General features: G+C 40.4%; 6 protein-coding genes, 1 long non-coding RNA gene and 1 other non-coding gene across 24 annotated transcripts in view; 4 read left to right on the forward strand and 4 right to left on the reverse strand.

The window, feature by feature from the left end:
* Positions 1–28,950, reverse strand: part of MECOM (MDS1 and EVI1 complex locus) — a 582,930-nt gene extending 553,980 nt beyond the window's left edge. For 3 of the 5 annotated variants that reach the window (XM_021071139.1, XM_021071138.1, XM_021071140.1), the window contains exon 1: positions 28,281–28,948. In XM_021071139.1, coding sequence (XP_020926798.1) covers positions 28,281–28,317 — 37 coding nt within the window. In that variant the 5' untranslated portion in view covers positions 28,318–28,948. Of the gene's footprint in view, positions 1–28,280 lie in introns of all 5 variants that reach the window. The other 2 variants (XM_021071141.1, XM_021071142.1) reach the window with 2 other exon arrangements.
* On the forward strand, positions 28,278–30,733 carry LOC110256516. The gene is made up of 4 exons (XR_002338106.1): positions 28,278–28,342; positions 28,973–29,133; positions 29,453–29,516; positions 30,534–30,733. It is a non-coding gene; the product is annotated as an uncharacterized LOC110256516 (long non-coding RNA).
* Positions 122,559–127,180, reverse strand: ACTRT3 (actin related protein T3). Its single transcript, XM_003358668.4, has 2 exons — positions 124,629–127,180; positions 122,559–123,719 (listed from the first exon to the last, which is right to left on the reverse strand). Exons 1-2 carry the CDS (start codon positions 124,826–124,828, stop codon positions 122,801–122,803), a joined length of 1,119 nt encoding a protein of 372 aa, XP_003358716.1. The 5' UTR covers positions 124,829–127,180; the 3' UTR covers positions 122,559–122,800.
* TRNAV-AAC lies at positions 126,234–126,306 on the forward strand. The gene has a single exon. It is a non-coding gene; the product is annotated as a tRNA-Val (tRNA).
* Positions 128,008–145,513, forward strand: MYNN (myoneurin). 2 transcript variants are annotated; one of them, XM_003358669.4, is made up of 8 exons: positions 128,009–128,671; positions 129,454–129,750; positions 133,735–134,525; positions 135,688–135,847; positions 138,094–138,272; positions 139,238–139,321; positions 140,870–140,956; positions 142,298–145,513. In XM_003358669.4, the coding sequence occupies exons 2-8, from the start codon at positions 129,485–129,487 to the stop codon at positions 142,558–142,560; spliced, it is 1,830 nt and encodes a 609-aa protein (XP_003358717.1). In that variant the 5' UTR covers positions 128,009–128,671; positions 129,454–129,484; the 3' UTR covers positions 142,561–145,513. The 2 variants fall into 2 exon arrangements, with proteins under 2 accessions (XP_005670047.1, XP_003358717.1); XM_005669990.3 differs by lacking the exon at positions 139,238–139,321 and having other exon boundaries at positions 128,008–128,671.
* LRRC34 (leucine rich repeat containing 34) lies at positions 144,373–179,930 on the reverse strand. Of its 5 annotated transcripts, none has more exons than XM_021069764.1 (11): positions 179,791–179,930; positions 169,289–169,403; positions 168,716–168,834; positions 168,553–168,617; positions 166,807–166,890; positions 163,345–163,473; positions 160,695–160,790; positions 156,480–156,634; positions 155,929–156,084; positions 155,105–155,231; positions 144,373–152,882 (listed from the first exon to the last, which is right to left on the reverse strand). In XM_021069764.1, the coding sequence occupies exons 1-11, from the start codon at positions 179,885–179,887 to the stop codon at positions 152,679–152,681; spliced, it is 1,347 nt and encodes a 448-aa protein (XP_020925423.1). In that variant the 5' UTR covers positions 179,888–179,930; the 3' UTR covers positions 144,373–152,678. The 5 variants fall into 5 exon arrangements, with proteins under 5 accessions (XP_020925423.1, XP_020925422.1, XP_020925424.1 ...); XM_021069763.1 differs by having other exon boundaries at positions 169,289–169,409; XM_021069765.1 differs by lacking the exon at positions 166,807–166,890 and having other exon boundaries at positions 169,289–169,409.
* LRRIQ4 (leucine rich repeats and IQ motif containing 4) lies at positions 192,869–213,606 on the forward strand. The gene is made up of 5 exons (XM_021069768.1): positions 192,869–193,891; positions 203,800–203,973; positions 205,837–205,975; positions 207,004–207,200; positions 212,439–213,606. Exons 1-5 carry the CDS (start codon positions 192,869–192,871, stop codon positions 212,589–212,591), a joined length of 1,686 nt encoding a protein of 561 aa, XP_020925427.1. The 3' UTR covers positions 212,592–213,606.
* Positions 213,856–243,106, reverse strand: LRRC31 (leucine rich repeat containing 31). 8 transcript variants are annotated; one of them, XM_021069773.1, is made up of 10 exons: positions 242,951–243,104; positions 236,203–236,408; positions 234,769–234,894; positions 232,876–233,043; positions 230,188–230,355; positions 229,810–229,977; positions 228,862–229,026; positions 225,579–225,746; positions 219,770–219,937; positions 213,857–215,164 (listed from the first exon to the last, which is right to left on the reverse strand). In XM_021069773.1, the coding sequence occupies exons 3-10, from the start codon at positions 234,890–234,892 to the stop codon at positions 214,833–214,835; spliced, it is 1,461 nt and encodes a 486-aa protein (XP_020925432.1). In that variant the 5' UTR covers positions 234,893–234,894; positions 236,203–236,408; positions 242,951–243,104; the 3' UTR covers positions 213,857–214,832. The 8 variants fall into 8 exon arrangements, with proteins under 8 accessions (XP_020925429.1, XP_020925434.1, XP_020925432.1 ...); XM_021069770.1 differs by lacking the exon at positions 236,203–236,408 and having other exon boundaries at positions 213,856–215,164; positions 242,978–243,104; XM_021069772.1 differs by lacking the exon at positions 236,203–236,408 and having other exon boundaries at positions 234,769–234,907; positions 242,951–243,106.

Here is a 288,358-nt window from a genome sequence, read left to right on the forward strand (position 1 = left end):
CATGTGGAGTACAGTAATAAAAAGCAATGGCAGGATAGAGGAAATTCTGATCACAGAAGGTCTCTTAATCTGACACCTAAAGGATAAGAAAAGAACTATCCTGATGGGTACTTAAAACACTTACATAATAGATTACTATAAGGAACTGTATTTCCTTCCTTGGTGGCCCATGATCTCAGAGCACTCAAAGGTCTTCTACTGGTACACGTGAAAAAATGCTCAACATCAATAATTATTAGAGAAATGCCAATCAAAACTACAATGAGGTACCACCTCACACTGGTCAGAATGGCCATCATTAATGAGTCTACAAATAACAATTGCTGGAGAGGGTGTGGAGAAATGGGAACCCTCCTACACTGTTGGTGGGAATGTAAATTGGTACAACCACTATGAAGGTTCCTCAGAAAACTAAATATAAAACTACCATATGATCCAGTAATTCCACTCCTGGGCATATATACAGACAAAATATTCATTCAAAAAGATACATGCATCCATATATTCATTTCAGCACCATTCACAACAGCCAAGATACAGAAGCAACCTAAATGTCCATCAACAGATGAATGGATTAAGAAGAGGTGGTATATATACACAATGGAATACTACTCAATCATAAAAATGAACAAAATAATGTCATTTGCATCACCATGGATGTAACTAAAGATTATTATACTAAGTGAAGTAAGTCAGAGAGAGAGAGACAAATACCATATGATATCACTTATATGTGGAATCTAAATTATGGCACAAATGAACCTATCTACAAAACAGAAACAGAATCACACACATAAAGAACAGACATCACCAAGGGGGAGGGAGAGGGAGTGAGGTAGACTGAGAGTTTGGGGTTTGAAGATTAAAACTACTATATTTAGAATAAACGATGAGGTCTTATGCACAGCACAGGGAGCTATAAGCAGTCTCTTCTCCATGACAGAAGACAATATAAGACAGGGAATATGTATATATGTATGTGTGCCTGGGTCAGTTTGCTGTACGGAACAAATTGGTACAACATTGTAAATCAACTACACCTTAATAATTAAAAAAAATTCTTCTACTGGCATTTGGACTCATTGCTGCAATGTCATAAACCCTCCTCCTACCTAACTATGCATCATTCTTCTACTTTGTCTTATTCCTTAAGACTCCACCAGTGTGGACTTAATAGTTTAGTTCTCACTCTGCACAAAGCCTCTGTGACCCTCTTGCACACATCCTCCTCTCTTCCTCTCCAGCAGGCCTCCTGCACATAATGGACAGTGTCCATCCCCTACAATCAGTCACTACAACCACAAGGAAGAGCAGCCTACCTTGAACCTCACCTAAGCCCTGCCCTCACCTGCTCCACAAGAGAGAGGAACCTGGTATCTTACAAGAATTCGTTTATTTACTAGTTTAAAATATTATCTGAAGTTATTTTTAAGTAATAGATGGACTCTTGTTCACATAAGTTAGTTCAGTAGGCAATGGAGGGCTGAAACATCTGCTTTAGCACAAATCAATGCCTCAATGACATCAAGACCAGGTTCCCTGGTGTGGTTGACATGGTTAGTTGCCTCCCCAACACTCACTGCACTCCTCTCCCTTTGTACCACATGGGATTAGCATCTGTGGCAGAGCCAGCTGGCTGACCATCAAAGGCTTATGCTCCCTTCCACGGTGTGGAGTGCATGCAGGGAAGCAGATGCCTGGCCAAGGACCACATTTCACATCTCTTTTGACCTAAGAGGGGCCATGTGAGGAATTCCCACCAATGGAATGTGAGCAGAAGTGATGTATGTCACTTCTGGGCTGAAGTAGTTAAGAAGAGGCAACTTTGGGAGCTCTGCATTGAAAATGGAAGAACTCTAAGATACTAAGATCTCTGAATAACCTCTTGGAGGTGAACCAATCATTAGGATTAGGAACATTCGCATTAGTCCATAGCATGACTGGGAAATAAAAGTTCATTGTATGAAGCCAGGGAGAATTTGGAATTCATTTGCTCTAGCAGCTAGCTTTCCTATATTAATATAACATCTGTCCAAGCTCCAGGGATGGGTTCTGATTTGGTTCAGGGATGGGCATGTATCCCAGGTCTGAGTCAATCAGTGCATAGTGTTCCTCCAGCCACAGAAGTTTCTTCAGAGGCTGACATATTGCCTAAATCAGTCCAATTAAAAGAAAGGTTATGATTTCTTTCAAAGTTTTATTGAAAAGAAGCCTTCTCTCTCCTCCTGAATATGAATAAGAAAGCATGCTGTAAAGCATTTTGCAACAGTCTGTGGATAAAGCCAACATACGGAGGAAAGAAGAACAAATTGAAAAAAATGAAACCAGATAGCTAATCAAACTATGCCAGAAGTATAATCCACACATAGATTTTAAAGTTTCTAATAAATTTCTTTCCTTTTTAAAGCCATTTTCTTTATTAATAACTAGTATCTTTCAGGCATGGCTGATCATATACAAAACTCCCATAGTCAATATAAGGAAAAGAAATAAATGAAAATCAATTACATTTTATAATATAGGAGTTCACCAAATACATAAAAGATATGTACATATGGGATATGTAATAGGTACATCAATAAAACATTAATCAAAATTCACAAATTTTTATACTGTATCAGTCAAAATAGGCTAGGTTACTCTGTTGTAACAACTCCCAAAACCTCAGTGGTTTATAAGAGAAATTTATTTCTTGCTAAAGATATGTGTCTTATTCTGAGTCAACTATGCTTCAGCTCCATCTTTCCTCCAGGGCCTAACCTGCTAGTATAGCCTCTAGCTAGAACATTCCTGCCCTAGTGACAGAGAGAAAAGACAAAACATAGCATCATGCTGAATCTTAAAAACTTCTATCTGTTCACATGCATTGGTCAGAACAAGGCTGGGATCACAGGGCAAGGAAGTATAACTCTCATCCCAGAAAGAAGCAGTGAATATTTACTTTGAACAACATTCAAATATTTTATTCAAATTTGTAATTCAAAAATGTAGTCAAATATTCTATGCGAACAATAAAAGTCTTCCAAGGCACCCAAAGTTGACAAACATACATTACCTGCTAAAGGAGTGAAGACCCTAGAGAACAATTAGAACCCAACCTTGCCACTCAGTGGCCCACAGATCAGAATCTGACAATACATTCATCCAAGATTGAAAGAAATCAGCCATCAGTAAATAATTGATGAAACTTCTTCTCCAAATCATTATCTTTTACTATTTGAAAATTTTGATGATTACCACCGAGGCGCTGCTCAGTAGAGGGCAGAACCAATAGATAGGTAGATAGATAGATAGATAGATAGACAGACAGACAGATAGAAATGGAGATACATAGATATATATTGACATATATGGATAGATATAGATATATATCAATACCTTAATAGAATTCGAGGAAAAAACTGTCTGCAGGAGTATGTCCATCTCTCTGCACTATTCTAAGATTTGATTTTACTTTTGAGGACCTCTCATCCATAAAGGTGGGTGGTGATAGTAGCAGCTTTACAGAGGGCATAGGGCTGAAGAAGGGGATTTTACTGAGGATTTCAACGTGCCAGGCATAGTACAAATACAATTTCATGAGACAGCACAACATCCCTATAAGGTAGGTGGTCTCAACCCTGTCTTACAGAAGAGAAGTCTATGTCCAAGTTTGAAGAGCCCCAAACCTACACTTCCCTTAAGTCAAGGTTTGCTAAAGCAGAGATGAGATCTAACCTCATCCAGCCTGACATCATTCTCTCTGGCCCAACGCAGGCCCTCAGGAAGTGATGGGCCACCCCCTGGGGGAGAAAGCTCAACATTCTCCTACAGATGCCATCGACCTTTTGACCAACCACCTGAAGCCTTAGTAGTGACATTCTAGGCCCCACGGGCAGAAAGAAGCTGCACAGGGTGAACTGAAGTCTTCCCACATAGGAGCCTTGTCCTCTGCGATGCTCAAGGCCACCCTGAGATGGGGGTTGAGGAAGGTGGGAGAGAGGAGGAAAATGGGAGGAAATCTGTTCAGTGATCAAGGAAACCTCATTTGGTGAAAACCCCAAACCAGAGAAAGATTAAGGAGTCAGGAGGCCTGTTGCTGAGGTCTGAGAGGGTGTGCTATAGTCACAGAAGTGACAAGAAGCAGGAAAGCACTTACAGTTATCTCAGGGCACGGTCGGCTAAAAGAAAATTAATCAGTGTACTGACTGCTCTCTATTTGCATGGGGGCACAGATCTGGGTGAGTCAGCACTTCTGTGTGACTTTAACCCCATGAAGCCAACTCCTTACTGATAAGGCTGTACCTTCTGTGCTCCTGTGCAGTGGGAAGACTTGGTCCTGTTTGCCAAAGGTTCCACTGCATGTCTGTGGCCAGCCTTTCATTTCCCTTGCAAATTATTTTATGTGCTATACCTGCAACCTGCAATTATGGGGCATTAGTACAAACATACATTACCTGTTAAAGGAGGAGCTGGAGGACCGTGTTGGCTAATTCAATATCAATGTGCAGGCCATTTTTTAACTAACAAAGTGCTTTCCAATATATTATCTTGTTTGACCCTCCTTCCAATTCTGCAAAAGAAGTATGCTCAGTCCCACTTTATAGGTGAGAAAACTAAGGTTGGGGCTGTTAACAATTTGTCCAAAGTCTCACAGCAGTGCCAGGGACAGAATTTGAATTTAGACCTTCTGACAATATGACATGGCCCCTGACGAAAGAAATTCAGAAATAAGAGAGGACAATTGTGGGGATGCACTAGAATGGAGAAGAAGGTCTCTATGACAGCTGTAAACTATTTCAAGGAGAAATGAAGATAAATTGGAATTAAGCTCTCTTTTAATTATACATTTACCAGGGATCTGTCATTGGGAAAGAACTAATACATAGAGTATCAATTTTCAGTAAATATAAATGGCAAATAAGGCATTTAATGAATTGCAAATGACAGTGTTTCTAAGAGTAGTTATCAATCACGACTAAGGGCCTTCCCATTTATTAATCATATATTTCATTTCAGCAAAGAATCTAACAGAATGGCTTAAAGAGAGTCCAGGGATGGTGCAGATGTGACTGGAAAGGTAGGCATGAAAAATAAGACTTCTGCTTTATCCATTTCAAATGTGAGGGGAAGACGAGAGAGAAAGAATATGTTCACAAATGGGATTTAAAAATCGTCAGGTGACTGATGAAATGTTAAGAAAACTGAACATTCATCAACTGGAAGATATGTTCTTGGGCCAACTAAGAACAAAGCAAGTGAAAAGGAGAGACTCTTGGCCAGAAGTAAGAAGCAGTTCAGAGAAGACAAAGCGAAAAGGACAGAGGGCTGGGGGAGTCGCCATGGTTATGGAGAGGGCTCTCCACACTCCACCCTTGCCAGATCCCCCAGAGAGGGAGCCCATCAGTTCACACGGTCTCAGGTATTTTCCCCAGCCAGTTTTATTCAAAACCAAGGTCAAAAGAAAAATGACTCTCACACTCCCTTCCCCTACCTCATCCTGCCAACCTATCCAAAAAATCATTACGTGGCTTTGGTCAATTCACTGATTTTAATATCGTTATATAATGTCATAATAGTTTGTTCTGGATGTGCTGGTAAGCCCACCATACAAAGGATTTAGGGCAGTGGGAAATTACCAGGGGGCCATAAACCTACTAGCATCTCTCAAAGCTAGTACAGAAGGCATGATGCAGGAAGGAAATATGTGCAACTGCAAAACTGGAAAAGAGAGGCAGAGCTGTCAGGGAGGGTAAGAAATATCTACAAATGGTTGCTGTAATTTTTGACCAATCAAATTTTGACTTTCTTCTAATTTTTAAATAGCCCCATTATTTTACCCACTTACATACCATGGTGAAAATGTGGGCGACTGACTCTGAAGCAAACCAAATTGCCATTTTTCCTCAGGAAATCGACGGCTTCAACTTCTCATTCGAATAACATTGTATATTTATGAAGCCAGAGTCTAATTAAATTACATCAGTCATCAATCTGCTTTTGCTAAACTTCCTTTTCACAGAATTGCTAATAGCGATGTGTGAATCCCCAAATATGGATGTTTAAATATGGAACTCTTAGCACTGTGTTTTCTAAACAAATCCTCTCAGAAGCACATCCGGTTTGCTCTGCCTTGCACCTCCTCTCTCTCCCGAACACCTCTGTTTTCCTTCTACATCCTTGCTTCTGCCATCCAGTCTCCCACCTCATAGACTCCCAGAATCTCAACGGCAGAAAAGTGTGAATGAGCAAAAACCAATTTTGTTATTACTACCATTTCCTTCTGCTTACTCTCAAAACAGAAGCTGCGTAAGGGAGAAATAGGTCACACATAAAATTATTAAAAGAATCCCTCATACAAAATCATTCCCCAAATGGAAGCTTCCTCAACATTAACCGAGGGCACCATGAGCACTCTGGCCTGGCCTGTGCCCCTATCTCCAGGGGATCTCCTATTTTATCCCCATGGCATTTAAGGAGATCTATCGCAGAAGCAGTGTTTACCACAGTGAGAGTGAAACGAGTGATGTCTGCGTGGTGAAAGGGGAGGCCCTCTACTCAAGATGCTCCGTTCTGCTAAAATAAGTCACAAAACTTCCTCCGAAAGCCATGGGTATGCGCCGTCTGGAAGCTAAGAAATCACTTCCCCCTTCCACCCCTCTCATCTGGGTGGCCTGGAAAAAGCTACCCTGTCTTCCTTTTTTCAAGCCTCAGCTGCAGAATAGAATCATTCTGTTTTCTCTTATTGGCCATATATTTTGCTGTAAAGCCCCTCCTGCACTGCAGCTTATAATGCTCTTAAAATACACAGATTATCTCAAATATGTGTGATTCTATAGCCCTGCTCCTGAGGCTAGAAAATTATACTCTCGGTTCCTGGCATTTTATACTCTATATTCATCTTACACCAGTATTATAGTCAAAATAAACATTCAAAAAGCTCTTATGAAAACATGGCTTGATTCCCTTTTTTGAAACAACTGAACCACCTTATCCCTTAACACCTGGTTAGAAGAAAACTCTAAAAATTAGAAAATGCAAAGGATTCTTTTGAAAGAAAAAAGTGAAGGAGCAATTAGATTAATCATCATTGAAATAAGAAGCAGAATCCAAAAGAAATTCCTCAGAGGATTTGGGCAACATGGTTAATAATTTTGAAACATATAACCTAAACTAAAACTGAAAGAGTTCCCCTCAAGTGTCCAAAGATCCACATGAGAACACATTTTATAAATACACACTCATGCCTTGTTTCTGGCCCAATCTTCTCTTTCAGTAAAGCCATTCTCCTTCACCACAAGTGCACACAAATGTCTGTTTTTCTTAATGTGGTCTGTTTTGCTGTCCATCTCACTGAGCTCAACGAAACCTCCAGAATCACTGGGCACATTGAGCCAATGTGCACTCAGGTGCAACTGAACATACCTGGACCATCCAACAACATCCAGAACGTTTATTTAATGCATCTTCCTGTATATGGAAGTGAGTGACTGATAGCATTGATTAAAACCAGCCAGGCATAAGGGTCACTGGCATTCAACATCCAAACTTCCTAAAATGCAGCACAATCCCAGCCTGAAAGCCTCGTCTGCTTTTTTAACATTTCAGGGTAGAGACACGTATTTTTGACAATTCATTTTCTGTTTTCCCTCCATGCCTTCTCTGGAATTTCCAGCACTCCCTTTGCATGGGAAGTTGGTGGAAGCATTCATGCCTGGAATCCTAGAAAACTCAAAGACAAAAGAAATTTGTGCTCTCTCACAAAGCAGCATGCTGGGTCCTTTTTCGTTTGGATTGTTTTCACTGTGGTTTTTTAATCTGAGAAACATTATTGTCTCCTTAGAAATGGCTACCAGGGAGGAGTTCCCCTCAGAGCTCAGTGGTTAAGAATCCGACTAGGAACCATGAGGTTCCGGGTTCAATCCCTGGCCTTGCTCACTGGGTTAAGGATCCGGCGTTGCCATGAGCTGTGGTGTAGGTTGCAGATGCAGATCCCGAGTTGCTGTGGCTGTGGTGTAGGCTGGTGGCTGCAGATCTGATTAGACCCCTAGCCTGGGAACCTCCATATGCCACGGGTGTGGCCCTAGAAAGGACAAAAAAGAAGAAAAAAAAAAAAGAAAAGAAATGGCTACCAGATCAAAATGGTCAAAAAGACATCAGAGCTCCTGGACTCTCGAAAGGTCATGCATTCTCTGTGGTGAGGTCTCCCCAACAATGGCCTTTCACAACTAGAAGGCTCTCAGATATTACTACTACAAAGGCAGCAGAGGCAGAAAGAAAATGCATGTAACTAAGTGCTAAGAGCATATTTCCAATTCCAATTCTGTGCCTGTAAAAACTGAAAGAAAGTCACACATTAAAACGTATATAGGAGTTCCCTTTGTGGCTCAGTGGGTTAAGAACCTAACATAGTCTCCACAAGGATGAGGGTTCCATCCCTGGTCCGGCTCAGTGGGTTAAGGATCCAGCATTGCCGCAAGCTGTGGTGTAGGTCGCAGATGCAGCTCAGATCTGGCGTTTCTGCGCCTGTGGTGTAGGCCGGCAACTACATCTCTGATTCAACCCCTGGCCCAGGAACTTCCACAGGCCACACGTGACGCCATAAAAAAAGAAAAAACAAAAACAAAAAAATGTATACAGATCTGACTCATCCCCCCAAGGCAGCTTTTGGAGACACCTTACTATCTTTTGCTATCTCCCTAATTCTTTAATCAAAATAACTTCCTTCTTCCCAGTTTCTTATATCTAGGAATCACTGTTCACTGCCCCTGCCTGAGCCCAACCCCCAGAGATCCTGATTTAATTGGTTTGAGGTTGATCCCAAACACTCTTATTTTTAAGCTTTCTGAGTGATTCTATGCGGTCGTGTGTGTGGGTGTGTGTGGGTGTGTGTGTGTGTGTGTAAGAGAGAGAGGGAGTTTTTCAGGCTGCACCCTTGGCATTTGAAAGTTCCCAGGCTAGGGGTCCAATCAGAGCTGTACTCGCCGGCCTACACCACAGCTCACAGCAACACCGAATCTTTTAACATGCTGGGCAAGGCCAAGGATCGAACCCACATCCTCATGGATACTATTTAGGTTCATTACTGCTGAACCACAACAGGAACTTCTGTGCAGCCATATTTAAATCACCATATCTTCTCTTAACTTGCTCATTGCCCTCTCCCCACAAATAGAAAACAGACCCCAAAAAAGGACTAGATCTGAGACCTTATTAGCCCTCCCCTGTTTAGATCCCACAGATTATTCAATGATGCAACTAGCCAAATACTTCCTTGCAAAGTCTAAGTGATTTAGATATTAAAACAAAGTTGAAGGTGGGTGAACAGGACTTGGTTTCAGATGTTGTACACAGAGAAAAAACTCAAAGTTGTGGCTTGCTTTCCTTGCCTTAAAAATATGCTGGTGACCTTGGACAAATTTACGGTCTCAGTGCATTGTGCAGAAAATGGGAATCTGAATCCAGCACCACTCACTGGTAAGTTGTAAAGTGTAATTAGCTTGTGATTTCAGGCAATGAAGTAATGAAGTCTCTCCTAAGTCATCCATTCAACAAAGATTTGTAGAGCTCCTTAAATAAAACTAAAAACATAAAGCAGTGGAAAACCACACTACAGATAACTCTGGGAAGAAAGTAGAAGACAAGCAGACAACCAGCCCCTGTCATAGAGAAGATTACTCATATAAACTGCAGCAAAATTCCTCTTTACTAAGAGTTGTGTGAAATCATTTCTTTAAATTAAGGTGTCCTCTGTCCAAAATCTTATTGCCCTTTATGAGCTCTGGAATGCTCAAGCAATGTAATGTTCCACTTTTATTTCTGGATAAAAAAAATGAGGCAGTGAGGTGTTCAGATTAAGTTCTTACACTTTGGTATAAAGCAAATCCAGGCTGGATCCTAGCCCTGCACTTGGAACTGAGAGGCCTCAGGTAAATGACTAACATGTCCCCAGTACCTTCATCTCAAAACCAAGACCACAGAGTTCCCATCGTGGCTTAGTGGTTAACAAACCCAACTAGTATCCATGAGGATGTGGGTTCAATCCCTGGCCTCTCTCAGTGGATCCAGCATTACCCTGAGCTGTGGTGTAGGAAGCAGACACAGCTCAGATCTGGCATTGCTGTGGCTATAGCATAGACCAGCAGCTGCAGCTCCCATTTGACCCCTAACCTGGGAACCTTCATATGCTGAGAGTGCAGCCCTAAAACAAACAAACAAACAAACAAACAAAAAAAAAAAACCTCAAGATGACAACATCCCCCTCCTCACAGAGCATGAACACTCACAGTACATCAATACCCAATAAGCTTCACCAGTACCATCACTTACTGTTGTTGTAAATTATCTCCATTTTATAAATGAAGAAATTAAGGCACAGAGAAGCTAAGCAGTTTGTCCATGCCCACATAGCTTTGCAGTAATAGAGCAAAGATGTCAGCCTAAATAATGTGGCTCCAGAGTCTACATTCTTAATCCCTCCCTGGCATCGTTAATATCCTATAATTTTTAGAATTTTAAATAGCACATTAAATTTGCACAGCTCGTTACAGCTTATACAAGCTTACACATATGTCATCTTATTTTAACATTATTAGTTTGGAGGAAACCAAAGCAGAGGTAGTTATTGCCCCTATCTTATACTTGAGGATGTTAAGCTCAGAGAGTTAGTACACTGCCCAAGGACACCAGGTTGATGAATAGCAAAGCTGGGACTCAGACTATGTCCTGACTCCCTGGCCAGCATCATCCACCAGAAAACATGTCCGTAATACCCAAAATATTCTGAACTTTTGAGAGGATCACACTTAGGGAAAAAAAATAAGAACCAATCTTTGAAGTAGATAGGGCTTAAAATGCTGCAGAGATCACTTGTCTCTTAGGAAAGTTATTACTAATTGTCAAGTGTACATAATGAGATGTTACGATGTCGACTATGCAAATCAGGCAAGACTGATAGAAGGAGAAGGAAATAAATGGTCATATTCCATACTCCCTGGAAGCAATCTACAAGTTCTAGCCAATACCACATATTTGCTTGGAAGGTTTCCTAAGGTGCAGCTCATTGTATTAGGTATCAGAGTATTTTCTTTTCTTGAGAGTAAAACCTTGGTGACTGAGAGATTACCATTGTTCAAGGGCAGAAAGAGAGAACCGATACACAGATCATGAGGCCCTTTGAAAGCCCTGGGTGTATAACACTTTTTACCTTGACATTTCCCATCCTCTTCAGACCCATCCACCCAGCATTTTTAGGTCAAAGAAACAAAGATCCAGTGCTTTTTCAGGAGTCAAACACCATCTATGCTGGCGTTTTAATACTGCAACATTATCAACAAGATACATATATCACTAGCATCTTATGCATTCAGGCAAATGAGGAATTTGGTCAGGACTTCAAACTGTGCCCAGCAGTAATGATGCTGGGTGCACTGACTTCTCCACCACGTCTAGCAGCCAGAACATTAGCCTAAACACAAACACACAGCACAGCAAGATGTTATGTTTTGCAAAGAGAATTGGAAGAGAAGGCAGTGTTTTTTATGCGTACTTCTGTTTCACAAACAGCAAAATCACATGTGCACCTGAGAGACAAGCCAGTTCTCTGAGCTCCAGTCAGTCCTTGGGTAGCACTATCTTTTACTGGATAAAAACTGAGCCTGAAAGCAAGAAGCACCTTTTGAAACCATGCAGACTTTAGTTTGGGCATCAGATCTTCACCCTCAGAGCGACCAGTGGCAAAGAGTTGGAGGAAACTCTTGAAGAGCTTCCAAAAAGTAATTCTTCTTGAACTCTGATTGGAAAGAATGCTCTAACTGCATGAGGGATAAAATACACTAAAACTGGTGAGCGAGGGGAGAGTATTTTGCCCAGATGCAGCCCCAAGCCTATGAGGCATACACACCTCAAGCACACTCTACATCTTACTCAATTACTGCAATCAGCTTTTCCCTAACCACAGACAAATGTGACAGGTGAACAAATATCCTCCATCCTAGGCATTTGAAGTCTCAGAAGATAAATTTTAAAATATGTCCTAGGAGTTCCCATCATGGCGCAGCAGAAACAAATCCGACTAGGAACCATGAACTTGAGGGTTCGATTCCTGGCCTCGCTCGGTGTTAAGGATCTCGCACTGCTGTGACCTGTGGTGTAGGCTGCAGACACGACTTGGATCCTGAGTTGCTTTGGCTGTGGTGTAAGCTGCCGGCTACAGCTCCAAGTGGACCCCTAGCCTGGGAACCTCCATATGCTTCGGGCATGGCCCTAAAAAGACAAAAGGAAAAAAAAAGTCCTAAAATACATTATACACATGCAAACTTTTAACCCTCAGATTTGAAATATTTTTATTCTGAGCTCAGACGGACGTTGGTTAAAGAATTTTTTGCCAGAATAGATATGAAGCAAAGTATGTCACTGGTCATGTACCATGGTCCAGATCACTAGGACTCAACAGGAATCAGGCTGTAACCCTTGTGCTTGCATTTACCCCACTGTACTGAAACCATCTATCCCCAGGTTCTGTCTTTCCCAATAGACTATAAGTTCCTCAAGGGCAAGAAACCAATGTTAATTCTCTTTGTATTCTCAGTGCCCAACACAGTGCTTGGCTCAGGCTGTTAAACAGGTATTCGATCAATGTTTAAGTGGACTGGATTGTGTGTCCAGAAACCTAATTTGCACTCTGATGCTGCCACCAACCTCATGTTTGCAGATCAAACCCAAACTCCCACTCCTTCCATCTATAAAGGAAGATACACACACAAAAAAAATCTTTGTGCTGGACCCGAGGCTGTGGAGCCAGCTAAAAGTATACGTGGTATCTGTAAGTGCATTCAACAAATGAAATCAGTTACAGTAATTTTACACCTTGTCTGCCTCTGCCTCAGAAAACCAGGCAGGTTGAATACGCCAGCTTAGGTGTCAATGTGCCACACTTCAGACACTTTATAAATGGTCTCCTCACATCACCTTCTGCCCAAATGTTACTGCCTCAAAGAGGTCTTCTCCCACCACCCTCTTAAAATAAGTCCTCTGATTAGGATTACCTAAGGGGACACTGAGGAGGGGCGGGGAAGGAGGAATAAATTGGGAGGACAGGATTAAATATACACACTACTATGTACAAAATAGTGCAGGGAAGTTTACTTGATGTCCTGTAATAACCTATTGGGGGGGGTGGATATATGTATGTGTATAACTGATCCGCTTTACTGCAAACATGACACTAATACAACATTATAAATCAACTATACCCCAATAAGATTTTTTTAATTTTTGGAGTTCCCATTGTGGCTCAGTGGAAACAAATCTGACTAGCATCCATGAGGACACAGGTTCGATCCCTGGCCTCACTCAGTGGGTTAAGGATCCGGAGTTGTCATGAGCTGTGGCATAGGTCGCAGAGGCAGCTCAGATCCTGAGTTGCTATGGCTGCAATGTGGGCCAGCTGCTAAAGCCGATTTGACCCCTAGCCTGGGAACCTCCATTTGCCATGGGAGTGGACATAAAAAGAACAAAATTTTTTTTTAATTTTTTAAAAAACAAAAACAAAACAAAATAAGTCCCCTGGGTGCTCTCTGTAAGTTACCCTATCTTTCTGATACCACAAGTCCATTTCTGGAAGTATGTGAACATACACATTTATTTCCCCTAGAATGGGAGCTCCATGTGGACAGCGGCTCTGTGTGTGTGTGTGTGTGTGTGTGTGTGTGTGTGTGTGTGTGTGTGTGTGTGTGTGCTGCCATCTTCCCTTAACCTAGAGTTACAGGTACTTGAAAAATAGTTGTTGAATGAATGGATAGGTGATAGTCATCAACAGCAAGTATTTATAAGGGCTTGGTTTTATTTTCAAGTATCTTGAATGAAAACCATATCAGCATTAACACATAAGTAATTTAGTGAGGCAAGCAATGACCTCCACATCTGACAGGTATTAAGAGAAATGAAGCATAGTATTATTTCCAAATGGAAGACCCCCAATGATTGGAATGGCACTGCAGGTTATTGGGTGTATGGCTTCACCACGTTAACAACATATGAGGAGAAAAGACAGGTATGGGATTCAGTATTCCAGGCTAATGAAACCACAATGTAGTCATAGATAACCAGCAATAGGGACATAGTGATCTTTGTCTCAGTTAATAAAGCATTGTTGGGGGTATGTGTATGTCTGTCAAATGTTGATGTTCAACATTTTCAGAAAAGTGAGGGTTTCCCTGCTGTGTAGCACGGGGAACTATATCTAGTCACTTATGATATAGCATGAGAATGTGAGAAAAAAGAAACTACACATGTATGTGTAACTGGGATACCATGCTATACAGTATAAAATTGACAGAACACTGTAAATCAATCAGCTATAATGAAAAAAAAATCATTATATATAAAAAAAATTTTTTTAAGTGAATGTTTCTAGGATTTTGTTCATCGGGCTTTATATACACTAGGCACTCAATAACTATTTATTGACTCAATTTGATTGATCTCATTTAAAATATGCTTTGAAAATGTTAACAAGAGTAATGCCCCATGGAACAACTTTTTATGCATCCATGAAAAAAATCTGAATTTACTCTAAGGAATTAAAATTGCAAACTAAATTAATTCTTAAAAAGATTTATATGACTAAATTTTGATTTCTCGAATGGCACCTTTTCAAATCCAATCTAAAATGTCTAGTGTGTTTTAATCTAATATAATCCAATAAGCTTTAATACGCAAAGTTGTTCCCACTAGAACCAAAACCCAGCTATTCCCTTTTTGTAAACTTCTGTGTAAAGCAATAGGCTAAACTAATTTTTTCTGAATTTTTTTACATTTAATCAACAATATCATTGCCAAAGAAAACCACTTTTCAGAAGTCTCTCTATCCTGGTTTATAACTTATAATCAAAAACTGGAATTTTGCATTTGATGGGCTTTAGTGCGTAACATTATACTGTCATATTTTTGATGCTACAGTTAAAAATAAGAGATAGTTTCCATTATAAAAGTTTTCCCAGAGCCTGGTTACCCAGTGAAAAACATTTTCCTATAAAAATGTGCTTTCCAATCATAGGTTAGAAATTATTGTGGGTAATTTTTAAAAACATCAAAAAATTTTTTGATTGGCTTCAGATAACCTTCTGTGTTTATGTAGTCACATCAGTTGGCTTAAGCTGTATATATGAGATAGGGCAGTGTGATTTAAAAAAAAAGTCCATGCAAACAAAGAAATCACAATTTAAAAACAAAAATTTGAGATTTAAAACCCTGACACTTACTTGTCCTTATCCAGTGAGAGGTATATGAATTTATTTCAGCTACAGCCTGTTCTGAGCAGCAGGAAAAAATGGAATGGGGTATAAATATCGTGTCCAGAACAATCCAAGAAGCTTGAAATATCACTGATGTATCACAGAGGATCTTACAAAGATGTACCTTAGCTCCAAGCTCTTGGACCTCCAGGGGGTAAAGATGCTTGGAAATCTGATCTGTCCTAATGGGCTGAGGAAACCCTCCATGACCTTCCCAAAGCCCCACTGTGTCTGAGGCTCAGAGGCCCACACACTTCACCCTGAACCGTGAGCTTCCTTTAATTGTACACTTCACTTTCATTTTCCCTTAGAGTCCTGGTTTGGGAACCTTCTCTGTCCTGTTCTGAAAACTGGAAACTACCCAAATGTGGAGACTGGTTCAGTAAAATATGTCACATTCGAACAGTGGAAGATCTGCTGCATTTAAAAGAATGGGTAAGATTGATACATACTGACAGAGGAAGGGTCCAAGGTAAATTATTAAGCTGTAAAAAAGAAAAAGCAAGTTGCTGTAAAAGGTTATACATTTATAAAGATGTATGTGCTAATAGATGCGTGGGGCAGGGGGGAACTGCAGAATTTTACACTAAACGATGGATGATGGATAGTAGTCATCTGCAGGCAGTGTGACAAAAGAGGGTGGACTACAAAGAACTTTTGTTTTCTATGTGGTTATTCTTGCCATGTTTAAATTAATAGAACAAGAATAAAATGTAATCAGAAAAAAACAATTTCTAAGATAATGAAAGTATTGCTAAAGACTTTATGACATAATATAACAACCATACTAGGGTAAAAAAGTCTGGTTCACATGCATGAACGCTTATCTATAGCTAGAATTTAGAAGTCTATGAACAGCTGAAATTATATGAAAATTTTTATGTAACACAACATTGTAAATCAATTATACTTTAATAAGATTTTTTTAACTTTTATGCATATTTTCATTTTCTGGAGATGTCATTCATTTTATCAGGTTTCTGAGACCCAAACAAGGTCACAAATCATGACCTGACCAGAAACCAAGATAGGTGCTCCATTCCTCCATTTTTATTATCATTTTATCATGAAACATTTTATTACTCCTTAATTTCATAGTTCCTCCCAAAGGTAAAGTCTATTATCAGTCCCAAAGTATAAAATCATGATTCTTAATTTCTGCTCTCATTTAAAAGGGTCCCAATGCTTTAAAAGCAGTTCTAAGAGCAAGATAAAAAGATCACACCAGGAGTTCCTGCTGTGACACAGTGGGTTAAGAATCTGACTGCAGAGGCTCTGGCTGCTGCAGAGGTGTAGGTTTGATCCCCAGCCTGATGCAGTGAGTTAAAGCATCCCATGTTGCCGCAGCTGCTGCTCAGATTCAGTTCCTGGCCCAGGAACTTCCATACGCCTTGGGTTCAGCCATAAAAGGAAAAAAAAAAAATAAAGTCTTACCAGACTGGTCTTAGAGGAAAGAACTTTTAACAGGAACTGAAACCCTGCAATCTTTCAGGCTTGAGGACAGTTGTCCAAAGCATAAATAGCCCTGTTTTCTCCATAGAGATGACAGATTTGTGAAATGGTAGGTGGTAGAGTTGAGTGTGGGGATTCAGGGGGAGGAAGACATGTAGCTGCATTTGAATTAAGGAGGCCTCATTGGATGGGTGGGATTAATTTGATCAGTTAAATAAGATTTAATGTAACATCACTTTGTCGCTTTAAATTAAAAGACCCTTTCATTATAAATGTACATTAAAATAGCGAAATTCTTGTTGCTATGCTAAATATTAGTACTGCCTAAATTAGAGTTCGAATTTATGTAACAACTTGGCTTCTGATGACCTACATGAAGCTGACTACCCCTAAATTCCTAAGTTATATGAACCCACAAACTATTTCACTATCTCTACCTCAGTTCCACTGATAATTTCCAGAATCAGGTCCAGTACACAGTTTCCATAAACCTTAAGATCAAGTGTAGATCAATAATAATTTATAACTTAAGTGAGGAGCCATGGGTTATACCTGCACTGGCAAAATGAGGAGCATTATTGGTGAAAATTAGAAATAATACTCTACTTTCCAAATGTGCTTTCCAGGTGGTTTATCACTGTCAAAATAGGCCAATTGTGGATTTAGTATGCAATTAAAGTGTCAGATATCCCAGAGTTCTAGGGCTGACATTACCTGACTATGCAGGTTTTACAGGCAAAGAAATTGAAGGGGTTCACATAATCCACCAAAGCCCATTGCTAACCACCATCACCTAATCGTACTGATATCTACCATATGCAAAGCATAGAACCAGGCACTGTACAGAAGAGAAATGGACCCCCCCCCACCCAGAAGTTTTACAGTTTAGATAGAAAAATAAGATACATTTAGTGAAGACAAGGAATTTATAACAAAATGTCCAAACGATGCTAAGTAAAAATACTTCCAGAGTTCCCATTGTGTCTCAGCAGAAACAAATTCAACCAGTAATCATGAGGTTGCAAGTTCAATCCCTGGCCTTGCTCAGCGGGTTAAGGATCCGGCATTGCTGTGAGCTGTGGTGTAGGTCACAGACTCGGCTCAGATGCTACATTGTTGTGGCTGTGGTGTAGACCGGCAGCTACAGCTCCCATTCGACCCCTAGCCTGGAAACCTCCATATGCCTCAGGTGCGGCCCTAGAAAAACAAATAATAATAGCAATAATTCTATACTATTGTAATGAAAACACTTAGAGAAATCATGTCTCCAGGAGTGATGGGGATGAACCTCCTGAAGAAGGAAGGGTTTAAATTAAATCTTAAAGGAGGACTTAGATGCAGATGGTCAAAGTACAGTATGGGTAGGTTTATAGACTATGGCAACATTGTGGCCAAAGATTGAAAGATGGAAACACAAGCTAGGCTGACATGAGAGCGAGAGAATCAGAATGATTAAACAAGTCAGGATGAAGGGACTAACTTGGATAGGGAAACAATAAGCCTGAAAATGTTATAAAATTGAGCTCTAACTATAGGTAAGGTGTTTTCAATGCATTAGTTCCTCAAATACTTACATGAAGTAAGTATCTTTAGTCTATAATTAAGGAAACTGTGGCACAGAAAGATCAAGTGACTTGCCTTCATTTTACCCAGCTAGCAAATGGTGGAGTCCGGATTTGAACCCAGGTCAACCTAACTCAGAACCTCAGCTCAGAATCCCCATCTGACTCAAGAGTGAGAGGTCCTCAAAGGCCAGACTAAAAAAAAAAAATCTGGGTTTCAGTGTCAGGTGTAAAAACTGGGAGCTAGATATCTCAAAACCCACTGATCTTGTTTATAAGTGTAGTCCTTTACTATTCTATAAGCATTGCTTTATCTGATGATTTTTCCAACGTTAACTGAAAGCAACAAGAATTTATTGACCAGTCCTTTGACTATAGTACTGATTTAGACATTAAGAGTTCTTAGTCCAAACTTTACTGGGAGAATCTGTTGTGACGGTATTCCATCACCAAAGTATGCCCTTTTAGTCCCCAAAATTTAATTTTACCTGTTACTTACCCAGCACTTCTGCTATAAATATAAATCGTGGCAATAAACAGAATAATGTATGTTTATTTTCAGATGTTCCCTGAACATATATATAACTTTCCTGCCAGGAGAACCAATCTGGTCAAATAATATGGCCATCCCTTAAAAACTAATTTCTCCATCTTAGGTTTATGTCTTAAAAATCAGCTGGGTTCTTCATTTACGGATGTACAGGACAGGACATCTGGACCTTCCTAGGGGGCAAGGGTGAAGTCTTCCTCTGTTACACCCACAGTAGCCAAAAGACTTCTTCTCCCACTGTGGAAAACCTCAGAAAACTGTCTCCTAATGATTTACTGCCCAACCTCTAGTCCACAAATCAAAGAGTTGGGCTGAGTGAGAAATAAGGAAGAATGGCGGCCAGTGGCTATGAAGTGGGGAGTGAATGTTTCGGTTTATTTTCTTAAGCCAATTAATGATGAAGCAGCATGCAGGGAAAGAAAGACACAACATGGCCGTGAAAGACTTTTTTTCCAGATAAATGGCCAGATATCAGATTCTGTGATAAGTACTTCCACCTATCAAAACACACACGTACACACATTAACTTTGGGGTGGAGGAGGAAGATACAGATCTTAAAAATACAAGGTAATATTCAGGAAGCCTTGTGGAGAGCAGAAAATGTTGGAAATTTTAAGGACCTTTGGAAATTATCAGAATCCAGACATGGCAAAACCAGGGTCCATGAACTATACATGACAGACAGATGTGTTTGGTTGGGCCTGCAAAATGTTGATTATTGTTTAAATAGAGTCAACATTTTAAAGTAGAGAAAATTCAAAGAACAATCTGAATATGTGGATTCTTTTAAAAACTGGAAGACTTAGGGAGTTCCCTGGTGGCCTAAAAGTGAAAAGATCCAAAGTTGTCACTGCAGTGGCTCAGGTTATTGCTAGGACTCAGGGTCGATCCCTGGCCCAAGAACTTCCACATGCCACAGGTGTGGCCAATAAATAAATAAATTAAAAAAAAAAAAAAAGGAAAAGCCAGCAGCATTGGACCCTGTTTCCCAAATGGCAGCAGTGAGCTGGAACTAACAGCTTCTACCTTTATAGAAGGCCTGAACTCCCAGCTTGCTACAGTCCCCACTACTGCCTCTTATTCTGGAGTACAAAAGCTGGGTGTCAAATTTTAATAAAAATAAGAGACCTTAGTGCTCATACTCCCCTTGTCTCACTCATTTGTTGTACCTGCCAATTCCTGTAGGCATTTGAGTTTACAAGCTCTGCTCTATTCCAATCCCCTCATGTACAGAAAAGCAACTCGGCTAGAGTAAAATGACTTACAAAACTCCTTCCCATAAAAGTAAAATTTCCAGGAGTTCCTGCTGTGGCACAACAGGATCAGCATCTCGGAAGCACTGAGACACAGGTTCAGTCCCCAGCCCAGCACAGTGCATTAAGGATCCAGCATTGCCACAGCTGCGTAGGTCGCAAGTGTGGCTCAGATCTGATCCCTGGCCCAGGAACTCCATATCACGCTGGCCAAAAAAAGGCAAAAGTAAAACTTCAGGACGTAAGGTATCATGACAACTGGAGGGTATGCACAACTAAATTTAGGCTGTATGCATACCATGCCAACACCTCTGGAGAAAAGCTGAAATCACAGTCATTTTATTCATGCAGTGTCCTTACTCTCCCTCAAAATAGGGCAAAAGAAGATTCTCAAGTTTTCAGAATAAATGTTCTGCCTAGTTTGGCTTGGTGTAGACAGTTTTGAGGTGCCCAAATTTTAAATATAACTTCCATTTATCCTGAGAGCATAATTTATGAGGAGACATACAAAATGCTTACTATATACATGCAAATACTTCTAAAAATGAGACTGGATAAAAACAAACGGGGAGGAGGGGAGGACATCCAAAAACCTCCTCTTCAGAAAATGTAACTGATCTATCAGAAGGGAAGAGACAGATTTTTTGAGCGATCCCTTGTGACTGAGGTCCTCTGTATACATTTACTCCATTTAACCCTTACAGCAGCCTAAGAAGAGTGGTCTGATTACTATTACTTTACAAGGAAAGATATAGGAGCTAACTGGCATTCCATAGCTTGAAGGTGACCTGGCTATTCAGGCAGGGACCACACCCAGATTGAAACTCTGATGAACATGTTTGTAATGTTCTTGAGCAGGAAATGTGGCTGGTTCCTGCTCATCAATATTTGTGTTGTTAAGCCTGTCTGTCACCAAAGCCCACCAAGTGCTACACAGCTATAAAGACTTTCATAATTTGAACCACCTTAACATCCACAATTGATTCCTTGAAGCAGGTTCTTGAACAAAGTTAAGAAAGCTGTGGACCCTCCTGTTACATAGGCAGTGATCCCTAGGCAGGTGTTACTACAGGAATTAATAAAAATCTCTTCTTCTCTAAATAAAAATTTCCCTTAGAATTGTTTTGAAAGTTAGTAGTCAAGGATTTGGCTGAATATACAAGCCAAAAACAGCATGTTTGCTAATGAATAAGAATAATAACTAAAATCAAAATAAGAAGTAATTCAAGAATGAAAAGTCAGGAATTTGATTAAAAATTCACTTTTTTTCTATAATGAAACAGTCCTTTAACCACAAAACAGCTTTTATAATAATGCAGAAGAGTATGGTTCCAAGTAAAACACTCCCCCCATTTTAATCATGCCTATTATTTTTGAAAATGAAAATGGCTGAGGTCATTGTAATCTATTTTAGGGTTTGCACAGTTTGGTGGTATTTTTTTTCTTGGCTTTGAGCTCTCCGTGTTACCAGCTAAATGTTAAAGGTTTTGCTATGTGCCCTTTCAAATCCCATTTTTTTTTTAATAATGTTGTCCTTTATACACATAAATTAGAGTGAATTCCACTTTCTTTCCTAACAACTCCAGATGGGGTCCACACTTTCAAGAGGACTAGAACTTGCCTTGTTTTTTAATTAAGTGTGTACCTCTTAGAGCAAATATGTTTGCATCTTCATTAAAATGCTGTGGACATTCAAATGCTGAGAGATTAGTAAAAACGTAGGATTCATGTGGTCCATTTCAAAATCATACTGAAATGTAAAGATAACATCTGTGTATCTAACCTTCCCAACTTAAAAGACAGACATGGTTAAAGAAAAAATGTCCAGAAACAAGACTCCATCTGGGCAGATTTCCATACCTACCAATACTTATGGACTAGGGGAGCCTACAGATATCCATTCAGGACACATCAGTGAAGCTCTGGGTCCTGTAGGACCCAGCAGGAAAAATTATCAAATATCTAAAGACAGGACAGTTACACAGTCAGGCCTCCCTTTAGATGTGATTAATAGTGCACTGACTTTCTGAACTTAGCTTGGCTTTTTAGTACAATTCACTGCCACATCACACAGAACAGCCCAAAATGCCTCTAAATAGCACCTATCCAACCACACAGAATACAATGTCTTTGCGAAACACACATACTGTGAAGGTCTGCCTATTAAAATGCCTTTAGCTGTTTGTTTGTTTATTTTTTTAAAAAAATCAATTTGCAAAGCCAATGTAATAAGATGCTGTAGCTTTTGTGATAGAGGTGAAATAATTTTAAACACAGACACACAATGAGTTTATTTATTTAGAAACTTGTTAAATAGAGTCTGGGAATTCAAATATTCAATGTTGACATTGTACAGAACTGGCCAGGAGCCAGAACCCAGTCTCCAGAGGGACCCATTGGACAAGGAATTCAGGCCCTTCTCTCCTCCCACTTGAGCTAAATAGGTAGAGGCCATTAGTTATACCCACAGCAATATCTGAACCACACTCAAATAAGCTGCCCTCGCCAGGGCACTTCAAAGGAGGGTAAGTGTGTTTAGCTTTTTAGTGCTGAACTAGAGCAATATGTCACACTTTTGAAAGAGTTTTGTAAACAGTTTCTTCCTTATGTAGAAACCTCTCTGAAGTTTCTTGTATGGCATGTAAGCAAAGGTAATTAACAAGGATTACACTTTTTTTTCATTTACTAGGGGAAAAAAAAAAGTAATACCCCTCTGTGTGCAAAAGAGGGATCTGGAAGAAGAAACACTGCTTCTCTCCTCCTTTCTTCCCTCTCTTGTTTTGTTCCATTTGTTTGCCTCTTTTTTATCCTCTTCCTCACACTTGTTCTATTACCCAGCCAATTTCCTTGAGAATTCCCTGGTAAACTCAGAGGACAGAAGAGTGGGAAGGGGAAAATCTAATTTTAGAAAGAGGACTGTGGCAAACAGAGTGGGGAGGGAACTAATGATTCACATTGGGCTGCCCAGCCCAAAAGAAAAGCAGATATCACTCATCATTGTAGAAAGTCTAGAGTCTCAGCTTCCAGCCCAGGAAGGGTTAACCACCCCTCTAAAAAAATGTGCCTGGTATCCTCTCCTCTTGCCCTACCGCCTCTCTCCCCTGTCCCACCGGGGCTAGGAAGGGGCCTGCCCTGCTAGGAAGAGTGAATGAGAGAGTGAGTGCCCCCGCCCCGCGCGCGCCCGACTTGAGTGTTCCTAAACCCCTCTGAGTTGGGTGTGTGTGTGTGAGGGCGAATGTGTGCATGTGTTGTACACAGTTAGTGCAATCCCAGCTCTGAGAGAAGCAGCGCCAAGCGCCAGCAAGAAGCACCTCTGAGGTTGAAAAGGGGAGACACTTTCTGGCCTAAGCTTGGGAGCCAGAAGCTGAGCAGCTGGAGGAGGGAGGTGTGGGGTTGGGGGCCGCCCTGGGTGAGCTGCTGCCTGCCTGCCTTCTGTCTTGGGCTCCACCCCACAAGCCTCACCACGGCTGCATTTGAAATGAGGGGTGGGAGGGTGTCCCCAGTGCTTAGGAAAAGGGCTCTGCCAGGCGCCGTGTACCTTGGGAAAAGGGTAAGAGCCATTGGCCAGAAGATGACAAGTTTCGCAGCTTCAAGGCCAGGTTCCAAACAGGAGGAGGTTTGGGGAGAGAGGAGATTGAGCCAGGCCTGCCGAGGGCAACAAGTCGGTGCTCTCTTGCCCTCCTTTTCTCTCCTTGCCCAGGAGGACAGAGCCAGGAGTCCCCAGCCATGGCCTTCCTGCCACAGGCCACTGCCTGCAGCCTCAAATAACCTGGCCCCAACTTGAAAAAAATGAAATAAACTCCCAAACGACAAGATGTTTAAAGAAAAACTACTTCCAGAATTACTACCTTTAACTTTTTTTAAAAGGAGAAAGCAAAAACGTCGTGGAGTGAGTGACACGTTAATTTCTATTCGATAAGCGTCCTACGTGTTGAATGTCTGTCTGCGGAGGAGGCCTCTCCCGGGTAGTAAGGAGAGGCCTCGGCCCAGAAAGCCTGAAAGCTGGGCTACCCCGCAAAAGACACACTCAAGCATGCTTATACACACACTGGCACATGCACCGGCACCCAGATATGCGACTCCTCAGCCCCTACAAATAAAAACCTGAAAAAGTAGCCTTTTTCCCCCAGCCTTCCTACCTCTGTAGCTAATGAACTGTCTCCTTCCACAGTGTAGGGGGGGGGATGAAAAGCATTATTAACCTTCCCCTAAACACAGTTTTGTGGTTTTTTTTCTCAGCGAAACACATCGAAATACAGCAGGAAGACTGCGCTCCAAGTGCCAAATGCAATAAAGAAGCCCTAAGCCAGGGTAATGGTCAAGTAATGGCAAATAAACCGCCTTCCTAAAAAGGGCCTCTGCCTCTGCCCGGCAAGAGTTTTTTGGGCTTTTTTTGTTTTTTTGTTTTGTTTTGTTTGTTTTTTTCTCCTCCTCAAAAGCAATCTGAAATAAACAAATAAAATACGTGCTTTAAACAAAGCTCTGTGTTTAAATCTGGGGTGTTGTGTTTGTTTGATTTTTATTAAGGATGAAAGAAAACGCAAGTAGATGGGCACACGGGCAGCGGAGGCTGAAGCCTGGGCTTGCGGTTTCCTTGCTATCTTAGGTATTGGGCCGCGAAGGTGAGGAGTTTAGGAATGGTCGTCATCTACCTTACCTACTTCAGGGCCTCTTTTTAAACAGAGATCAAGTGTACAAGTAACAAGTGCCTCCCTTGAAGGGGTCTTGCTAATCGTATCGCCTTCTGGGTCTTTACGAGACTTCTGCGGGGCCCGGTAGCTAAGGGGGGTTATTCGTTGCAACTCCTTCATTGCTGTGATTGAAACCCTGTCTTCATTGCCGTGATTGAAACCCTGCCGGGTGTCACTTTAGGGAAGTGGGGGGGGGGGTGTTCCTTCGGTGTTTCGGTGGGCAGACCCAGCTTCACTTTTCCCCATCACCAGGAAAAAAAAAAACAGTTGCAATTGGCATTTCTGGCACGGCCCAGGTGCTATCCTAGCCGCCCAAGAAAACGGCTGGGACGCCTCACGGCGCTGCCAGAGCCTGCTTGGCTTTTAGTTTTCTTTTCTTAAAGGTGAGAATAAAAGCCAACGGCTTTAGACAGTACAAATGTCAATCTTCTTGGTTTTCCCTTCTTTATTTTTTTAAATGAAATGACTTATTCCTCCCAAATGATGTGCAACGAATTTATCGGGTTTAACTATTATATAAAATAACAAGCCCTATAAGTTGAGGAGTAGGCTGTGAATTCATTCTGAGTTTAGCTTCAGCGGGTACTTTCAGGGGCTATAGTCCCTGGTTTGGGTCCATGGAATCCTGTACCATAGCCAAGATCGTGACAGGACTTGGCCACCAAAGAAATTTACAAGATACACAAAGAATAACAATCAATGGTAAAAACAACTGTTTCTAAGTTATTTGATTCCATTGCAATGTTTACTTTTGCAACGGGAAAGGTAGGCTTGTTTTTTAAATTATGCTGGTCACACTGCCTCTTCCTGACCCAGAAAAAGAAAGAAACCGGTGCAGACACAGCCTCGAAGTTTTCGTCGGATTGCGCAGCAGGGGTCAAGGACTATCTCCGCCCTGCTCTAGGAAACACGCACTACGCGGAGGGGGCGGGGGGAGGAAATAGCGCTTTAAAAATACAAAAATCCTGAGTTTTAATATGATTTCCTTTATTACCCAGATTGTAACTGAAGAAGTGCACAAAGCAGCGGTCCTAAGAAAGGCTACCGCGGTGGCAACAACTGAACCAGCGCGAGCGGGAACCTGAGGCTTAGCAAGAAAAGTTTGTAAGAGTTTGTATCTAGTTATCACAAAGCCGCAGTGGCATCCTTAGAGACAAAATAAATGGGTCTCCCACTGGATGAATGACAAGAACTATCATCAGATCGGAAACCAGGCTCGGTTTCTGGACATTGAGTGTTTTGTGCGTGCGGGAATATTTTAATATACGACAGCGTACAATTTAGCAATTAAAATAGTTGGGGAAAGTTGCTCAAGAAAATTCCAAGGGTTTTGTGTTCTGCTTTCACTTCAGCGGATACCAGGCAATGAGGCGCGCAAAGCGTTCGGCTTTCATTTCACAACTTAGGCAGAGTTTGAAATTGTCTCTCCGACCCCCGCCCCACCCCCCAAACACACACACACACACACACACGCACGCGCGCGCGCGCCTAATCGTCAGTTGGAATTGAAGCCCCCAGACTTCCAAGCGTATGTACATGTATTCTTCCTCAAATGAAAATAAAGACATCGGCCTCATTTAAAAGCAAACAGGAAAAACAGGAGTACCACTGGCGCACTTTGGCACTGTCTCAGCTAAGCGAAATGAACAATATCCAAAAGAGAAATAAATGGACTGATGACCCAAGAGCACTATATACAGGTTGATCCTTGAGGCCAGAGTGAAAGGAAAAGTACTTGGGAGTGAGGGAGTGCTTGGGTGAGGACTGGGCGAAGCACTGGAAAGACGCCTTACGATGACAGCATCTCACAGGGCTAGACCTCGGAGTCTCACCGCCAAAGAAACCAAGCCCGCCAAGGTGCCGCTGTCCTCCCGCGCGGCTGCGGCGGAGACACCAGAGGCTGGAAGGAGTGAGGCATACTTGGTTTTAATATGTAGGAGTGCGGAAGACTGGGGAGTTCACTGGGAAGAAGCATCCCACCCACCCCATCTCTCCTTTCTCTGGTCCAAAAGCAAAACAATTAGAGAGTTCTGTTTTCTGCGAGGAGAACAAACGGCAGCCGGTCCCTTTCTGAGGCTGCTCCAGGCCCGCATGCTGACACCTTGCGGAGGAGAGCTTCCGACTGCTCAGGATTGCCCCGGGTCTCGGCACCTCTGAGTACCCTTAGATTCGAGGTAGATGCATTTGGACAAACCCAGTCCCGTCGCCTACAGTCCAGGCTGAGACTCTTGCCTTCCCCGTCAGTACCGGCCCCGCGGACATCGCAGTGCGAAGTTACCCAACATTGAAGCGAGCAAAGTGGGGGATGGGAGTCCCGCCACCCCCGCCCCGAACTCAATCGCCCTCGTCCCGCGTGACCTAGGCCGCTCCACGCCGGCAGGCAGGGGGCGCCGGGGAGGGTTAGTGACTCGAGACCCTGGCTGCAACCAGAAGCAGGTCAGCAGGCTTCGCCGTACCCTCTCGGCTGCCCAGGGAGCCCGCAGCCCGCCCCCTGCGGGTCACTCGGCGCCCAGCCAGCCTGAAACTATAGGGCCGAAGCGCGCCGTTTCGGCCCCCTTCTCCTCGGCCGCCGTCGCCTCTGGCTACGCGCCCTCTACTCCCCGTTCAGCAGGCGCTCCCAGGGCCTCTTCTCTCCCCACCTGCCCGCGGCTTTGCAGAGCCGGTAGCTCTGCTCTGCCCGCGCCCCCCCCCAAAACACACACACACACACACACACACACACACACACACACACACAGCGACTACAGCCTCCACCCTCGTCTCCCCCACTCCCCACCCCAGCCCTCCCGCCGCGCCGCGCACGCCAGAGAGCACGGCCGAGCGCACAGCGCCCACTACCGCAACCGCCGCTCGGCGCAGCCCGCCAGCCCGCGCAACTTCCAGCGGCCGCCTCGCAACTTTTCCCAACTCCACCACTGCTGCCCGCCGCCGCCGCCGCCGCCGCCACTGTGGCTCCCTCCGAGCCTGCCACCCACCCCAGACCCCGAACACAAACCGAGGCGCGAAAAGGCTCCAGTCCCCAGCCCGCGCCGCCCCCCCCCCACCCCGCTGCTCCCCCTCCCACACCCGGGACTAGCTGGTTGGCCAGAGGCAACTCTCCTCCGCCTGGGGGGAAGAGGAGGGGAGGGGGAGACTCTTGCATCTCCTCTCCCCCACCCCCACCCCACCCCTTCCCGCTCGCTCTTGCGCTCTCTCCTCCCTCCCACAAGGTCTTTGCTGCCCCCACCCCCACCCCCACCCCGGGGTTGCCACAGCTGGTCAGTGCTGCGGGCTTGAGGGCTGCCCCGGCTCCTCTGGCGCCCAAACAAGGAGCCAGAGCGCGGGCGGCCGGGCGTGGAGGCTGGGACCGGCAGGTTGCAGGGTCTGCGCTGCGCCTGCCCTCCACCCGGGGCCCCGACACGAGAGGAAGCCCCGCGCTCCCTCCCGGAGCGCTGGAGACAGATATGCAAGATGGCAGAGAGGGGGAAAGCCAATAGAAAAGGGATATTGCACCTACTTGTGGCCAGTTTCCTTGCCCTGCCTTTGGATCTCATGCTGTGCCCAGTCCTGCAGCCGCTGGTGTGTGGTTGGGGTTTTTTTTTCTTGGATCTTTTCCTTCTTTTGCTCTCTCGCTCCCTCCCTCTCGTCTCTCTCTCTCTCTCTCTCTCTCTCTCTCTCTCTCACACACACACACACGCACACACACACACACACACACTTACACACTCACTCTCTGTCTTCCCCTCTTTCACTCTCTCTCCCTCCCTCTCTCCCTTTCTCTCAATCCACACTCGCTATCTCTCCAGCATTGTCAGTTTGGACACCTTCGCACATGCGCGCTAGACGCCCCTCCAACATCTCAGCGCCGCCAAAAAAAGTTTGGAGCGATTTATCACTTTGATTTGGAGATCTTGTCAGATGGCAATCGCTGAGGAGGCGGAGAAAGGGAGCCACGGGGAGGGCGACGGGGGGCGGGGAGCGAGCTCAGGGAGTCAGAAGGGAGCAGACATCTAGCCCCCCCCTCCCCCAAAAAGGAACGCGAAGACTCGGGCAGAGGATTGATTTCGTATTGGAATCACCCATAAGCCTGTACCATTACTATTATTTTTTCCCACCATAAATTGAAGGAAATTTTCTATTCTGTCCTTGGGGGAAAGCAAGAAGTGGGGGGAGGGGAGAGGGCTTTTAAAAATCTTTCCCACACTAAAGAACTAGAAGGACCGGACTCCTCGGGCGAACGATCCAGGAGAAAGTGAGAATCATCCTGAACATCGGGAATCTGCTGCCGCTGCTACTGCTGCTGAAGCTATTTCGGCTTCTGCTTTCAGAGTTGAAAGCTGAATAAATAACTGTTTCTTTCTTGATTTTAGGTATAATGCCAATTCTTTCTGCCATCCTTGGGACATATCAGTTGGTCTTTTCCTACCAAGTAGTGATAATGACCTTTGGCTCCCAGGTCCGAGACGGCTTGGGCGTTTGACAACCAAGACCTCCTGTCTTCTCTGAGGTCGGCTGTCACCTTCCGGCCTCCCATACCGCTGCGGAGTAGCCTCCTGCAGCAGTTCAGCCTGCCTGCCATTTCACTCACTCGCTTAAACCCACGACCTCCCGGGTTATAGGAAGGAGGTGTGGGAGGGATTTCCCCCTACCTCTTAAAAAATACATTGTTGAAATTTGCTTTAATTACAGGATTTACCAATGAAGTGGGCATGCAGAAATGGGGACCTCTTAAAAGGAACTAGCTGTGTTCAAGGTATGAATCAATCCCAACTACTATGGATTTTCTCTTGGTACAACCTCCTTGCATTAAACAGTTTTGTTCAATACCCTCTGTGAGCTATTTATGTCCCCATTAATATCTGTTGCAAATCCTGCCAAACACCATAAAAGAAAATTACAATCTTTTTGTCTCTGTGCTGCAACAGTACATCCTTGATGTTCAAGTTAAAGGAGAGAAAAGAATAGCAGGTCCTGGGCATGAATTTGGCAAAGGCAGAGAAGAATAAGGAAGATAACTGAGAATCCCCAGTTGTAACCTGTTGTCATTTATTGTCAAAACTAGGACTGGGGATGTGAGTGAGCAAATAGCAAGGTTCAATTCCAAAGAGTAGTGGCTCACAAATATCTTTATTACAGGAAATTAAAGTTCAAAAGATTCACCTTGGCAAGGATGCCCACCACTTCTCTTTCTCTGTGTAATTCCAGGGGCATTTGGCTCTAAGATACAGGTCCCTGGAGAACCAAACTACAGGTCCCAAGGGAGACAGATGTGTAATGCTGAATTGTGAGGAAGGGAAGTGGGGTGGCAGAGGAAAGCAAAGGAAGGAATTACACAGAGCAGGAGTAAAAACAACTTTAAAAGAGAGGGTTCTGGTGCCGGTACACATGGGCACCAGAGAACTCTATCATCACCTCTGGACTAAAGAGGGAAAAAGGGGGAGGGGGACCCAATCCTTCTACAATTTCTGTTGCCCTGTGTGTACAAGTGGTGTGTGCTTATACATTTGATGGGTGCAACAGCACAGGCACTTCAACAATTTGAATTTATGTGCCCAGGGTCTGTGATTGTGAGTTCACTAACTCCTCTTGGTTTAAATGAAGGCATACCTCTGACCAGTAAATGTTCTCAGAGGAAAAAGAGAAATGGCGGTTGAGAGCTCTCACCAAGGGAATGAAATCTATAGGGAGAAACACACTAGACTGGCTGGCCAGAAGTTCATAGGAGCTGCTTTAGATCAGTTTAAGGGAATCTCTGGGCACTTTCTCCAAGGACACATGGGCAGCGCCAAGGATCAAGCCCTTCCCAGCTATGGGAACCTAAAGGTTCTTGACCCCCCAGGAGAGGAGGTGGAGTCCACTGAGGACCGAAGAACATCCAGGACAAGAGGAGGCTCTGCCTGGGACTTTTCACTTCATCTTACTCCGGGGAGTTTAAAAAATAAATAAAATGTGTTACCGACTTTCCTAAGACTTTTCTACTTGATTCCTTTCATCTCATCCCCAGGGGTTCTATATCCGGGTCCCACTGCAGAGAGGAGGTTAAGAGGAGTGCAGAGTAATTTTCTAGGAGATGAAGGAACCACGGAATCAAACCTAAGATTCAATACAAGACCCACGCGTGAAGCTGCAGTGGTCGTTTCTACTGAGAAAATATAAACCACGTGGCGGCCCAGGGGGTGGGGCAGGGGCTGCGAGGGGAGATGGTGGTGGTGGGGATATGGAAGACTAAGGAAAATCAAAGCTGATGCCCCAACTTTAAAGATCTCGGTATTTAAGTTTCCTAGAAGGGCAGGGGGTGGGGAGGAAGAAGCGCGGCTGAAGCCCCCTCCCCTTCAGAGTTTTAAAATCCCTGGAGTCCCGGGCGCTTCAACGAACGGGTCTTTTGCTTGGTCTCTCCAAGGCTTTTGGGACACGAGCGAATCCAACCTATTTTAGCTGAAATAACAAACACAAACTCCTCTGTGCCCTCCGGCTAAGGCACTGTGAAAAGACAAGGCATCAATCTATTTGTTGTTTAATAAAAGAATTCACAAAATTATTACTTTCTTTTCAAACCCGAAAGCTGGGTTCCTTTTTCTTTCTTCTTTCTTTCCTTTCTTTCTTTCATCATTTCCTTTCCGCCCTAAGTGAGTGTTAATAAAGGAGCTAACTTGCTAGTTCAAGTGTGTTTAACCTGATGGAGCAAACGCCCAACCGCAGCGGACCGCTCTCGCCGCGTGCAGCGCCGCGGCCCCAGAGCACGGACCCCGGCGGGTTCCCTACTCCCAAGTGCCTGGACCCCGTCAGTTCCACCTGTCCCAAGTCTCAGCGGTGAGACCCAAGCAGGTGGCTCTGTTCAGCAGCCCCTGGGGTTCCCGACATCCTCTGAAGTCCCGTCTAAGCTGTCGCTGGCCCAAGAGAAAAGAGGCCTCCAACAAGTTGGCGGAGTTGCCTTCGCTGCCCGCCCCCGTACCACCCGCTTTTCCCTCTCCTCCTGAAATTCGTTTCCTTAAGAGACCTTAGCATGAGTCCAACGTTCTCTCGCGTTTCCTCCCACGGAAGCGGGCATCCTGGAAGCAGTACTTCTTTGGAAATTCGATGAGTTTACGGGCTGTTTGGATTTGCTTGTTTTATTACTGTCACTTTTTTCTTTTCGGATTTTTTTTTCTTTCTTTGTTTTAAGTAGAAGCAGGGATCTCGAGGTGTTGGAAGAAAGATGGGTCATTGAAGAGGAGGACAGGACAAGCATACCCCTTCTCCAACTTTGTTTCTTTAATTAATGCTAGAAATGGCAAAGAACCGATTTTCAGGACATTGCATTCAACAGGAAATTTTCTTTTCCTCGCATTATAATTGAACCAGCCCCACAGTATCTTTGGAAGAAAGTTTGAATTCTTTAAGGAGGTATTTCTTGGCCTATTGTCTTTGTGCAGTGAACTTTACATCTTGCCATTCAATCGCAACCTATATTCTCCTGGCTACCAGCAAGATTAATTTAATCATTGTAATGCAATTATTAATACTGTTTACCCAATGCTGGGTTTCAGGTTGGCTGTTAAGAAATTAAACTCTCACTGGGTGACCAGAGCTAGGCAGGGGTTTCTTCATGTTGAAATGAAACAGTCCTCTTTATTTAGTCTCAGAGCTCTAGCTTTCGGCCACCAGCTCAATTAGCCAAAATGGAAACAATTTTCATTCATTGCAATAACTCACTGTTCTAGAGATCGCTTTCAAAATATACACTTTATTATTATACGCTGACCTCGGTGGCGTGGAGTGGCAATAAAAGAAAGAGGCAGGGAGATCTATCTAGCCCCCTTGGGCTATAATTATTAGAAATTAATTGGGTTCAGGACCCTGGGTAGTCTAGCTAAATTAATAGCTTGTCTAGTGGTTTAAATCCGAATTTTTAGTCCACAGGAGAGAAAGAGAGAGAGCCACAGACATGAAATGCAGACCCAAGGGACGCCTGAGTTTACTTGCAAGACACTCATCTATTAAATAGTGTCCAGAATACATTTGAGTTGGGGAGAGAGGGCCCGGAGTAGGAGGGGGAGGGAACCAGAAGAAAGAAAGGAGTGAGATGGGGAGGGCGGCTGCGAGTGAGCTAAAAGGTCTCGAGTTGATTTTATTCGATTTTTCTTGTGTGCATTGTTTTCGGGAGGGGTTGCATTTAGGGGTTAAAATAAAAAATAAAGATCCCGTGTTCTCGGAGCTGTCGTGCCAGAGTAAAAGTGAAAAGGGAGCCTTAGGCAAAAGGAAATTACTGCGAGCCCGCGTGACCTTTCAGGGAGGTAATCAATCAAGTGATCAACAGGGATATTTATCATCGCTATATAGGACTACTTCGCCCTGCACGGGCGGAGGTGGGGAGGCAGAGGAGGGTGGAGACTGCGCGCGCGCGCGCACACATGCACGCACACATACATACATACATACACGCATATACACACGCACTCTCACAAAAGTTTGGACAAACCCGATAAGCCTCGAGACAGAGCATGTAGGTTTTAATAAATGTTAAGACTGTCCCGTTAGTCTGACATTCTAAGAGAAACGCACACTCATAAACTCACGCAGAGGGAAACGCGCATATCCACTATGCAGTGGATGAAAGAAGGTGTTAACCTGACACTGTCCGCTGCGCTTTGCCCTGAAAATGAAGCTCTAGGTGAAATGCGCTCTGCAAGCGCGGGAGAGGAGAGAGCGCGTGGCTGTGCCCGCCGCAAAACTAGCTCGGGTTCCGAGATCTTCGCGGGAAGGAGGCGCCCCCGGCAGCAGAAAGCGTGGAGTGGCGGAATGCCCCCTCTCCGCTGCGCGCAGTCACCAGGTCAAAGCACCCAGGCAGCCTCCTCTTCCTGCGAAATCCTGGTGTTGCCCTAGCGGCTCGGCTGGAAAGAGGCGCGCTCCGGACCAGCCTGCTCGTGCGAGCACGCGCCGAGGAGCTTCGGCGGCCGAGCGTTTTCTGCTGTTACCATCTTTACCTTGTAAAACTCGCCGTTTTGTAAATTGCATTTTCGGTCCCGGATTTCTTAGCAAATCGTTAGATTTTACAATCTTGCTCCCACCCTCTGGTCGTTCACCCCCCTCCCCAACTTCAGAAGTAGACGTAAGAGAAAAGAGGGAGCGTGGTGGCTGACTTTCAATAATAATGATAATGGTATTAAATAGTCGACTTAAAATCTAGGCCCCCGAGGCCCTCGCCCAGCTCGGGGATTATAATCAGCAGTTCTTGCTAGAGAAGGTCGGGCTGATTACTAGCCCTCGAGGCTGGAAACTATTTCCCGACGGGTTTATGAAACGCAGGTTGGGGTGATGCGCGCCGCCTCCCAGGTAGCGAGCCGCCACTCCCGCGGTGTGGGAATGTGGGGCTGCGCCAGGGCCGCGCGGGTTGGCACCAGATGCGGAACTCGCACTCCCCCGCCCGTCCCTCCCGCCTCCCTCTCGGGACTTGGAACGGCCTGGTCCCGCACAGCCTTAGTCTGCGGCGCCCCCGCCTGGCTTCCCCAGCCGCCACAGCTCTGGGTGCGCCCGCTGCATAGGGCTCCAGCTGTGCACAGTAGCCGCCGGGGCGTGGGGGTGGGAAACAGCTGGAGCGCCCCGGGGAAGCGTGAGTCGGGGTGGAAAGAAACCCAGCAAGGAGGATTATGAGGCGATCAACTCCTGGAGTTGCTACTGGTTTAGGATAGGGAGGAGCAGCTTCACGGGACACAAATCTCTGCCCGTGGGCACAGGAGCTCCGGAGAGAAACTGTATTGCTGGTGTGCGATGCCCAGAGAAGTTTAGACCTCCTTGGGTCCGTTCTACTGAACAAAGACTAACCCAGAAAAAAAAAAGTGTCTCTCAAAGTTAAATGTGCATGGGACACCCTCCCACCCCCCCAGGGATCTCGTTTAAAAGCAGATTCTGATTCAGGAGTCGAGAATGAGACCCAGGTAGTGTGCATTTCTAACACGCTCCAAAGTGAAGCGCGTGCTCCTCTGTGGCCCGCGGACTTGCAACATCAGGCATTACCTGGACTTTATTAAAAACACAGAATCTCAGGTCCCAACCCAGACTAAATCAAAACCAGCATTTTAACAGGTGCTTCGCTTGAACGCTGAATTTGAAGAAGCACCGCTCTAGAATGTGCCTGGCGGGATTTTCTTTCTCCTGTCTTGGATCATGACACCTCCATGATAATTTCATTTTATTTATTTTTTTGTTGCTGTTGTTGGTTTGTTTTTTGCTTTTTAGCGCCACACCCATGGCATAAGGAGGTTCCCAGGCTAGGCGTACAATTGGAGCTATAGCTGCCGGCCTATGCCACAACATCAGATCCAAGCTGCATCTGGGACCTACACCACAGCTCACAGCAATGCCAGATCCTTAACCCACTGAGCCAGGCCGGGGATCTAACCGAAACCTCATGGTTCCTAGTCAGATTCATTTCTGCTATGCCTCAGCGGGGAACTCTGATAGTCTCATTTTAAATCTTGCTTTCTGCCTTGGTCAGGGAGGGAGGGTGGAGTGAATGAACCTATCCCCTTAAAAGCTACCACTCCTCTGGCCCCAGACTGCCACCAGTAAGGACTTCCTGGATCCTGCTCTGATTGGCAACCCCCACACCCCACCCCCGACTTCCCTCTCATCCTCCAGAATTTTGCTGTCAAGTCTTATGACATACATTTCTCCCTCCTTACCATAGATTACTTTTTTACATGTCTTCCTTCTACTCTGGCTGTAGACTTCTTGAAGGAGAAGCTTAGAGAAGCTTATTCTCTAAGCTTTGTTTTCTCACTGCAGCATGAAGTCAATCCTTTCCCCCATGGGATTTGTGTATCAAAATATTTTGTGAACTGTAAAGCTGAAGAAACTGTTACCTCTTTTTCTCACCTCTCAACCCCCTTCCCATAGGTTAACACAATACTTTACATCACTAGGTACTTAGTATGTTGTTCTCTCTCTCTGGAAAGTTCTTGAACTCATCACACTCCTGATTCCCTGAACCAAGAACACAGCCAAATTCAAAGGTCTTTGTACAAATCCCTGAGTCCTAGTTTTCTCTTCTATAAAATTCTCTGGAGAAGGAGTTCTTAATCTGGGATAGAATGAATTCAGGAGATTGTGTGACAACTGCACATTCTAATTTTAGGACTTAGAGAGTTGGTCCTGAAGCCTGGAAATAGCATTCTAAGTGGTCAATAGATGAGGGTTGAGACCTTTAAGAATTAAAAGCTAGATTTTGAAAAATAAAATTAAGTGAGGTTTTTTTCAAAATCTGCAAAAAAAGACAAACAACACCAAAGATCCTGGAACTCGTTTGGAAGCCATGATTGCCAATGTTAGGAAAATATGGCCCAGATTTCAGGTCCATTATAAATTAGATAAACTCTGGGAGAGTGAGTTAGTGTTGAAAGACCTTAGGAGACAAACCTTGGAGGTTCGTATCCCGGTGCTACATTTTACCAGCTGTGTAACCTTGGGCAAGTTACTGGATATCTCTGAGTTCCCATTTTCTCCTGTGCATGATAGGAATAATTATGTATATCTTGCAGAATTATTGCAAATATTAAGGATAATGTATACAAAGTGCTGTATTTAGCACTTGCTACATAGTAGAAATTTAACAAATGGAGCTATTCAGAGCTCCAAGCTCTCTAACATTTTGTAATTCAGCATAATGATAAGACTTACAGTGTGTGAGTGTGTGTGTGTGTGTGTGTGTGTGTGTGTGTGTGTGTTGGTCAGGAGGAGTTTTGCACACTACCCTTCCCATTCCCATGTGTAATGAGATATTTTTTCTTTGCTCGACAGACTCTCCCCTCAAAGAGCTGAAACCTGAGGCTTTTGATGTATATACAACTGGCTGGTGAAACTAGATTTTAACATTGCAGTTTGAAGGATCACCAATGTGTATTGCTGAATCTTAAATACATATTTTTAAGGGATTCTTGTGTACTTGTGCCTACTTTCAATATGAACTAGGGTTATACTCAGCTCATCCCACATGAACAGAGTCCTGACCATCTCTCAGACAGCCTGAAACAGCAGGACCAAGGCCACATAATGAGGATCCCATAGACTCACTGAAACACTGCTCCTCTTCTGGCCCTCTGATTCCAAGTCTTTCTGAACAAAACAAAGTCATCATTTAAAGACAACTAATGTATCTATGTTGCCATAATCTTTCCCTGAGATGGAAGCCACACAGATAATTCAAGGAGAGAGTGGATTTTAATGGGATTAGTAAGTGTTGTCTCTTTTTAAAAATTTTGTTTATTTAGTGTTTCAGTTTGTTTTGGTTTTTGGTTTTTTTGGTTTTTCTCTCTCTCTTTTTAGGGCTGCACCTGCAGTATATGGAAGTTCCCAGGCTAGGGGCCTATACCACAGCCACAGCCTTAGCAATGCTGGATCCAAGCCGCATCTGGGACCTACGCCACAGCTTGTGGCAACACTGGATCCTTAACCCATTCAGGCTTACCCGGGATTGAATCCACATCCTCTCTCACACTGTGCTGGGTTCTTCACCCTCTGAGCCACAATGGGAATTCCTATTTAGTGTTTTTAAGTTTTGGTTTTCATGAATCTCGTTGTTACCCTAACTTTCAATACATGAAACTATTGATTTAGTCTAGATCCCTGCCAGGAAATAAAAGATCTGTGAAATTTACACATGCAGTACCTTAAAAGTCTTTACTCAAACAAATGATTATAGTTGACATGAGAAAATATGGACATCATCAAAGCACATTAATTTACTTAATGTACTTTTAAACTTATAGATATAGCAGATTTTCCATATCTTTTTAAAGCACAAACTATAGGACCAACGCTGAGACAGCTTATAAAGGAGACTGCCTTGTAACAAGATCCTCAGCACTCAGTAACTTAATTCCCTTGACTTGGGTCCAAGGCAGTCCTGGCTACCCTCAAACTCCGCTATAGAGTGAACTCCCATAGCCATGACAGAGTGTGATACAGGTGTGCCCTGTTTTATGAAAAGCCACATCACAATGTGATTATTTGCTCCATGCTATTTTATTAAATAATGAGTTCCCATGGGACATTTAAAAAATGATTTGACTTACAAAAATTTGATTTATACTCACTTTTCCCAGAAACATACCTATGGAAGTAAAGGTCTATTTTTTTTTTAAATGATGATGCATGTCCCTTAGCAAATGTTTTATAAGCAGTCCATTTTCAAAGGTTAAGACACGGAAGCATACCACAGTTCTGAGACTGGGAAAGCAACAATTTTGGTATAGAAAATCAACCATATACAGAAGAAAACATAACAACTGATCTGTTGAATCATCTGCTCGGAGGGTTCATGTAGATATACTAGAAGTCTAATATCCTGGACTTGGATTTCAAATGTTTCAGAAAATACAATACTCTTGTACTTAGTAGAAAATTTTCCAGATCAACTGAATAAACACTCTTGAAAAAGTTTTAAAACATGAGAAACTGAAGAATAATTCTTAAATTGTTCCAGGCTCATTCTCATTTAGAAGTAATAGTCTCTGGGTAAAAATATTACCATCCATCTCATATCCAGATTTTCACCTTTCTAGCTGGCATTGAACCAGTTCTGAAACAGGATACACTGAGCACATCAGGACATTTGGGGTCATTAAGGGCTCTGGGAGACAGCTTCACTTCTAACTGCTACAGAAGCACCAATGCAGAGAAGCCGAAAGAATACTCTTGATGCATCTCGTTCTGCTGAGTTAATGCTATACTGAGATTTTCACATTATTTGTGTCCAAAACCTCTACAGAATCAATAATAATTCAGGTTTCTCTATCAGACTAAATGGGCAACTTAGTGTCTCTTGTGTCATTAGTCACATCCTATATGACTACATATAATGTAGTCATGGACTATGGGCTCCTTAGCTCTAGGAACATCCTTTCCTCATCCACCCTACACACTCTGCCTCACTAATCTTCCTAAAGCACAGTTCTGAAAATACCATTCTTCTGCTCAGAATCTTCAAGATCCATTAGTTATTTTCAAGATAAAACTCCAAATTTTTCCCTTTCTTTCAAAGGCATTGTAGATAGGGGAAAATTCAAGAGAAACAGGAAAGGAGGTATGCACCAGTAATGTTAAGAATCTGTTTTACCTCTTTTTTTTTCATTTTTAAAAGTTTTATTGGAGTATAGTTGATTTACAATGTTGCGAATTTCTGCTGTACAACAAAGTGATAATCAGTTATACATGTACAAATATCCATTCTTTCTCAGATTCCTTTCCCATAGAGGTTATCACAGAATATTCTGGCTGAATTATGGGAGTCAGGAAGAGACTTTACAGGTTTGGAAAGATATGTTGGGCACATGCCATGGAGGGCTGTTAATGAAAGACAAAAATTGCGGGCTTTGTCTGGAAAATAATTGAATGATCTTGAAGATTCTGATTAAGGGAGTAGTATTATCAAAATAGTGCCTTAGGAAGATTAAGCAGGCAGAGGCAGTGGTGTGGAAGGGATTACCTTTCCACTTCACATGATCAGTCTACCTATCTTTTGAGATCCAGGACAAACATCACCTCCTCCAGTAAACTGTTGATATGGTTCTCCAAACTGGAAGCAATCTCTTCCTATCACCTACTTCCTATGGGATCTTTTTCTTTACATGTTGATTTTGTACCTCTATGATCTCCTTTAATAGATCATAAATTCCTCGAGGAGTATTTGTATCCAACTCTTCTCATCCTCCAGGGTTAACATCTTGCTAAAAACTAGCAGTCCTTTCTTTTTTTCTTTTTATGACCACACCTGCAGCATATGGAAGTTCCCATGCTAAGGGTCAAATTGGAGCTACAGCTGATGCCTATACCACAGCCACAGCACAAGGGATCTGAGCCTCATCTGTGACCTACGCCACAGCTCAGGGCAACACCAGATCCTTAACCCACTGAGCAGAGCCAAGGAGCGAATGTATATCCTCAGGAGCACTATGTTGGGTTCTTAACCTGCTGAGCCACAACAGCAAGTCCAGCCCTTTCTAAATGTGAGGATTCTTGTCTCTCAACAATTTTAGAAAATGCTCAGCAATTACTATTTTTAATACTTCCTCTCTTTCAGCATCTCAATTTGTTCTTTTTGTCTTTTTTTTTTTTTGAGATTTCTTGGGCCGCTCCCGCGGCATATGGAGGTTCCCAGGCTAGGGGTCGAATCGGAGCTGTAGCCACCGGCCTACACCAGAGCCACAGCAACGCAGGATCCGAGCCGCGTCTGCAACCTACACCACAGCTCACGGCAACGCCGGATCGTTAACCCACTGAGCAAGGCCAGGGACCGAACCTGCAACCTCATGGTTCCTAGTCAGATTCGTTAACCACTGCGCCACGACGGGAACTCCTCAATTTGTTCTTTTTGCTCTCTGATTAGATATTGTGCTATCTTCTAAGTTTCCTTGCCTCTCTTTCATAAATTCTCTTTATGTGTTTAATTCTGAATAATTTCCTCAGATCTATATTCAAGTTCTTTAATTCTCTCTTTCACTCTGTCTAGTCAGCAATTTAACCTGCTATTAACTTTTTCCATCTCAATTATTTTTTAAATCTCTCAAAAAAATGTGCCCATTATATTTTCATACTGCCATTACCTCCTTATTTTTTAACTCAAATTTTTAAACATTTTAAGTATATTTCTTTTATCTGACAGTTCTGTTATCTGAAGTTGCTACAGCTCTAATCCTGCTGTTTGTTATATCTACTGACTATTGCTCAGATAAATTGTTTTCTTATATTTTAAATTTTAGATTGTTAGTTCACCTTCAGCAACACTTCATCTAGAGGAATCACTTGAAGTCTTATCTTTCCAGTGTTTTTACATTTGCTCTTTCAGATACCTCAGGGATATCATCAATTTTTTAATTTATTTACCAACATGCAGTTTCCTGCACCATGAAGGAAGTGTAATTGGAACCACCGACATGAGTGGTAATGGCCCCATTGGAAAGAATTATCAGGGGAGACTTTTTCTTTTTAACCCAGAGGCTATATGAAATAGAAGCTACCTTGTTATATATTTTTCTGGTGAGCTGATGACTTTCTAGCCCAGCCTTCACTGATGGTATAATTCTCTGAGACCCAGCTTAATGGAAGTGTATCAGTTCTACCTCCCCCGCTCATGTTGGACAGAACTTTATGTCCTGATTCCATGAAGGTTTTGAAACTTAAGCCCTGAATTCTTAAAGTTTTTAGTTCCCCTCCCCCAGATACAGACTGCCAGGATTTTTATTCACTCTCATGTTCAGTCCCAAGGACTTCTCTTTCTTTCTTTCTTTCTTTCAAGAACATTTATTAGTTATTAAGCCAAATGCTTCAATGATTTAGGAAGGAAGAGACTGCAGACCATTTAGTCCATAAAAATACTGGGATGTCTAGACTTGAAAATACTTGCGGTGGTTTGCTCTTAGTGGATTTCAGTTTCAATATTTTTTCTTGAATTCTTCTCTTCAAAACAAATTTCTAGGTCCTGAAGCAAATGCAGAACCAAACATCATTTGTAAGTAGAATCACATATTTGTTTGCCTTTTCACATGTTTTTCATCAGTCTAAAATCTCTCATACCACGTCCTTTATCTGGACATCAAAATCATGTTCATCCTGGAGTGCTTGTCGTGGCTCAGCAGTAACAAATCTGACTAGCATCTATGAGGACGCAAGTTTAATCCCTGGCCTTGCTCAGTGAGTTAAGGACCCTGTGTTGTCCTGAGCTATGGTGTAGATTGCAGACACGGTTCTGATCTTGTGTTTCTGTGGCTGTGGTGTAGGCCACCAGCTATAGCTCTGATTCGACCCCTAGCCTGGGACCCTCCATGTACCATGGGTGCGGCCCTAAAGAAGACAAAAAAAAAAAAATCATGTTCATCTTCCAAATTTCATCTCAGATTCAGCCTTCTCTCTAATGCTTTTCATAATGATAATAATAATACAGTACATTAACAACCAGTTCGTAAGTGATGAGTCTGTGTTAACATTACACTGACTCTTTGCATATGTCACCTTATCTTTCTAAATAACCCTAAGACATTTTTAACCTCATTGTACAGGTGAAAAAAAATGATGTTCCTAAATGTCAAGTGACTTGTTCAAGGTGACATGACCTAACTAGTGTTAGGTTTAACCATATGAAATTGCTGGTACTCGATGTTTTTTACTCACACACACACACACAAAAACATTTTTACATAGTTCAATCTAAGAAAGGAAGAAGATGGATTCTAATTCAAGTCTAATTTCTAATTTCATTTGCTTCCTCTTGGACAGCACAGCTTCTCTACTGTATTAATTATTCCTTCCTCGAGGGTATTGCAGCACTCATACCATCTGCCTTGATTCACTTTTCTTGCTTGACCTTCGGTGACAATAACAAACATTCATCTGTCTTCTCCAGTTGATTGTAAACTCCTTGAGGGTTGTGCCTTAGCTTTCTATCCCCAGAGCTTAGCACAGTTCTTCATATATTACAAGTGTTTTTTGTTTGTTTGTTTGTTTGTTTAAATAAACTGAACTGATTATCCAAGGATTGGTCTCTATTTATGAATAGTTAATGTGGTTCTAAGGTTTTCGCTTTCTCTCATTTTCTCTTAGTGGAAGTTTTAAAATATGGTCCCATATTTTTTGACACTCTTCCCATCAAGAAGTGGTGTCTGTGTCTCCTTTCCATGAATCTAGACAGGATGTGAATCCTTCAACCAATAGAGGAGAGCAGGAGAGATGCTATATGAGTTCCAAGGCTGGGTCATGAAAGCCCATGTAGCATCTGCCTAGGTATCTTGGAACATTTGCTCTGAATGCTCCCAATTGAGTGCTCTGCCTCAGAACACAGTAAGCACACTGTGAGAAGCCCAACCCACATAGGTTCTCTGGCCAACAGGCCCAGCTGTGACAAGCCTTTGAGTTATCTCAGTTAAGGTACCAGACAGGTGAGTGAAGAAGTCCTCAGATGACTTCCGCCCCCAGCTGTTTGGTTCCCCTCTCCCCCAGGCATTTGGGTCTTAGCAGGTGGCGTCCCAGATACTGTGAAGCAGAGACAAGCCATCTTTCTGTCCTACCTGATTTCGTGATCCACACTCTGTAAATATAATAAAATGATTAGTGCTCCACACCACTACATTTGGGGTGGGTTTTTGTGCAGCAGTAAATAACTAGAGCGCTGCCTTGATCTGGCCTGTCAGCTAGGAACAACTGTAGCCTAGTGAGTTCTGAACCCTCCAGTGACTGGGTTGCTGTAAGGAAGTTCCTTTCCCCTAATAATGAGGGTCTAGTGGTGGGTAGCTTCTCCTATGTCCAGAATCAAAACAGCTTCTGTATATGAATAATTGATTCACTTTGCTGTACACCTGAAACCAATACACTGTAAGTAAACTGTATGCCAATAAATTATTTTAAAGTGTGCCTTAAGTGGATTTTGGCTTCTAGACATGCTTTTGGCATTTGACTTTCACCCTGTGTTTTGAGTCTGCCTTACTGACCTTCTCTCCTGGCTCATTCCTGAACTCAACCTGGTTAGCTGAGAGTAGTGACCTGCCAACTCATTATTGCCACACCCCTTCCTTGGGGCTGGACCTTGCCTCTGCCATGCCTCATATTGACTCTTACAGGCCAACCTTACGTACAACAGCCAAGCCACTCAGAAGAAGCTAAGTCCTGCTGCCCTGGTGTCCCCTCTATCCTCCTGTTCAGGACTACTCAAGGACCAATTCCAGTCCAAGTTACTAGCCAAGCTTTGCCTTCAAGGACTTGGTAATTTGGATTCTGGCCTCTCTTTAAAAGGGGATAGCTCTTTCCTCAACCCCAGCCATTTTACCCAATGTGTCCCTTCTCCTTACCAGGAGTTCTTAGGGAACAGCATGGCTAGACCTACCCTGTTAACTGCAAGTTGTATCACTCAGATCTTCACCTGCAGAGGCTTCACCTACGGAGGTAAGGAGGTAGAATGAGCAATGTGAGGCAGTGATCACTAGGGGGGCAATTGGATCTCCAGACCAGTACAAAAGCAGAGGCATCCAGAACTCCTGACTGGGGGTGTGTAACCACTGGCTGGGTTGTGCTGGAGTTTCTGGAATCCAGTCCCAAGCATCATATTAAGAAGCAAGCCGGGAAAGCCACATGCTTTGCTAGGTTAGTCCTGTGCTGTTGGAGGGCACTTCTAGTTGTTATGTAAAACATCCAAGCAAGCGTCTCTGGTCCTTCCAGAGACCTGTAAACTGCCTACTATCTTTTCTTTTTTTAATCAAAATGTAGTTGACTTATATTAGTTTCAGGTATACAACATACTTGTTCAATGTTTTTATAGAGTATACTCCACTTGGAGTTATTATAAAATATTGACTATATTCCCTGTGCTGTAACTTATTTTTTACCTAGTAATTTGCATCTCTTAACCCTTTTCCCATCTTGCCCTGACCCCCTCCCCTTTCTCCTCTGGTAACCACTAGTTTGTTCTCTGTATCTGTTAGTCTGTTTCTGTTTTATTATATTTGTTCACCTGTTTTATTTTTCAGATTCCACATATAAGTGAAAACATATTTCTCTGTCTGATTTATTTCACTTAGCATAATACCCTCCAGGTCCACCCATGTAGTTTGCAAATGGCAAAATTTCATTCTTATTTATGGCTGAGTAATATATATATGTTTGTTATCTATTCTTCTATTGATAGACACTTAGGTTGTGATTAATATTCAGAAATCTATTGCATTCCTACACATTAATAATGAACTATCAGAAAGAAAACTCAAGGAGTTCCCGTCGTAGCTCAGTGGTTAATGAATCCGACTAGGAACCATGAGGTTGCAGGTTCGATCCCTGGCCTTGCTCAGTGGGTTAAGGATCCGGCGTTGCCTGTGAGCTGTGGTGTAGGTTGCAGACACGGCTCGGATCTCGTGTGGCTGTGGCTCTGGCATAGGCTTGGCAGCTACAGCTCCGATTAGCCCCCTAGCCTGGGAACATCCATATGCCGCAGAAGCAGCCCTAGAAATGGCAAAAATACAAAGAAAACTCAAGAAAACAATCCTACTTACAGTTGAATCAAAAAGAATAAAATGCGTAGGAATAAATTTAACCAAAGAGGTGAAAGCCCTGTATTCTGAAAGCTTTAAGATGTTGATGAAGCAAATTGAACATAACACAAAGAAATGGACAGATATCCTATGTCCACGGACTGGAAGAATTAGAATTGTTAAACTTTTCATACTACCCAAACCAATCTAAAGATTTAGTACGAGTTTCTAATAAAACTTTTTTGCTCAAACTAGCCAGAGTGGATTATTTTGTCTGGAATTAAGAACATTGAATTTACCATTTTCCACATTCTTACAATCTTTGAATCACTCAGAAATCCTAGAATCATGGATTGTTTATTTAATTTTTGTTTGTAGATCCTGACAGTATTGAAGACCTACCATGAGCCCTACTATAGTAGTAGAAAATTAGCAAGTACCGTGCAGTAATGTTAAAAAAACAATGACCAACCAATCAGATATGACATATTCACAGTTACTTTCAATAAAAGCTTTAATTTTAATATTAATAATGTTAAATAATAAAAATATCATTGATAATGACAGGCTTTAACTGCTAAAAAGCAAATTTATGATTTACTTTAAAATTTCCATCTTTATCTCCCTTTTGACATTTCTATCAATGGGGGGAAATTCTTGATTTGTTTTTTTTTTTTTTTTCTTTTTTGGCTGCACCTGTGGCATGTAGAATTTCCCTGGCAAGGGATTGAATCCGAGCTGCAGCTGCAACCTATACCATAGCTGTGGCAACACCAGGTCCTTAACCCACTGTGCCACAGCAGGAACTCTTTTGCTTGGGGGAAATGTTTTATAAGGGATATATTCTACGATAATGCACATATGTATTTTTTGATTTTTTTTTTTTGCAAATACATGGTAAAATATTTTTAATGATTAGTATGCATTATAAAAAATTTGGAAACTTTGTTGTTCAGTGTATGCATTCTTTTTTTTTTTTTTAGGGTTACACCTGCAGCATACGGAAGTTCCCAGGTTACAGGTTGAACCAGAGGTGCAGCTACTAGCCTGTGCCACAGCCACAGCAACACAGGATCCCAGCCACATCTGCAACCTACACCACAACTCAGGGCAATGCCAGATCCTTAACCCACTATCAAGGCCAGGGATCAAACCCACATCATCATGGATACTAGTCGGGTTTGTAACCTGCTGAGCCACGATAGGAACTCCCCCTATTTTTCGCTTTTAGTGTAATATAATTTTTTCTTTTTTTAATTGAAGTATAGTTGATTTACAATGTTGCGCTACTTTCAAATGTAGAGTGAAGTGATTCAGGTATATACATATGTGTGTGTGTATATATGTATATATGTACGTATGTAAATACGTATACATATTCTTTTCAGATTCTTTTCCATTATTGGTGATTACAAGATATTGAATATAGTTCCCTGCGCTATTATATACTAGGTCCCTGTTCATTATCTTTTTTATGTATAGTAGTGTGTACCTTTTAATCCTAAATCCCACCCCCTTAATGTATTCATTCTTTTTTTTTTTCTTGTCTTTTTAGAGCCGTACTTGTGGCATATGGAGGGAGAGTCCCAGAATAGGGTGTATATATGTATATATATGTGTATATATATGTACATATATCCCAGCCACATCTGCTAACTACACCACAGCTCACAGCAGTGCCGGATCTTTAACCCACTGAGTGAGCTCAGGGATTGAAGCTGTGTCCTCATGGATAATAGTCAGATTCATTTCCACTGAGCAACAACTGGAATTCCACAATGTATTCATTCTTAAAGAGACTTTAAAAAAAAACACCTAATCCAGGAGTTCCTGTCGTGGCTCAGTGGTTAACGAATCCGACTAGGAACCATGAGTTTGCGGGTTTGATCCCTGGCCTTGTTCAGTGGGTTAAGGATCTGGCATTGCCCGAGCTGTGGTGTAGGTTGCAGACATGACTCGGATCCCGCATTGCTGTGGCTCTGGTGTAGGCTGGTGGCTACAGCACTGATTCAACCCCTAGCCTGGGAACCTCCATATGCTGGGGGAGCGACACTAGAAATGGCAAAAAGACAAAAAAAAAAAAAACCTAATCTAGTATCTTGTGAAATGTTTTGATAGCAGAAATCTTCATTGAATAAAACCCCAATACTTAAGACAAACATTATACTTGGTAGGGTCCTCCATCTGCTCCTTTTCAGAAGGGTCCAGAAAAGCACTATTTGCAAACCATTCATATGCTAGACTTCTCTCTCTTTTTACAGATTAGGAAACTGAGGCCCAGAAAGGAAACATTTTGGTGAGTGAACTGGAACTCAAGCTACATTTCCTACTTTTTGACCAGAAGTCTTTCCACCATCTGACATAATTTCATTGAGATGCTAGATTTGAGGGAATTTCATGACACTTTCTAATTTGTGTTTCTTTTATGGTTCTGAGATGTTGAAGATATTTGCCAATCTGAGTCCTGGGAGTAACTGAGAAGCTGGAGGGAAAAGTTGGAGCGACCCACCCACCACACCACCCTACTTGCATTTCCTCGCAAGGCTTATTATACTAAAAATACTTTCAATAAGTTCACTGCACATTTTGTTTCTGCTTTTTCTTGACTGTTTGCTTTAGTCAAAAGAGTCTGGATTGGAAGCTCAGCCAAACACTCAAAGGATCCAATTGTAGTCACGCTGTCATCAGATAAAAACACAGCATCACCCGAACCTCTGGATTTCTTGTTCACACGTGTGGATTCTAACCAGCAAAGAAATAAGCTGTAATAACTATAAGCAAATATCTCTGAACTTCACTGAGATTGATAACAACGGCAATAAAAATAGTCTTTTCCATGACAAACAGTACCAGTCAAGTCAACAGTTAAAAAGGGATAGTTTTAAGAGTAACCAATGCATTAGCTCTTGTCAATGAGATTCCTTTTGGCAGTAATATATTCTGGGGATTAATTTAAACCAAATGTTTGTAACAATGGAAATGTAGTCATGTTAACAGTTAGCATTATCATCCCAGTGAATATTTACTGTAGTTACATTCAAATTTTCCCTTTAATTTACCTCTCTGGACACCGTTTGGTCATTATCATCTCTTTTTGATAAATTCTATTTTCAGTTAAAACCAACAGAAAGCATCCTTTAACATATTAAAAGCCTAGCAGTTTATTTTCTTTTAAAATGTTTATGCCTTTTTTTTTTTTTTCTTTGAGCTGCTCCTCACCTTGCTGCCTGCACATTGATGGGGTAAGAAGTGAAAGCCCTGCTTGAGAAAGTTCTATGGGTTCTTTGGCTACACTTAACTTGGTTCCGCTAAATTTCAGGCTGAGCCATAGCTGAACACTACATGGCATCTTTCCTGATTTCCCTTCGACTTCATAGCTGTTTTCTGCCACTTGATTACATCATGGGCCACACGGGTAAGAGGCCCAGTATTAATTCTATAGCCCAGGTGCAAATTTATTTCTCTGGTTCCTGTGCTTAGAGGGAGCCAATGAAGAAAGTCCCATCCATATATGACCTCACATTAATCTAGCCTTCTGCTGGCTCCTAGCATGACCCTGGCCAACTCCTGGGTGCAGAAGTCAACAAAACTAGGAACTAAGGTTGTATATCACAAAAGCACTTCGTTATTTATAGGACTGTTGCTGAAATTGTTCTGTCATAATATTTTTGTTAATTAGTATTTTAAAGATTCTCTTTATCTCATTAGGCCATAAGTGACATCTTGTCATGTTTTTAATCTGTAAAATGGGTAGCATGGGGGGTAATGGGGAATTTGCACTTTGGGTGGCTTTGCTGTTGTTTTCTTTCATCTTTTTTTTTTTTTTTTTTTTTTTTTTTTTTTTGGCCACTCCTGGCATGCGGACGTATCCAGACCAGAGATTGAACCCACCCCACAGCATCAACCAGAGCCACAGCAGGGACTATGCCATATCCTTAAACTGCTGTGCCACAAGGGAACTCCTCTTTCATGCAAAGGTGATATTTATCCCCCACATTGAAAGAGGGGAGAGAGGTCCATGAACTGCCTCAGAGCACCTGTGACTCAGATGCTCTGAGAGGTTCTCACAGAGTTGTGTCAGGCTGGTGGGCGTGGCCTTCACCCTACCACACCACAGCAGCTTAGAGGGCCCAGGGATGAATGCTTGCAACAATGTAAATGTACCCCCATAAGATTTGGGATTATCATCTCAGTAAATATTTACCATAGTTAAATTCAGATTTACCCTCTTGGACACTGTTTGATCAGGAAAGAAGGAAACACTTGTTCATGCCCAGATCACTACCAGGCCACCATACAACCACCAATTCCTTGGCAGCCCCATTCCATTGCTAACCATTTAGTCCTCAAGCGTGAACTAACAATCTTCCTGTAACATTGTGGTTCACTTTTTTTTGGGGGGGGGTTGTTTGTTTTTTAAAGGCCACACCCATAGCATATGGAAGTTCCCGGGCCAAGGACTGAATCCTTTAACCCCCGGCTGGGGATCGAACACACCATGCCTCATCAATGACCTGAGCTGCTGCAGTCAGGTTCTTAACCTACTGCACCACAGCAGGAACTCCAACATGGTAGTTCTTAACCAGAGTTGCACCTAAATTACCTACAAAGTTCTTTTAAGACATCGATGCAATCTACAGCCATACCATTCTGAATATGCCTGATCTCGCCTGATCTCAGAAGACATTGATGCTGAAAGTCCAACCCCAAACAACTAAATGAGAACTTTTAGAAATGGGGCATGAACAATCTTATGTGTTAATAACTCCCCAGATAATGTCCATTTACTCAAAGTACCTTCTTCATGGTAAGTATTTGACCTCAGAGTGCTCTTTGATCCACTGGCCTAATTGCTTTTTGACTATTCATCTTTTTGTCATGTCCTGGTATCCAGATTCCCATAGTCAGTAATTTTTTCTCATTTTATTTTTTATTTATTTTGTTTTGGCTGCACACACAGCACACAGAAGCTCCCCAGCCAGGGGTCAAACCCGAGCCACAGCAGTGACCCAACCCACAGTGGTGACAATGCCAGATCTTAGAAGCCAGGGAACTCCCATAGTCAATCATTTTAATCATGTGCCAACACTCAATCTCTCCTGTTACACTCCTCTGGTGAAGTCCCCTAACACCATTAAACTCACTGCCCGCACATTGAAAGCAACTCCACATCTGGAGCAGACCTCCAGAAGATTCCTAGGGGAAAACGTAACCAACCGTGTTGGTTGTTTTAACTTTAAATTCACGATCACAAATCTGAACTAAGCACATAGCACAGCTAAAAAACTATTATGTTTCCAGATTTTCAGTTTGCCCCACTATACCTTCTATACTCTCCCCACATCACGTGTATTCCCCTCCCCTCCCCTTCATTCTTGGTTGATAACATTGCCTCATAATTCATTGGGAAAATAAAGATATCAGAGACTATTCTTCATTTTCTGAATCTACCAAACTATACACATCTGTATTTGCACGCACTCTTTGCCTTCCCTCTACCGGCCATGGATGAAGCATTCCTGCTTCTTTAAAGTTCAACGTTCCATTTTTGCTCTTGATCTCATCTCCTCTTGCCTTTTGAGGGACCTCATTCTTCCATTTGTAGAAATGCATTGCCAACTTCTTCCAACCCACAGTTGACGAATATGCTTCAGTATCTTTTATCTTAAAATAACCCCACATTCATCTTGGCTATCACACCATATCTCTGTCTCTCTTCACTTTAAAACTTCTTTCCAAGAGTGGGCTTTAGTGTCTCTCCCCACCTCCTCAATACTCTAGCAAAAATATTATTTTCAAATTCAGCTTCACTTTCCAAATATTTGTGAGATATCTATAAGGAACATCAAGCTTAACATGTCCATTTTTTTTTTCTAACTCCACAAAGTAATCTGATCCTTCTCTGGTCTTCCTATTTCACTCGATGGCAACATCATTCACTCAGTTCAAGCCTTGATTCTTCTATTTCTCTCATACCCTATGTACAGTTCATCAGTGTTTTATTGGCAGTTCTTCCAAAATACATTGTGAATCCATTCACCTCTCTCCATTTCCTATCCCTCCAGTCCATTCACCATCATTCCTTCTTGAGACTCGGCCAACAGCCTCCTGACAGTCCCCTATCTCCACTCTCACCTCACAACATCCATTTTCTTTTTTCTTTTTTCATTTTTTGTCTTTTCTAGGGCCACACCCATGGCATATGGAGGTTCCCAGGCTAGGGGTCTACTTGGAGCTGCAGCCTCTGATTTACACCAGAGCCACAGCAATGCCAGATCTGAGCCACGTCTGCCACATACACCACAGCTCAAGGCAACGCCGGATCCTTAACCCAACTGAGCGAGGCCTGGGATTGAACCTGCAACTTCAATGGTTCCTAGTCAGATTCATTTCTGCTGTGATATGAGAGGAACTCCACAACATCCATTTTCTACACAACAACATATTTATCTTTTTAAAATGTAGATGAGAGAGGATTAAGATGGAGGAATAGAAGGACTGGAGCTCAACTTCTCTCCTAAAAACAAAAAATTCACAACTAAAGGCTGAGCAATCTCCACCCAAATGGACCAGAAACCTTGAAAAAGATGCCCTACTCCAGAAGAAAAAGAGGAGGCCACATAAAGAGGGCAGAGGAATCTCACTATTTTATTCGATCTCCACAGTACTTCTCATGAAATAGAACAAGGCAGGACATAAAACTATCAGTCAATGGGATTAAGATGGTGGAATAGAAGGACTGGAGCTCAATTTCTCTCCTAAAAACAACAAAATTCACAACTAAAGACTGAGCACACTTCACCAAAATGGACCAGAAACCGTAAAAAACATACCCTACACCAGAAGAAAAAGAGGAGGCCACATCAAGAGGTAGGAGGGGCGATTTCACAATATAAACAACCCCATACCTCCTGGGTGGGAAGCTCCACAGACTGGAAACTAATTGGTTCACAGAGACTCACCTCCAGGAGTGAGAGTTCTGAGCCACACATCAAACTCTCACGTGCGGGGATCTGGCACAGGGAGAAAGAGTGCCCAGAGCATCTGGCATTGAAGGCCACTGCGGCTTGTGCCCAAGAGCTCCACGGGACTGGGGGAAATGGAGATCCCATTTTTAAAAGGCACACACAGACTTTCACGTGCACTGAGTCCCAGGGCAAAGCAAAGTCTCCAAGGGAATCTGGGTCAAACCTGACCACAGTTCTTGGAGGACCTCCTGGGAAAACGGGGGTGAACGTGGCTTGTTGTGAGGGAAGGACATTGAAAGCAAAGCTCTCGGGAATATTCAGCAGCAGTGCCTTTCTCTGGAAGTGGCCATTTTGGGAAAATCTGGCCCCACCCGTCAGCCAGCCACTGAGAAGCCCCAGGGCAAACAACAACCCAGGTGGGATCACAGCCACACCCCTCAGTAAACAGGCTACCTAAAGACCCCTCAGGCACACAGCTGCCTCTAATCCCATCCAGAGACTAAGCCCCACCCACCAGAGGGATTAGAATGGCTCCTCCTACCAGGGGGCAGGCATCAGCCCCTCCCATCAGGAAGCCTACACCAAGCCCCTACTGACTTCAGCCACAGGGGGGCAGACATCAGAAGTAAGAGAGGCTACAACTCTATTACCTGTAAGAAGGTCACCACACCAAAAACCTATCAAAATGAAAAGACAGAGAACTCTAACTCAGATGAGGGAGGAAGAAAAAACCCCAGAAAATGAGGTAAGCATGGAGGAGATTCTCAGCCTCCAGGAAAAAGACTTTAGACTGTTCATGCTGAAGAAGATGCAAGACATTGGAAATAAACTGGAGGCAAAGATGGATAACTTACTGGCAACACTGACCAAAGAGATACAAGATATAAAACTTAAACAAGAAGAGATGCAAAATATGATAACTGAAATAAAACATTCACTAGAAGCAGCTAACAGCTGAATACAGGAGGCAGAAGAACGAATAAGCCAGGTGGAGGACAGATCAGTGGAAATTACGGAGACAGAACAGAAAAGAGAAAAAAGATTGAAAACAAATGAAGAGAGTCTCAGAGAACTCTAGGACAATGTGAAACGCACCAACATCCGTATTATAGGGGTGCCAGAAGGAGAAGAGAGAGAGAAGGAGACAGAAAAAATATTCCAAGAGATAAAAGCCGAAAATTTCCCTAACATGGGGAAGGAATCACTCACTCAAATCCAGGAAGCATAATGAGTACCATACAAAATAAACCCAAGGAGGAACAGCCCGAGACACATACTAATCAAACTGACCAAAATTAAAGACAAAGAGAAAATCTTGAAAGCAGCTAGGGAAAAGAAACAAATAACATACAAGGGAACCCCGATAAGGCTATCAGCAGATTTTTAACAGAAACTCTGCAGGCCAGAAGGGAGTGGCATGATATACTCAACGTGATGAAAGGAAAAAGCCTCCACCCAAGATTACTCTACCCAGCAAGGCTCTCATTCAGATTTGAAGGAGAAATCAAAACCTTCACAGAGAAGCAAAAGCTGAGAGAATTCAGCAACACTAAACCAGCCTCACAACAAATACTAAAGGAACTTCTATAGGCAGAAAAGAACAAGAGAAGAAGGAAAGGAAAAAGAGCAGCAAAAACAAATCCAAAGTAATTAATAAAATGGCAATAAGAACATACATATCAATAATTACCTTAAATGTGAATGGACTAAACGCCCCAACCAAAAGACACAGACTGGCTGAACGGATACAAAAATAAGAACCATATATATGCTGTCTTCAAGAGACCCACTTCACTTCTAGGGACACATAAATATTGAAAGTGAGAGGATGGAAGAAAATAGTCCATGCAAACGGGGATCAAAAGAAAGCTGGAGTAGCAATACTCATATCAGATAAAAGAGACTTTAAAATGAAGAATATTTTAAGGGACAAAGAAGGACATTACATAATGATCAAAGGATCAATCCAAGAAGAAGATACAACAATTTTAAATATCTACGCACCCAAAACAGGTTCACCTTAATATATAAGGCAACTGCTAGCAACCTTAAAAGGAGAAATAGACAATAACACAATCATGGTGGGGGACTTTAACGCCCAACTTACAGCAATGGACAGATCAACCAGACAGAAAATCAATAAGGAAACACAGGCCCTGAATGAAGCATTAGACCAGATGGACTTAATAGATATTTACAGGACATTTCATCCAAAAGCAACAGAATACACATTCTTCTCAAGTGCACATGGAACATTCTCCAAGATTGACCATATCCTGGGCTACAAATCCACCCTCAGTAACTTTAAGAAAATTGAAATCATATCAAGCATCTTTTCTGACCACAATGCAATACAACTGGAAATCAACAACAAGAAAAAAACTGCCAAAAACACAAACACGTGGAGACTCAACAACATGCTACTAAATGACCAATGGATCACTGAAGAAATCAAAGAGGAAATTAAAAAATACCTAGAAGCAAATGACAACAAAAATATGACACTCCAAAACCTAAGGGATGCAGCCAAAGCTGTTCTAAGAGGAAAGTTTATAGCAATACAAGCCCACCTCAGGAAACAAGAAAAAGCCGAAATAAACAAGCTAACTTTACATCTAAAGCAGCTTGAGGGAGAAGAACAGACAAGACCTAAAGTTAGTAGAAGGAAAGAAATCATAAAGATCAGAGCAGAAATCAATGAAATAGAAACAAAGAAAACCATGGAAAAGATCAAGGAAACAAAAACCTGGTTCTTTGAAAAGATCAACAAAATTGATAAACCCTTAGCCAGACTTAGCAAGAAAAAGAGAGAGGACTCAAGTCAATAAAATTAGAAATGAAAAAGGAGAAGTAACAACGGATATCGCAGAAATACAAAGGATCATAAGAGACTACTATATGCAACTATATATGCCAATAAAATGGAAAACCTAGAAGAAATGGACAAATTCTTAGAAAAGCACAATCTTCCAAGACTAAACCAAAATGAAATAGAAAAGATGAATGGACCCATCACAAGAACTGAAATTGAAATTGTGATTAAAAAACTTCCAACAGACAAAAGTCCAGGACCAGATGGCTTCACAGGCGAATTCTATCAAACATTTAGAGAAGAGCTAACGCCTCTCCTTCTGAGACTATTTCAAAAAACTGCAGAGGAAGGGATATTCCCAAACTCATTCTATGAGGCCACCATCACCCTGGTACCAAAACCACACAAAGACACCACAACAAAAGAAAACCACAGGCCAATTTCACTGATGAACATCGATGCAAAAATACTCAAAAAAAAAAAAAAACAATACTAGCAACCCGCATCCAACAATACATTAAAAGGATTGTACATCATGATCAAGTGGGATTTATCCCAGGGATGCAAGGGTTCTTCAATATCCACAAATCCATCAGTGTGATACACCACATTAACAAACTGAAGAATAGAAACGATATGATCCCCTCAATAGACTCAGAAAAAGCCTTTGACAAAATCCAACACCCATTTCTGATAAAAACCCTTCAGAACGTGGGCATAAACAGGAACCTACCTCAACATGATAAAGGCCATATATGACAAACCCACAGCAAACATCATTCTCAATGGTGAAAAGCTGAAAAAATTCCCACTGAGATCAGGAACAAGACAAGGATGTCTGCTCTCGCCACTACTCTTCAACATAGTTTTGGAAGTCCTAGCCACAACAATCAGAGAAGTAAAAGAAATAAAAGGAATCCAAATTGGAAAGGAAGAAGTAAAACTATCCCTATTTGCAGAGGACATGATACTATATACCTAGAGAATCCTAAAGACTCTACCAGAAAACTGTTAGAGCTTATCCACGAATGTGGCAAAATCGCAGGATACCAAATTAATACACAGAAATCAATGGCATTTCTATACACGAACAATGAAAGATAAGAAAGAGAAATTAGGCAAGCAATCCCGTTTACCATTGCATCCAAAAGAATAAAACACCTAGGAGTAAACCTACCTAAAGAGACAAAAGACCTGTATTCTAAAAACTATAAGACACTGATGAAAGAAATCAGAGATGACACAAATAGATGGAAAGACATACTACACTCTTGGATTGGAAGAGTCAATATAATCAAAATGACTATACTACCCAAGGCAAGCTACAGATTCAGTGCAGTCCCTATCAAATTACCAAGGACATTTTTCACAGAACAAGAACAAAATATTTTAAAGTTTGTTTGGAAGCACAAAAGACCCAGAATAGTCAAAGATATCCTGAAAAAGAAAAATGGAGCTGGAGGAATCAGGCTCCCTGATTTCACACTATACTACAAAGCAACAATCATCAAAACCATATGGTACTGGCACAAAGACAGAACTATAGATCAGTGGAACAGGATAGAAAGCCCAGAATTCAACCCACACACCTATAGCCAACTCATCTATGACCAAGGAGGCAAGACTATACAGTGGAGAAAGGACAGCCTGTTCAATAAATGGTGCTGGGAAAACTGGACAGCCACATGTAAAAGAATGAAATCAGAGCATTCCCTAACACCATACACAAAAATAAACTCAAAATGGATTAAAGACCTAGATACAAGACCAGATAGTATAAAACTCTTAGAGGAAAACATAGGCCAAACACTCTCTGACATACACGACAGCAACATCTTCTCAGATCCACCTACCAGAGTATTGACAATAAAAAGAAAAATAAACAAATGGGACCTACTCAAACTTCAAAGTTTCTGCACAGCAAAGGAAACCCTAAACAAATTGAAAAGACAACCCACAGAATGGGAGAAAATCTTTGCAAGTGAATCGACTGACAAGGGATTAATCTCCAAAATTTATACACACCTTCTGCAGCTCCATACCAACAAAACAAACAACCCCGTCCACAAATGGGCAGAAGATCTAAACAGACAATTCCCCAAAGAAGACGTACAGATGGCCGAGAAACCATGAAAAGATGTTCCACATCACTCATTATTAGAGAAATGCAAATCAAAACCACGATGAGGTACCACCTTACACCAGCCAGAATGGCCATCATCCAAAAGTCTACAAACAACAAGTGCTGGAGAGGGTGTGGAGAAAAAGCAACCCTAAAACACTGTTGGTGGGGTTGTAAATTGGTGCAACCACTGTGGAAAGCAGTATGGAGATGCCTCAGAAAACTAAACATAGAACTACCATTTGATCCAGCAATCCCACTCCTGGGCATCTATCCAGAGAAAACCATACTCGCAAAGACACATGGACTCCAATGTTCATTGCAGCACTATTTACAATAGCCAAGACATGGAAACAACCTAAATGTCCACCGACAGAGGAGTGGATCAAGAAGAGGTGGTACATATACACGATGGAATATTACTCATCCATTAAAAAGAACGAAATACCGGCATTTTTAGCAACATGGATGGACCTAGAAATTATCATGCTAAGTGAAGTCAGCCATACAATGAGACACCAACATCCAATGCTTTCACTGACATGTGGAATCTGAAAAAAGGACAGACGGAACCTCTTTGCAGAACAGATGCTGACTCACAGACTTTGAAAAACTCATGGTTTCCAAAAGTGACAGTTTTGGGGGTGGGGGATGCACTGGGGTTGTGGGATGGAAATTCTATAAAATTGGATTGTGATGATCATTGTACAACTATAAATGTAATAAAGTTATTGAGTAATTTAAAGAAATAATGTAAAGGGAAAAATATTCAATAAAACATTAAAAAAAACCAAAAAACAAAGAAAACCCAAAATTATTTTAACAATGAGAAGAAAATTAATTTTAGTAGTTTTGAGATTCAAATATAAATCACCAATGAGTTGACCTGATAGGAGAGTAGCAACAAATGGAGAAAAAATACTTTATGAATATATTATAACATCCATATGATTCTTAGACTTGATGGAAGGATGTACTATACTGGAATATTTTATCTTGATCCTGCATAACAAAGGTATTGAAAAGTGATCTATGACAAATTACCAAACAATTCAGAGACTAATCTCTGTGAAGCACATTTGTGATATAGAACAAAGCAGCACAGCAAAAGATTTGAGAATAGAACCGACATTGAAACTGACTTGAAGGAAAGATGGAACTTATAGTCTGGGAGTTCCTGTCATGGCACAGCAGTAATCACTCCGACTAGGAACCATGAAGTTGTAGGTTTGATCCCTGGCCTTGCTGAGTGGGTAAAGGATCTGGCATTGCCATGAGTTGTGGTATAGGTCACAGACACGGCTCGGATCTGGTATTGCTGTGGCTCTGGCGTAGGCCAGCATTTACAGCTTCGGTTAGACCCCTAGCCTGGGAACCTCCATGTGCCACAGGTGCGGCCCTAAAAAGACAAAAAGAAAAAAAAAAAAAAAAAAACTTACAATCTGAATCCAATCATGTTATTTGAGTGTTAAAATTTTAAAATGTCAACATTCTACAGAGGGTTTTAATAGGACCTATAGTTGCATATAGTATATATTCAAAATGTCCAGAATACAATTCCAAATTACTCAGCATACAAAGGAGCAGAAAAATATGACCAATTCTCAAGTGAAAATGTGATCAACAGATGCCAACACTGAGATGACCCAGGTGTTGGAATTATTAGACTTTGAAAAAGTGATTATAACATTCTCCATGAAGTGAAATTGAACACATTTGAAATGGATGAAAGACTGAAAATTTGAGGCAAAATAAACCCAGACACCTATGGTCAAGTAATCTTTGATAAAGGTGGCAAGAATATAAAATGGGAAAAAGACAGACTTTTCAGCAATTGGTGCTGGGAAAACTGGACCGCTGCATGTAAATCAATGAAACTGGAACACATCCTCACAACAAACACAAAAATAAACTCAAAATAGCTTAAAGACTTAAAAATAAGACAAGACACTGTTAAATTCCTAGAAGAGAACAGAGGCAAACATTCTCTGACATCAACCTTACAAAGGTTTTCTCACATCAGTCTCTCAAGGCAACAGAAATAAAAGCAAAAATAAACCAGTGAGCCTTAATCAAACTGACAAGCTTTTGCACAACAAAGGAAACCATAAAAACAATCAAAAAGACAATGGGAGAAAATAGTTTCAAACGATGCAACTGACAAGGCCTTAATCTCTAAAATATACAAACAACTTATACAATTCATCAGCAAAAAAACCAACAACCCAATGGAAAAATGGGCAAAAGACATTTCTCCAAAGAAGATATACAGATGGCCAACAACCACATTGAAAAAATGCTCAGTATCACTGATTATTAGAGAAATGCTAATTAAAACTACTATGAGGTACCACCTCATACAAGCCAGAATGGCCATCATTAATAAGTCTACAAATAACAAATGCTGGAGGAGGTGTGGTGAAAAGGGAACCCTCCTGCACTGTTGGTGGGAATGTAAATTGATACAACCACTATGGAAAGCAGTTCAGAGGTACCTCAGAAAATTAAGTATAGAAGTACCATATGACCCAGCATTCCTACTCTTGGGCATATATCCAGACAAAACTTTCCTTGAAAAAGACACATGCACCCGTATATTCTTGCAGCACTATTCAGAATAGCCCAGACATAGAAACAACCTAAATGTTCATTGACAGATGATTGGATTAAGAAGATGTGGTATATATATACATATAATGGAATACTACTCAGCTATATAAAAGAACAAAATAATGCCATTTTAGCAACATAATTGGAAATAGAGACTCTTAATCCTAAGTGAAGGAAGTCAGAAAGAGAAAGACAAATACCATGTTATCACTCATATCTGGAATCTAACATATGGCACAAATGAACCTTTCCACAGAAAAGAAAATCATGGACATGGAGAACATACTTGTGGTTGCCAAGGAGGAGGGGGAGGGAGTGGGATGGACTGGGAATTTGGGGTTAATAGATGCAAACTATTGCCCTTGAAATGGATAAGCAATGAGATCGGGAAGTATAGCACTGAGAACTATATCTAGTCACTTGTGATTGAACATGATGGAGGATAATGTGAGAAAAAGAATGTATACATGTATGTGTGACTGGGTCAACTTGCTGTGAAGTAGAAAATTGACGGAACATTGTAAACCACCTATAATGGAAAAAATAAAAATAATTTAAAATAAAAAAGTTTAAAAAAAGAAAATTTGAGGCAAGAAATAGAAACAATCAACAAAAGAACCAAATAGATTTCAGAGCTGAAAAATACAATGACTGAAATTTTTTTAAAATTCCCTGAATGGGCTCAATGGCAGAATTGAGATGATGGAGAAAGGAGTCAGTGAGTTTGAAGACATATCAATAGAAATCACCTGATGTAAAAAACAGAGAGAAAGGATTTTAAAAAATTAAGCCTACCCTCATTTCCTATTGGACAATATTTTAAGACATAATGTGTGGAAAGCAATCCCAGAAAAAGGAAACTGGTGCAGAAAAAATATCTGAGAAATAATGACTGTAAATATGCCAATTTGGTGAAACACTAGGATAAGAAATTCAAAGAAAACCACACCAGACACATTATAATCATACTGCTGAAAACCAAAAGTAAAGAAAAAAAAAATCCTGAAAACAGCCAGAAAAAAGCAACACATTATACAGAGCCTAGAAGACAGTGGAATAACATATTTAAAGTGCTTAAGGAAGAATTGTTAATGGAAAATTCTAAATCTACTGAGAATATCCTTCAGGAATGATGAAGAAATAAAGATATTCTCAGAGGAAGAAAACTAAGAAAATTCATTACCAGCAGACCTGCTCTAAAAGAAATGATAAAGGAAGTTCCTCAAGCTAAAGAGAAGTGATACAAGAGAGAAAATTGAAACATTAAGAATGAAGTAAGAACAAATACATGTTTGGGTAAATGTAATAGAATATTTTCCTCATAAATTCTTTAAAATATATGTGACTATACAGGCAGCGAAAAAATATTAGTGGTGGTTTCAATGTATGTAGATATAACTGGCAACTACAACACGAAAAGGGGGAAGGCTAAAGAGACTTAGTTAATTGTTAAGTTTTCTACATTTTACTTAAAATGCTGATATTAACTCAACAGATGATTAAAGTTTAGGCAGGCATATTGTATTCCCTAGACTCTACACCAAAAACAGTGAATATTACTGTGTGCAGAATTGAAACCCAGAGTACTTTAAGTACTTTTATAAATAATTGAATTTGAAATGGAAAAAATAAGAGTAGTTCAAGATTTTGAAGTTTTATAGCATTTTTTTTTTTGAGAAAGGGGGAGCTTCATCAACTCAAGGATAAGAAGCACACAAGTTCTTACTTTGAAATCAGTGATTTACTGTTATATTCTAACAACCATAGTTTCAGTGTTCTTCAAGTTCGGCTCCATAAAAGTACCTGGCAGCTTGCATTGCATACTTGACCAGATAATTTTTTTTTTGGTCTTTTTAGGGTCACACCCGTGGCATATGGAAGTTCCCAGGCTAGGGGTCAAATCGGAGCTGTAGCCACTAGATCTGAGCCTTGTCTGCACCCTACACCTCAGCTCATGGCAATGCTGGGTCCTTAACCCACTGAGTAAAGCCAGGGATTGAACCTGCATCTTCATGGATACTAGTGGGCTCTTTCCACTGAGCCATGAGGGGAACTCCCTGACCAGATAATTAAGTAGTGTTACTTCCCATTATCACAGCCTCTAGAAAACCTGCAATTAAGCATTTTATGATTTTTTTTCTTTCTGACCTTGGTTTCTGGTGACTTTCACTACTCAGTTCTCTTGAGGATGAAAAATGATTGATTGGGAAGACACTTGAAAAAGATGATGCTGGATTAATACCTTAAAATATGTAACAGAATAAACTTTAAGTAGATTAAAGACTTAAATGTAAAAAGCTATACTAGCACAAGGAAAAACATAATGGGTTCCTTTATGAACATTTCATGGAGAAAGCCTTTCTAGAATTAAAAATTCAGAGGCCATAAAAGAAAATATTTGACAACTTCAATTGCATATACTAAAAAAGTCTTTGTAGCAAAAGCAACATAAGTCAAAAGACAGTGAAAATATTGCCTTTTACAACACAGAAAAAGGGCTAAATTCTCTAAGAACTTCTAGAAATTGAGAGAAGTTCAATGACTCAATACAAAAATAGGTGAAGAAAAACAATAGACAGTTCACAGAAAAAGAAATATAAATATCCTTTCAACTTATGTTAAATTGCTTAACCTCACTCACAACAGGAAAATCACAAATTAAATCTGTAGTACTGGGATATCTTGAAGGAAGGGGAACAAAGTAATATCATCTCTATATAGGGAAATTTGGCAATACCTAGCAAAATTTCTTTGACCAAAAAAAAAAAAACTACATAAAAGTATTCATTTTAGCACTATTTGTAATAGCAAAAGAAATACTGGAAACAATCTAAATGGCCATCAGTTAGAGAATGGTTGAACAAAATATGACATATACACAAAAGGAAATACTAAGCTGCTGAAAAGGAATGGGGACTATCTCTATATACTGTTACAAAATGGGCTGCAGATATTTGGGCTCCAAAATAGTTTTTTGCACTATTAAGTGAAAAAAAACAAGATGGAGAAAAGCATATATATTACATGCCATTGTTTATCTAAGGAGGAGATGTGTGTGTGTGTCTGTGTGTGCGCGTGTGCATTTTTGCTTTGCATATATATATTTATGCATGTTTTTAATATGTATAAAACCTAACAACAATGGAAGCTGTGGTAGGAAGAATCCTAGGATGGCTCCCAATATTCTCTCCTCCTAGTATAGTGCCTGGTATTCATCTCTTGAGTGTCGGTGTGGTTGGTCAATATGATGCTCTCTTGCTGTCCTGGAAGAAAAAAACAGCCGTGTTGTGAACTGCATGTGAAGAAATCCATGTTGTTAGAGCCTGAGGGAGGTGTCTAGGAGCTGAGAGTGATCCCAGGGCAACAGCCTGCAAGAAGACAGAGACCCCAGTCCTATAATCATAAGGAATTGAATGAGCTTGGAAAATGGCCCTGAGCTCTGGCCCTGAGCTCTAGATGACTCTATAGTCCTGGCCGACAGCTTGATTTCAGGTTTGTGAGGCCCTGAACAGAAAACTGTTCCATCCCACTCAGGCTTCCAGCCCACAGAAACTAGGAGATAGTACATATCTTTTGTTTTGTGGTAATTTGTTAGGCAACAATAGAAAACATGTACAGAAGCAGAAACCAAAAACTTCAGAAAACTTGATAATAAAGGTAGAGGGATGGGAAATTAAAATTTTATATTTTATTATTTATCTTTAGTTTTGAATTTTAAATCATGTAGCTATATTTATCCATGATAAAATTAAATAAAAATAAAAACAACCCAACAACTGAAGCATTGAAGCATTGCTGAGTACAGTTCAGGGCTGTTGGTGTACACAGTTCTGCTCCCTCCTAAATCCTCTGATTGCTGCAGAATCTTTTACACAGCATGATATAGCTCACATTCTGCTCACCTTTGTGTGTCACAAAACAATCCCTCAGGAAGAACAGCCAGAGAGAGTATGGAGGTGAGATCTTAGCATCCTTGAAGAACACGCAGAAGAGGACATTGAAGGATGGAGATTATGCCATTGAGAAAATTTCTCCCTTCATCCTTTGACCTGACCCTCCCCTGCCCACTCTAGAACAGGTCAATCTCAAGGAGCCATGTTTTTTGTTTTGTTTTTGTTTTTTTTTTTTGTCTTTTTTGCCATTTCTTGGACCATTCCCACGGCACATGGAGGTTCCCAGGCTAGGGGTCGAATTGGAGCTGTAGCCACTGGCCTACACCAGAGTCACAGCAATGTGGGATGTGAGCTGAGCCTGCGACCTACACCACAGCTCACGGCAATGCCAGATCCTTAACCCACTGAGCAAGGCCAGGGATGAGACCCGCAACCTCATCATTCTTAGTCGGATTCATTAACCACTGAGCCACGACGGGAACTCCAAGGAGCCATGTTCTTATGTTTTCAGAAATACCTTCTGTCGATTCTCATCAAAGACTATACTTTAGAAGTAGTTTGGTAATTTTTATTCAGCCAATACCAGTTACGGACATGGGCAACAGAGGAGAAGTCAATGGAGAAAGTGGAATAGATAAAAATGGTCTCAAAGTAAACTGAGTAGTAACAGAAACACTACATAAACAAGAACGGTACCTCTGTCAGTAATAAAGTCAGAACAGGTAAAGATATAAACAAATCTGAAGGTTGAGAGTATTCTATAGGTCAAGACCCTTGTTTGCAAGTACAGAAAGGTGATTAAATCTGGCTTAAATAAAAAGAGAATGTATTGGCTCATGTAATTGAAACATCCTGTGGTATGATGATTTCAAAACACGTGGATCTAGGCACTCTAAGTTGCCAACAGGACCAGATGTCTTTCTGCTGGCTTTTTCTTAGTCAGGCTCTTCCCTTGTGGGGCAAGATGGGGGCTGACAGCACTAGGCTTTTTTCTCGACAGATTAGTAATCTCCAAAGCAAAAGAAAGTAATTTTCTCCAAAATAGCTCTGACAAGGGTTTCATTGCTCTGTCTTGTTTCACATATCCATCCCTGATTTGTTTACTGTGCCCTGGGAAGCCAGGTCCGACTCATACACTCAGCTTTGGAAGATATGGGAGCCAGTCTACTGGAGCAGCATGGGCAAGGGATGGGAGAGGGGCTGTTTCTCCAAAGATGATTTTAGTACACTGGATCTCGGCAGGTAAAAGCCATGGATACCCACTGTGCAGGGGAGGTTTGGGGACTACAAACTTGGTCAACATGAAAAGAAGAGGGTTAACAATTCATCTCCAGGGTGCAAGGAGAAATTAGGAGGGAAGGACATTAGGAAGTAAAGGGATAGGAAAACATTTGGCATTAATGCAGTGGGAGTCTACAGAGATTAGTAAAATAATCACTGAGCAGCCCCAAGGGCCCAATTAAAGTTAGATAGTGTGGATTTGTTATTAAGTCATTAAACCTGGTTTTCAGTAGACTCATAGCAGGAGGGAAGAAAGGACATTTAACTGTAGATTTCCCAGGGCTGGGGATTGGCCTGTGGGTGGGGAAAAATCACGTGATAGCAGAGTCATTGTTAAGATGGTGTCCAGGCTGAGGTGGGTGAAAGGGAAACTGGATGGTGGCTAGTGGACTAAAAATGGGGGACTGAAGGTCATAGGGCAGATAAAAAGCAGTTTTTGCAGGAGTGGTGGAGCGTAGATGATGAGGGACAGGTTTTCTGGAGGTTCACTTTATGTGAGTATAATCGAGACAGATGTGTAGACAGGATTACAGCTAGCTATCAGGGTACTGTTGCAGGTTGGGTTCTCTGGGGAGTAGGTGCTGAAATGAAGTGAGGAGGGCAAAAAGTTATTGAAGAATTAACACTAGTGAATGGAGAAGGGGAAGAGAAGGATTTGTTAGGCAGAGCCATCAGACCATGACACAGGCCTGACAAACCCTTTGTCTTCCTGACCAGGAGCTTCAGGGCAAGGAATGGCCATCAGAGCAGTCCTCTGTCCAGTGCGAATGGCTAGGCCCTTGAAACATCATTTTGGTTAGTCATTGGCTTTGGTCCACATGGAAAGGAGCATGAACTCTCCTAGAAAGCTGAGGCAGACTCTGAAGGAACTGACAGCTGCAGGCTGTCAGCTAACTGCATTCCTCACAACTGGACATCTGGTCCCTTTTTGAAGGGGAACCTGAGCATTCCCATCACAGGTATCTTTATGCAAATTAGAAAAAGGCACCTCCTCTGGGAGTTTACAACCCTGTGGGCACATAGCTTTGTAAACATAAGGAGAATCTGGCTGTATTTGGAGGCAGGGGAGCTATGTAGACACCAGGGTATGTGGCTTGGTGAGCAGAGAAGCCCCCATTGAATCCTTCATCTCGGTGCTTTGGACAATATGCAAACTGCGAAGCTATATGCAGTGACCCTTACAGGCAAATTGTGAAATAAATGATTGCAGCAACCACCGCCCCCTTTCCTTCTTAGCAGAACCCAGAAGCTGTCCAGCTCATCCCCATGCAGGGGAAAGCAAGCTGCTCCTAGGTCTTGAAAGATCTCAAGCAATCATGGTAATCCCATCTTCTTTGCTAGTGATTGGCTCAGGAATCTGGGTTTAAGCCAATTACTCTGTGTGTTTCCCTGTTACTGGTCTAGGGGTGAGAATATGATCTAAACTGGTCCAATAAGACATAGCTGGAGGAGTTCCCACTCTGGTGTAGTGGATTAATGATTTGGCTGTCTCTGCGATGTTACTGGTTTGATCCCTTGTATGGCAGTGGGTTAAGCACTGGTGTTGCCACAACTGTGGCAGAGGTCACAGATACATTTTGGATTTGATTCCTGGCCCAGAAAATTCCAAATACCTCGGGTGTGGCCAAAAAGGAAAGAAAAAAATATATAACTGGAGGAGGGTTCCCACCCTCCCTGGCACTGGGACAACAAGAGAGTAGGTGGTGCCAGTTGCTCCTGGCAGCCACCTTAAACTCTTTAGGGCAGTCAGCCTTTGAATTATGTTTGCAGAGTTGGTAGATGGAAAGGACCTTGATCCTTGGATCCTTGACGGCATTGTTGAACTACTCAATCAAGCAGCCTTGACGTCTAGTCCACCCTTAATGATTGTTACTATATAAGATAAATATCCTAATCAGTAAAGCCAGCCTGAGGTGGAAGCTTAGATACTTGCAGCCAAAATATCTTAAGGGACACTAGGGTATTAGAGGAACTGTCAGAGCAATTAAGCTGGGAGGAGCCCAAGGGATGGCAAAGGAAAGGGTGAAGGGGTCACTTCTGGTTAGCATCATGGAGGAGGATGGCAAACTTTTCTTGAAGCTGTAGACAGTGGAGATTTCGGCCAGGGATAGTGTAAAGAGAGGACAAGAAGTTTTAAAAGAGGGGAGGTGCTAGGGACTGAGAAACAATATACAGTGTTATTAAAGTCATGGGCTCTGGGTTCAGAACGCTTAAGTTTAACCTCTGGCTCTACATTTTTTTTTTTTTTTTTTTTGTAAAGAGTAATGACTTTATTTTTTTTTTATTTTATTATTTTCCCACTGTACAGCAAGGGGGTCAGGTCATCCTTAGATGTATACATTGCAGTTACAGTTTTTTCCCCCACCCTTTCTTCTGTTGCGACATGAGTATCTAGACATAGTTCTCAATGCTATTGGCTCTACATTTGATAGTTGTATCACCTTTGACAACTTAATCTCTCTGGTCTACAATTTCTTCATCGGCAAAAGGGTGATTATAAGGACTGAATAGGATAGTATTTGTCAGTTATTTAGTACATAGTAAAGCTCAATAATTATTACTTTAAAAGATCGTATCAAATGAATGGAGATTGTTTCTCAGCTAAAATCACACTGTTGACCCCAAACTCTAAACCATCTATTTTGTATCCAGGAAAAAGGCTAAGAGTTTGGGATAGAAGAGCTGGAAATGCTGTTCCTGTGGAGGTGAAAACAGGGTAAGAGTGAATTTATGGGGCTCAATTTTGTCTCTCCTGTCTATGGATTGTTGAGAAATACCAGCTCAGAGCTTCTGGAGATGCAGGAGGAACAGACTCCCGCCTTTGAATATGGGAGAGGGTAAAAGGGAGGTGCCTGGGTGTGAGAGCATGGAATAGTTCAGGAAGTGGGCAGGAGGGTCATGCAAATGGGAGGCAGAGGCTGGGGTGATAAATGGGGAGCCTGAGTGTTAGAAGACTTTATAGACTGACCACATCCAGAATTCCAAAGGGCTCAGTATGACAGCTGGGGGTCTGGCTCAGACACAGGTGGAGAACACCCATCCTAAGGTTAGTGCCCAGGAGCAGCCTTACAGAAGGGGATCACATCGCTCATTTAAAGGGAGTGTATTTTTTTTTCCTTACTTTGTTCAGACTGTGCTAATTTACATGGTAGAAGCCTTCAGTGTCTGAAGTAGGCATCCACCTGGGAGTCTGAGGGACCATGAGGCCAGTAACCAGGGAAGGAAATCTCCCTCTACTTTCTCCTCTCGGGACTCATGGTTAATGCACTGCCAGGTCACTAGCAGTTTGTAATCATGTTTGTGTCCACTGTGGTGAGTTCCCCAGGGAGATATGGGAATTCCAGAGACAGTGGTGCTGCCAAGCTCTGTGTGTCCAGAGGTCACTCCACTGCTCTTCTTGGGGTCAGAGAAGTAGGGAGAAGAGCTGGGTGAACATGGAGCGCTGGCGTGAGAGCATTTGCCAAGATCTAAATGTTCCCCATCGCTGCGAGCAGATGAGATCTTGGAACCTGGAATCACACAGTCTTAGCTCCAGCAGGGTTTCTGGCAACAGCCCCAGTGTCTTCAGCTACAGACACCACCTCTGTGAGTGCCAAGAAAAGCAAACACAGGCCCCAGATCTCCTGTTGCACCAGTTGGAAAGAAGCCTGCAGTGGAGGAGTTGAGCTGTGAGGACCGTCTTCTCACAGCTCTTGATTTTCCACCATTCTTCCCCCATCTGAATCAAACAAACAAACAACATACTTGTAATAAAATTTGCAGGTGTGGCTGCTTTATATTCTGAGATTCTCTTTTGATCAAATTCCCTATAGGACACGGGGATAAAGTGGTGAATAAAGCTGGATAATGCAGTATGTCCCAGACTTTGAGACTCGATAGGAGGGGAAGGATCCTGGAAAAGCAGAGATTTTTTAATTTCACCCCTGGGAGCTGGTTCTTTTTAGTGGCCCAGGATGGTGTCATTCAAATACCTTCCAACCAGCCCTTGGAAAATATATTCCCAGTTTCTCTTCTTAGGGATAGGGGTAGGGGTGTAGGTGGCAATAGTTCTGTAAAGCTTAAAGAGCAAGGACATAAAGTGGTATCTTAAAGTCCTGGCTGTCCAAGATTGGCAAATAAGGTCAGAAATCCATTTGGGAAAAAAGACTTTCTCGGCTTTGGGAGAAGAAAAGTAGAATTAATAATATCCTGGAGTTCCTGTTGTGGCTCAGCAGGTTGAGAACCCAGATATGGTGTCTGTGAGGATGCGGATTTGATCCACCTAGCCTTGCTCAGTGAGTTACATTTCTGGCATTGCCACAAGCTGTGGCATAGGTAGCAGACGCAGCTCGGATCCCACATTACTGTAGCTATGGCTGTGGCATAGGCCAGCAGCCACAGCTCTGATTTGACCCCTAGCCCAGGAACTTCCATATGCTGCAGGTGCAGCCATAAAAAGAAGAAAAAAAGCAATATCCAGAGTGACAATAGCTACCAAAGAGGGGAAAATAGCCATAGTTTACCAAAGAAAATTGGGAACTACTTTTGGCACACAGGTGAGTGGGGAATCTGAGATCTGGGAAGTCTGAATTTCTAGAAAATGACCTGGGGGCAGTTGATGACTCAAGTCTTCAGATACGCTGAAGGTTTTAGTTTTCTGATTCAACAAAGCTTAATCCTATTTCCAGTCAGTTGCCAGGTTTCTAAATTGAGGTCTATCAACATACGAGTGTTGGTCATATTTAACATGTGAGGTAATTCCTCTGGATTATTTTTGAGAGTGGATCCTCCTCTGCTAGTGCCTCCATGAGCCCTAGATACCCTCCTGCCCACAATATCTCCCCTCTTCTCATTTGATCTCTAGATCCCATCATACCATCATGGAATACTTCCACTTCATAATTAGGCAGATTTTTAAGCATATAAAAACATAAAGAGAATGTTCTAAAGACCACCATACCCATTTCTCAAGCTTCAGCAATTATCAACATTTTGTGAATCTTCATTTTTCTTGCTTATTTCAAAGCAAATCTCAGACATTATATGCTTTTAACGCCTCAACATAATTTATACATTATTACTTCTGTTCAAAAACCATGTTTCTCTGTTTATTTGAAAAATTTATTGTGAAATACATACACAAAGAGGGTTTAAAATGTATAGGAATGCTTAAAATAAACAAAACATAAAACCAGCATTCATATACCTCCTCCCATCTTAAGAAAAATAGCATTGACCCTTTTTCAAAAAAACAAAGATGGAATGTGACTTGCAGTTCCTATCATGATGGTAACTAGCATGAATTCTTGGCTCCTTCCCCTTAAGTCACCTGGCAGTAAATAGAGAAATGAGGACCTCGTTGCTGCTACCATCACCTTCAGAAACCACTAGACTATCAATTCTTCCATATGCACCCTGAATAGTCAGACTGCCATTGCTTCTACACATCATCCCCTCCATGTGTAAAAATCCTGAGTGAGCCTGGGTCACATGACAGCGCCCGGACTGGGGAAGGAAATCTGCTCCCTTGCTGATAATTCTGATGGGAGGAGGGGGCCTTACTGCCGTTCATTTTATATTTTCTCCTAATAAGAAGGAAATTTAGGTACTGAGCACAAAAATGGTAAAAGTCCTCCTTATTGAGTATATATCTCTATTGCAGGCTAGTCTTCTGGGCTCCAGCTGGTATATCCAGTAGCCTACTTCTCATCTTCTCTTGGGTGTTCCTCAGGTGTCTCAAACTGAGCATATTCATCTCTGAGCCGTCTGTCTTTCTTCAAATCTTCTTTCTTCACATCTATTTCTTTACTTGGTGAATGGCATTGCCATCTTCCAGTAGCCCAAATTAGAAACCTGGAGGCCGGAGTTCCCGTCGTGTCTCAGTGGTTAACAAATCCGACTAGGAACCATGAGGTTGCAGGTTCAATCCTTGGCCTTGCTCAATAGGTTAAGGATCTGACATTGCTGTGAACTATGGTGTAGGTTGCAGACGTGGCTCGGATCCCACATTGCTGTGGCTCTGGCGTAGACTGGCGGCTACAGCTCCGATTGGACCCCTAGCCTGGGAACCTCCATATGCCACAGGAGTGGCCCTAGAAATGGCAAAAAGACCAAAAAAAAAAAAAAAAAAAGACAGAAAGAAAGAAAGAAACCTGGAGGCCATCCTGGAATTCCCTGATAGATTTCATATTCGGTTTTAACATCCTTTGGGTGTATCTTCAATCCATGTCTTTTGTCTCTATGTTCCTTGCCTTATTCGGACCCTCAGTAGCCTTGTCTTAGTCTGGTTCTTCCCAGAAGCATATACCGAACCAAATAAAGATTTGTGTACAAGTTATTTATTTGAGAGATGAACTATACAGGACAGGGGAATGGGGATGTGAGACAAGGAAGAGAAAGCAGCCAAAAGGTCTGTCATCAAGCTGGCTGCCCCTGAGGGCAACTGGATCTGAATCCCCCTGGGGCATAACAAACACACTAGAGTTAGATGCAAGTCGTTCTTGATCTTGGGTGAGGGTGTGGCTGGAGCATGAATTCTCTGATCCTTGTGAAGCCTACCGCAGGCAACAACATTGATCTACATCAACAAGAGAAATCTTGCAGGTGCAGAAATGCAAGTGCTTGCATTTAGAGGACTGATGGTGAACAGCCAAGTCCTAAGGGTGAGGCATTAACTATCTTCTTTTCATACATTGTACCTCTCCCACTAACACAATTATCTGTTTTTCAGCCAGGTGATACTTTTAAAATTGTAATTTCATCATGGCATAGCCCCTTGAAAATCCATTAAGGATTTTCATAGCTTTCTATATAAGATCTAAATAACTTAGCAAAGCGTGCATGCCTTTTCCTTCATCATTTGTCTCTTGCTTACTTCTTCAGCCAGATCTCTTACTACTTCTTCTCTCTGTCCTCCCATAGATACTATATTCCATTCTTATTGAACCCACTTGCACTTTGTAGAATGTGCCCCATTCTTTCATAGTTCTTTATTTCTGCAAATGCTGGCTCCCTCCTTGGAATGTTTCCCCCAATTCTTTCCTCTGCCTGGTTCCTTCCAGTCTATGGAGTAACTGAGCAGGTGGGGCTCTGGATAGACCACCAGACTCTTAGTCAGACCAAAGAGAGAGAGGAGCGGAGGTATCTATATACATACATATCCATATGTGTGTTCCTTGTAGACTTTATCCTGAAAATGTGTCCTCCTGCTAGCAAAATAAAAGTAGAAATTGAAGATGACATTCAGAATTAGACTATCAAAATTCAGTGCCATCAGATATTTGAATCACACAAATAACTCTCTTAGTTCAAATTCCCCACTGGTCACTAAGCAACCTTCTAGTTATAATAAAATTTAAATATTAACTGCCTACAGGGAAAGTAGAGGCCATGCCAGAATGAGCATTCTTTTGTATGTCGTGATCATATTTCTTATTTAAATGAATAAATTGCATTGTGATTTACATATAAGTCCCCTGTGTGTTTGGTTGTCATAAAGTATCCTTGAGTCTGATAGCTCTGGTGCACTGTCATAAAGTATCAGACTCAAGTATCCTTGAGTCTGATAGCTCTGGTGCACTGTGGAGATCAAGTTTTTGAAGCTGCAATGCCAAAGTACATACCTTTGAGTACTGTGATGTTACCAAGGTAAAGCCCACCTGTTAGGTAACCAGCTAGCTTGTTTCCTTATGGTAACACCCTCTAGTACCCTTCTTTTTAAGGTACAATGTTTCAGGCCCACCTAATTGTTGTTGATTTATTGATGTCTGAAGCTATGTTCTAAACATATCACCCTCTGTATCCAAAGATATTGCCTGTAACTATAAGAAGGTCACTTCTGGTGCCTCACTAGTCTGTGAGTGGTTACATGTGGAACTAAGCCATGAACATCCTCTTGTTCATTTTTCCCATTGACTTATATATTTTTGAGGATGCTGATTGGACAGGTTGTATTCTTGAAAGCATTTATCTTTGGGCAATATGCAAACTGGGTGATTCTCACAGACCAACTCTATGGCTTGATCCAATGAGGCAGTCTAGATGAAATGATTGACTCCTTAAAGGTAGAGAGATTCTATTTTTTTTTTTTTTATGGCTTCACCTGTGTCATATGGAAGGTCCTGGGCTAGGGGTGGAATCAGAGCTGCAGCTGCTGGCCTATACCGCAGCAACACCAGATCCTTAATTGAGTGAAGCCACATCCTCACGGATACTATGTCAGGTTCTTAACCTGTTGAGCCACAACAAGAACTCCTCTTTTTGGTAGAGGGGCTGCAGCCACAGCATATGGAATTTCCTCGGCCAAGGATCAAACGCAAGCCACAGCAGTGACAATGAGTGAGTCCTTAACCACTAAGCCACCAGGGAAATTTTTTTTCAGGAAAAGATCCTGTTGTAGAGAATGTTGCAGGGGAAGATTAACCTTCTATGATTAAATGGTTTCATAGGGATATTAAACGAATAAATATCAAAACTCAGAAAGATTTCTTAATCACTGCTCCAAAAAATAATTAGATGGATAATTGTTTTAGGTAAGCAATATGTAGTTTGTTCTATTCACTTACTTTGTGCAAGCTGAAGAATGCCTAAATAAAATGTCATCCATCCACAGTTCAAGTTTGCAGTTAACATTATTAGCTCTAAACATCTATCCTGAGAAGTTTGTGCTCTTAAACATATTAAATAAGTCCACAGCAAACTCAGCTTAGGAGGAGATTCTAGACAGATTATCCCCTCTCCTGATTAGATGTAGAACAGAAAGTATATTGATGTGAACACTTGATTTGCAACAATGAATTTGATGTCCTATATCTTGGTTTACCAAATAAGCAGTTGATCTAGAATTTGATCTATGGAGTGTAGCCACCTTTCCAAGAGATAACATTGAGCAAACAGAACCCTCCCACTCATGGTCCTCTTTGTTCTTTCCTTTTCCTAAGGCTGGATGCAGATAATGACAATGGCCTAAAGAATGACAAAGCATGGAAAAAGCTTGGGTCCCTGATTACCATGTGGAGGAGAGCCAAGGTACTGGCCTAAATTCCCTACCAGGACTGTTTTAGAAGTAAGACTAAATATTCTATTGTTGGAATCATTACATGCTTTTTGTCATGCCAATCAGTCCACCCCTAACTGGTCTATTGTGGGAAATACAGTGTGTGAAGTGAGTGAAATCAGGGGGACATGTGAGGCCACTAGGACCCTGAGATTACATTGAAAAACAAGGAGAGGAGAACTTCAAAATGTTTACAAAAGCGAAAGTTTTTGACTAAAGAGAATTAAGTTTTTGGTAAATGCAAACTATACAAGCATCATTCCTGGTTACACTGGTAATTAGGGCCCATCTTATACTATTACAATGAGAACAATCACATAAAAATGAAGTAAGTAGACACTGGAGGTCCTGCATGCCCTTGTGCTACCTATCTATACCTGGAGAAAAAGTCTGGAGCAGAGTAGGGTGGCTGAAGTTGTGCTAAGACAAAAGATGGAGTGAAACAGGAAAGAAATTAAGAATGTACAAAAGGGTTAATTGAGTCTGCATGCTTGTGATATTCTTAGAATACTGAGGATTTGTTTAGCAACAGACTTTGGCTGAGGTCGGTGAGAGTAATAAGCCATACTGTGCCATATCCACCTGTTCCCATGAGGAACATTGCTGTTGGGGATGAACCTTGGGCTATAAAATGGTGGCTCTCCTAATGAGCTATATAAATTGGCCTGGGATTGTGGCATCTGTGACAGTTACTACTTAGATAGCCATTTCTACTTGCAGGAGGACTCAGCCCACTGAGGGAAGTGGAATGGGGAGGCAACAATGTGTTATACTACAAAAAATTTTAGCCATATTCTTATTTATTTATTTATTTTGGGGGAAATACTGGCTTTTAAAGAATTTAAGTATAGTTGATATACAATGTTGTGTTAGTTTCAGGTGTATAGTAAAGAAATTCATTTTTTTAGATTCCACATATAAGTGATATCATATATTTGTCTTTGACTTATTTCACTTGGTATGATAATCTCGAAGTCCATCCATGTTGCTGCAAAACTAACACAACATTGTATATCAACTATACTTAAATATAGTTAAATATATATATGTAGAGAGAGAGACACACACACACACACATATATTCTTTTTCAGATTCTTTCCATTGTAGGTTATTATAAGATATTGAATATAATTTCTTGTACTATACAGTAGATCCTTGTTGCTTATCTATTTTATATATAATAGTCTGTATCAGTTAATCTCAAACTCCTAATTTATTCCTCCCTGCCCTTTCCCCTTTAGTAACTATAAGTTTGTATTCTGTAGCTTTGAGTCTATTTTTGTTTTGTAAATAAATTCATTTGTATCATTTTTTTAGATTCCACATATAAGTGATATCATATATTTGTCTTTGACTTATTTCACTTGGTATGATAATCTCGAAGTCCATGCATGTTGCTGCAAATGGCATTATTTCATTCTTTTTTATTTAGCCACTCTCTTATTTAAGAAATAAGAATTTACATTTTCATGCTTTCATGCTTTCATGCTTTTGTTCAGTGAACAACCCTGAACCTTAATTTATCTCTCTGCATGGGACATGAGTGTTTCTGAATGTAAATTCCCAGAAGTGAAATGTATTTTGCTTTTTTAAGATCATGTAACTTTTTGCTATTATTTTTCTTAACCTTTCCATATTTTAATTGTTTAAAAAATCTCAATGAAATTATAAAGCAGGATCCTTTGGCAAGAGGTAACAGAAAACCCAGCTCCCAATTATTAAGAAGAAAAAAAAAAAAGGAAATGTTGTCTTACATAACAGGCTCCCAGTGTAGGGGCTTCAGGATTGATTTTTTTTTTTTTCAGTGGCCCAGCAATTTCCCAGACTGAGGCTCTCTCCCTCTTTCCACTATGCTGGTCTCAGTATGTTGGCTGTCTAAGAGTTGGATTACGGCCTGGTAGCAAAGCAGTTATAGCAGATAATAAATGGTTTCTCCCCTGTGTCTCTTTTTAAGAGTGAAGAAACTCATTCCAGTTGCTTCCCAGCAGACTTACCCCCAAATCACACAAGTACGTTCCTGGATCAGTCATTGTGAGGGAATGAGACCTTCATCATCTACGACCAATCAGGATTTGCCTTCTGGGGCTGAGGCAGGACCAACCTCCCCTGATACAGAAGGTCTAGGAAGGAAAATACATACTTGTAAGCAACCAAGCTTTTGTAAGACAAGAGAAAAAGAGGAATGGTTGTTGACTAGACATCTCACAATATCTATTACTGATCATGTTTGCTACATCTACTTTCAGAGTAATCTGTTGTTTACATACATAAAAATTGGATTTCTTATCCATTTTGAGCAGTATTTCTACCAATATGTATTATTGAACTGCTGACAACCACATATACCTCCAGAATATATTCAAAATAAAGCTATTTCCACTTAAAGGGATTAATACAACTAATGTAGATTTTAAAGATATTAAAAAAAAAATTCCTGTTCTTTTGAAATCAGGTCACTAAATCTCTGTTATAATGGTTGCAGCTGAAAGAAAGTCCAAATTTGTGTACAAGAAATGTTGTTTAAAGTTTCTAAATCTTTATGTTGATTTAAAATGGAAATAGTTCTTCTTGTATACTAACTTGCATTGGCAAACTCATATTTTAAAATACTAATTTGGCTTTGAAGATTTATTCATACATGTTTGGAGCAGACAAGTGCTACACATAATTAAATGACTTATAGACAGCTTCTTGTAGGTTCAAAAATTTAAATGCTAATTTTCACATTCCAGTCTCTACTCATCTCACTCAGACCGTGGTTAGTTTAACCCTTTGTTTTGGTGTTTTAAAGACATTCGTTATCTCAGAGAAAGGCAAAAGGAGACACTGTACAATTGAAGTTGTAATAGAGACAAGTGAGGTAGAATGTGGTTGGGAAAACTAAAACCACAGTGCTTCGTACATTCAAGTAAATACATTTTAAAATGCCCATGCAGACAAAAATGCACCTGACAATTTAAAAAATTAGTACATCTAGTTTAGTGATCTGTTCTAAATGTTAGACCTGTATTTCCTGCTCCTTGATGTTTCCTTTTCTCTGGCTTGCAAGGAAATGTACTTGTTTATCATGATCATCATTATTGCTTTAACCTTCTCTTTCTCCCTCCCATCTCCAACCTGGTCTTCCCAGCATAGCTTCCTTAGCACCAACATCATACCTAGGTACCCAAACCTGAATTACAGTGTCATTTCAGAGTCTTTCCTGCCCTTCACCAAAATCAGCCAGTTGTTCTCTTATGTCTTGTGTCTCACACCTTCCAAATATCATGAAAGTAACTAGCTCTCTGTAAGAGACATTTGCTACTTCATCCTGCTTTCTTTGTTCCCAGTTTTCCTTTGGAGAAGCTTCTTTCCCCCTCTTTAGTTCAAGTGATCTGGGTAGGGCTCCAGAGGTGGACATGGAACCCAGCCTTGCCCAATCGGCATGTCCTATTTTTCAGTTTACAGTGATAGATCAGAGTGAGGAACATATATCCCAAGTTCTTTCAATAAGATGCATATTCACAACTTTAATGCAACTTCTGGGGCTGCTGGTAGGATGGAACATAAGCCTGGAGCTGCTTATTGGCTGTTGAAAAAAAGAGAGAAATTGAGTCTTGGTGATGTCACTTGAGCTACTGGAGCCAGCTAAACTCGAAATCTTGATTTTGCACTTTCTGGTTCAAGTGGCAACCCTTCTTTCTGTGGCAGCTGAAAATGTTCTGATAAACAATCACTTTTATGCCCTCTTAACCCTCTTAGTCCCTTTCTTGAGACAGTCTGTGCTTTTATCTACTCTGATGATTCCATTTTTCTTTGAAACTCAGTGCAGGTGTTACTTCCTCAGAGAAGCCCTCCAGGATATCTTTCCTAATGAGAGGGTAGCCAGTCCTGTGTTCTGCAAAAATATATTATGTACAAATCACCCTACAGTGTAATTGTCAATAAACTTGTTAGTCTACAGCAGACATTACCTATCGCTAATCAACCCCCATTCTTTCTTTTTTCGTACAATAGAATCCCTGTTTTGTTTGGAGTGGGAAACACCTAGGTTAAATATTTGCCTTTCCAGACTCTTTTGCAGGTAGAGGTGGCTTTGCTGCACAATTCTGGCCAGGAGACATAAATGAATGACCATCTGAGATTTCTGCGAAAGGCTTTGTTTTCCTGATTCTGGCAGTGTTCTTTCCCTCCTTTTCATTCTTCTTCTTCCTTCTTCCTGGCAAGAGGCATGAGGCTGGAGGTAAAGCTGTCACTTGGTAACCTTGAGTGACAAGCCCTATGTTGATGATGGTGGGCATCTTTGGAGATAGAGCCTGCATGACTCCGAATTACCCACCTCTGTATCTAACTTTGGGAAGAATATAGCCCTCTTCTGCTAATCCACTGTAAATTGATTTTTTATTTGGATGTAGCTAAGTGCCATCCTGAAAGGGTTACATCCTAATTGATATTCCCACTCAGGACCATGATCTTCTCAAAGATAGAGCTTAGGCCTTTACTGAACCCTGAACATTCCTAATGCTTATATATAGTAAAGGTTCACTCTAATATTAAAAATGGGATTCAAGCTTAAGGTATGTTTCAATCCTGAGAGTTTATGTTTTCATTCTGTAAACCGCCTATGGTGTCTACTCTCACTCCAGCATTTACCCTCCTCCAGAACCATTCCACTGCATGTTATTTTCTTTTATTTTTCTTTTTCCTTTTTTTCTTTTTAGGGCCACACCCGTGGCATACGGAAGTTCCCAATCTAGGGGTTGAATTGGAGCTCAGCTGCCGGCCACAGCTATAGCCACAGCCACACCAGATGCAAGCCGAGTTTGCAACCTAAACCACAGCGCACGGCAACAACCGGGTCCTTTAACCCACTGAGAGAGGCCAGGGATTGAATCTGTATCCTCAGTGGGTTCTTAACCCACTGAGCCACATTAGGAATTCCTGGATGTTATTTTAAAGGGAACCCCTAAGCCAGGATGCAGAGGTTGGTCTCCATTTCTCTATAATATAGGTTAGTGCTGAAATTAACTTCCTTGCTTAATAAACTTCTAACATTTTTCCCCACATTTTTCTTGTTTCCATTTCATATACAGGCCCTGTAAAGATTTTTCAGCATAAGATTGAAATTTCAGATTCCTTTGAATATGGTTTCACTCAGAAAACACTTAAAACAATAATTCTGACTTAGAAATTCAATATATTAACAGCTGCCAGTGTCAGTCATCAAATTTGGCTCCTTGAGAGGCCCTGGGCCTCAGATAAAATTCATCATCTTCCTAGATAAAAATGCATTTCTTTAGGCCCTGCCCCAGGGGACCAATCAGGCTGATGGTGATGATTATTATAATTAGCAGTAATTGCTGTTGGCTAAACACTGATTCCAGAAATTCTGAAGTCAAAAAGAAAAAAAAAATCCACCCCAAACCCAGCTATTATTGTATCAAGGAAGAGAACTTTATTCCATAAGACGTGTGTTGTTTAACTGCCATCAACAGTAATGGAGAATTACACATGTACGTTTCTCATTCAAAAAGAGTATCCAAGTATTGGGAGTTTCCGTCATGGCTCAGCTGTTAACCACCCAGACTAGTATCCATGAGGATGTGGGTTTGATACCTGGCTTCACCCAGCGGATTAAGGATTTGGTGTTGCCATGAGCTGTGGTTTGCAGACACAGTTCTTATCCCAAGTTGCTGTGGCTGTGGCATAGTCTGGTGGCTGCAGCTCTGATTTGACCCTTAGCCTGGGAACTTCCATATGTCAGAAGACAAAAAGATAAAGAAAAAAAAAAAGGAGTATCAAAGAATTCAAAATGGGCTTCTCCCAATTAGTTTCTGAAAGCATAAGCGTTGTTATTACTCACAAGGGGGCAAAGTTAATGTCCTTTCATTAAAAGAAGTTTAGTGTAAAAAGTTGCTTCTTTAGTAGAAGGCTTTTACACTATGAGAAGTAGGAACCAGAGTACTTAGATCATCACTAAAGTTGCTCCAAGTTGTAGATGAAGATAGTTTAAACATTCACATAAAAAGAAAGAAGTCCCATGAGGTAGTAGCTTCTTGTAGAGTTAGAGGAATGTAGAATATATGATCCAGAATTTTTTGCGTCCATGCAATATAGTCAAAAAGTCTAGATATTAGAACTAGAGCTGAATTAGTGATTATACTCACCAAATTTCAAACCTCTCCAAAGGACATTCAAGAAAGCCAATAATACTTACCTGTGAATCTAGGCACTACCCTTCAAGACGAGGTATTGTTTTTAGCCTTTCTCAGAATTAATCCTCCCTCAAGGCTTTTCCTTATTGAACTAATCCTGAGACGTTGTCTATAAAAGTAGCTCTATCTACTCTTGAGATGTCAACTAAAATCATTTTATTTGTTGAACAAGTGCCACGAAAAAAAGAAAACTGAGGAATGTAATAAAAAGTGATAGTTTGGATGGCTGCTGCTTTAGAATGAATGGTCAGGGAGAGAAAGTGACTTGTGATTTTTTTTTTTTTTTTTTTTGCTTTTTAGGGCTGCGCCCACAAAATATGGAAGTTCCCAGGCTAGGGGTCGAATCTGAGCTACAGCTGCTAGCCACGGCCACAGCCACAACAACGCCAGATACCAGCTGGTTCTGTCACAAACACAACAGCCACAGCAATGCATGATCCTTAACCCACTGAGCGAGGCCAGGGATTGAACCCACATCCTCATGGATACTAGTTGGATTCATTTCTGCTGCCCCACAATGGGAAATCCAGAAGTGACTTTTGAGCTGAGCTATGAAGGAACTGAACAACAGAAGTTCTAGGAGGTAAAATTTGAGGCCGACCCAGAAGTGAGTCAGATTTTTCTGGAGTACAAAGTGACTAGGGAATACACAGCAGGCCCCTCTGCTGGAGCAAAGGTGGGAGTGAGTGAACAGAATGATCTGTAATGATGACTTTGAAAGGGATAGATAAGTAGGCAAGGGCCAGATCCCACAAGCCTTAAGGAAGAGAATGTATTCTAAATGGGAAGCTCTTGGACACGACCTGATCTCATCTACATTTTATTTTTTTTTAATTTTTTAAAATTTTTTTATTACTCAAATGAATTTATCACATCTGTAGTTGTACAATGATCATCACAATCCAATTTTATAGAATTTCCATCCCACAACCCCAGTGCATCCCCCACCCCCAAAACTGTCACTTTTGGAAACCATGAGTTTTTCAAAGTCTGTGAGTCAGCATCTGTTCTGCAAAGAGGTTCCGTCTGTCCTTTTTTCAGATTCCACATGTCAGTGAAAGCATTGGATGTTGGTGTCTCATTGTATGGCTGACTTCACTTAGCATGATAATTTCTAGGTCCATCCATGTTGCTAAAAATGCCGGTATTTCGTTCTTTTTAATGGATGAGTAATATTCCATCGTGTATATGTACCACCTCTTCTTGATCCATTCCTCTGTCGGTGGACATTTAGGTTGTTTCCATGTCTTGGCTATTGTAAATAGTGCTGCAATGAACATTGGAGTCCATGTGTCTTTGCGAGTCATGGTTTTCTCTGGATAGATGCCCAGGAGTGGGATTGCTGGATCAAATGGTAGTTCTATGTTTAGTTTTCTGAGGCATCTCCATACTGCTTTCCACAGTGGTTGCACCAATTTACAACCCCACCAACAGTGTTTTAGGGTTGCTTTTTCTCCACACCCTCTCCAGCACTTGTTGTTTGTAGACTTTTGGATGATGGCCATTCTGGCTGGTGTAAGGTGGTACCTCATCGTGGTTTTGATTTGCATTTCTCTAATAATGAGTGATGTGGAACATCTTTTCATGGTTTCTCGGCCATCTGTACGTCTTCTTTGGGGAATTGTCTGTTTAGATCTTCTGCCCATTTGTGGACGGGGTTGTTTGTTTTGTTGGTATGGAGCTGCAGAAGGTGTGTATAAATTTTGGAGATTAATCCCTTGTCAGTCGATTCACTTGCAAAGATTTTCTCCCATTCTGTGGGTTGTCTTTTCAATTTGTTTAGGGTTTCCTTTGCTGTGCAGAAACTTTGAAGTTTGAGTAGGTCCCATTTGTTTATTTTTCTTTTTATTGTCAATACTCTGGTAGGTGGATCTGAGAAGATGTTGCTGTCGTGTATGTCAGAGAGTGTTTGGCCTATGTTTTCCTCTAAGAGTTTTATACTATCTGGTCTTGTATCTAGGTCTTTAATCCATTTTGAGTTTATTTTTGTGTATGGTGTTAGGGAATGCTCTGATTTCATTCCTTTACATGTGGCTGTCCAGTTTTCCCAGCACCATTTATTGAACAGGCTGTCCTTTCTCCACTGTATAGTCTTGCCTCCTTGGTCATAGATGAGTTGGCTATAGGTGTGTGGGTTGAATTCTGGGCTTTCTATCCTGTTCCACTGATCTATAGTTCTGTCTTTGTGCCAGTACCATATGGTTTTGATGATTGTTGCTTTGTAGTATAGTGTGAAATCAGGGAGCCTGATTCCTCCAGCTCCATTTTTCTTTTTCAGGATATCTTTGACTATTCTGGGTCTTTTGTGCTTCCAAACAAACTTTAAAATATTTTGTTCTTGTTCTGTGAAAAATGTCCTTGGTAATTTGATAGGGATTGCACTGAATCTGTAGCTTGCCTTGGGTAGTATAGTCATTTTGATTATATTGACTCTTCCAATCCAAGAGCGTAGTATGTCTTTCCATCTATTTGTGTCATCTCTGATTTCTTTCATCAGTGTCTTATAGTTTTTAGAATACAGGTCTTTTGTCTCTTTAGGTAGGTTTACTCCTAGGTGTTTTATTCTTTTGGATGCAATGGTAAACGGGATTGCTTGCCTAATTTCTCTTTCTTATCTTTCATTGTTCGTGTATAGAAATGCCATTGATTTCTGTGTATTAATTTGGTATCCTGCGATTTTGCCACATTCGTGGATAAGCTCTAACAGTTTTCTGGTAGAGTCTTTAGGATTCTCTAGGTATATAGTATCATGTCCTCTGCAAATAGGGATAGTTTTACTTCTTCCTTTCCAATTTGGATTCCTTTTATTTCTTTTACTTCTCTGATTGTTGTGGCTAGGACTTCCAAAACTATGTTGAAGAGTAGTGGCGAGAGCAGACATCCTTGTCTTGTTCCTGATCTCAGTGGGAATTCCTTCAGCTTTTCACCATTGAGAATGATGTTTGCTGGGGGTTTGTCATATATGGCCTTTATCATGTTGAGGTAGGTTCCCGTTTATGCCCACGTTCTGAAGGGTTTTTATCAGAAATGGGTGTTGGATTTTGTCAAAGGCTTTTTCTGAGTCTATTGAGGGGATCATATGGTTTCTATTCTTCAGTTTGTTAATGTGGTGTATCACACTGATGGATTTGTGGATATTGAAGAACCCTTGCATCCCTGGGATAAATCCCACTTGATCATGATGTACAATCCTTTTAATGTATTGTTGGATGCGGGTTGCTAGTATTGTTTTTTTTTTGAGTATTTTTGCATCGATGTTCATCAGTGAAATTGGCCTGTGGTTTTCTTTTGTTGTGGTGTCTTTGTGTGGTTTTGGTACCAGGGTGATGGTGGCCTCATAGAATGAGTTTGGGAGTATCCCTTCCTCTGCAGTTTTTTGAAATAGTCTCAGAAGGAGAGGTGTTAGCTCTTCTCTAAATGTTTGATAGAATTCGCCTGTGAGGGAGTTCCCATCGTGGCACAGTGGTTAATGAATCCGACCAGAAACCATGAGGTTGTGGGTTCCATCCCTGCCCTTGCTCAGTGGGTTAATGATCCGGCGTTGCCATGAGCTGTAGTGTAGGTCACAGACGTGGCTCGGATCCCGTGTTGCTGTGGCTCTGGTGTAGGCCTGTGGCTACAGCTCCAATTTGACCTCTAGCCTGGGAACCTCCATATGCCATGGGAGTGGCCCAAGAAATGGCAAAAAAGACAAAAAAAAAAAAAAAAAAGAAAAGAAAAAGAATTCGCCTGTGAAGCCATCTGGTCTTGGACTTTTGTCTGTTGGAAGTTTTTTAATCACAGTTTCAATTTCAGTTCTTGTGATGGGTCCATTCATCTTTTCTATTTCATTTTGGTTTAGTCTTGGAAGATTGTGCTTTTCTAAGAATTTGTCCATTTCTTCTAGGTTTTCCATTTTATTGGCGTATAGTTGCATATAGTAGTCTCTTATGATCCTTTGTACTTCTGCGATATCCGTTGTTACTTCTCCTTTTTCATTTCTAATTTTATTGACTTGAGTCCTCTCTCTTTTTTCTTGCTAAGTCTGGCTAGGGGTTTGTCAATTTTTTTGATCTTTTCAAAGAACCAGCTTTTTGTTTCATTGATCTTTTCCATGGTTTTCTTTGTTTCTATTTCATTGATTTCTGCTCTGATCTTTATGATTTCTTTCCTTCTACTAACTTTAGGTCTTGTCTGTTCTTCTCCCTCAAGCTGCTTTAGATGTAAAGTTAGCTTGTTTATTTGGGCTTTTGTTGTTTCCTGAGGTGGGCTTGTATTGCTATAAACTTTCCTCTTAGAACAGCTTTGGCTGCATCCCTTAGGTTTTGGAGTGTCATATTTTTGTTGTCATTTGCTTCTAGGTATTTTTTAATTTCCTCTTTGATTTCTTCAGTGATCCATTGGTCATTTAGTAGCATGTTGTTGAGTCTCCACGTGTTTGTGTTTTTGGCAGTTTTTTTCTTGTTGCTGATTTCCAGTCATATAGTTGTAGTCAGAAAAGATGCTTCATGTGATTTCAGTTGTCTTAAATTTACCGAGGTTTGTTTGGTAGCCCAGGATGTGATCAATCTTAGAGAATGTTCCATGTGCACTTGAGAAGAATGTGTATTCTGTTGCTTTTGGATGAAATGTCCTGTAAATATCTATTAAGTCCATCTGGTATAATGCTTCATTCAGGGCCTGTGTTTCCTTATTGATTTTCTGTCTGGATGATCTGTCCATTGCTGTAAGTAGGGTGTTAATATCCCCCACTACTGTTACGTTATTTTTGATTTCTCCTTTTAAGGTTGCTAGCAGTTGCCTTATATATTAAGGTGAACCTGTGTTGGGTGCATAGATATTTAAAATTGTTATGTCTTCTTCTTGGATTGATCCTTTGATCATTAGGTAGTGACCTTCCTTGTCCCTTAAAATATTCTCCATCTTAAAGTCTATTTTGTCTGATATGAGTATTGCTACTCCAGCTTTCTTTTGATTCCCTTTTTGCATGGACTATTTTCTTCCATCCTCTCACTTTCAATTTGGATGTGTCCCTAGAAGTGAAGTGGGTCTCTTGAAGACAGCATCTATATGGGTCTTGTTTTTGTATCCATTCAGCCAGTCTATGTCTTTTGGTTGGGGCATTTAGTCTATTCACATTTAAGGTAATTATTGATATGTATGTTCTTATTGCCATTTTATTAATTGCTTTGGATTTGGTTTTGTTGCTCTTTTTCCTTACCTTCTTCTCTTCTCTTGTGGTTTGATGACTATCTTTAGTGTTGTATTGATTTTTCTTATTTGTGTGTGTATCAAGTGTAGATTTTTGGTTTGCAGTTATTCTGAAATTTTGATGTAAGAGTCTCTCTCTCTCTCTTTCTATCTCTCTCTCTCTCCCTCTCTTTCTATATATATATTTATATATATAGAATATTATATATCATATATATGTGATTGTTTTAAGTTGTTGGTCTCTTAATTGCAAGTGCATCTCCAGTGTCCTGCATTTGTACCCTCCCTCCTCTTCTCATGATTTCTGATTTTGTTGGCATTATTTTGTGTGGATGATTTCATATCTTTACCATATATATACCTTTATTGATGAGCCTTGTCATTTGTGGTATTTTTGTTGCTGGTTTCAGCCTATTCTTTCCTGCCTAGAGAAGTTCCTTTAGTATTTGTTGTAAAGCTGGTTTAGTGTTGTTGCATTCTCTTAGCTCTTGCTTCTCTGTGAAGCTTTCGATTTTTCCTTCAAATCTGAATGAGAGCCTTGCTGGGTAAAGTAACCTTGGTTGGAGTTGTTTTTCTTTCATCACATTGAGTATGTCATGCCACTCCCTTCTGGCCTGCAGAGTTTCTGCTGAAAAATCTGCTGATAACCTTATCGGGATTCCCTTGTATGTTATTTTTTTCTTTTCCCTAGCTGCTTTCAAGATTTTCCCTTTTCTTTAATTTTGGTCATTTTGATTAATATGTGTCTCAGGGTGTTCCTCCTTGGGTTTATTTTATTTGGTACTCATTGCACTTCCTGGATTTGAGTGAGTGGTTCCTTTCCCATGTTAGGGAAGTTTTCGGCTATTATCTCTTGGAATATTTTTTATGTCCATTTCTCTCTCTCGTCTCCTTCTGGCACCCTTATAATAAGGACGCTGGTACACTTAATGTTGTCCCAGAGTTCTCTGAGACTCTCTTTGTTTTCAATCTTTTCCCTTTTCTGTTTCATTTGCTGTTCCAGATTTCCACTGATCTGCCCTCCACCTCACTTATTCGTTCTTCTGCCTCCTGTATTCTGCTGTTGGCTGCTTCTAGTGAATTTTTTATTTCAGTTATTGTATTTTGCATCTCTTCTTGCTTAAGTTTGATATCTTGTATCTCTTTGCTCAGTGTTTCCTGTAAGTTATCCATTTTTTCCTCTAGTTTTTTTCCAATGTCTTATATATCATCTTCAGCATTAACAGTTTAAAGACTTTTTCCTGGAGGCTAAGAATCTCCTGATCACTTAGCTGTTTTTCTGGAGATTTTTCCTTTCTCCCTCATCTGAGTTATAGTTCTCTGTCTTTTCATTTTGATAGGTTTTTGGTGTGGTGACCTTTTTACAGATAATAGGGTTGTAGCCTCTCTTACTTCTGGTGTCTGCCCCCACTTGTGGCTGAAGTTGGTATGGGGGCTTGCTGTTGACTTCCTGTTTGGAGGGACTGATGCCTGCCCACTGGTAGGTGGAGCTGATTCCTATCCCTCCGGTGGGTGGGGCTTTGTCTCTGGGTGAGATTAGAGGTGGCTGTGTGCCTGGGGGGTCTTTAGGCAGTCAGTTTACTGAGGGGTGGGGCTGTAATCCCACCTGGATTGTTGTTTGGCCTGGGGCTTCTCAGTGCTGATGGGTGGGGCCAGATTTTCCCAAAATGGCCACCTCCAGAGAAAGGCAGGCTGCTGAATAATTCCAAGAGCTTTGCTTCCAGTGTCCTTCCCCCACAGCACGCCACATTCACCCCTGTTTTCCCAGGAGGTCCTCCAAGAACTGCAGTCAGTTCTGACCCAGATTCCTATGGAGCCTTTGCTTTGCCCTGGGACTCAGTGCAGGTGAAAGCCTGTGTGTGCCTTTTAAAAATGTGATATCCATTTCCCCTAGTCCTGTGGAGCACCTGACACAAGCCCCACTGGCCTTCAATGCCAGATGCTCTGGGCACTCTTTCTCCCTGTGCCAGATCCCCACACGTGGAGGTTTGATGTGGGGCTCAGAAGTTTCACTCCTATTGGTGAGTCTCTGTGATACAATTACTTTCCAGTTGTTGGGCTTCCCACCCAGGAGGTATGAGGTTGCTTATATTGTGTAATCACCCCTCCTACCTCTTGATGTGGCCTCCTTTTTGTCTTCTGGAGTAGGACAACTTTTTGAAAGTTTCCAGTCCATTTGTTTGAAGATTGCTCAGCATTTCGTTGTAAATTTTGTTGTTTTTAGGAAAGAAGTTGAGCTCTAGTCCTTCTATTCTGCCATCTTAATCCCATCTCCTAAAATAATTATGTTTTAAAATTTTATTTTTTAATACCAAAAAATAATACAGATGGGTGGCATTCTTTTCCAATTCAGTCTGATTTCAATCCAATTTTCTTTTTTCCTTTTTCTTTGTCTTTTCAGGGTCACACCCACAGCATATGGAGGGTCCCAGGCTAGGGGTCTAATTGGAGCTGTAGGCACTGGCCTACTCCACAGCCACAGCAATGCCAAATCAGAGCCACATCTGCGACCTATACCACAGCTCACAGCAACCCCAAATCCCTAACCCACTGAACGAGACCAGGGAACGAACCCACAACCTAATTGTTCCTAGTTGGATTTGTTTCCACTGTGCCCCAATGGGAACTCCCCAATTTTTTTTTATTAGTCTCAATATAGCTCACTTTTGCAAAGGGTTGAGTTGCCTTTATATCTCCTCTGATGATAACAAATGGGTATATGTTTGATTGTTTCATTCACCAAGCATTTATCAAGTGCCTACCATGTTTTACATACTATTCTGGACACTGTTCAATTAAAAAAGTAATTACTGACACTAGACTACATAGGTTACTAGAGAAGTGGAGAATTTATTTCTCTGGAGTTTTTAAGATAAACAGTTATCTCTTCAAAATTGTTAACTGGAGGACAGATGGGGAGTGGACAGTTTCTTCTCAATGTTCTGAGTTCAGTGAACTCTTAAGACTGAAATAAGAAGTAGATACCATCAAACAAATCCAAAGCATCTCTAAAATAAACCAAATGGTTTATAAGCTATTATCTCTCAAATTTTAACACTTTTATACCATTGCAATTATCCATGTTCCTACTTCTCATATGTCCAGGGCTGACTAGTTTTGAAGGGAGACTGAAAGCCATGAACTCTGAGAAGTACTATAAGTTGATGGTCATAGTCCAAATATTTCACCTTGTTGTCTTTGGGGGACATGCTTCATATTCAAATTGTTCTCATCTTTTCCACATTGGTAAAGACAATGGGAAAAATATATAGTGAGCTAACTGGGTAGAAAAATAGTATTATTGTTTTATGAACAAATCCCTGGTAAGTGTGATTAGCATACACATTTTTTACATCAAATAGAATGAAGCTTCACTATGAGATGCGCATAATATATATATGATATAATACCAACTGCTTTTTTTTTTTTTTTTTGTCTTTTCTAGGGCCACACCCACATCACATGGAGGTTCCCAGGCTAGGGGTTGAATTGGAGCTGTAGCCACCAGCCTATGCCAGAGCCACAGCAACGCCAGATCCAAGCCACATCTGCGACCTACACCTCAGCTCACAGCAATGCTGGATCCTTAACCCACTGAGCAAGGCCAGGGACCAAACCCGCAACCTTATTGTTCCTAGGTAGATTTTGTTAACCACTGAGCCACGACGGGAACTCTGAAACCAACTGCTTTTTAAAAATACATAGTGAGGAGTTCCCGTCGTGGCGCAGTGGTTAACGAATCCGACTAGGAACCATGAGGTTGCGGGTTCGGTCCCTGCCCTTGCTCAGTGGGTTAACGATCCGGCGTTGCCGTGAGCTGTGGTGTAGGTTGCAGACGTGGCTCGGATCCCGCGGTGCTGTGGCTCTGGCGTAGGCCGGTGGCTACAGCTCCGATTGGACCCCTAGCCTGGGAACCTCCATATGCCGCGGGAGCAGCCCAAGAAATAGCAACAATAACAACAACAACAAAAAAGACAGAAGACAAAAAAAAAAAAAAAAAATACACAATGAAAGTGATGTAAGAAGGGAATATAATTAGCTTACATGACTTAACCAGGGTTTATTCCTACTTACTGTCTGTAGGATCTTGGAGAAGTTATTTAACGTCTTAAGTCTCTTTTTTCAACTATAAAGTTCCAGAGAACAATTTCTGTTATGCTTTTTTAGAAATCAATGCCTTACACAACAGATAAATAATATTAGGCGATTATGACTCCAAAGTAAGTAAAACTTCTGGAAGAGAGTATATGCATTTCTTTGAAAAGTGTCCTTAGGAGAATTTATCCTAGCCACTTATACATTTATAAAGTGAATAAAATAGATGAATTTCTTAAAACATTGTCATATAAGGCAGAACAAATCTTCCCTTTTAATGTGTATCCTTACTTCAATATCCAATTCAATTAGATTAGCCTGGATGGTTTTGGAAGGACCTGACTATAATAATGCATAAAAGTTTGTCTAATAGCTGGCCACAAGCTTTTGTTGACACTCAGTGAAATCTGTTTAATTACTCCAACAGCCCCTATATTGGCTGCTGTGCTGGGGTCATTGGAGAACTCGACCCTATGGTTCTTGGGATACAAGAACATCTTCTGCTGATTGAAGCCAGTACCCTGTGGAAATGTTTTAATGTGATCCTTGAAGCATGTCCTAAGAAGTGCTGTCAACACATATTCTTCCTTGTCAGGCTTTTATTTGGTCAGGAATACTCAGGAGCTCTATCTTTCTGTCTGTGGCTTACCACATTGTCTCCCATTTTCTTTCAAATCTGGTTTAGCTATGTTCAATAAAGCAGAGGTACCTGAATTAGACATCATCAACACTGCTCCTCCAGAGAAAATTTCCTATCAGATAAGTCGCTAAACCAGCTACCATGTTTTGATGCACAGAAGACACATCCTTGAACCCTGATCATTCACTTGCAGAAAAACATATTCTCAGCATAGCGAACAAAGGGGCATGCCCAATGGAACATGAGGAAAGCTGGGGTTGATGGCAATTCTCCAGAACAAAGAATTTCAAAAGAAGGAAAAGGCAACAATAAAAGGACAACTTATTTATAACTCACACTATCCAGGTGACTTTTTAAAAATAACAAATAAAAGTTTTGGGCAACTACTATGTAATATAAACTAAAAGGTGTGGCATAATCCTTAAAAATCTATAGCTGCTTATATAAACATAAGGTTGAATATTATGAATTGATAAATTATGGTGAATAGGTATTGACAGACATAAGCATTTGCCATATCCAAAAGTGTGTTGCTTTTTGTTGGTTTGTTTTTAATGCATAGAAATTCCCAGGGAGTAAGAAATTGCCTTAACTGTGATCATTTGACCCATTAAAAATCATAACATCATGAGTTGTTTTTTTTCTTAGTTCTGAGAATGGAGAATGTCCAGTGCACAATGCTGCCCCAAACAGCTGATATTTAGAGTAAAAGTAAGGCTTACATTTCTTTGAATAAGTGGTAGATTTCTTAGAAATGTGATCATTGGAGAAAATCTTTTTTTCTTTTTTTCTTTTTTTTTGTCTGTTTTGCCATTTCTTGGGCTGCTCCCATAGCATATGGAGGTTCCCAGGATAGGGGTCCAATGGGAGCTGTAGCCACCAGCCTACGCCAGAGCCACAGCAACGTGGGATCTGAGCCGCGTCTGCAACCTACACCACAGCTCACGGCAATGCCGGATTGTTAACCCACTGAGCAAGGCCAGGGATCGAACCCTCAACCTCATGGTTCCTAGTCAGATTCGTTAACCACTGAGCCACGATGGGAACTCCGAAAATCTTGATTTTATTAAAATAATTCTATTTTTTCAGACTATATTTAATCCAAGGAAAAACTTTAAAACCACTATCTTAAAACATTTTAACCCATTTGAAGTAAACTGGAGTACCTGTACTTCATTTTCAATCAATTTTAGGCACCAATTAGTGCTTTCACATTAAAGAATGATACTTTTAGAGTTGAAACCTTTCCTTTTAAATCACAGAATGTTACCTGGAAATGAAACTCCTTCAACTGACAGTAATAAATAAGAGAAGGAAATACAAAGAAATATGAAAAACTTAGCCTCACTTGTAATAGGAAAACGTAAAATAGTACACATCTAACATACCACTTTTCACTTACCAAATTAGCAAAAACCAAAGCTAGATAGCACCCTATTGGGATGGCTGTAGGCAAACAGGAACTCTTTACATCGGTTGAATATTACTATATTGCTTGTATATAAGTTAGTTACACTTCTATTTCATGGTATCTATTAAAATTATAAATGCATGTATTTTTGATCCAACAGTTATATTTCCTACAGATATACTCACATACATGCAAAACGACACAAAGTTAATCAATGAAACAATGTTTAAAAGGATAAAAAATTGAAAACATACAAATATTCTTTGATTGGGGCCTGAGTAAATAACATATAATACATCTATACCACCGAATATTATTCACCTGAAAAGAAGAAAAATATTTGTGTACTTACATGAAAAAAAGTTCCATGATATATTATTAAGTTAAAGAAAGCAAAGCACATGAGAGGGTTTTTTATCTATAAGAGGGAGAACGATGCAAATTTTTATCTGTAAGAGGGAGAACGATGAATATATATTCAAACGCATAAAAATATAACAAGGTTTCTGTTGGGAAAAAGGGATGGGTTTCAGGAAATACAAAGGAGACCAGACGTGAGAAGAGTTTTCACTACATACCTTTTGATAACTTTGGATTTCTGAACAATATGAATGTATTACATACTGAAAAAATTTGAACTAAATTTTAGTTGGACATTTTTTTCTCTATGAACTATTTGGAAATAAACCTTCATACACTATGAAATGACTTTGTAAATATATTTGAGACAATCCCTATTTTTATTTTTTTATTTTTTATTTTTTATTTTTTTGTCTTTTTGCCTTTTCCGGAGCCGCTCCCACGGCATATGGAGGTTCCCAGGCTAGAGGTCTAATCGGAGCTGTAGCCACCGGCCTACGCAAGAGCCACAGCAAACACGGGATCCGAGCCACGTCTGTGACCTACACCACAGCTCACGGCAACGCCGGATCCTTAACCCACTGAGCAAGGCCATGGATCGAACCCGTAACCTCATGGTTCCTAGTCAGATTCGTTAACCATTGCGCCACGAGGGGAACTCCAGAGACAATCCCTATTTTTAGAAAAACCACATTAAAGGCAATTATATTTCATTTAGAAATAGTAATTGTTTTTTCATATTTAATTTTAACATAAAGTTGATCACATTACTGTAACTTGGCAAACAAAAAACTTTCCAAATATCTTGACTATACCAGTCCCTCTTGATACTGAGGCAGGTACAGGAAGATAAAGCGGAAAATAGATTTTATATTATATTGTGTACACATACGCAAGACATATTTATAAAGGAACAGAGGTTAATTTTTAGACAATACTGCACTATCTTAATCCCTTATCATTGGTTTAAATCCGTCACAGGGCCAACATATATCCTACAAGTTGATTCTTGTTTACATATAAAGAAATAGTGTGTGTTTAAATAATGCTGTATTTACTGACTATGGAGAAAAAATAGCACATTGAAGTCAATGGACTTCTGCCCTTGAAGAGATGTAATGACCTTGTGTATAGAGAAAATTTCCATGGTGCCTAGTGGTAAAGGGCACAGGATTTTGGAGTAAGGCCCATCTAGATTGAATCCACTGCCTAAGTGACCTTGAGTGAGTTACTTCAAGGAGACTGTTTCCTATCACATTGCTCATGGGGTTTTTATTAAATAATATGTACAGTTAGGTTAGCATAGATATCTACTTAAACCCTATCTTCATTATGAACTCTTTGTTCTTTAAATGTCTCCACATTCCTTTCTATGCTTGCAGAGAAAAAAATATGAAGAACACAGGTAGAAAAATAGGGAAATCAGGAGTTCCTTTCTTGACTCAGCAGAAATGAATCTGACTAGCATCCATGAGGGTGCAGGTTTGATCCCTGGCCTTGCTCAGTGGTTAAGGATCTGGCGTTGCTGTGGCTGTGGTGTAGGCCAGTGGCTACAGCTCTGATTCAACCCCTAGCCCGGGAACCTCCATGTGCTGCAGGTGTGGCCCTAAAAAGATGAGAAGAAAAGAAAAATGGAGAAATCAGTAACCTCTATGATACAATCTGTGAGATTTAAAAAACTTCTTTTAGTCAGAAACATCTCACCAAAGGGGTGCACAAGTAGTCTGAGAAGTGAGCCAATTCCTCAAACAGATCTCCCGAGAACATACAAATAGCTCTAGAACGGGATTAATCCATTAACTACTAATGTTTAGCATAGCACATTAAACAAATACTACTTTAATAGATAGTACTAGAAGTCATTTTAGAGAACAGTCTCTGTTTGGTAAAACACAAAGTCCTGATATGCCATTTCAGCTCTAAAAAGAGTCCTTGGAGCACACCTTGAATGAGACAGGAATAAGGCCAACAGAGCAAAATTGTTCTGCAATAGAACAGACAGAGACTTGTGGGATTGTGGAGCAGGCATTAGTTAGAGAAAAGGAGCAGACTTTGACAGAGGGAGAAAGGGAATGCTGGGTCCTCTTCCTAGTCCAGAAGACTGCAACTTCCCAGAAGCAGCATGGCCAAGGACTTTTGAGAACAGAAATATCTGAAAATTATCATAAGTGATTTGCATAGTTTCATGGCCCCAAACCTTTCCCAAGATCTCATGCATAGTCCTGAGTATCCAGGACTTTGAGCAGTGAAGGGGTCTGAGTGATGTCTAGGAAAAAGACAAATGCAAAAGCAGGCATAAAATACAGAGAACAGAATAAATGCATAGTGGAGAAAATTTCCAGAAACAGGAAGGCAAAAATCAAAGGGCATTGGTCTAAAGTATCCCCAAGAATCCTCAGACACAACAGCAATGGGGATGGGCCAAGGGTTGCCTCCTTTCCTACCACATATGGGGTGAGGAGGTGAGTTCATTTTTTTTTTTCCCTCACCCACAGCATATGGAAGTTCCCAGGCCAGAGATCAAATCCAAGCTGCAGCAAGACAATGCCAGATCCTTAACCCACTGCATCACAGAAGGAACTCTGGGTTGAGTTCATTTAATTAAGCCTCAAACGATGGAGTGACCTGGCTGCATGTTGGTTGCACAAGATCTCTTTAGTTCCAGCTCTCTAACAGCTAGGGAAAAGCTAAAAGCTGGACCCGGAGAGCCTATAGAACCCAGGGCTGACAGGAGAAGGATAACACAATTTGAGGTTAGAGGAGAAAGTTTGGGAAGGACATGTAAAGGGCATCAAATGGGGACACTTTAACAGGAGATGGTTTTTCTGAATAGAGAGAGCACCTGCGACTTGAGTAAGCCCTGCACAGATTACAAATTAACATTTCAAATATTATTCACCCAAAGTTAAATTCAATATAAGCTATGTGGGTAAGTGATCAAATACAAGATTGCTGTGATAAATTACTGAGAGGAAACTATTAAATCTGTAACATGGCAAATACAATGGGAAAAATACCTGGATTAAAAAAACAAGCATGAAAATGGTAGTTTTTCTTCCTGGATGTCTATTTAAAAGTGTTAAATTAAGACATGAAACGATCATATCAGCATTAATACTTTTCTGTTATTAATTGAACACCTTCTTGGAAACATGAAGATAAAAGTCCCTCCTTGGAGAATTTGAGATAAGAGTGACTGGAAAGGAAGTGAAATTAACAGGCTTTACCAGTTCATGCTCCTAACCATCACGCTCTGCTTGTTCAAAGCTGCCTACAGATGCATAATATTAAACTGAACTTTAAATGTATTCTGATGCGGGAGAGCTTACAATCATAAGGCCTGTTCATAGGTTCACACTTTTTTTTGTACATAGTAGGGGCCATAAAACCAGGTGAACAGCAAAAGCCTGCTGTGAAATAAGAGATTAGAGTTCCATGTGTTATAAAGAAATTCAAGTTGCTTCCTGTGATGAAAAATATATAGATATATATATATGCACTGTACATAGGCCTCAGCTACACATAGTAGAGCCTATAATCCATTCATTTATAGGCATATTAAAATGATAAAAGAAATGATGAAATTTAGTTCTTTGCCTGAGGAAGACTTGTCATAAATAACAAAATTGGCCAGATGTCCAGTAATCCTAAAAATAGGTAAGCTTCTGCTGTGAAATCCATCACTTCACAGGAAATAAAGAGAGAAGCATAGAGGCACTCTATGGAAAGGATCCACAAAGAAATAGCCAAGATAATTTCCTTCATTTGACCATAAACCCATCAAAACTTCATGGAATGTGGTTACTTTATTTACGCAGTAACTGTGTTCAGTTAACCACACATGCCATAACCTTCTTAAATAATGAGAGAGACAGACAACCATGGGACCTGTTCTCTAATAGGAATTCAATTATCAATGTAAATCTCCAGAATCCTAAGGAATTTTCTCCTGTAATCAACAGTCACCAACACAAACCAGCCTAGAAGTAGATTATATCTTATTCCTCCTTGGCTCCTCAAAACATTTTTAAAATCTAGCTACTTTGGAGCTCCCTTCATGGCTCAGTGGCTAATGAACCCGAATAGCATCCATGAGGACTTGGATTCAATCCCTGGCCTTGCTCAGTGGGTTAAGGATCCGGCATTGCCGTGAGCTGTGGTGTAGGTCCCAGAAGCAGCCTAGATCCCTCATTGCTGTGGCTGTGGCATAGCTGGAGGCTACAGCTCTGATTTGACCTCTAGCCTGGGAACCTCCATATGCTGTGGGTGTGGCCCTAAAAAGACAAAAAATAAAATAAAATAAAATCTAGCTACTTAAAGTGAAGCACTTTAAAAAAAAAAAAAAGAGTCCAAAAGGACCATAGTTAGATATATTGATTCTGAGAGGCTGATTGTTATTCACAGGCTCTAACATTCACAGGCACTAGAACCAGTCATGCTTTTAAATGAAAATTGGTCCAGGATTAATGTGGGCCATAAAAAGATTTGAAGTCTTGATCTGTATGATGTCATGGAAGCTAGACCAAAATTTGACACCAAGTATGACCCACTCTTTCTTTGTATTTTGTATATGATGTCATGCTTGGTGTGCAGTAGTAGACTCTTGCCATGCTTCCTAGCAGTCCTGTCTGAAAGTAGCTGTCTTTCCACCCACAGTCCTCCAAAGAGCAAATTATCAATGGAACTACTTTGACAAAAAGTTAACTTATTTTAAAATACAAAACGGAAAGTTCTAGCCAATAAGCAAACAAGTGTTACTTATTAAAAGACAGACAGGAAATTCCTAAAGTAAAAGCTAGTGAGTATGTCAGTATGTTTCTCTCATCATAGTGCACAATAGTATTATGTTAGCATTTCCAAAGGCATAGATGATGTTAGATGTTAAGGAGGATAATATTATATATTGTCCCTGTCTTTAAGAAATTTGTTTATTGCTTTAGTCACAGAAGTAAAGCTGTAGAACCTGTAAAGTAGCTATTCTGTTAGGCCATCAGTTGTAATTTTTGAAGCTGGGGAGCCATTTTTTCAAATAAAAGTTATAAATCCACTTTATAAGAAATGTAACTGCTCTGACTGAGATCAGAAGGAGGGTAAGATCTATAGGAAACCTCTCTCAAATCCTGGCCTCAATCCCCCATCCTCTTACTTCCTTGGGAAGGAAAGTGTAAATGTGGGCCTCGGGTACAAAAACTGGTATTGTATTATTTCTTTATTTCTTATTTTATTTCTCCAGTAAAATGTATGATGTTTAAAAATTTCTAGGCAAAACCACACTTTGAAATTAAAAAAAAAATACACACACACAAAAAAACCTTTATGGGTATGTAACAAGATCTGAGCATAAATTTTAACAGAACTAGCTAAAAACTGTTCGCTTAACCTCTCTCGTTCCTGCCTCAGAGCTCTCCATTCTTTGTTCACTGCATCCAGCAGCCTTCTATGGAACCACCAGCCTCTTATGGAACAACCAGCCTCTCCGCCTGGGAGTGAAATAAGGCTTAATTTTCATCTACTTATATACTTTTGTACCCCTTCAATCAAAATTTTAAAAGTAAGATTACACTGACATGCAAACTTTCTGTCTTCAATTTTACTATTTTAAATAGATCAATTTTGCTCTACAGGGTGAGAGGAAAAAAATCTAAGTCTGTAGTAGTTACTGTGATTGAGGTTTTTGCTACAGGTGAGCAGATATTGCCATCTACTGTTGAGAAAAAATAAAATGGTTAAGCCAAAAGTTTTCAGTCTTAAGGTTTTGACAGATCATAAATTTAAAATGCTAAAAAATTGTTTTATGAAAGTAGGATTTAGTATTTATAAAGTTGTTTGAAAATTAAGAAGGATAGAAAATATAGCAAACAAAACTTTCTTCCCCCAAATCAGGAAAATTGCTATGTGCAATTACTCTTTTGATTAAAAGTTGAAAGCAAATCATTGTTTTATTAGGTTTCTATTTGTCTCATCATTTTAGATACTACAGTGAAGAAAAAATATAAATAAATTATCCCTTTTTAATTATCTTAATTCTCTTCAAAATCTAACTTGATATAAAGGAATTATTAATTTTTTAAAATTTTATTGGGTTATAGTTGATTTACAATGCTATATTAACTTCAGGTTTAAAGTAAAGTGAATAAGTTTTGCATATACACATATCTATTCTTTTTTCCCATAAAGGTTATTAGAAACATTGAACAGACCTCTCTGTGCTATACAGTAGGTCCTGGTTAGTTATTTATCTATTTTATATATAGTGGTGATTTACTAATCCCATCCTCCCTATTTCCCCTCCGCCCATGTTTTCTTCTTTGGTAGCCCTACGTTTGGTTTCAAAATCTGTCTCTTCTTTATAAATAAGTTCTTTTGTATCATTTATAAGTTCCATATGTAAGTGACATTATATGATATTTATCTTTGCCTGACTAATAATATGATCACTTAATATGATCATCTCTGGGTCCATCCATGTTGCTACAAATGGCACTATTTTGTTCTTTTTGTAGCTAATAATATTCCATTGTACCACATCATCTCTATCTATTCCTTTATCAATGAACATTTAGACTGATTCCATGTCTTGGCCTTGGTAAAAAGTGCTGCAATGAATATTAGGATGCATGTGTCTTTTCAAATTATACTTTTCTCCAGATGTATGCCCAGGAGTGGGATTGCAGGATCATATGATAGTTCTGTATTTAGTTCTTTAAGGAACCTCCATACTGTTCTCCATAGTGATTGTACAATCTACAGTCCCCCTTTCTCCACACCCTCTCCAGCATTTATTGTTTGTAGACTTTTTGAGGATGGCCATTCTGACTGGTGTGAGGTGATATCTCATTGTAGTTTTAATTTGCATTTCTCTAACAATTAGTAATGTTGAGCATCTTTTAGAGTAATTTTTGGACATCTCCTGGTCTTCCTTGGAGAAATGTCTGTTTAGATCTTCTGAGTGCCATTTTTTGAATGGGCTGTTTGGTTTTTTTATATATATATAAAGCTGCATGAGATGTTTGTATAATTTGGATATTAATCCCTTGTCAGTCACTTCATTTGCAAAGATTTTCTCCAATTCTGAGGATCTTTTTTTTTTTAATGGTTTCCTTTGCTGTGCAAGTGCTTTTAATTAGGTGCCATTTGTTTACTTTTGTTTTTATTTTCATTATTCTAGGAAATGAATCAGAAAAGATATTGCTGGAGTTCCTGTCGTGGCGCAGTGGTTAACGAATCCGACCAGGAACCATGAGGTTCCGGGTTTGGTCCCTGCCCTTGCTCAGTTGGTTAACGATCCGGCGTTGCCCTGAGCTGTGGTGTAGGTTGCAGACGCGGCTCGGATCCCGCGTTGCTGTGGCTCTGGCGTAGGCCGGTGGCTACAGCTCCGATTCAACCCCTAGCCTGGGAACCTCCATATGCTGCGGGAGCGGCCCAAGAAATAGTAACAACAACAAAAGACAAAAGACAAAAAAAAAAAAAAAAAAAAAAAAGAAAAGATATTGCTGCAATTTATGTCAGAAAATGTTCTGCCTATGTTTTCCTCTAGCAGTTTTATAGTATCCAGCCTTATGTTTAGGTCTATAATCCATTTTGAGTTTATTTTTGTGTATTTTATTAGAAAATGTTATAATTTTATTTTATTTTAGTCTTTTTATCTTTTCTAGGGCCGCACCCATGGCATATGGAAGTTCCCAGGCTAGGGGTCTAATCAGAGCTTAGCCACCAGCCTGCACCATAGCCACAGAAAAGCGGGATCCGAGCCGAGTCTGTGACCTACACCACAGCTCATGGCAACGCTGGATCCTCAACCCACTGAGCGAGGCCAGGGGTTGAACCCACAACCTCATGGTTCCTAGTCAGTTTCATTAACCAGGACAGGAACTCCCTAACTTTATTTTTCACATGTCCAGCTTTCCCAGCACCACTTATTGAAGAGGTTGTATTTTTTTCCATTATATATTCTTCATAGATTAATTGACCATACATGCATGGGTTTATTTCTGGGCTTTCTATCCCATTCCACTAAGCTATATTTTTGGTTTTGTACCAATATCATACTGTTTTGATTACTATAGCTTTGTAGTATAGTCTGGAGTCTGGGATCCTGATTCCTCCAGATCAATTTTTCTTTTTCAAGATTGCTTTGGTTATTTGAGGTCTTTCGTTTTTCCATACAAATTTTAAAAAATTTTTGTTCTAGTTTTATGAAAAATGCCATAGGGATTTTTAATAGGGATTTCACTGAATCTGTAGATTGCCTTCAGTAGTATAGTCATTTTGATAATATTGATAAGATATAGATTAAATTTTTTTGGCCTTTTTTGGGGGGTCCATACCCACAGCATATGGAAATTTCCAGGCTAGGGGTAGAATCAGAGCTACAGCTGCTGGCCTACACCACAGCCACAGCAATGCAGGATCCAAGCCACATCTGCAACATGCACCACAGCTCCAGGCAATGCTGGATCCTTAATCCACTGAGCGAGGCCAGGGATCAAACCCATATCCCCATGGATATTAGTCAGGTTTGTTACCACTGAGCCATGATGGGAACTCATAGCTTAATTCTTTGTTTTCTCATAAAGTCACTAGAGGTGCTTAAGATAAAGTCAGTTTTTAAATTTAGATTTAGCTAAAGTTAAAACTAAATAAATTTTCCTTAGAAAAATGGGGTACTTAATACTTAGCCTTCTTTGGGGGTTCTAATAGTATATACTGAAGCTCAAACTTAGGAAAATCTCCTTTAGAGCAAAAAGTTGCCACAAAAGCAGTGCATCTGAGTCAGAAAATCTAACCACATTAAAATTCTCCTATTAGCAAGAGAGACAGAGCTCTGTACTTCCAGATCCACCAACATGAGGATGACCTGTTGCTTTTCTGGTGACTGGTGATGAGCTGGAAGACATGATTCAGTGGCCAAAAATCAGTTGTTTTGGCATGTAAATAAGTATTTTTCCCTTTAGAATATTTATTTAGTTCTGTCAACAGCTGAGCACCATGTGATGCTCTGTGTCAGCTATTTCATGCTAGAGAGAAGCAGGTGTAAAGCATAATATGTGGATGGTGCCAAGCAAGCCCCCAACTCGAATGTCTATGAAAAGAAAGGAAAGAGACCTTTAAGCTTTGCAGTGTGTTAATGCAAGTATAAGAGCTGATTACACACCATGCACAGTATATGATATGTACATATGTGTACACATGTACATGTGTGTGTCTGTAGAGGAGTTAATGTTTTTAAAAACTGACAACCAACTTTGCTGTATGTAAATTTATTATTCCAATTATTATGGCTTATTGTGTTGGATTTTTTCAGGTATTTTCATCATAACTAACATTGGTAGGGCATTTACTGTTTTTAAGGTACACTTATGCAAGTCACCATTTATTTGCTCATTTAACAAATGTGTACAGAACACCAGCTATGTGCAAATCTCTCACAACCATCAGAAATAGAAAGCTAGGGAGTTTCCTGGTGGATTATAGGGTAAAGGGTCCAGCATTGTTATTGCTGTGGCTCTGGTTACAGCTGTGGCTTGGATTTGATCCCTGGGCTTGGAACTCCTGCATGCCACAGGTGCCAGGAAAGAAAGAAAGAAAGAAAGAAAGATAGATAGATAGATAGATAGATAGATAGATAGATAGATAGATAGATAGATAGAAAGAAAAAGGAAAAGGAAAGGAAAAGGAAAAAGAAATACAAAGCTAGAAGACAGACCATCCTATCTAGGTGAGGTAAAAAGGAAGCAACTTCACAGCAGGGTTTACAAAAAATGTTAGGTTCCCTGACAAAGGAATAAGGAACACCATGTATAATGAAAGATAACAGGAGTTTCAGTTGTGGCTCAGTGGGTTAAGGACCTGATGTCTCTGTGAGGATGCGGGTCCAATCCCTGGCCTCACTCAGTGGGTTAAGGAACTGACTTGCCACAAGCTGTGGCCAGGTCGCAGATGTGGCTCAAATCCAGTTTTGCAGTGGCTGCGAAGTAGGCCTTAACTGCAGCTCCAATTCAGTTCCTAGCCTGGGAACTTCCATCTGCCACAGGTACAGCTATAAGTAATAATAATAATAATAACAAATTAACTTTTAAAAATGAAAGATATCAAATCTAATCTGTTTCTGTTTGGAGAACACAGCAGGAATCGGGAAGGTGCAGATTCCTTCCTAGATAACTGAATAGAACATGAATCAGAAGAGGACACTTTCTGAGAACCACAGGTCACCGTTGGATGCCACATGCTCAGCAGACACCAGCAGGTAAGTCTAGGGAGGAAATGTCATGCAGACGACCTCCAGGCATATATGCCTAGTGTCATATATGCAGGGAAGATATAAAGGTAAACAGATTATGAGCAGAGAAGTAGCAGAGTGTCTGTAATCCCTTGAACTTTCATTATCCCACAGGTTAGGCCCTGCATAGATGGTCCATCTGCCCCACAGCTAACATCGCAGTAGAAAGGAGCCCTGCCCCGTAATATTCCAGCGAACAGGGAGCATCTCTGCACCATGCAGGCTCCCTGGAGAGATAAGTGCCCTTGACAGAAAGGGAGGGCCCCTAAAGGCCACAGGCTGGTATCAGCCCATTCTTCTGTGGGCTAACTCAGACTTGCTAAGCCAGCCATTTACTAATCTACCCAAAATGGGAAGGAGACAAACCTCCAGTATAAGCAAATGTATTGCTCCTAAGAGGAGCAGAGGACAGGAACTGAAGGCTCTTGTTTGCCACACTGAGTTGACTTAAGGCAACGGGCATCAGGGAGCTACCAACTGTTCACAGGCAGAGAAGTAACAGGATCAGATTTATAGCTTAAAGAAGTAACCAGAATTGTGAAAGACAGGTAGGGGACAGGAGGCCAGTCTGAGAGCTATTGCACAAGGTCAGACTAGAGCGTCTGATTCAGAGCAGAGACAGAGAGGGTGAAAGTACAGACAGACTGGACAGATGAACAGTCAGCAGTAGAACAAACAGGACTTCAAGACTGGTTAGATTGGGAGTTCCTGTTGTGGCTCAGTGGTAATGAACCCAACTAGTATCCATGAGGATGAGGCTTTGATCCCTGGCCTTGCTCAGTGAGTTAAGGATCCAGCATTGCCATGCACTATAGTAGAGTTTGCAGACATGGCTTAGATTCTGCGTTGCTGTGGCTATGGTGTAGGCTGGCAGCTATAGCTCCAATTGGACCCCTAGCTTGGGAACTTCCATATGCCACAGGTACGGCCCTAAAAAGACAAATATATATATATATATGTATTGGTTAGATCTGTGTGGAGGGAAAAAAGAGTCTAATATTACCTGGTCTATGGCTGAGTGACAAGCTGGATTGGAGAAAAGTGGATAGACAGGATGAGGAAAGATAATAAGGGTATTTTTTCAACTTTTTATGTTGAAATAATTATAGATACACAAGAAGTTGGAAACATAGCACAGAGAGGTCTCATACACCCTTCACCCAGTTTCCCCAAATGGGACCATCTTATATAGCTATAGCATAATATCAAAAACAGAAAAATTACAATGTACAATATATGTGGATAGTTCTTTGTAATTTTATCAAATGTGATTTGTGTAGCCACCAATGCAGTCAAGACATGAAACTATTTCACAAAGATATCCCTCATGATACCCATTTACTGATACACTCACCCCTACTTCCCTCCAAGATCCATATTTCTGGCAACCACCAATCTCAATCTCTATAATTTTTTCATTTTTAGAAAGTAATGTAGGAGTTCCCATTGTGGCTCAGTGGAAACAAATCTGACTAGCATCCATGAGGACGCAGGTTCAATCCCTGGCCTCGCTCAGTGGGTTAAGGATATGGCATTGCTGTGGCTGGGGTGTAGGCCAGCAGCCACAGCTCCAATTTGACCCCTAGCCTGGAAACCCCCATATGCTTGGGGCGTGGCCCTTTAAAAAAAAAAAAAAGAAAGTAATGTAAGGAATCATATGGTATACGATCTTGTGTGACTAGCTTCTTTCACTGAGCATAATGCCTGTGATGTATCCAAACTGTTACAAGTATCAGTGGTTCCTTTTTACTGCTGAATAATATTCCATGGTATGGATATACTACACTTTGTTAACTACTCACTCAGTAAAGGACATTTTAGTTCTTTTCCAATTTTTTTGGCTATTAAAAATAAAGATGCTATGAACACTTACATACAGCTTTTTGTAAAAACATAAGTTTTCATTTCTCTGGTATAAACATCCAGGCCTGTGACTACCCGGCCATTTTGGTAAGTAAATATTTAGTTTTTAAGACTTATATTTCAAGCTAAGTATGATTTTATTAACTTTTTGAAAGTAAGAAGTGAGAAGCATAGTGATTAGCAATCCAGGCTTTGGAACAAATAGACTTGGGGTTGAATCTCGCACTGCCATCATCAACTATGAAACTTGGTAAATTAAATCTTCTATATTTATATGTCATTTTCTCTCATGTGTAGATTTCTATAACCCTTTAATGGCTTCAGAATAGCACCAGAGTGATAATTTCTTGCTTTACTTGAATACAAGACAGTAGGATTCCTAGGTATGAAATGTATAATTATGCCAGTTATCAAATAAGGAGAAGAGAAGCTGGGCTGAATAGAACCAAGAATCTAGAAATGAGGCAGTTTATACTTAGGTTAGGATGGGCAGGGAGTGTATTGGAGACAGATAGGAAAGGAGAATGAGGAGTTGGCCAAGTTTATAACTGGGCAACTGAAGAAATATCTAGAATAAGCCAGTCTCAAGACTCAGACAGGAAAAAAAATGGGATGTGTAACTTAAGGAAGGATTCTCAGTCCAGGAGGGTTCTGTTGCTGGTGGTTTTATAAGCTACAGGTGTGAGGAATTCAGGAATGGAAGCAGAAAGAAAGACAAAATATTTTTATTATCAATTCAGTAAAAATTATGATTTATGCTCCGTATACGGTTTAAAGCTAAATTCAAAAGTAAGAGTATATCATGTTGGGGTGGAGATGGCATTGTGTAGCGATCATTTAAGAGGTCAGCTCTAGGTGGAAGTCTAGACAAACAGGAAAGGCCAAATAGAAGCAAAGGTCAGGAGTTCCCTGGTGGTCTAGTGGATTAAAGATCCAGCATTGTCACTGCTGTGACTCTGGTTACTGCTGTGGCATGAGGTGGATCCCTGGTCCAGGAATTTCTGTGTGCCATGGACACAGCCAATTTATGGTCAAGTTCAAGGCAACAAAAGGTGTAAATATACCCAAGTCCAGGCAACCAGAGTTGACCATCAGAAGTTCAGCAGAATATGGGAGTTCCCATCTTGGCTCAGTTGTTAAGAATCCGACTAGGAACCATGAGGTTGCGGGTTCGATCCCTGGCCTTGATCAGTAGGTTAAGGATGCGGCATTGCCGTGAGCTGTGGTGTAGGTCGAAGATGCAGCTGGGATCCCTCCTTGCTGTGGCTGTGGTGTAGGCCGGCAGCTGCAGCTCTGATTAGACCCCTAGCCTGGGAACCTCCATATGCCGAGGGTGCAGCAAAAAAGAAGTTCAGCAGAATAGATAAAGCAAGTGGGTGGATGATCTTCTGATTCTAGAACATAAACTGTTGCTTTTATCTATTTTCTGCTGTGTGCTGCTTCTGTGAAGCCCTGTGCCTTTGGATGTTAGATTTCAAAGACCTTCCAAAAAAGGCTATCTTTGGTGAGCATAAAGGACTGAGATTACCTCATGAAAGATTACCGGAAGTAAATGTATTAGGATGCTTTTGGATACAAATAACAATTAAATCCAACTGAAAGAGATTCAAACAATAAAGAAATGTATAATCTCATATAACAAAGTCCAGTGGTAGGAGATCCCAGAGCAAGTCAAAATAGCACAACAAAGTCATCAAGAACTCCATCCATTCCATATTCCCCTCTGCCATCATCTTCACATGTACCCTTTGTGGCTAAAAAATACACAGTAATGGACACCATATTAATCTCAGGATTAATGCAAGAAATTTCTTTAGAGGACTAGAATCAGAAAATTTAAACACTAATTGTCATTAATTAAAGGCTGTGGTTAATTGAATTATAACTGATAGAAAGTCTTCTCTAGATTATTCTTTGTATTTTATACCTTGCCCAAGATTCCTCTGTAACATCAGTATCAGGCCACTCTCATGGATTTAGATGAACTTCCTTTTTTTTTTTTTTATTTTCAGAGAGTAATATATAAATTTATAGCAATATGTGAAGATTTTTTAAAATATATGACTTAGATGAATTTTCTTTATTCTCATTCTCAGGACATGAAGAGATGTCTCAAAATATTTCTTTCAAGGAAGGAAGTTGTATAACTTAGATTTGCATAACAAGGTACTGTCACGTGGTTTGCCCAATCTAATCTTTACAAAGCTTTGTGAGTTAGAGAGAGCAAATATTGATAATCTCATTTTAGAGAGGAAAAAAACAGAGGCTCAAGTTTAAGTAAATTGCTCAAGGTCACTGAGAAACTATGCAGCAAAACTGAGGTTTAAGCCCAGATATTTTAACTCTCAAGTCAATGCTCTTTCTGCTTTGGAGGACAGTAAGTCTGATTTCTCTAGCCCAGTCCAGGTTTCATATGTGTAAATAGAATCTCTTCATTACTATATTCATATTTATTGGAACTTAGATGTTGGGTTATTTTTGTTTTTTGGGTTTTGTTTTTTGTTTTTTGTCTTTTTGCCATTTCTAGGGCCGCTCCCTTGGCATGTAGAGGTTCCCAGGCTAGAGGTCAAATCGGAGTTGTAGCTGCCGGCCTTCACCAGAGCCACAGCAACACAGGATCCGAGCCATGTCTGCAACCTACACCATAGCTCATGGCAATGCCAGATCCTTAACCCACTGAGCGAGGCCAGGGATCAAACCCGCAACTTCATGGTTCCTAGTCGGATTCGTTAACCACTGAGCCACAACGGGAACTCCAGAAGTTGGTTTTTAAATTAAGAACACACAAGCACTATAATTAAAACTGAGGAGGGCTCCCAAAGGAAGAATCAGGTCAGACACTCAACCTAATACTCTAAATTTCAGTGCAACGAAAGGATAGCTATCTCTCATTCCTTCCAACTTACTCATTAAAGAACAGAAGAGGAAAAATTAAATAAGTAACATGGGGCATGGGGATGTTGGAAGTAAGGAGGCAGCTTTACTTGAGGGGATCACAGACCTTGCTCACCTTCATTTTTATCATATATGAAATTCGGATAATAGTAGCTACAATACAGTGTTTTTGTACTAATAAAATAATTAAAGTATACAACAAAGAATTATTGAATATTAGAAGAATTAAGGAATCTTTGCATATGATCTAGGCTCTAACTTCACATGGAGGGGTGGGGGAGGATAGAGGCACTGAAATTTCCAACCCCCTCAATCACCTGGTTGATTCCCCTACAACCAGTCCCCAAACATAGGTGCTTTCCGAAAGTCACCTTATTAACATAAACTCAAGTGTGGCTGAAAGGGGTTTGTTATGAATATCAAGATATTTTTATCACTCTACCACTTAGGAAATTCCAAAGGTTTTAAGAGCTCTGTGCCAGAAATGGGGAGGAAGACTAAATAAATATTTCTTATTATAAATCATAATATCACACCTCCCTAATCCACCAAAACTGCTCTTACCAGTACATTGGATGACCATGTAACATAGTGGATAAACCAAAATTTTTGAGAATTAAAGGGGGCATTATTAATAATTACACTGGGATGATAAGCACATGTAGGGCCTGTCCTATACATACACTAGAAAAAATGGCAACTCTATAAATATTTCCACTTGGATGTTTCACATCTCACTCAATATAAAAACACTGAATCATCGGAAGTTCCCACTGTGGCACAGTGGGTTAAGGATCCAGCATTGCCACAGCTGTGGCACAGGTTGCAACTGTGGTGTGGGTTTGGTCTCTCACCAGGGAACTTCCACATGCTGCAGGTGGGGCCAAAAAAAAAAAAAAAAATCATTGACTTTCCTAAAAACTTGTTCTTCCTCATATTATTAAATCCCATCTATATCCATCCTCTTTGCTTGAGCCAGAAACCTAGGAATTGTGACTGATTCCTTCACCTCTATCAAGCCTTTCATAAAATCTCTATCATAGTTCATCTACACTGTATAATCCAAATATATGTAGTTCTCTCCTCCTCCATCTAATACCTAAGTCCTCCTCCCCCACTCACTACTCTAGCACAACACCCTGTTCATTTCCTTTCTTTCTGTAATATATATTTATTAGTTTACTTGTCACTGTCTATCTTCCTACAGGGAGAAGAGTTTACTGCCAGGAGCCCTGAGGTTTGGTCACTCCGTGCCTGGCATTCCTAACACCTAGCATAATGCTGACACATAGCAGGTACTCAATAAATGTTTACCAGGTGAATGAAAACAGGAATAAACATATGGGGAAAATAGGCAAATACTTACAGAACACCTCAAGAGATACTAGCATGAACAATGTGAACTTGAGAATAATACAGTTATGCCCTAGTAAAAAATCAGCAACTGAATCTCTGAGACAAAGACCAAAAAACCAAGTAAGTGGGAAAAGGCAAGGGTACAGATAGGAGAGAAGAAAAGTAGAGAGAACTGGTGAATTCAAACCATTCCCTCTAGTCTTCTCCTTTGCTCTCCATAGCACTGTTTTAATTCCGTATCTTGCACTAGCAGAGAAAATTACCATTATAGAACATGTAAAAACAATCTTTGGAACACAAATCTGTCTGATAAAGAAAGGGAGACCTGTTAATGTGGAAGTAAACCATTCAGAAACACTATCATCAGCAGTGCTATTTTTTGCTGGAGTCAGGTTGTTACAAAGAATACCAAAGGAAGATTTATTCCATAACAGGAATAACATGTTAGACAGTCAGCCAATAACATGTATTAACTCTTTTTAAACATTAAGACAAAAATTAAGTAGACAGATTTTTCACACTTTAGTTATAACATTATTCATATGAATTTATCTGTAATAAGCAACCAGCCCAACAAGGTGAGAGCCTGTACTAGGGAAAGGAAATAATGAGAGTGGGAAATGGAAAAGGGCAGGAGTATTTCAAGTTTTCGTTATTGTATATCTCATTACTGAACATCTCCACATACATACACAGAGAGAGAGAGAGGGAGAGAGAAGATTCTCCTCTTAGGATAAGCATTTCAGCACTGTCTTTGGTTCTGCCTTCCTTGCCTTTAGTTAGTCCTCCATTTCCGAATAGCACAGTTCTGTTGTCAAGATGGGGTCTGCCTCAGCATTAGAGCCCATGTGCCTCTGCAATTTGACATTATAAATAATCATAAGCCACATCCATGGTATTTGGTAGCTCAAAAAATCTCTATAGGAGAAAATTTGCAAATAAGGTATCTGAAAGTTGCATGTCCTGTCTTTAGAAATGGCAATGCTACTTATTGGGAGTCCAGGGCCTGGGAATTCCAAGTGGAAAAAGAGCAGATCCTAGAGGTCTCTGAGGTAGGCCTCCTGTGTTACAGAGAACATTTCCTTCTAGGAAAGAAGCCATCCTAACCCCTTCTCTAGGACAGAACCACAATATAATTACTTGGCAAGATAGCAATCATACTGTAATCATACTGATCTTCCAGCTTCATTAAAGTAATTTTAGTAGCAGCAACAAGAACCTTGACTCCCACAGGCTTAAACAATCAAAGTGATTTATCAGTTCATTTATTTCAAAAGTGTGGACGTAGTGCAAGCTTTTAAATACAGTCCATTAAGGGCTCCACCTCTCTTTCTCTGTGTTTCTCTGGATTCTGCCTTTCTTTCTTTGTTGACTGTGTCCTCAGACCAGCCTCCCTCTTAGTTGCTAGTAGCAGAAACATTGGTTTCTTGCTTCTTCAGCCCCATCCTAAGAGAGAGACCCTTACTTCACTCAACAATTAGACTGAAGTAAGTGCAGGACTTGTTCTAGCAGGCCCATACCAGAACAAATCATGATGGCAAGGGAGATGGGATTAGAACCATCCTGGATAGAGGCAAGGTCAATCCATCCCACCTACAACGCATGGTTGCAACTGAATGCATGAGGCAGGCGTGATATAGAAGAGGCACCATCATTCCATATCCAGCCTCTGCACTGATAAGCTTTGTCCCTGTAACTTAGAACACAAAGAGAAATAGACTCTTAATTTTAGCTGTTTTCTCTCTCTTGCCCCTCTTTCTCCTTCTCTCTCTCTCATTCTCCCCATCATCTTTACCTTCTGCTTTGTTAAAACTGATTGGCAGTGAAAGCAAGGTAGGAAAGGGGATGAGGAATAAGGGAAGAAAGATATAATGTGTTCTTCATTTTGGTAGAAGGACTCTAAGATTTAATGATTAAATAAATCTACACTGTTATCCAAAGTCTGCAGCTGTGGCCAGATCTAGTGGTCTAGATTAGCCCATACATGGGATGATCCAGAAAATTTTTATTTTGGGAAATTTTAGAAGAGAAAGAAAAATAGGCAGATTACCCAGAGATAATGTGCAAGTCTGGACAATTCTCCTTCAAAACAAATACTCTCCCTTGTGCTACTTGTGCACTCTTAGTAATTACTAAGTGAATAACCTAAAAATATGGCAAACATTGTGTATAATAATTATTCACAGTAGCACAAAAATAATTGAAAGCAACTTAAATATCCATCAATAGGCAAAGTGGTAGGTAGTTTATGGTACAACTATTCAATGGAACATTAAGCAACAATATTAAATAATGGTTCTGAAGGATCTGTAATATAAAAAAGTAATGCTGGAGTTCCTGTCGTGGCTCAGCACAAACAGATCTGACTGGTATCCATGCGGACACAGGTTCAATCCCTGGCCTTGCTCAGTGGGTTGGGGACGGCATTGCCGTAAGTTGTAGTGTAGGTCACAGATGCAGCTCAGATCCTGTGTTGCTGTGGCTGTGGTGTAAGGCAGCAGCTGAAGCTCCAATTCAACCTCTAGCCTGGGAACCTCCATATGCCACCAGGGTGGCCCTAAAAAAAAAAAAGATAATGCCTGTGATTTACTACCAAGGTTAAAAAAGCAGAATTTGAAAAATAATTATGTAAAATGTACATGAGATGAAATTATGTAAAATATACATACAAAAATAGACTAGAAAAAAAATACCAGATGGTCTTGAGTTTTAATGAAATGTGATTGTTCTCTACTTCTTGTTTTTATATACTATTATATTAATTTTATAATTGAAAAAAATTAGCATTATTACCTGGCATTTCTCCTCTGTGCTGGTAAAACAGTAGTTACAATTAGGTAGTCTGTCCTCTGTGCCAACAGCACTCATTCATTTACTCAACAAATAATTTTTGAATACCTATTATGTACTAGGCACCAGGGATATTTCAGTGAGGTAAATGACCTGGTCCCTGTCCCTATGCTTACAACCCAGTGAATATGACAGATAAAAATCAAATAATTAATTACAAATCAGGAAAACACTGAATAAATGTAACCCACATAATATCATACTGGGAAGGGGAAGCTGCTTTAAAATGGGGTCTAAAAAGCTTCCAAGGAAGTAGTATCTAAACTGAGATGAAGAGGACAAGAGGCCAAAAACTGCAAATGTCAGGGCAGTGCAATTTAAGCAGAGGACCTAAGGTGAGAAAGAGCTGAGGCATGTCTTTCCAACTGAAAGGAAAAGGCCCGGGTGGCTGTAGCACAACACAAGAGGGGAAGAGGGTTAAAATGAGGTTGGAGAGGTAAGGAGGGTCCAGAACATGCAAAACCATGACAAGAATTTCAGATTTTATTCCAAGTGCACTGTGAAACCATCCAAAGTTTTTATAGAGAACAAACATGGTTCAGTTGCATTTTAATACACTCACTCAATTGTGATAAATGATTTGGTGGTGAGCAGGAGACAAGATAAGAAGCAGAGGAACTAGTCAGAAGGTCTTTGCAGGAGACACAGTGAACTGGATTAGGGTGGTGGCAATGGAATTAATTAGACTGTAAGATTTCAGGGTATGATTTCAAGATAGACCAGATTATTGGTTTCAGTAATTAAGTATATGGCAGTAGCACTTACAGATATGGGAAAAGTGAGGATGAATTTGGGGAATTTCATTAAATGTATTTATTTACTTATTTATTTTTGTCTTTTTGCCTTTTCTAGGGCCGCTCCTGCGGCATATGGAGGTTCCCAGGCTAGGAGTCCAATCAGAGCTGCAGCCGCTGGCCTACACCACAGCCACAGCAATGAGGGGTCCCGGCCACGTCTGCGACCTACACCACAGCTCATGGCAATGCGGCATCCTTAACCCACTGATCAAGGCCAGGGATCAAACCCGCAACCTCATGGTTCCTAGTCGGATTCGTTAACCACTGAGCCATGACGGGAACTCTCAAGAATTTCACTAAATTTAAATAACACTAACTATAACATATAATCTTCTTATATAATCTTAACTCTGGGAAGATCTTTAAGAATAGATAATATCTTTTTCACCTTTGAAGTCTCAGCATCCTGAACAATGCAACATGTTATAGACTAGCATTCAATAAGTGTTTGTTAAATGAAGTTCAAGCTTTACAAATATTTTTCTTCATTCCAGTGTAATAAAATAATACTTATTGTGAAAAGCCTGATTTTACAGTTTTCCTTACCAAGGCAGGCAAGGAAAAATTGTCTAACCATTAATTATTTCTGCAAAAGAGAAAGTATGAAATGCTTATTTTTTTAATTCTTTGTTTGTTTAGTTTTCTGTAGTTAAACTAAAACGGGAGTTAAAAGCTTTGTGTGTGTTTAAATTCTTGGGCCTGTTACTGACCTTCTTCAAGTGATTTTACCTCCCAGTGTTTTAGTTTCTCCATTTGCAAAAGAGAGATAATGGTAGTTGCCTTATCTCACAAGGATGTCATGAAAATAAGTCAGATAAATTGCTTTGCCCTCCTTGGAGAGGGGCTTGAGAAAGTAAGCATTATTAAATATGATGATGAATACCCACAACTTCAAAGATATTTTTAAATTGCCCCCAAGTCTTTGAACATGTTAAGCCTATGAATAGCACCATGTTAGGTGTTTATACATTTCTGGCAAGCTTTCACCTCTTGTTAAAGCAGTAAATGGTCTTTGAACAAATGTATTTCTCATTCTTTGATAACTATGCTTCCTTGTTTGTACACTTGAGAAAGATGATTATCATCTGGCATATGAGGTCAAGTTGAACTCCTTGGTGCCACTACAGTTCAATTGCAGCTTTAATTGAGTTTTTCTTCCAAGGCTGAAAATAAGTCACTTGGTTCACTTTAGTAAGCTACTTACATTCTAAATAATTGTGAGATGAATTCAATTATTTTCTGCAAATGATATGTGTAAATAATGCTTTCCGTTTTAGCAATAATACCCTCACTCAAAAACTGATATAAAAAAATTAGTATTTTTATGTCTTCATTGTTGTATTTTTTCCAATAGGTTTTCTTAAAATTGCTTTTAATAACTATAATTACTCATTTTAACATTTCTAACATAGACAGCCATGATACACATATAAATATCACAGAAGTAAAAGCCTACAGCCCTCAGGACAAAATACAGGATGATAAACATCATCCAAAACAACATGTCTTACTGCAGATAAGCATCAGGTTCATAATCAGTGTTACATTAAAAAACTGACATTAGCACTTTCACACTTATCCAAACATCCCTTGCCTATATATTCAACACAAATCAAAACCAATTTCTGCATGAGTGCTGTAAAATCATTCCTTGCAAACTATGAAAGTAAGACCTACCTCTCCTCTTTAATAAAACCATGCAAAGTAAGTCTTAATATACCCATTTGATAAATGTGGAATCTGAAGTTGTGTGACTTATACTAGATTCCCTTGGCCAGGTCAGAACACAGGCTAAGAATGTTTGACCATTTCTCCTGCTATCTTTTTCTCTCAAGGAAGAAATGAGAATTTGAGGCAACATAAATGAAGACATTGCACAGTTTGATGACTTTCTAAGAAGGGAGATCTAAACCAGGTAGAGGAAGGCTATGGGATAAATGGCCTCAATTCCACTAAGTGATGATAGACGCCTCCTCATGGCCCCAGCAGGCTCTGACAGAATGGACACTGAAGGACAGGCATATCCCTCAGCTAGGTCCATGGGAACAAATGTCCTACTTGTCACAAGTTCCATATGCAGGGAAGGTGTTCTAGTTCTATTTTCAGAATATTATTAAAGTTTTATTTTGAAATTTGTCTTTAGGCATAGTCCCAGGGGCCTATAAACAATGCTATCAGCAAAACCTCCTCTCAAACACAATCCTATTGCATAGGCCTTTAACAGGTGTGGTGGCCTGAATTCCTTTACTACTGGGAAAATCATTCATGATTTCTAATATCATTGACTGTGCCTAAGCCAAAGGTCACAGATTAATAGCCAATAATGGGCTGATTTTTCCACAAAAGGTTTTTGAAGTGGACCTTTGCAATGACTTCTGACACCAACATCCAAGATAGGCCAAACTTCACAGGTTAAGGGCACAGTTCTCCAGAAAACTGCCCTCACTTCAGACACCAGCTTAAAGTTTGGGGATCCCCAAGCCACCCTCACTTCTGACAAGCTGGCTACCCCTTCAGGTTAGATAATGCACTAGAATGACTCACAGAACTCAGAAAAGTACTATACTTATGATTACAGTTTTATTACAGCAGAAGAATTAAAGCCAGTCAAGGAGAAAAATGCATTAGAGATATGGGAGGATTCCAAAAGTAAGCTTCTTCGCCCAAGCCTCAAAGTGTCCAGTGTTTTTATTGGGACTTCACTACATCAGCACAACTGGTTGAATTACTGGTCAGTCTCTAGCCTCCTCCTCTTCTAGGAGGTCTGGCTGATAATAACATGTTTGCTCTTGCTGGTGTGACCAGCCTCCACCCTGGGTTCTCCCATAAGGTATTAGGTGTGGTCTGAGGTGCTCACTATGAATAAGGAATTCCTACAACTCAGAAAATGTCAAGGGTGCAGAAGCTACTTCTCAGGACTCAGGAAGAAAAGCCAGCCAAATTCTTTATTATACACCTATCCTATATATATATATATATATATATATATATATATAATTTTAAATTAGTTATCAACATTTTAAAATCAGTGTCTACATTAAAATTTGAACTTTTGTCTCCTCCTGAAATATCTGCAATTTTAGGTCTCCACTCCCACAAAGCTGCTGCCTCTTTTTAAAGGATATTCTCCTGACCATCTCCACAGTCTATTTTCTTATTCTTGGTGTGATTCACTCCTTTTGTGTCCTTAAGGGATTCTTCAGACATTTAAATTTGCAAATCTTGGCGTAATAAGCCTTGGATATTTTTGTTTCCATTGCACATTATCTTAAAAGAATAAATGAGGGAAGTTCCTGTTGTGGTGCAGCAGAATTGAATCCAACTAGTGTCCATGAGGATGCGGGTTTGATCCCTCACCTTGCTCAATGGGTCAGGGATCCAGCGTTGCCATGAGCTTCGGTGTAGGTCACAGACAAAGCTCAGATCCCTCGCGTTGCTTTGGCGGTGGTGTAGGCTAGCAGCTGTAACTCCAATTCGACCCCTAGCCTGGAACTTCCATATGCCACTGGTGCGGTCCTAAAAAGCAATGAAAGAATAAATGACAATTACCTTTTGCCATTTCATTCTCAGACTTTTTTTTTTAGGGCCGCACCTATGGCACAGGGATGTTCCCAGGCTAGATGTCTAATGAAAGCTACAGCTGCTGGCCTACGCCACAGCCACAGCAAGGCGGGATCTGAGCCGCGTCTGTGACCTATACCACAGCTCACAGGAACACCAGATCCTTAATCTACTGAGGGAGGACAGGGATCCAACCCACAACCTCACGGTTCCGGTTAGATTCGTTTCCACTGCACCACGACAGGAACTCCTCATTCTCAGTTAAAACCACTCTTCCTTCACACTTTGTGAGAGTGTGGGTGCAGGTGCCATGTGTTTGTCTCTGATTTCTTGAGCCAGGCTAATGTGGAATTTCTGACTGCAGAACCAGGACAAACTAAATTAAAACTCACATTATCCTCAGAATCAAAAACTATAGCCAATCCAGGATCTCAGAAATGAAGACTCTCATTCTAAAGACAAAACAAACTGACGTTTCTCAATATTTTTAAAGCAATGACTTCCTTCATCAGCATAAAATTCTCACATTTTCCTTTATTATTTGACATTCAACATAACTGAAAATAAATAAATGAAACAAATATTATTTTCAAGCATGGACTTGGAGAAGAGACTTGTGGTTGCCTGATGGGAGGGGGAGGGAGTGGGAGGGATCGGGAGCTTGGGCTTATCAGACACAACCTAGAATAGATTTACAAGGAGATCCTGCTGAATAGCATTGAGAACTATGTCTAGATACTCATGTCGCAACAGAAGAAAGGGTGGGGGGAAAAACTGTAACTGCAATGTATACATCTAAGGATAACCTGACCCCCTTGCTGTACAGTGGGAAAATAAAAAAAATAAATAAAATAAATTAAAAAAAATATTATTTTCAAACTTCATTTGCTCCTTCCCCCCATTAAAACTCTTTGCAAATCACTTGCTTAAATAATCTTAAAGGCATGAAATAAGCCCCAAGTATTTCAGAGGCACATGGACACCTGCAGTCTCTCCCAGGTACAGCTGTCACATAGACCTTGAAGTACAGTGGGTCCTCAATATTTGCAGATTCCATGTTTGTAAATTCACCTCCTAAAATTTATTTGTAACCCCAAAATCAATACCTATAGCATTTTTACAGTCATTCATGGACACGTGCACAACAGTGAAAAATTTGAGTCACTTGACACAAAGATCCCCAGCTGAGGTCAAACAAGGTGACACTCTGCCTACTTGTTCCAAAAAGAACACTGTAGGAGTTCCCATTGTGGCCCAGTGGTAACAAACCTGACTAGTATCCAGGAGAATTTGGCTTTGATCCCTGGCCTTGCCCGGTGGGTTAAGGATCCACTGTTGCCACAAGTGAGCTGGGGTGTAGGTCGCAGCTCAGATATTGAGTTGCTGTGGCTATGGCCTGTGGCAACCCCAGGTACTTCCATATGCTGCAGGTGCAGCCCTAAAAAGACAAAAAAAAAAAAAAAAAAAAAAAAAAAGAACACCGTGAACAAGTGTCCTTTTTGTGATCTACTTTCTACTTAGTGGTGTTTTTTCTTTTTTTCATTTTTGTGCTTCTTGGTGATTTTGCTGTTTAAAATGACCCCCAAGCACAGTGCCGAAGTGCTGTCTGGTATTCCTAACTGCAAGAATTCTGTCATACGCCTTACAGAGAAAATACTTGTGTATATAAGCTCATGTACAGTCAAGAGCATGTTGGACATGAATTTGATATTAATGAATCAACTATATATTATTTTAATTATCATTGTCTTTCTTAGGGCTGCGCCCATGGCATATGGAGGTTCCCAGGCTAGGGGTCTAATCGGAGCTGTAACCACCAGCCTATGCCAGAGCCACAGCAACTCGGGATCCGAGCCCCATCTTCGACCTACACTACAGCTCAAGGCAATGCCAGATCCCTAACCACTGAGCGAGGCCAGGGGTCTAACCTGCAACCTCATGGTTCCTAGTCATATTCGCTAACCACTGTGGCACAACGGGAACTCCTCAACAATATATATTAAATAAGGTATCTTTAAACAGAAACACACATAAAATAAGATTATACATTGATCAGTTGACAACAATGTTGTGACTAGAGGCTCTCAGGAATGCAATCCTGTATTTCCCCCAGAAGAAATTGTTCTGTATTCACTAAGTCAGTGTTTATGGTGACTTTATAGAACATACTATCACAAATAACAAGAATCAACCGCACTTGAAAAATAGTGAAACACACAACAGACTTTCCAGTACAAACTTATTTCAAAGATGGTTGTAGAGGGAGAGGAGTAGTGGATGAAAATCAAGCTCAAAGGCAAATAAGCATTAAGGATCTTATTTTACTTTAAACCAGAAAATTATGTGGAGTTAACGCTAAATCTCTTTCCCAAGCAAGCCAACACAGCATTAAGGTGCCACATGGTAAACAGAACTTAAAAGTTCAGAGGCCTAGTTGCTGGCCCCAATTCTGAAAAAAAAAAAAAAAAAAAAAAAAAAAAGAAAAAAAAATTAGCATAGGCAAGGCAGTTTCTTCATCTGCTAGAGGGACTTAAATCTTGAAGCAATAAGATGTCATATTTGCCATAACTACATATTATCCACAAAAAGTTGTAATGTAAATTCTCTCACTGGATGACCTCTATGACCCCTTGCTCCAAAATTATATAATTTAAGGAAGCGAATCATTCTACCAAAACAAAAAAATATATAAAGTGTTCATAATATTGAGAAGAGTTTTCCTTTGGAATGTTTACTTTTGTCAAGGAGAGAATTTCAAGTATAAGAATTAGAAAACATCTGCGGTATTTTTAAAAACTGCATTCATTAGGCCACTATTTTCTTTCTAAAAATGAGAAAAAGAGCATCCTCTGTTGGTAGCCATCCTTGCCTCAGCTTCACCACAAATTTTGTAAATGTGGAGAAGCAAAAGTACCACTAGATGGAGCACAAACAAAACACATCTATTTATTGGCAGTTCGAGGAATCCCTGGCAGTGTTCAAAAGAGCTCTTAAAAGACCACTTGCCCAGTAAATGGAAGCTTAGTGAAGCTAGCTGAGTAACCTCAAGAATCTAGAATATTCTCTGGCAAAATCAAATCTAGAACCTCATTCAATAACTTACCCTGTGTTCTTTCCAAAACTATGCTGATGGGAAAATTCTTTTTCCTTCTTAGCATAACCTGCAATGGTGCATTCCAGTTTTTTCATATTTTTTAACTGAAGGTTAATTGTGTTAGACGACATTGAGGGACCTACTTCAGGTAATAGGCTGAGATGCTGTAGATCTACAGTCATAAATTTACTGGCAAGGTCCTCCTGATTTAACTGTTCCACTGACGGTCAAGAGCCCAGGTAGGTATCACCCTGGTAATTTGCCTTTATAATTCAGGCTGCTGGCCACACTCTCTCCCAGCAACTGCCGTCAGAATAGCAGTCCTAAGGACGTGAAGGCACGACTTCAGATGAATCCTCATATAAACCTGGAAGTTAGTTCTGAGGACGTGTGCAGGATGGCCTGTTGGTTGTTTCCTTTAACCTAATAGGCCTTTAGCTGCCCCCCCACAACCGCTTTTGGCAAAGAAATCTGACCAAATTCTTTGGGGAGTGGAGGGTTGTAGATTTCTTCGAAACTTCTTTTCAAAGTCACCACTTGATATTTTGCATCCAAACACTGATGCAAAGATGAAAAGCAATGACCATTAAGGAACATAATTTCCATTGTTTTAAGAACATATGAGATCTTCTAGTTAACAAATACTTATTGGACGAATTTTGGAGTGCCTACACGTGTCCTTCTGGACCAATCGCCAAATTTGGAGGCCCAAAGGCCCACCACTGAAAGCGAGGTAAGACGGACGCTAACAAACGGCTTGCCTTCTTACAAGGAGAAACCAGAAGTGGGGGCACCGCTCCTCCCCCCCGCAGCCCCTCAGGTTGCAAGTGTCTGAGCCGAGTCCCAGGTGCACAGCCCACAGCTTAGGGAAGCGCACAGCGCGCGGGGACCAACTCCGTTCCTTTCCCTGCGGTCAGAGCCTCGCCTTGGCCCCCGAGGGACCCGCGGCTGACAGAGCCCAACTCTTCGCGGCGGCAATGGGCGCCTCCGGAGAAGCCCCGGGCCGACCGCGGCCTCAGGCGGGGCGCGGGGGCTGGGCGGGCGAACCACCGCAGGTTCCCGGGAGCAGTGAGCGAGCCAGAGGCTGACATTTTTTGTTTGTTTCAGACTGGATGGTGGATGGCGGTAGGCCGAGGCTTTTCCGCCCGCTGAAAGTCAGCGAGAAAAACAGCGCGCGTGAAGCAAAAGCGCAGCGCCTACGCCTCTTTCAGTTAGGGTTAGACTTAAAAAATGGCCGCCACCGCTCCTGGGCCCACCCTCCGCAACCCGCCGATCAGGCGGATGCGTCTCCCTATAAAAGGAGCGGCCGCCGACCGCGCCGATTGGCCGAGGCCCGCCCCGCGCGGCTCTCGCGAGAGCCAGGCTCGCTAAAAAAATTTTTTTTTTTTTTCCTAAAGTTCCGCTTCCGGCCATGAGGTTAATCGCTGCACTTCTATCATGTTCCTAAATAGAAGATTTGGGTATTTTCTTCCAACCAGCCAACTTGTAACTTGAAAACTAACTAGAGAGAGTACCCATAGTGGCACAGCGGAAACGAATCCCTCTAGGAAGCATGAGGTTGCGGTTTTGATCCCTGGCCTCGCTCCGTGGGTTAAGGATCTGGGCGTTGCCCGTGAGCTGTGGTATAGGTCGCAGAGGCTGCTCTGGCCTGCTGTGGCATAGGCTGGCAGCTGCAACTCCGATTGGACCCTTAGCCTGGGAACCTCCATATGCGGAGCGCGGCCCTTAAAAAAAAAAAAAAAAAAAAAAAAAAAAAAAAAAAAAAAGCAAAACTAGAGGGTTTCTGAGCGACCTTTGCCATACGACTCGAGAGAAATGGAGTTCATAGAGAAATTTGGAGTCCAGGGATACAGAACAGTGATTCTCAGTTCTGATCATCACATTTGTTAGAGAACATTACGAATATAAATTCCCAAGCAGCACCAACTCAAACAGAATCTTGGATCAATCAGCTGGTTCAGCTGCCTCAGCGTTCCTGCTTGGCTTCCTTCTCATTGGAATGCCTTCTCCAACTTCTTGAGCAGAGGGTGTGTTTTATTACGTATAACTACTTCATTCTTAATTTTTATAATCATTGAATTTGCTTTAATGTTGTGGTGACATTAAGAAAAGAACAATGCACCATAAATTGTAGCACGTTTTTATATTGGCCAGTACGATGCCGTTTTTCATATAACTGGCTGATCTTAAAAGCTGAACTCATTCAGTTGGGTGGATTCCGTGCATTTTTCGCTATTGGCCTCTCGATCTGAGAGAAAAGATGATGGGGGATTGTTTTGATACGATTTAGGGTAAGGAAAGTGTAGCTAAAGGGAATTTTAACAGTTTATATTCCCTTCCCCTAGATTACTTGAAAAGGATCATCTATGACACCGAGAAAGAGGCTAGAGTGTGTACAAAATATTCCAGACTAGTTCGGTTAACTGCCTAAGTTAAGGATTGTTTGCCCATCTAACCTAGCAAGCTACTTTGGAGATCACTTTAAATTTAATTCTCTTAACCTCTTGAAATCTCAATTTCTTAATTCGTAAAGTGGGAATACTACTTGTCTTACTCATTTCTCTGGGATATTGAAGTTTAAATTAGATAAATATATGGTTATCCCTGTTTTAGGGGAAAAAAAGGGAGTTTTAAGAATTCTAAAGTGAGGGGTTTGGGGTCATTCTCTAGTGCTTATGAATATAGTGAGTGCAGCATCAACTGTTCAACTGCTCCTAGATAATTATTTTCTTCACATTATCCAATCTAGTAGTCTTGCTTACAATCAGTAAAATGGGAAACACAGGCCAAAGAATGAAATGTACGTCTTCACAAATGCTTGATTCAGACTAAACTGAATTACTTGGGGCTGCTAGTACATGCCTATCATGTTTATACCTTAGAGCCTTTGCCCTGATGTTTTCTCTGCCCCCTACTGGGAGTGCACCATAGAAATCATCAGGGAAGGGGATAGAGATGAAAAAAGAAGAGCCCACAATCCTTGTCTTCTAAGGATATATCTAGCAAGGGAGAAAGCAAAAAAGATAAAGCTGCATAAATTAAGTGGTCAGTAGAAGTACAAGTAATATAATGTGCTGAGGACGCAAATAATCGACTTCGACTCTGGAGGAAGTCGCATGATCTATAAACTGATTCTATGGCAAAAAAAAAATGCCATAGACAGACATTATCTGATTTGAATTTCTCAATGATCCTGTGAGACAGATAGGGATTAGGATTAGCAACCCCACTTATCAGTAAGGAAATTGATCTTCACAGTGTTTAAACAGTTTGTTTAAATCATGCAGCTGGTAGGTGGCAGGGTCTGGACCTGAACTCACATTTGCTGCCCATAGGGAAGGGCGTTCTGCTAGATTTAAATTCCAGCTGTCCTTAAAGCTTAGCCTCAAAGCCAAATTTACCAGAAAGTCTTCCCTGAGCCCTCCAGGTATTTTCTCTCCTGTGAACCTTCATTTTATACTTCTCTCAGGACATTAAATCACTTTCTACCTGTATGAATGTCACCTCTTACACTAGACTGCAGGCCTCTGAAGGACACAGTGTGACTTCTGATTAAGCACTCACTGCATTTAGCCCAGTACTTTGCATGGAGCAAATACTAAATATTTTGAGTTATGTCAGTACTGCCATTATTCTGTCAACCACTCAGGTCATTTCAGACCCTTCTTTTCCTCTTCATAAGGAATAGGCACCAGAACTTGTCAGTTTTTCATAACTTCTTTTTAATTCCTATTGCTTATAATTTTGAGTTTAAGACCTGACTACCTCATCTAAACAAATAATTTAACTGATCCTTGAATCTCCAGAGCCTTTCCTAATCCAATTTATCCTACAAACTACCACTATATTCATTTTAATTCCCTTATGTTTCCTGTTTTTGAATCTCTAATGGTTCCCCTTTGCCTATAGGCCATTTAACACAAAGTCTTCCAGTCCCTGGCTTTAATTTATCTTCCTAGTCATTGCTCCTAGTCCACGCCATATGAGCTCTTCATTTTAACAAAACCAGTGTATTAAACATGCCTTGAATATGCTTTGTTCATCTCTAGCCTCTTGCTCATTTCCATTGTGATTTTCTGAATATTTGCCCTCTTTTTTTACTCCCCACATTCATCCTAATGCCACACCATCCATGATGGCATACCTCCACTTCTCTCATAGCAACCTCCCTTCCATAAACTTCAACAAAGTTAATCTTATATCACTCATTTGGCACAAATTATGTTGTATCACAAATTGCTCTCTCCCTCTCTCTCTCTCAAGGAAATGTAGGAGTTCCCGTCGTGGCGCAGTGGAAAAAAATCCGACTGGGAACCATGAGGTTGCGGTTCATTGGATCCCTGGCCTCGTTCAGTGGGTTAAGGATCTGGTGTTGCTGTGAGCTGTGGTGTAGGTTGCAGACGCGGCTCGGATCCCGCCTTGCTGTGGCTCTGGTGTAGGCCTGTGGCTACAGCCAGTGGCTACAGCTCCGATTCGACCCCTAGCCTGGGAATCTCCATATGCCACGTGTGCAGCCCTGAAAAAAAAAGCAAATTAAATAAATAAAGGAAATGTAAGCTCCAAGGTCAAGAATATCTCCTCTATGCCATAAACATGTTATTTGACAACTTTACCATTATGGAAATGCAATAGAGACATGGACATTTCAATAATTGAAATATTTTCTGTTCTCCCAGAATCATATAATATCCAAAGTTTTCTGTCACATATACTCAAAACGTTTCCTTCTAACCATGTTATCTGTATTCAGAAGCATCTTTGGTGTACTATGTTGGGTCCAACTTCTTTAAATTCTGCAGCAGTGATCCACATATCCTGGAAGGCAGACAGGGATGCAAGAATAGAGCCTCCCATCCACACTGATATTTTCCTTTCTGGGGGAGCTACAACCTGCACAGGAGTGTTGGCAGGTACCACCTTTGCTATATCCTTAACTAGCCGTTTATCTAAACCAGGGAAAGAGGTTGATCCCCCAGCAAGGATAATATTGGAGAAAAAGGAATTCCTCAGATCTGTATCGCATTTCATTATGCTGCTGAAGCACATCTTATCAATGCCAGGGGACTCAAGGTGCATGAGACTCGGAGAAAAGAGGGCCTCTGGACAATGAAAGAGCTGGTCATGGAGCTTGATTATCTTCCCATCAGGTAGTTGGTAACCCTTCTCTACAGAGTCAGCTCTCTTGGCCTTTTCCTCTTCAAAGTTCATTGCCACATAACAAGAGGTTTCTTTAATGTCTGCGACAATCTTTCTGTCTGAAGCACTAAGCAGCATGATGCCGTGTTCCTTCAACAGCATCATCAGGTAGTTGGTGAGGTCAAGGCCTGCCAGATCTAGCTGCTGGACACCATGAGGCAGACAGTAACCCTCAAAGACGGGTACACACTGGGTAACTCCAGCACCTGAATTCAGCACAAAGCCAGTTGTGAAGCCAGCAGCAAAGAGAGCTAGCACCCCCTGGATGGACATATAGAAAGCAGGAACCTCCAAGTGCTCAAAAAACACTTCAGTGACCCGTTGCCGGTTGGCCAATGGGTTCAGTGCTGATTCGGTAATCAAGACTGGGCCATCACAGGGCTTCAGCTTCAGGTTATGGTCATAGATATGATTCCACATGATCTCCATGTCTTCCCAGGAAGTAATTAGACCACGCTCCACTGGGTAGCTGTAGGAAGAGCAAAGAGATAAATGGCAGCTTTTAATTCTTCCAGTGTCTATTCTCTTCAATCCTAGATTAATCCATGTATTTATTACCAGTATCCCTTTATGAGCAAGACTGCCACAGCCTCTGAGAGATGGTAATTACCAGCAAAAGTTAGCACAGCTACCTTCCACTGCAATCTTTGCTTTCCACTGCCCACACCCTCCCCCGCCCTATTGGAATACACCCCCCCCCTTTTTTTTGTCTTTTTGACTTTTCTAGGGCCGCTTCTGCCGCACATGGAGATTCCCAGGCTAGGGGTCGAATCGGAGCTGTAGCCACTGGCTGTAGCCACAGGCCTACACCAGGGCCACAGCAAGGCAGGATCCGAGCCGCGTCTGCAACCTACACCACAGCTCAAGGCAACGCCAGATCCTTAACCCACTGAGCAAGGCCAGGGATCAAACCCGCAACCTCATGGTTCTTAGTCGGATTCGTTAACCACTGTGCCACGATGGGAACTCCAAGGAGTACCCCTCTCGACTTGGAAAAAAAAAAAAAAAAAAAAAAAAATAGGGAAATCTTCACATAATAATGTTTTAATAACAGTCAACTGAAAAAAAAAAAAAAAACCGTGACACAGATACTATTCATTAACATTCCTAAAACTCGTATTTTATGAATGAACTCGTATTTTATGAACGATAACTGTGTTTCTACGTTTGACTACATTTGACTAGATACCGAAAAGAAGTAATGGTCACTCTAGATATGTGGTCCGCTCAGATTTGCGGCTCAAGCGTTTGCAATAACGCGGGTTGTAGATACTTTCCTGTTCCTCCTCTCTTTACCTTTTCCCTCACTCTTGAGCCCCTCCTACGGGCACTCCCTCCTTCCGCTCCTCGGGTCCTGCCTACAGGGAGAAGGCGGTACCTGATGGAAAGGGAGTGTCTCCGCTCCTGAGCTTGGTCTCCCACGCACACTTCCTGCGCGCCCTCAACAGCCCAGGTCTGGCCCTTGGCGCGGCCGATGATATTCGGGTAGATAAAGAGAGGATCCCGGGACCCAGCCAGGCCAGCCTTGATCACTCCTGAGCCGTTGTCGATCACCACCGGTAGCTGGTAGTAGCTCATGCCGCCGCCGCAGCCTCCTGTCGCCCGGCCGCTCCGGCTGTTTTGGCTGCAGGCTGAGCGGGAAGCGCGCAAAGTGATGAGCGGGGGCCGAGGGCCTGGAACGCCGCGTCATAGAGGCCCCCGCACGGCCCCACGGGGCCTGAGCGGGGCTGGTGCGGCGACAGCCCAAGCCCGTGGGCTGTGTGGACTCAAGGTGTGGTCTGAAGTGCCACCCACGGTTGCGTCTCACCCGGGATGGACTACTCCTTTCCCGTTGGAATCCTGGAATACCAATATCGGGAAAACCCGATTGTCCTCCCCAAAGATAAAAATCTAATCCTTCACGAGAGGCTTTCTCTAGTACTTCAATGAAACATAAAAGGTTTTATTTCTCAGAGCCATTAAATTCTGATTAATAGGTCCAGGGACCTATGGGAAGCCCCGAAATGAGCCCTAGAAACTGGAATAAAGGTGGAGAGCCTTGACAGGTGAAAGTTTTAAGAGGGGAAGCACAGCCTATGCTTCTGAAACCCTCGTCAACTTCTAAAAATAAAAAGGAAAAAAGTGCTATTATTTAAAGTGGATTTAAAATACTTTGATTATGGTTTTTATATATACTGGGCAATAGTTTGTGTTTCTCGTGGTTTCTAAGTAAAATGTACTCAAAACCAAAATAGTAGAAACATTAAAAAAAAATTTTTTTTAGCACTCCCATTACGTTATCCCCCCACCCCCTGCAGTGTAATATGGAAGCTCATTTCTGGTTCCCTAAAAGTTCTTGATTTTTAGGCAGAAGAATGTGTCTGCTTCTTCACGGGGAAAACGATATTCAGTACGTCATATGAAGTTCGGACTTAGAAAAATTTATGTTCATTGTGCGCCAAAGTGCATCTTGGTGTCTGATTATTATTTTTTTTTAACCCCCTCAATTTTACACACCATGTAGAAGATTTTAAAGCAAGTACCTAAGCAGGAGAGAAGATTCAAAAGCTAATGACACATCCCTTCACCAGAGGCTGAACCGGTTACTTTCTCGCTAGCTAAATGACTGCTAAGGAGGTTGGTGCGCGAGTTCGCGTGCTGCGGGTCCTTCTTAGCCGGCCAAAGCCCTAAAACTCATCCGGGACTCTCAGCAGCTAAACGAGGAGAAAAGAAACTAATACAACACTTCTTTTCCGTGGAGGGAATTAAACCCAAAAGAAAGGCACATAACGCGTGCCGGGTTTCTAACTACCTTTGAAAAAAGCATATGCAAATTCTAACTTTTGAAATAGTGGTACTATTTAATTGGATCTATGCTTATTTTCCTTTTTTTGTTCGTTTGTTTTGTTGATCTGTTTAAAATTCCTTTATCTACTTTGAAGTGCTCAAGCTGCATGTTACAATAGCGATATCAACAAACTTCAGAGAGCTTGTTACTAGGAAGGTTTCCGTAGTGTAGTGGTTATCACGTTCGCCTAACACGCGAAAGGTCCCCGGTTCGAAACCGGGCGGAAACAGTGCCTTTGTTTCTTTTCCTCCCTCTTTGTTTTATGAAATTATGTTCTTCAAAAACATAATCTTGATAGAAACTTGCAGTAAAACATAATCTTGATAGAAACTTGCAGTATCTTGGAAATTTCAAATTGCTTGTTTTATTTAAATACATCTCACAACCTAATACTGAAAAAATAATGTAATGTACAGCCTGGTAACATTACCGGGCAGGGCCCTTTGGGGCTCCTGGGCACAAAAGCCTTTCTCTGTCCCCATTTCTTTTTAGGAAATAGGCCTCATTCAGCCTCCTTGACCTCCCTTGAGTGCCAAAGGGCAGGTAGTAGGAAGGAAAGATTACAGAAAACCAGATATCTAAAGTTGGGAAATTTAGCGCTTTTCTATGAAAGAATGCAAATGTCTAGGCTCACTGAAATCATCCTTTGATGTGCATCTCCACCAGTGTTCTGTGTTTTCACAGCCTGAGTTTCAAGGAGGGCAGGGTGGGGGGGCTCGCTCTCGGGAGTGGTTGCTAGATGGCAGGTATTCTTTGTTTCCTTCCTGAGTTCCCACAGGGCTCCGAGGTTCAGCCTCCGAGGTGGCTGCATTCCCGGTTGATTTGTGCCATCCTTTGTTTTGTGGACTTAACTATCAGTGTATGTGATAAAGAACTAAAAGACCCTAGCAAATGGAAGATGTTAACTACCTGATGAAGGATTGTTCATTCTGGAAAGAAGGACCACTAGAACCAGTCCTGGGGTCACAAAAACACCAACTTTGAAAAACAATGCAAGCCAGCATTTTCCCTGATCCTTATCTGTGGCCCTATTTTTCTACTTCCAAATTATAAAACCACTTCCTATTCTCTCCCAAAGGGGGGCACAGTCTTTAGGGCATTAGTCTGCTATAGCCCTCCTTTGCCTGGCAAAGCAATAAAGCTGTTACTTTTCTCCTTCACCCAAAACTCTTGTCTCCCTGTTTCTATTCAGCACTGGTGGACAGAGAGGTCCAGTTTCCACAACAAGGTAATCAAACACAGCACAAAAACTGGAGCCCTGGAGCCCTTGAGGACTCTGTATTACAAGTCATTTGGTTTTCCACTTGAGATTACAGATTTATCTAAACCCGAGACCATGTTTTATACTTCTAAATACTCAATATCTGTTCAACACATAGCAGAGGCTCATAAATATCTGAGTGAATTAATTACCAAAAAGGATTCTGACAAAACTAAAAGTGCAATCAGAAAGAAAATTATACTTATAAACATAAAATCAAGAAAGAACCAGCCTCTTTTTTTCCTAACGGTTGTGGTTTTATTCAAAAATATGATTCATACTGAGGAAAACTTAGAGACCAAACGGAATCTGTTTTTTTAAAAAAATCTCAGGAGAGAAGAAAAGAAACTCAAGTTGACACTGTCCTGAAAAATAAAGTCGCGAGTAAACTTCCTACGATCCTCATATAACTTTTAACAAGAAAAAAATGTTGAAGTTTTGGTTTTCTTAGATTTATAATGTCCAAGCGTGGTATAATTCACCCTAACATATCAGCATGACTTATCTTACTGTTTCTGTCTTTTCATTTTATGCAGATAAGCGGCACCCCTTTCCCTCACTGTACAAAATCTGAATACAACGTAAATCATTGTATTAAAGTTTTTCTAGTCCAGACGCAGAACATTTTCCGGTATAAAGCCCACCTTTCCCCACGCGCATGCCCAGTATGCCCTACTGCTTTGCACCGCTTTCGTGCATCCCAGGCTTCCAACACCAGGTAAGGGTATCCTGCAAACTGGATTCCGGTTGGCTGATGCAAACAAGAGCTTTTGGGTAGGTAAACTAAAAAGGAGTGATCAGTCTCAGCTCAAAAATTCCCATGGTCGAGAGCCCAAGTATATAAAGCAGCTGTTCCCACCGGTGGGGCCTCAAGAAAGGTGAGGCTGATGGGAGAAGTCGAGCAACTAACTACAAGCCCCAGCATGCAATGCACAATTTGGCTCCCGGAAAGAGGCGCGCTGTGCAGCGGAAAGCAGCCTTGGCCGGCAACACGAGTCGTGCGCGAGATGCTGACGGTCAGCCAACCAGAATGCTCAGAATGAGGAAGAGAGGCGGGGCGCTGTGAGCGTCCCCTTAGATCTCGTATCTATGACTCTCCAGTTTCCGGGTCTCCTGGCCCGCTAGGGAGGGGGTTCTCTGTGCGCCAGCCTCTTCCAGGCGGGTGTTAGATCTCCACGGTCCTAAGAGCCTACGCTGTTGCCACGGATCTCCCAGAGCCGGATGTGACGTCGCCTTGGAGTAGGAAGGGAGAGGCGGAGCGTAGCCCAGTGACGTCCTTCCAATATGGCGGAGTGAGAGTGAAGAAACAGTGTTTCCCCTTGGGTTGCTATAGGTGAGTTCTGTCTTTGCCCCCAGCCCGCCATCCCAGCTCCCTCCAGATCCTGGGTCACTAGAGGGCAGGTTCCTTGGAGCGCGAGCTGTTGTCGGAGCCAAGTGTTAACGTTGAAAGCTCGGGCGAGGCAGTCCTGGTGTTGGCCTTGGCCACAACCTCTGCTGTGGGAATTCGCGGGAGTGGGAGCTGGGCGAAGGGCAGGGAGGCAGAAACCAGGAGAGATCGGCTTTGGTTGTCACCCTATGATACCACCTCGAGTGGGGAAGGAAGGGGTGTGGCTTCCTCGGGGTGAGTGACCTAACCTTTGACAACTCTTGGCCCTGCCCCCTCGGCACCCGTCTAGCGTTTTGAAGCCACTATGTAACAGGTTTCATTGGGGAGCAGTTTTCAAGACCTCGTACCGTGTCCTTACTCAGTTTGCCCCAACGATCATTCTTTTAGTGGTTGATTTTTTCTCCCAAATATATGTTTGCCTACTGAGCTTGAAAGTGAAAGTTCAGCTGATCCAAAAGCGTGGAATTTTGCAGTGCTTTTTTTTTTCCTTTTTTTCCCCGCTTTGTGGAAATATTTTCTCGCGTCGCCATTTATTACCGCGTCCAAAGGATTGTGTTAGTTGACCAAGATGAAATAAAAGCTAGGAAGGCATTTGTCCCTTCGGCATTTTTTAACCATATCTGTGAATTTTCTGGGGACGTAAAATGAGAACAGACTTTATTCTTGTTGCGTGAAAAGTTTGATGACAGCTTAGGTTTACTAATTTACTATTTATTTTTGTTTTTTAGAACAAGGGTAAAATTCGTTTGTGATATCAAAATGCAGTATTCGCACCACTGTGAGCACCTTTTAGAGAGACTGAACAAACAACGGGAAGCTGGTTTTCTTTGTGACTGCACCATAGTGATTGGGGAATTCCAGTTTAAAGCTCATAGGAATGTGCTTGCCTCCTTTAGTGAGTATTTTGGTGCGATCTACAGAAGCACTTCTGAGAACAATGTCTTTCTTGATCAGAGTCAGGTGAAGGCTGATGGATTTCAGAAACTGTTGGAGTTTATATACACAGGAACTTTAAATCTTGACAGGTAAAGTACACATTTTATTTCCACTTATAAAAGCTGGTCAATAGTCTTTAGAGCTAAACCATTTTGGTATTTTTTCCATACAGTCATTGAACTCTTCAAATATTGATATGTACAGTGTTGTTTTTAATGAATCAGTGTCACTGATTTGGGATAAACAGACTATGTTTTGTAAGCACAAAAAAATACAGATGTTAATGTAGTTAACGCATTGTTTCTGACACATTTGATTTATCTGCTGAAATAAAGCTTGTGATTTCAGTTATGTAAACTTAAAATATGATAAATATTAATTCCAATTTCCCCTAGCTTTTTATCTTTATGATTCTCTGGTCTTCTCTCTCACTCTCTGTCCCCTTCGTCTTAAGGTCTTTGGGGTGAGAAGGTGTAAGTGGAAAAGAGATCCTCCGTTTATTTAATAGTGCTCCCATTTCCAGCCATAAATAGCAACATGCAGGACTTCTTCCTGATCTTGATTCAGGAAAATAATTCCATTGGCATGTTAATGGCAATGACTCTTGTTATTTCTGTACAGCTATCAGTACTAATGTTTAAGTCAGGTCCAAGAGGCTAGAATGCTTAGCTAAGATGCTTAAAACAGTTGTTGCACTGACAAGAAGTAGATTCTGAGGAATTGGATAATGCAGGCACTTTGTGTCTTACATGCATGATGGACTATATAATGAGATTAATATCAATACATTTACTGCTTATTGGGGGAAAGGTGGTGGGGATAAAAGGAAAGAGAAACCAAATTACTCTTGTCTTTTCTCCAGCTTTTATGCAAGTGTAAACTTGAGTAGATCATCATCTTGACATCGAAAGATTATGTGCTTTAGAATTAGAGCTTGCCTTTCAGTTGCTATCTCTGAGCAATCTAATTGCAGCCTCTCTAAGCCTTGGTTTCAGCATCTGTAAAAATGAGATGGTAATAACTACATTGATTGTTACTGTGAAGATTTAGGGTTTACTTAAAGGCCTACCTCCTTTAAGGCCTTAAACTACTGTTTCTTAGTTTCCATCCTTTCTTTCCTCTTCTCTGTCCTACTCTTCAAGCTCTTTAATTCCACATTTCTTAGAGAAAAGTGAGGGGAAAAAACAAAAAAAGGGACACCCAAAATTCTGCTACCCACTGAGTGTTAACCACTCTGAACACATTGATATTCTTTCATTCTTTTCCAGATATATACATGTACATATTAAGGAAAACCCTTCTCTCTCTCTTAACATTGCAGCTTATCTCGGAAATATGTTTCTTTAAAAAACTGGATTCAGGCTGTTCTGAAATCCTCCTGAAAAGGAAATATTCATGCTGTTTGGAATTACTTTTAAATTTTAGTGTAATGAAATTTTGGAGTCAGTTCTGCATAAGTTAAAGAAACAAAGCAACATCGTAGATTAATGTCACATGATGTTATTTAAGTTTATTGAATATTTGGCTATACAAATACCTCTTATCTAAAAATTTAGAATAAGTAATAAAAAATCACAAAATCTGTAAATTTTGGTTGGTCTTCAATTTAGTGGTTTCCCTTTCTCAGTTAACTTTGCCAGAAAAATCTTGAATTATTTGAACTTTCATGCAAAGAACCAATGTGAAGAAGAGCCAGATGTTTTGCTTAGTCTTTTTTGATAACATGTCTTTCTTGGGATGCTGGGGAGCTAATTGTTTGAGCCCAGCTGCAAATGTAAGAGAAGATGTATACCAAAAATAGAAAGTCTGTATAACTTAGTGAATAAGAAAAAAGAATAGTAGAGAATTTAGTGGACTCAGGAGCCAAATCACCTTGATCAAATCTTAGTTCTAACACTGTCTGATCTTGGACAAGTTACTTAATTTCTTGGGCCCACTGAAACTTCATTTATATGTAAAGTGGGGATTATATAGATTTCATGGTCATGTCCTGAGGATAACATGAACTACTTATACAAAGCATTTAGCCATAAGCCTGGCAATATATAATTAAATGACTTTCAGTGACTGTTCAAAAAGTGAAAGCAAGTGTGCAAGCACTGTAACTTAGTGCTCGTAAAAAGGAGATCAATTATGGACGTAAGTGCTTACTGAATCTCTTCACTGTGACTGAGATTATACGCTATCTATGAAATAGATAAATAATTTGTATGAATCACTGTTTCACTACTGAACAGTTTGTGAATCAGGACTAGTTTGTATTGATTTTAAAGGCCGTCTCACCTTGTTTGTGGTTCATTTTATGGAGCACTGAGCAAATTATAATAAGTGATAGAATTAATTTGGGTTTTATTCTAATAATGCTCCTCATTTATTGTAATTTAATAATAGACTGTAACAAAATCAATAAAAATGCTTAAGATATATAATGTTTTTAGGAAGCGACAGTGCTATCTATATACATGCAAAAAAATATGAAAGATGAATAAGATTTTATTTATGTTTGGGGTATTCATGCTATATCTTTGCAGATAGTTAACTTGATTACAAAGATTATTTGTAATTTGCTCCAAAATTACAGCCAAAGGCCATGAAAAGAGGAAAGAGGGTTGTTTTTTTTTTTTTTTTTTTCATTTTTTAAAGTTTTATTCAAGTATAGTTGATTTACAATGTTGTGACAGAAAAGAGTATTTTAAGTAATGTTTTCCTAGCTAAGGGAGTCAATTTGCAAACATTACTTTCTGAAAGTGTATTTGTATTAGGAGCTTGAGGTGGATTTTCCCAGATAACAAAATGTTCCCTAAAACTGATGATTAGGTTTCCAAACTAGCCTGTAAGTCTACTTAACTTTCCTGAAGAGTTAAATAATATTTGGGGAAAATGTCAAATAGAAAGGTTACTTGAGTGTGTGTGTGTGTGTGTGTGTGTATCCAGCTTAAAATAATTAAAAGGGCATATTTTTAGTCTTCATATCAACTCAGCTCTCTGACTTTACAGCTAAGAAAATTGAAGGTCCCAAAGATGTTGACTTATCCTAATTAATTCAGCTAGTAATGCAGAGCCAGTGAACAGTCTTACTGTACGTTGTGAACATCTAGAGGGCAGAGACTATTTCTTAATCTCCTTCTCAGCACCTCACATGGTAGATGCTCAGTAAATATTTGTTGGAATGTTGAACAAGGTGACTTAAATTTTTCTACATAACTCTAATACAACAAAATCTCCAGCTAATTTAGGTTGAATATCCCATACACACAGAAAAGCTGGGAGGGTTGCTAGAGAGAGCTTAGTGCATTTTAAAACCTTGTTCTTCCAAGTGTGATCCACAGACCATCAGCATTGTCATCACCAGGGAGTGTGTTAGAAATGCAGATGCTGGAGTTCCACCATGTTGCAGTTGGTTAAGAACCCGACTGCAGTGGCTAGGGTTGCTGCAGAGGTGCAGTTTCGATCACCGGCCATTAATGGATCCACAGGTCATAGCTGTGGCTAGGATTCAATCCCTGGCCAAGGAACTTCCATATGCTGCCATAACATTTTTTGTTTTAATTAAAAAAAAAAGAAAGAAAGAAAAAGAAATAAATGCAGATGCTCAGGCCCCAACACATGCTGAATCTGAATCTACATTTACAAGATCCCTGGGTGATTCAAGTGCAGAGGAAGCTGAGAAGCACAGATACAGTTCCCCCCAGGAAAGCAGAGGAAGATAATAGTTTTTTTAGATTCTTCTTGTTTCCAATTGGTTGCTATCTGAAGAGGCCTCAGGATAAATGAGATGAAGCAGTAAGTTGCCAACAACAACTACTATTGTGTTCCAAGTGTTTTATAAACTGGTATAAATTTTAACATTTTGTTTTTTCGTGATTGTACATATGAATGATCTCTTACTTCAAGTTCCGTAAAACTGGAGATTTTGCTTAAACATTCTGAATGAATGAATACATTTTATAAATTTGTTCTCTTAAGCCTTTTTCATTAGGTCTTTAAAAAACATAGACATATTTATGTAGCTCTATTTCAAAAATGTTTTTTCTTTGGTCAGACTATTGTCATTTAGCCTTGTTTCCTTACAGTTGGAATGTTAAAGAAATCCATCAGGCTGCTGACTATCTCAAAGTGGAAGAGGTGGTCACTAAATGTAAAATAAAGATGGAAGATTTTGCTTTTATTGCTAATCCCTCTTCTACAGAGATATCTAGTATTACTGGAAATATTGAATTGAATCAACAGACTTGTCTCCTTACTCTACGAGATTATAACAGTCGGGAGAAATCAGAAGTGTCTACAGATTTAGTTCAGGCAAATCCTAAACAAGGGGCTTTAGCAAAGAAGTCATCTCAAACTAAAAAGAAGAAGAAGGCCTTCAACTCCCAGAAAACACGTCAGAATAAAACAGTGCAATATCCCAGTGACATTTTAGAAAATACGTCTGTTGAACTATTTCTAGATGCAAATAAATTATCCACACCTATAATAGAACAAGTTGTACAAAGAAATAATTCAGAACTTGAGTTGACATCAGTTGTAGAAAATACTTTCCCAGCACAAGATATCGTGCAAACTGTTACAGTGAAACGGAAACGTGGAAAATCACAGCCAAACTGTGCTCTGAAAGAACACTCTATGTCTAATATAGCCACTGTCAAGAACTCTTATGAGCTGGAGAGCTCTGGGGAAGAGCTGGATCAAAGGTATTCCAAGGCCAAACCAATGTGTAACACATGTGGGAAAGTGTTTTCAGAAGCCAGCAGCTTAAGAAGACACATGAGAATACATAAAGGAGTCAAACCTTATGTCTGCCACTTGTGTGGAAAGGCTTTTACCCAGTGTAACCAGCTGAAAACACATGTAAGAACTCATACAGGTAAGACTGGTTTGTGGGGAAGATAATTGTTTTTATATTGTGACTGAAGTAATATTTTTATAGACATACTAGTATACAGTATTGACTGTGACCAGAATTTGGTATACATTTGTATTTATAAAAGTACTGAGCATGTTAGACTTAAAAATGTCTTTGTAATTGTGAACAAGTATTTAATAGCTGTTTTATTTTTTATTGTAACTGATACTCTGAAACCCCAGTGTGTGAGCTCTTTAAAACATTTTCGCTCATAGTTAACATAAGCATAAACTTAGTTTTAGCTTGCTAAGTATTTAACAGACAATACATTAAAACTAATAAAAAGAAAAGGTAATTACAACTCAGACTGATTCTCACATTTTGCCAACACATCTCACCACATGCTTCCTTAGACTTTTTCAACTTTCAAACAAAAATTACATTCCTTCCCTAGCCTCTATATTTACCTATATTGGTACGCTTAGATTTGTACTTTTCCTTTTTTTCTTTATGGCCACACCTGTGGCATGCGGAAGTTCCCAGGCCAGGGATTGAACCTGTGCCACAGCAATGATAACACCAGCTCCTTAACCTGCCACACAAGGGAACTCCTAGACTTGTAATTTTTAAGACGCAATATGCATTTTTCTCTATTGTCATCTTTCACTATTAAGAACTAAGAAACTATGGAGTTCCCGTCGTGGCTCAGTGGTTAACAAATCCTACTAGGAACATGAGGATGCAGGTTTGATCCCTGGCCTCGCTCAGTGGCTTAAGGATCTGGCATTGCCGTGAGCTGTGGTGTAGGTCACAGATTCAGCTTGGATCTCACTTTGCTGTGGCTGTGGTGTAGGCCAGCAGCTACAACTCTGATTAGACCCCTAGCCTGGGAATCTCCATATGCCGTGAGTGAGGCCCTAGAAAAGACCAAAAAAAAAAAAAAAAAAAAAAAAGACTAAAAAAATGAAAAAAAAAGACTAAGAAACTAGAGTTTCTTTAACTCTATTGGTGTTTTCAGTAATCAATCTGGAAAAATATCCTATTTGCATTTTTTCTTCTGGCAGTTAAATTTTCTGAATACTGAAACTAGTGCTGTTGATGAACTCTTTTGAAAGCTTATATGGCTTAAGCAACTAAAACAATATTTCCTTCTAAATATAAATGTTATTTACTTTTGTTTTAGGTGAGAAGCCATACAAATGTGAATTGTGTGATAAAGGATTTGCTCAGAAATGCCAGCTAGTCTTCCATAGTCGCATGCATCATGGTGAGGAAAAACCTTATAAATGTGATGTATGCAATTTACAATTTGCAACTTCTAGCAATCTCAAGATTCATGCAAGGTAAAAAATAAAAACAAAAACCAGATGTTTGATCTGTCATTCACTGTAGCCTTAAATTGTATTAGAATGCATGACAGTAGAGTTTTAATTGTGGTACCACCACATAATATCCTTAGTACAGTCAAGGAACTACAAGGGAGCCAGGGTGGCTGGAAGTGAATAATTGAGGGAGGGAAATAAGATCAGAATGGTGTTAGGGCAAATAAGATCAGATGGTGAAGGTTTTGTAGGCCATTATAAAGGTTTTACTCTTGAGAATGAGAAATAAGTGATGTGGTCTTCCTTGCATTTTAAGAGGATCACTGTGACTCCTGTATTAAGAAATGATTGTAGGATTGCCAAGAGTGGAAGCAAAATTACTGGTTAGGAAGCTATACATAAAACCCAAGTGAGAGTGATAATAGTTTAGGTCAGAGAGGCAGCAGTGGAAAAGATGAGTAGCAGTCCAATTCTGGATATATTTCAGTCACAACCAACAGAATATGCTGCACACTGGATATAGGATATGAAAGGAAAAAAACAAATTAAAAATGATTCTGCGGTTTTGAGCTTGAGCATCTGAAAAGATGGAATTACTGTTAACTAAAATGGAGATTTGTGGATAGCGTAGTTCAAGTAGGAGTATTGGAGTTTAGGAGCAGAGTTCTGATCATGTTAAATTTGAGATGACTTTTAGACATCTGAATGGAAATGTACAATAGACAGTTATCTAAGCCTGGAAGTCAGGGGACTAGTTTGAGCTGAAAATATAAATTTGAGAGTCATGAACATATAGGTACTATTTAAAGTCATAACGTTGGATGAGGTCACCCAGGGAATGAAGATGATTAGAAAAGAGATCACAGAATGGAGTCATGAGGCACACTAACCTTAAGAGTTCTAGGAGATGGGCAAGAACCAGCAGAACTGACTAGGAAGGAGTGGCCAATATAGGGGCAAACCAGAAAATTAGTCTGCCTCAGAATCCAGGTAGAGGAAGTGATTGCAGAAGGAAGCAGTTTGCTGTGTCAAATTCTGACAATAGGGAGATTAAGAATGAGAATTGTATATTGGATTTGGCAAAGTGAGAGGTTGTCAGTGCTCTAACACTGACAGAAGCAGTGTTAGCAGAGGCCAGTAGAGAAGAAATAAGGGAGTTCCCTTCGTGGCTCAGCAGTTAATGAACCCGACTAGGATCCATTAGGATGCCAATTCATCCCCGCCGTGGGTTAAGGATCTGGTGTTCCGTGAGCTGTGTAGGTTGCAGATTCAGCTCAGATCCCATGTTGCTGTGGCTGTGCCATAGGCCCGCAGCTGTCTCCCCAGTATGGCAACTTCCATATGCCACGAGTGTGGCCTTAAAAAGCAAAAAAAAAAAAAAAGTAGAACTGTTGGAGATTCAAGATTTTACTAAAGGGGAGCAGAGGAAGAGAGGAGCAAATGAGGTCGGAGGTCTCTTTTTAAGATGGGAGACGTATCAGTATATTCGTATGCTGCAATCCAGACTATTAGAGAAAATAGATGATGTAGGATGGAGGGATTGCAGGAATTATCATTGAGTAGGCAAGGAGGATAGTATCTTAAGTATACAAATAGGAGTAGTTGGATTCAGATGTACTGTCATTCTCACATAAGAGTTAAAAACTACTATAGATGCAGATTCCTATAGGTGGAGATTTGTGGTGGTAGAAATTTTCTTCTGATTGCTTAAATTTTTCTGAGTGAAACAGGAAGCAAGAATATCAGCTGAGAGTGAGGATGGGTGAGGAGGTGCTGGAGGTTTGAGGAAAGAGTTTTGAAGAACAAGTGAATGGACAGGCAAAAATAACTGCCTGCAGGAGTTCCCACTGTGGTGCCACGGGATCGACAGCGTCTCTGCAGCAGCGGGGACTCTGGTTTCGATCCCCAGCCCGGTGCAGTGGGATCTGGTGTTGCCTCAGTAGGTTGCAACTCTGGCTTGGATTTGATCTCTGGCCTGGGAACTCCATATGCCACTGGGCGGCCAAAAAAAAAATTGCCTGCAGTATTAGGGGTGTATGTGACTACCGCATAAAGCTGATGGCAAAACTTTTTGAACTAATCTCAGAACTAATGGAACTAATGTTTTTTTATACAACCAGAACGTTTGTTCTTGACCGTATGTTAAATACGTGTTCTTGATCTGTTAAGATGAAATAAAATACTGCATGAAAAATGTTTGCTATATAGTGTGATTCCCCAAATTGTTTTATTTACCAATGTATAACTTTATATTTATTTATTAATAGGAAGCATAGTGGAGAGAAGCCATATGTCTGTGATAGGTGTGGACAGCGATTTGCCCAAGCCAGCACATTGACCTATCATGTTCGAAGGCATACGGGAGAAAAGCCTTATGTGTGTGATACCTGTGGAAAGGCATTTGCTGTCTCTAGTTCTCTTATCACTCATTCTCGAAAACATACAGGTAAAAATTTGACACAGAGATTACTTAAATAAGGAAAGTTATAAATAAAAGAAAAAGGAAAATCAAATCTTTCCAGACAGTAGGGTACAGGCTTTGTAGTAATATATCTGTTGTGTTTGTGAACCTTGAAGCTTTTTATGCTTAAGATTTTCACGTAAATATTAGATATAAGAGCAGATTATTTTCTAGAATAATAAACAGTGGATGAAATTTTTTATCATGTAACTTAGCTATATACATTAAAATCAGATAATTTTACAATATATAAACTTGAGGCATTTTTTATGACCTTAAAAAAATTCCTTAGGCTCTTGAAGCTTCATTTCCCTTGGATAAAACTAGAGTTAAGGGGTTGGGGTGGGTTTGGGTAGAATATATCGATTTAATAACTTCTTAGGACTTTTCTTACACAGACATTCTAAGATTTGCAAATTAAACAGATACTTCAAACCCAGAGCAAAATCTGTAGTTCAAAGGTTTTCATTTTTTGTAGGGTAATTTTTTTTAAATACAATTTTTTCAAATTAAAACATAGTTGATTTACAATGTTGTGTGCTGTTCAGCAAAGTGACCCAGTCATTGTAGGGTAATTTTTTAAATAGATTTTTCCTAAGTAATTTTTTTCCTCTTTAATAACCTTGTAGATAGCAAGAATTGAAATATGGATTGAAGAATTTTCATGTTTTAAATTATATAAAACTCAGACTTCTTGCCCAACGCTAGTCTCCTAGAAGGATATTTGTAGAAATAAAGTTTTATTATGTGAAAAAGCTCAGGTTACATGAACAGTGTAAAATAATTATTAAATGTTCATTTAAGTTGGACTACACTGAAAATACCTCTAAAATACAATATAAAGAGGTTTTAATGTAAATATTTTAGAACAACTTACTTTAGATTATTGTAATTGATAAATATTATATTGGTATAGTACACCACTTCGCTATCTTTTATTTTCCATCTAGGTGAAAAACCATACATATGTGGTATTTGTGGGAAAAGTTTTATTTCCTCAGGAGAGCTCAACAAACACTTTCGATCCCATACAGGTCTGTGTTTAGGGAGAATGTATTATTTTTTGTTCTCTCTAATTTCTTTTTATGTAAACCTTGACTTTAAACCATTATGGACTATATGGTATCTAGTCATACTCTTCTATAACAATATTTCAATGTATAAATATCAACTTTTTATTTGTTTGTTTTTTTAGTTATTTGGAGTATGAATTAACTTTGGTCAAGAATTGTGTAGATTTTCTTGGAGTTCCCATTGTGGCGCAGTGGTTAACGAATCCGACTAGGAACCATGAGGTTGCAGGTTCAATCCCTGCCCTTGCTCAGTGGGTTAACGATCCGGCGTTGCTGTGAGCTGTGGTATGGGTCGCAGACGTGGCTCGGATCGCACGTTGCTGTGGCCCTGGTGTAGGCTGGCAGCTACAGCTCCGATTGGACCCCTGGGAACCTCCATATGCCGCGGGAGCGGCCCAAGAAATGACAAAAAGACAAAAAAAAAAAAAGAATTGTGTAGATTTTCTAAGAAGCGTGCTAGGTAATCAGTATTTTTTAAATGATTTGGATTAAATTGCACAGATATACCAAAAAATGAAAAGGAAAAGATAATATCAGATTTTCTTATTAAACAGTTTTCAGCATGCAAGTTTTAGGAATGCATTTTAATATTGACATGGTTATTGTAAAAGGTAGTATATAAGTGGTATGAAAAATATTAAAATGTGCAAAACTTTTAAAAACAAAAGCAAAATGCTACTTTGAAAATGTCCTATTCTTTTTCTTTCAAAAAGTTATTCCTCGTAATTCCTATCTAGTATAGTGTAGACAGTTAATAAATTTATTGGCAATGTCTATATTCTCATGCTCCTTAGTTTGCATTATAAAGCATTGAACAATACTTATTTCAAAACAATTATAGTTTGTATTTTTATTTTATATTTTTAAAAGATTTTCTAATTTATATGCTATCTGAGAGCAGAAACTATAATTATGCATTTTTCCCCCAGCTACATCTCTTAACCAGAATCTGACATATAATTGACACTCAATAAATGTCTGACAGAAATAAAACAGTAAGGTTTTTTTTTCAGTTAGAAATTTTTTTTAGGGCCACACCCGTGGCATATGGAAGTTCCCAGGCTAGGGGTTGAATCAGAGCTGCAGCTGTCAGCGTCAGCCACAGCCACAGCCACAGCCACACCAGATCTGAGCTGCATCTGTGACCCACACCACCGCTCATGGCAATGCCTGATCCTTAACCCAATGAGGGAGGCCAGGGATCGAACCCACATCCTCATGGTTACTAGTCATTCATTTCTGCTGAGCCACAATGGGAACTCCTAGTTAGAAATTTCTATTAGTGAAAACGCTCAATTTTTTCCTGAAATAGGGACACTTCGTATAAAATAAAGGTGTGCCTATGTGTATAGAAGTTTTCATTTTACCCTGTTAGAACCAAGAGATTAAAATGGTAATTTGAAACTAAATTTAAACAGTATAATAATGTTTGCATTGTGTTTATAAACATTGATATTTTTTATCTTAACAGCTTGAGAAATACTGAGACTTTTTAAACTTCTTTTTCAGGAGAAAGACCATTTATATGTGAACTATGTGGAAATTCTTACACAGATATTAAAAATTTAAAGAAGCACAAAACAAAAGTCCATTCTGGTAAATATTTGTGTTTTTGAAATTTTGATGCTGTCATATTGGTGCTATTTCTTAAAATGTTGAGATGTACTTTATAACAGTTTAAATTACACATATATAATATCACTCTTCCCCATACTAGAGTCTAGGTTTCCTGGGGTTTATTGTGTAGTTAGGTGAAGAAAGGAGCATCATGAACACTAGCCCAGAACTACATGAGGAAATAGGGAAACAGGTAGCCCAAAATTGTTAAAATATGGAAAAGCTATACTGCAAAATTTTTAATCTGTTGCTTAAAATGAATCCTTGAGGAAGTTGCACTGTGCTTACCATTCTGCCGTGATTAGAAACAAAACACTTGTCTTCAGTGTGTAGAGGTGACAGTCTTTGACAATAAACATAAACATAAGGATTAAGGTAGCCACATCTGAAAACTTCAGTGGATCATGAAATACAAGACAAAAGGTAGGGTATGACAGAGATACAAGAGTGCTAAAGAAGAGAGAAGTCCTTCTGCAGTTAGTATTGAAAAGGCTTAATTCTAGGGAACCTGAAGTTAGAGAAGAGTTCAGAACATGGAGATGGGAAAGGGAATATTCATCCCAAGCAGAGGGAACATTGTGAAGAGAGACATTGGGTTAAGAGGGCACAGGTTGTATTTTTGGCTAGTTGAACAGAAGCATAGTCTAGCAAAAACAGAATTACAACTTTATAAAAGCAAATATGCAATTTTGTCTAACAAGGATAGTGAGATTGAAATCATGTCAGTACTCTGCAATGACAAGAGCATGGTAAAGCTAGTGGAAAACTTGAAAGGAAAAAATGTATCTTTAGTCAGTGGGCTAATTACTACCTTGAGTAGGGCAGAATTTCTTTTTTCTGAAAATAAATGAAAGTGCCATACCTCTGAACTTGAACTCACAGAATAATATGAACTATTTATTAATATATTCAGAGAACAAGTAGAGTACTTATTATGTATATAGCACTTTTAGGTACTTTGAAGGAATTATAGAAGTGTAACTAGACATTTACTCTGAAGGAATTTCATTTATTGAGCATTCATGGTATACCTAATTAGAATGTTAAATAGAAATAAGATAGAGATACATGTCAAAAGGTGATATATGAAAAATTGATAAATGAATGATAGAAGAGATAGGAAACAGCTTGCCTGATCTAGAACAATTAAGTCCATTTTTATAGTAGAGTTGATACTTGAACCTGGTCTTAAAGCTCATTATGTATTTGTATAGATAATGAGAAGGACAAATAACCAAAAAAGAAATAGTGTCACTAAAGGTGTAGGGTTGGAATGCAAGTTTAGTCTTCCTCAGGGTTTTTTTTTCTCTTCCATTTCAGGTACAGATAAAATTCTAGATTCCAGTATAGAGGATCATCCCTTGAGTGAAAAAGAGTCCATACAAAAAAGTCCTTTATCAGAAACTTTGGATGTGAAGCCTTCTGATATGGCTTTACCACTGACTCTTCCACTTGGGACTGAGGACCACCACATGCTTCTGCCTGTCACAGATAATCAGTCTCCTACATCAGATGCATTGTTGAGATCAACTGTGAATGGGTATTCAGAACCACAACTGATTTTTTTACAGCAGTTATACTGACTTTGTGAGGAATATGGAATTGCTAAGGTGTCTCTGGTAGTAAACATAAACATCTCTGGTAAGGTGCATATATTCATATTAAATTAACCATTTATTTGGGTTGTGGCCATTATTTTTCACTGACTAAAGTAAAAGCACCTGATGCTGCATCACAACTGTGCAGTGCTTGTTTTGACATTTGGCTTTCGTATTCAGGTTATACACACAGCATTTGAAGGGGTAAATTATACTACAGTAGCACTATTTTGCATGGATAAGTTTTACTTTATTTTAGAGCTGCCTTAATTCCATTTTTTAAAAAGTTTTACTGAAGTATATTTGATTTACAAGGTTGTAATAATTTCTTGCTGTACTTAATTCCATTTTTATTTTGCATTTTAGACTTGCCTTCCATTTACTGAAGTAGAATCTATCACTTTATGCTTCAGTTTTGACCTGTGGGATTTATTTTCTTCCCCTCAAAATTTAAACAGAATCAGTGATAGTATCAGACCAAGACTGGTGCTGTTACTAAACCTCATAGACCAATACATAAACTATAGGGGAAAAAAATTCATATATATCCTAAGAGAATTTAGGTACTGATTAAAAATTGTGCTATTTCTCTATTAATACAGCCCTTTGGAGGTATCTTTTCTAATGAGACAAAAAATGCTTTTCTTAAAAGCTATAGAACTGTATATAAATTTTGTTCATTTAGAACTCAGTATTCTGGAGAAAACCAATGGTCAGTAGTTTTGAGTTATCTAAGACTACATTTTCAAAATGAATTTAAATATATACTTGGTTTTTTATCTTAGTAAAGACAGTTTCAAATTTGATCCATTGTGTTAATAGGTTTCTAGATTACTGGAGATGAGGAAAATATATACTGAGTTTTGAAATTTTTTGATAAGCCTCTCATACCTCTTATGCACTTTTTAAAATAAAAAAAATCCTAAAAAGAATTTTCTAAATAGAAACTTAATGCATAGTATAAAACACTTGGCTTCTGAATTTGATACATTATATTAATAAGTAATTAAGAAATTAACTTCAATTAAAAGTAAACATTTGAGTTATCAGAAAGCCAGTTTATTAAACATTTTATACTTGAGTTTTCTATAAGTTTCAAGTTTTAAAATTTTATAGCTTAAACCACAACAGTTGGTAGTAGTTGTAGTTTCACAGTATCCCTTTCCCTTCCTAATGAACTTAGAAAATTCAGATTGATTCTGATATTTACTACCACTCTTCCCTATCCCATTTTCCCCACACTAATTAATTTCACTGTCTAACCTTTAGGGCATTAAAGTATCAGTTCCACAAAGTTAGTTCCTGTACTGCTTATCAGACACCATGGTGACATTATTTCCTACTTCTGCCATGCATTAGTTGTGGCTTATTTTTTTTTTTCTTCTTTTAAATTACACCTGTAATAAAATTAATGTATTTTCTGTTGGTATTGTTTTCTTTAATTGTATTTTTTCTGGGGTCCTAGTCATAGGAACTAACTAGAAGACTTAGAACTACTAAATTATTGTAAACTATACAGATATCACCATTTCATTGCACACTCAGCATTTTCACAATAAATTGCCACAGTGGGATTGACTTAATCGAAGAGAGTTTGAAATATTGCCTTTGTATAATATACATCAAACTTAGTATTTATCTAAGAAATCTAATTATACCTATGTGTTAACTTAATATACTGGGTTTAAATACAATTTATAAGGTTATAAAAATGTTCAAGTAATCTATTCTGGCTTAAATTCAATAGGAGTTTATTGAAATGTGAAGAAATTAAAGAAAAGACTCAGACTTTTTAAGTCTATTGAAATGGAGAGGTTTTATTTAATTCATATTTTCATTAATCCAAGCATCTGATCAACAAAATTCCTGTTTAAAAACTGCTACACCGGAGTTCCCGTCGTGGCACAGTGGTTAACAAATCCGACTAGGAACCATGAGGTTGCGGGTTCGATCCCTGGCCTTGCTCAGTGGGTTAAAGATCCGGTGTTGCAGTGAGCTGTAGTGTAGGTTGCAGACGCGGCTCGGATCCCGCGTTGCTATGGCTCTGGCGTAGGCCGGTGGCTACAGCTCCGATTAGACCCCTAGCCTGGGAACTCCATATGCCGTGAGAGCGGCCCAATAAATGGCAAAAAGACAAAAAACCAAAAAAAAACAAAAAACTGCTACACTGATAATCATAATTCCATAAGGGTAGTAGTTACCAAATTTCCTCTAGTACAATGGTAATCTGCATTTTTCCATTACATAAATTAGCTTTCAAATTTATTATTTCTAGGATTATTGGATTGGAGTGGCTAAGTTGATTTATTAAGCTTTTCTTCATCATATTATCTGCTTCTTAGCTAAAATAATTGTTTTTAATTGGCATGGCTTGATGCTTTTCCAGATGACATGTAAAGAAAGCTTGAAGCCTGATTATCCTGTCGTCATTCTTCTCATAATGCTGTATTTTTTTTTTATCATAGTATACCTATATTTTAGTTGTATTGGTAGTCTAACACTCATAAATATCATTTTAGTTAAGTTCAGATTTAAATGTATTTGTTACATTGCAGTGTTTCGGGAAAGGTCTATTCCTAATTAAGTTTTTTGAAAGGTTTTTAAAATGCTAAAGATTTTATTGAGAAACAAATAATTTTCTAAATTAATTTTGTTTTGCATTTGTATTAGATTATTCCTACTGTACTGTTAGATTTTAGGCTTTTTAAAAAGAAACCATAGATTATATATAAGTGATTTCTGTTTTTAAATGGTATTCTATGTTTAATTTCATAGGATGATTTTGATAAATTTTAGAAAATTGGGTTTTTTCCAAAAGAAAAGGTCTGTCAGTTCTGCTGCAGCAGTTTATCAGTCCTTTTCTGTATGTTTCATTTCTGCAGAAATTGTGCAGATGAGAGTAGTTGAAATGTGCTTACATAAAGACAATTAATATACATGCACTTGTTTCTTAAAATCTCCTAGAACAAAACCTCTAACATTTGATGCATACAGAAACATACTTTTGAAATAGTAGTATCAAAGCCCCACCCCACCTTAGGCCCTCTGAATTAGATGATCTCCAAAACATGCCAGAATATACCAAATATTGAGAACTATTATCCTAAACATTTCTTGGTGTTCTTCCTTTAGGCTCCTGATATATGGGCTTTTGATAATTAAGCTCTTGATAAAACTTTCCACCTTTTACTCAGAGATTTTGAGTTTTTAGAATTTGGCTGGAAATACCACCAAAGAAATTGTATTTTAATGCAGTTTCTTTAAATTCTACATGAACAATACTGAGATTTAGTTTTTGGAGCATTTCTTGAGACAGTAAGAGAGCTACTCTCTGTCCTCTTGACCCCTTTCATTCAACGGATTTGGTATATTTGCCTAAGGAATTTAGATAATTACCATGTAAACATAGTAGTCATTCAGAAATAGGGTGTTTAATTTCAAGAGGAATATATGAAAATAAACACCATGGATGTGAATCATATATTTGGATTTAAAATATTGGGCCATTATTTTGAATGCTGTAAAATTACTGAAATCAGAAAACATAAAGTGTCAAAGATGAGTAAGATTATCTCCAAGTTTATAGTCAAATGGGAAAGATAAGCAGGAGTATAACTAGCAATGAAACAAGCCAGAATGCCAAGTGGAGGAAGGCAAGAAAGGAAATGCTGAGCAGCCAGTGGAAATTGAAGGGACAGAGAAAGGGTTCTTGCTCCCCTGGATAGGCAAACAAGAAGAGATGGCTAATGGAGGAGTTTGTACACAGCTGGCTGAGGTAGGCAGAAGGGAGAGAAAATATGAAAGGTGCCTATATCATCTTGAAATAGTCCTCTGCCCTCAGCATGTGCTGAAAGGATGGGATTAGATAGGCAAATTTATAATCCAGGATCTCACACATTCAACCACGGTTGACTGCTGAAGGGTAGGGATTAGACAGCCACATTTGTAACACAATTCCATACCTGTGACCACAGCCAATGGAACACCTTACCAGGGAGAAACAATTCTTAGGCCAAACTGAGCTGCTTTCTCAAGAAATTAAGCTATGAAATTCAGTGACTGACTAGGTTTTGGTATATATGTAAATAAAAAAGATCATTTTAAAGTGACCCAGAGTCAGCCAAGCAAGTCAGAGTGGAAAGGAAATAGTGAAGAAGCAAAGAAAGCTGGTCTATAGAATGAAGCAAGGGGATGAAAGTAGGTTTGCAAACCAAGTGATTAAGGCCCCGAGTGAGAGAAGTCGCTTGGTTTCTTGAGGTTGCATAGTTGTGCTTTGTTTCCTTGACTTTTGCCTATTAAATCTTTAGAGTAAATCCCTTTTCTTAAACAGGCTTGAGTCAGTTTCTGCTCCCTGTAGTTAGGCAGACCCCGATTTAGACACCTGAGTTTTAATCCTTAGCGATAGAAGAGTTGGTGATGTCATTGACTGTGATAGGGAAGATTAAGTGGAGGGTTTTATTGTGTTTTGTTTTCAGGCCACACCTGCAGCATATGGAGGTTCTCAGGCTAGGAGTCATATCAGAGCTGCTGCTACACCACAGCCACAGCAACACAGGATCTGAGCCATATCTGTGACCTACACCACAGCTCATGGCAGCGCCGGATCCGTAACCCACTGAGTGAGGCCAGGGATGCAACCCGTGTCCTCATGGATGCCAGTCAGATTCATTATTGCTAAGCCATGGACGGGAACTCCTAAGTGGAGGTTTATGGAAGAGAAGACTTTATAAGTGCTGAATTTGATTGGTGACTGTGATACCTATGTGAAAATGTCTAGCAGTGATTGAAAATGGTGACTGAAACTCAACAGAGGTTAAAGCTAGAGATATAAATCTTGAAGCATAAGGCTAATAACTACTGTGATAGGAATGATTTAGGCAACCCTGGGAGATGGTACAGAACAACAAAAAGATGAGGACAAACTTGGGGAAAGATGCATTTAAAGAATGAGCAAAAGACAGAAAAGGAGATGAAAAGTGATAACAGGAAGAAAACCAGGGTGGTACAAGTTTCATGAAGACAAAAGTAGCTTTGTACGGATCACGTGATACGGAGAAATTAAATAGGATGCAAATCAAAGACAACATTGGGTTGGGTAATTGGAGCATGATAATCCTTTGAGAAAGGCAGCTGCAGTAATAATAGTGGGAGTAGAAGCCAAGTGGATATGGTTTGAGGAGTAGATAAGACATAATGAATATGCCTATTTAGTTTGAAAAGCAGAGCAAGTACAGCAAACAAGGTCATTTTATCAAATATCTAAAAAGTATAAACCACTTTATTTCTTGCTTTTTTTGCTTTCAAACTTGAAACACTGTTAAATGATGAGCAAAATAGAGTATGCAACAATATAAAATGAGGCTATACTTGAGCTGGATCTTAAAGGAGGATTGCCAAGAGGAAAATGGAAGGGAAACACATAACACATATATTGTTGCAGATATACTCATTGCAGTTCAGATGTGTAGAGGAAGAGGAATTTTCCTACAGAACTTATTATGTATTCTTACTCTTGAGCTCCCACCTAGTGGGAAGTTTAGGAAAAAATTAACTTTTAGTTTTAGCCACTTTAAAACCTAGTCTGATATAAAAGAGATAGAATTTATATCTTAAGGTAATGCTTAAACATTTCAAAAATTGCTACCTAGAAATAATAACCCTTTTTCTCTCTAAAATGGTGTCCACATGTATGGAAGAGGTGACTTATATGATGTAATGGCATCAGGGAAGAAGACACTGTCTTAGTGTCTTTACTCTTCCATTTTCTGGACATCTTACTGGCCTCTGATGCAATAGGTAAAAGCTTATGAAATATGTGATCAGGTTTTTCCTAGCCTGATCAGAGTCCAGTAGTTCTCCACTGACTTGGCTTCACCTTAGTTCTCTTGGGTTGGAGAAGAGAATTCTGAGACTTCTGTAAAAATGTCAAACAATCCTGTGTGAGTCAGTTTACAGGTTTAGCACATGCCACTCTACTGAAGGCTCCAGGTAAGCCTACTTATTTCTCATTCATTTCCTATCTGCTTCCCAATCAGCTACCTTCTGAGTCTCCCCTTGGGAGACTATAGGAACTTGTGGGTCCCCTCTGTAGCACACAGGAATAAGAGTAGCCTGGGAAAGCAAACTGCATTACTAAAGTTTACTTTGATGTTACTGTGTCTTAGCTTGAGAGTGTCAGAATCCAATAGGCTGCTCCTCTATCCAGCCTGTATGGGGATACTTCAAAACAATAAAAGATGGGACTACTGCTACATAAACAACTTGAGTGAATTACACCAATATAATGTACAAAAGAAGTCTGATACAAAGAGTATATATACTGTATAACTCCATTTAGATAACACTCCAAAACATGCAAAACTACTCTGTGGCATTGGACATCATGATAGTGGTTGTCTGTTGGAATAGTTGGAGTTTCTGGGAAGCTTGTGGGGTTTACTATCTTTTTCTGGGTCATGGTTAACACAGATGGGTTAGCTTTGTAATAATTAATCTAGCTGTTCACTTATATACTTCCATTTAAAAAGAAGTATGTATTTAAAAAAAAAACAACTAATTTGAAGACTGAGAAAACCAGAGCATTGGCTTTTAAACTTCAGTGAGATTAAGATGACCTGGATTGTAAAATGCAGAGTCCCCAGACTAGCCTCAGAAATTCTGATTCAGGAGTTCCCGTCGTGGTGCAGTGGTTAACGAATCCGACCAGGAACCATGAGGTTGCGGGTTCGGTCCCTGCCCTCGCTCAGTGGGTTGACGATCCGGCGTTGCCGTGAGCTGTGGTGTAGGTTGCAGACGCAGCTCAGATCCCGCGTTGCTGTGGCTCTGGCGTAGGCCAGTGGCTACAGCTCCGATTCAACCCCTATCCTGGGAACCTCCATATGCCGCGGGAGCGGCCCAAGAAATAGCAACAACAACAACAACAACAAAAGACAAAAAAAAAAAAAAAAAAAAAAAAATTCTGATTCATTAAGTCTGACTCCAAGAATCTGGATTTTCAACATTTGCCCCAGGTGATTCTGATGCTTGACACTTTAAAAATTTTTGACTTAGTATCTTCAGTTTAAACTATCCTTACTCTCTGAACAGATAGTCAAGTGTAAGAAGTCTGTCATACTGTTATTCAAGCCTGAGTTTATTGGCTCTTAATTGCCAGAAGTAGCATTTCCTCACCAGCTTAATGTTTTCCAAATGTAATGACAGTTATTAAAAAAAAGTTTGTATTGGGGAGTTCCCGTCATGGCTCAGTGGTTAACGAATCCGACTAGGAACCATGAGGTTTGAGGGTTCGATCCCTGGCCTTGCTCAGTGCTTTAAGGATCTGGCATTGCCATGAGCTGTGGTGTAGGCTGCAGACGTGGCTCCGATCCCGAGTTGCTGCGGCTCTGGCGTAGGCTGGTGTCTACAGCTCTGATTTGACCCCTAGCCTGGGAACCTCCATGTGCCGCAGGAGCGGCCCAAAAAATGGCAAAAAAAAAAAAAAAAAAAAAAAAAAAAGTTTGTATTTTTGGGAGTTCCCATTGTGGCACAGTGGAAATGAATCCAACTAGTATCCGTGAGGATGTGGGTTCAATCCCTAGCCTCGCTTAGTGGGTCAGGGATCCCGAGTTGCTGTGGCTGTGGTGTACTGTCAGCAGCTGTAGCTCCTACTTGACCTCTAGCCTGGGAACTTCCATGTGCTACGAGTGCAGCCTTAAAAAAAAAAAAAAAAAAAAGTTTATGTTTTTTCCTATAGTATGATTTTCTTGCATTCATTGAATTCTGCGGTTTTTCAAATTTGATCAAAAGAAATTTTTTTTTCATTTCCTATTGCATTTTTAACAATACAGAGATAAGACTTTCCTCGGACATACAACTTTTTTTAGTATAAATAATTCTAGCTATATTCAGCATGTAATAATGTAAAAGAAATTTGTAAAAAAAACAAGTCTTCATATTTGCAGAGAATAAAGAGATCTTAAAATGGAAAGAAAGTAAAATCTGAAACAACATTGCAAAGTAAGGTCAATAAAACCTAATAACTAAGGGTAAAATCAAGAATTAGTAAAAATTAGAATAAATGTCAGGATACATAAAGTCACTTGTAGAATTCTTTAGTCTACACAGTTTTGTCGGGTCCATTGTAAACATCTGATAACAGCAAATCTTCAGTAAGTGTTTTCTACAACAGTGAGAGGTCATATTATTTCTAAAATTCCGTTATCGGATTGCAGTAGTTTTCTTTTAATATAATATATAAACACTACTTATCCCCCAAAAATCTGAGATTCATTTCACACATTTTGTTATTAACATGAACTAATGAGTGTGTATTTTTCAAACAATTCCAGATGTTTTAAGATTTTGGTTTTCAGCACAGACCTCAACCTGACAGCAACCATGTGTCCTGGATGATACAAATTCATCTCTCTGAAAGCATGAGAATGGATTTGGTAAGCCATTTAGGTCTTTCTTGGCTCAGTACCTCCACAACATTCCATGAAAATAATGGCTCATATAATTTATTCAGATATTCTTCCCTTTTTATAACTACCGCAGTTATCTGTGCCCACCTCCTCACCCCTACTGCATTTCCCCAGGGAGTATGGAAAGATGGTATTAGGTGCTGAGTATAAGGAAAGACCTGTTAAACTAAACATCATTAAATAGTGATTAGGGAATATTTATCTTAATTGTTTAATATACTAAAGGAATGGATAAGACATGAATTTCTTTGTAATGTTAAATTTTTAGAATAAATTCACAACATTTTTTTTTTTTTTTTTTTTTTGCTCTTTAGGGACGCACTTATGGCATAGGGAAGTTCCCTGGCTAGGGGTCAAATCAGAGCTACAGCTGTTGGCCTACACCACAGCCACAGCTACGTGGGATCCGAGCCTCATCTGGAACCTACACCACAGCTCGCAGCAGTGCCTGATTCTTAACCCATTCACTGAGTGAGGCCAGGGATCTAACCCAAGTCCTCATGGTTACTAGTTGGGTTTGTTACCGCTGAGGCACAATGGAAACTCCTCACAATACTTTAAATGAAGGCTAATACTTTGACAACTATAAAGCTGACAGCTACCTTTATTCCACCTCCTAACTCTCAACATTTAGAGATAGATGTTTTTTTCTTTTAGACTGCAGAACCTAAAGTAACCTCTTTAAATTGTCCACATATTTTTCCTCACATTTTGCCCTAGCTTTAATAATAATAAATAGTTCAAATTAAGCACTTGTCATATGTATAAATTAATAGATTTGTGAACACAGGTCTGTAATTGAAGAATTATAATGTCTGTTTGCCTCTTCATATAAATCTTGATTTGAAAACAAGATTGGCCATAGATAACAGGAGTTATTTCCCATCAAATCATTAAATGTTACCGGCATCCTCCCAAAGAAAGAATTACCTTTAAAGGTTCATTGGATAGTTCCCACTGTGGTGCAAAGGGATCAGCGGCATCTCCACAGCGCCAGGACACAGGTTTGATCCCCTGTCCAGCACAGTGGGTTAAAGGACATTCTGCAGCATAGGTCACAACTGTGGCTCAGATCTGATCCCTGGCCCAGGAGCTCCATATGCCTCAGGGCAGCCAAAAAAGAAAAAAAAAAAAAAAGTTAACTGGCAGCACTGACTTGTGTGGAAAATACACATCTATATGTATTTGTATATGTGTGTGTTTAATATGTATTTGCCTGTATTTGTGAAATTGTATCAACAACCATCTTAAAATACCTGATATAATTTAGTTTTTCAACTTCTAAACTATTTGAAGTTCCCTGGGATTTTGGCACCTGAAATCTTTTTATAACTTCGTGACAACTTTCAGTTAGGATACCTATTATGACCTTTCTATTTGGTAATATTTTCTTTATAAAAAGAAATACAGTTCCTCAATTTCCTTCTCCAGGCATTCAAATTTTAGTCCCAAGTTTATAATTTTTGTTTTAAATTATTCAGTTCACAACGGACAGTTACTCAAACTTTAATATCTCTTTTACCTAACTAATGAAAGTAACTTGTTCTAATTTATGAAAGAAAAATTTTAATAGACAATAAAATATTAATTTCTGTGAAAGTAATAAGACAAATGTGTAAAAATTATTTTAAAGCTTGTTTTTCATAGATGTTGACCTATGGGTACAAGACTAAAACCTGCATTAGATGATTGGCTGCAAGCTTCTCCATAACCAGGTATCCAGTAGTAATGCCTTTTAAGGCCATTGGAGACTTCTGCAAGGTACACATGTCCATCCACTACAAATGGCTCCACATCTGTATTGTCAGGTTTTAGATGGCCCATGTGAATTAAGTCTGAGTATGCCTAGGATTTTTAAGAAAAACTATCGTTAAGAAAATAGTTTATTTTGCAGTGGGAAAATAAAAAAAAAAAAAGAAAATAGTTTATTTTGGAGTTCCCATTATGGCGCAGCTGAAGCAAATTTTATTAGTATCCATGAGGATGCAGGTTTGCTCCCTGGCAACACGGGGATCTGGTGTTGCCATGAGCTGTGGTGTAGGTTGCAGATGTGGCTCGGATCTGGCATTGCTGTGGCTGTAGCATAGGCCGGAAACTGTAGCTCTGATTCAACCCCTAGCCTAGGAACTTCCGTGTACTGCAGATTTGGCCCTAAAAAAAAAAGTTTATTTTACAGTGCTTAAACGTATTTCAATATTCAAATTAGCTGTGATAATTTATAGTTTGAAATAAATATTCTGAATAACACTACCGAATTTTAATATTTTCTGGGTATTGTAGTTTTTTGTATTCATGTAACTCCATACGATGTAATTATAATCTTGCAAAACTTATTTCTAAGTTTAACATTATTATGCATGTTTTATTTCTTTCTTCTTTTAGGGCCACACCTGCAGCATATGGAAGTTCCCAGGCTAGGGGTTGAGTCCAAGCTGCAGCTGCTGACCTATGCCACAGCCACAGCAATGCCAGATCCTTAACCTACTGAGCCAGGCCAGGAATCCTGCATCCTCATGGATACTAGTTGGATTTCTTAAACCCATTGAGTCACAACAGGAACTCCCAGGCATGGGAGTTTTCTTATTTTATGACTCCCAGAGATAAAATTCTGTGTATTACCAATTTTGTGGACCAAAGGTCTCATGGTAAAACTTTCAAGTCCCAAGATGACCCAAATGAGGATGGCAGGCTGTTGTATATGCCCTTGAAGATTTTATGATAGCCAGTGATCCATTTTTCAGAAAAAATAATCACAGAAAAATAAGCAATTTGGCATACAATTCATGGACTCCCTGAAGATTTAGGCTGAAGGAGGCCATTCCCATAGTGTTAGATGCTGGCCTGGCTGGACACCTAATTATTTCTTTATTGTATAATTTTCTTTGCATATCTCTTGTGAATCATTGATACCTACATAAAGGTATCATACAAACTTGTTAAACTCATTTGTAATAAGATTGTAATTAGAGAAAGGCACAAGTTAGACTGGCTGCTTTGTGCTTTAGCTTGTCATTATTATTTTCAAGCTCAAGTTAGCTTCTAGTGTATAGAATATGGATATGATATTTTTCTGAAATCAAGTTTTTTTTTTTTTTTTTTGGCCATACCTGCAGCCTGTGGAAGTTCCTGGGCAAGGGATCAAACCCAAGCCACAGCAGCGACCCAGGCTGCTACAGTGACAAGGCTGTATCCTTAACCCACTGTGCCATGGAGAATATCAAGAAGTTTTTGTTTTTATTTTAAATTTACATTGTATTAGTCTTTTTAGTGGTGGAATTCTGGTTAGTCTTTTGGCAATTTTTGAGAATTTTAACATCTTATTTTTCTCTCCATTCTTTACAAATGAAAACTATTTGTTACTGTGCTTTTTGGGTTTTTGAAGGTAATATCATGGGTTCTCTATTTACATATGCAACATACCAAATATTTTGACAGCTTGTGCAACATACCAAATATTTTGACAGCTTGTACTATCTCTCCAAATTCTGTGTCTTGGTTTAATTATTGGGTAGCAAATTGGAGACTATGCCACCTCAAATTTAAAGTAAGTCAACATTTGTGGTTTAAAAAACTTTGGAGGAGGAGTTCCCATCATGGCTCAGTGGTTAACAAATCCGACTAGGAACCATGAGGTTTTGGGTTTGATCCCTGGCCTTGCTCAGTGGGTTGGGGATCGGCGTTGCCATCAGCTGTGGTTGCAGATGCGGCTCGGATCCTGCTTTGCTGTGGCTCTGGTGTAGGCCGGCGGCTGCAGCTACAATTGGACTCCTAGCCTGGGAACCTCCATGTGCCGCAGGAGCGGCCCTAGAAAAGGCAAAAAGACAAAAAAACAAACAACAAAAAAAAAAAACTTTGGAGGAATTGACTCTCTGTAATTCACTGATCTTTATACTAATATGTAATGTTTGCTATCTTATGGGATTTCAACCACAAAGCTTCCCAGTAGCTAATTTTTAGGACTTCTGTTAAAATTTATTAAAACTGCAGTGTCTCTCTATACTTTGTAATCACATCTAAGGCACCTGTAAATAATGTCTGATGTCACAGGCCTCAGTGAAGAAACTTACCACACATGTAGCTTCATCAAATTTGTTTCCCCAAATGTAGATATTAGAGAATGTGGGGTTTCTTTTCACTGACTGTGAAAGTGCAACAAGTCCTTCTCCCTCTATGTTGTTGCTTACCACTGACAACCTATGGAAAACCAAAAATAATAACCCTAGAAACTTTAATAGTTCCACAAAGAGAATGCATATAGCTGGCAACAGCATTTATTATACACATCTTATTGTGTTAAGTCTTAGCATTAAATATGATGTTTTCTTATTTTAAAGTTTTGTTCATATCAAATGATGATTTTTCTGTTAGAATTCGGGATAAATAATATAGGCAGTAAGAATTTTCTCATTTGGAGTTCCCGTCGTGGCGCAGTGGTTAACGATTCCGACTAGAAACCATGAGGCTGCGGGTTCGTTCCCTGACCTTGCTCAGTGGGTTAAGGACCCAGCATTGCTGTGACTGTGGTGTAGGTTGCAAACGCGGCTGGATCCCGAGTTGCTGTGGCTCTGGAGTAGGCCGGCGGCTACAGTTCCGATTGGACCCCTAGCCTGGGAACCTCCATATGCCGTGGGAGCAGCCCTAGAAAAGGCAAAAAGACAAAAGAAAAAAAAAATTTCCTATTAATCTTAAGCAATCATAACTAGAATCAATCTAATTTTTAAGACATTATTTCTGAAAAACAAAAAATTAGATGTTTCATGTAACTTAGTGTGTTGATTTAGAAAATGAGTTTTCATATTTGATCATTAATCTTAAAGAGTTAAGAGGTTTGAGATAAGTATCCTAAAAAATTTAAGTTTCTCTGTTATTTTGATTATAAAAACATACTAACGCTTTAAGAGTCCTGTTGTGTGCAGCAAGAGTGTCACTGAGATAGTTTGCTCCTGCGTTTTCTATTCTGTTAAAAGAAAGATCTATTACTTCCAGGGTAGTATTGCTTTTCAGTATATCGGCCAAACACGCCATTCCATCCTGAGTTATTTTATTGCTGGGGAAGGAAAAATATGTAGTTATATTTGAAAATATGAAGTATTGATTTTTTATTCATAGATAGCATGCTTAAAAACTTATGATAAACAGTACTTACTATTTTAGTTAAGATTTATTTTAATCATTCAGTTTGCAAAAAATTTAATGAAAATATTGCCATTAAAATGTTGTTTCTATTCTGGTTTACATATTTAAATTGCTCATTCAAATTATTATGAGATGGTATTTGGTATAAACTAAATACCAAGGCTCAGGATAAAAAACTGACAACAATGGTTACATTTTCTAATCTTTAGAATTAGTGTCTTAACAACGAATCCTATGTAGTATGAGTGTTTACATTGATTATTCCAGTGATTTAATTCCTGTATTAATACATAAATTATCACTTACCAGCTTATATCAAGGTAGCGTAGGCATCTGTTCAGATACAGTGCATCACATAAGTGTTTCATACCAGAATTTTTTATATCATGCTTAGACAGGTGTAGTTCAACAAGGCACTGATTTTCTTTCAACATGTGGGCTAGATGAACTGTGGACTCTTCCTAAAAATAGATAAAATTTTTTTCTAAAATATAATTTTGGGAGTTCCTGTTATGGCTCAGCAATAACAAACCCAACTATATCCATGAGGATTCAGGTTCAATCCTTGGCCTTGCTCAGTGGGTTAAGGGTTCAGCATGGCTGCAAGCTGTAGTGTAAATTACAGATGCAGCTTAGATCCCATGTTGGATCCCACAGATGTGGCTGTGGTGTAGGCCAGCAGCTGCAGCTTCAATTTGACCCCTAGTCTGGGAACTTTCTTATGCCGCACCTAAATAAAATAAAATTTTGAAGCAAGACATGTTTATTACAAACATGCTAAGTTATTTAAATTAGTTTTAAAAGATTACCATCAGACTATTAGTCTACAATTTGCATTTGTTTGGCATGGCTTTTTAAAAATCATTTTGCCACAAATGCTATCTTTACCTTCTTAGAAACAGGCAGCAAGCACTTGTAAAAAATGCAGTGACTGAGTGATATAAATGAGGCTGGTTAAAAAAATCATAATCATCATTTAAAAAGCAACAATTATTCTAGAAGGAAAAAAAAAAATCAAAACAGTTGGTCCCATGATGTCTTGAGCACATAAGCTCCCTTACTGCTGCTCTCTCAAGAGGCTTTCCCGCATTTACATATGTTCCCAAACTTTGCTCTTCATTTCCACTTTCTGTAGTTTTTACACAAAATACAGAGACATTTCCCAATCATGATTCTATATTTAAAATGCACTCATTAACCCTATGATATATCCAATCCTCCCTTTGTAATCATCCCAAATTTCTAAATAGATCTTACTCTTGTTTTCTGGTCACTGGAAAGCTTTTTTCTTTAAATTTCAAAATCTAGCTGCTTCCAGGCAAAAACTATGTAATCTCAGAGGATCTGAATATCAACCACTTTAAATTTTTAACAAAATCAAAGCATGTCTTAAAATGAATGTACCAAAGTATTTTATGTTAAGGAGTCCTGCTTCGTGATTGCTATTTTTTAAAATAAGTTTTATAATAGTCACTGGAAATGTTGCTCATGGATGGCTATATATGCTCTAATTATGTAAAAGTACTTTGAGAAAAAAATAAATCACTTAGCAAGAGCAGATAGTACATGAGCTTTGTAATAAAACTGTCCAAATGCTAGCTTTACCTTGTACTAGCTATATCACTTTGGGCAAATTATTTCATCTAGCTGAGTCTCAGTTCCCTTTTCTATATAAAATAGGTGAAATTTTATTCTTTCACAGAATTAATGAAAATACCTCACACAAAATTGTTATATAGAAAACTACAAAGCATTTTTTATTTTTCATTATCCTGTAATACTGTGATTTAAGTTATTGCTTTGACACTGAAAATATATATCCAGAGTGAAGCTGTAGTCTGAGATCTTAAGTGCAAACTGTTCTGCATGGTGCCTGGAATAGAAGACATACTCAGTACAGATCTGAGTTATATGCCTTGATTGCATTTTTAGGTCAGGAAGTGTGAAAGAGGGACCACCCTTATTAAGGGAAAGAAAGTAGTATCAGAAACAGTAAAGGGATTTGGGGTTTTGTGATGTTTTTTGGTTTGTTTTGTTGTTGTTGTTTTGTTTTTTGGGTTTTTTTTTTTTTTAGTTCCATTCATTGAGTTTGTGGCCTAGGTTGCCTAGGGTGGCACCTAGCAACCGTGCTTTTCCAAATTCCCCAGATAATAAACCCTTAACTGAAGATAGGTTTACTGGCTTCTATTTAGGAACAACAAAGGATAAGGAAGCACAAGAGGCTTCTACTCCACAACCACTTAAGAGAATAGTAATGTCAAGGATAGAGAGGGTGGTGGCTGCCTTGGAGAGGAATAGAATGCAGGCTAGAGTTTAGCTGACTACCCAGAAGCACCAGGCTGAGAGCAGATCTCTGGGCTTTTAATAACTATCCTCAGATGGATTTGGGAATAAAGACACCACTCACCATACTTAAAAGAGGAAGTGTGCTTCTAATGTAATTTCATATAATTTAACATACTTACTTCCTCAGAGCTTTAATCCAGAGAATTCTGGTTTAGGCTTTAAATCTCCTCACATGCCCTCAACTTGAGAAGCTGCCCTGCCACCCATCCCCCTGCATTGATTTTGAGGTCTTTCCTCCTGCCACCAAGGCAACCTGAGCATATCACTCTCCAGACTTGTCAATCTCCCTCCAAGTAGACTGAAAATAAGCTCCTTGAAAACAAGGGCTGTGTGCTTTGACTTATTATTTCTGGCACCAGCATTGTGTCTCATTTAGGTTTGCATTCAAATATTTATTGAGTGAAGAATCAAAAAAACAATTTACTGAATGTTTACTTTGAGCCAGGTATTTTGCTGGTCTTTAAAATAGGTTCTTCTGTTTGAGGATTCTGGGTCTTTTTGAGCAGATTAAATTTATATACATGAAGCAATTAACATGATCTAAAATTCCAAAAATTTTGGTACAGAGAAGTACAGAAGTAATTCAAAGGGAGAGATCTATGTAGACAAAGAATGCAAAATATACTTATGAATATGAAAAATAATTTTAAAATATGGTTAATTTTCAGTTACTCATACTAATGGGGAATGGTTTGTTTAGACCAATAGTAAAATGAATTCTTTTTTTTAGGGCGGCACCTGTGGCATATGGAACTTCCCAGGCTAGGGGTCGAATCAGAGCTGCAGCTGCCAGCCTGCACAATAGCTATAGCAACACAGGATCTGAGCCACGTCTGTGACCTATACCAGAGCTCACAGCAACACCAGATCCTTAACCCACTGAGTAAAGCCAGGGATCGAACCCGCATCCTCATGGATACTAGTTGGGTTCCTCACCTGCTGACCACAGTGGGAACTCCCCAAATGAGTTCTTATTCCTAGTGTTTTGCTGATAAGAAAGCCACCTAAAAGAATGTTAAGGAGCAAGGAGAACCTCTGAAAGAAGGAACCATGTTTTTATCATCTTCCTGTCTCTAGCATGCAGCTTACCTGTAGGATCAAGTCCAGACCTCCCAGACTGCTATTCATATGCAATTTGCCCTTATTATTCATGATTTCAGAGATGTAATGGTTCATCACATCAATATTGCCTTTTCTTTTTGCCACACCTACAGAATATGAAAGTTCCCAGGTCAGGGACTGAACTGTGCCACAGCTGTAACCAGAGCCACAGCAGTGACAACTCCCAATCCTTAACCTGCTGAGCCACAAGGGAACTCTCCTCTAGCCTTTAAAACTTTAATCATTTATGATTCTTCTTGAGCACTCTGCCCTTCACAGATTTCTCACTAAGAATGTATTTATAAGAAAAAAAGACAACATACTTACTGTTTAAATAAGCATCATCTAAAACCATATTTATAAAACTTATCTAGAATTTAAATTTTTCCTTTCAATTTTTTCTTCGTAAACAGTAGTTTACAATTTTTTTTTTTTTTGTCTTTTGTCTTTTTGTTGTTGTTGTTGTTGTTGTTGCTATTTCTTGGGCCGCTCCCGCGGCATATGGAGGTTCCCAGGCTAGGGGTCCAATCAGAGCTGTAGCCACCAGCCTACGCCAGAGCCACAGCAACGCCAGATCCGAGCCGCGTCTGCAACCTACACCACAGCTCACGGCAACGCCGGATCGTTAACCCACTGAGCAAGGGCAGGGACCGAACCCGCAACCTCATGGTTCCTAGTCGGATTCGTTAACCACTGCGCCACGATGGGAACTCCTTTTTTGTCTTTTTGCCTTTTTTCTAGGGCCCGAGGCATATGGAGGTTCCCAGGCTAGGGGTCTAATCGGAGCTGTAGCGACTGGTCTATGCCAGAGCCACACAACGCGGGATTGGAGCCACATCTGCGACCTACACCACAGCTCACCGCAACACTGGACCCTTAACCCACTGAGCAAGGCCAGGGGTCGAACCCACAACCTCATGATTCCTAGTTGGATTCGTTAACCACTGCGCTACAACAGGAACTCCAACAATTCTAAAAATATAATGCATTCATGAAGCTTGACATAACCCTCAGTAGATGGTACCTTTGTTTTATTCACGTACAGCATTATTAATAGCCACTTTGAATACATACCTGTTCACCATACAGTATAGGTCGGTTTATGTTTAATCCCTTAATTGTTTGGTTTTGAGTTAGGACTGTAGCAAATGCTATCACACTTTGCATCCCCTAAAAACAGATAAATTTATTAAGAAAACTGACAAAGTATATAAATTAATCTCTAATTCTTTAATATCAGTAATCTGGATCCTGATAAATCAAAATTGTGTTTTTTTTAAATTATTTATTTTTGCTTTTTAGGGCTGCATCCACGGTATATGGAGATTTCCAGGCTAGGGGTTGAATCAGAGCTGTAGCTGCCAGCCTACACTACAGCCACAGCAAAGCCAGATCCGAGCCACAACTGCAACCTACATCATAGCTCATGGCAACGCTGGATCCTTAGCCCACTGAGGGAGGTCGGGGATCAAACCTTTGTCCTCCTGGTTCCTAGTCAGGTTTGTTAACCACGGAGCCACAATGGGAACTCCTCATAGTTGTGTTTTTTAAAAACATAATTTAATTTTCTGCTCTTTGAATTGTAGGTTGATCAAATTTAGAAATGAATTGTTACTGTGTTATAGTCCCCCCCACCCCCGCACTGCCCTAAAATCTGTAACATGCATGCAGAGTTTCTTAAAGTTCCAGTATTCATTTCCTCTGAGTTTACCTCTAGGTTTGCTCCTAAACCCTCAAGGTTCTATATGATGTGGACACACAAGTGGATTCCAGCTAGGGCTCTATACTACTTCTAATATATATCCTTAAGCAAGCTTTATTTTACTTTCATATAGTACTTTTAGTATGTGTGTGGCAGGAAAGGGTTACTAATCACATTTTTCACAGCTCCCGTAGGCTGCCCTCTCTACCTTGTTGAAAGAATCTAATCCTCCCCCATTTCTTTGATGGACACACAACTAGTTGTTATGCCAGAGATCTGGGGCTTCCTCCCACTCTGTCAGTCCTCTTACCCTCCTGTCAGCTGATCACCAAGTCTTACAGATTCTGCATCTAAAAGATGTCTCAAATTAGTCCATCTTTGCAGGTTCTACCCCAGCCCCATTCCTCATCACCCACCTGAATTGCAGAAACTTCCTAAGTGGTCATTGGGCTTTCTCTTGCTACCATCTAATTCCCCACAGAAAAACCAGAGTGATCTTTTACAAGCACCAATCATCATGTCACACCCGTCAACTTAAAGCCTTTCCATGATTTGCATTTAACCCCCTTTGTCTAGATATTCTGGCATTTCAGTTCTTGAAATCTACCAGACTCAGCATTTCAACATTCATGTATCCCCCTTCATGATTTTTTTGGCCATATCTGAGTATCAGTTTTACTATTTATCTAGTATGTTTCCATTAAATCAACTCACTTTTTCACCTATATTTTAAAACTCTTCACTATGATAAATGGAAAACCATTAATTCCTTGAAATAAATAGAAAGCATTTGCTAAAATAAATATACATGAGTGTTTTAAAAAATTACCTCAATCTGTCAGTAATACTACCCATACCACACTTGGAGAAGCACTATCTTAGAGTCTGTGTGTTCTGGACACCCTCCCTGGAATGTTCTGCCAGGGACCCTCTCCAAGGCAGCAGTTTCTCATTCCTCGTGACTCCTAAGTATTACCTCCTCAGGTCCTAGGGCAACCATCCTACCATGCATATTACCTCCTCCCCATTATCAGAGTACTTTGTCATCTTTGTAGCACTTTTCTCTAATTGACTACTGATACTTTCCCATTTAAAATAGAACCTTTATAAGGGCAGAGACCGTATGTAATGCACTTTTGTATCCTTAGAATCTAGGGTTGTGACTGGTGGCCCTTAAAGGCCCAAGGGTCAACTGTGTGCCTTCATATATCATGGATTCAAACAACCTTGAATTATGTAGCAATTGAAGTAGTATTTATTATTGAAAAAAAACTACATATAAGGACCCCAATGCTTCAAACCCATATTGTCGAGTCAACTGTATATTGAATTAATGCTTTCCCAAAATCATACTGGCTGCTTCTACCCTCTTCTTAAGTTTTAGAGCCTATTACCCCCAAGAGCATCCTTGGCCTATCTTATTGTTTTCCTATCCCAGTAATTTTGTATTAACCTATTAAATTATAGGTTCCCAACAGTAGGTATGAAGGTTTGAAGGCATTTTTGAGAAAATGAAGCCTGGAATTTGAAGACATACAAAACCACACACTTCTCATCAGGCCAGATGAAGGTTCAGAGCAGCTTTTAGCATCATCTTAGGTTTTAAAGCTATAATGTAACTACTCATGGCAAAATGTTTCCATAAGTAAAATACGTATATTATACAAATGAAGTAGTATTTGTTTAATTAAAATGAATACAGTCATCTTTAGAAAATCCTGTACATATTAAGAAGGGTAATAGATGGAACTTAGGAAGTTTTTTTTGTTTTGTTTTGTTTTTTTTTTTTTTTTTTTTGGCTGAGCATGCAGCATGCAGAAGTTCCCGGGCCAGGAATCAAACCCACACAACAGCAGCAATGTTATAAGCTGATTTTTGTTTTTAAAAAAGATTTTTCTCTGATATTAGACAAGCTTAATCATTCATAAGACTGTCATTTACCTAGTATCTAACAATCCTCTGTGCGTTTCCAGGGAGAATGATCCTGTATCGGGCTGAATATCTCATAAACAATTTACTCACCAGATCACAGTCACCCAGATCTAATTTCTCTAAGGATGAATTAATTTGTAGCATTGTAGCAAAAAACATTCCACCTTTATTTTTGATCTTGTTTCCAGTCATTCTTAGGTGTTTCAGAGTTGTATTCTTCTGAAAAGGAAAAGAAGCAAAACTTGGTTAAAATTTTAACCCAATTTTAATTCTCTTTAGATTACCTGAGTTAGAAGACTATTTACAGACTCATCAATTTTTCATGGAGATAGAACAGGATATATTCCTTGAAGGTAATATTCAATTTCCTATTATAGATAGAAATCTAGTTTAATAATTTACTAAAAAGAATGCCCAGGAAATAGATACCAAATTAATGACTAGTAAATGAAGCAAATTTTAATAACTTTCATTAGAAAATATATAAATTTATCTTCTAAGAAAGTTATATTGCTTTTTAAAATTGAGGTGAAATTCACATGAACCAAGTTAACCATTTTTAAATGTACAATTCACTGGCTTTTACAACACTCACACTGTTGTGCAGCCATCACCTTTAGCTAATTCCAAAACATTTTCATCACTGCCAAAGGAGACCCTATACCCATACTCCACATTCCTCCTGTATTATTTTCACAGTGATACAATTTTTCAGACATTTGCAGTGCTTAATTCTTTCTCTTATTTCATTCTTTTGATAAATATTTCACAAAGAAAACTATAGACATTTCATTGTCCTGATGAATAAGTATTTGGATGTATAAGTGCAAATAAATAAAACTGATTCAAACCCCCCTAAGGACGGGAAGAAGGCAAGGATGTCCACTCTTAGCACTTCTGTGTAACACTGTACTGGAGGGTCTAGATAGGGCAATTAGGCAAGAAAAAAAAAAGCACAAAAGGCATCCAGTTTGGAAAAGAAGTAAAACTCTTATTTGCATATGACACAAACTTGTATGTGGAAAAATCCTAAAGAATCCACCAAAGGAGGAAAAAAAAAACTTTTAGAAGTAATAAATGAGTTCAGCAAGACTTCAGGACACAAAATCAATGTATTCAAGTCAATTGTATTTCTATAGAGTAACAATGAACAAGTAAAAATGAAATTAAGAAAATTCCACTTAAAACAGCATCAGGAGTTCCCGTCGTGGCGCAGTGGTTAACGAATCCGACTAGGAACCATGAGGTTGCGGGTTCGGTCCCTGGCCTTGCTCAGTGGGTTAATGATTCGGCGTTGCCGTGAGCTGTGGTGTAGGTTGCAGGCGCGGCTCGGATCCCGCGTTGCTGTGGCTCTGGTGTAGGCTGGTGGCTACAGCTCTGATTGGACCCCTAGCCTGGGAACCTCCATATGCCGCGGGAGCGGCCCAAGAAATAGCAACAACAACAACAACAAAAAAAGACAAAAAGACAAAAAAAACAAACAAACAAACAAAAAAACAGCATCAAAAAGAATAAAACATTAGAAATAAGTTTAATAAAAAGGCAAGACTTGCATATTGAAAACTACAAAGCAGCAAAGCATGGATGAAAGAAATTAAAGAATACTTAAATAAATAGAAACACATCCCATGTTCCTAGTTTGGAAGGCTTAATATTAAGATGGCAACATTCACCAAGTTGATCTAAAGACTTAAAGCAATTCCTCTCAAATCCCAGCTTGACTTCAAAACCTACTACAAAACTACAGTAGTGTGGGACTGGTCTTAGGATAGACATATAGATTAAAATAATAGAATGGAGTATAGAGATAAACCTTCACATTTATAATCAACTGACTTTCAACAAGGATGCCAAGGAAATTCAATGGAGAAATAACAGTCTTAAAAGGTGTTAGGACAACCGGATATCCACATGAAAAAGAATGAATCATATGGATCAAAGAACTAAATGAAAGAGCTAAAACAAAAACTATTAGAAGAAAATGTAAGTATAAATCTTCATGACTTTGCTAGGTAAAGCCTTCTTAGAGATAACACCAAATATACAAACAACTAAAGAAAAGATAAACTTCATCAAAATTTTAAAATGTGCTTCCAAAGACACCACTAAGCAAGTGAAAATATGAGAAAATATTTGCAAATCATATCTGATAAGGGACTCGTAACATCACTATTAGAGAAATGCAAATCAAAACCACAAAAACCTCTTAATACCCACTAGAATAGCTCAAATCAAAAAGATAAGTGCTAGTGAGGATATGGAGAAATTAGAACACCCACACATTGGTGGAATTATAAAAAGGGATAGCCACTTGAGAGAACAGTTTAGCAGTCATTCAAAATGTTAAACCAAGTTTCCAAATGACCCAGCAATTCCATTCCTAAGTATATAATACACCTCCCCCAGAACTGAAAATGTATGTGCACACAAGAATTGTACAAATATTCATAGTAATACTATTTATTATAGACAAAAAGTAGAAATCCAAATGTCTCTTAACTAATGGATAAACAAAAGTGATAGTTTCAAGCAACGGAACATTACTTGACAATAAAAAGGAATGAAGTATGTTACAACATGGATATAAAACTTGAAAGCATTAAGCCAGTCATTAAAGGCCATGGTTCCATTTCTATGAAATGGCCAGAATAGGCAATCTATAGGTGTAAAGTAGACATGAATGCCAGGTGCTAGAGAGTGAGGAAAGGAAGCACAGGGTTGCTAATGGGTATAGGGCTTTTTTTTGTGGGGAGAACTGTTTTAAAAACAGTGATAGTGGTGATGGTTGCATAACCGTGAATATAGAATATAGCTGACCCTTGAACGAAGCAGGGGTTAGGAGCACTGACTTCCCCGTGCAGTTAAAAATGAGTTTAACTTTATAATCAACCCTCAGTATCCAGGGTTCTGCATCCTCAGGTTCAACAAACAGTGGATTGTGTGGTACTGCAGCATTCATTTAGTGAAAGAAATCCACATGAGTGGACCCATACAATTCAAACCTGTGCTGTTCAAGTGTCCACTGTATACTGAAAACCCACTGAACTGAATATTTACAAAGGGTAAATTTTATGTATGTGAATTATAGCTTAGTAAAGCTGTTCATTTTAAAAAATGAGTTCAAAAGTGTTCATATAGGAGTTCCCATTGTGGCTCAGGGGTTAACAAATCTGATTAGGAACCATGAGGTTGCGGGTTCGATCCCTGGCCTTGCTCAGTGGGTTAAGGATCCAGCATTGTGGTGAACTGCGTTGTAGGCTGCAGACTCAGCTCGGATCCCACGTTGCTGTGGCTGTGGTGTAGGCTGGCGGCTACAGCTCCAATTGGACCCCTAGCCTGGGAATCTCCATATGCCGCAGGAGCGGCCCAAGAAATGGCACAAAGACCAAAAAAAAGTGCTCATATAATGTCCAAATTTTAATAACCTCAAGTGCAATAAAAAATAAATTCATACAATATTAAAATAAGTTGAGATTAACATTGTTTTTATTGGTTCCAAACTATCAGAAGTTAAAATTCCCAAATGTTAGTTTGAGGTTTATAAATGCTTACATGTAGTGCTTTAGCAATAACTTCTCCACCTTCGGGCCCAATGTCATTAAACATAAGGTTTAAGTAAATGAGATTATGTTGTTTCTATAATAAAGAGAGAAAAGAAGCTATTATAGGTGTTTTATTAGAAATCTATCAACAATATATAAGAGCTCCTCTTATTTAATTTGCTTTTTAGGGCTGCTCCCACAGCATTTGGAAGTTCCCAGGCCAGAGGTCAGATAGGCACTACAGCTGCCAGCCTATACCACAGCCACAGCAACGCAAGATCCAAGCTGCGTCTGCGACCTACCCCATAGCTCACAGCAATGGCGGATCCCCAACCCACTGATCCAGACTAGGATCGAACCTGCATCCTCATGAATAGTAGTCAGATTTGTTTCCACTGTACCATGACGGTAGCTCCTTAAGAGCTCCTTTTAAAGTACAAGTGTTTACCTCCAAAGAAAATCTTCATAATTAGGAAATATTGAGGTCCAGAAAAAAGAAAATATTATTAAGAGAAAAAAATCAATATTCTTATTTAAACATAAATATAATTGCAACATAAAGAAAAAGACTGGAATTCGCTGTGGTGCAGTGGGTTAAGGATCCAGCGTAGGTTGCAGCTGCAGCTAGGGTTTGATTCCTGACCTGGGAATTTCTATATGCCTAGGCATGGCCAAAGAAGAGAAAAAAGAAAAGAAAAAGACTGCATTTTTATTTTAGGGCCGCAGGCGCCAGGCTAGGGAGTGGAACTGGAGCTGCAGCTACCAGCCTACGCCACAGCTATAGCAATGCCAGATCCAAGCTACATCTTCAGTCTATGCCACAGCTCACAGCAGCACTGGATCCTTAACCCACAGAGTAGAGCCAGGGATCGAACTTGCATCCTCATGGGTACAAGCTGGGTTTGTTTCCGATGAGCCACAATGGGAACTCCTAAGACTATATTCATTTGTGATCAATGATTCAAAGTATGGATGTCCTTTATGTATTTATATGTACAAGTTTGTAAAATATGACTGATGAGGCTCTAGGTACCAGCTTTACTGAGACCAAGTACACAAATGGGTTTTTAGTGTACTTCAATTGTTATAAATATAGCACAGTCAGGACCCTTGAGATTTTGCAAAACTATTGTTTCTTGTGTGTGTCATTAGACTTGGTAACTTCACCATAAACAAAACCAAGAACATTTTCATGGCAATGATTTTTGCAGCATTTTTATTTGTGGTTGCTAAAAATAACTTGGTTACTTCATTTTTTTTAACCTTCACTCCATCCTTACATTTTGCATCATTTCATGGATATGAGAATTTTAAGATCATTTTAAGCTCTTTAGAAGTACTTGCAACAGATGAGAATGGGACAAACAAATAGGACATTAAATAGCCAATTTAAAGGAGGAATAAAAAATGATACATGCTGCTTTACACATTTTAACTAAAAATACAGACATACACACATATGTGCCAATTTTCCAAGGTTGAAACAGAGCCTTTTCTTTAAGGATACCTATTCTGACTGGTGGACCACACTGTCTTTCTCAAATGAAATACAACCATAAAGCAGCATTTCAGCTTGGGTGTCTCCAAAGTGAAGTCTGCAAAAAAAGGGGGGGGGGTTAACTTAAGCAGGCCAGGGGTGCTGAAGCTCTGCACATTCCAAAGAAAGGTCTGGTGCTTAACTGGGTCCTGAGAGAAAAAAAAAAAAAAAGAACAAAACAAAACTAAGAACATTTTGTGGTTAAAAAAAAAAAAATACCTGAAGCAGTTTTGCAGCATAGTATGCACCAACATCACTTATCCGGTTATATCTAACATCCAAACCTGAAGAACACAGAGGAATAGAAGCTGATGTTCTTTCTCATGAATACTTAAAATCAGGAAGATGAAAGCAGGAACGAATGATTTTTAAGGATACATACCATTAATATATGGATTATTCTTTAAAATTCTGCAAAGAATCCAAAAATCTTCACCTGTTATTCTTTCTACCATCATTAAGCGACTATTACCAGCAATGTTTACTGTGATTCCTTCCAATCTGTTAAAATATTTAAAAAAGTAAAGAAATAAAGGTATTTTTCCTTCATGTTAGGTAGTACCATCATGGATAGCATTTTACTGGAATCAAGTACATACCACAATACAGATTTATACCAAATACTTTAAAACTAGAGCTTTTGCAAAGCACTGTAATATATAATTTCTCAACCACAAGAAAACACAAGCATTCCCACTTGATAATGACACTGAAGACTTTGATGATTTGCATAAATAAACCAAGTTCACAGGAGTTAAGGACAACTCCCTGGTGACTAGGAGACTGCCAGTAAACTCCACTACCTCTAAGACCTAACTAATCAATCATCGACTATAAATCAAAAAGTAATGTCCATTTTATCAAGCATTTGCAAATGGCTTTCAAATCACTCAGTATGTCAAGATTTTCACACAGCTGAATATTGCTGATTTAATCAAGTATTTGTCTTCCTTACCCCTTTCCAATTTCTTCATCTACTTCTTGGAGTATGTGTAATATAAAAGGTTTAACTTCCTGGGACTTTTCCATACATAGCTCACAATAATATTCTTGGAGACTGCCAGTAAGTTCTGCAACTTTTGAAAAATAAATATAAAAACAAAGAAATGGAAATAAATGCACTACACTTCACCACACATAAATTATACCAGGAGCTTCCTACCCCACCCCAAAATTAGACTTCTTTCAAAGATAAAAATGTGTGTGTGTACAGAGTTGGGGACAGACCTGCGGGAAGCAAAGGAGACAATATTAAGAATAGATAAAGACAGAGTTCCCATTGTGGCTCAGTGGGTTAAGAATCTGACTAGTCTCCATGAGGATACAGGTTCGATCCCTGGCCTTTCTCAGTGGGTTAAGGATCTGGCACTGCAACAAGCTGCAGTGCAGGTCACACATGCACCTTGGATCTGGCATTGATGTGGCTGTGGCTTAGGCCCGCAGCTCCGATTTGACCCCTAACCCAAGAACTTTCATATGCCAGAGGTGCAGCTGTAAAAAGAAAAAACAATTAGAGAAAGAGAAGCAAAATAAAAGGAATGGGAGAGAAGAAAAATGCTGTTTGGAGAACTAGGGCCATAGAAGCACCCCTGAGGGTGGGCAGACACTAAGTTAGAAGTGACACAAAGAACTAAACTCTGTTATGTAACAGGCCTGGCAGCTAAGGAAAAGAATGTCCAGAGAAATTATTTTGTCTAAAACCATACAACCAGTAAAGGCAGAATACAGAATCAAATTGACTCCAAAGCCTCTTTCCACTCTGCCACATGGACTAGGACTAGGGTGACCCAAGGTTGCTTACAATGACTTCAAATAAAGATAATTTTATCAGAGATTCTGAACTCAAAGGGGTTCTGAAAACTCAAGTCGAACAAGCTTCTTGGATAACCTCTACACCATACAAGTTGATGGCATCTCTGAATCTATATTCTCTGACTGTTCTTCCTAACACCAAGTTGAAGCCTGGCTCATAGATGCATTTCACCTACCCTGAGTTTCCATTTCCTCTTTCTAAAGGTGATTTTTCCCTGTCCTGTCCTTAATAAGGAAAACAGAAACAAAACAGGAGTTGAGATCTTCTTCCTCTGTAATACCTGCAGCTTTCCTTAGTGGTGTTACTGTTTTCAATATTACCTTTAAAACATTATTTTTGTGGCCCAGACCTTCTGGGGTGGAAGGTATGCTGACTCTTTTCTTAGAAGCACACACTACTGTCTTTGTTTTCTGTCCTACCTTTTATGTATGTGTGTCTCCTTAAGAGTCTATGCCCAAAGAGATATTTAAAGTGCTAAAAGGAAAAAATATGCAACCTAGAATACTCTATCCAGCAAGAATATCATTTAAAATAGAAGGGGAAATAAAAATTTTTTCCAACAAACAAAAACTAAAAGAATACAGCAACATAAAACCCAGGTTAAAAGAAATACTGAAAGGGTTTCTCTAAACCAAAAAGAAAGGAAGGAAAGGGAAGAAAAAAGAAAATAAAAGAAAAAAAAAAAAGAAGAAGAGGAAGAACTAGGACTGAGGAAACCGCAATCAGAGAGCAGTCACTCAAATAAGCCAGCATACAGATTTAATCATGAACATGCTTCAAACAAAATAAAATTAAAAAGAAAAAAATAAAAAAGAGTCATCAAAACCATAAAATGTGGGCAAGGGGTGTTAGGAAATAAATAACCCTTTTTGTTTGTTTGTTTGTATGTTTCTCTTCTTAATTTTAATATAGTAATGAAGGGTTTGAACTTACAGGACCATCAGGCTAAAACACACAATTATGGGAAGGGGTTAGCATACTTAAAAAACAGGGCAACCACAAGCCAAAACCAAATATTGCATTCGCAAAAAAATGAAAAAAAAAATACACTCAAGCAGATGATAACAGGAGACCATCCAACCAAAAAAAAAAAAAAAAAAAAAAAGAAAGGAAGAATGGAGAACCATAGAATCAACTGGAACACGAGGTTCAAAATGGCAATAAATAATCATCTATCAATTAAATTATCACCTTAAATGTCAACGGACTGAATGCCCCAATCAAAAGACACAGAGTGGCTGAGTGGATAAAAAGGCAAAAACCTTCAATATGCTGCCTACAAGAAACTCACCTTAGGACAAAGGATAAATATAGATTGAAAGTGAAAGGGTGGGGAAAAATATTTCACGCCAATAGACATGACAGAAAAGCAGGAGTCACAACACTCATATCAGACAAAATAGACTTTAAAACAAAAGACATAAAGAAAGACAAAGAAAGACACTATTTAATGATTAAGGGATCCATCCAAGGAGAGGATGTTACTATCGTCAACATATATGCCCCAAATACAGGAGCACCCAGATACATACAACAAATATTAACAGACATAAAGGGAGATATTGATGAGAATACAATCATAGTAGGAGACCTTAATACGCCCCTCACATCAACGGACAGATCCTCTAGACAGAAAATCAATAAAGCAACAGAGATCCTAAAGGAAACAATAGAAAAGTTAGACTTAATTGATATCTTCAGGACACTACATCCAAAAAAATCAGAATACACATTCTTCTCAAATGCTCATGGAACATTCTCAAGAATCGACCACATACTGGGACACAAAGCTAACCTCAATAAATTTAGGAGCATAGAAATTATCTCAAGTATCTTCTCTGACCACAATGCCATGAAATTAGAAATCAACCATGGGAAAAGGAAAGAGAAAAAACCTACTACATGGAGACTAAACAACATGCTACTAAAAAACCAATGGGTCAATGAGGAAATCAAGAAGGAAATTAAAAAATACGTTGAAACAAATGATAATGAAGACACAACCTCTCAAAACCTATGGGATGCTGCGAAAGCAGTGCTCAGAGGGAAATTTATAGCAATACAGGCATTTCTCAAAAAAGAAGAAAGATCCCAAATTGACAACTTAACCCTCAACCTAAATGAACTAGAAAAAGAAGAATAAAAAAGACATAAAGTCAGCAGAAGGAAGGAAATTATAAAGATCAAAGAAGAAATCAATAAAATAGAGACTCAAAAAACAATAGAGAAAATTAATAAAACCAAGTGCTGGTTCTTTGAAAAGGTAAACAAAATTGACAAACCCCTGGCCAGACTCACTAAAAAGAGGAGAGAAAGAACCCAAATAAACAAAATTATAAATGAAAAAGGAGAAATCACAACGGATACAGCAGAAATACAAAAATCCATAAGAGAATACTATGAACAACTATATGCCAACAAGTTTGACAATCTGGAAGAAATGGACAATTTTCTAGAATCTTACAGCCTGCCAAAACTGAATCAAGAAGAAACAGACCAACTGAACAGACCGATCACTAGAAATGAAATCGAAGATGTCATAAAAACACTCCCTACAAATAAAAGTCCAGGACCAGATGGCTTCACAGGCGAATTCTATCAAACATATAAAGAGGAATTGGTGCCCATCCTCCTTAAACTCTTTCAAAAGGTTGAAGAAGGAATACTCCCAAAGACATTCAAATGATGCCACCATCACCCTCATTCCAAAACCAGACAGAGATACCACCAAAAAAGAAAACTATTGGCCAATATCTTTGATGAATATAGATGCAAAAATTCTCAACAAAATCTTAGCCAACCAAATCCAACAACATATCAAAAAAATTATACACCATGACCAGGTAGGGTTCATTCATCCCAGGTTCACAAGGATGGTTCAACATACGCAAATCAGTCAACATCATACACCACATTAACAAAAAAAAAAGTCAAAAATCATATGATCATCTCAATAGACGCAGAAAAAGCATTTGACAAAGTCCAACATCCATTCATGATCAAGACCCTCGCCAAAGTGGGTATAGAGGGAACATTCCTGAACATAATCAAGGTCATTTGTGACAAACCCACAGGAAATATAATACTCAATGGGGAAAAACTGAAAGCCTTCTCACTCAAATCTGGAACAAGACAGGGATGCCCACTCTCACCACTGCTCTTCAACATAGTTTTGGAAGTCCTAGCCACAGCAATTAGGCAAACAAAAGAAATAAAAGGCATCCAAATAGGAAGAGAAGAGATAAAACTGTCACTGTATGCAGACAACATGATACCATACATAGAAAACCCTAAGGACTCAACCCCAAAACTACTTGAACTGATTAATAAATTCAGCAAAGTAGCGGGATATAAGATTAACATTCAGAAGTCAGTTGCATTTCTCTATACCAGCAATGAAATATTAGAAAAGGAATACAAAAATACAATACCTTTTAAAATTGCACCTCACAAAATCAAATACCTCGGAATACACCTGACCAAAGAGGTAAAGGATTTATATGCCGAGAACTATAAAACTTTATTCTTTCTTTCTTTCTTTATTTTTTATTACTCAAATGAATTTATCACATCTGTAGTTGTATAATGATCATAACAATATGATTTCACAGGATTTCCATCCCACAGCCCAAGCACATCCCCCCACACCCCCAAACTGTCTCCTCCAGAGACCATAAGTTTTTCAACGTCTGTGAGTCAGCATCTGTTCTGCAAAGAAGTTCCGTCTGTCCTTTTTTCAGATTCCACATATCAGTGAAAGCATTTGATGTTGGTGTCTCATTGTATGGATGACTTCACTTAGCATGATAGTTTCTAGGTCCATTCATGTTGCTAAAAATGCTGGTATTTCGTTCTTTTTGATGGCTGAGTACTATTCCATTGTGTATATGTACCACCTCTTCTTGATCCACTCCTCTGTCGATGGACATTTAGGTTGTTTCCATGTCTTGGCTATTGAAAGTAGTGCTGCAATGAACATTGGAGTCCATGTGTCTTTGCGAGTCATGGTTTTCCCTGGATAGATGCCCAGGAGTGGGATTGCTGGGTCAAATGGTAGGAGAACTATAGAACTTTAATCAAAGAAATCAAAGAAGATGTAAAGAAATGGAAAGATATTCCATGTTCCTGGATTGGGAAAATCAATATTGTAAAAATGGCCATACTACCCAAAGCAATCTACAGATTCAATGCAATCCCTATCAAATGACCCATGACATTTTTCACAGAACTAGAACAAACAATCCAAACATTTATATGCAACAACAAAAGACCCAGAATCGCCACAGCAATCCTGAGAAACAAAAACCAAGCAGGAGGCATAACTCTCCCAGACTTCAAGAAATACTACAAAGCCACAGTCATCAAAACAGTGTGGTGCTGGTATCAAAACAGACAGACAGACCAATGGAACAGAATAGAGAACCCGGAAATAAACCCTGACACCTATGGTCAAATAATCTTTGACAAGGGAGGCAAGAACATCAAATGGGAAAAAGAAAGTCTATTCAGCAAGCATTGCTGGGAAACCTGGACAGCTGCATGCAAAGAAATGAAACTAGAACACACCCTCACACCATGCACAAAAATAAACTCAAAATGGCTGAAAGACTTAAATATACGACAGGACACCATCAAACTCCTAGAAGAGAACATCGGCAAAACACCCTCTGACATCAACATCATGAATACTTTCTCAGGTCAGTCTCCCAAAGCAATAGAAATTAGAGCAAAAATAAGCCCGTGGGACCTCATCAAACTGAAAAGCTTTTGCACAGCAAAGGAAACCCAAAAGAAAACAAAAAGACAACTTACAGAATGGGAGAAAATAGTTTCAAATGATACAATGGACAAGAGCTTAATCTCTAGAATATATAAGCAACTTATACAACCCAACAGCAGAAAAGCCCATCAATCAATGGAAAAATGGGCAAAAGACCTGAATAGACTGTTCACCAAAGAAGATATATAGATGGCCAGCAAACACATGCAGAAATGCTCAGCATTGCTGATTGTAAGAGAAATGCAAATCAAAACTACCATGAGATACCACCTCACACCAGTCAGAATGGCCATCATTAATAAATCCACAAATAACAAGTGCTGGAGGGGCTGTGGAGAAAAGGGAACCCTCCTGCACTGCTGGTGGGAATGTCAACTGGTACAGCCACTATGGAGAACAGTTTGGAGATACCTTAGAAATCTATACATAGAACTTCCATATGACCCCACAATCCCACTCTTGGGCATCTATCCAGACAAAACTCTACTTAAAAGAGACACATGCACCCGCATGTTCATTGCAGCACTATTCACAAGAGCCAGGACATGGAAACAGCCCAAATGTCCATCAACAGAGGATTGGATTAGGAAGAAGTGGTATATGTACACAATGGAATACTACTCAGCCATCAAAAAGAATGGCATCATGCCATTTGCAGCAACATGGATGGAGCTAGAGAATCTCATACTGAGTGAAATGAGCCAGAAAGACAAAGACAAATACCATATGATATCACTTATAACTGGAATCTAATATCCAGCACAAATGAACATCTCCACAGAAAAGAAAATGATGGACTTGGAGAAAAGACTTGTGGCTGCCCGATGGGAGGGGGAGGGAGTGGGAGGGATCGGGAGCTTGGGCTTATCAGACACAACTTAGAATAGATTTACAAGGAGATCCTGCTGAGTAGCATTGAGGACTTTGTCTAGATACTCATGTTGCAACAGAACAAAGGGTGGGGGAAAAATGTAATTGTAAGGTATACATGTAAGGATAACTTGATCCCCTTGCTGTATAGTGGGGAAAAAAAAAAAAAAAAAAAAGAGTCTATGCCCAGAGATCTCACTACTCAACCCAAAGTCTTCAGGATCCAGCTTCTCTAGGTCTCCATGTCTCAAAGATGTCCTTTGCTGAGTGGATTTCCTCACTATATGAACTAATGAGTTTTCTAAACAAATGTGAAAAATAAGATTTAAAATGAGGAGCCTTGTATTAAAATTGAAAGAAATAAACTGTTCTTATAGTTTTTAATTAAAAAAAAATTTTTTTTTTCAGCCACATCTGTGGCATATGGAAGTTCTCTGGCCAGGGAACAAACCTGAGGCACAATAGTGACCTAAGCCACTGCAGTGACAATGCCAGATCCTTAATCCTTTTTCTTCTTCTCTATCCTTTTTTCCCAGTTAACATTGTGCACAGTTTTGCCATGTCATTAGATATTCTCTGAAAATTTTTAATAGCAGCATAATTCGTCTTATGGATGGATGTCCATAAGAAATCTTTCACTTACTCTATATAAACAGATAAACAACAAAGACCTACTAAACAGCCCAGGTAACTATATTCAATATCTTGTAATAACATACCATGGAAAGGAATCTGAAAAAGAGTATACATATCTATATGTATAACTGAATCACTTTGTACACCTGAAACTGACAACATTGTAATTCAAGTATATTTCAATTTAAAAATTTTTTAAGAAATCTTTCATTTATTTTAGGAAATTTTCATGTTTTTAAATAATATTTCAGCACAGTATTTCCCAAACTATGTTGTCTGTAATACTAATTATAAAACAATCAAAGACACTCTAAATAGAATGGTATTTACTCTCAAATAAGTTTGAGAAACACTGAATTAAACAATGCTAAACAGATTCCTATTCTCAGCACCTTTAAAACTCTCAGGTGCACAAAGACTCCTCAAATTGTTGAGCCTGGAGCAGAGGGAGGATAAAAATCCTCCAGACTTAGGACTTAGGTGACCAGAGTTAACATGGAATGCAATACAAAAAAGAAAAAGAAAGAAAGAAAAAGGAGTTCCAGTCGTAGCTCAGTGGTTAACAAACTGGACTAGTAACCATGAGGTTGTTGCGGGTTCGATTCCTGGCCTTGCTCAGTGGCTTAAGGATCCGGTGTTGCTGTGGTATAGGCCGGTGGCTACAGCTCCAATTGGACCCCTAGCCTGGAACCACCATATGCCACTGGAGCGGCCCTAAAAAGACAAAAAAAAAAAAAAAAATTCTACTTTAGTGTCTCAACAGAAAGCAAAGTAGATCTCAAATAGATTTACTTGTTGGAGCTGGGCTTCCACTGGATTTCTTTCCTCTCTCTGGCTACTACCTTCCTTGGTACTAAAAATGTTAACAAAAAGTTCAGAAATGAAGAACTGATTGAAATACAGAGGTGTTTATTTGGGGTTTGTTAGGACTGGAGACTGGGAGCCACATATTCCAGAAGCACTTGAATTGTGCTCCACCAGACTACAAAATGGTGGAGGCTTATAAAAGCAGAAAAACAAAACCACAAGGATACATAAATTATCTGTCAAGAATTAGGATTGGAATGGGCAATAAATAACAGTGTTGGTAAACAAGGATTTGGTTGGGAGTTTGAAATGATTACAAAGTTGCAAAGGTGGGAGGAAATTTGAAACTATAAGGTTGCAGCTAGCCCAGCTACAAGCAGATATTGTTTTGACAACAGGGGGTAGTGTCCTTGAGTTTGACACACTTCAGAGAAATTCAAGTCCTCAGGGATGAAGGAATGCATCTGAAACCACATGCATAATGGCCAACAGGATCCATTTTGGTTGCCTAAATTCACAGTTTCTCTATTTTGATTTTTAAATGTTCTTAAACGTCATCAAAGAGAAGAGGTAGGATTGCCCTGAGAACTTCTCTGAGGTTCATTGCCTGATCTCAGCTGGCCAAACCACATCCAGGAAAATTCATGCTTTTAGGAAAGCATGAAGGAATCTCAGAGCCCAAGCTAAATGTAGCTAAAGAAATTTACAAGAATATTCATATTTAGGAGTTCCCGTCATGGCACAGTGGTTAACGAATCCGACTAAGAACCATGAGGTTGCAGGTTCGATCCCTGGCCTTGCTCAGTGGGTTAAGGATCTGGCGTTGCCATGAGCTGTGTGTTGCAGACACAGCTCGGATCCCGCGTTGCTGTGGCTCTGGCGTAGGCCGGTGGCTACAGATCCAATTAAACCCCTAGCCTGGGAATCTCCATATGCCATGGAAGCGGCCCTAGAAAAGGCAAAAAGACAAAAAAAAAAAAAAAGAATATTCATATTTAATTACCTGGCCATTGATTTAAAGTATTTTAAAGCTTTAGCTATATTTTCTTGTTACTATCTCTTTTCTTTAAAATTCACCTAAGTATTGTATGTCAGGATTCTATGGCACCAATAATTTATTTCCTATACTGCATCCATATTAGGAAAACCAGTCCTCAAATAGTAAAGCAAAAACTAGGAATGACCAATTACACAAGAAGATGTCAAGAATCTAACCTAGATTTCATTTTTCATCCACACCTAAGACTGAATTCCAAATAATTTTCACCTAGCAGCACATTTCAAAATTTCTAGACAAGAGCTCATCTCGGAGGTGGTTCTCAATACCCTCCTGTCCTGGAACAGTCAAGTACTGGGAAATCCAAGGATTGAGGGTGAGTCAGACTTGGGCGCCCATCCGGAACGGCTGTGTGATGCTGAACAAGTTACTTAAATTTTTTTCAATCTTAAACTTCCTCTTACTCTAAAAGCAGAGCATAACAATACCCATCTTTAAGTGCTGTGAGGAATACGCGAGGCTTCTGAAGCAGTTTCGTAGCTACAAGCACACAATTGTGCAAAACGAAAAAGATGGAGAGAGAAGGGGTGTCCAAGCTACGCTTAACTTGCTACAAGATCATTCATGAGTGCAGAAATACTTAAAACCCAGGTGGGGAGCTCCCATTGTGGCTCTGTGAGTTAAGACCCAACATTGTCCTCATGAGGATGTCAGATCCCTGGCCTCGCTCAGCGAGTTAAGGATCTGGCATTGGCGCAAGCTCCAGGTAGGTCACAGATGTGGCTCCATCCCGTGTTTCTGTGGCTGTGGCATGGGCCTCAGTTGCATCTCTGATTTGACTCCCCTGGCCTGGGAACTTCCATATGCCGCAGGTGCTGCCATTAGAAAAAAAAAAAAAAAAAAACCAAAACAGAGTTCCCTTTGTAGTGCAGGGGAAGCGAGTCCGACTAGGAACCATGAGATTGGGGGTTCAATCCCTGGTCTTGCTCAGTGGGTTAAGAATCCAGCGTTGCCATGAGCCGTGGCGTAGGTCGCAGACGCTGCTGGGATCTGGCGTTGCTGTGGCGGAGGCCGGCAGGTGCAGCTCTGTTTAGAGCCCTAGCTTAGGAACCTCATATGCAGCGGGTGAGGCTCTTAAAAAAGAAAAAAGAAAGAAACCCCCCAAAAAACAAAAAAAACAGGTGGCACAGAGGTGCAAAGTGCAGTTTCCAGACCCTCTCGCCGCCTGGGCCCTGCTCTGTGGGGACTTCCCAAGAAGGGCCCCAAGAAGTTTATCCAGACAAACTTCTCCGAGTTGACGACACACTTTACTTCACAGGACAACCTACCGTGCTCCAGGACAGCTCAACTGCCCTGGGATGTTGGGGCTCCCCTCCAGCCTGCCAGCGTTTGGAGGCGCCCAGAAGTTGCGGCCACGGCTTGGGTTACCGGGGACACCCGACCTCCGGGCCACCTCTGGCGCGAAACCTGCTCAGAAGAATAGGTCTGGCCCTGAAGCCCTTCCCGCGTTTCGTCTGGGCCCTGGCCGGCGCCGAAGGACACCCCATTTCTTACCGTTACCGACAGCCGCAGCCCAGACCGGGGTAGGGGTCGTAGCGGGGGCGGGTGTCATGGACCCCGACTCTGGCCTGGCCTCCGCTTGGTGTTGCATGGTCTTGGCACCCCGCCGGCGGCGGCGACGTTGTTGTCATGACGACCGCGCGCGTGCGCCAGCCCCACCCCCGGAAGGCAGGCAAACTGGGCCTGGAGCAGACCCACCCTTGGAACTTGGGACCTTGGGACCTTGATCGCTGGCCCTAGCCAGTGGAGCCGACCTCTGCCAATACACGCTTGGCTCCTGAGGCCTAACTGAGCAGGCAGTGCCCGCGGAGGCTCTTTGGTCACCCCGTCTGGGTCCAGGTCACCTGCCCTGGGTTAAAGACACACTAAAGGAGAGCACCTCCGCTCCTTTGCGGAGAAGTTTTTGAAGTTTAGAGGCACGGCTGCTGGGTCGGAGAAGTTTTTGAAGTTTAGAGGCACGGCTGATGGGTCAGGATACAAAGACAATTATGACACAGTACGCTCCCCCAAAGTGTGCACATACCTGCGGAGGCCAGGTGCAAAAGCAGAGTGGCACTAGCACGGAAAGGGCACAGAGCTAAGGGAACATAAAGGGGCTTGTAGGTTGGCCTTGTGGAGGGGTGGTGGCATCAGGAAAGGCTCCTTGGAGGAGGTATCATCCTGACTGACCCGGGTGAACCTGCCAGAGAGTAGAACTGCCTTGTGCTTTTTGGAGACGTGCAGGTATTTGGGGGCTGCTCAGATGAGCACAGATTCGTGTGTGTGTGTGTGTGTGTGTGTGTGTGTGTGTGTGTCTTGGGCATCCTCTAATAAGCACAGCTGTTCTGGGCAGGGCGTTGGACACTCTCACATGAAGAACAGCTGGTAGAGAATGGGTTTGACACCACCTAGGGAAGATGAGGTCTGAAGCTGCCCAGGAGGAATGAGAAGGAGACAGAACCCAGTGATAGTTACAGTAACATGGTCAGGATTTGGTACATGGGCCCCAGGAGAGAAGAAGAGAAAGGAGGGAAGGAAAGAACCTGTTTGGGCCATAGATCAAAGAGAAGGAAATGGAAGGGCCCTGCAGAGGACTCTGGAGCTAGAGACTCATTGCCTGAGAAAAGGTAGGAGGAAGATGCTCACGGTGAAAACAGGCCATTTATGAAAACAGTTCAAAAGTGAAAAACAAAATGTCTGAGTCCTCTCTCTCTCCTGCCACCCCACCAGGCAATTCCACTCCTCTGCCAAGAAACTGGGCCAGGCAAAGCAGAGGTCTCTTGAATCTCTATGTAGCCCACAGATGTTAAGCATCATGAGAAGTATTTCTTCATATTAAACATGATGATGGTAGAAAAGACAATTATATTTTCATTTATCTCATGTGCTACCAACAAAGTGGAGAGGTAGCCTGAAATATTAAAGTGTGAGTGTAGGTACAATTCAGCAATTGCCCTTCCCTATCCCTCCCTTAAATTATTCTGAGTTAAGAAAATAGGGGAAAGTAAAAAGAGGTTGAGGATTCATTAATTGCTGCCCCAGGAGAAGGGAAGAATATTCTCCCATGGGAGCAAGAAGGGCAGAATCAGACGTTTGTTCTAGAGAGTGACTAACAAACAGGGTTGGGACAGAATAAAAGAAAAACAGCTGTGCTTTAACCACACAAATGGCACCTACCCTATCTGCCATAGCAAAACAAAACCAAAAACAGTATTTACACAGAACTGCAGCCCACAGTGTCAAAACGTGTATCAAATAGAAGGCCAAAAACAAACCAACCAAATGTGTAACTTATTTCCATTAGAACATTTCTCATTACCCCCAGTGATTTCCAGATATGGAAGAGGGATGTAGTTTGGAAAAAACAATCCCTGATTGGGAGCTAGGGAGCAGGAGAGAAGGATATTGCCGAACTGTCTGCAAGGAAACAGAGTGGATTTACTGCGTGTTTATGTGTCAAGAACCAAGAGAAAGAGAGAGAGAGAGAGAGAGTGCGAGCAAGAGAGTGAGCGAGCTAATTTAAATCTGAGCTTGCTAGAAGTCAGAACCAAAGAGAATAGGTAAGGTTATTGTCGTTTTACTTCATCCCTCTGTATCCTCTGGAACTGGTTCCAGGACCCACTCTAATATCAACATTTTGGATGCTCAAGTCTCTTATATAAAAGGCATAGTATTTGCACCTAAGCTGTGCAAAGTTACCCCTGTACTACTTATAATAACTAATACAATGTAAATGCTATGTAAACAGTTGTAAATACAATGGAAATTTATGTAAATTGTTGCACTTTGCAAATTCAAGGTTTTCTTTCCTTTTTTTTTATTACTCAAATGAATTTATCACATCTGTAGTTGTATAATGATCACAGGATTTCCATCCCACAGCCCAAGCACATCCCCCCACACCCCCAAACTGTCTCCTCTAGAGACCATAAGTTTTTCAATGTCTGTGAGTCAGCATCTGTTCTGCAAAGAAGTTCCGTCTGTCCTTTTTTCAGATTCCACATGTCAGTGAAAGCATTTGATGTTGGTGTCTCATTGTATGGATGACTTCACTTAGCATGATATTTTCTAGGTCCATCCATGTTGCTAAAAATGCTGGTATTTCATTCTTTTCAATGGATGAGTACTATTCCATTGTGTATATGTACCACCTCTTCTTGATCCACTCCTCTGTTGATGGACATTTAGGTTGTTTCCATGTCTTGGCTATTGAAAATAGTGCTGCAATGAACATTGGAGTCCATGTGTCTTTGCGAGTCATGGTTTTCTCTGGATAGTTGCCCAGGAGTGGGATTGCTGGATCAAATGGTAGTTCTATGTTTAGTTTTCTGAGGCATCTCCATACTGCTTTCCACAGTGGTTGCACCAATTTACAATCCCACCAACAGTGTTTTAGGGTTGCTTTTTCTCCACACTCTCTCCAGCACTTATTGTTTGTAGCCTTTTGGATGCTGGCCTTTCTGGCTGGTGTAAGGTGGTACCTCATCGTGGTTTTGATTTGCGTTTCTCTAATAATGAGTGACGCTTTTAATGTGTTTCTTGGCCATCTGTATGTCTTCTTTGGAGAATTGTCTGTTTAGATCTTCTGCCCATTTTTGGTTGGGGTTATTTGTTTTTTTGGTATGGAGCTGCAGAAGGTGTTTATAAATTTTGGAGATTAATCCCTTGTCAGTCGATTCACTTGCAAAGATTTTCTCCCATTCTGTGGGTTGTCTTTTCAATATGTTTAGGGTTTCCTTTGCTGTGCAGAAACTTTTAAGTTTGAGTAGGTCCCATTTGTTTATTTTTCTTTTTATTGTCAATTCTCTGAGAAGGATCTGAGATGTTGCTGTCGTGTATGTCAGAGAGTGTTTGGCCTATGTTTTCCTCTAAGAGTTTTATACTATCTGGTCTTGTATCTAGGTCTTTAATCCATTTTGAGTTTATTTTTGTGTATGGTGTTAGGGTGTGTTCTAATTTCATTCTTTTCCAGTTTTCCCAGCACCACTTATTGAACAAGATGTCCTTTCTCCATTGTATAGTCTTGCCTCCTTTGTCATAGATGAGTTGGCTATAGGTGTGTGGGTTTAATTCTGGGCTTTCTATCCTGTTCCACTGATCTATAGTTCTGTCTTTGTGCCAGTACCATATTGTTTCGATAGCTGTTGCTTTGTAGTATAGTCTGAAGCCAGGGAGCGTGATTCTTCCAGCTCCATTTTTCTTTTTCAGGATGTCTTTGGCCATTCTGGGTCTTTTGTACTTCCAAACAAACTTTAAAATATTTTGTTCTTGTTCTGTGAAAAAATGTCCTTGGTAATTTGATAGGGATTGCACTGAATCTGTAGCTTGCCTTGGGTAGTATAGTCATTTTGATAATATTAACTCTTCCAATCCACGAGCATGGTACATCTTTCCATCTATTTGTGTCATCTTTGATTTCTTTCATCAGTGGCTTGTAGTTTTCAGAGTATAAATCTTTTGTCTCTTTAGGTAGGTTTACTCCTAGGTATTTTATTCCTTTGGATGTGATGGTAAACGGGATTGCTTCCCTAGCTTCCTTTTCTGCTTTTTCATTGTTAGCATATAGAAACGCTATCGATTTCTGTGTATTGATTTTGTATCCTGCAACTTTGCCAAATTCATTGATAAACTCTAGCAGCTTTCTGGTAGAGTCTTTAGGATTCTCTAGGTATAGTATCATGTCATCTGCAAATAGGGATAGTTTTACTTCTTCCTTTCCAATTTGGATTCCTTTTACTTCTCTGATTGCTGTGGCTAGGACTTCCAGAACTATGTTGAAGAGTAGTGGTGAGAGCGGACATCCTTGTCTTGTTCCTGATCTCAGTGGGAATTCCTTCAGCTTTTCACCATTGAGAATGATGTTTGCTGGGGGTTTGTCATTTATGGCCTTTATCATGTTGAGGTAGTTTCCTGTTATGCCCACGTTCTGAAGGGTTTTTTATCAGAAATGGGTGTTGGATTTTGTCAAAGGCTTTTTCTGAGTCTATTGAGGGGATCATATGGTTTCTGTTCTTCAGTTTGTTAATGTGGTGTATCACACTGATGGATTTGCGGATATTGAAGAACCCTTGCATCCCTGGGATAAATCCCACTTGATCATGATGTACAATCCTTTTAATGTATTGTTGGATGCAGGTTGCTAGTATTTTTTTTGAGTATTTTTGCATCGATGTTCATCAGTGAAATTGGCCTGTGGTTTTCTTTTCTTGTGGTATCTTTGTCTGGTTTTGGTACCAGGGTGACAGTGGCCTCATAGAATGAGTTTGGGAGTATCCCTTCCTCTGCAGTTTTTTGACATAGTTTCATAAGGAGAGGTGTTATCTCTTCTCTAAATGTTTGGTGGAATTCACCTGTGAAGCCATCTGGTCCTGGACTTTTGTCTGTTGGAAGTGTTTTAATCACAGTTTCAATTTCAGTTCTTGTGATGGGTCCATTCATCTTTTCTATTTCATTTTGGATTAGTCTTGGAAGATTGTACTTTAAGAATTTGTCCATTTCTTCTAGGTTTTCCATTTTATTGGCATATAGTTGCATGTAGTAGTCTCTTATGATCCTTTGTATTTCTGTGGTGTCCGTTGTTACTTCTCCTTTTTCATTTCTAATTTTATTGACTTGAGTCCTCTCTCTTTTTTTCTTGCTAAGTCTGGCTAGGGGTTTGTCAATTTTGTTGATCTTTTCAAAGAACCAGCTTTTCGTTTCATTGATCTTTTCCATGGTTTTCTTTGTTTCTATTTCATTGATTTCTGCTCTGATCTTTATGATTTCTTTCCTTCTACTAACTTTAGGTCTTGTCTGTTCTTCTCCCTCAAGCTGCTTTAGATGTAAAGTTAGCTTGTTTATTTCGGCTTTTTCTTGTTTCCTGAGGTGGGCTTGTATTGCTATAAACTTTCCTCTTAGAACAGCTTTGGTTGCATCCCATAGGTTTTGGAGTGTCGTATATTTGTTGTCATTTGCTTTTAGGTATTTTTTAATTTCCTCTTTGATTTCTTCAGTGATCCATTGGTTGTTTAGTAGCATGTTGTTGAGTCTCCACGTGTTTGTGTTTTTGGCAGTTTTTTTCTTGTTGTTGATTTCCAGTCGTATAGCATTGTGGTTGGAAAAGATGCTTGATATGATTTCAATTTTCTTAAAGTTACTGAGGGTGGATTTGTAGCCCAGGATGTGATCAATCTTAGAGAATGTTCCATGTGCACTTGAGAAGAATGTGTATTCTGTTGCTTTTGGATGAAATGTCCTGTAAATATCTATTAAGTCCATCTGGTCTAATGCTTCATTCAGGGCCTGTGTTTCCTTATTGATTTTCTGTCTGGTTGATCTGTCCATTGCTGTAAGTTGGGCGTTAAAGTCCCCCACTATGATTGTGTTATTGTCTATTTCTCCTTTTAAAGTTGTTAGCAGTTGCCTTATATATTGTGGTGAACCTGTGTTGGTTGTATAGATATTTAAAATTGTTGTATCTTCTTGGATTGATCCTTTGATCATTATGTAATGTCCTTCTTTGTCCCTTAAAATATTCTTCATTTTAAAGTCTATTTTGTCTGATATGAGTATTGCTACTCCAGCTTTCTTCTGATTCCCATTTGCATGGACTATTTTCTTCCATCCTCTCACTTTCAATATTTATGTGTCCCTAGAAGTGAAGTGGGTCTCTTGAAGACAGCATATATATGGTTCTTATTTTTGTATCCATTCAGCCAGTCTGTGTCTTTTGGTTGGGGCGTTTAGTCCATTCACATTTAAGGTAATTATTGATATGTATGTTCTTATTGCCATTTTATTAATTACTTTGGATTTGTTTTTGCTGCTCTTTTTCCTTTCCTTCTTCTCTTGTTCTTTTCTGCCTATAGAAGTTCCTTTAGTATTTGTTGTGAGGCTGGTTTAGTGTTGCTGAATTCTCTCAGCTTTTGCTTCTCTGTGAAGGTTTTGATTTCTCCTTCAAATCTGAATGAGAGCCTTACTGGGTAGAGTAATCTTGGTTGGATGTTTTTTTCCTTTCATCACGTTGAGTATATCATGCCACTCCCTTCTGGCCTGCAGAGTTTCTGTTGAAAAATCTGCTGATAGCCTTATCGGGGTTCCCTTGTATGTTATTTGTTTCTTTTCCCTAGCTGCTTTCAAGATTTTCTCTTTGTCTTTAATTTTGGTCAGTTTGATTAGTATGTGTCTCGGGCTGTTCCTCCTTGGGTTTATTTTGTATGGTACTCATTATGCTTCCTGGATTTGAGTGAGTGATTCCTTCCCCATGTTAGGGAAATTTTCGGCTTTTATCTCTTGGAATATTTTTTCTGTCTCCTTCTCTCTCTCTTCTCCTTCTGGCACCCCTATAATACGGATGTTGGTGCGTTTCACATTGTCCTAGAGTTCTCTGAGACTCTCTTCATTTGCTTTCAATCTTTTTTCTCTTTTCTCTTCTGCATCCGTAATTTCCACTAATCTGTCCTCCACCTCGATTATTCGTTCTTCTGCCTCCTGTATTCAGCTGTTAGCTGCTTCTAGTGAATGTTTTATTTCAGTTATCATATTTTGCATCTCTTCTTGTTTAAGTTTTATATCTTGTATCTCTTTGGTCAGTGTTGCCAGTAAGTTATCCATCTTTGCCTCCAGTTTATTTCCAATGTCTTGCATCTTCTTCAGCATGGACACTCTAAAGTCTTTTTCCTGGAGGCTGAGAATCTCCTCCATGCTTACCTGATTTTCTGGGGTTTTTTCTTCCTCCCTCATCTGAGTTAGAGTTCTCTGTCTTTTCATTTTGATAGGTTTTTGGTGTGGTGACCTTCTTACAGGTAATAGAGTTGTAGCCTCTCTTACTTCTGATGTCTGCCCCCCTGTGGCTGAAGTCAGTATGGGGGCTTGGTGTAGGCTTCCTGATGGGAGGGGCTGATGCCTGCCCCCTGGTAGGAGGAGCCGATTCTAATCCCTCTGGTGGGTGGGGCTTAGTCTCTGGATGGGATTAGAGGCAGCTGTGTGCCTGAGGGGTCTTTAGGTAGCCTGTTTACTGAGGGGTGTGGCTGTGATCCCACCTGGGTTGTTGTTTGCCCTGGGGCTTCTCAGTGGCTGGCTGACGGGTGGGGCCAGATTTTCCCAAAATGGCCACTTCCAGAGAAAGGCACTGCTGCTGAATATTCCCGAGAGCTTTGCTTTCAATGTCCTTCCCTCACAACAAGCCACGTTCACCCCCGTTTTCCCAGGAGGTCCTCCAAGAACTGTGGTCAGGTTTGACCCAGATTCCCTTGGAGACTTTGCTTTGCCCTGGGACTCAGTGCAGGTGAAAGTCTGTGTGCGCCTTTTAAGAATGGGATCTCCGTTTCCCCCAGTCCTGTGGAGCTCTTGGGCACAAGCCGCAGTGGCCTTCAATGCCAGATGCTCCAGGGGCTCTTTCTCCCTGTGCCAGATCCCTGCACGTGAGAGTTTGATGTGTGGCTCAGAACTCTCACTCCTGTAGGTGAGTCTCTGTGAACCAGTTAGTTTCCAGTCTGTGGAGCTTCCCACCCAGGAGGTATGGGGTTGTTTATATCATGAAATCACCCCTCCTAACTCTTGATGTGGTCTCCTCTTTTTTTTGTGGAGTAGGGTATCTACTCCACAAAAAGGTTTTTAAGGTTTCCGGTCCATTTTGGTGAAGTGTGATCAGTCTTTAGTTGTGAATTTTGTTGTTTTTAGGAGCGAAGTTGAGCTCCAGTCCTTCTATTCCCCCATCTTAATCCCCTCCGCAAATTCAAGTTTTGCTTTTTGGAAATTTCAGGATTTTTAAAAACTGAATTTCTTTTTTTTTTTTTTTTTTTTTTTGCCTTTTAGGGCCGCACTCCCGGCATATGGAAGATCTCAAGCTAGTGGTCCAATCAGAGCTACAGCTGCCAGCTTACACCACAGCCACAGCAGCGTCAGATCTGAGCTGCCTCTTCGACCTACAACACCACAGCTCAGGGAAACACTCATGGCAATGGTGGATCCTTAACCCACCGAGCAAGGCCAGGGATCAAACCGAAACCTCATGGTTCCTAGTCAGATTCGTTTCCACTGCTCCACGCAGGAAATTCAAAACTGAATATTTTTGATCCAAGGTTGGTTGAATCCATGAATGTGGAACCTTCAGATACAGAGGGCTGAATGTGTATAGTCCCCATGCTTCAGTGAAAGGCAGCACTGGAGTTCCTGTCCTGGCTCAATGGAATCGAATCTGACTAGTATCCCATAAGGATGAAGGTTTGATCCCTGGCCTTGCTCAGTGGGTTAAGGTTCTGGTGTTGCTGTCTGTCGTTGCTGTGGCTGTGGTGTAGGCTGGCAGTGGTGGCTATAACTCCAATTTGACCACTAGCCTGTGACCCTAAAAAAAAAAGGGAAGGTGGCATTTACATTTCTCTCACCTTACTTATAATAGGAAGGCTAGTAGGTGTATTTTTATGTAAGAAGCTCAATAGACATGTCTTTGACTATAGTTTTGTAGAAGATCCAGGACTATTTTTGAAATGATTCTTTCTTTTATTATTATTTTATTTAAAAAGCCAGCAGCATGGTATTTAATTATGATTTGGAAGTCACACCTTGAGGAAACACAGATAATACAGTCTAGTAAGTTATTTCCTGGTAATATGGGGATAGAACCTGAAGGATCTGGGGGAATTAATATTTAACATATTCATTAGCAGGAGTTCCCTGGTGGCTCAGTGGGTTAAAGATCCGGTATTGTCATAGCTGTGGCGAGGGTTTGATCCCTGACTTCAGAACTTCTGCAAGCACCAGATGTGGCTGAAACAAACAAAAAAACAAAATGTATCCAATAGCTTGCTTTTTTTTTTTTTTTTTTTTTTTGCTTTTTAGGGCCTCACTGGAGGCACATGGAAGTTCCCAGGCTAGGGTCGAAATGGAGCTTCAGCTGCCAGCCTACACCACAGCTGTAGTAATGTGGGATCTGAGCCGAATCTTCGACCTACACCACAGCTCACGGCAACACTGGATCCTTAACCCACTGAGCAGGGCCAGGGATCAAACTCTCATCCTCATGGATCCTAGTCGGGTTCGATAACCTCTGAGCCATGAAGGGAACTCCATCCATTAGCTATTTTAAGTATCTGAATTTTTGCCTTCTGGTGTGGTTCATGCATGCATGTAATTTGGGTACTGAATATGCAGATGGAAAAATTAGTGTTCTGTTATTTAAAAATGACTTGGTCTATGGGAGATCTGCCTGTGACACAGCAGGATTGGCAGTGTCTCTGCAGTACCAGGTCACAGATTCGATCCCAGCTTTGCCCAGAGGGTTAAAAGGATCCATGTCTTGGATCTGATTCCTAGCTAGGGAACTCCATATGCCACAGAGAGGCCAAAAAAAAGAGGGAAAAATGATTCAGCCCATGGATAAAAGCAGCGTGAATTGTATGAAGATTACCTTCTTCTTTCCTCAAGAGATGAGAAAATGAATCTGTGGTTTGTAATGGAATAGAGCCCAACACCTTCTTGCTCATTCATTCTGCAAAATAACAGTTTTAAAAACCACATTTTAGAAAATAAAATATTTTGTTTATGAAGCTAGGTCTATAACTTTGTGGTATGGGTAGGCGAATGAAGGCTAGAAATATTTATGAAAATGGATAAAATTCCACTTTGAGTCTATTACAAGGAGACAAGTCCTGAGAAGCTATTTTAGATCAGCAATTTGGCAACAATGAGGATGAGGGCACATTGCTCAGCATAAGCTAACAATTCTGGCAGAAGAATATTCCACTAAGGCCTTTTTCATCTTCGGGTGACTGATCAGATGCTAAAAGAACAGGGTTGCTAGATCCCAGTTTGGTATAACTCCTCACTCTACAAACCTTTCAGAGCCCATTATCAGATTATAGATCACCCCCCACCGCACCCTCCACCTGCATTCCCCCCCCTTTTTTTTTTTTTTGCTTTTTTTAGGGCCACACATGTGGCATATGGAAGTTCCCAGGCTAGGGGTCGAATCAGAGCTCCAGCTGCCGACCTAGACCACAGCCACAGCAACGCAGGATCCAAGAAGTATCTGAGACCTACACCACAGCTCATGGAAATGCCTGTTCCTTAACACACTAAGCAGAGCCAGGGATCAAAACTGAGTCCTCATGGATTGGGGTTGGGTTCATTACCGCAACGAGAACTCCTCTTTTATTTTTTAATGGCTGCACTCTCAGGGTATGGAAGTTCCCAGGCCAATAGGAACCAAATCGAGTTGCAATTGCAACCCGGGCTGCAGGTGCAGCAACGCCAGATTCTTTAACCCCCTGCACTGGGCTAGGGATCAAACTTAACACCTCCACAGTGACCCCAGCCACTGCAGTCAGATTCTTAACCCAGTGTGCCATGGCAGGAATTCCCACCATTTCTCTAAAGAAGGAAAATATCAAGAATCTTGATGTCCCAGTATTAACTACCATCGGTTCCTATTCACAGAACACTTTTAATATCAAATGTGTGGGTTTTACACAACAAACAAATCTCCAGTTCTCCCTGGATACCAACCAGGTGTCTCATAATTTAATGCTGACACTAACTACCCAGAGTTAGCACAGACTCCACAGATTTGGGTCTCAGTCCCACAAGACTGCTCCCTACTTCAGATACTAGTGGAAAGTCCCAGGTTGTCACCTGTATACCACTGATGGTTTCCATGTTTCCTCAGATCCAATAATTTGCTTTAATGGTTCACAGAACTCAAGGAAACCCTTTATTTACTTTATCTACTGATGGGGAGGAAGAAAATTTCATCAAGCCTTCTAAGTTCCTTTGGCTAGTCTAAGAATTCAATTGACCTGAGACAGATTAAGATAATAAAGTCAAACAAAAGTTTAATAACATGTATACATGGGAAAGACCCAGGAAAATCAAATAACTCACCTGAATGGCCAAACCCTCACCTTAAACACCATCATCAACTAAAGACAAAAGAGGACGTTGCAGGTAGCAACTTGGGACATCAAAGGTAGGGAAAGTAATTCACATGGAGGTGGAAAAGCAAATGTTTGGTAAATAAGTATTTTCTGAGCCCCTGCAGAGACAATGGGACACAGAGTGGACTCTGACCCTTAAGCCTTGTCTAGAGTTTCTCCCACTACACTTAGCTCATATTCTGTGCAGATGTCTCTGGTGACAGATGTGTTCTGGGAACAAGCCTGCTGTCTACATTCTTTTAGGTGGTTAAGGAGAAAGGTTAAAGTCTCTTCTTGAGTCTTTTGGGCCTTAATTGTTTTCATCTTGTAATAATCTGAACTCCAAAGAGACATTTTGGGATGGCAAATTTTGCTTCCCTACATTACCATTACCAGTTTATTATAAAGGATACAACTCAGGAATACCCAAATGGAAGAGGTGCACAGGGCACCATGTGGGAAGAGACATGGAGCTTCCAGGCCCTCTCCAGGCAGGACACCCTCCAGGTTGTTCACCAACCTGGAAGCTCTCCAAACATCCCCACACACACCAAAAAAACCTTTTATGGAGGTTTTATTACATTGGCATTATTGATTAAATCATTAGCCATTAGTGATTTAACTGATTTAATGCAATCTCAAGCACCTCCTCCGTTCCCTGAAGTTGGGGGCTGGGCCTAAAAGTTCCACCCCTCTTATCCTGTGTTGCTTTTTCTGGCAACCAGCCTCCATCCTGAAGCTATCTTGTGGCTCATGGAGACTGCATGTATAAACTCAGGTGTAGCTGAAAGAGGTTTATTTTGAAGAAAAAAAGATGCCCTGCTCCACTCCTCTCCTCTCCCTCCTATTTCTAAGAAAATTCCAAGAGTTTAAGAAGCTCTTGGAGTTCCCGTCGTGGCGCAGTGGTTAACAAATCCGACTAGGAACCATGAGGTTACGGGTTCAGTCCCTGCCCTTGCTCAGTGGGTTAACGATCTGGCGTTGCCGTGAGCTGTGGTGTAGGTTGCAGACGCGGCTCGGATCCTGCGTTGCTGTGGCTCTGGCGTAGGCCGGTGGCTACAGCTCCGATTCAACCCCTAGCCTGGGAACCTCCATATGCCGAGGGAGTGGCCCAAGAAATAGCAACAACAACAACAACAAAAGACAAAAAGACAAAAGACAAAAAAAAAAAAAAGAAGCTCTTGTGTCAGGAACCTAGGAACAAAGACCAAGGCCACATATTTCTTTCTTTCTTTTTTTCTTTTTTCTTTTTTGCTGCATCCATGGCATTTGGAATTTCCCAGGCCAGGGTGGAACCCTCACCACAGCTGGAAACTTCGCCACAGCTGGAACCCTCACCACAGTAGTGACCATGCCAGATCCTTAATCCACTGAGCCACCAGGGAACTCCCTCTTTTGCAATCTTCCATATCCAACCTGAAAAGAGAATCAAAATAGGCATTTCTAAAAACTGAAATTAGACAACTTTAAAAAAAAAATAGTAGTCAACCTGTTAGGAGAAATAGGAGTCTACACTAATTCTTCTCTTCACATGAAACACAAAAACCTACATTATGTTGTGTCATAGCACTAAATTTAATCAATTAAATTTTAATTTCATTTCTCCTAAGGATATCAAGTCTGGTGGCAGGTAAATGATGCTTTTTTTTTTCTTTCTTTCCCAGTATTTCAGATTTTGAATATTTGAACTTTCCATCAGAATAATGTCAAATGACATGACAAACTCAGGAGAATATTCATCTAGAATTCATCAGAAACATCATTCACAGCAGGTCTCTGATAGGACATTTTTCATTGACGCTTCTAATCAGAGCTTGCCTGCCATTCCAGCGGCGATTTTAGAATTAAGAGAATTAGAGGAAGTGCATCTGGAAAACAACCAGATTACAGAAATCCCCAAGGATATTAAGTACCTAAGGAATGTCAGGATCCTCTACCTGAACAAGAACAAGTTAAGGGACCTGTGCCCTGAACTGGGGGAGCTGAGCAGACTGGAGGGCCTGGACCTGAGTGACAACCCGCTCCTGGCCTCATCCCTTCCAGTGCTCAGCAGCAACCGCAAGCTACGTGAGCTCCGCCTCTACCACACTGACATGGGGGAGATCCCCATCGTGCTCTGTAAACTCCTCCACCACCTCGAGCTGCTTGGATTGGCTGGAAACCACCTGAAATCTCTGCCCAAGGAAATCGCGAACCAGACCAAACTGAGGGAGATCCACCTGAAGCAAAACCAATTTGAAGTTTTCCCCCTGGAGCTGTGTCTTCTTGACAACCTGGAGATCATCGACCTGGATGAGAACAAGCTGACTGTCATCCCAGAAGAGATTGGGAACCTGAGGAAACTGAGGAAGTTCTACGTGGCTTACAACAGCTTGCCGGTTCTCCCCGAGGCGCTGTGCCAGTGTACCCAGCTGTCAGTGCTGGATCTATCCTACAACCGCCTCCACTCCATCCCACACACGCTGGCGGAGCTCACAGAGATGACCGAGGTGGGGCTGAGCGGGAACCACCTGGAGAAGGTGCCGCGTCTCATCTGCAAGTGGACCTCGCTGCACCTGCTCTACCTGCGCAACACAGGCCTGCGGGTGCTGCGCCACAACTTTCGGCGCCTGGTCAACCTGCGCTTCCTTGATCTCAGTCAGAACTGTCTGGAATGTTGTCCGCTGCAGATCTGTGCCCTCAGGAACCTGGAAATCCTGGCGCTGGATGATAATAAAATATACCAGGTACTGATTCCCTTCCTGGCTGTCACTATGCTTCCATCCAGGGCCCTTCTGGCCCTTAATTGATATGGTTCTGTGACTTCAGAAAATTTAGACTGAGTTTATGGCCAAAAATCTGGGGTTAACAAATATATCCAACAAGGGCATAATTTATGATACTTCCCCCGCCCAATAGCAACAGTAATCATAAATAGTAGCTGATGTTTAGTTACAATATATATGTGCCAGTCACTGGGGTAAATGTTTTACCTGTATTATCTCATTTAATCCTCACAAGGACTTTTTGATGTGGGTTTTATCCTCAGTGATCTTTGAGGAAAATGAGGCATGAGACGCTTAACTAACTTGTATAGGCTACATACCTGTACTGTGATAAAGCCAGGATTCCAACCCACAGGCTGGGCTGCAGGTTCATTTTCTGAACAAAGACCATCTCCTAACAGGGCTTCCTAAAATAGCAGAGTTTTCTGACACACACAAACTTGGGCTTCTTTATTTTTTTTTTTTCCATACCCTCAGCAAGTGGAAGTTCCTGGGCCAGGGATCAAACCCAAACTATAGCTATAACCAGAGCCACAGTAGTGACAATATCAGGTTCTTAACCTGCTGCACTAGGAGGGAGCTCTCAACCTTAGACCTTTAATGTTCCATTCATGGGAAATTGCAAAACTGGATTTGTCCCTATAGAAACTTCCCTGCCTGGGTGCAGGGTAGTGTGTTCCAAAATGCCTATCACAGCATTGATGATAATCACAAAGTGTGGAAGATGATCTAAGTGTCAGTTGGTAGAGGAATTCAAAAGTAAATTGTGATATAGTCATAAAGTGGACTACTGCACAACAATTTAAGTGAACTGGAGATATATGTGCCAAAATGGATAGGTCTCAAAACTGGAATGTTTATTAAAAACACCTAGGAGTTCCCATCATGAGTCAGTGGTTAACGAATCCGACTAGGAACCATGAGGTTGCAGGTTCGATCACTGGCCTCACTCAGTGGGTTAAGGATCTGGCATTGCTGTGAGCTGTGGTGTAGGTCACAGACGCAGCTCGGATATGGCGTGACTGTGGCTGTAGCTGTGGCGTAGCCTGGGGCAACAGCTCCGATTAGACCCCTAGCCTGGGAACCTCCATATGCCTCAGGTGTGGCCCTAGGAAAAAGACCAAAAAAAAAAAAAAAAAAAAAAAAAGGTAAAGCACCTAATTACAGAAACTTAAACCATACATAATCTTTAATCGCACAAAATTACAAACACACAACACAGACAACACTTTTTTTAGCTATTTCTATATGTAATAAAAGTATAAAAATATGTACTGGGGGAAAAACCCACGAAATTCCTAATAGTAGCTGCCTCTGGGAAGAAGGAGGAAGTCAAGGAAGCAGGGACATAAGGAGAACTCAACTTTAATTGCAGTATTTCACTTTGTTTATTAACAGAGTTTTGGAAGGTGGGTACAGGTGCTGGTTTTTTCTTTTTTTTTTTCTTTTCTTTTTGTCTTTTGTCCTTTTAGGGCCACACTCGAGGCATATAGAGGTTCCCAGGCTAGGGGTCTAATTGGAGCTGTAGCTGCCAGCCTATACCACAGCAACAGTAATGCCAGATCTGAGCCACAGCTGCAACCTACACCACAGCTCACGGCAATGCTGGATCCTTAACCTACTGAGCAAGGTGAGGGATCAAACCTGAAACCTCATGGTTCCTAGTTGGATTTGTTTCTTCTGCGCCACATTGGGAGCTCCGATATTCTTTTTTTTTTTTTTTTTAACATTTGAAAATTTAAAGGAACAGAGTCCTGTTAAAAGCAGAAGACAACTGGAAAGAGAAAGGGAGGTCTAGAAATCAACAACAGTAACCAATAATAGGTCTGTTTTTCCTGGCCATGAACACCACTCTCATGTGTACCTCATACGTTATACAAGTCCCAGCCTTTTTTTTTTAATGGCTGAGTAGTATTCCATTGTTTATATATACCATGTCTTCTTAATCCAATCATCTGTCAATGGACATTTGGGTCATTTCCATGTCCTGGCTATTGTGAATAGTACTGCAGTGAACATGTGTGTGCATGTGTCTTTTTCAAGGAAAGTTTTGTCCGGATATATGTCCAAGAGTGGGATTGCTGGGTCATATGGTAGTTCTATGTATAGTTTTCTAAAGTACCTCCGTACTGTTTTCCATAGTGGTTGTCCCTATTTACATTCCCACCAACAGTGCAGAAGGGTTCCCTTTTCTCCACACCCTCTCCAGCATTTGTTATTTGTGGATTTATTAATGATAGTCATTCTGGCTTGTGTGAGGTGGTACCTCATAGTAGTTTTGATTTGCATTTCTCTAATAATCAGTGATGCTGAGCATTTTTTTCATGTGATTATTGGCTTTCTGTATATCTTCTTTGGTGAACAGTCTATTCAGGTCTTTTGCCCATTTTTCCATTGGGTTGTTGGCTTTTTTGCTGTTGAGTTGTATAAGTTTGTGTATTTTAGAGATTAACCCCTTGTCTGTTGCATTGTTTGAAACTATTTTCTCCCATTCTGTAATTTGTCTTTTTTTTTTTATGGTTTCCTTTGCTGTGCAAAAGCTTGTCAGTTTGGTTAGGTCCCATTGGTTTATTTTTGCTTTTATTTCTGTTGCTTTGGGAGACTGACCTGAGAAAACATTTGTAAGGTTGATATCAGAGAATGTTTTGCCTATGTTCTCTTCCAGGAGTTTGATGGTGTCTTGTCCTACATTTAAGTCTTTAAGCAGTGCCCATCCTCCTTTAACTCTTTCAAAAGGTTGAAGAAGAAGGAATACTCCCAAAGACATTCAAATGATGCCACCATCACCCTAATTCCAAAACGAGACAGAGATACCACCAAAAAAGAAAACTATCGCCCAATATCATTGATGAATATAGATGCAAAAATTCTCAACAAAATCTTAGCCAACCGAATCCAACAACATATCAAAAAAATTATACACCATGACCAGGTAGGGTTCATTCATCCCAGGTTCACAAGGATGGTTCAACATACGCAAATCAGTCAACATCATACACCACATTAACGAAAGAAAAGTCAAAAATCATATGATCATCTCAATAGACGCAGAAAAAGCATTTGACAAAGTCCAACATCCATTCATGATCAAGACCCTCACCAAAGTGGGTATAGAGGGAACATTCCTGAACATAATCAAAGCCATTTGTGATAAACCCACAGCAAATATAATACTCAATGGGGAAAAACTGAAAGCCTTCTCACTCAAATCTGGAACAAGACAGGGATGCCCACTCTCACCACTGCTCTTCAACATAGTTTTGGAAGTCCTAGTCACAGCAATTAGGCAAACAAAAGAAATAAAAGGCATCCAAATAGGAAGAGAAGAGATAAAACTGTCACTGTATGCAGACAACATGATACCATACATAGAAAACCCTAAGGACTCAACCCCAAAACTACTTGAACTGATTAATAAATTCAGCAAAGTAGCGGGATATAAGATTAACATTCAGAAGTCAGTTGCATTTCTCTATACCAGCAATGAAATATTAGAAAAGGAATACAAAAATACAATACCTTTTAAAATTGCACCTCACAAAATCAAATACCTCGGAATACACCTGACCAAAGAGGTAAAGGATTTATATGCCGAGAACTATAAAACTTTATTCTTTCTTTCTTTCTTTATTTTTTATTACTCAAATGAATTTATCACATCTGTAGTTGTATAATGATCATAACAATATGATTTCACAGGATTTCCATCCCACAGCCCAAGCACATCCCCCCACACCCCCAAACTGTCTCCTCCAGAGACCATAAGTTTTTCAACGTCTGTGAGTCAGCATCTGTTCTGCAAAGAAGTTCCGTCTGTCCTTTTTTCAGATTCCACATATCAGTGAAAGCATTTGATGTTGGTGTCTCATTGTATGGATGACTTCACTTAGCATGATAGTTTCTAGGTCCATTCATGTTGCTAAAAATGCTGGTATTTCGTTCTTTTTGATGGCTGAGTACTATTCCATTGTGTATATGTACCACCTCTTCTTGATCCACTCCTCTGTCGATGGACATTTAGGTTGTTTCCATGTCTTGGCTATTGAAAGTAGTGCTGCAATGAACATTGGAGTCCATGTGTCTTTGCGAGTCATGGTTTTCCCTGGATAGATGCCCAGGAGTGGGATTGCTGGGTCAAATGGTAGGAGAACTATAGAACTTTAATCAAAGAAATCAAAGAAGATGTAAAGAAATGGAAAGATATTCCATGTTCCTGGATTGGGAAAATCAATATTGTAAAAATGGCCATACTACCCAAAGCAATCTACAGATTCAATGCAATCCCTATCAAATGACCCATGACATTTTTCACAGAACTAGAACAAACAATCCAAACATTTATATGCAACAACAAAAGACCCAGAATCGCCAAAGCAATCCTGAGAAACAAAAACCAAGCAGGAGGCATAACTCTCCCAGACTTCAAGAAATACTACAAAGCCACAGTCATCAAAACAGTGTGGTGCTGGTATCAAAACAGACAGACAGACCAATGGAACAGAATAGAGAACCCGGAAATAAACCCTGACACCTATGGTCAATAATCTTTGACAAGGGAGGCAAGAACATCAAATGGGAAAAAGAAAGTCTATTCAGCAAGCATTGCTGGGAAACCTGGACAGCTGCATGCAAAGCAATGAAACTAGAACACACCCTCACACCATGCACAAAAATAAACTCAAAATGGCTGAAAGACTTAAATATACGACAGGACACCATCAAACTCCTAGAAGAGAACATCGGCAAAACACCCTCTGACATCAACATCATGAATACTTTCTCAGGTCAGTCTCCCAAAGCAATAGAAATTAGAGCAAAAATAAGCCCGTGGGACCTCATCAAACTGAAAAGCTTTTGCACAGCAAAGGAAACCCAAAAGAAAACAAAAAGACAACTTACAGAATGGGAGAAAATAGTTTCAAATGATGCAATGGACAAGAGCTTAATCTCTAGAATATATAAGCAACTTATACAACCCAACAGCAGAAAAGCCCATCAATCAATGGAAAAATGGGCAAAAGACCTGAATAGACTGTTCACCAAAGAAGATATATAGATGGCCAGCAAACACATGCAGAAATGCTCAGCATTGCTGATTGTAAGAGAAATGCAAATCAAAACTACCATGAGATACCACCTCACACCAGTCAGAATGGCCATCATTAATAAATCCACAAATAACAAGTGCTGGAGGGGCTGTGGAGAAAAGGGAACCCTCCTGCACTGCTGGTGGGAATGTCAACTGGTACAGCCACTATGGAGAACAGTTTGGAGATACCTTAGAAATCTATACATAGAACTTCCATATGACCCCACAATCCCACTCTTGGGCATCTATCCAGACAAAACTCTACTTAAAAGAGACACATGCACCCGCATGTTCATTGCAGCACTATTCACAAGAGCCAGGACATGGAAACAGCCCAAATGTCCATCAACAGAGGATTGGATTAGGAAGAAGTGGTATATGTACACAATGGAATACTACTCAGCCATCAAAAAGAATGGCATCATGCCATTTGCAGCAACATGGATGGAGCTAGAGAATCTCATACTGAGTGAAATGAGCCAGAAAGACAAAGACAAATACCATATGATATCACTTATAACTGGAATCTAATATCCAGCACAAATGAACATCTCCACAGAAAAGAAAATGATGGACTTGGAGAAAAGACTTGTGGCTGCCCGATGGGAGGGGGAGGGAGTGGGAGGGATCGGGAGCTTGGGCTTATCAGACACAACTTAGAATAGATTTACAAGGAGATCCTGCTGAGTAGCATTGAGGACTTTGTCTAGATACTCATGTTGCAACAGAACAAAGGGTGGGGGAAAAATGTAATTGTAAGGTATATATGTAAGGATAACTTGATCCCCTTGCTGTACAGTGGGGAAATTAAAAATTAAAAAAAAAAGCCCTTAAGCAATTTTGAGTTTATTATTATGCGTGGTACAAGGATGTGTTCCAGTTTCATTGATTTACATGTGGATGTCCAGTTTTCTCAGCACCAGTTGCTGAAAAGACTGTCTTTTCCCCATTTAATAGTCTTGTTTCCTTTGTCGAAGATTAATTGACCATAGGTGTCTGGGTTTATTTCTAGGTTCTCTATTCTATTCCATTTGTCTGTATGAAATAAGTCAGAAAGAGAAAGACAAATACCATATGGTTTCGCTTATATCTGGAATCTAATATATGGCACAAATGAACTTTTCCACAGAAAAGAAAATCATGGACTTGGAGAACAGACTTGTGGTTGCCAAGGGGTGGGGGAGGGAGTGGGAGGGACTGGGAATTTGGGGTTAATAGATGCAAACTATTGCCTTTAGAATGGATTAGCCATGAGATCCTGCTCTATATCACTGGGAACTATGTTTGGTCACTTGTGATGGAGCGTGATAATGTGAGAAAAAAGAGTGTATACGTGTATGTGTGACTGGTTCACCTTGCTGTGCCTTAGAAAATTGGCGGAACACTGTAAATCAGCTATAATGGGAAAAATAAAAATCATTGTTAAAAAAAAGTCCCAGCCTTAAAGTTGTCTTCTGTTTTTTGTTCTTTTTTAACCTTTGACTTTTTTTCAGTTTCTAGAACTTTGGGGAGGGAGGAGATTCTGGTTTTCTTCATTGCTATCCAATTTTAAAACTACCTTTCAGGAAGTAAACATTTTGATGATGACTTTAAGATTTAGGAAGGTAATCTATAACTTAATCTCTACTTAGGTAGCAACTCACCTTGAAGGATTTTCAAGGTTCTATGAGAAACCCTCTGCTCATCTTCCAACTATTCTGCCACTGATGTAAGAGCTTTCTTTTATAGTGAACAAAATGTCATTCCACAGCAGGAGTGAAAGCCTCAAAATATAAAATGCCCTGGATTCACTTAAGTCCTATTGAGTCATGAATGACACCTAGTCCCTTCCTGTGAGACATTCTAAGAGATCAGGGAGAAGGAGAGTCACACAGATGACTTCTTCACAAAGTTAAGCCTCATCCAATACCAAGTTTTACTACAAGTCAAACTGCACCAACATTTAGACATGTTCAAAGTTATATTGTATATGAGAATCTCTATGTACCAGTGCTTATTATTTTTCAATTCTTATGAAGGCATGTCAGTGTTTTTATCTTCCTTTCTCAATTTCCTATTATGCCAACCCCTCCAGGAGCCTCCCAGTGCATTTCTCTCCATGACACATGGCCTTTCAGCCAGCTCCTTATTTCTCCCACCCCCAAAGTTTACCTCATGGGGCTTAAAGCCTGGCCAGTAGCTTCTTCTTGCCTAGGTGGAACCAAAAATAGTTGACTTTCAGTATGCATTTAGATGAATTTTATTTATACAATACATTTCCTTTAAGGGAGGAAAATTCAACTTCAAAGTGGCTACAGCTCAGTTATAATGTCAGTAGTAATTGTTCTCATTTAACTCTTCAAAGATATCCTGTACATCCAGATTTATTTCAACTGTACTTTGTTTTGTTTTGTTTTAGGGCTGCACCTGCGTCACATGGAGGTTCCCAGGCTAGGGGTCAAGTTGGAGCTGCAGCTGTCTGCCTACACCACAGCCACAGCAACTTGGGATCCAAGCTACGTCTGTGACCCATACCACAGCTCACAGCAATACCAGATCCTTAACCCACTGAGCAAGGCCCAGAACCAAACCCACATCCTCATGGATACTACTTGGGTTCATTACCCCTGAGCCACAATGGGAACTCCTCCACTGTATTTTAATATGACTATGATGGGATTAATTATTGGATCTTGAATATCCTGAAAAAAATCTTTAAATTTTCAATGGCTTTTGAAAAAGAAAAGCTAAACTTCTGAGCTAAGCAAACAGCACTAAGAGTGAAATGACTAGGTTATAATGAAGTGGTTAGATTGAAAAATATTTACCCATTATTTCAGACTGCATTGAATGCAGATGCTTTGCATTGAAGGGATCTAAGGGCCTGATGAAGAATTTCAAAACAGCCAGAAGGAAAGCTTAAATATCAGTTTTTTTGGAGATTGACTTGTTCTGAGATTTGTGTTTTTTTTTTTTTTTACTGTAAATAAATAAAAAAAACTGTAAACATCTTCTAACATTTTAAAGAAAATAGGCCCTGACCCTACTCAATAAAGAAAAAAAAAAAATGTCCTGGAGTTCCCGTTTTGGTTCAGTGGGTTAAGAACCCAATATAGTATTGGTAAGGATAGGGGTTCCATCCCTGGCCTTGCTCATGGGTTAAGGATCCAGTGTTGCTGTGAGCTGCAGCGTCGGTCACAGATGCAGTTCAGGTCTGGCGTTGCTGTTGCTGTGGCTGTGGTGTAGGCCGGCAGCTGCAGCTCTTACTCAGCCCCAGCCCAGGAACTTCCATTTGCCACTGGTGCAGCCCCCGAGAGAGAGAGAGAGAGAGAGAGAGAGAGAGAGAGAGAGAGAGAGAGAGAGAGAGAGAGAGAGAGAGAGAGAGAGAAATGTCTTATGGCAGACTCCAGGTACGTGATAAGTCAAAAAGCAAGCCCACTCTAGGGATAATCTATTTTCTAATTATGTATCTATTCCACCCACCGATAGAGAGGTTGGGCTGAGCTGAACTCTACTAACCTTTCTCCTGAAAAGTAGAGTGACGATTAGGGACTGGGTGGAAGGAAAGTCCCAGGGCTAAAGCAGGGCCCTGTGAGGAAGGATTTCCCAAGGCGGAATAAAGCCAGATGAGGGAAATGTGTTACAGAACGAGTTAAGAAGCTGTCAAGATACAGAGCTGGGCCCTTTTTCCTATGAGAAAACAGGCATCTCTGTAACATAATCAATAGGAGAATCGCGTTGCATATTTTAAGAATGAGATTTTGTCCATGTGGTTCCAAAGGGCCAGAAAGAGACCAATAAGTGAATATCATAGTGACACAGATTTTGGCTCCATAGGAGAAGGAAATCTGATCAGCAGGGGTCTTCATTCAATAAGCTTTTCATCCCAGGGAGTGCTGTTTAAATGTGTGCTGGACGGCTAGTTATGGAACATATTCAAAGAGGAGTTCCCGTTGTGACACAGCAGAAATGAATCTGACTAGGAACCATGAGGTTTCGGGTTTGATCCCTGGCCTTGTTCAGTGGGTTGGGATCTGGCATTGCCCTGAGCTATGGCGTAGGTCACAGATGTGGCTCGGATCCTGCGATGTTGTGGCTCTGGTGTAGGCCCCTAGCCTGGGAACCTCCGTATGCCATGGGAGTGGCCCTGGAAAAGGCAAAAAGACCAAAAAAAAAAAAAAAAAGAAAGAAAAAAAAAAACCTTATTAGAGGGTTAGAGTAGGGACCTTTTTAATGCCTTCCAACTCAGAAAAAGTCTGGGTGTCTGTGGCATGCCTGCCTAACACCAGGGCACATAACTTTGGGATCCACTTGAGGCCAGAGGATCTAATCATAATAGTTTGTTGTTTGTTTCTAACTGAAATTTCGACTTTGATTTTGAAACTTCTGAGCAATTTTGGGGTGAGAGGTCATGTCACTAAACTGATCAGTTCCAATAACTGAATAATTATGAATATTATACTAATAAGCTTAGCACCTTTTCTTTCAGTAGTGTCAAGCATTTGCTACACTATAGTTTAAAATTTTGCAATAAAGTAGGTTAAAAATTGCTCTAAATTAAAACAGGGCATGAAAGTAAAGAGCAGAGAGTCTGGGGGAAAAAGTAGAACTCCAGACTTCAGATCTACAAGTATAAATACTATACATGCAAACATATGTGCCAACTTTTCATCAATAGAAGATGCTAATATGCTCTCCTTTTTTTTTTTTAAACTATCTGTCTCTAAACTAAAATCCAATTTATTTGCTTACTGTTAAAATTAATCTTGACCTGAAACTCGTCTTTTTGGAATACTTCCAGTTGCCTTCAGACTTTGGTTCACTTTCAAAACTGAAGATGCTTGGACTAACTGGAAATCAGTTCTCTTCATTTCCAGAAGAAATTCTTTCTTTAGAGTCTTTAGAGAAATTATACATTGGCCAAGATCAGGGAGCCAAACTTACCCATTTGCCAGAATGCATTAGGAAGCTACAGGTAAGCCTCCCCAAATGAGCAGGCAAAGAAGCATATACCCACTAATTCCTTGAGTTGGCTGGTATTGAGAAAATATGATGGTATTCTCATGGTGGCATGAAGAATTATTCATATTATATTTTCAGCTCCCAACAGCTGTCATTATTATACTCTGAGGCTTCCACTGTCTTCCTGAACAACCCTAGGTTCCATACTCAAAGAGCATTCTATTGTGATTGTTCTTGGATATGCCATGCCATATCATTTCTACTGTATGGTTTGGCCTGTTTTATTTATAGAAATTGAGCTATACCACTTCCAATTAATTTCCACTTTTTAAAAGAATCCCCTGAAAATTGTACTATTTTGAAGTTAAATATCAAACAGATGACATGGCTTTTTTTTTTTTTTTTGTCTTTTTTTTTTGCTATTTCTTGGGCCGCTCCCGCGGCATATGGAGGTTCCCAGGCTAGGGGTCCAATCGGAGCTGTAGTCTCTGGCCTACGCCAGAGCCACAGCAACGCGGGATCCGAGCCGCGTCTGCGACCTACACCACAGCTCACGGCAACGCCGGATCCTTAACCCACTGAGCAAGGCCAGGGATCGAACCCGCAACCTCATGGTTCCTAGTCGGATTCATTAACCACTGCGCCACGACGGGAACTCCGGCTTTTTTTTTTTTTTTTGTCTTTTTAGGGTCATACCTGTGGCACATTTGACCCAGGCTAGGGAGTCAAATCAAGGCTGTAGCTGCTGGCCCACACCACAGCCACAGCAATGTCAGATCTGAGCTGCATCTGTGACCTATACCACAGCTCACAGCAACGCAGGATCCTTAACCCACTGAGTGAGGCCCAGGATCGAACCTGCGTCCTCATGGATACTAGTCGGGTTCATTTACTGCTGAGCCATGACAGGAACTCCAGAGTTTGCATTTTGTATGGGACAGTCTGATTTTCCTACCTGCATGGTAGAAGGCATATCATGGTTTATTTAACTGTTGCACCAGGTTCATGCTGAAGATAGGTCCAGAGCACTGCTAAATCCTAGCAAAGCAACAAGATAACATCATCCCAAGTAGCCAGACCAATGTGTCTTTATGTATACATACTTTAAAGAGTGATTTTTGTTGTTGCTGTTTTGGCCGTGCCCACGACATGTGGAAGTTCCCAGGCCAGGGATCAAATCCACGCCACAGCAATAACAACACTAGATCCTTAATCTGCTGAGCCACCAGGGAACTCCATAGTGCTATACTCTTACTAATGCTAAAGTAGGTATAAGCCACTACATAACTCCTGGTCGTGGAATTAAGCAATGATATGTACAGCACCTATTCCTAATTCTCCATTCTTTTGCCCTGTGCTCATAGAACTCCTTTCACCAACTTGCTTCTTAGTATGTCATGCCACACTCTTCAGATTCTTAGGGTGAACTGCAAATATTACTTTTTTGCCCAATGAGTTTGAAAATAGTTAACCTATGCTCTACACCTCTTGGCTACTTCCTCTTGGGTGATGTTGGATTGATAATTGAGGCAATTGCACTTTGTAACAACTGCCACAGATAATTAGCTATTGAAAGGAAACAAATGATATTTGTAGTTAAATGATCCATATTGTTTTTTCAGAAAATTCTCATGAAACAAATAAACATTAGATTCCCATGTTTTCTATTCTCTGCATAAATGGGAATCATGACTAGTGGCTTTATTCAAAAATAGTTGTATTTTTTGATGATGGTTCTTTAAATATGTTTTCCCCTTTATCCCAATGCATAATAATATCCCCATTGAAAGAACATGGGAACTCACAGGTATTTCTGGTTGTCATAATTCCTTTACCAATGTTAAGATCATTATGGTATACTCTTGTGTTCTTTCAGAGTCTTAAAGAGCTGTACATAGAAAACAATCATCTTGAGCACCTGCCTGTATCCTTGGGTTCAATGCCTAACCTGGAAATTCTTGATTGCCGCCATAATCTGATTAAGCAACTTCCAGATGCCATTTGCCAAGCACAAGGTATAGAATCTTTGTAGATCTGCAGCCCAGTAGAGTTTGAGACCAACATTCCCCATTATTGAGGGCTTCCTTGCACTACTAAAGACCAGTCTAAGAGTTGAGAGCATAGATTTATCTCTTCACCTCCTTGAAGGGCTTCCTAGTGATGTGGGGAAGGCCAGGTGCCTGATTAATACAACTAAGAGCCTTACAAAGGTGATTAGATGGTTTATTGGGAATTGAAAAGAAAATAGCAACTGCTAGGAAAATTAGCATTCATCTATAAATCCAGTATACCACGAACAAGAATTTACTGAATACCTACTACCTGCCAGAATTTGGAGTTGGGGGTCCTTTAGTAAGTTTGCATTAGATCACCAAGTTATGTGAATAAAAGGGAAAGTATTGACCCAGGGCACTGAAATTAGCAAGGGGGGAGGGGACATTTGGAGCCATGTGATTGACATGACAAATCATACATGATTTATACTTAAACTCACAAATATTTTCCACTAGACTAAATTGTTATTTATATATCCATTCATCCAAATAATAGGCTTTTCCTAGCTCCTACTGGAGCCAGATTAAAAGATGGTTTTTTGGCCACAGTGTTCTGAATCTTCAGGTTTATAGATGTTTTCCAACTATGACTATTCTTTAATGAAAGGAAGATGAAAGAATGTGAGTGGAAGCTGTTGCCTACCTACAGGACATTCAAAGATTAGAGGCAGGGGTGGGTACGCTCCCTCCTTAGTCATGCTCCTGACTACGCATTCGAATCCTGTCTGTGGTCCCTGGAGGAATAGGACATTCTCAACATTTTTTAGTATTTACTATTTTCCTGTCTCTAATCCTTATTTACACTGGCTCCAACAACTTCGAGTTGTTATGAAAAAGAGAACTTGGTTTTCCTCATTAAATGTGCTATCTTCTGTTACCTTGGCCCAGCAGGAAAGAAACATTTCAAAGTGATTGGACTAAAGAACGCATGCTTTAACTTTGGTTGTTTTTAAGACAAATCCATTATTATTATTTTTTAATTGTTTCAGCTTTGAAAGAATTACGGCTCGAGGACAACTTGATCACTTCTCTTCCAGAGAATTTGGATAGTCTAGTGAATCTAAAGGTTCTGACACTGATGAACAATCCCATAGAAGAACCCCCAATGACAGTGTGTACCAAGGGCCCTGAGACTGTATGGATCCACCTTAAAAAAAGAAGAAATATGAACATAATGGCAACAAAGGTAAAATCAGCAAAAATTCCCGATAACACTCATAGTTGCTTGGAGTGGATTTAGTGTTAAACATTACACATTATCCTATGGAGCTGCTCCTTACCCATCTATACCCTGTCCTTCTTGAGAATAGAGATTCTCATTTACTGTTACATCTCCAGCACTACATGAGAGATTTTTGAACATCATCCCAGCATTTTTTGTCTTTTCCTTTTCTCCTTGTCAGATAAGAAGCCAACAAAGAGGCAAAAAAAAAAAAAGCCAAAACTTCAAATCCCAAATGACCTAAAACTACTGGACTATTTGCTGGAGTGAAAAGATTTTATTATCAAAGTCAGAAAGATAAGGCTGAAAAATTAGAAATGAAAGCATTTGTGGAGCAGAGGTCCTAGAGACCACAGTTCTGCCCAGCCACTAACTCAGCGTCAAGGGCTAAGAGCCTTGTCACTCTCCTCCTTATCCACCAAACCCATGGAGACATCAGGACACCCCAGACAGAGCAATATGTCCACTTCAGTCAGTATTCAGTATTCTCCATTCAGCTGGTCCACACCCCATCGCCTCACAACAAGATGACTACATTAGTCCACCAATTAGTCCTTCCCCTGCAATATACTTTCCACTCAGCAGTCAGACTTATGCTATTTAAACATAGCTCAGGGAGTTCCCATCATGCCTCTGTGGAAGTGTATCTGACTAGTATCCATGAGGACGCAGGTTTGATCCTTGGGGCTTGCTAAGGATCTGGCATTGCTATGAGCTGTGGTGCAGGTCGAAGATGCGGCTTGGAACCTCCATGTACCATGGGTGTGGCCCTAAAAAGACAGGAAAAAAAAAAAAAAAAAAAGCCCTCATAGCTCAGATCTTGCCACTTCTCTGCTGAAATGGACGATTCTCCATTTTACCTGAAATAAGAGTTAGTCTTTGGTCTGTAATACCCTCTATCAGTGGCCCTGGACCATATCTGATATAACATCCTCCCTTTTCTAATAAATATTACGTGATACCTCCTTAACTCTTCTGAAATTAAGCTCATAGATAATGTAAACTACTACAGACACATAATTTTAATAAATCAAAAATAATGCCTGGACTGTAACATAAAGGAATAAGGAAAGTAGTTTATATTAAATATTACTTTTAATATACACATACTCAGGAATGACTACACTGGACGAATGAAACTAATACTTTTGGGATACTTCCTAAAAGCACTTTGAAAAACAACATACTCTTTTGCACATTTTAAAATTGATATTTTAATTTTTTTTCACTAAGTTTAAATCATTGCAAAAGATTTACTGCCAATGAATTTTACATACTGACATCTTAAGAGAGAGTTGTTAGATCAATATTTTAAATGTATCCATTGGAACATAAATACTATTATGATTTGATAAGTCAGGTAGATATCAGTTTACAAAATACTTAAATAATCTCTTATTTTGCCTGCAGAAATCTTATCATTTCTTTTTCTTCTTGAACATGTATTTCCATTCCACTTCCTCTCAGAATTGATCTTAATGTTCCTCTCTCATTCTCTCTCTCTATATATATATGTATATTATATATAAAAATTTCTATATATTATATATAATTTTAAGTCATTTATAGATCATCTTTCATACTTCTGGGCTACAAAAAATTTATATAAATTACATTTTAAAATAAAAATTTTTTCTATGACCATAGAGCTTTAATGTTCTGGATTGAGTCTTATATAATTATTAGAAATATAAAATTGACCGAGGAGTTCCCGTCGTGGCTCAGTGGTTAACGAATCCGACTAGGAACCATGAGATTGAGGGTTCAATCCATGCCCTTGCTCAGTGGGTTAAGGATCCGGTGTTGCTGTGAGCTGTGGTATGGGTCGCAGTCGCGGCTCGGATCCTGAATTACTGTTGCTGTGGCTGTGTTGTCGGCCAGAAGCTACATCTCTGATTAGACTCCTAGCCTGGGAACTCGAACCATGATGTTGTGGGTTGGATCCCTGGCCTTGCTCAGTGGGTTAACAATCCGGCGTTGCCGTGAGCTGTGGTGTAGGTCGCAGATGCGGCTCCGATCCCGCGTCGCTGTGCCTCTGGCATAGGCCGGGGCTATGGCTCCGACTAGACCTCTAGACTGGGAACCTCTGTATGCCACGGGAGCGGTCCAAGAAATGGCAAAAAGACAAAAGTAAATAAATAAATAAAACAAAATAAAATAAAATTGACCGAAACAATATAAAATCTATTACAAATTTTGAAATTTAATTATTCGACCTATAGGATTTTTGTAAAATACGTATACAAATGAGAAAGGCTTTTTCACATAGTCTATATATCCTTGCATAAATATTACTTGTTGCTAGTGTGAGACAGGGTTTGGCATCAGTTCTATTCCAATTTTTGTTATTTTATAGATGAAACACTGAGAAATCTTGTTCAAATTCATAAGTTGACAAGAATGGAAGAAATTTTTTTCCCTATATTACCTTGTTTTAAATATCAGTGCCTCACACATCTCTGAATTTCTCCCAAATATATTCCGCCCCCAAATCAGATAGCTCTTAGGTAACAAATCTTCAATTTTCTTGAAAGCAAAGCCACTTGTCTTATTAAAGGATCGGTTACCCAGCCCTCAGAGCTGACATCAATACTGACATTTTGTTTTTGGTTTCAGCTGCACCTGTGGCATGAGAAAGTTCCCAGGTCAGGGATCAAGCCCACACCACAGCAGCAACCAGAGCCACAGCAGTGACAATGTCAGATCCTTAACCTGCTGAGCCACCAGGGAACTCCTATACCAATATTTTGAATTGTCCCTTTTTTTGGTGTCCCAGAGATTTTTGGAGTCCAGCAAAAATCCCCTAGTCAGACTCAGGCGGACGAGAGGCTGCCAGGCAATTGCGAAGGGGAGGTGGATGAGAGGATCAGCAGTTGACTTTCCAGGCAGACACTTTTGGGGGAGGGGAGGCAGGTACATATGAAAGTTGAAGTTCTGGAAATTAGTTGCTTCCCACTTTTCCAAGCCTACACACCCTGGAAAATAGACCAGGGTGCATGTAACATGATTGAAGTTGTTAAATCTTTTTTTTTTCTTTTCTTTTTTTCTTTTTAGGTCTGTACCTGTGGCATATGGAGGTTCCCAGGCTAGGGGTCAAATCAGAGCTACAATTGCAAGCCTATACCATAGCTCATGGTAATGTCGGATCCCTAACCCATTGAGCAAGGCCAGGGATCAAACCCTCAACCTCATGGTTCCTGGTTGGATTCTTTTCTGCTGCACCATGGCAGGAACTCTGAAGTCTGTTAAATCTTAATAAAAAGCCCTGTAAATTTCCAGGATGCCTCTCCTGGACAATCACCCTAACCGATCTGCTGTTTTCACTCCCATTTCATCCTTACCATTTTCACTTTACTTCAGTCACAAACAGCATCCTTGCTGTTTTTCCAGGGCCCATGCATTCTCCTGCCTCAGAGCCATAACACTGGCACCTAACTCGGCCCAGAGGTGCTGCTCCCAGAAGTGGAAAAGACACCGGCCCCCACTTAGTTCAGTTTCTGCTTAAATATCCTCACAGCTGCCCTTGACTCACCTAATATAAAACAGCGTACCTTCACCCACCACATTCATTCATTCATCCAACAAATATTTATACTATTCTAGGCACTGGAAAAACACCAGTGAACAAAATGGACAAATATTTCTGTCCTCATATTGCTTTAACCTAGTATGATAGGAATAAGAACATGGAATATAAAACATAAAATATCACTTCATATACTATGTTAGGAAGTGATTAAGTGGTATTGAAAAAAAGTTCAAGCTAAGGAAAACTGATATTGCCACAAGTAGTGTGTGTTGCGTATGTGTTGTGGGGGTGTGTGTGTGTGTGTGAGATAGGGATTTCAATTTAGTGAGATGGTCGGGGAGACCGCAATGGAAAAATGACTGTCCTAGCTCAGGTGGCCATTATGATATATCATAAACTGGATGGCTTGAACAAGAAAACTTTTTAAATCAAATTTTATTTTTTATTAGCGTGTAGTTGATTTACAGATTTGAGTCAATTTCTGCTGTATAGCATAGTGACCCAGTCACACATGTATATACATTCTTTTTCTTATATCTTCCATTATTGTCTATCCCAAGAGACTGGTTATAGTTCCCCGTGTGGTACAGTTGGAAAGAAAATTATTTTCTCTCAGTTCTCAAGGCTAGAAATCTGGGATCATGATGCCAGCCAGCATGGTTGGTTTGTGGTGAGAGCTCCCTTCCTGCTTTGCAGACAGCTGCCTTCTCACTGTGTCCTTATATGATGGGGGGAGGGGGAGAACGGAAGGAGAGAGGGAGAGCAACCTTAGTGATAACTCTTCTTATAAGGGCACTAATTCCATCATGAGAGCCCCATCCTCATGATCTTATCTAAACCTAATTACCTCCCAAGGCCCCATCTCCAAATACCACCACATTGAGAGTTAGGGCTTCAACATATGAACTGGGGAGAGGGGTGGGATGAGGGACATAATCCAGTCCATAGCAATGACAAATGAGCAAATTCTTGAAGCAGTGGAAGGGTGATATCTCTGAATATAAGGGTTTTCCAGGCAGCAGAAGCAGCAAAGGCAAAGGCCCTGGCTGGAGTGGAGCCTGGGTGTGTCTGAGCAGAGAGGAGGCCTGCAAGGGTAGAGCTGCTGAGCAGGAGGGAGATCAGATAGGACTGTGTAAGCCATCGCAAGGACTTGAGTTTTTATTCTGAGAGAAGTGGGGAGCCACCGGCAGGTTTGAAGACTCTACTAGAGAAGGGATGTTCCTGAGTTGGCACAAGGGATAGGATCTCAAGAACGAGTGAGAGCTGGCCGTGGGTGGGAGCACAGATGTCTGGCAACAAGAGGGAAGGCAGCCATAGGCGCTTCCCCTTGCTCCGCACTGTCACCTCTGTGGCACTTCTTACCATCTGTCAAATTATACAGTCACCTCTTTTCCCCTCACTGGATTTTGAGCTCCACAAAGTCAGTGCCATGGGTATTTAACTGCTGATTCCCAAATGTCTAGAACGGTGCCTCACATGTAAAAGCACTAAATACTTTTAAAAGCTTTTGCCCAGATGATGAGCCAGTTGAGAAAAAGAGAAAACATGGTTTAGAATTCTAATCGTATTCCATTCTCCACATCTTGAAACCCACACCCCAGACCAAAGAGCTGTAACCATGCCCAGTCCATTGAAATACCAGCTGATGCTGTTCTGGTTTGTCCTGTTTTCAGATTCAGGCATGGTGGCGTGGAATAATGGTACGGAAGGGATTTGGGAAATTTGAAGACCTGCTAAAGTTGCAAAAGAAGGGAAAGAGTTCTCCAAAAGATAAGAAAGGAAAGAAGGATGTAAAAGGACAACCTGTAAAGAAAAATAACAAATAAATGCTTTATGTGTATGAATTGGAGTAATGAAACCTGATGATTAAGAGGACAAAATCTCCAGGAGTTAGATGCCTCCCACACTAAAATTACTCATAGAGATATGGTTATATATAAAAATAAATATTCTTTTACTGAAATGTTGACAAATAAAAGTTCTATGATGACTGGGAATTGCTTCAGAATAGTATGAGGGACAGAGAAGTGTGGAGGACCCAAATGAAACAAGATTGGCCATAAATTGGTAATTGTAGAAGCATGTGATAGGTACATGGAGTTTCATTGTACTCTCATGTCTACTCTTAAAACGTTTAATTTTGAATTCACAGGAAGTTCCAAAGAAATGTACTGGGAGGTCCTTGCACCCTTCACCCTCCCTCAGTGTTGATATCTTACATAACTATAGCGCAGTATCAAAACCAGAAATGGACATCAGTACCATCCACAGAGCTTATTCAGATTCCATCTGCTATACATTCATGTGTGTGTGTCCAGTCGCAAGTTTGTGTAGCTACCACAATCAAGATAAAGAGTTGTTCCATCACCACCAATCTCCTTTGTGCTATTACCTTTAGTCACACCTACCACCTACCTATCTCTCTCCCAATTCCTAACTGTTCTCCATCTCTCTAATTTTGTATTCTCAAAAATATCATATAAATGCAATCACATAGTGTGTCACCTTGGGAGACTGGCCTTTTTATTCTGCGTGATTCACTTGCAGCCCATCCAAGTGGAACATCTATCAATAGTTCATTCCTTTCTAGTTGCTGAGTCGTATAGCATAGTTTGTTTCACTATGCACTTTCTAATACCCATTGGAAGGTATTGCTCTGTTTCCAGTTTTTTTGGCTAATATGAATAAAGGTGCTATGAACATTTGTTCACGGGTTTTTGCATGAGCATAGGTGTTCATGAAGTTCATGGGAACACCCAGAGAAGTGAAGAATCTTTTCCTAAAACATCCCCATGTACACCACTCAAGAGCTCCTCTTCTGATGACTCTTTCTTTTTTTCTTTCTTTTTTTTTTTTTTTTTTTTTTTTTGGTCTTTTTGCCTTTTCTAGGGCCGCCCCCGAGGCAAATGGAAGTTCCCAGGCTAGGGGTCGAATAGGAGCTGCAGCCACCGGCCTATGCCAGAGCCATAGCAACTTGGGATCTGAGCCACGTCTGTGACCTACACCACAGCTCACAGCAATGCCACATCCTTAACCCACTGAGCAAGGCCAGGGATAGAACCTGCAACCTCATGGTTCCTAGTTGGATTCGTTAACCACTGAGCCATGACAGGATCTCCTGATGACTCTTTCTTTAGGAGACGTATTGATTTCAAATTCTACATATCTTTTAAGCAATGATTGCAATATGAATTATTAGTGTAGCAAGAAAAAAGTAAAATATAATGTGACTAGAGCATATCAGAATAGGAATGTGTTAGCAGACACTTGCCATGCAATGAATTTTATGCTTTAATAAGAGAAAACAAAAAAAAAAAATCCAAAAATCTCTTAGAGCAACATGAAAACTTTAATTATTGAATTAAATAGGGTTTATGCGGCAAATTTCATGCCAAAGAAATGCTCAGAGGTAATATGTTAATTTGTTTATTTTAGTGATAAGATATTTTAATAAGCTATGTTTTTGAAACTGGGTTTTGAATTTTTGACCACACTTAATTAAGAATTATATGTCCATGACTATTATTAGTATGGTTTATATCTGAGATAAAAGACAAGAGAACATAACATAATAAACTACTGAAGGGAATACTTTCTGATAAAAATGTAAGTAGACCACATTAAGATACATATAATAATAAAGATAACAAGAAAATATTCAAGCAGTTAGTGCTTTTCACATTAGAATTTCACACACATTCATAAACACCCTTATATTTAAAACATTTAGCATTTAGGAAAAGAGAGGAGAAAATTCCAGGGGAAAAAAAAGGAGATGCCTCACCAGAATCTAAACATTTTTGTCAAGTCTTCTAAACAGTAAGTGAACTAACTATACCAAAACAAATGAAAATCTATCCAAAAATGTCATCCTTGTTTCATAGGATGGAGAATTCAGACATGCTCTTATTAGTTTATTGTGTACATATATTTACCAAACTCTTGTAACATAAATCCCATTAAACAGCTCAGAAGTTGGTAGTCCTTTGCCTGCACCGGGAGTCATTCATGTTCTTTGCCTCCCCTTTAGGATGGAGTGTAGCTTAGCTAAGCCTCAGGAAGTCATTTTACTGAAACCCACTGTGGTCAAAGTGAATGCTGTTTCTGTGATTTTGGCCAAAGCATTCGAGTTCTTCTTCCTGTGAAGCTGGGAGGACCCACCTCCTCATTCCTATCTCAGTGATCTTGGGAAGTTTGGTCACAGCACATAACAAGTGTCTAAACCATTGTCTGCAATCCCGAAAAGTTGATGGCCGAAGGCTAACATCCAGTTCTGTTAGCTCTTTGAGGAGCCACAGGTTTTGGCAGAGGGTGGCCCATCCTGCATCACAGATGCTGTCATTATAGCTCAGGTCGAGGTTCTGAAGCTTGGCCAGGTGACCTGCCTGGATTACTGATGCTGAAAAACAAAATCACTCTAAATGCTAAAATCTAAGAATATTTTCTAACGTGACTGTGTCCCACTTCCCATAATATAGGACAGTAGCTCCAGGATTAGTAATGACAAGATTGGTTCTTTGTAATAAAATGTTAGCTAGCAGTTTTATTCAAGATATCTGAAAATAGCAACACATTTCCTCTCTGCATCCCATATACAGCTTGAAAAATGGATTTTTTTCTTCCTCTTTCAAAATCCCAACCCAAAGAATATCTTTTTTTGGCAAGTTCCTGCTCTCTGTTCCACTGGATTCCCAGCTTTTATCGCAGACTTTCTCTAATCAAATATGAGCTCACTAGCTTTAACCCAGGACCATTCATTTGTAAATAGTCTTCTCACTGTTTAATTATTCATTGCTTATTCAGTCATTTTTCATTCAACAGTTAGGCAATTGAGCACTTTCCATGGGCAAAATATACTTGGATAATTTCTAATGCACCTCTAATACGAGTCAATTTCCCCTTTGAATATCACATATCACAGGACTAAAATGCTTCTTAATAAATAACAGTTAATGATGCAGCTAAGAAAAGGAGCTGGGAGAGACAGCCAAAGCAGACACAGCCAAAGCAGACAGGATGTGCTTCCCTTTTTAACCAAAAATAGGAAGGGATTACAGAGATGAGATGAGTAGTCTCAAAGTTGGAAGGGAACTTGGCGGTTTCCTCATTCATCCTCCAGATGGATGATTGAGAAGAATCCCTTTCACAACTTTTCTACTGGGGACTAGCAGGATTCTGCAGGAAGCCCCTTTCAGGCTGTCCCCGCAGGGGAGGGAGCCGTGCCTCAGGGTCCCATCTGACTTTACTGCACTGTGAACCTCCACCTGCTGGAAACCTCTGTTCCTTCCATGTGCCAGTCCTGCAGGGTTGGACAAAGGTCAGGTCCCCTCAAATGTCCCCCCCTTTAGGACTAAATGTGCCCAGGTCTTTCACTGCTCATACATCCAGATGCTTGTCCCTATCATTTTCATCATCCCAGTCAGAACTCCAAAGCTGCATTTGGTCCCACCACGTGCATATCTTTCATTCCTGTCTTTTCTGTCTCTCAGTATGTAAACATTACTCACCATATTCTCAAAACTTGGCCTTTTCTCTTTAGAAAGTTTCCTATTACAGGCATTTTAAAACATATAAAAAAAGTAGACAAGAGTGTGAACCCCCCTTTTCCCATTATTCAGCTTGAACACTGTTTTCATTGCAGTCTCATCCAGTCTCTTCCCCCTACTTTTTGTTTGTGTTTCAGCTTTTTATTTTTATTTTTATTTTTATTTTTTTGATTTGTTTGGCTGAGAACCTGGGGCATGTGGAAGTTCCCAAGCCAGGGATCAAACCTGTGCCACAGCAGTGACAATCCTTAACCTGCTAGGCTACCAGGGAATTCCTGTTTTTCAGTATTTTAAAGCAAATCCCAGACACTGCTTCACCTTTCCTATACTGTTTGAATTTTCCATTTATGTGGGTAGTCTATTATATTTATATTCATTATATATTTTTAATCTGGGTAATAGTCTCACAGGCCATGGAAATACTATTTTTTTATAGTTTATTATATGAAAAAAAATTAATGCTGTTATTTGTGAAAGAATAAAACACAAACTACTAGTGATTAACAAATTCTTAAAGTTTCTGTTAGAAATAATAAAAAAAATCAAAGTGGCAATGCTTAAAACCACACATAGTAATACTTGTTATTGACTAAAATCTGAAAGAAGGAAAAAATACCCTTGACAAAATGTTAACGTATAGGAGTTCCTGTCGTGGCTCAGTGGTTAATGAATCCGACTAGGAACCATGAGGTTGCAGGTTCGATCCCTGGCCTTGCTCAGTGGGTTAAGGATGTGGCATTGCTGTGAGCTGTGGTGTAGGTCGTAGATGCAGCTCGGATCCCGCATTGCTATGCCTGTGGCATAGGCCGGTGGCTACAGCTCCGATTCAACCCCTAGCCTGGGAACCTCCATGTGCCACAGGAGCGGCCCTAGAAGAGGCAAAAAGACAAAAAAAAAAAAAAAAAAAAGTAAAAGTATAAATTTGGCCTGAGGGGGAAAAAAAAACCTGGCAGTAAAAATTTAAAAAAAACTATATAACGGCTGAAACTATCATTAATAAAATTTGATGCAGACCAAAATAAAACAGCTGAAGAAGCAAATTTTAGTGACTTTAAATAAAATAATTTAAATATTTTTAAAGATGTCCAATTCTGGAAAACAAAATACATGAAAGGCTGATTCTTTGAGAAGATTGATAATATTGATAAGCCTCTTGTGATCATTAGAATTCTAAGGTTGCCCCAAGATTTCCAGCCTAATTCCTAGTGCTGTGTATATGAGTTCCCATGATTGCATTCTATTATGTGGCACAGCTGAGTTTAAGAAACACAGATTGGGAGTTTCCGTTGTGGCTCAGCGGGTTAAAACCTGACTAGGATGTAGGTTTGATCTGGGGCCCTTCTCAGTGGGTTAAGGTTCTGGGGTTGCTGAGAGCTGCTGCCTAGGTCACAGATGCAGCTTGGATCCCACATTGCTGTGGCTGTGGTGCAGACCAGCAGCTGCAGCTCTGATTTGACCCCTGGCCTGGGAACCTCCATATGCCACACATGTGGCCCTAAAAAGAAAAAGCAAGAAACCCAGACTCCCCGGGTGGGGTTAATCTACTCACAGGAGCCCTTTAAACACAGAGTTTGTTGCAGCTGGTGGTAGAAGAGGAAAGAGGACGTCAGGGTGATTAGGAGTGTGAGAAGCACTGACACCTGGTTGCTACTTGAAGAAGAGGAGGGGCCAGGTATCAAGAAACGTGAGCAGCCTCTGGTGGCACTGGTGGAGTTAGAGCAGCCCCCAGTTACAGAGCTGGCAGGAAAACAGGAACCTCAGCCCTATAGCTGCAAGAAGCTGAATTCTGCAAACAAGAATGGGTTTGAAAGTGCATTTATCCCCAGGGCTTCTGGTGGGAACTCAGCCCAGCTGACACCTTTATTCAGCCCGGTGATACCGTAAGTGTAGAACCCAGACAAGCTGATTCGGACTTCTGACCTACAGAACCGTAAGCAAATAAAGAGTTATTGTTTGAAGCCATATGTTACTTTGTTACATACCAATAGAAAATGAATATACTTTTAGTCAGACTAGCCAAGGGAAAAAAGATAGAAATACAAACTACCAATATCAAGAATGAGAGAGGGGTGTCACTGCAGACATGAAAAGGATTTAAGGGAAAAACTTTATTTCCACAAATTCAACAACCTAGGTGAGATGAGCCAATGCTTTGGAAGACACAATGTGCCAAAACCCAAGAAGAAAGAGATAACCTGAATAGTCCTATATTTGTTTTTATTTATTTATTTATTTATTTTTTGTCTTTTTGCCTTTTCTAGGGCCGATCTTACGGCATATGGAGGTTCCCAGGCTAGGGGTCTAATCAGAGTTGTAGCCACCGGCCTATGCCAGAGCCACAGCAATGAGGGATCCGAGCTGCGTCTTCAACCTACACCACAGCTCACGGCAACGCCAGGTCCTTAACCCAGTGAGCAAGGGCAGGGATCAAACCCGCAACCTCATGGTTCCTAGTCAGATTCGTTAACCACTGTGCCACGATGGGAACTCCTATATTTGTTTTAAAATTGAATTTGTAATCGAAATCTTCCCACAAAGAAAACTTTAAGCTTAGACCTAGGTTCTATGGTAAATTCTAGGAAACAGTTAAGGAAAAAAGAATGCCAAGTCTACACAATCCTTCCAGGAAATAGAAGAGGCAGGAACACCTGCCAAGTGATTTATAAGGTCATTATTACCCTGATGCCAAAGCCAAAGACATCACAGAAAATCTATTAGACTTTGTTCTCTCATGAACATAGCCACAAACATCCTCTACAAAATATTAGCAAATATATAAAAAGGATAATATGTTACCACCAAGTGGGGTTTATCCTGGGAATGTAAGGCCAATTTAACATTTGAAAATTAATTACTATTAATCACCACATTAACAAACTCAAGGAAAAATAAATGTGTGTTCATTGTAATAGACACAGAAAAGGCATTTAAGAGAATCCCATTTTTAATTCATTTTAAGTCTTGCCAGATTAGGATTCCTTTACCTGATAAACCTGTCATAGATGGGTGGGTTGGGGGAACAGGAGGAGACTCCCACCCCATCCACATCCATCTCCTTTGTTTTTTCTTTTTTCTTTTTAGGGCCATACCTGCAGCATACGAAAGTTCCCAGGCTAGAGGTCGAATCAGAGTTGCTGGTGCACACACAGCCACAGCCACAGCAATGCCAGATTTGAGCCGCATCTGCAACCTGTACCACAGCTCATGGCAAGACCGGATTCTTAACCCACTGAGCAGGGCTAGGGATCGAATCTGAATCCTCATGGATACTAGTCGGGTTCATAACCCACCAAGCCACAACGGTAATTCCCATCCTTTGGTTTTAGAATTGCCCTCATCTGTCTTGGCCAGCTCTCCCGGAAGTTGCCTCTCCACCCCGCTTCCCTGGCCCTGGGCTGGCAGGGCAGGCACATGGGGCTCTGAGTGCCAGGGCCTCTTTGGGTCCAATAGATACAAACCCAGGAGAGCCACGTCCTCCGTCACCAGGGAACAGCTGCTCAACCTCAGCTCTTGAAGGAACGTTGAAACCTTCAGTGTTTCCAGGAGCAGCTTCAGGCTGCCACCAATGCACTTATTCCAAGAAAGGTTGAGTATTTCCAGAGCAGGGAGGTGAATGGATGCTTCAGCTGAAATTGAGAGCAATGAGAATAGTAACAATTTAGGCTTCTTAAGAGGACATAAGCCTGGAATTTAAGGAACCTAGACTAGGGAAACATAACCATCACTGAGGCGGAGAAAGTGGTAGAGACTGTTTCTCCTGTCTAACATTCATGTTATTATGTTGTCTATTTTTATTTGGGAGAAATACTGGAACTTTAGAAAAGTCAAACTTGATGAGGTGGAATTCATTACCAAATGGGATTTCTTTCCTTCGCTTCACATTTAAGAGGGAGAAAAAGATGGACGGTTTTCACACCTAGTCAAGATTTCCAGAGAGTGTCCTGGTTCAGGGACTGCTGAAATTCAGAGACAAAGTCAAACCTCCTGAGAGCTCTGAAACACCAAAATGTAGTTGTGTTTGCTTAAACTGCTGTGCCAGAGACAAAGAAGGGAAATAATGTATTTTTGGAAAGAGTTTTAAAGGAAATTCAAAGATTTTCTGCTTAGTCCCCAGTTTCCTGTAATATTAAAATTAAACATCAAACTTTTGAACAAGCCATAGTCGTTAACTACATTTTAAACCGTTCTGCCTTCTTTCTAAAAAATATTATCTTTAAGGGGTAAATATATATTATTTTTATAATATCTAATGAGAACACTTCTCCTCATATGGTACAAAGCCCCATCAATAAGAAACTGAACTTTTTCTTCTAAAAGTAATGTTGATAAATATATATGCAACTTGCTTCTTTTTTTCAGTTCTTGATTTACTTCTTAATTCAAATTGAGTTAAACAGATCTTTGACTTGTGGGGTTATGTCCCAATAAGTTGAAAATGTCTTAAGTAAAAAATGCATTTATTACACCTAAACTTCCAATCATCACAGCTTTGCCGAATCTACTTAAATGTTCTCAGAACAATTATATTAGCTCACAGTTGGACAAAGTCATTTGACACAAAACCTGTTTTATAATAGAGTGTTGAATATCTCATGTAATTTATTGAATTCTCATGTAATTTATTGAATCCTATGCTGAGAGTGAAAACCAGAATGGTTGTCTGGCTACAGAATGGTTGTTAAGTTTACCGCTACGAAGGCCTGAGAGAACATCATACCACGTGTATATCACTAGCCTGGGAGAAGATCAAAACTCAAATATGGGTTTCTACCAAATGTATATTACTCTATACCATCAAAAACTCTCAAGCCAAACAAACCATCATTAATCAGGGACTGTCTGTAGATTTGTCAGCTGATGTAATTTAATATCTACTTGATTTATTGATTGTGAGGCTGTAATTGAAAAGGATTGCATATTCTGATGGCAGAAGACAAAATCAAAAACAGTCTTCTTTCAAAATATTCAGCAGTTTTCATTTAGGAGGTATATTTATGAAATATCATGTTGTTGCCAAATTTATTTCTTGTGGAATTTTCCTAACTGAACATTAGCCAGAGCAGGGGAATGTGTGTGTGTGTGTGTGTGTGTGTGTGTGTGCGCGCGCGCGCGCATGAATGCGCATTTACCTAACCATTTTTGGGATTCCAGACTCCTTTGAGAAGTTTGTATGAGTTTATCTGTTTATTTATCTATCTACCTACCTACTTGCCTATCTTTTCTTATAATTAATATGTAGAAATACCTAAAATGTGCTTTGAATATGCAGTAAAGAATAAACACAATCCCTGTCCTCAAGGAGGTTACAATCTGGGAGAAATATGGACATAAAAAAACCACACAGGAGTTCCTGCTGTGGTTCTGTGGGTTAATGATCTGGGGTTGTCTCTGTGTTGGTGCAGGTTCAATCCCCAGTCCAGCACAGTGGGTTAAGAAGTCAGTGTTGCAGCTGTGGCCATAGTTTGAAACTGCAGCATGGATTTGATCCCTGGCCCGGGAACTTCCGTATGCCAGGGGTATGCCAAAAAAAGAAGAAGAAAAGGAAAAATAAATACATAATTATAAATTCTGCTAAAGGCTGTAAAGAAGATACAAATACTTCTAATTTAAATAGTGAGGGGTTGTCTTAAAAGGGGACATTCACACTGAGACCTGCAGAGACTTTCAGTCAGAGCTACCCAAGAAAGTCTTGGGAGGTAGGGAAATCTAGAGAACTGGAAGGTCAAAGGCAGGAGAGAGCTTGGGGATAGGAAGGAATAGAAGGGGCTGAGGCTGGGATTAGGGAGAAAGGGAGAGAGCAAATGAGGGTACGGGGGCCTGTTAGACCCCATGAAGGAATCTGAATTTTACCAGAGGTGCTTCAAGCAGCCACTGGCTTTTTAAAAACTGGATAGTGATAAAATTTGTTTTTTAAATAAAATTTATAGACTCCCCGTAACATTAACAACTAACATTTACTGAGCATTTACTACGAGCCAGGTACCTTTCCAAAATCTTTACATGTATTAACGCATTTGATTCTTCTTTTTTTTTTTTTTTTTTTTGTCTTTTTGCCATTTCTTGGGCCGCTCCCGCAGCTTATGGAGGTTCCCAGGCTAGGGGTCTCATCGGAGCTGTAGCTGCCACAGCAATGTGGGATCCGAACCGTGTCTGCAACCACAGCTCATGGCAACGCCGGATCCTTAACCCACTGAGCAAGGCCAGGGATCGAACCCGCAACCTCATGGTTCCTAATTGGATTCGTTAACCACTGAGCCACAACGGGAACTCCTAACCCATTTGATTCTTAAAACCCAATGAGGAGTTCCCGTCGTGGCGCAGTGGTTAACGAATCCGACTAGGAACCATGAGGTTGCGGGTTCGGTCCCTGCCCTTGCTCAGTGGGTTAATGATCCGGCGTTGCCATGAGCTGTGGTGTAGGTTGCAGACGCGGCTCGGATCCCGCGTTGCTGTGGCTCTGGCGTAGGCCGGTGGCTACAGCTCCAATTCAACCCCTAGCCTGGGAACCTCCATATGCCGCGGGAGCGGCCCAAGAAATAGTAACAATAACAACAACAAAAAAGACAAAAGACCAAAAAAAAAAAAAAAAAAAAAACCAATGAGAGACCAACATCAAATGCTATCACTTACATGTGGAATCTGAAAAGAAGGACACAATAAACTTCTTTGCAGAACAGATACTGATTCACAGACTTTGAAAAACTTATGGTTTCCAAAGGAGAGAGGTTGGGGGGTGAGGGGATGCGCAAAGGGGTGTGGGATGGAAATACTATAAAACTGGATTGTGATGATCATTGTTCAACTATAAATGTAATAAATTCATTGAGTAATAAAAATAAATAATTAATTTTTAAAAGATAAACCTAAAAAAAAGAAAAAGGAAAAAACCCATGAGACATGATATTATTCCATTTTACAGACAAGGAAATTAAAGCACAGAGATATTAATATTAGGTACCTCAGGTCACAAGAGCCAGAGCCAGGATTTGCTTTCAGATGTCTGATTCCAGGTGCTCTGGAGCCAGAAAACACACCATACATTCCCCACCAACAAAATAACTGGAATCAGTTTTAGGAAGTTCACAGCCCCTGCACCCAAACATAACTATAGACTGACTCTCTTAAGGGAGGTGCCAGGTACCCCAGATTGAGACCTCCAGGTCTTAAAGGTACACTTCCTGCTAGTTTCCCCCATCCAGACATGTAGCCAATGAGATGAGCAGTGCTGGGGAAGGGCTAGGAGCAGTACATAGCAAGGACCAAGTCCATGTGGGTTGAACAGAACACTTGGGCTGAAAAGGAAGACAAGAGAACCCTAAATACAGAGTTCTTAGAATTTGGGGTAAATTATGTGTGCTTATTTTTATTAACAGATATCAATAAATAGCTACTTGTAATTTTTATTAATAACAGTCCTGTCTGGTTCATAGTACAACCACAGTACAATTCTTTTTTTTTTTTTTTTTTTTTGGCTACGCCCACAGCATGAGGAAGTTCCTGGACCAGGGACCAAACCTGTGCTACAACAGCAACCCAAGCCACAATTCATTTTTAAGGGAGTGTCAGGAGACATAACCCTTGGGAGAACATGAGAGAGAAGAACTGTTTTCCTCATTATCCATGAAGCACCAGAATCTGACCACTCTGGTCTTGTGCTTGTATGCAACAGAGAGTTGTTGGCCCTTGGCTGATATTTGGAAACTTGGAATTTGGAAGTGTTGCCACCATTCCTTAACTGACAAGGGGGATTTACTGTGCCTACAGTGTTTGTGTACCAATAATATGATTTATGCTGAACACTAGCTTTCCCTTTGTGAGTCTAGAATTTTGGTATCTGCTTAGGAGAGGGTGGTCCTAAGTCTCCACTAAAAACCCTGGACTTAAATATTCAGGCGAGTCTTCCTGGTAAACAATTCAGATGCATCATCACAGGGTGCTGCAGGAATGAAGCACATCCTATGAGACCCTACTGGAAGAGGATTTTTGGAAGCCTGTGCTTGGCTTCCTCTGGCCTTTGCCCCTTGCCCCTTTCCTTTTGCTGATTTTGTTTTGTGTCCTTTGGCTTTTTTTTTTTTTTTTTTTTTTTTTTTGAGGGCCGTACCCATGGTATATGGAGGTTCTCAGGCAGGGGTCAAATCAGAGCTGTAAGGCTGGTCTACACCACAGCCACAGCAACACAGGATCCGAGCCTCATCTGCAACCTACACCACACCTCACAGCAATGCTGGATCCTTAATCCACTGAGCAAGGCCAGGGATTGAACTGGCAACCTCATGGTTACTAGTTGGATTTGTTTCCACTGAGCCACAACGGGAACTCTTGTTTTGTGTTCTTTTGTGTACGTGAGTCTTTCTAGTGAACTTAGAGGGGGCTTAGGACTCCCAGCACCATATGCTCAAACTGTTGGAGGCCTGGGTGGGATATTTAAGAAAACTGGGCAAAGTCACCTTCCTCAAAATATCTCCCTCTACTTCCTACAATGCTCTTGCCCCAGAACAGGTAGAAACGTCAGACTTAGTAAACCCTTGAGGTAGACTGGGCTGTATCCATGACCTTTAGGTACACCCAGAGTCCTGAAGAGGACAGCAAATCCTATTGGGAAGTCTGCTAGGCAGTCAGCTAGACTCACAGTAATTGCCTCCCTTTTTCCCTGAGACTCATAGCAATCCCGAATTATATTGACCTCAATGAAATTATAAGTTACTATGGATGTGGACCTCCAAGGTTGGTTATATAGTCATCCCTTGGTATCTGTGGGGGAATTGGGTTTGAGATGCCAAAATCTGCAGATGCTCAAGTTCCTTATATAAAATGGCATAGTATTTGCATATAATATACATCCTCCTATATATTTTAAATCATCTCTAGATTACTTATAATATTAATACAGTTTAAATGCTATATAAATAGCTGCCTCTATGAGATAAATTCAAATCTTGCTTTTTTGGAAATTTCTGGAATTTAAAAAAGTTTTTGCATATTTTCAGTCTGTGGTTGGTTGAATCCATGGATTTGGCCATGGATATGAAGGGCCAACTGTATACACCTTGAATTTTAAACGTTCAACTTACAAATACCAGAGTCATTCATGTGGCCCTTCAGAAGGTCACTTTTAAGAAAGCATATTTCCTGAAAAGAAGACAAATTGATACTTCACAACTTGGCCCATGGCTGAGTCTTAGAGTGGAATTCATTTAGAGGGAAAGAGAGGGATCCCCTCTCAGGTGTAATTGTACCTGCCTGCAGGGACCTGGGGAAGGCTCTTACCCAGCGCAGTGAAAGTCTCACTTTCCAAGGCACAGTTGTTGATCAGTAATGACCTCAGTGCTGGTAAGAATCGGAGCCTGCCGAGTAGGTTTTCAGAAGAGCTGCCCATCTTTTTGTTGGCAGATAAATTCAATTCTTGAAGTTTCGAGAGTATAGGGATAACCTGGGCTGTTCAAATATCAACAGGGACATGTTTTAGGCAGCATCTCAGAGTCTGCTGGGTGTTGGGTTCCCAGTCTTCTTGATTGGCAAGCACAGCTCTCTGCAGTGTGACCCCTGCCATCCCTTACCCACCATTCACACCACACACACCAGCCACTCTTTCTCATGTGCGGCTTGGGCTAAGAGTAAAGAGCAAAAGCTTTGGAGGCAGAGAACTAGGTTCTAACCCTGGATTTGTTACTAAAGAATGGTGTGATTTTGGACAAGCTCATTTCCCTGAAGCTCAGTTTTCTCAGTAATAACAATACTATTTCACAGGGATAATGGGAAGATAAAACGACGTGATATATGTAAAGTGCCTGGAACAGTGCCTGGTGTACATTAAATCTTAATTAATGTTTGATATTATTCTTTTCTCAGAACGTAAGTCAGAAGTACTAGAAAGACAGTGAAACCAAGCAATGGGAACACATGTCTATTGGTAACAGCTCTGGAGTGGGGTCCCGATGGCCCCTGCTGTGCCAGGAGTCATCCTGCTTCACTATCTTTCTGCTGCTTTTCCTGTTTCCAGGCCTTTGTCTTAGTTCTTTGTGGTGTGGGAAATGCCATGTCCTGGGATCTCTCGGGGGCTGGCTAACCTCAGAGCCTTGCAGGGCCACTGAAGCCACAGTAACCCCTTGGTCACGGTCACACCACCCTATGGTATTTTCTGCCCAGCACCCCCATTACAGGATTTGTGCATGTGTTTGTTTTCTGCCCTTCCTCCCTGAAGGTGAGCTCTGTGTGTAGGAGCTGTGTTATGCCCAAAGTGTGCACCAGAGCCTGGAAATCAGAAAGCATCCGTGGAAGGAGGAAAGGACCAGAAGAAAGGGAGGGGGAGGGAAGACAAGGAGGGCAGGCACTTGTAATCCCAACAGATTCCTCTTCTAACCCAGAGCCTTGTTTTTCACCCTATATTTGGTTTATTCCTGTCCCACCAGATGGAAGCTCCTGACTGTGAATTTCCCTTGGCCCATAGCACTGTGCCTCAAACAACTGGACAACTAATCAAAAGTTGTTGACTAGGAGTTCCCATCGGGGCTCAGTGGGTTAAGAATCTGACCAGTATCCTTTTTTTTTTTTTTTTTTTTTTTGGCTTTTCAGGGCCGCACCTGTAGCATATGGAGGTCCCAGGCTAGGGGTCTAATTGGAGCTGTAGCCGCTGGCCTACACCACAGCCACAGCAACACAGGGTTCCGAGTCACATCTGCGAACTACACCACAGCTCACAACAATGCCAGATCCTCAACCCACTGAGCGAGGCCCGAGATCGAACCCACAACCTCATGGTTCCTAGTCAGATTCGTTTCCTCTGCACCACTGTGGGAACTCCAGACTAGTATCCTTTAGGATACAAGTTCGTTCCCTGGCCGCCCTCAATGGGTTAAGGATCCGGCGCTGCCATGAGCTGTGGCGTAGATGTGGCTCAGATCTGGCATTACTGTGGATATGGTACAGGCTGGCAGCTGCAACTCCAATTCAACCACCAGTCCGGGAACTTCCATATGCTGCAGATGCGGCCCTAAAAAGAAAAAAAAGTTGTTGGTTGGATGACCTGTAATTCTATTTCTTTGGAGCTATTGAGGCTGATCAGATAAAAGAAAGTTCAACCATTTAACAACATCAGGTATGAACAAGATGTATTTTCATTTCCATCTTTTCAAAATTAAGCAGGAGATCAACGCACTTCACTATAGCTATTAAAGAACCACTACCTTTCGGGGGCCATTTTGGTGGCTGCAAATCTAGATAAGAAGCTAATCCCTCTGTTGTACCAGTGGTGACAGTTCAGTCTAGCACTTTAAACTTCCTCTGAGTAACAAGACAAGGTGTGGTGTTTGTGTTATTTAGTTGTAGCAAGGGAAATTCATCATTTGGAATCTGGTCAGCTGATAAGACAGGAAGGTCTCCTGAGGGATGACACTCATAAATAAAAGGGACAGTGATACCTCATCATCGCCACCTGGAGCTCCAAAAGGGATCATTTTGCTACTTTAAAATCTTCAGGAAATCCTTGAACTTTTCTCATTTTCCCAAATTGAGGGATAAGAGTCTAAGAAATAATTTTGCAGGCCTAAAAGATTGTTTTTAGACTTAAAGACCTATTTTACTGTCTTCCTCCCCAAATTGTTCAAAAACAACTTAAAAAAATCTTTTTTTCTTGTTTTGTGTTGATTGATTCATCCAATCAATCACATTTACTGGATACCAACTATGTGCTAGACCCTGTGCTTGAGCAATGGAGAGATGCTGGGGGAAACCACACCCCCCACCCAGGAGGAGCCCGCGATCTGGAGAGAGAGCAGAGCTTGGCTGGTGTATGTGAGGAACCACAGTTGGTGTGGCTAGAGTTGCCAATGAGGCAGGGAGGAAAAGAAAATGCCTTCAGAGTGACAGAGGAGCGAGAAAACCATTTGAACTCTTGCCATAACCTGACAGGTGACAGTGGCCTGGACCAGGGTAGTAGAAGTCTGGACAGTGAGCCATGGTCAGAGTGTGGATGTATTTTGAAGGTTTACTGTGGCTGCAGTTGGAATAAAACCCTCAAGGCAATGCTTACTGTTTCTTAGGGGGAACTTCAACTGTACATCACAAGACTATGTCTGTGGTAGGAAAGTAAGCCTAGTGATCTAAAGTTGTAATGTACACCCCTTACACACAACCCCCTTGTTTTCTGGAACCTCTTTTGTATCTAAGTGGCACAACCACTCACTGGTCAGAAAGTCTCGACACCCATCATTCCAGCTTTCTCTCCTTATCCCTGTTGGTAATATACTTTGTGACATTTAACGGGTCATTTCTAAACAGCTACTAACAGAGTCATTTCTAAACAGCCACATAAATTTAGTTTTTGTCTCCTTCAAGTGCCACATCTATCCTTTACAGATGTGTACAGGAGGAGTTTAAATTCGTGAACATTAACTAGGCACTTAATATTTGCCAGATACTATATTGGGACATTCACAGAACTTTTATGATGTGATCCTCCCAGTAACTTCAGAAACACATGTCAAATTTGCGGGTTTCCAAACACATGCCGAAGTTCCAAACATCCTTCTGGGACTCTGCAGCACCTACTCACTCAGTGATACCACGTCATGGGCCGTCAGTGAGCACTGGTGAAGATCCAGCACCTCCAGGTGCTCCAGCGTGGCCAGCCCTGGGGCATCCTCAAACCCTCCACCCAGCTCCTTGTTGCAGGAAAGATCTAGTGTCCTCAGCTCACACAAGTGTCTAAAAGCAGCATCTACAAAGAAGGTCAGAAGCCCATTCAGACATATTACAAGGTGGTCCCAGGAGAGGGGCAGGTGTGGAAAAGGGAGACAGAAAATATGTACACCACGTTGACAAAATCCCAGATGGAGGGATAACTGTCCACTTGTTACCATCTTCAAATACACACTCATGTGATCTGCCTTTGATTGCTAATGGTTTTGATCAAAAACCTCAGGCTAATGGTTCTTCCCCTACCATGCTTGAGCATGGGTGCTTTCACAGTACTCTAGACTTACTCAGACTGCCAGGAAGAAGGATATTCAGGCTATAGAAGTTGAAGGGATAAAAACCATTTCATTTCATATTCCTCCTTAATGTGGAGATTTTGTATATCAGAGTAAAATTTAATTCGCCTTTTCAATTCGGAATGAGAGATGCCACTGAAGCTGTTCTTTTCACCAGGACCAATTCCTTCCTTCTACTGAGCATTAAATAATACTGATGTTTCCAAAAGTAAGAGACAAATGGAGAGTTTCCAGTAGCACAGAAACTTTTATTTTGCCTAGTATCTCTCTCAAACCTAAAATATCCTGGCCTTTTCAGAGATGGCGATTTTAAAATGTTATTCTTTTAATCATGAAAGTATATGTTCACTGTAAAAGATTTAGAAAATAAATAAATCATGAAGATTTAAATCACCCATAATCTTATTCCCCAATGTAACTGCTGTTTATATTGTATTGCATTTCCTATCAGCATAAGAAATTACGTATAAAATAAAATTATACAAAAACGTCAACCATTGCTAACTCACCCAGTAGTCTGACGCTCTTCTGTGATAATCCACATGAGTGTAACTTCAAGACTTTCAGATCTGAGGTACGTTTTAGTCCCTGAGCAATACTGTTGAGACTGCCAGCAATGTTTCTATTCATAGAAAGATCAAGTACTTCAAGGTTTGGCAGCATAGGCAGCGACTGACCTGGAAAGGAGGAATCCGAAGAAGAACAACTCAGTAGAGATACAGGGTGTGAACGTTGGGGCAGGCAGGAAGGAAAGTACAGCTTTATGAGATGTGTGATATAGTGAGCCACCCTTTCAATTTGAAGTGAGGGAGAACACAACCGATGTTAACTCCCAACTATTCAATCATGGGCATCTTCACATTTTTTTCCCTAGAAAGTCCACTTACCCACAAACGCCCCATCTTCGGGTGTGAGGGCACAGTCCACAAGCTCAAGCGTTTGTATCTTGCTCCCTTCTTGGAACATCTGGAGGATTAGAGGCAAATTTCCTCCCACTTTACTGTTCCAGGATAAATTCAACTCTTCAAGTTCAGGCAGCGCTTTAAGTGCTTCTCCTATTACAAAATGGCCCAAAGATCAGGTTGTTCTCCAGTCTGCCAAGTGGGGAATTCATTTCAAAAAAATTCAGCCACTATTTACAGAGTACTGAAGGCGGGCCAGGTACTGGCTAGATGCTAAGCAGCAGAGAAGAGAAAAGAATCCAGTTCCTGCCCACTCCCAGCAGGAGAGCTTCTATATGTACAGAAACAGCAAGTCTAGCCCCTTTTGAATTCTGAAGCCATACTCATAAGCAAAAGTTGTGAACAAATCCACCTGTCAGTAGATTTATCAGATTTATCAAATTGCTTTGTGGTAGTAAATATTTCTACAAGGCCATCTACTTTCTCTTATCCACCTTCTCTAGGAGTCAGCATTGCTTCTTGGCCAGAGGTCAAAGTGTAAAATACTTGGAAAATACATAAAACGTGAAGATTTAAATCACCCATAATCTTATTCATCAACATAGGCACTCTATATTTTGGCCAGAGGAAGCTTGGTCAGAGGTAGAAGCAAAGCAGGGCACTGGCCTCCACAGAGGAAGAACTCACTTTGACATCGAGAATATCACTTACAACTGAAACCAGCCACTGCAGGGAGGAACTGGCAAGAGAACATCAGGCACTAGCAGCTCCTAACAGTGACCCAGGCTTGAGGGTGGAGCTTGACATTTCTGACAGTGTTTGATACAGGAAAGCCCCTGAGGACTACAGGGGAATTGATGGGTAGAATGATTTTCATTGCCTTAGAGTAGAACAGAGTGGGAACCATACACATGGAAAATGTGCTTTCTCAATGTGGGGAGTCAATTGTAACACCAGTTAAGAATGTTGCCAGGTGGAGTTCCTGTCATGGCTCGGTGGTTAATGAACTCGACTAGCATCCATGAGGACACAGGTTCGATCCCTGGCCTCCCTCAGAGGGTTAAGGATCTAGCGTTGCCATGAACCGTGGTGTAGGTCACAGACATGGCTAGGATCTGGTGTTGCTGTGGCTGTGGTATAGGCCAGCAGCTGTAGCTCCGATTCGACCCCTAGCCTGGGAACTTCCATATGCTGCAGGTGCAGCCATAAAAAGAAAAGAAAAAAGAGGGAGTTCCCATCATGGCTCAGCAAAAAAAAATCTGGCTAGGATTCATGAGGACACAGGTTCAATCCCTGGCATTGCTCAGTGGGTTAATGTCCTGGCACTGCTGTGAGCTGTGGTGTAAGTCGCAGGTGCGGCTTGGATCTGGTGTTGCTATGGCTTTGGTGTAGGCCAGTGGCTACAGCTGCAATTCGATCCCTAGCCTGGGAACTTCCATATGCTGCAGGTGCGGCCCTAAAAAGACAATAAATAAATAAAATTTAAAAAGAAAAGGAAAAAGAAAGAAATTATTAAATCCTCACAATAATTTTTGAGGTAGATATCATTCTTATTTCAGAACTAATAATACTGAGGCTCAGAAAGGTTAAGAATTTTGTCCATGGTCACAAAGACAGAAGTAGGATTAGGATTTGAACTAGGATCTGGCCAGCTCTGAGATGTATAATGTTTTTCCTCAGTTATAGGAAAGGTGAGTTGCAGGACATCAGCTGGCCCCCATCTTCTAGGGAGGGATTAGAGAGAAGACTTTGGTATAAACTGTGTTGTTTTTATGGAAATCTTTGCAGGGATGTAAATGATCAAAATCATAAACTTCAGACAAAAAGAAGGCTTAAAAAGTATTAATGACATCTGAAATCAGCAAGCATGCTAATAAAGCAGTTGGGTTATCAGCATGACAAATTTTATCCTGTGTTCTATGTTGTTAAATGTTCAGTATATAAACCAACTGAATTGAGGTTCTAGTTCTATTTAAATCATTATTTTAATGGAAAAAATCTTGATTTTTTTTTTCTTTCTTTCTTTCTTTTTTTTTTTTGGCTTTTAGGGCCATACCTATACTATATGGAAGTTCCCAGGATAGGGGTCAGATTGGCGATACAGCTACCGGCCTACACCACAGCCAGAGCAACTTGGGATCTGAACCATGTCTGTGACCTACACCATAGCTCATGCTAACGCCACATCCTTAACCCACTGAGCAAGGTCAGGGATCAAACCTGTATCCTTATGGATCCTAGTTTTGTTAACGGATGAGCCACTTAGGGAACTCCCTTGATCAATTTTTTTAAAATGGGAATCGGAAAACCGAAGATAGAAGTATGATTTTGGAATCACTTCATTATTATCTGCAGATAGATAACTGCACTTATCTATCCCAACTCCTCTATTTTACAGATGAGGGAATAGACCTCAAATTTTACAATTACTATCTCCATTCAAACTCCAAGAGAGCAGACGCTTGGTCAGCCTGTTCCCTTCTCTACCTCAGGCCTTAGTCTGATGCTAGATGAAGGCTACGTAGTTCTTTAGAAGATATGCAAGTGCTCTACACATCATGTACAGACAGTGCTCTCATCCTGTCCATGGGGACCCAAGAGTTTGCCCTTGAGGGTTAGGGTTGCAGAGGTCCTTCCAGCAAAACCCTCTTTTAAAGGAAGTATTCATCATACCCAGTGCTCGAACATCATCCACTGTAAGTCTGCAACTACCCAGCCTCAGGATTTTTAACTTGCTGACAAGATGCATTTGCTGGGTGAGTAAATGCAGAGTTCCACCTATGAAATCATTCCAGGAAAGATCCAATTTTTCCAAGTCTGGGAGAGAAGGCAGCAAAGCAACTGGAAATGAACACAAGAAAAGACAGATTTGCACATGTCACTTATGATTTGTAGTAAATAGAATCCACTGCCTGTTGCTCTGTAAGAGGATAGAAGGAGGATGGACGTGCTGACTTTCCACAAAGCAGGGATCTCTCAGCCATGCGGTTGGAGGCATCATGACATTTACATTTCCTATTTCTTGGGACATTTTCTGTTTCTGCCAAATAACTGCACTTTGAAAATGCAGCAGTGTTTCTGTAAGATTTCATACAACCTCCTTTATTGCAGAAGAATTGGTAATTCTCCTGCTATGACTGTTATACCACTGTCACTATAAGTGTATACTGGTCCTTTTATTTTGCAAACCCCTCTGACATCTGTCGCCCTGTCATCCTATTGGGTCTTCAGGCTGAAGGCCTGGGGAACACTCCAGGACCACTGGAGTGGCCAGGACCACTGAGATGGAGGACACCCGTTACATTTTCTGTTTTATCTTGATCAGCTGGGTATCACCACCTTACAAAGCCCCTGCTATACCTTCATGGGCCAACACATGGAAGTTTAGACATGCACCAAGCTTGACCAGAACCCTCTCTGAGTCTCTGCCATTGCTCACTAAAAGTGAAGTTAACTTCTATGAAAAAATTCTTAAAGACCATCTTTATCTCCTGCAGCAACAAGGCTTGAAAGTGGAAATGTCAAAGTCAAGGGGGTAAAGCATCTTTTTTTGAACACTTGTTTTGAATGTTAAAATGGTTGCAACATTTTAACAGTCAGAAGCTTCATGGTGAGCATCTAGAGTTATAGGAACAGAAATTCCCAATCTTCCACAATTCTGAAGACATGATTGGGAGCAAAACAAAGAAAGTTTTCTTTTTACTGTATGACTTTAGCAATTTCATCTTGTTCACCATGATCCTAACTTTACAAAGTATGAAAATCTATTGAATATGTGAAGAAGGCAAAAAAAAAAAAAAAAAAAAAAAAAAGAAAGAAAAAGAGAAAAAGAGGATTCCTGGAGCCCACTCTCAAAAATTTCAATTCAGTGCTTTGGGTTGGACTCAAGTGCCTACCTTTCCACAAGTCCTACAAGAGATTCTGACGTGTATATAGGCATTTGAGAACCACAGGCATGGTTAAGCTCCCTCTTAAGCAATCGGTCTCTGATATAAAGGTATGGATTCTAATTAAAATAGTCAAGGACCCCTCACTCAAAATGCAGTTCTTTTGATGCTTCTATTGGCAGACACACCTAATTTGATTGAAGATTTGATCTAAGATATCTGAGAAAAAGAGAATTTTTGAAAAGGTGGTGATAGGTGGTGTTGGGAAGAGAATTCTTCACAACCAAAGTCCTGCGGAGGAGTCGCGAACAGCAGTTGCACTTCTGTGTACAAAAGGTGTGAGCACCTTTTCATTCCACAGATAACAACACGATGACCCTTGAATTCTCAGTAGGGCTCAATCTTATGGATGACTTCACATCATATGTGGGAACATGTTTTTTGAGGGAGCTGGAGGTAATCAGTAGAGAGGTAAAATTGCTCAGGAAAACAAATAAACCTCCATCTTAAACTCGGCTCAAATCTTTGAAGCTCAAGGAAGAACCTATTAACTGTTTGTTGTTGTTGTTGTTTTTAAATAGCAGTGTTGCTGTCCTTCCTGAATGGTCTGGGCCATCCTGCAGACCTTGGCTACCAAGAGCGCCAAGCGCTTTGCCTGCGAGGTCAAGTGCATACAGACCCGTTTCTCTCACGTCTGCTGTTGTCAGTCTGCAGTTGTTCAGATCTAGACACTTGTCGACAGCCTTTTTGCCCCACTTCTGCAGGAACTGCTCATTTTCCTCCATCCTGGATTCCAATTTCATTTCTAAAGCGAGAGGCTTAGAATAAAGTGTTTGCTGTGAACAACAGTATTAAAGATGCACAGTGATCACAATAAGACAAGTGAGAAGAGGGACAACAGCCATGAACCCGTCCCTTGTGAAAACTCAGCTCAGAAGGGGACAGAACTGACTTCTGTTCCTGTCTCTGCTCCAGTGACCCTTTTCCTGCAAAGGGGCCTGAGGAACTTAGTGGCTTTTCTTTCATGTTGACCTGGGCCTCTTGCCTGTAGATAGATTTGTGTTCCTGGACAAAGAGGAACTTGTTAGCACAGAGTTTAAGATGGTGCTGCTGGAAGGATACGCAGACATCATTGGTGAATGGGACACTGGAGCTGAGGGGGCACACAGGTACTGGCCTCTTAACTAGAGGGGGCAGTGGCAGGAGGAGGAGAAACGTGTCAATCACCACCCAAGAGCCTCAAATGGTTACAGTGAAACACTCCTCTCCTCATTTCCTAGACCCTGCAGTTGACAAATCCAGAGAGAGCAATGTACTTTCTCCACTCCTGTCAGAGAATACACCCAGGAAGCCTCTTTTGTCCTTGTTAAAAGGGACCTGTTATGTGGCACCCTCAAGTTCCTCTGTAATAACACCACATGCTATTGATAAAACTTAACAAATCAAATAATAAAAACATAAAGCTATACTTTTATGGAATGCCAATTATGTACCAGAGCTTTACCTACCGCATATGTCAACATTTAAGACACATGTGAAACCCATCAGATTTTTGTAAGGAAAAATGAAAAGACATGTGCTGACAGTGACTTTAAAGAGGTTTTGTAAGTGAAAAGGTACAATTTAAAACACAGAGTATCCGGAATCCAAAAGGAAAGCATAAGTTCTGAATATGTGGTAATACTCTACCTACCCTGACAAAAAAAATTATACAACCATACAGCAGAAAAGAAATATATCAGTACCATTGCAAATGAAAATATAGGAGTTCCCGTCGTGGCGCAGTGGTTAACGAATCCGACTAGGAACCATGAGGTTGCAGGTTCGGTCCCTGCCCTTGCTCAGTGGGTTAACGATCCGGCGTTGCCGTTAGCTGTGGTGTAGGTTGCAGACCCGGCTCGGATCCCGCGTTGCTGTGGCTCTGGCATAGGCCGGTGGCTACAGCTCCGATTCAATCCCTAGCCTGGGAACCTCCATATGCCGCGGGAGCGGCCCAAGAAATAGCAACAACAACAAAAAGACAAAAAAAAAAAAAAAGAAAAAAGAAAATATAGTGGCATTACAGTAGTAGTAAATCTAGGCTAAAATATTGGTAGGATAATAAAAACTCCACCTCTCCTCCACAGTGTGTCTGGTGGCTTGTTATTTTCAAGAAAATCGCCTATAGGTTGAAGGTCTCAGCTGGGGTGGTTGGTGTTGCCACATTTCACCAGTAGGAGGCAGCATTATCCACCCACCATTTATTTCTTCACTCTGGTCTTCGATGTTTATTATGGTACGTTAGATACAAGGCATTTTATTTTGGGTGGGGTTACCAGGCTGAGAAAAACAGAATTAGCACATCCCATTAAACAAAGTAAACAAGGAATCATTGTTTAGTAAAAGCATATTGCAAATATTGCATGTATTTTTTTCTGGCAGTCCTCACTTGGGGTGGAGCCGAGGATTGTTGTGGTTGGGGGATGTGGAGGCACTGCCTCTTACATGACAGTGAGTACAGGATGTTTTGTGTAAACTTAGTGCAAGGAGTCACAATTACACTATTTCATAGAAACTGAGACTCAGAAAGACTTACTTAGTAAGCAGCAGAGCCAGAATGTGAATGCAGAAGTCTATTCCAAAGCCCATTATGTGTGTGTGTTTTTAAATTTTTCATGCTTAAAAAATTTCTCTGCATTGTATCTTGTTATCTTTTTTGTTTCTAAACTTTTTGTCTTTTGGGGAGGCAGGGGCCACACTTGAGGCGTATGGAAGTTCCCAGGCTATGGGTTGAATTGGAGCTACAGCTGCTGGGCCTATACCACAGCCACAGCAACGCAGGACCGGAGTCATGTTTGTGACCTACACCACAGCTCATGGCAACGCCAGATCCTTAACCCACTCAGTGAGGCCAGGGATCAAACCCAAGTCCTCATGGATACTAGTTGGGTTCGTTACCGCTGAGCCATGACAGAACTCCTGTTTGTACGCTTTTTACCTCCATAGGCTCAACCTATAATCATGCTCAAATTCCAGCCTCCCCAAACTTTTTTTTTGTTTTCTGCTCAAGCCTCTGTTGTGTCGATCATTTCCTTTACTGTTAAATGTTTGTAGTGTATACTTGCTGTTTGAAAAAAATTGTATTTTTTTACCACAGTTACCAATTAACCCTCTACATTCTGGTTGCCACACTCACCTAGCCAAATAAATTGTTTCTAAAAGGTCACCACCAATGATCTGTGCATGGTGAGGCCATTCAAGATGGCTGTTCTCTTGTTCTCTGTACATACTCTGCTCAACCAGGCCCTATTTCACTCACATGACTACCCAACGCTCTTAATTATGGGGCTTAATTGACTATAAATAGTAACCTCCTTCCCTAAGTAGCCCGATTGATGTCATGACCTGTCTGCCATCTGCTGCACATGGTGGGGTGTCACTCCAGGACCTTTGTGTGAGACTCCCCCAGCCAACAAACCATTAGTGTCACTGTCTCCAGGCTCTTTCTTTGGTCTCAGGGCTGGACAACAACAAGACTTGCAGGCCAGCGGGTGCAGCCCAACAACCTACCAACAGATTCGGAAATCTCAGAATACATCCTACTTGGATGTATGTACAAATACTCATAGTATTTGATATGATTGGCAAGTCCAGGACAGCACAACTGGAAAACCTGGTTCAAATCATGGGCCTGTCGGGTAAGCAAGTCACGTAACTTCTCTAAGCCTTGGTTTACTCATCTATAAATGGAAACTGTAATTCCTGTCTGGTTCATTTCTCAGAAGAATAGTGACTTCAAGTTACTGAGGCCTTCCAGGAAGATGGGACTTTGCTATACCCCTTTTTTTTTTTTTTTTTTTTTTTTTTGTCTTTTTAGAGCCAAGGAGGTTCCCAGGCTAGGGGTCGAATTGGAGATGTAGCTGCTGGCCTACGCCACAGCAATGCCAGATCCAAGCTGCATATGCAACCTACTACACCACAGTTCATGGCAATGCCGGATCCTTGACCCAATGAGCAAGGCCAGGGACTGAATCTGTGTCCTCATGGGTCTAGTCAGATTTGTTTCTGCTGAGCCATGATGAAAACTCCTGCCATGTGTTTTACATGGGAGGTACTTTGTAAACATTTGTTGAATGAACAAAAAGCAATGAATGAATGAGTGAATGAATATTAGTTTTATAGTTATTCAATTATCAAAAGCAACATGATAAATCTTTCTCAAAATTATGCTAAAAGTTAAATAAGAGTACCGATTTATAAGGCCCCTGGAATCTTACAAGCCATGTATTTCTTTCCTTTTTTAACCTATGAAACTTTCTTTCTATTGAGCTTAAATCACAGCTCAATATCCAAAACAGATGAATGAGAGCTGCTACAGATTGGCTGAGATGGGAGGGCTGGTGCTCTGGGGAGGGTGCAAAGTGATCACACATGAGCAGATCCATGGAGAAATTTGAGGCCTTTTCTGGCTGCTTTACGGCTCAACCAAGCTCTTGCTTCTCCAGGTGATTCTGTGAGCTAAGCAGTGTCTTCTCATTAGCTTCCTTTCCAAGCTAATTATGTAGGGCTTTGTTTCCATTGTTCATGAGCAAGAATCCCAATGCGTTCATAAAATATTGTTATATGTTTGTAACATGGATGGTGCCATACAGGGAACCAAGATAAGTTCCTCTTGTCAAGGAGCTACCTGTCAAATGTCAGAGACAGATGAGAGAGCCGCAGTCACAGTAAGAGGAGAAGTACAATGGTGGGGGATGCAAGGGGTGCATGGGGGCCTGTGGCAGCGACAGTACCTCAGATCTGGTGGGTGGGTCTTGGCAAGCTTCCAAGCAGGAGCAGTGGATAAATTGCACCTGACAGGATAAGTTGGTGGGAGCCAGATGGGTAGACATGAAGGAGGAAAAAACAGGGAGGTGCCGAGGGAGAAAGGTGACACAAAGGAAAGCCTTGCCAGGCAGAGGGCGGCACTTTGGGGGAATGTGGCCAGTTCAGGAAACTGCAAATAAGTCAGAATGTCAGGAGTAGAGGATGAACATGAGGTTGGGGGAAAGCAGAGGTCATGAAGAGATATCCAACTGACCACAAACACCTTGAAGACCATGCTTGGGAGTGTAGATTTTCTCTTCAAGGCAAGAAAGACTCAGGGAAGGATTTTGAGCAAGTGAGAAAACACCATTGTTATGTGTGGCTTAGGAAAAGCCCCCCAGGGTGGCAGTGTGGAGGGCAGGCTGGTGAGAGAGCAAGACCAGGAGCCAAGAAAGCAGTTAGGAAGCTGTGGCAGTGGTCCAGGCAAGAGGCAAGGAAATCCAGGACAGCAATGGAGAGGAGGAGCCAGGTCCCAGAGCCATTTGGGGGACAGAATTAGCATGACTCCAGGAGCCACTGAATTTGGGAAGAAATGGAAATGGAGGAGCCACACACAGCCCAAGGGTCTGATGTTGCCCAGCCAGGCTATCCAGCTGGCTAGTCTTGCGCTGTTAATTTTATCATGGTTATGGGTATTCATTAACCATGTTCCTGAACCTCCAAATCATACTTTAGAACAAATATCAACAACTTTCTGATTGCCTTCTTTTAGAGGTGAATCTTTAAACTTTCTATTTCCACAAATATATTCAATCTGCTTACAGGTAAAATAGTTTTGGTGTTTGGTGCAAATACTCTGATGGAAATGAGGGTAGATATAAAGAAAACAAGATTGGCCACAGGTTGATAATTGTTAGAGGGAGGGAACTTCATACTGTTCTTTTTTGTGTATGTTCACATAAAAACCTTAAAATGCTTCAAAATTACATTTAATCTAATAGATAATATATTTATGGTATTGTAGGTGATGCATAACTTTTGAGAGATTTGGCAATATTTATTTTCATAACTCTTGAACTTGTAATCTCTGTTCTGGGAATTTATACTTAAAAAATAGCTGAAATACAGTGAAGCAGAACATAGGGGAGAGGGAAAGCTAAAGATATTCCCTAAAGGGCAAAAAAGGGAACTTAATTATGACATATGCATGCAATGGAATAGTATGCAGTTGTTAAAATCAGGCATGTGAACGGCATGCAGCAATGTGAGAATTGCGCAGTGTGATGATATGTCCCAGAAGTAGGATCACAGCTCCATGGAAGCTCAAGAGGGCTTTCTCAGCTATTATAACCATGCAAAGGATGTCCATTCTGGCCCCAGCTCCCTCTCTTGCTGGTCTGCTTTTCTCATCCTCTCTCCATCTCTTGGCCCACTTCAGCATCCCTAACTTTCTGGCTCCCTCTCATCTTGGGCCTTGGCATTTACAGATCCATTTGCCTGGAAAGTTACTACCATACATATCTATATGGCTGGCTTCATTCACTCATTCTACATGACTGACTTTATTTACAGCTCTGCACAGATGCTACCAAATCAAACACCTTCCTTCCAACTGCATCTAAAATAATACACCTCTCCCATCATTCTCTTATTTCTTTAGCCTGCTTTGTTTTCCTTCATTCAATTTATCACACTGAAATTATGTCTGCTTTTGGTTCTTTTGGTTCTTTTTTGGTAAAGAAGTTCCTCTTTCTTGGGGGGAGGGCACCTGTGACATCTGGAAGTTCTTGAGTCAGGGCTTGAACTCATGCCACACCAGTGACCCAAGCCACAGCAGCGACAATGCCAGGTCCTTAACTCTGAGCCACCAGAGAACTCTCAGAAGGTGTCTTTCATGGCTTTATTTCTAACACAACAGTAGCTGGCACATAATAGGTACTCAATGTTTGTTGACTGGTTGGTTGAACATAAATGCAAACATATGAATAAAAACCTGAAAAGGATAGAAGAAATGACCATTTGCGTTAGAATGAAGGGAAATAGGATAGTTTCTTTTGATAATTTAAAAGTAAAATGAGCTAATTATTTAAATCATTTAACAAAATATTTATAACAGAAATTCACCAGATTAGGTTTCAGATTAGGTTTCATTTGACCCGTGTGAACGCTTTAGGGGAGAACATTTCTCTAAATAATAAAGAAATTACAGCAGTCAGAAATGTACCAGTGTCTAAGGGGATTGGCCTCAGTTTCTTGTCACTGGGTTGGAAATCAGTTATTTTAAGGTCATTTTTCTTTCAGTTTTGGGGGACCTGAGTTTGAGGTTTGAGCCTCTGATGAATTTCTTGAAAAATGAAGTCTGGGGTTTAATTTCTCCTCCTAGGAACTTTTCTTCCCTATTTGACTCATAGTCAAGTTGAAAGGGGTCTTTCTCAATGACATCTTCCTGTGGGTTTGTTTTCTAGGATTTCAGAGAAGATAAAACTCTGTCAAGCCTGAGTAGATCCTAACTCACCTACAAGAATTTTTATTCCCCTCCTCAGTTTTTATTGCTGGTAATGTTTAACATAAAAATAAGGATGATGTAACCCAGGATCCGGGAACAGATGGTAGCAGATATAAATCCGAAGCAAATTTGAGTTTTAAACTTTGCCCTATTTTATTGTATGAGATAGTTTATTAAACACCACTTTGGCAAGGGCATTAAATATGTCAATACCTTTTAAATTTCATCAGTCAATTAGCATTACCTTCTAAGAGAGATAGTTTAAGAGCCTTGGCATACTACTAAGCTGTCTGGGTCCTTTACAAAACTGTCACTCAAAGGAGTTTGCCTCTAGTGATCCCAGCCTCATCTCTTTGCAGTCCTTTTCTTTTTCTCTTGGCATTTTCACCTTCTCTACTCTAGCCCTGCACCCCAACCCCATGAAAAACACATTGGCAGTAAAGAATTAATTCACTCCATAAACAAAATTTACTGTGGGCCAGATACTGTTCTCGAAACAAGAGAGTCAATGATGAACAAGACACAGCTCATGACTTTGCAGTCTTAACCTGGTGGAAAGTTGGCCCTGTATACTAGTGATGACACTGGGTCAAAGGCCACCAGGGAGGAAAGACCTACTTAGTTAAGGAGCCTCAGCTGGACTAAGCCTGGCTTGGAGCACAGCCTTTGAGCAGCGAGTGACCTTGCATGTGTATTAGAGAATTGAGACAGCTAAAAAGAGAGGAGAGAGGAAAGTGTCCCAGGCAGAAAAAAACAGGCTCAAAAGGTTCCAGGCATGAAGGCCTAAAAGAGCCTGGGGTTGCCTCAAGAAGTGAATTATGGTTTGTCTGGAGCAAAGATGTATGAGGTTAGAGGTAGGTGAGTTGAGATCCAAGATTCATAAGGTTCAAGCTGTTATCTTTCTCAGGGTTTGCTTACATTTTACGGAGCGTTTAAGACTTAAACTAAAGGGATAAACTGTAAATGAAATTTTAGCTTCTGTTAATCCAATTTAGATTCCTTCTTTAGGCCAGAGCTGAATAGATATTCTTGAAATTATTATGTTCTTTTCTTCCTCCCTATAAAATAGGTCTTTCTGTACTACCATGTTCTAGAAGGGTTCAAGAAATACTTTGTACACAGGGGATCCTCAAAATAACCCTGCAGAGCCCACCTTCACGCTTGGGTGATGGAATGTTCGGTATACCTGGAGTATCATTTTAGAAGTCACAACTGGGCATCCTTTTCTTTCTTTCTTTCTTTCTTTCTTTCTTTCTTTCTTTCTTTCTTTCTTTCTTTCTTTCTTTCTTTCTTTCCTTCCTTCCTTCCTTCCTTCCTTCTTTCTTTTCTTTTCAAACTAGAGCAGGATCTGGTCCAGATTTACATAGGAACAGACAGCAATGAAAACAGACAGTTGTCCCAGCCACAGCCCCTCAGCTGACCAAGCCTCAGTAGGTTAGGTGGGAAAGGGAGAATTTTGGTTTGTGAATCCAGCCACAACCTGCAGCCCTGGCTGTGCCATCCTGATTCCACCATCACCCCAGGGGCCCTTTTCCTTCCACTAGTCCTCTAGCCCCCACCCAAGACTTACCTCCATGGTCATTTTCACTCATTTTACCTTTTGGAGATTTATGCACAACTGTTCTCTGGAGAGCCATCCCAGGAAATGGTTTCATTTTTCCCCCTCCTTAACTGCTGTGACTCCAACTTCCAAGTCATAAGAAAACATGGCTGGATGATGTTCCAGGATGTGGTAATTTACGCAATGAAACCCCACCCAGCTAGCAAGGCCCTGCCAGGTTTTCTGTGCAGACACATCCACTGCAGAGCAGAAGGGCCTGGGAGTGGGTGGGGCGGGGGGGAGGTAAGAAACCATGCAGGACTCAAGAGAACAGAAGAGGAAATGAAACACGGTAGGGAGTGAGAAAGGCAGAAAGGAGGTCAAGGCAGGAGAAGGAAGCAACTGAGAGCCTGACAGGGAATCAAATGGAGGAACATGAGGAAGGCAGCCTTGGGAGAGAAGGGGAAGGAACTGCATCCTTTTTTTTTTTTTTTTTTTAATTTTTACCTTTTATTATTATTTTTTTCTACAGTACAGCATGATGACCCAGTTACACATACATGTATACATTCTTTTTTCTCACATTATCATGCTCCATCATAAGTGACCAAACAGAAGTTCCCATCGTGGCTCAGTGGTTAACGAATCTGACTAGGAACCATGAGGTTGTGGGTTCGATCCCTGGCCTTGCTCAGTGGGTTAAGGATCCGGTGTTGCCATGAGCTGTGGTGTAGGTTGCAGATGCAGCTCGGATCCTGTGTTTCTGTGGCTCTGGTGTAGGCCGGCGGCTGCAGCTCCCATTGGACCCCTAGCCTGGGATCCTCCATGTGCCGCAGGAGTGGCCCAAGAAATCGCAAAAAGACCAAAAAAAAAAAAGTGACCAAACTTAGTTCCCAGTGCTACACAGCAGGATCTCATTGTTAATCTATTCCAAAGGCAATAGTCTGCATCAATCATCCCCAAGCTCCCAATCCATCCCACTCCCTCCCCCTCCCCCTTGGCAACCACAAATCTATTCTCTAAGTCCATGAGTTTCTTAATACTACAGTGGTCCAAGCAACAGGTTACCAGGCTCACACTTAGAAAAACAATCATTTTTTTCAGAGCATGTTTGAGAAATTCCTCTTTATATACAAACTTGAACAAGTACTCAGGCTTCCCACACCAACTCAAGATTTCAGACCAGCTTTCTCTTGTATCTGCATTAGGTTTTACTTTGTGAAGGTAAACCCTGGAAACTGAATTTGAGGATATTTCCAGATCACAACATAGCAACCAGACGACAGCGGCTGAAAACAGGTTTGCCTCTTTTCCTAGAATCAGAGGCATTCACTTAAGAGCCCTTTGGAAAAGCTAATGGCTGGCATTTACTTGAGTATTTACTGTCAATATTTACTGTATTATCAGTAAGTAAGTTCATTTGCCATGAAACCCTAAGGGTAATATATGCTTGACAAATTATTTCTCAGGCAGTTAAGTGATTTTTATTTATTTTTGCAAAAGCGAGGAATCCATTTTTTTTCCCTTTTCCATACTTAGGTTTGGGCTTAACATATATTTAAAATTTCTGAGGAATGCTTTCAATGGCATTTTTGATTCAGTGTTTCAGAGTGAATCATGTTTTAGGTGTTGCTTGTTAAAGGGCAAGGCATTATTCTTTCTCCACAAAAGTCACTTCATTAAAAAGCATGATACGTGCTACAACATAAATGAAACGAGAACATAAGAGAAAAAAAGCCCGTCACAAAAAGGCAAATACTGTATGATTCCACTTACAGTATCAGGTGTATATATAGGAGTCAAATTCATGGAATTAGAGAGTAGAACTGCGGCTGCCAGGGCTTGAGGGAGGGGGAAGCAGGGAGTTTTGTAAGAGTGTAGTTTTGAAAGATGAAAAAGTTCTGGAGATTCATTGCAAAACAATGTGAATACATTTAACACTACTGAACTGCACACTTAGAAATGGTTAAGATGGTAAATTTTATTTTAATTAATTAATTAATTAATTTTTGTCTTTTTGCAATTTATTGGGCAGATCCTGCAGCATATGGAGGTTCCCAGGCTAGGGGTCGAATTGGAGCTGTAGCCACTGGCCTACACCAGAGCCACAGCAACGCGGGATCCGAGCCACGTCTGCAACCTACACCACAGCTCATGGCAACACCGGATCCTTAACACACTGAGCAAGGCCAGGGATCGAACCCGCAACCTCATGGTTCCTTGTCGGATTCGTTAACCACTGCGCCGCGACAGGAACTCCAAATTTTATTTTATTTTTTACCACAAATATTATGTGTGTGTATACAATATTTTTAAATGTTCAGAAGGCTAAGACTCTAAATGTAAAGAATTTTAGGAATACATCATCCAACGTTTACTTTTATTTTTCTTTTTATATATGTACAAGTATGGATTTAAAAATCCATACCTAAATGTCTAAATGGGTTTTAATACATATAAAGTAAAAATCCTAGGTAATTTTTTTTTAATGTGGATTCCATTTATTATTTACTATTCTTTAAACACATTTTTTATTGAGGCACAGCTGATTTACAGAGTAAGCTTGAGAAGTACGACATTGTGATTCACAATTTTTAAAGGTTATGCTCCATTTATAGTTATTATAAAATGTTGGCTATAATCCCTGTGTATTATTTATTTATTTAATTACTCAATGAATTTATTACATTTATAGTTGTACAATGATCATCACAATCCAATTTTATAGGTTTTCTGTCCCACACCCCCAGCACATGCCCCCACCCCCTGAACTGTCTCCTTTGGAAACCATAATTTTTTCAATGTCTGTGAGTTAGAATCTGTTCTGCAAAGAAGTTCAGTCTGTCCTTTTTTCAGATTCCACATGTCAGTGAAAGCATTTGATGTTGGTGTCTCATTGTATGGATGACTTCACTGAGCATAATTTCTAGGTTCATCCATGTTGCTAAAAATGCCACTATTTCATTCCATTTAATGGCTGAGTAATATTCCATTGTGTATATGTACCACCTCTTCTTGATCCACTCCTCTATCAATGGACATTTAGGTTGTTTCCATGTCTTGGCTATTGAAAATAGTGCTGCAGTGAACATTGGAGTCCACGTGTCTTTGCGAGTCATGGTTTTCTCTGAATAGTTGCCCAGGAGTGGAATTGCTGGATCAAATGGTAGTTCTATGTTTAGTTTTCTGAGGCATCTCCATACTGCTTTCCACAGTGGTTGCACCAATTTACAATCCCACCAACAGTGTACTAGGGTTCCTTTTCCTCCACACCCTCTCCAGCACTTACTATTTGTAGACTTTTTGATGCTGGCCATTCTGGCTGGTGTAAGGTGGTACCTCATCCTTGTTTTGATTTGCATTTCTCTAATTATAAGTGATGCTGAACATCTTTTCATGTGTTTTTTGGCCATCCATTTCTTCTTTGGAGAATTGTCTGTTTAGATCTCCTGCCCATTTTTGGATGGGGGATGTTTATTTTTTGGTATGGAGCTGCAGAAGGTGTGTATAAATTTTGGAGATTAATCCCTTGTCAGTCGATTCACTTGCAAAGATTTTCTCCCATTCTGTGGGTTGTCTTATCAATTTGTTTTGCTGTGCAGAAACTTTTAAGTTTAATTAAGTGCCATTTGTTTATTTTTGTTTTTACTGTCATTCCTCTAAGTAGTGGATCTGAGAAGATGTTGCTGTCATTTATGTCAGAGAGTGTTTGGCCTATGTTTTCCTCTAAGAGTTTTATACTATCTGGTCTTGCATATAGATCTTTAATCCATTTTGAGATTATTTTTGTGTATGGTGTTAGGGAATGCTCTGATTTCATTCTTTTACATGTGGCTGTCCAGTTTTCCCAGCACCACTTATTGAACAGGCTGTCTTTTCTCCATTGTATATTCTTGCCTCCATTGTCATAGACTAGTTGGCTCTAGGTGCGTGGGTTGAATTCTGGGCTTTCTATCCTGTTCCACTGATCTATAGTTCTGTCTTTGTGCCAGTACCATACAGTTTTGATGACTGTTGCTTTGTAGTATAGTCTGAAGTCTGAGAGCCTCATTCCTCCAGCTCTATTTTTCTTGTTCAGGATGTCTTTGACTATACTGGGCCTTTTGTGCTTCCAAACAAACTTTAAAATATTTTGTTCTTGTTCTGTGAAAAATGTCCTTGGTAATTTGATAGGGATTGCATTGAATCTGTAGATTGCCTTAGGTGGTATAGTCATTTTGATAATATTGACTCTTCCAATCCACGAGCATGGTATGTCTTTCCATCTATTTGTGTCATCTTTGATTTCTTTCATCAGTGTCTTACAGTTTTCAGAGTGCAAGTCTTTTGTTTCTTTAGGTAGGTTTACTCCTAGGTATTTTATTCTTTTGGATGGTAAATGATGGTAAACAGGATTGCTTTCCTAATTTTTCTTTCTTATCTTTCATTGTTTGTGTATAGAAATGCCATTGATTTCTGTGTATTAATTTTATATCCTGCAACTTTGCCAAATTCATTGATAAACTCTAGCAGCTTTCTGGTAGAGTCTTTAGGATTTTCTAGGTATAGTATCATGTCATCTGCAAATAGGGATAGTTTTACTTCTTCCTTTCCAATTTGGATTCCTTTTACTTCTCTGATTGCTGTGGCTAGGACTTCCAGAACTATGTTGAAGAGTAGTGGTGAGAGCGGACATCCTTGTCTTGTTCCTGATCTCAGTGGGAATTCTTTCAGCTTTTCACCATTGAGAATGATGTTTGCTGGGGGTTTGTCATATATGGCCTTTATCATGTTGAGGTAGTTTCCCATTATGCCCACTTTCTGAAGGGTTTTTATCAGAAATGGGTGTTGGATTTTGTCAAAGGCTTTTTCTGTGTCTATTAACTGATTTTTATTTTTCAGTTTGTTAATGTGATGTATCACACTGATGGATTTGCGGATATTGAAGAACCCTTGCATCCCTGGGATAAATCCCACTTGATCATGATGTACAATCCTTTTAATGTATTGTTGGATGCGGTTTGCTAGTATTTTGTTGAGGATATTTGCATTGATGTTCATCCATGAAATTGGCCTGTAGTTTTCTTTTTTTGTGGTATCTTTGTCTGGTTTTGGTACCAGGGTGATGGTGGCCTCATAGAATGAGTTTGGGAGTATCCCTCCTCTGCAATTTTTTGAAATAGTTTCAGAAGGGTAGGTGTTATCTCTTCTCTAAATGTTTGGTGGAATTCACCTGCGAAGCCATCTGATCCTGGACTTTTGTCTGTTGGAAGTTTTTAAATCACAGTTTCAATATCAGTTCTTGTGATTGGTCCATTCATCTTTTCTATTTCATCTTGGTTTAGTCATGGAAGATTGTAGTTTTCTAAGAATTTGTCCATTTCTTCTAGGTTTTCCATTTTATTGGTGTATAGTTGCATATAGTAGTCTCTTATGATCCTTTGTATTTCTGTGGTGTCCGTTGTTACTTCTCCTTTTTCATTTCTAATTTCATTGATTAGAGTCCTCTCTCTTTTTTGCTTGAGAAGTCTGGCTAGGGGATATCAATTTTGTTGATCTTTTCAAAGAACCAGCTTTTTGTTTCCTTGATCTTTTCCATGGTTTTCTTTGTTTCTATTTCATTGATTTCTGCTCTGATCTTTATGATTTCTTTCCTTCTACTAACTTTAGGTCTTGTCTGTTCTTCTCTCTCGAGCTTCTTGAGATGTAAAGTTAGCTTGTTTAGTTGAGCTTTTTCTTGTTTCCTGAGGTGGGCTTGTGTTTCTGGAAAGTTTATAGTAACTTTCCACTTAGAACAACTTTTGCTGCATCCCATAGGTTTTGGAGTGTTGTATCTTTGTTGTCATTTGCTTCTAGGTATTTTTTAATTTCCTCTTTGCTTTCTTCAGTGATCCATTGGTCGTTTAGTAGCATGTTGTTTAGCCTCCATGTGTTTATATTTTTTGCAGTTTTTTTCTTGTTGTGGATTTCCAGTCGTATAGCGTTGTGGTCAGAAAAGATGCTTGATATGATTTTAATGTTCCTAAATTTACTGAGGTTTGATTGGTATCCCAGGATGTGATCAATCTTAGAGAATGTTCCATGTGCACTTGAGAAGAATGTCTATTCCTTTGCTTTTGGATGGAATGTCCTATGAATATCTATTAAGTCCATCTGGTTTAATGCTTCATTCAGAGCCTGTGTTTCCTTATTGATTTTCTGTCTGGAGGTTCTGTCCATTGCTGTAAGTGGGGTGTTAACATCCCCCACTACTATTGTGTTATTGTTGATTTGTCCTTTTAAGGTTGTTATCAGTTGCCTTATATATTGTGGTGAACCTAGGTTGGGTGCGTAGATATTTAAAATTGTTATGTCTTCTTCTTGGATTGATCTTTTGATCATTATGTAATGACCTTCCTTGTCCCTTAAAATATTCTTCACTTTAAAGTCTATTTTGTCTGAAATGAGTATTGCTACTCCAGCTTTCTTCTGATTCCCGTTTGCATGGACTATTTTCTTCCATCCTCTCACTTTCAATTTGTATATGTCCCTAGAAGTGAAATGCATCTCTTGAAGTCAGCATCTATATGGGTCTTGTTTTTGTATCCATTCAGCCAGTCTATGTCTTTTGGTTGGGGCATTTAGTCCATTCACATTTAAGGTAATTATTGATATGTATGTTCTTATTGCCATTTTATTAATGCTTTGGATTTGGTTTTGTTGCTCTTTTTCCTTCCCTTCTTCTCTTGTTCTCTCCTCTTGTGGTTTGATGACTATCTTTAGTGTTGTATTTGAGTTGATTTTTCTTATTTGTTTGTGTATCCGTTGTATACTTTTGGTTTGTAGGTATTCTGAAGTTTTGATATAAGAGCCTATATATAAAAAATAAATAAAAAATAAAAAGAGTCTATATATATATATATATATATATATATACACACACACACACATATATATATATATATGAGATTATTTTGAGTTGTTGGTCTCTTAATTGCAAGTGCATTGCCAGTGTCCTGTGTTTGTATCCTCGTCTTCTCACGATTTCTGATTTTGGTGGCATGACTGTGCATGGATGATTTCGTATCTTTACTGTATATATACCTATACGGGTGAGCCTTGTCATTTGTGATAGTTATGTTTCTAGTTGTGGCCTTTTCTTTTCTGCCTAGAGAAGTTCCTTTAGTACTTGTTGTAAAGCTTGTTTCGTGTTGTTGAATTCTCTTAGCTTTTGCTTCTCTGTGAAGCTTTTGACTTTCTCCTTCAAATCTGAATGAGAGCCTTGCTGGGTAAAGTAATCTTGGCTGGAGGGTTTTTCCTGTCATCATGTTAAATATATCATGCCACTCCCTCTGGCCTGCAGAGTTTCTGCTGAAAAATCTGTTGATAACCTTATCGGGATTCCCTTGTATGTTATTTGTTTCTCTTCCCTAGCTGCTTTCAAGATTTTCTCTTTGTCTTTAATGTTGGTCCATTTGAGTAATATGTGTCTCGGGGTGTTCCTCCTCAGGTTTATTTTATATGGTACTCATTGCACTTCCTGGATTTGAGTGAGTGGTTCCTTTCCCATGTTAGGGAAGTTTTTGGCTCTTATCTCTTGGAATAGTTCTTCTGTCCCTTTCTCTCTCTCTCTCTTCTCCTTCTGGCACCCCCTATAAGACGGATGTTGGTGCACTTAACATTGTCCCAGAGTTCTCTGAGACTCTCTTCGTTTTCAATCTTTTTCCTCTTTTCTGTTCCACGTCCGTGATTTCCACTGATCTCTCCTCCACCTCACTTATTCGTTCTTCTGCCTCCTGTATTCTGCTGTTGGCTGCTTCTAGTGAATTTTTTATTTCAGTTATTGTATTTTGCATCTCTTCTTGCTTAAGTTTGATATCTTCTATCTCTTTGCTGAGTGTTTCCTGTAAGTTATCCATCTTTGCCTCCAGGTTATTTCCAATGTCTTGCATCATCTTCAGCATGGACACTCTAAAGTCTTTTTCCTGGAGGTTGAGAATCTCCTGATCACTTAGCTGATTTTCTGGGGTTTTTTCTTCCTCCCTCATCTGAGTTATAGTTCTCTGTCTTTTCATTTTGATAGGTTTTTGGTGTGGTGACCTTCTTACAGATAATAGGGTTGTAGCATCTGTTACTTCTGGTGTCTGCCCCCCTTGTGGCTGAAGTTGGTACAGGGGCTTGCTGTAGGCTTCCTGGTGGGAGGGGCTGATGCCTGCCCACTGGTAGGTGGAGCTGATTCCTATCCCTCTGGTGGGTGGGTCTTTGTCTCTGGGTGATATTAGAGGTGGCTGTGTGCCTGGGGAGTCTTTAGGCAGCCTGTTTACTGAGGGGTGGGGCTGTAATCCCACCTGGATTGTTGTTTGTCCTGGGGCTTCTCAGTGCTGGTGGGTGGGGCCAGATTTTCCCAAAATGGCCACCTCCAGAGAAAGGCAGCTGATGAATATTCCCAAGAGCTTTGCTTCCAGTGTCCTTCCTTCACAACAAGCCACATTCACCCCTACTTTCCCAGGAGGTCCTCCAAGAACTGCGGTCAAGTTTGACCCAGATTCGTATGGAGACTGATTTGCCCTGGGACTCAGTGCACATGAAAGTCTGTGTGTGCCTTTTAAGAACATGGTCTTCATTTCCCCCAGTCCTATGGAGCTTCTGCACACAAGCCCCACTGGCCTTCAATGCCAGACACTCCAGGGGCTCTTTCTCCCAGTGCCGGGTCCCCATGGGTGGGGGTTTGATGTGGGGCTCAGAACTCTCACTCCTGTTGGTGAGTCTCTGTGATAGTTACTTTTCAGTCTGTGGGGCTTCCCACTGGGGAGGTATGAGGTTGCTTACATTGTGTAATCACCCCTCCTACCTCTTGATGTGGCCTCCTCTTTGTCTTCTGGAGTAGGATATCTTTTTGATAGTTTCTGGTCCATTTGGTTGAAAATTGCTCAGCATTTCACTGTAAATTTTGTTGTTTTTAGGAGTGAAGTTGAGCTTCAGTACTTAATTCCACTGTCTTAATCCCACCTCCCCTAGGTAATTTTTTTAAACTTACTTTAGTCACTGAGTGGCATGCAATGTCTTGTGTTTTACAAGTCTGATGGGTTTACCTCAGCCCTACCGAGAACCCTTGAAAACATGTTATTGTAGAGATATTTCTGTAATTGTAGTTAATATTACTATTATCAGTTAATTTAAGCAGAAATGGGATTTATTAAAAGGATGACAAAACTATTAAAAAGATGGCAAAGGGAAGTTCCTGTTGTGGCTCAGTGGATTAAGAATCTGACTTCTATCAGTGAGGATGCAGGTTTGATCCCTGGCCTTGCTCAGTGGGTTAAGGATCCAGCATTGCCATGAGCTGTGGTGTAGGTCACAGATGCAGCCCATTCCCACATTGCTGAGGCTGTGTCATAGGCTGGCAGCTGTAACTCCAATCTGACCCCTAGCCTGGGAACTTCCATTTGCTGTAGGTGCATCCCTAAAAAACAAACTTTAAAAGATAAATATATGTTTACCTTCATTCCTTTTTGAACCCCATTTAAACAGTTTAGGAATTAAAAAACACACACAACCATGTTACAAATTTGTAAGGATAAAGAGAACTGGATAGATGCCAACCAAAATTTGGAATCTAGAGAGCATGTGGGTTGGTTTTCTTGACACTATGGTTAATTGCCTGTAATGGTTGGGGTAACAAATTTTTCAAATTTCAGGATCCTAAAGTTTCAGTAAGTGAACCAGTAATTGTACCAGGTAGCTCTGAAGGAATAGGTGGGTGTAGGTAAGAACAGGATGATTAGTTTTAAAGTATAAGAAGGTAAACCATTAAATTCCATTTCTCACCCCAGTCCTTGACCCCACCTTGGAAAAACTAGAGAAATTATTTCTCAGAACAGGTTGAAACATAGAGGATCTGGATTCAGAGACACCAGTCGTGTTTTTGTTTTATTTTGCTTTGCTTTTTAGGGCTGCACCCTAAAAAAAAGCCACAGCATATGAAAGTTTCCAGGCTGGGGGTTGAATCCAAGCTGTAGCCGCCGGCCTATGCCACAGCCACAGGAACACCAGATCTGAGCTGCATCTGTGACCTACAAAAACCACAGCCCACAGCAATACTGGATCCTCAACCAACTGAGCAGGGCCAGGAATTGAATCCATATCCTCATGGATACTAGTCAGGTTCATTACTGCTGAGCCACAACAGGAACTCTGACACTGGTCATGTTTTAAGTATCTTGCTAAATAGGAAGTTTGCATAAAGTCTATGTATGGAACCATCCATCCCTATTACTCCTTTAGCTCCTCTAAGAACACACAGGAAACCAAGCTAAATTGCCCTCTCCCCGCCCCCACCCTGCCCTGCCCTCCCCATTGAGGTATGTGAGAGGACACTTATCTGGGAAACTGACCAGCCAAAGAGAAAAACCCTACAGACATTGATTGTGTAGAGTTCCTCAACTAAATGAATCTGTTGCTGCCTGAGCATTTACAGAGAAGCCCACTGATTGGCAAGTCCTATGCATATACACAGAACTCCCAACGCGATGTCTCATTGTACATGTGCTTAGAGGGCCAAAGACCTCAAGATAGTTGAGGAAACCCTCTGACATGAAAATGAGATGGAGAAACAATAAGAAAAAGGGAACTTGGATGATGTAAGGAGAAGAAGAGAATTTTTAAAATCACTATTATACTTAGAGAGCTCCTAGATTCATAAACCAAGAATCAGTAGATGTAAGAAAAGCTAACATGGATGGACCTAGACTTTATCATACTAAGTAAAGTTAGTCAGATAGTGAAAGACAAACATGATATCGTTTATATGTAGAATCTAAAGAAAGAACTTATTTGCAGAACAGGAACAGACTCGCAGACTGAAAAACTTATGGTTACCAAAGGGGACAGGTGGAGAGGGAGGGATAGACGGGGGGTTGGGATTGGCATATGCACAATGAAGTATATGGAATGACTGGCCAGTGTGGACCTGCTGTACAGCACAGGGAATCTACCCAATAGTCTGTGATAATCTATATGGGAAAAGAATCTGAAAAAGAATGGATGTTTGTATTTGTATAACTGACTCATTTTGTTGTACAGCAGAAGTGATCACAACATTGTAAATCAACTACACTTCAATAAAACTTGAAAAAATGAAAAAAAGAGGAAGAAGCGAGAAAAGGGAAATCCAGAGAACAAAGGAAATTTAATTTAATTCTAGAATTTAATTTCTAGAAATTAAAAATGTGATAGTTTCTGTGCAAGATTAAAGTGGCAATCGAGTGGTTTTGAATCTAATCCCCCAAGATTAACCACAACCACAACAAATGCACAGCAATTATCTACTATAAAAGTAGTAAGGTATACTACTCCAAAATACAAGGAAAAGGGCTGATTCACTGACAGCAACAAGTCCACATATTATCAGCAAGCAACAAGTCCACATATTATCAGCAAGCTGGCAGGAGACAAGTTTTTCTGGTGGCATGGAACACCAGCAAACTGATAACTCAGCCACCAAAGGTGCTTAACCCTAAAATCTAAACATCCCCACTCAGCATAGAAAGCTAATTGATCTTTCTGGGAAGCAGTGCCAGAGCTGGAAGGGGGTTCTAAGGGTGAAGGTAAAGGAAAGATTAGACTGTGTGGAACAGTGTGGGCCCTGTTAAATCTCAGAAGTAATCAATTGACTCTCTTTTCTAGGACAAAGTCCCTCCAGAGAAGGATCTGCTGGCAGTGAAATCTAAATTGAGCAGCACAGAGACACTACAAGCAAAGGCAAGAGGTGATACAGGTAAAGAGGGGAAGGGGCAGAAAATGTAGTTTCAAAAGCACGAGGCAGTATCATTTCACTCTCCATCATGACCACAGCAAAGCCTCCTCTTCCTGGCTACACCATGTGGGCCTCTTCCTAGGGCTGCCTGTTCCATTCTCATGAAATGCCACTGGATTTGTCGGAGTCCAGGATTCATAAGTGAGGGAAGGAGAAAACTGTGATAGCTGTGAAGAGCTGGTCACACATCATCCCTTCCACCACATTCTCATCATTAGGAGTGATCCTCAAAGTCCAGCCCATACTCGCGGTGAGGGAAATTTCAGCCTGTCCTCTTGGTGAGGATAGAGTTCTGCTCTTTGAAGGAAGGAGTATCAAAGAATTTGCAGATGTTTAAAAACTATTCTATGAGAAGTTCCCATTATGGCACAGCAGAAACGAATCTGACTAGTAACCATGAGGTTGTGGGTATGGGTTCAAGGCTCAGTGGTTAACGAATCTGACTGGGAACCATGAGGTTGTGGGTTCGATCCCTGGCCTTGCTCAGCGGGTTAAGGATCAGGTGTTGCTGTGAGCTGTGGTGTAGGTCATGGATGCGGCTCAGATTTGGCATTGTTGTGGCTGTGGCGTAGGCTGGTAACTACAGTTCCAATTCCACCCCTAACCTGGAATCCTCCATGTGTGGCCATGTGGCCCTAAAAAGCAAACAACAACAACAACAAAAACCTGTTCTGTGATATAAAAAGGACAAGAGAGAAAATGAGACCTATGAATAGAAGATAGACAAAGACAAACCAACATTTGTTTGTCAGTAGTTCTGAGGAATATCCAGACCACCAAAAGGTAAATACAATCCAAATGTCCATCAATTGATGAATGGTAAACAAAATATGATTTCATACAATGGAATGTCGTTTGGTCCTAAAACAGTAATGAAGTACTGATATAGGCTTGAATATGGATGAACATTGAAAACATTACGCTGAGTGAAAGAGGCCAGACATAAAACTCTACACATAAGATTCCAATTATATTAAATATCTAGAATAGGCAAATATAGAGACAAACAAAGTAGACTAATAATTGCTTAAGGATTAGAGAAGCACAGGAAAGTGGGGGTGAGGGGAAGGTGATAGGTAAAGAGTAATAAGTTTCTGTTTTGTTTTGGCTATGCCTATGGCACGTGGAATTTCCAGGCCAGGGATCAAACTGGCACCACAGCAGTGACCAAGCTGCTGTAGTGACAATGCTGAATTCTTAACCTGCTGAGTCACCATGGAACTCCACGGAGCAGAGTTTGCATAGCCATAATAATGTAACAGTAAGTGTTATATTAAACTCTGGAATAATCATATTGAAGGGCTGTAGAAAGGGGAAATTTGTAGAGGTTTACAGAAATAAATTCTCATTTGCCCAACACAACAGGAACACAATAGATAATATCTAAAATTGTAAGTGTATTATTTAGGAATGCAGAGGTAAATACTAGACCAAAGAATAAAAGAGATGGCTTGGGATAGACCATGATGGAAGATAATAGAAAGGGAATGTATACATCCATATGTATGACTAGGTCACTTGGCTGTACAGCAGAAATTGGCACAGTATTGTAAATCTACTATACTTTATTTTTAAGAAAAGAATAAAAAGAGTTGAAATATGTTGCTTGAACAAAGTCTTACTTATTGCATTTAGGTTTTTCTCAGCTACTTTTTCATGTGATTCTGGACATCTATAACCTGTAAGTCTCACTCAATGTCTTCTATAAATAGAAGTTATAATAATATAAATACAAAGAGCAGGGTGTTTGTGATGATTAGATGAGATGATGCATGTCAGATGCTTATTATAACGTCTGTGACATATCAAGCCTTCAATAAATGTTAGATTCTGATGTCATCATGATCATAATCATCATCAACCATCAGGACTATGAGGTTGCTGCCATTTACTGCATCATTTCCTAACTTTATGGCCAATTGGATGTTCATGGGAAGATCTAGAAATGACTGCCAGGGAGTAGAAAGGATGGTTGCTCTTTGCTGTGGGGCCCTCGGCTTGTGCCTAAGGCCTCTCTGGGGTCCCCACGGAACAGAGAGAACAGAGACCAGTCTTGAGTGCAGGATCTCAGGTGCAGCCAGTAGCTTCCTGGCCTCTCCACAACCCCTAATACTTAGTCCCTTATCATCACACACCCGTGCATCTCATTATGTAGTGAGTGGTCATCGAAGGTTGTAGTAACAAACCTGCCCGCAAGGATCTTCACTTCCATTTGGGGGTTGTTGCTCCTCAGTTGTTTCCTGCAGTGAATTTGTCTCCTTATTGGCAAATTGCAGCATCAGGAATGTATCCATCTGAGCTCAAAAAGTCCTCAAATGGGTTTAGATTCTCCCAACAATTTCCTAACTGAGATAACACCTCCTCTGTGGTCAGCACCAGGAGAACATCAAGACTCACAGCCCTTCTGAGCATTGAAGGGCTATTTGGACATATCCTGATCACAAAAACAGCCTAAGATAAAGGAAATGCAGAGTTAAAAACATGCTGTCCAGTTAGTCACAGAAAACAGTATAGGGATATTTGAAGTATTTACCCTTCTCTGGTCAATGTAGCTTGTCCCAATTGCAATACTTAGGCTCCCTCTTAAATGTTCTCCAAACAGTCTGGAGTAGCTTCCTTATAGAGGAACTTAATGAAACAACACTTGTATAATAATATATATATGTACCTTGCACAGTGCTGGGTTCTGACAAAGCTCATCTATATCAAAGAACCTGCCCTCTTACAGCTTTTACTGATCCTAAAGCAAGAAATAGAAAGGCACATGCTTTAGCCAAGTGCAAAAGAAATGGAGAAATTCACATTTTTTTACAGCGGTTTTATTCTTTTTGTTGTTGCTGCTTTTTAGGGCCACACCTGCAGCATATGGAGGTTCCCAGGCTAGGGGTCTAATCCAAGCTACAGCTGCCGGCCTACAGATCTGAGCCATGTCTGCAACCTACACCACAGATCACAGCAATGCTAGATCCTCAACCCATGGAGCAAGGTCAGGGATCAAACCCGCAACCTCATGGTTCCTAGTTGGATTCATTTCTACTGTGCCATGATGGGTTCTTCACAGTGGTTTTATTCTTGATAAGGGAAAAGATAATGTAAAGACAAGGAAAGTGGCACCAGACCAGTATGGAGTTTTAAAGAGCTAAAGAGAGAGTTGGATGACTTTCCAAATTGGGCATTTGATTCTTTCCAAATTCTCACTTTGATTCTTTTGATATGTGAAGGGATGTGCACCATGAATTATACACTCAAAACCTCTTTCAACCCCCTTCCAGAAGGTTTTCCCTACTGCAGAGACTACAGACTTACAATGCCTTTTCCCAGCCTCCCCCAAAACTAGGTTCTGGATGTGATTTAGGTTCTGCTGATCCAGGACATTTGTGCAAGCCTTGAATTTGCAACTGAGGTATTTGGGGAAAGGGGCAGGTCATGTGACATCCAATTTCCTGATGCATGAGGTTTAGAGTAGCAGCTGCAGCAGCTGCTTCCAGACAGTGGCCTCATTGTGACAGGGCAGCAGTTTTCCTGGTGGCTCAGTAATATGGGGTGACTTTGGGGTCTTCCTGGAAACACAACTCAGAATCCATTTCTCCACGATTCCATTGTGATTTAGTACCTGTAGCAAATTCAAGAAGGAACCCAGTGCCACTCCAGAAGAGCTGTTGGAATAAAGAAAAGTATGATGGAAGGGTGAGAGATGACCATTAATTGTTTCAAGAATACGCAAATAAGTTTTAGAATAAGAGACTGAAATCTTTAACAAAGCCTTCAAGTCCATATGATGTGGTTTCTATGTGTTTCATGAGTCTGCTGGACTGCGCCCCCACTTTCTCTTGTCCAGCCATGCTGGCCTTTTCTTTTTCATATTCATGACTCCCTTCTCTGCCTCAGAACCCTAGTCAGGGATATTCTTTAACTAATAACTCCTATTCATTGTTAAATCAACCCTCCCACTAGACATCAGGATATCTGTGAAATGTGCTCTCTTGACCTGTTCTACTTCCCTTCATAATATGAGTCACAGTCAGAGATAAATACTGATTTATGTAAGTAAAAAATACACGTCTGCCCTGCAGACAGGAAAGTCCATGAGAGCAGAGACTGTCATATACACTAGCATAGCCCCAGTGTCTAATAGTGCTTTGCTCACATCCGGTGTTAAGTACAGCTTGAGTGAAGACACTCTGCCTTCCTGCTCCAATTTCGCTGCATTTCTATCTGATACCTGCTGCCATGATTATTGCAACAAAGGAAGACAGCTTGGAGACTCTGCCATTGGTTCTCAAATATACCTGTTGGGGAATGACATGCCTCACTTCCATGACCATATCATTGGCCAAAGCAAGTCACAAGGCCACCTGCATTAAAGAGGTGATCTAGGAAGGAAAGGAGGACTGTAAATACTGGTCTGCTACAACCCCCTACCCACGACATTGACCTAAATGTTTAGGTTAGGTTGGGGAAGGTACTGATTTTTCTATAACTTGTGAATTGAGTTTTAACTTCCCAAAACAAGTCATTGCAGTCTTTGTTCTTAGGCATGTTTTCCCCACTTCACTTTTATTGTCATGTTCACTACTGGCTAATGTGCATTCTTATCTTGGAGGTCCTAAGCTCAGAGCTTTACCAGAAATTCCCTGTGAAAATGAACTTTAGGTCACTAGCAGAATTTGCTTACCCAAGCTGGCTCATCACTATTCACTGCCTTAATGAGGACAAGCAGATTTAGTCCCTTTGTTACACACGAACCCTGGCTGTGCGGTTGTTCTCATTTGTTTGCCTTAAAATTAGCTGCTCTTGGAGCTTTGCAGCATGGGGCTGGCATCCACAATCAACCACGTGTTTATTGAACATCTGTTATCCATAATTCATTTGCCAGGTATAGATAGGAGTAAAGAAACACAGTTCATAACTCTTGTTCTCAGGAAACTAACCCTCCAGCTGAGGAAACAAGATGTGAACCCTTAAATATTACCTAGATTTATGGCCATGTATGTTTTTTTTTTTAATGGTTTTTATTTTTTCCATTATAGTTGGTTTATAGTGTTCTGTCAATTTTCTACTATATGTTTAAATACAGAATTGGTGGTTGGACAATGAAAGAATTTCAGAGGCAAGAGTTCTCTGCTGAAGCAGTGGGGTAGTCAGGGTCTCTGGGGGGATATGGAAGGTAGGCTGGCCTTGGATGGTGGCCCACCCTAGTGGGTGGAGTGTGGATCTCCCTCCTGGGCCTGGGCTTCTCTGGGCAGGACTATGAGGGACAAAGGGGAGGAACAAGCTCACAAGAGCTGTGGAGGGGATGCTGAAGCTGAAAGCCCGACGCTTAGCCCAATACTGGCCTAATGATGACTTGATTTAGTCATCTCCATTCTGACTTCAAGTCTTCCTGGGTCATGACTGCATCTGGGATTGCAGAAATCCTACTTATTCTGGGGGGGGGGGTGGCTAGCATTTGGATTCATATCAAAATCTTACTCCATGTCAGGGATCTTCATGTCCCATCTAACATCCTCTCAGCCCATGGTTTGCTACAAGCATTGCTGGGACAGCCAGGGGTGTGCAGGCCTAACGGGACAGCACCACCTTGGCTGAACCCAGGAGCTCTGTTCTCTGCCCTGGAACTTCTCTGCTCCCACCTTGAGGGATGCTGGAGGGAGCTGCCCAGACATTCTACTGTGGGTGCAAGCCTAGAAGTGCCAGGAATTCACATCCCCTGGACAAACCTTGGCCCAGGGAAGCTTGGGGGGTCATGCAGTGGAAACACATTCCCCTCTTTTGTCCCTTGAGCTGATGATTGTGAAGCCATTTCACACATTTTCTCAGGGGGTCTCCAGAGGGGAGAGAACTACCATTGACAATAGAAGTAACCTCCTTTGTAACACACTCTGGACTGGCTTTTCTTCCTTCTCTGGGAAGGAAGTCCCCGAATAAGCAAGTCTTCATGCCCAAGTTAGGAAATATACATTGCCCGCCCCCCCAGAAAATGCTTTAAACTTATTTACTTCTTCACTAGAGCACTGACCCTTTTGCTTCAGGGTTATTCCTAATTTTTTTTTAATTCAAGAAGTTCTAACTTTGCACTTGCTCTTATAACTTAATAAACTATTTTGGAGATCTTTTCATGTTGGGACATAAATACCTGTGTGATTTTTCAAATGGTACTCACTTTATGGACTATCATAATTTAAGTAATCAGTTCTCTATTCACTCTTTCTGTAAATACTTTGATGGACATCCTTATGTGTGTATGTGTCCTCTTTTTCCAAATTGCCCTTAATCTTCATTATTATATGATTTCTCCCAACCAAAATATTGAAAGAAATATCCTAGCCTGCTCTTCATTAGGAGAGATCAGGATTAATAGACCTTAGGCAGGAAGGCTGAGCTGGTTGGGATTTTTGCAAGCCATACAAATGTGCTTTTTTAAAAAAATTTTCTTGGCATATAGTTGACCTAAAATGTTGTAATAGTTTCAGGTGTACAGCTATCTCCTATATATATCTCTAACTATATACCTAATTATATCTAACTATATATACCTATAATAACTATATATAGTAGCTATATAACAATATATGTAGTTTTATACTTTTATACACACACACATATATATTCCCATTCTTTTTTTCCCATATAGGTTATTACAAACTATTGAGCAGATTTGCTGGTGCCATACAGTAGTGTGTATATGTTAGCCCCATCCTCCCAAATCCTCCTCCCACCTAGCAGTTTCCCCTACATTACCATAAAATTGGCTTTGTTTCTGTTTTATAACTTCTTTGTGTCATTCTTATTAGATTCCACATATAGGTGATGTCATATGATATTTGTCTTTCTCTGTCTGACTTACTTCACTCAGTACGATAATCTCAAAGTCCATCCATGTTACTGCCAATGGCATTATTTCATTCTTTTTTATGGATGAGTAATATTCCATTGTATATATGTACCACATCTTCTTTATCCTTTCCTCTGTTAATGGACATTTAGCTTCCATGTCTTGACTATTGTAAATAGTGCTGCAATGAATTTGAGGGTACATGTATCTTTTAAAATTATGGTTTTCACTGGAGTGATGCCCAGGAGTGGGATTGCTAGGTCATATGGTAGTTCTAGTTTTAGTTTTCTGAGGACCCTCTATACTGTTCTCCATATTGGTTGTGTCAATTTATACTCCCACTGACAGTATAGGAGGGTTCCCTTTTCTCCACACCCTCTTCGGCAATACATATAATGCTTTTATATCTGTGAAAATTTAGCCAACCGAGAGGTTAGAAGAAACAGTCCACACAAGTGACAACCCTCACTTCTGACACCAGTTGCAAGTTCTGGGGTTCCTAAGACAACTCTTAGGTTTGATAATTTGCTGGAAGAACTCACAGGACTCACTGAAATCTCACCAGTTATGCTTTAATACAGCTATAGGATTCAGATTAGAATCAGGTAAGGGAAGATATACACATGGCTGAGTCCAAGAGAGTACAAAATGCAGAGTTTGTTTTTCTTCTCCACATGGAGTCATGACACTGTCACTTTTTTGGCCTCAATATGTGACAATATACATTGAATATCACCTACCAAGGAAGTTTACCCAAGCCTTAGTGTCCAGTCTTTATCCAGTGGGTAATTTCAGGTTCCAGCCCTCAAGAGGTCAACTGAAGCCACCTCATATGCCCACCCTACATCACTTTGTGACCATATGCCTGACCCAAGGCCCCCAGCCTAACAAATATTTGCCTGTCAGGAAGCTGAGGACCAAGGCCAGACTTTCTTTTTTGCAGTAAAAGGTAGATTCTTTACTACACAACACCAAAACAGAATTGATTCCACTAGATTTTTCTAGAGAAATACCTAATTAACAATGTCTAATTTTTTCCCCCAAGAAAGTTATTTAATCAAAGCAGGTGGGAATGACCATCAATGTATTCAACAGCAGAAAGTGTCCTGGACAGCAATCAGCTTAACATGTGGCAAAGAGAAGACCATGCCAGGATCCTAGTCAAATGTTCCCTCCACCTCACTCCCTGCCCAAATGTGCCTCCTATGGCAAACAGCAAGCTGCACTGGCCACATATTTTCCCTGTGGGCTGGGAAATAAAATCCTTATATTTCTCAATCATTTATACTTAACTCATTTAAAAATTTCACAATGGACATTCTTTGGTTCTCTCTTTCTTTAAACCTTGATGGGGGAGGGAGGCAGTTGTAGGAAAGGAGTAAGGCAGTTGTAAGAAGTAAAGAAGTTTATACCAGCGAGGGTCCCAAACATTTAACATAACCACAAACCTAGTTTCAAGCCAGGAAATAATGAACAATAATGTCGGTGTTAAGGATACCACATGACTGTATTCTTCTGGAGCTTATAGGCTCAGATCACACCAGATCCACAAAGACTTCTGGGGTACAGGCAGGAGGAGTTGTCTTAGTCCCTTCAGGCTTCTCTAAAAGACTGGGTGGCTTATAAACACAGAAATTTATTTCTCACGGTCTAGAGGCTGGAAAATCTAAGATCAAGTTACTAGAGATTCAGTGCCTGGTTCACAGACAGCTGTCTTGATCTCACAGTGTTCTTACATTGCAGAAGGGGCCCAGGGAGCTCTTTGGGGTCTCTTTTAGGACATGAATGTGATTTTTGTTTTGTTTCATTTTGTTTTTTGACTGATTTTGCTTTCTAGGGCTGAATCCACAGCATATGGAAGTTCCCAGGCTAGGGGTTGAATGGGAGCTGCAGCCGCCAGCCTATGCCACAGCCGCAGCAACGCGGGATCTGAGCCGCATCTGCAACCTACACCACAGCTCATGGCAACACCAAATCCTTAACCCACTGATCGAGGCCAGGGATCAAACCCACATCCTCATGGATATTAGTCAGGTTTATTAGCACTACAATACGACAGGAACTCTATGAGCCCTATTTTTGAGAGTTCTGCCCTCACCACCTAATCACCTCCCAAAGTCCCCACCTTCAAAGGCCATTACACTGGGGATTAGGTTCAACATATGAATTCTGGGAAGACACAAACATTTTCTGTAACAGAAGGGATCTCTCAGAGTTCCTGTGGTGGCATAGCAGAAACGAATCCGACTAGTGTCCATGAGGATGCAGGTTTGATCCCTGGCCTCACTCAGTGAGTTAAGGATCTGGTGTTGCCATGAGCTGTGGTGTAGGCTGCAAACTCAGCTTGGATCCTGCATTGCTGTGGCTGTGGTGTAAACTAGCAGCTGTAGCTCCAATTCGACCCCTAGCCTGGGAAACTCCATATGCCACCAGTGAGACCCTAAAAAGCAAAAAAAAAAAAACAAAAAAAACAAAAAAAAAAAAACAAAAAAAACAAAAAAAAACAAAAAAACCAATGGGACCTCTCAATCTTCTGAATGTTTTGCCATACCTCTGCTCTGACCCAATATAATAATAATGCAATACTCTAATAATAATACAATACCATATCTGCTTCATCTCTGTTCTGATCTAATTGTTACCTTGTGTGTTTATCTCTACAACCAGGGTATAAAACTCTGGGTAGGAGGGCACCTCACACCTTGGTATATATTGCATCTTGCCCAGCACAGCACACTTTGATTATAACTGCTGATGGAGCATGTAGTGGAAGTTCAATAGACATTTGTTGACAATAGAATGGGCTGCACCCATGGCATATGGAAGTTCCCAGGTTAGGGATCGAATCAGAGCTATAGCTGCCACAGCAACTCAGGATCCAAGCTGAGTCTGCAACCTACACCACAGCTCTCGGCAATGCTGCATCCTTAACCCACTGAGCGAGGCCAGGGATGGATCCTGTGTCCTCATGGATGCTAGTCAGATTTGTTTCAGCTGAGCCATGGTGGGAACTCCATGATTTATATTTTTGTAGATTCATTTGCACAATATTTATCTCTCTGACTCCCATACTACATATTGTTACTTTGCTCTAAATCTAGAAAACAAGCTCCTTTACCCTCCCCTCCCCATCCTTTGGTTATAAAGTACTGTGCCACTGGTTCTAGTAAAGCCCTCAGGGTTGACATTCTATACCTATTAATCACTATCTTCTGCACCACACTGACTGGATAAAAGTAAACATGATTGAATGGAAACAAACAATCTGAAAGAACTCCTGGACTGTGGGAAAGGAGGGATTTTGCTCTGGTTTTTTAACATCTTTCTTTTTCCTCACTGAGAAAGTATATCATTGACATCAAGAACAAACGCACAGCCAAAACCTACCAACTTTTTTGTTCTTTAAAGAAGCTTTATGTGATTTATACATTAAATGAAGGTAGACGTTTTGGAGAGTCGACATTACCACCGATTCCCAAATCTGTGGTAAAGAACCGTATCATTTACACACAATACCAGGTTTCTGCACATGATTACGTTAAATTAACCCACTGGTTTGGGCATGATTGACTGGAAGACCATGTTCTGCACTAAGAGAACCCTTCATGATTAACTGTTGTGGTCTAGGAAAACAAGGAAACTCTGCGCCATTTTTTTAAAATGCGGTCAGGGCACTGTTCCCTTGATTGCTAATGAAACTTTAGGTGTTTTATTCAGTGGGTCTATTTTCAGAGTAATTTGGCCATAACATAGATTTTTTTTTTTAAATCCAGTTTTAGATACATTCTTTAAGGCTTTGGAGACAAAGGTTAATTAGATATACAAACATTTCTTGTAATCTTTGGCTTCATATCCATTTTTCCCAATGTTACTGAGGCTCCAGCTGTTTTATCTGGTAAATATTTTGCAAAACCAGAAACATCGTTAACTCCTTTTCAATAGTACTTTTGTAAAACAGGATAGTTTCAGCAGGATGCAGCAACTTAAGTGTAGTCCTACTGATCTGGGCTCAGTGTCTCCTAGAGAAGAGATTTGGGGCCAATGAAAAGCCCTCTTATAGTTTTTCAATAAGTAAATATTAAGAGACTCCACAAAATAATTAAAAGAAAAAAATTCCCCAGCTGAGTAATGAAGGAGGAGGAAAACAGGATATGTTACCCCAAAACATGCCTCTTTGACATAAAGTTATTTTGAGCTGAAGGCAATTAAGAAGCAAAAAGGAAAAGCTGTCTCTTCTGTCCATCTTTTCTGTGTAAAGGCAAGATATAAATTTCCCTTTACTAGAGATGATTATAGCCCATTTATCAGGCCAGTGACTGCACCCAAGGATTCTGAAAACAAACCTTACTCTATTAGTTTCTTCCCATATATTTACCTTCCCACAATTTGCCACCCTTAGAAGCCTAAAACTACTTCTCTTCGTCCTGTCGTTTCTCCACAAATTTATTGGCTTTTTGTTGAAGATGGTATATAAGCAGGAGGAGTTTTTTTTTTTTTTCAATTTGCCCAATGCAATTGAACACTTTTTTCTTTTTTTAAATGAATTTTATTACATTTATAGTCGTACAATGATCATCACAACCCAATTTTACAGCATTTCCATCCCAAGCCCCCAGCGCATCCCCCCACCCCCGAACCTGTCTCATTTGGAAACCATAAGTTTTTCAAAGTCTATGAGTCAGTATCTGTTCTGCAAAGAATTTCATTGTGTCCTTTTTTTAGATTCCACATGTAAGTGATAGCATTTGATGTTGGTGTTTCATTGTCTGACTGACTTCACTTAGCATGATAATTTCTAGGTCCATCCATATTGCTGCAAATGACATTAATTTCTTTCCTTTTGATGGCTGAGTGATATTCCATTGTGTATAGGTACCACATCGTCTTTATCCACTCCTCTGTCAATGGACGTTTAGGTTGTTTCCATGTCTTGGCTATTGCATATAGTGCTGCAATGAACATTGGAGGAGATGCATCTTTTCGAGTCATGGTTTTCTCTGGATAGAAAGCAGGAGTTCTAAACCACATTTTTCTAGTTACTTTTCTCTTTCCTCAAGTTTTTCCCATGCATATAAGAGATATGCATGTTAACAAATGTCTGTTTGGTGTGCATTAGTGTTATAATGCTGAGTATAGCTGCCATTCAAATATCTGCTGGTTTTTCTCTTATTAATTTGTCCTTGTTACAGGGGCCCCAGCTGAGAACATAGAAAGGTAGAAGGAAAGATTTTTCCTCCCCAACAAAATAGTTTGGATATGGGAGGAAGGAAGGGAAAGCATGAAATAAGCAAATGAAATAAGCATGAAATAAGCAAATGCAAATAATTTGCTATTTGGTATTAGGCTATATTTGCATGCATACTCAAATTAACTGTATTTGGATATTCAAAAAATTTTAGTTTTGGAGTTCCCTCATAGCTCAGTGGGTTAAGGACCAGATACTGCTGAGGCTCTGGTTACCACTGTGACATGGGTTTAATCCTTAGCTGGGGAACTTCATGCCACATGCATGGTCAAAAAAAAGTTTATTGTTATTATTATTATTATTTTATGACCACACCTGTGGCATAAGGGTGTTCCCATGCCAGAGACTGAATCCAAGCTGCAACTTTGGCTCCTTTAACACACTGTGCCAGGCTGGGGATTGAACCCTTGTCTCTGTAGTAACCTGAGCCACTGCAGTCAGGTTCTTAACCCACTGCACCACAGAGGGAACTCCTAGTTTTTCAATTAGCTTATTATGAATGCCTTAACCCTTGTGTTTTGAATACATACAATTTTGTTTTCTTTTTCCTTCCCCAATTTTATTGAGGTGTATTTTATCACAATAAACTGCACATAGAGTACATAATTTGGAGTATAGAATTTGATGAGTTTTGATATATGTATATACCTGTGAAACTATAATAAGATAATAAACATATCATCATCTTCCCCAAAGTTTCCTCATGCCCTTTTGTAATTCACCCCCATTCTTCCACACTTCAAACACTAATCTGTTTTGTTCATTATAGCTTAGTTTGCATTTTCTAGAGTTTTATATAAATGACTCATTACAGTATGTACTATTTTGCAAAATTATTTTGAGATTTATCTATGTTGAATTTATCATTCATTTGTCCATTTTTATGGCTGAGTAATATTCTACTATATAGATTCACCAAAACCTGATTATTCACTCATTAGTTGATGGACATTGGGTCGTTTCCAGGTTTTGGCTATTGCACACAAAATTGCTGTATCCATTTGTGTACAAGTCTTTGTGTTACCCACCTTCCCCAGTTGGGTCCCAACAACTATCCTCCTGCCTGGTGTCACTAGTGCCAATAGAATGAAACTGAGTTCCATACAGGAGCAAAAGGAAGCTTTATTCTTTGATCAGAGAAAGGAGAGATCTCATGGCGGTGGGGTGGGTACGGAGTTCTTGCAGGACTAGTGCAGTTCTGCCGCTCAGGGCTCTGGCTCCAGATCGCAGTTTGGGTGCAGTGCTTCTGCATGCAGCCTGCTGAGCTGAGATGTCAGGGTGCAGTCGTTTCACACCAGGAACTCTGGTCTGAAGTGCCAGGTGCTAGACCTCTGCATGCTACACCCTATGAGCAAGTGGAACTAGATAAAGCACAAGGGAAAAGAAGGTTGGACTTTATTACCAGATTCTGTTTTTATTTCCTGGGAATGAATGGGCTTTGCTGGTGACAAATCCCTCCTGTTTGTTGTCTTTCTCCTTGTTTTTGAGGGGCGCTGGTCCAGCTTCTCTAACTGCTTCCTGCGGATGTCAGGTATCATCATACCCCTGAGTAGAAAACTTCTCGCCAGCTACTTTTGATGTGCTTGATTGTCACCAGAACTTAGCCCTGACTCTTCGTATCCCTGAGCGACCACCATTTGAAGTTTATAGATTCTGTTTCTGATCTGGGATCTTGGACTCCTATTTTATTTTATTTACTTATTTATTTTTGTCTTTTTTCCTTTTCTAGGGCAGCTTCCCATGGCATATGGAGGTTCCCAGGCTAGGGGTCTAATCAGAGCTGTAGCCGCCGGCCTGCGCCAGAGCCACAGCAACGTGGGATCCGAGCCACATCTGCGACCTACACCACAGCTCACGGCAATGCCAGATCCTTAACCCACTGAGCAAGGCCAGGGATTGAACCCACAACCTCATGGCTCCTAGTCAGATTCGTTAACCACTGCACCACGATGGGAACTCCTTGAACTCTTTAATCAATAGAAAAATGATAAGAGGCCAGACAAGTAATTCAGGCAAAGCTTTACTGGGCTCACACCTGAGGGCATGGAAACAAGAAACAGGTGCCCTTGCTCATGAGATCATCTCTGCCCAAAGGCTCAGGTGAGGGTTTTTAGCACAACCTTTAGAGCAGGAGTCCCTGGGGGTAGACTTCTTTTTTCTATTACTGAGTCAGGGAGGTTACCATGTATCCTGCCAGCCTATTTCCCTCCCTCATAGAACTACTCCTGTCCATGAACCAGTCCTCTTCAGCATTCAGGGAGGCTCATGCTCTAAGTCAAGAGATTGGAATAGACAACTGTTTCTATACAATCATGTTCCAAGGGCCCTGTTTCTGTAGGTACTAAGGTGGCAGGATCTAGTATGCGACAGGTTTTTATAGTAACCACTGGGTTGTCCAACGGCTCTATGATCCCCATTCTTGGGCCTTCCCTTTACACCCATAATTTTACAACTCTTTTTAAAGATAATTTTATTGTATTTTATTGATTTTGGGGAAAAATAACTGTTGGCCTATTGGCCTAGAATTCTACATCCAGATGAACTATTTTTTTTTTTTTTTTTTGGTCTTTTTGATTTTTTAGGGCCGCAACCGCAGCATATGGAGGTTCCCAGGCTAGGGGTCCAATTGGAGCTGTAGCCGCCAGCCTACGCCAGCCACAGCAACATGGGATCCAAGCCACATCTGCGACCTACACCACAGCTCACGGCAACGCCGGATCCTTAACCCACTGAGCAAGGCCAGGGATCGAACCCGCAACCTCATGGAGCTAGTTCAGTTCACTAACCGCTGAGCCGTGACAGGAACTCCAGATGAACTAATTTTTTTAAAATATAGTTGATATAAAATGTTGGAGGTGTACTACAAACATATGTGGTTTGTTTTCATATATATTTGGTAATATATATATTATTTTTCAAATTCTTTTCCATTATAGGTTATTATAAGATATGAATTACTTCCCTGTGCTATATAGTAGATCCTTGTTGTTTACTTATTTTATATAGAGTGGTGCCTATCTACTTATTTATACCAAGTTCCTAATTTATTCCTCCCTCTCCCTTTCCCTTTTGGTAACCATAAGTTTGTTTTCTATGTCTGTGAGTCTATTTCTGTTTTGCAAATAAGTTCATTTGTATCATTTTGTGGCACTGGTGTGGACTCAGAATTTGCCAGGCTTTCCCCCAAGTCCAATGTCAGCCAGGGCTCCTTGAGGACCAATTGGAGTGCCAGCCTAAGAGCCCCTGGCCCCGCTATTCTTCACCTATTTGGACCATCTGCCTTCAAGGGTCGTGGCCAGGATCTGCCATTTCTGTCCCCTTTGGGCAAGGGGATTCTCTCTTTTTGTGTCCCTTGTGTTTACATATGGTGCACTGATTCGGTACTAATTTCTTTGGCTTGTTATCTCTGGGTGGGGGTTTTGGGTCTCTCAATGGAGCCTCCGTGGAGAGTTCACCCAGATTCCCAGTTGACACTGAAAGGCAACAGACAGCAGGAGGGCTTGTCTCTGGGTCTTTTTATCCCCTGATATTTCCTCCTCTGTATCTTGGTTATTAAATATCCAGTAGGCAACCTTAACCAGGCAAAGGGTATAGGTATCTGGTTCAATTTCCAGCTTTTGAAGTTTGTACTTAAGGTGAGGAGAACTTGAAATGAAATACAGCCTAACCTCAGGATTGCATTCCCTTCCAGTGACTTAGGGTCAGTGGTAGTATTGATTCAAAGGCATTCCCTGAGGCGCTCTAGGAATGCCTAAGGGTTTTCCATCAGCTCCTGGTTAATTTCCTTTATCTTATTCTAATTGACATGTTTCCTTTCCTGCTGCTTGGATTCCTTTCAGGATCTAATTCTACAATGGGTCAGCCTCTGTCTTCCACCCTCTTCTCCATTGTCTTGGTGGTCCCAGTTGACTTTATTACCTGGGACTTCTTGATTCTCTGATCTGGAAATAGCATGATCTGCATTGTTTCCATTCTCTTTGTCTGCTTCCTCTCGGGCTTTTGAAAAGACTATGGCCTTTTCTTTCCGCATTAGGAGTACATTAAGGGGCTCTGGATGTCAGCAATGTGGGGTCATGGGCCTAAAAGATTCCACTAATCAAATTCAGGAAACCCCCTGGATCTTCCCTCAACATTTCCTATGACTATTTTCCAACTGTGGAAGGGGGAGGTTGGAATGATTTGTTGGCACGCAAATGCCACAGGTTGGGCCTAAATAAAATTTGGAACCAGCACCAAACTGTTAATGGAATCCTCTAGAGACCCAAATAGGGGTAGACTCTGATACAATTGGGGCTTCCCCTTGAATTTCAGCCAACACTTAAAGACGAGACTGCCTCCCAGGTCAAAGCAGCTTAGCTGAGGGAAGGGGTCTTCTATTTCATCCTTTCAGCTAGAAAAGAAGAGTTTTCAGACTTCCCTCCAGGTGAGAGCTAAAAGCAAGAGGGGTCCCTACAGGGTACTCACTAGATCACTGGGACTGATGCCAGGAGGGGAGTTCATGGAACCTCAGTTGATAAAGATTCACCCAAGGTTTGCCTCACAAGTAGTCAGAGCTTGGAAAATTAGAAGGAGGAGTTCCAGTCATGGAGCAGCAAAAACGAATCCGAATAGGAACCATGAGGTTGTGGATTTGATCCCTGGCTTCGCTCAGTGGGTTAAGGATCTGGTGTTGCTGTGAGTTGTGGTGTAGGTCACAGATGTGGCTTGGATCTGGCGTTGCTGTGGCTGTGGCGTAGGCTGGCAGCTGTAGCTTCGATTAGACCCCTAGCCTGGGAACCTCCATATGCCGCAGGTGTGGCCCTAGAAAGGACAAAAGACAAGACAAGACAAGACAAGAAAAAAGAAAATTAGAAGAAAAAGAGATCAGAGAAGAGGTCAGGCGGTAGGTGTTTCCTGTTCTTGCCAGCAGCTCACAGGGCTTCCCGACAGTGTGTTTCTGGTATTACATGCAGCTCACAGGGCTCCCCAGCCTACTTCAGAGAAACTATCATTGACTAGAAGAGGTCAAGTCACTGGTTGAGTACCTACCTTAGAACACTTTCATACTCAGGCATCCCTGGTGCCTTTTCCAGATCCAGATTGAGCATCCTCATTCAGTTTTCTCAGGCAGTCCTTATCATCTGGGCCTTTCCTCCATCTTGCCTCTTGACTCTGGGGCAGACCACTTTCCTTTACCAAACCAAAAGTGATGGTGGAGAATGCTACTTTTGACCCCTGGCAGTAGACAAAGAAGGCAAAAGCCCTGGTGTGACTGCATCTGCCCTGTACAGGGGTCAAGAGGACAGCACCACTAGCCAGACACACCATGAGACCACCTTGGCTCCCCCTCATGCTTGGACATCCAGTGATGCAGGAAAGCCAGAGAGGCAGTGGCAGGCATGCATGAGTTTCAGTCTCTGATTCCCAGTGTTGCCCTCAAGGCAGCATAGTCCAAATGGTTCTGGGGGCTACACTGTGTGCACACAACACTTTATCAGGTTGCTGGGCAGAGTTGTTCTGAGCTGGGCCAAAGGCGGTTACCATTCTACCCCATCAGAGTGTACTTGAAAACCAGACTAAGTCATCCTCACAGAAACCTCCCAAAGTATCCACTATTCTCTCACTGGAGCCTGGTGGATAGGTACAGGTAAAAAGGCCATGGTCCATCCCTTCATGGTCACCAAAATTTGTTACTGACCCTTATGAGTTGAGCCCCCAAAATTTCCCTCCTGCCTGATGTCACTCGGTCCAATAGAATGAGACCAACTTTGGCTCAGAAGCAAAGGAAAGTTTTAGTCTTTGATCAAAGAGTGAAGAGGTGTGCATTCATGCTCTAAAGTATGCCCACTCCGGTAGGTCCTGGACTGGGTTGCATTATAGATTTCTCATCTGCGGAGGGAGGAGTGGAGTTCTCGTGGTACCAAGAATGAAGTACCAGGTGTGGCATCTCTGCACATGGTACACAATCGCCATCTTGAATTGAGGGGTCGTGCACAGCATTTCTGCACACAGCCTGCCAAGTTGGGGCGACAGTAGCAGAAGTTCTGCACTGGAACTCTATTACAATGTGTTAGATGCAAGGCTTCTGCACACAGCCGTCTATAGGCCAGTGAAACTAGACAAAGCACAAAAGAATAGGTTAGACCTTATCTCCTAGGTTCCATCTTATTTCTCCTGGGGAACCCATTGGGATTTTCTAGTGACAAATACATGTTTTTATTTCTCTTGGGTGAATACTTAGCTGTGCAATGGTCAACTCTTATGACAGATGTGTGTTTAACTTCATAAGAAATTGCCAAACTGTTTTCCAAAGTGATTATACCATTTTACATACCTATCAGCAGTGTGCGAGAGGGTTCCAGTTGTTCCACATCTTTGTCAATGTTGTATGGTCAGTCTTTGAGTTTTAGCCAATTGAAGGTGTAGAGAGATAACTTGTTACTTTTGCTTTACCTCCTGAAGCCCTATAATACCACTGTTTTTCTAATTTTCTAAATATTATTCATTATCAAGACCAAGCACAATATAGTATGTCCTTCAGAGAACTATTAAGCAATTATAAATAAATTGAGTCCTCTATTTATGCTGATGTAGAACAATCTCCAAAACATTTTAAGTGAAAATAGTAATATCTAACATATTACAGTGCTTTCTACATGTTAGACACTATTCTAAACATTTCATATACTTTAGTTCGTTTAGTTCTTAACCTTAAGAGTGAGATATTTAGACTTTCCTCTATTTTAGGGATCAGGAAACAGTCTCAGTGATTTTTGCCCAAGATCACACTGGTAGAAAAATGGCAGTCAAGATTGGAACAGATTCCAGGATCTCGTCTTTTTTTTTTTTTCTTCCAGTTTTATTGAGATAGAATTGACTTATAGCACTGTTTAAGTTTAAGGTGTATAGCATGATAATTTGACTTACATACATCATGAAATGATTATCACAATAATTCAGTGAATAGTCATCATCTCATATAGTTACGAAAGACAAGAAAAAGAAAAAAACTTTTTTTCTGTGATGTGAACTCAAGATTTACTCTTTTTTTTTTTTTTTTTTTTTTTTTTGGTCTTTTGTCTTTTCAGGACCGCACTTATGGCATATGGAGGTTCCCAGGCTAGGGGTCTAATCAGAGCTACAGCCGCCGGCCTAGCCACAGCCACAGCCACAGCCATAGCAACGCCAAATCCGTGTCGCGTCTGTGACCTATACTACAGCTCACGGCAACACCGGATCCTTAACCCACTGAGCAAGGCCAGGGATGGAACCCACAACCTTATGGTTCCTAGTCGAATTCATTTCCACTGCTCCACAATGGGAACTCCTACTCTTTTTTTTTAAGATTTTAGTTTTTTATTTTTATTTTTTTACTACTTAATGAATTTTATTACAGTCACAGTTGTACAATGATCATCACAACCCAGTTTTATAGCATTTCCATCTCAAACCCCAGCTCATCTCCCCACCACCCCAACTTGTCTCCTTTGGAAAACATAAGTTTTTCAGTCTATGAGTCAGTATCTGTTCTGCAAAGAATTTCATTGTGTCCTTTTTTTAGATTCCACATGTAAGTGATAGCACTTGATGCTGGTGTTTATTGTCTGACTGACTTCACTTAGCATGATAATTTCTAGGTCCATCCATATTGCTGCAAATGCCTGAGTAACTATTAATGGCTGAGTAATATTCCTTTTTGTAGATGTACCACATCTTCTTGGTCCACTCCTCTTTTGATAAACATTTAGGTTGTTTCCATGTCTTGGCTATTGCATATAGTGCTGCAATGAACATTGGAGTCCATGTGTCTTTACAAGTCAAGGTTTCCTCTGGATAGATGACCAGGAGTGGGATTGCTGGATCAAATGGTAATTCTATGTTTAGTTTTCTGAGGAATCTCCATACTGTTTTCCACAGCGGTTGCACCAATTTAAGAATTTAGTCTCTTAACAACTTTTACATGTAATAGAGCAGTATTAATCATATTAATTATGTTATATATTACATCCCTAGGATTTATTTTTCTTATGAATGGAATTTTGTACCTTTTGACCACCTTCCTCCAATTCTCCTCCCCCCCATCTCTTGCTTCTAGTAATTATAAATCTGAACTTTTCTACGAAGTTTGTTTCTTGCAGTATAACTGACCTACGACACTATGGTAGTTCCTGATGCATAGCATAGTGATTCAGTATTTCTATACATTACAAAATGATCATCACAATAAGTCTAGTTACCATTTGTCATTATACAAAGATATTACTTTATTACTAACTTTATTCCCCACTCTGTACATTTCATTCACATGACTCATTTATTTTATAGGTGGAAGTTTGTACCCCTAAACCTCCTCATCCATTTCTCTCATTCCCCCCAACCCAGAGCCTCAGCTTTTATTAGGCATACCATTGTACCACACTGTTTTAAGGCATAGCTACCAGTTGTAACTCCAAAGGTGGAGAAAATATCTACTCATATTTATTTATATATGCATAAAATATCTCGGAGCAAATAAACAAACAGACAGTAACATTGATTATCTTTGAGGAGGGAACTTGGAGTTGAAGCATAGGGGGAGGCAGGAAGATCTTTGGAATTTCGAAATTTGAAATTTTGAACTTTTTTACTCAAAATATAAAATAAAATTTAAGTAACAAAAAAATAACCCACAGGTCCCACTTCTTTCCAAAGTGCCTGCCAGATCCTCAATTCTAGATCCATGTTGCTTAACAACTGATGTTTGGTTGTGCCCTCACTTTTCATGTAACTCATCTTTCTCTACCAGACTATAAATATTTTGAATGACATACCACCTTCATACTTCTAAGTCTTGAAGTTCCCTGCAGTAGTCAGCACAGTACAGGGCATTAGCAAATGCTTAATAAAGACTTGTTTATTAACTGGTAAGCCTGGTCACAAGAAATCCTGACACGAATCCAACTTTGGGTAGCAAATTGTCTTTTGTGATGAAAACATGTGGGGCTGAGTCAGCCAAGGTGAAGAAGATCAGGAACATGCTGATTGGCAAAAAGAGAAGCACTGAAAACTACTTTTAATAAAAAATTGCTATTTTATTTTTGAAAAAAAAATTGAAGTAGTCACCATGGGAAATACAAATGCTTTGCTGGATTTCCTACAAGTATTTTACAGTTGGAATTGTTTTTTACTTGTTTATATAATAGAGCACAGTTGTCTTTTCAATGCCTGCCTGCCTGGCTAGGGCCTCTAAGAACTTAATCCAGTTGAGAAATCACACAGAATGGAAGATTTTTCCATGATGATGTAATCTATTTGTCTCATTTTTGGATAAATTGGTGATGCTGAGCATTTGCAGAAAAACCATTTAGGTATTTTACAAATGAAGCAGTAAGGGTATTGAGTTACTAGCACATAACTGAAGAGAGAGGCAGCCTTCCTAATGGTGAAGAAGACTGGACCAAAAAGAAAAAAAAGGTTGTGACGAATAAAAAAACCTTTTGTCTCCAATTTTGAGAACTGAACATTCAGATAAATCTCTAGCATAGATGCTAAAATTTATCACATTTTATTTTTCAAGATTGGTTGGCATTACAAAAACAGGGCTTTGTGTTAGAAAAAAAAATAGTAGATGAAAATTTTCCCCTTATTTGAAGAGATTGTCACACAAAATTTGCAAAATATCTCTGCCTGGGTCTCTCCCATCAGTTGGAAAACTGACTGATTCACACAAAATGTTAGCAACATGATATTCTGCTTCCTAAGCATATTTACATTCTTCTAGGGTCGGCAACATTTAACTCATAGGAATGAACGAACTACTTATAGTAAAATTTCAGATGATGAACCATTTGGAAGTTCCTGCTTCCTCTTAAAGATGATCTTACTCTCTAAACTCCTTCCAGCTCTTAACTTTCTTTGCTACAGTTGCAAATTAAGAGTAAATTCCATGTTTAAATTTAGACATTGTCAGAGGAGAAATTTTTATTTTATCCAAACTCACTTTTAAATTTTACAAAAGAGAGGCAGGGAATGTGGCCACCATGTGAAAAGCCAGATGCTGTTCTGACTTTTTTAATTGTTTTGGAGAACAGAAGATTGTTTTTCTGTTGGAAATAACAGAATTGATTTTACGTTCAGCTACACTGACAATATACCAGTTTCCTTGCATAAACTACCATTACTTCCACCATCGACCCTAATTTCCGATGTTCCATAATTTCTGAAGATATTGCAGAGTTATTGACAAGCATGAAAGTTTGCAATTTAGAGGGATAGCAAAACAATTTGGCAGTAAGGAGTCCTTATACACTGAATACCATAAAAGCACAACCAAAGAAATCTGCTGCTTGTGATGGAGCAAAATCTTTGTGTCTTTGAGAGTTTGTCTTGACCAGATTACTTAAATAAGTCCTTTGTTTAGCAGCCTGAGTCATAAATATTTATTTAGCTTTTGATTATTTATCAGCATAGGAAAGCAATGAAAAAGTACTTTTACAGTAATTTGCTTTATCAGTTCTTTCCAATTCTTAACGGACCTCACACTTTTCTAACTTCAAATTTTACCTTTTCAGAGAGATGGATATGGTTCTGTTTCCACATCTAAGAAGCCAGCCTGTGTGTCTCCTCTTCTGAATATTTACCTAACTCAGGCCTGCTCACCAGATTGTTGGACGTTGTCAGAGGCTGGTGAGGTGCCAGGACACTTTAGGAATCTCAGCTCATGGCCAAACTCTTGGCAGGAAACTGGGATGAGCTTTCCAGGCCCCAGTACTGGAGGCCAGCAGCCTGGCTTCTCACCAGGGAAAGGTGGAGCTCTCTGCCATCGCCAAGGTTCTTCCCTACCCAGAGCTGTTGTGTTGGCTAAGAGAGCTATATCCAGTGACCTCCTAGGTGGCCATCTTTTTTTTTTTTTAAGGGCCGCCCCTGAGGCATATGGAGGTTCCCAGGCTAGGGGTCAAATCAAAGCTGTAGATGCTGGCCTACACCACAGCCACAGCAACGGGGATCCAAGCTGCCTCTGTGACCTACACCACAGCAATGCCAGATCCTTGATCCACTGGGCAAAGCCAGGGATCAAAACTACCTGCATCCTCATGGATGCTAGTCAGATTCATTTCCACTGAGCCACGATGGGAACTCACATCATTTTTAAAACATTATTTATTTCAACTTTATCTCATCATTTAAACGTTCTATTTTGGGTGATTTATTATGCACATAGTACATTAAATAATAGTACATACATATAATTTATAAATAAACATATTTATATGTTTAATCTTCAAAATATACAAACACTTCATACAATTCAACAACAACAAAAACAAATGACCAAATTGAAAATTGGGCCGAAGACCTAAATTTCTCCAAAGAAGACATAAAGATAGCCAAAAAGCACATGAAAAGATGCTCCACACCACTAATTATTAGAGAAGTGCTAATCAAAACTATTATGAGGTACCACCTTACACCAGCCAGAACAGCCATAATTAATAAGTCTACAAATAGCAAATGCTAGAGAAAATGTAGAGAGAAGGGAAGTCTCCTATACTGTTAGCAGGAATGTAAACTGGTGCAACCAATATGGAAAACAATATGGAGATTCCTCAGAAAAGTAAAAGTGGAACTACCATATGATCCAGCAATCCCACTCCTGGGCATATATCCAGATAAAACTGTAATTTCAAAAGATATATTCACCCATATGTTCATAGCAGCAATAATCGCAATAGGCAAGACATGGAAACAACCCAAGCATACACTGACAGGGTTAAGAAGATGTGCTACATAATACAATGGAATGCTACCTAGCCATAAAAAGAACAGAACAATGCCATTGCAGCAACATGGATGCAGCTAAAGATTATCACACTGAGTGAAGTAAATCAGAAAGAGAAAGGCAAATACCATATGATATCACTTATATGTGGAATCGAAAATATGCCACAAATGAAGCTATCCACAAAACGGAAACAGACTCACAGACAAGGACAACAGACTTGTGGTTGCCAAGTAGGGGTGGGGGGTGGGGAAGGAGTGGGATGGACTGGGAGTTTCGGGTTCACAGATGCAAACTATTACATTTAGGATAGATAAATAACAAGGTACTACTGCATAGCACAGGAAACTATATACAATCACCTGGGATAGACCATGATGGAAAAGAATATAAAAATGAATATAAATGAGTTACTTTGCTGGTATAATAGAAATTGGCACAACATTGTAAATTAACTATACTTTAATTTTAAAAAAAGGAAAAAAAAAATGCCCTTTTCGCAAAAGGAGTTAAAAATCTCAGAGTTCCCAAAGTGGTGCAGCGGAAATGAATCCAACTAGAATCCCATGAGGAAGTGGGTTCAATCCCTGGCCTCACTCGGTGGGTTAAGGATCCCGCATTTAGCTGTGGTGTAGGTCGCAGACACATCTTGGATCCAGTGTTGCTGTGGCTGTGGTGTAGGCCGGCATTTACAGCTCCAATTTGACCCCTAGCCTGGGAACTTCCGTATGTTGTAGGTGCAGCCCTCAAAAAAGCCAATAATAATAATAATGATAATCTCATTGGTCACCTTTGGAGGATGTTAGTGAACCAACTAATTATTTGGAAAAGAATCAAGCTTGAACCTGCCTTTCCTGTGTGAACTATATCCACACACTCAAGGAATAGTAGACTTAGACTATCATCATGTGGCATTTCTCACATGAAATAAGATCTAGGCCACTTATCAACAGCCACCAACCTCACAAGAAGAGAGAGCTGAACATGATGTATCTACTGATGGGAAATTCAACACCATCTTTGTATAAAGCGATCCTGACAATATCAAACCAGAATTGGATCAAGCATCAAAATCTCATGACAAAGTTTTAGGAAATACAGAGGCCTGTGGATCATATTCACAACACCAGGGTAATGCAATAAGCAAAAGCAGGCAGTGGGAGACTCAACAGGAGAAATGACCTACTTCCTTAGACAAATATATTTCAAGGGAAAAGAAGGGGGAGGAGAACCTATAATTTAAACTCTAGTCATGTAAACTGCATGTAACAGGTAGATATTTTTTGGATGCTCATTCCAACCAACTTTTCAAAATATGATGATGAGACATTGGGGAACCTTGAATGTTGACTGGAAAATAGATGCCACTTAGAGATGGTAATGTTTTAGGCGTGGTTATGGGTTCATGGTAATTTTTGGAAGATCTTTGACTGAAATATTTGTGGATGGAATGATATCGATATAACCCAGGGTGGGGAAGGAGAAGAGGACAGCATCACTGAAATGAGTGGACACAGTTTTGCAATTGTTGTAGTGACATATTGACACACTCAGGGTCATTGCTCTAGTCTGTCTCCTTTAGTGTATGTTTGAAATTATCTATGATAAAAAGACTTTTTAAGGGCTTATGTCCAACCATTCTCCTCCTTTCTATTCCCAAACTGCATACCAGAGAAAATGTTCCTCAAAAACAAGAATTTCAAAGTCTCTAGTGAAATCCACAAAATCACATGAAAAGGACCTGTAAATGTCTGCTCCAGTCTCACCTCTTGGAGATTGGAGAAAAGCCAAATAAAAGAGGCTATGGTTATCTTGATCATTGTTCCATATGGGATTTCCCTTTCTTAATTGTTGTTGGGCATATAGTAATTGCCTGTAAGTGTTCATTGAGTGAATATTTGTGCATATAGTGTTTTATATGATCTACACTTGTTCTTCAGGGGAGGGGACATTCTAGTTATTCACCAGAACATAGCCTAGATGGAGAACACAATTTAATACAATTTAATAACCTCATTGTGATAGTAAGAACTACTGTCCGTTTGGTGCCTTGATATTACAGCTAAAATGTTCCAATACGTGGTGCTCTGAGGGCTTAACTGGGTCTATTAATTTCCTAGAGCTGCCATAACAAAGACTCATAAACTGGGTAGCTTAAACAAAGGAAATTTTTTTTTAAATTTTTTAAGTCATTTATTTTTTTTAATTTTTAATCTTTTTCAGAAGTATGTTTGAGTTTTTTCCTTCTTTTTCAATTTTTTATTATAGTTGATCTACAATGTCCTGCTAATTTCTGCTGCACAGCAAAGTGACCCAGTTATATATATACATATATTCTGTTTCTCACAATATTCTGCATCATGTTCCATTACAATGGATTGTATAGTTTCCTGTGCTAAGCAACAGGACCTCATCACTTATCCACTCCAAATGCAATGGTTTGCAACTACTAATCCCAAACTCCCAGTTGACCCCACTCCCTCCCCCTCCCCCCAGCAACCACAAGTCTGTTCTCTATGTCCATGAGTTTGTTTTTATTCTGTAGATAAGTTCATTTCTGTATACACTAGATTCCAGATATAAGTGATATCATACGGTATTTGCCTTTCCCTTTCTGACTGACTTAGTATGAGAATCTCTAGTTCCATCCATGTTACTGCAAATGGCATTATTTGGTTTTTTTATGGCTAAGTAGTATTCCACTGTGTATACATACCAGATATTCTCAATCCATTCCTCTGGAAATGGACATTTAGGTTGTTTCTAGGTTTGGCAGTTGTAAATTGCAGTGAACATAAGGGTGCGTGTATCTTTTTGAATGAAAGTTTTGTTGGGATATATGCCCAGGAGTAGGATTGCTGGATCATGTGGTAGTTCTATACTGAGTTTTCTGAGGAACCTCCATACTGTTTTCCATAGTGATTGTACAAGTTTACATTCCCACCAATAGTACAGGAGGGTTCCCTTTTCTCCACACCCTCTTGAACATTTGTTATTTGTAGTCTTATTAATGATAGTCTTTCTGACAGAGGTGAGGTGGTACTTTATCGTGGTTTTGATTTGTATTTCTCTAATAATTAGTGATGTTGAGCATTTTTTTCACGTGCCTGTGGCCATCCATATGTCTTCGTTGGAGAAATGCATATTGAGGTCTTCTGCCAATTTATCCATTTGATTGGTTTTTTTGCCACTGAATTGTATGAGTTGTTTGTGTATTTTGGCGATTAAGCCTGTGTTGGTTGCATGGTTTGAAAATATTTTCTCACATTTGGTAGAATGTCTTCTTTTTTATGGTTTCCTTTACTGTGCAAAATCTTGTAGGTTTGATGAGGTCCCATTGGTTTACTTTTGTTTTTATTTCTATTGCCTTGGGGGACTGATCTAAGAACACATTTGTATGATTGATGTCAGAGGATTTTTTACCTATGTTCTCCTCTAGGAGTTTTATGGTGTCTTCTCTTATATTTAAGTCTTTAAGCTATTTCAAGTTTATTTTTGTGCATGGTGTGAGGGTATGTTGTAGGTTCACTGATTTACCTCCAGCTGTCCAGTTTTCCCAGCACCACTTGCTGAAGAGACTGTCCCTTTCTCATTTTACATTCTTGCTTCCTTTGTTGAAGATTTGTTGACCATAGGTGTCTGAATTTATTTCTGGGTCCTCCATTTTGTTGCATTGGTCTGTGTGTCTGTTTTTGTACCAGTACGACACTGTCTTGATTACTGTGAATTAGTAATACTGTCTGAAGTCTGGGAGACTTATGCCTCCTGCTTGGGTTTTGTTCCTCAGCATTCCTTTAGCAATTCTGGGCCCTTTAGCAACACTGGGTCTTTTAATTTATATTCCATATTAATTTTTGGATTGTTTTTTTCTAGTTCTGTGAAAAACATCATGGGTAACTTTGTAGGGAATGCATCCAATCTGTAGATTGCTTTGGGTAGTAGGGCCATTTTAATGATATTCATTCTTCCAATCCAGGAGCATGGGACAATGTCTTTCCATTTCTTTCAGTCCTCTTTAATTTCCTTGATTAATGATTTATATAGTTCTTAGCATGTAAGTCTTTCACCTCCTTGGTCAGGCTTATTCCTAGTATTTTTTTGGGGGGTGTGATTTAAAAAACTATCCTATTTTTATAATCCTTTACTAAAATTTCACAAATTTAGATATCTTTGTCTGGTTTTGGTATCAGGGTGATGGTGGCCTCATAGAATGAGTTTGGGAGTGTCCCTTTCTCTGCAATTTTTTGGAATAGTTTCATAAGGATAGTTACATTCTGTAAATGTTTGATGGAATTTGCCTGTGAAGCCATCTGGTCCTGGACTTTTGTTTGTTGGAAGTTTTTTATTTTTTTATTTTTATTTTTTTTTTATTTTTTGTCTTTTGCCTTTTCTTGGGCCGCTCCCGCAGCATATGGAGGTTCCTAGGCTAGGGGTCGAATGGGAGCTGTAGCCACTGGCCTACGCCAGAGCCACAGCAACGCAGGATCTGAGCCTTGTCTGCAACCCACACCACAGCTCATGGCAACACTGGATCCTTAACCCACTGAGCAAGGCCCCGGACCGAACCTACAACCTCATGGTTCCCAGTCGGATTTGTTAACCACTGCGCCATGACGGGAACTCCTGTTGGAAGTTCTTTAATCACCACTTCAATTTCAGTACTTGTGATTGGTCCATTTATCTTTTCTATTTCATCTTGGTTTAGTCTTGGAATTTCTAAGAATTTGTCCATTTCTTCTAGGTTTTCCATTTTATTGGCGTATAATTGCATATAGTAGTATCTTATGATCCTTTGTATTTCTGTGATGTCCATTGTTATTTCTCCTTTTTCATTTCTAATTTTATCGATTTGAGTCCTCTCTCTTTTTTTCTTGCTAAGTCTGGCTAAGGGTTTATCAATTTTATTGATCTTTTCAAAGAACCATCTTTTCATTTCATTGATCTTTTCTATGATTTTCTTCATTTCTATTTCATTGATTTCTGCTCTGATCTTTATGATTTCTTTCCTTCTACTAACTTTAGGTCTTGTCTGTTCTTCTCTCTCAAGCCACTTTCAAGGTAAAGTTAGCTTGTTTATTTGAGTTTTTTCTTATTTCCCGAGGTGGGCTTGTATTGCTATAAACTTTCCTCTTGGAACAAACCCATAGGTTTTGGAGTGTCATATCTTTGTTGTCATTTGCTTCTAGGTATTTTTTAATTTCCTCTTTGATTTCTTCAGTGATCCATTGGTTGTTTACTAGCATGTTGTTTAGTCTCCATGTGTTTATATTTTTTGCAGTTTTTTTTTTTGTTGTTGTGGATTTCCAGTCATACAGTGTTGTGGTCAGAAAAGATACTTGATATGATTTCAATGTTCCTAAATTTACTGAGGTTTGATTGGTAGCTCAGGATGTGATCAATCTTAGAGAATGTTCCATGTGCACTTGAGAAGAATGTCTATTCCTTTGCTTTTGGATGGAATGTCCTATGAATATCTATTAAGTCCATCTGATCTAATGCTTCATTCAGGGCCTGTGTTTCCTTATTGATTTTCTGTCTGGAGGTTCTGTCCATTGCTGTAAGTGGGGTGTTAACATCCCCCACTACTATTGTGTTATTGTTGATTTGTCCTTTTAAGGTTGTTATCAGTTGCCTTATATATTGTGGTGAACCTAGGTTGGGTGCATAGATATTTAAAATTGTTATGTCTTCTTCTTGGATTGATCTTTTGATCATTATGTAATGACCTTCCTTGTCCCTTAAAATATTCTTCACTTTAAAGTCTATTTTGTCTGAAATGAGTATTGCTACTCCAGCTTTCTTCTGATTCCCGTTTGCATGGACTATTTTCTTCCATCCTCTCACTTTCAATTTGTATATGTCCCTAGAAGTGAAATGTGTCTCTTGAAGTCAGCATCTATATGGGTCTTGTTTTTGTATCCATTCAGCCAGTCTATGTCTTTTGGTTGGGGCATTTAGTCCATTCACATTTAAGGTAATTATTGATATGTATGTTCTTATTGCCATTTTATTAATGCTTTGGATTTGGTTTTGATGCTCTTTTTCCTTCCCTTCTTCTCTTGTTCTCTCCTCTTGTGGTTTGATGACTATCTTTAGTGTTGTATTTGAGTTGATTTTTCTTATTTGTTTGTGTATCCGTTGTATACTTTTGGTTTGTAGGTATTCTGAAGTTTTGATATAAGAGCCTATATATAAAAAATAAATAAAAAATAAAAAGAGTCTATATATATATATATATATATACACACACACACACATATATATATATATATGAGATTATTTTGAGTTGTTGGTCTCTTAATTGCAAGTGCATTGCCAGTGTCCTGTGTTTGTATCCTCGTCTTCTCACGATTTCTGATTTTGGTGGCATGACTGTGCATGGATGATTTCGTATCTTTACTGTATATATACCTATACGGGTGAGCCTTGTCATTTGTGATAGTTATGTTTCTAGTTGTGGCCTTTTCTTTTCTGCCTAGAGAAGTTCCTTTAGTACTTGTTGTAAAGCTTGTTTCGTGTTGTTGAATTCTCTTAGCTTTTGCTTCTCTGTGAAGCTTTTGACTTTCTCCTTCAAATCTGAATGAGAGCCTTGCTGGGTAAAGTAATCTTGGCTGGAGGGTTTTTCCTGTCATCATGTTAAATATATCATGCCACTCCCTCTGGCCTGCAGAGTTTCTGCTGAAAAATCTGTTGATAACCTTATCGGGATTCCCTTGTATGTTATTTGTTTCTCTTCCCTAGCTGCTTTCAAGATTTTCTCTTTGTCTTTAATGTTGGTCCATTTGAGTAATATGTGTCTCGGGGTGTTCCTCCTCAGGTTTATTTTATATGGTACTCATTGCACTTCCTGGATTTGAGTGAGTGGTTCCTTTCCCATGTTAGGGAAGTTTTTGGCTCTTATCTCTTGGAATAGTTCTTCTGTCCCTTTCTCTCTCTCTCTCTTCTCCTTCTGGCACCCCCTATAAGACGGATGTTGGTGCACTTAACATTGTCCCAGAGTTCTCTGAGACTCTCTTCGTTTTCAATCTTTTTCCTCTTTTCTGTTCCACGTCCGTGATTTCCACTGATCTCTCCTCCACCTCACTTATTCGTTCTTCTGCCTCCTGTATTCTGCTGTTGGCTGCTTCTAGTGAATTTTTTATTTCAGTTATTGTATTTTGCATCTCTTCTTGCTTAAGTTTGATATCTTCTATCTCTTTGCTGAGTGTTTCCTGTAAGTTATCCATCTTTGCCTCCAGGTTATTTCCAATGTCTTGCATCATCTTCAGCATGGACACTCTAAAGTCTTTTTCCTGGAGGTTGAGAATCTCCTGATCACTTAGCTGATTTTCTGGGGTTTTTTCTTCCTCCCTCATCTGAGTTATAGTTCTCTGTCTTTTCATTTTGATAGGTTTTTGGTGTGGTGACCTTCTTACAGATAATAGGGTTGTAGCATCTGTTACTTCTGGTGTCTGCCCCCCTTGTGGCTGAAGTTGGTACAGGGGCTTGCTGTAGGCTTCCTGGTGGGAGGGGCTGATGCCTGCCCACTGGTAGGTGGAGCTGATTCCTATCCCTCTGGTGGGTGGGTCTTTGTCTCTGGGTGATATTAAAGGTGGCTGTGTGCCTGGGGAGTCTTTAGGCAGCCTGTTTACTGAGGGGTGGGGCTGTAATCCCACCTGGATTGTTGTTTGTCCTGGGGCTTCTCAGTGCTGATGGGTGGGGCCAGATTTTCCCAAAATGGCCACCTCCAGAGAAAGGCAGCTGATGAATATTCCCAAGAGCTTTGCTTCCAGTGTCCTTCCCTCACAACAAGCCACATTCACCCCTGTTTTCCCAGGAGGTCCTCCAAGAACTGCAGTCAGATCTAACCCAGATTCCTATGGAGCCTTTGCTTTGCCCTGGGACCCAGTGCATGTGAAATTCTGTGTGTGCCTTTTAAGAACGTGGTCTTCATTGCCCCTAGTCCCATGGAGCTTCTGCACACAAGCCCCACTGGCCTTCAATGCCAGATGCTCCAGGGGCTCTTTCTCCCACTGCCAGGTCCCCATGGGTGGGGGTTTGATGTGGGGCTCAGAACTCTCACTCCTGTTGGTGAGTCTCTGTGATAGTTACTTTTCAGTCTGTGGGGCTTCCCACTGGGGAGGTATGAGGTTGATTACATTGTGTAATCACCCCTCCTACCTCTTGATGTGGCCTCCTCTTTGTCTTCTGGAGTAGGATATCTTTTTGATAGTTTCTGGTCCTTTTGGTTGAAAATTGTTCAGCATTTGGTTGTAAATTTTGTCGTTTTTAGGAGAGAAGTTGAGCTCCAGTCCTTCTAGTCCGCCATCTTAATCCCCAGGAAATTTATTAACTCAGTTCTGGAGTTTTGTTTTGTTGTTGTTGTTGTTGTTGTTGTTGTTGTTGTTTTGTCTTTTGTCTTTGTTGCTGTTGTTGTTGCTATTTCTTGGGTCGCTCCCGCGGCATATGGAGATTCCCAGGCTAGAGGTCCAATCGGAGCTGTAGCCACCGGCCTACGCCAGAGCCACAGCAAGGCGGGATCCAAGCCGCGTCTGCAACCTACACCACAGCTCACGCCAACGCCGGATCGTTAACCCACTGAGCAAGGGCAGGGACCGAACCCGCAACCTCATGGTTCCTAGTCGGATTTGTTAACCACTGCGCCACGACGGGAACTCCAGTTCTGGAGTTTTGAATCCAAGGTCAAGGCTTGGTTCCTTCTTTTTTTTTCCCCCATCTTTTTAGGGCCGCACCCATGGCACATGGAGTTTCCCAGGCTAGGGGTCAAATCGGAGCTACAGCTGCCTGCCTGCACTACAGCCACAACAATGCCAGATCCGAGCCTCTTCTGTGACCTACACCATAGCTCATGGCAATGCCGGATCCTTAACCTACTGAGTGAGGCCAGGGATTGAACCAACATCCTCATTGACATTAGACCACTGAGCTATGACGGGAACTCCCAGGCCTGGTTCCTTCTGAGGCCTGTGAAGACAAATTTGTTCCATGCCTCTCCCCTACCTATGGTGGTGAGCTACCAACCTTTATTGTATTTTGGCTGTAGGAGCATAACTCTGATTTCTGTCTTCATGTTCACATGGTATTCTCCTTGTGTGAATGTCAGTGTCCCCAGTTCCCTTTTTATAAGACCTAGGTCTTTGGATTAAAGACCATCCTAACGACCTCATTTTGACTTGATTACTAGGCCCTTTCTCCAGTAATGTTACATTTTGAGGGGGTTAGACCTTCAATATATAAATTTTAGAGGTACACATTTCAATGGATATCACACAGTAAGCCTTATTCCCCAGGCTCTCTGTCCTTGGGAATGACTGCACTGCCTGGGATTCTGAGTTTTCCAAGGAAGCCACTGGGTTCCAAGGCCGCAAGCTCTCCTCCTTTTGCTCTTGGCTCCAAGGCAGCCCTCCCAGTCTTGCTTCAGGAGCTTTCTCCACCCATGAAGCTGTGGTTCATGTTGCCTGTTCTGGCTCTTGGTGGCCTGGCATTGTGTCTACTCCTCCCCTATTGCTGGAATATGATTTTCAGCTCTTTCCTTTCATTGAAGTAATCCTGACAACTATAGAAGAGTATCTCCCCTGCCAGTAAACACAGCTTTTTTGACCTAACTTCCAGTGGCCTAGTCTTACACTGGCTGTTACAGTCTTTGAGTCCCCTTGAAAAGGGAGCCTGCTGTTCTTTGGGGGACTTGGGACATATTTCCCAAATCTAGAGAAATATGAGCAAATCATAGAGTACTTCTACACTATTGCTCTTGAACTCTTTCCCAGGGATTGCTTTTCCCTTTTTCATTCAAGACACAGTGCATTCTCTGTTTTTCAGGGTACCCCAGTCCCCATAAGTCAAGGGAA

Source organism: Sus scrofa, chromosome 13 (assembly GCF_000003025.6).
Source record: "Sus scrofa isolate TJ Tabasco breed Duroc chromosome 13, Sscrofa11.1, whole genome shotgun sequence".
In the NCBI taxonomy this organism is placed as follows: Eukaryota; Metazoa; Chordata; class Mammalia; order Artiodactyla; family Suidae; genus Sus; species Sus scrofa.

What these genes read in the sequence shown, in the direction of transcription:
- LRRC31 (XM_021069769.1), bottom strand. Translation starts at nt 243,035, where the DNA reads ATGAAACCATTTCCTGGGATGGCTCTCCAGAGAACAGTTGTGCATAAA. An exon ending in AGCAGACGTGAGAGAAACGG is followed by an intron (nt 233,044 to 234,768) that starts GTCTGTATGCAC and finishes GTTCATTTCCAG; the next exon opens with TTGCTTTGCTGCCTTCTCTC. An exon ending in CCATGACGTGGTATCACTGA is followed by an intron (nt 225,747 to 228,861) that starts GTGAGTAGGTGC and finishes ATATTTGAACAG; the next exon opens with CCCAGGTTATCCCTATACTC.
- LRRIQ4 (XM_021069768.1), top strand. Translation starts at nt 192,869, where the DNA reads ATGTCAAATGACATGACAAACTCAGGAGAATATTCATCTAGAATTCAT. An exon ending in ATGATAATAAAATATACCAG is followed by an intron (nt 193,892 to 203,799) that starts GTACTGATTCCC and finishes GAATACTTCCAG; the next exon opens with TTGCCTTCAGACTTTGGTTC. An exon ending in AATGCATTAGGAAGCTACAG is followed by an intron (nt 203,974 to 205,836) that starts GTAAGCCTCCCC and finishes GTGTTCTTTCAG; the next exon opens with AGTCTTAAAGAGCTGTACAT.
- ACTRT3 (XM_003358668.4), bottom strand. Translation starts at nt 124,828, where the DNA reads ATGAGCTACTACCAGCTACCGGTGGTGATCGACAACGGCTCAGGAGTG. An exon ending in AGACACTCCCTTTCCATCAG is followed by an intron (nt 123,720 to 124,628) that starts GTACCGCCTTCT and finishes CTCTTCCTACAG; the next exon opens with CTACCCAGTGGAGCGTGGTC.
- LRRC34 (XM_021069763.1), bottom strand. Translation starts at nt 179,887, where the DNA reads ATGCAACACCAAGCGGAGGCCAGGCCAGAGTCGGGGTCCATGACACCC. An exon ending in GGCTGCGGCTGTCGGTAACG is followed by an intron (nt 169,410 to 179,790) that starts GTAAGAAATGGG and finishes ATTTTTCAAAAG; the next exon opens with TTGCAGAACTTACTGGCAGT. An exon ending in TTATTGCTAAAGCACTACAT is followed by an intron (nt 163,474 to 166,806) that starts GTAAGCATTTAT and finishes TTTCCTTTTCAG; the next exon opens with AAGAATACAACTCTGAAACA.
- MYNN (XM_003358669.4), top strand. Translation starts at nt 129,485, where the DNA reads ATGCAGTATTCGCACCACTGTGAGCACCTTTTAGAGAGACTGAACAAA. An exon ending in AATCTCAAGATTCATGCAAG is followed by an intron (nt 135,848 to 138,093) that starts GTAAAAAATAAA and finishes ATTTATTAATAG; the next exon opens with GAAGCATAGTGGAGAGAAGC. An exon ending in ACACTTTCGATCCCATACAG is followed by an intron (nt 139,322 to 140,869) that starts GTCTGTGTTTAG and finishes CTTCTTTTTCAG; the next exon opens with GAGAAAGACCATTTATATGT.